This window comes from Pygocentrus nattereri, chromosome 28 (genome assembly GCF_015220715.1).
Source record: "Pygocentrus nattereri isolate fPygNat1 chromosome 28, fPygNat1.pri, whole genome shotgun sequence".
Taxonomy (NCBI): domain Eukaryota; kingdom Metazoa; phylum Chordata; class Actinopteri; order Characiformes; family Serrasalmidae; genus Pygocentrus; species Pygocentrus nattereri.
Genome location: NC_051238.1, coordinates 11,412,167 through 11,700,524, shown reverse-complemented (window position 1 = coordinate 11,700,524; position 288,358 = coordinate 11,412,167). Strand labels below are relative to the sequence as shown.

General features: G+C 39.1%; 8 protein-coding genes and 1 long non-coding RNA gene across 21 annotated transcripts in view; 3 read left to right on the top strand and 6 right to left on the bottom strand.

The window, feature by feature from the left end:
- The window catches only part of pola2 (polymerase (DNA directed), alpha 2), a 13,085-nt gene extending 4,593 nt beyond the window's left edge, over positions 1-8,492 (bottom strand). Inside the window, exons 1-18 of the mRNA XM_017685012.2 lie at positions 8,308-8,492; positions 7,950-8,083; positions 7,502-7,626; positions 6,991-7,076; positions 6,757-6,817; positions 6,493-6,602; positions 5,666-5,859; positions 4,818-4,906; positions 4,237-4,389; positions 3,153-3,215; positions 2,864-2,918; positions 2,277-2,401; positions 1,981-2,019; positions 1,814-1,887; positions 1,586-1,694; positions 1,052-1,158; positions 616-672; positions 414-540 (exon numbers count right to left, since the gene is read on the bottom strand). Of these exons, the coding sequence (XP_017540501.1) occupies positions 414-540; positions 616-672; positions 1,052-1,158; positions 1,586-1,694; positions 1,814-1,887; positions 1,981-2,019; positions 2,277-2,401; positions 2,864-2,918; positions 3,153-3,215; positions 4,237-4,389; positions 4,818-4,906; positions 5,666-5,859; positions 6,493-6,602; positions 6,757-6,817; positions 6,991-7,076; positions 7,502-7,626; positions 7,950-8,034 (1,659 nt within the window). The 5' untranslated portion in view covers positions 8,035-8,083; positions 8,308-8,492. The remainder of the gene's footprint in view (positions 1-413; positions 541-615; positions 673-1,051; positions 1,159-1,585; positions 1,695-1,813; positions 1,888-1,980; positions 2,020-2,276; positions 2,402-2,863; positions 2,919-3,152; positions 3,216-4,236; positions 4,390-4,817; positions 4,907-5,665; positions 5,860-6,492; positions 6,603-6,756; positions 6,818-6,990; positions 7,077-7,501; positions 7,627-7,949; positions 8,084-8,307) is intronic.
- On the top strand, positions 8,483-13,625 carry dimt1l (DIM1 dimethyladenosine transferase 1-like (S. cerevisiae)). The gene is made up of 12 exons (XM_017685013.2): positions 8,483-8,624; positions 8,864-8,937; positions 10,122-10,208; positions 10,288-10,349; positions 10,449-10,542; positions 10,632-10,681; positions 11,086-11,209; positions 11,633-11,725; positions 12,316-12,380; positions 12,473-12,536; positions 12,706-12,812; positions 12,942-13,625. The coding sequence occupies exons 1-12, from the start codon at positions 8,567-8,569 to the stop codon at positions 12,982-12,984; spliced, it is 921 nt and encodes a 306-aa protein (XP_017540502.1). The 5' UTR covers positions 8,483-8,566; the 3' UTR covers positions 12,985-13,625.
- Positions 13,626-14,871: 1,246 nt separating this feature from the next.
- On the bottom strand, positions 14,872-33,642 carry kif2a (kinesin family member 2A). Of its 2 annotated transcripts, XM_017685017.2 has the most exons (21): positions 33,464-33,642; positions 30,477-30,571; positions 30,172-30,294; positions 29,784-29,838; positions 29,138-29,266; positions 27,122-27,222; positions 24,448-24,543; positions 24,179-24,233; positions 23,518-23,680; positions 23,333-23,423; positions 23,147-23,210; positions 22,953-23,044; positions 21,874-22,016; positions 21,138-21,342; positions 20,676-20,786; positions 20,508-20,575; positions 19,484-19,567; positions 17,609-17,759; positions 17,266-17,367; positions 16,362-16,497; positions 14,872-16,139 (listed from the first exon to the last, which is right to left on the bottom strand). In XM_017685017.2, the coding sequence occupies exons 1-21, from the start codon at positions 33,522-33,524 to the stop codon at positions 16,054-16,056; spliced, it is 2,211 nt and encodes a 736-aa protein (XP_017540506.1). In that variant the 5' UTR covers positions 33,525-33,642; the 3' UTR covers positions 14,872-16,053. The 2 variants fall into 2 exon arrangements, with proteins under 2 accessions (XP_017540506.1, XP_017540508.1); XM_017685019.2 differs by lacking the exon at positions 19,484-19,567.
- A 704-nt stretch (positions 33,643-34,346) lies between these two features.
- On the bottom strand, positions 34,347-47,901 carry unc45b (unc-45 myosin chaperone B). Its single transcript, XM_017685023.2, has 20 exons — positions 47,809-47,901; positions 46,915-47,085; positions 46,783-46,819; positions 46,501-46,676; positions 45,772-45,861; positions 45,463-45,630; positions 44,975-45,140; positions 44,593-44,763; positions 42,839-43,010; positions 42,436-42,736; positions 40,544-40,638; positions 40,250-40,391; positions 39,856-39,996; positions 39,127-39,254; positions 37,687-37,753; positions 37,481-37,594; positions 37,259-37,374; positions 35,321-35,438; positions 35,066-35,221; positions 34,347-34,865 (listed from the first exon to the last, which is right to left on the bottom strand). The coding sequence occupies exons 1-20, from the start codon at positions 47,812-47,814 to the stop codon at positions 34,602-34,604; spliced, it is 2,799 nt and encodes a 932-aa protein (XP_017540512.1). The 5' UTR covers positions 47,815-47,901; the 3' UTR covers positions 34,347-34,601.
- A 4,846-nt stretch (positions 47,902-52,747) lies between these two features.
- Positions 52,748-113,576, bottom strand: pip5k1bb (phosphatidylinositol-4-phosphate 5-kinase, type I, beta b). 2 transcript variants are annotated; one of them, XM_017685022.2, is made up of 15 exons: positions 113,391-113,576; positions 87,709-87,816; positions 87,435-87,503; positions 85,913-86,043; positions 82,198-82,315; positions 77,314-77,466; positions 75,707-76,003; positions 63,027-63,220; positions 62,336-62,419; positions 61,986-62,034; positions 61,781-61,865; positions 60,186-60,341; positions 58,045-58,180; positions 55,426-55,543; positions 52,748-53,882 (listed from the first exon to the last, which is right to left on the bottom strand). In XM_017685022.2, exons 3-15 carry the CDS (start codon positions 87,501-87,503, stop codon positions 53,880-53,882), a joined length of 1,593 nt encoding a protein of 530 aa, XP_017540511.1. In that variant the 5' UTR covers positions 87,709-87,816; positions 113,391-113,576; the 3' UTR covers positions 52,748-53,879. The 2 variants fall into 2 exon arrangements, with proteins under 2 accessions (XP_017540511.1, XP_017540510.1); XM_017685021.2 differs by having other exon boundaries at positions 113,419-113,576.
- A 1,832-nt stretch (positions 113,577-115,408) lies between these two features.
- On the top strand, positions 115,409-126,972 carry fxn (frataxin). Its single transcript, XM_017685020.2, has 6 exons — positions 115,409-115,592; positions 116,664-116,732; positions 117,658-117,743; positions 117,867-117,987; positions 124,140-124,237; positions 125,733-126,972. Exons 1-6 carry the CDS (start codon positions 115,467-115,469, stop codon positions 125,869-125,871), a joined length of 639 nt encoding a protein of 212 aa, XP_017540509.1. The 5' UTR covers positions 115,409-115,466; the 3' UTR covers positions 125,872-126,972.
- Positions 126,973-128,032: 1,060 nt separating this feature from the next.
- On the top strand, positions 128,033-271,041 carry LOC108438364 (tight junction protein ZO-2). 11 transcript variants are annotated; one of them, XM_037535894.1, is made up of 24 exons: positions 128,075-128,174; positions 174,195-174,327; positions 225,682-225,735; positions 230,785-230,909; positions 231,092-231,194; positions 231,650-232,262; positions 235,773-235,876; positions 237,677-237,830; positions 245,833-245,944; positions 248,611-248,729; positions 249,519-249,582; positions 252,663-252,813; positions 254,580-254,688; positions 256,999-257,218; positions 258,818-259,005; positions 260,707-260,802; positions 261,405-261,484; positions 261,747-261,957; positions 263,874-263,974; positions 264,281-264,502; positions 266,128-266,247; positions 267,328-267,741; positions 267,889-267,974; positions 269,728-271,041. In XM_037535894.1, exons 3-24 carry the CDS (start codon positions 225,691-225,693, stop codon positions 269,903-269,905), a joined length of 3,615 nt encoding a protein of 1,204 aa, XP_037391791.1. In that variant the 5' UTR covers positions 128,075-128,174; positions 174,195-174,327; positions 225,682-225,690; the 3' UTR covers positions 269,906-271,041. The 11 variants fall into 11 exon arrangements, 10 of the variants coding, with proteins under 10 accessions (XP_037391789.1, XP_037391791.1, XP_037391787.1 ...); XM_037535892.1 differs by lacking the exon at positions 174,195-174,327 and having other exon boundaries at positions 128,033-128,174; XM_037535890.1 differs by lacking the exons at positions 128,075-128,174; positions 174,195-174,327 and adding an exon at positions 147,454-147,630.
- Positions 271,042-276,018: 4,977 nt separating this feature from the next.
- On the bottom strand, positions 276,019-278,615 carry c28h9orf116 (chromosome 28 C9orf116 homolog). Its single transcript, XM_017716136.2, has 3 exons — positions 278,377-278,615; positions 277,087-277,165; positions 276,019-277,013 (listed from the first exon to the last, which is right to left on the bottom strand). Exons 1-3 carry the CDS (start codon positions 278,520-278,522, stop codon positions 276,813-276,815), a joined length of 426 nt encoding a protein of 141 aa, XP_017571625.1. The 5' UTR covers positions 278,523-278,615; the 3' UTR covers positions 276,019-276,812.
- Positions 278,616-280,251: 1,636 nt separating this feature from the next.
- LOC108438368 lies at positions 280,252-282,270 on the bottom strand. Its single transcript, XR_001858686.2, has 3 exons — positions 281,976-282,270; positions 281,052-281,084; positions 280,252-280,931 (listed from the first exon to the last, which is right to left on the bottom strand). It is a non-coding gene; the product is annotated as an uncharacterized LOC108438368 (long non-coding RNA).
- Positions 282,271-288,358: the final 6,088 nt, after the last annotated feature.

Below are 288,358 nucleotides of genomic sequence, written 5' to 3'. Positions count from 1 at the left end.
CAAATGATTGGAATACTTTACAAAACCACCCTTAAACTTGCAATTTTAACACCTCTTTCCACTTTCAAGCATACAATTAAACATACAATAGTAGACTGTTGCTCTTGTTAATAATCATGGATAAAAATAATGCACATACTCATACATACTCATTTTTCTCTATCCTTACTCCTGCTTTTTTCATATTTTTTGGTTTGTTTTATGTAAATCTGTATTTTTTTGTTTGTTTTGTTATGTTTTACTTTTGGTATGTATACTTGTTTTTGTATGTATCTGTTTTTATGTGCCGTGGACCTATTTTTAGTGGGGCCTTTCGGCCAGGTCATGTTTGTAAATGAGAACTGGTTCTCAAACATTTTACCTGGTAAAATAAAGGTTTAAAAAAAAAAAAAAAAAAAAAAAAGCTGCATTACCTTGATAAAATAGCGCATTTCAGAAGGTACGATCAGAATGTCAGGAGTGAGGGGCAGCAGGCCATACTGCTGAAATCTTTCATAATCCATGTTGACCTCCTCTGCAGGGGGGTAGAGAGGGTAATAGCTGCAAAGAAAGCAAACTTGAGTACAAAGCAAATGCTTAGGACAAATGCTGTACTACTGATGCTTTAACACCAACCTCCGCTGGGTTAACATGTGCTTCATGATCCGTGAGAATCTATCTGAGCCTGTAGCACTGCAACAACATGGCAATGTTAAAAAAAAAAAAAAAAAAAAAAAAAAAAAACTCATACAAAAGTCATTTTCTTTGACAAAGCACTTATTTAGCTAGCAATTATAACTGGTATGCATGCAGGAATTGCATACCACTGAAGATAAAATGTTTGCGTATTCGGTGCAAGTGGCTGCACAGTTTTGATCCACATGCAGTTTCAGATGCAACTGGATTCATAAAATGTGTTTGAATCCTAAATTGGTAGGGTAACCTGTGTAACTAATTTCAATTTAAAATCTTGGTGCTAAATGTTTTTTCACTGGGCATTAAGTACTGGTCTACAATTAGTTAACAATCAGTCCATAGACTCAGTGGGATAAAATAATCCTTATTATCTTACCTGCTGATTTCTTCAGCTCCCATGTGAAACAGGATGTCTGTAGAGGTCAAGCCCAAAGTCACACCACCAATGAGGAGTGTGCAAGGATCAGGGGCCAAGGTCACTCGCTATGGTGCAAAAACATGCATTAAAAGGTTACGGAATATGAAGAAATGCTGCTAAATATTGTCAAACCACCTAAATGCCCCTATTAGATACTGGGTTTCATTCACCATCAATTTTTAAGAGGAAAAACCATCTCAAAACCAACTTGTTCTGTTTTCATGAAGACTGTCACTCCCTGTTGTTTCCTTATTTGGGATTTATCCTTGTGTAAGGACTCGAGCACAAAAGGTGTGAACAATTCTGTTTAAGAATGTCATTAATCTGATGTAGCCTTTTTCTTAGGACCTCTCAAGAACAAATTTAAGAAAAAAACTTGGTGAATGAGGCCCATTATTATAGAGATTATAAATGATGAATATATTGACCAAGTAAGGTTCTGACTGACCCTCTATTCAGCAGTTTTAATGCAACCAAAGACAAGAGACTAACCTGCACGTCATCCTTCTTGAGGTCTGGGAGGGTGAAAGGAGGCTGTGGGTAAATGTAATGGTGATGTACATCTCGTTGAGATGGAATGAACACCAGCTTGCATCCAGTCCTGAGAAGAAAAATAGGTTGAGAGGTAACGAAGTATGGTCAGGTTCAGAAGACAGTCAATACTCTGTGCAGGTTTAAGCTTTAGACAGACAAACTCAAGAGGATAACATAAATACATACCCTCTGGTTCCATCCACAATGCTGTCCACACATCTGGAGAAGATGGTTTCAAATGTTTCTGTTACCTGTCCTTTCTGCAAAAGAGTAAATACACACATAAGGCACTTTGTTAGTGTGAAAGAACTATTGTCTGAAATGCTTTACGTGAAAAGGAAAGTTAAAAGTACCTCAATTTGTTCATGCTTGGAATCAACAAATGGTCCAAGCTATGCAATACATGAAATAACAAGACATAAAATCAGCCAACTGTTATTTTGAGACATACAAATGCAAACAAGTCTATAAACAAACACAGTAGAAACTAGGCTTTAAAATATAAATATGAAGGGATATCGCTTATCTTTAAATTAAATCGCAAATATAATTGGGTAAGCTGGTAAGTTATCATTTTGGGGTGTATTTTCTTCTCTCCTGACTACAAAATAAAAACTCAGACTCAACAGTTAGTGTCCATCACTCTCACCAGTATGCAGACATCAGGGCGGTCTTTATTAATAATGTTAATCAGGTCAATCAGAGGATCATAGGCCAGACTATCAGATGGAGTATATGGCCCACAGGCCACCATCACCATCACAGGCTCCAAGGCTGCAACAGACAATAGAAGTGTAAAACTCCATACACTAGACTGAGTACAACAGCTGTGTGTAGTAGTGATTTTGGATTTCCTAAAAATGCATATCAGTGTCAAAAATGAATAAATAAACCACTTCTAGTGGTATAATAAAAGTATAATAAAACCACCACCAAGAGGGCCTTGTATTTGAGAAAGGATGGGCAAATCTCCAGGCTCAATAACACACTAATGCAAACAACAGTTACAGTACATCATTTAATAACTTTTGGGCATTTTAATTAAAACATTTAAATAATACTGCCCAACTTATTTAATAAAGAATAATGCCAGTGATGACAAACTTTTGAACTGTATATTGAACAGTAAATTAAAAACGCAGGTAACTAAGGTCTGAATTATATGTTCCATAAATATGTCTGCATTCTGCTCTATAACCAGTCTGAATACCAAACCAAAAATAGCCAGTTTCTTACCTTCATTGATTTCTTTTGTTGACTCTGGAGTGGAGTAAAAAGGTAAAGGAACACCCTGAAGGGGACACACACTATGGGTCAAGAAGTATTCACTAAAAATATCATTTTAAAAGTCACATTCATTGCTTTTACTGTGTTTTGTTTTAATACAATGACCAAACTTTAAGCAGCATATATTAATATGCATTTTATTCAAACTAGTATAAAATCAAAGTCAAATTAACTGTTGAATTGAAAATGATCAAGAATTTAAGGTAACTAGGATTCTGAACTTGATGCACACACATACCTCATAGAGTTTGGAGGCAACAAACCTCGAACCAGAGGTATTGATGCCTTCCATGACCACAACCTGAAAAGACAAAATCATCTAGTCAGTGTACACACAAAAGTATACTGAAATATGCACAAAAAAAAAAAAAAAAATCAATTACAGATTTGGCAAAATTACTAGGAATGCATCAATACCGGTACTGGGCCAATACCGCAGTCATTTACCCATACTCAAAAATTCAGACATCATTCCGATACCCACTGATACCATGTGATGCAATGAACAAACGACTCAAGCCGGCAGTGAAGGAGGCTCTGCTCACACAGAGAAGTGTTACTGACTCCAAGGAAGTCGGACACAAACCACCATTTTAACCACCTTTAAATATTTCGCCATGGAAGATTTTAACCAGTTAATAAACACACAAATCACAACCGCTTCCCCAACATAGATGGGGACATGTAGACTAACAAACAGGAGCCAGAAAATTAAAAGTCTATGTGCCAACTTTACTCTGAATGAGTAGAATGGGGAAGTACAAGTGTTCATTTTAGCAGTGCTGCTCTCAGTACTTTACGTGCAATGTGTTATTTTGAATGTTCATTGACAGAGCTGTCTGTAGAGGCTCTGTTTCACCATAGAATGAACGGAGTTCTTACAGCGCGAGTTTATAAATCATAGGCTTTGTCTGTACACAATGGTCTACTGAAACTTAGTGTGATCTCACTAAAGAGGCTTTAGAGGACATTCAACTACAGTTCAACCAGCCAAACAAAAGATTTCTGACATAAAACTTCACAAGTGAGCTCCTCTGAGTCGTTAGCTTCAGATGGTCATCTGCTAGAGACTGATGTTGAAAGACAGATGAGCAGCATCAAAATTACACAGCTGTGCAAAAGCTCTTATGGAATGAAACCCACTCTTCTCCACTGCAGTGCTACTCAATCAAAAAGGTATCAATGCATTCCTTAAAAAAATAATAAAAAAAATAAAATAAAAAAAAATAATAATAATAAATAAAAACACAACAACAACAACAACAACAACAACAACAACAACTTATCTGACTGGCTTGGGCTCCCTACGCAAGCATACACACCTGTCCAGGAAAGAGTGAATAATCTTTGAGCTCAGACAGATCCACAGGTACTTGTCTTGCTCCATGCTCCTGGCTTGCCTCCAGCAGCACAGACTGAGCATTCAGCTTCCCATTACTGTCACAGCACACTTGTCCCAACACTGTTACTGTGTCCTGCAGGAGGCACAACACACAATTCAACTTCCCAGGGCCATCTCAACATAACCACAGTGTCCTGCAAGAGGCACAAAGCTGGGTCAAGCAGATCAGGGTAGGGCATAAATTGACCTTACACAAAAAAAAAGGTTATTATTAACTTCTAGGGATGTAAAATTTTTATTTAAAATTCAAAAACTGGCCTTCAACTAAGAGGCAGCATCGTGTTTTTGATTTTTGTTTTCTGCCTTCCAATTTGTTTTGCCAGAGGAAATACTGTAATTAAAATGTCAGCCAAAATAAAGCAACCATAAACACCAACAATTGACATTTTAAGTCAAAACAGATGATGGACAGTAGCTTACATAATCTACCGTGTGGTGAATGTTACTGAACAATTTCGATCAACACGCAAAGTTCAGCTTCAGGAAAGTGTTTGTGTGTACCTGAACAGGTAGTGAAGCTGGAGAGAACTCCTCTATATTGAAATGTGTCCTCAGCTCCTCCCCCAGCCCTTCAATCTTTTCTGTCAAAACTGAAAACATACACAGAGATGTAAAAGACCCAAACAGTATTCAACATCATTGAGCAACACCATGTGGGGAAATCTCCCAGGTAATGAAAACAAAACACTTAAGATTCCAATCCTTTTACTTAAAAATAATAAAAGTCCTACAGGTCTCATCATTCTTTTTAACTGTATCCATTTCTCTTTCATTTTTGCATCCTTAAAATTGTCCAGTTTGCCTTCCATATAAAGCACTTTGAGCTTCATTTTCATTTAAACAATAGTCCTGCTTCAAGCTGCACTTTACTTATACTCGTATATAGTATCGAGCTCAACTTCATCCTCTGGAACTGCCGCTCAAACCAGTGTTTGTTCTAGAATCTTACTCACCTGCCATATTATCCCACCTATCAGACCGTCACCTCAATGATCCCTTCCTCTGCCACTATGCACCCTTTTACTGCTGCTGCACTCAGCACTTTAACTTCAGACTCATAATTTGCACAATGTAAGGTTTACAGGTATGACTGTGTGTGTGAGTGAGAGTGAGGTAGGAATGCAGGTTTTATTTTGTTATATTTTATATTTATTTTATCTTATTCCCTATATGTGAATGTCTGATACTGTGCGCTGTGAGCTCCTGTAAACAAAACTAAATTCCTTGTATGCGTAGCATACCTGGCCAATAAAGCTTGATTCTGATTCTAATGTATGAAAGGTGACCAAGAAATAAAGTTATTATTTCCATGGCCATGTGTCTGATACCACCTACTGCAGTAGACGTACCATCTCGCACATCTCTGAGTCTCTGGAACATGTATTTGTAGGAGCTGGTAAGCGAGTCCTCTCGGCCCTCAAGCAGATCCACCTGGACCACCGTTTGCCCTTTCCCTGACCAGCGAGGACCCTGCACAGCCCCAAACGTAGCCACCACCTCACCCCGTGCCCCACGCATACTGTACTTCTGAGAAGGGGTCGGACTGCACAATTACAAATACCAAAAGTATTTAGCAAAGCCTGTAATAGAGCTGGATTTCTCTTCAACAATTTTTGCTACGTGAATATTTGAATATCACAAAGAGAAAACGGATTACTCTGAGCTGCACTACTTCACATTGTACAAATTCGTTTTTTTTTAAAAAGGTGAGAATCATATAGCTCTACTTAGGTCAAAACATGTTGCTTAATGTAAGATAAATGTGTGTCCTAACATTATCAGTTACATGTTTCACCCTTAGTCAAAAAAAAAAAAAAATTAAAAATCTCACAATTTTATATTTTGACTTTTTACCGATTTTTTTTTCCTTCATTCCAAATCATACATGCATGCACTATTTAAATACCTACATACAAATACTAAAGTAAGGGCGGACAGCCATACTGGAATAACAAAGCCATGTCATAACATGTAAAGCATGTTCATAGAAGACTTTTAGCCTGATTGAACCAGCTTTGCTGCTTTACTCATCATAGTTATAGAGAAAAGACATGTGACATTACTAACAATTAATATAATGTACTGCCATTAAAAAAAAAAAAAAAAAAAAAAAAAAAAAAAAAAAAAAAATCACTGCCTGGAGAATAAAATGTTTGTTGATTGTAGCTTTATTTACCATGGGGAAAAGCTGGCAGGGGAGAGCAGCAAACCTGGACTGGATAAGCGAGCAGCAGCGCGCTTTGACTGAGGCTGTTCCGGGGTGGTGAGAGCGCGTTTCTGAGAGCCCTACCAAACACAACAATGACCACATTAGAAAGTAACGTTGTTTTAATACACACATAAGCTTAGAATCATGACATCTCATAGAGGGGAGCTAAAAAAAAAAAAAAAACTCTACAAAATCTCTGCCTGCTCTCCAAAATATTTTAATAACATGTACCACTTTAGATGGGGTTGAATATGAATCCAGTAAATTTTCTTCCTCCTCTTCAGCTTGAATTCTGTTTAAACTCAGTCAAGAAGCACAACATATGGAGACAGTTTATGTAGCAATTACACCAGCAAATAAAACACTGGTTTCAGCCTTTCACACTTATTATAAAACTAAACAGTGAATCTCTGCAATATTAAACTATGTGAAACAGGGGACTGTGCTTAAAAAGTATAAGGATACAGTTCTTGGATGGAGTGAACATCTCTGGTGTTGTTAAACTTGCTACTCTTTGAAGAGCCTTTGTTCTTTTGTTTCTTATTCAAAACCTGCAAAACAAATAAAAAAATATCAAATTTTAAAAAATAGAGACGAGAGCATTAATCAACCAACACATTTAACTAATCAAAGATTTCTTCATAGGTTTCCTCAGCCAAAGTTCTAGTGCAGCATTATGGTCCATCACAGGGGTTCTCAACCTTTTCAACCTCAAGGCTCATCATTTTGAAGGATGAAGGCCCATGGGATAGCAAAACTCAACACTGGGTGGCAGGAGGTAGACTGTTTCTAAAAGCAGGGGCAAACAACCCACAGGACTTGTACTGATCATTCTTCTGTGAAAACATTTTAGATTTCTTCTGTATTGTTAAGTCTGTTATTTTTTCACTGATTTTAACAAAGTGCCATTACTGACAGCAGATGTATCTAAGAAGCCTAGCCAGTGTATACAGACTGCCCAGCTCCGTGTACTGACCTCATGCTCAAATGTCTCCAGACTGGTGACGGTGAGCTTTAGCAGGCCCTTAGTTGTGCTGAAAGCAAACCACTCGTTTACGATGTCCTCTGCCTTAATTCTGTGACATAAACACTGCTCCAGCACTGAAACACACACACGAGGTGAACAACTGGACCCACAAACACGGAGACAGACAAAAGCTGGTTACCTCACTCTACTGAAACGCGCTCAGTGCATAACAACACGGAGCCCGCTGAACACGGGTGTGATCAAAAGCACAGAAAGTACGAAGAAAACAAAATGAAACAAGAGCAGGTAAGAAATACGTGCAGTTAAAAATCTTTAAATGAAGGAAAAGAGTCGTTAGTGCTGGGCTGAGTCTGAAACGTTAGCAATGCAGACACTTTAAACCCTCGTTTCTAAATGAAATAAACGACCATCGGCTGATCCTCCAGCCTCCACTCACTCTTGTCGAGCACCGCATCGTCGTCACAGGTTATGTCAAAAGTCTCCAGCTCCATTTTTATCTTCTCGCCGGTAACGTCCGCCATCTCGCTCCGACTCGTGAGCTCTTCACCGACCAAGTGCGCGGATCTGCAGCTAGAAAACAGCCCACAGTGTCACACGCCGCCGCTCCTCTGCCTTGTCCCAGAACCTTGAGATTAACCCCACACTAGCCGAGTGGCTAGCCTAGCCTAGCCTAGCCTAGCTATGGTACTGCAGACATTGCGACAACGCCGCGTAACATCTGACCGACTTACTGTCTGAGAGGAAAACTACAAACTAGGAATAAAACAGTTCCCACAAACTTAACGCACAGTTACCTGGTGGCCGTATTAAGACTGCGCAGTGTCCGTCATCGCTGTCCGGTCCAGTTGAGTTTGCCGCGAAAAACTCGCCCGCAAAAACAACGGCGAAACGTCACATCCTGTCCGTGTCCGTTCCCTCCAGTCCGGCAGGAGGCGCTGAGCACGGACTTCACTACTAAACCTCAAACCCGCCTGAGCGAACACACGTGTCGGGCACTCCTGAACGCCTAGTGTCTGTGCCGAGTCCTGTGTTTTGGTCCAAGTCTTTATCAAAATGCCTAAAGTAAAGGCTGAAAAGAGGTCCCGACAGCACCAGGAGGTGAAAAGCCAAGGTAGGAGCCCCTGGTTTTGGTTCTTCTTGGGTCAGTTCTCTGCTCTGTGTCGCTGTCAGCCTGCTGGTGACTTTGATCGCTGCTTGAGCCGCTGTCGGTGTTGTCGCCGGTCGTAGTTTCGTCACGGTCACTTGGTGTTGGGTATTTAAGTTGTGACTTGCCCAGATTATGCTCGTCCAATATTTCCGTAACTGAGTGACGCTACTGAATAAACAGCATGACTGAATCTCACGTTTCAGGGATTATGTTCAACACTGGCATTGGACAGCACATCTTGAAAAACCCGTTGGTGGTCAACGGCATTGTTGAGAAGGTAGGTCTATGTGTAGTCTTTATCTTCCACACAGACACAACATTAAAATCACCTTTTTTACACTCTGTCTATTTTACCAGCGCCACTTACCACGGTGTGCTTTGTAGTTCTACAATTACAGACTGTAGTCCATCTGTTTCTCTGCATGCTTTGTTTGCTCCCTTTCACTCTGTTCTTCAATGTTCAGGAGCCCACAGAACCACCACAGAGCAGGTTTTATTAGGGTGGTCTGTCATTCTCAACACTGCAATGACACTGATGTGGTGGTGGCATGTTAGTGTGTGTGTTGTGCTGGTACGAGTAGATCAGACAGAGCGCTGCCGCTGGAGTTTTTAAACAACTCCGTTCCACTGCTGGACTGAGAACTATCCACCAACCAAAAATATCCAGCTGGCAGTGTCCTGTGGGCAGCGTCCTGTGACCACTGATGAAGGACTAAAGGCTTGCTTACACAAACAATGGAGCAACAGATGAGCTACTGTCTCTGACTTTACATCTACATCTACTCCTACCTACAAGGTAGGAGTGCCTCATAGAGTGGACAGTGAGTGGACACAGTGTTTAAAAACTCCAGCGGCACTGCTGTGTCTGATAAAACTTGTACCAGCACAGCACATACTAATACACCACCACCACGTCAGTGTAACTGCAGTGCTGAGAATGGCCCACCACCCAAATAATACCTGCTTTTAAGTGGTCCTGCCAATTGAAGAACAGGTTAAAGGGGGGGCTTCAAACTCACAGAAATGTCAGTGTCATTGCTGATTCACCACCAAGATGATAGCTGCTCATTGAGGAGATGGGCACTATTGAACAGGGTAAAGAAAGGCTGACAAATTACGCACAGAAGCAGATGGACTACAATCTGTAACAGAACCACCAACTGCACCTATATGCTTAGTAGACCTGATAATGTAGAAAGAGTTTAGAAGTAGGTGTACTTCATGAATTTGTCAGTGAATGTTGGTACCTCATCAAAAGAACCCAGTTTACTTGCTATCCTTTTTAAGCATAGCTGGTCCAGTGTAAACATGATTCTGTTGCTAAATCGCTTTCATCTCCTCAACTTAGTTCGTTGTTGCAATTGCATACTAGTTGTTTTGTTTAAAGTAATCATACAGTCTGTGAACAAACTACTGCTTGTGCCTTGATTTCTTGGAAGTGATTGGTTTATGTATTCCCAGGCAGCATTAAGACCAACAGATGTGGTCCTGGAAGTGGGACCTGGAACTGGTAACATGACAGTGAAGCTTCTGGAGAAGGCCAAAAAAGTAAGCATGTTTTGATGGTGTTTCCATATGTGTCTGTGAATGAATGTAAAACTCAGCATTTCCTTTCTGTAATTTGAAGGTAGTAGCTTGTGAGTTGGACACCAGGCTTGTAGCTGAACTTCAGAAAAGAGTGCAGTGCACGTAAGCATCTTTGAGTTTTACTGTCGTTCTTCTTTTAAATGTGATAAATCAACTTCAGTCTCCTGTTCTGCAGTTTAAAATCAGCATAATCTTTTACAGACCCATGCAGACAAAGCTTCAGATCTTAGTTGGTGATGTTCTAAAGACAGAACTGCCGTTCTTTGATGTCTGTGTTGCAAATTTACCCTATCAGGTAAAAATCCTTAATTTTATTTATTGTAAATGATCTTTTCTTCCATCATTTATGCAAAACTTGGAACTGCAATGTTATTTGTTTAACAGATATCTTCACCCTTTGTCTTCAAACTGCTTCTTCACAGACCTTTCTTCAGGTATGAAGAAGAATATTGCTGATCTTTTGCACATAATCTCCTGATTTCTGATTCTTCTTCTTTTTCTGATTCTTCTTCTTATTCTGATTCTTCTTCTGATTCTTCTTTTTCTGATTCTTCTTCTGATTCTGATTCTCCTTCTTCTGATCCTTCTTCTGATTCTCCTTCTTCTGATTCTGATTCTTCTTCTAATTCTTCTTCTTCTGATTCTGATTCTCCTTCTTCTGATTCTGATTCTTCTTCTAATTCTTCTTCTTCTGATTCTGATTCTCCTTCTTCTAATTCTTCTTCTGACTCTTCTGAATAATAGTAGTAGTAGTGGTAGTATCAGTGTGCTGTTTTCTTATCAGCACCAGTTCTAGCCACTTCTGTTTTGATAATGCTGGTGATTATCTTTGTGGAAGATGTGCAGTGCTGATGTTCCAGAGAGAGTTTGCTATGCGGCTGGTGGCAAAGCCAGGGGACAAGCTCTACTGCAGATTGTCCATTAACACGCAGCTGTTAGCCAGGGTGGACCACCTCATGAAGGTCAGGCAACTTCCCCAATTTTGCTAATCTGGTTCCACACAGGCAGCATTAGCCAAAGAAAACTGATCAGAAACCCTGGGCAGATTATTTGTAATACGTAATGTTTCAAGTAGAACTTATGTTACTTTAAGCACACTACTGGAATTAGCCAAAATCACTGGATGGACATTAGTAAGTACTCGTGCAACTGAAGTGTTTATCTTATTCCTGTTGCATATCATAACATTTACTTCCAAAATAAGGGAGCTTTTTTAATTACTTAGAATCTAAACCAGTTCCGTTTTATTTTTAATGTGCCTGGAGATTTAGTCACTAAATATGTGGTGTGTATATGTTTATCTAGTACATGATGTGTGTATTTTGCACAAGAGCTTGTGTTTGAAACTGTGTAGCTTTCAGGATAAAAAAGAGCTGTTATTTCAGGTGGGGAAAAACAACTTCAGGCCTCCTCCTAAAGTGGAGTCCAGCGTGGTCAGAATAGAACCAAAGAATCCTCCACCACCTGTCAATTTTCAGGTTTGTATGCATAGTTTTTAGGGCCTACATCTGGGGAAAAACAGAATTCTCTCACTTATTTTTTATAACAAAAATCTTCAGTGTAATTTCTAAGTATTAACAAAGTCCATATGTCCCTGTATAGAAACTAAGCTGAAAAAAACAGTTAGCTTGGAAGTCATTGTTATTGTGATGACAAAAAACTAATATATATATATATATATATATATATATATATAAAATATGCACTTTCAGCCTACTGCAGTTTAGCTCCACCCATTCACTCTGAAGTTATAAGAAGTGTTTCAGCCTGTACCATTGTTGAATGAGCCAATCAGAACAGAGCTAACGGTAACATAAACCAGTGCAGCCCACTGGTTTAATTCTTAGGGAGAAAGAGAGGTTAAAAATGGCCATGTAAAAATGAATTATTGGTACATAAAACTACATGTCAAAAATGGACTTGAAAGAAAAAAACTATACAAGAAAAATGTATGATACAATCCCTTTTAGTATTTGATGTACACTTTAATGGATCATGGTTTTTTTTGTTTTTTTGTTTTTTTTATATATATTTTTTTTTTCAATAATTCGTTCATCTTTATCTGTAGGAATGGGATGGCCTTGTCAGAATTGCATTTGTAAGAAAGAACAAAACGCTCAGTGCAGCCTTCAAGTAAGTACTTTATTTGTAATATGTGTCAGTTCTACCTAAGAACAACCTCAAACAGTATCAGCCGTGTCTTATACCACATGTATGTGTTAAAGGTCTGCTGCTGTTGAGCAACTTTTGGAGAAAAACTACAGAATTCACTGCTCTGTGCACAATACAGTAAGTAAATGTTTTTGGCAGTCGTATTCTTAATTGTTGTTTATCTAAAGCTTATGGATTATTATTCACTAAATCCAAGAATCCTTAATTTTGGCGTCGTTATGTTTGTCGCTTGTTATCGTGTGACTCATGCACATTTTTCTTCATGTATTACATTGTATATTAATAGGAAATACCACAGGACTTCAGCATTGCTCAAAAGATTGAAACTGTTCTTAAAGAATCAGAGTTTAGTGAAAAGCGAGCACGATCCATGGATATAGATGATTTCATGGTGTAAGTAGATGGATTTTGTATGTTTATTTTTATTTGTGTATTTCTCCTTCATGCATAAAAAAGGAACTAAAGTATTTGTCAATATGTTTAGTTCAGCTTAGGTTTATGCTGTTGCTTCTTATTCCATAGACTTCTTCATGCTTTCAACTCTGCCGGGATCCACTTTTCATAAAGCCAATGGAACAAGCACAGATACAGTGTGTTGGGATTTATGTTGAACTCTGCTTGGTCTTCCTCACCTTTGTGCCTCTTTGAGTGATGCCATGCATCTAATGGACAAGCGACAGGATGGTCACCTGACCTGCTTTGCTGACTTTCTGAGTCTGAAGGATTTCGCATGAAAAGTCTTGAGGAAAGAAACTTGCACGTGGGTACTTCTGTTAAATGAACATAAAGTCTCATAGAAAAGCACCAGAAACAGCTGCATGGTGGATAAATATTCTGTGAAGGACTTGTAGTACAGATTCAGTACTAAGAAATTCTCAGTATCTGACTTTAAGTACTGAAAGACTCATGTAGTTGTGTATACAATGTACTGATTTAAAATACCATATTAACAATATAATTAATTTGATGTTTGTTTACAGTGATCTTTGTACCTCATTGGTCACGTAAATATTGACATAAATATGGATTTTGACTTTTGCCCAGTTATTTTCTTACTGATGGCAGTCACCTGTCTGATTCTCCTTTATTATATGGGGCCAGGGGTGAGGATATCTGGGAGTGCTTAAGGAAATGCACATGCTTTTGCTGAGACCCCCACATGTTTTCAAATCAATGTTCATAATAAAGTGGACCTCATAACTCTAATTGATGCTTTGTAGATTCTGTTTTACTACACCTTCCAGCTGTTGAGCTACAAATCGATTAAATTTCATATTTTAAGGGGAATTTTCAAAATTTCTGTACAATTAAACCATTGCAATATACTCAGTCTTTCAGAGTGGTTTGATGTGAAATGATGCATTGTAGAGAAACTAAACTCTTGATTTCTTTACAATGGTGGTGATTGGAACCATTTGCTATCCAAAACCACTCCCTCTGCAGTGAATGGATTAAAACTAAGTTTTAGACCAAAAGCTGGTCCTCTGCTGGAAACATTGTAACTACCATGTGCCATTTTTGTGAGGTATCTTTGAGCCATTTAAATGCTTGGGACACGCAGTTCCTCTCACCACTGCAGTGAACAACTGGAACTGTTTACATCTTAATTAATAATGCAGAAATTTTAAAAAATCTTAATTCCCCTTTAAAGATTTATCAGTTCTTTTAAATGCACTTGGAGCAATCGTAGAAAGAGGAGTGTTTCAGAGTGAGGAAACGGCACATGATGTAACTCCATGGGGTACAATTTCTCTGCCTTCCACCCTCTGTGGAAGGTACTGTGATAAACTGATTAAAGTTAATTACATTGGTAATGTAGCTAAATATTAAACATACCCAATCATGAAAGGTGAGTTGATTAGGTGTCAGTGTTCAATATCTGCAGATCAGTTAAACCAAGCGACAGGTGTTGAAAGTGAGAACTGAGTAAAAATCATTTCAATTGACAAACATATTTGGCATTAATTCCTCCATCCTCGCAGCTTATCCCTTATGTCTTCCTAATGTGCTCAAAGAGAGGAGCTAAGGTGCGACAAAAAGAAACGAGGGAAAAGATAGACGCACCTGCCAATATGATGCAACCCTCTTTGCCCCTTTGTACAATGTGAGAGCCCCTGAACCCATTACACTTGTGTCCCCACAACTCTCCTTGACTAAATAACACATCCAGCAATAAGGCTCATCTGTTAACACTGAGTTTATTTTTCGCTGCCTGAATACAACCAAAAAAAAATCATGATTATGCAATTCCCTTTTGGACTGAATAGCATGGATTATCTATTAAAGCACTCAAATACAGAGCAGGTCTCTAATTTCATTCCAATTACCTGGCACCTCAAAGGTTACCTTGTACAGTCTCTCTCTGTCTTTATATTTCCTTACTCTGGCCCTACAAAGCAAGAAAGCACACAGATTTAGTACCAACTGACAGAATAAACTCCCAAAACTCACATCAGATTTGTCAAATCAATGTTTATTTAGCCACCATTGACTTTGGTGCTAACAGTGAAAACATCAGCTGTAGGTGAGTGGTTTGACCTAAATAACTTAGCATCTTGTCCTAATGCTTTTTTTATTTTTTATTTTTTTTAACAAATGTTGCTACTAGGTGTTGCAAAATTTTGGAAGTATTAAATGTAGAAAGCAAAGAGAGGAGTGCTTTGTGCAACAGGTAGTCTGCCAGAAACCACAAAACACGGTGTGACACAAATGAAAGCAATCTACAGCTGGTCAAACAGAATTAACACATCAGCAAAGAAAATGAAAACAATAAAACAATAGGAAAACAACTTGCATGCTAGCCTATGAATCGTGACTCCTGTTCTACTTCTACCCCAGCATAGCAGCAACCTCCTTAAAAAAATACTTAAATTGTCAAAAGAAAAACGGCGGGACTGAAATGACAATAATAAACAAAGTAATGAACCCTCCAATGGGAGACAAAAGAATAATACAACTTGTGTCTATGCAGTGCTGACGGAGGTTCAACTACAACCTCCACAGAAACAACATACTGTAAAGTGCAGCTGGGCCTGGTCTATCATGCTTATAACAGAATGGTGAACAGGGTACTGAATGCACATGAATAGAATTTAGAACAACTTCAAACGATGGAGGTGGTAAGAACCCTAAAAGAACGGACCATGTAGTCAACAGCCATTTACCTCAAATAAAAAAAATAAATAAATATGAACAAATTAAAAAAGAAAGGAGAAAAAAAAATTTCCCAAGTTTACCAGAGTCTCACTTCATCAAGACTTCCAAGACAAAAACTAATTCACTTTCCTTAATCCTTTCCTGATGTGTAAGTGTTCGTACAGCGTACAGCTTGCCAATCTTCAAGGGCTGTTTATTGGAATTACAAACCAGACGATTCATTTGTACATATGAATGCAACTAATTGCAGACTTTAAGATCAGCAGTCAACTTAAAGCAGTCCCGTACACGGTAGCAACCAACATTTTGAAGACTGAGCAAAATAAAGAGAAATCCATTTTCCGAACACTAGGTCATCTAGCACAGACTCTCCTTGCTGTCATTTTTCTTTTCTTTTTTTTTCTTTTTTTGCAGAAACTGCATTATTAAGCACTACATGTCTAGCAGTCATGCTTGGGCCCATGACCTCAGTCCCAGCCTACAAAGCACGAGGTCTTTTGGGACTGATCTGCTTACTGGCTTGCTCCTCTTCCTGCAGGGCAGAGCGGAACGACCTCACTTTATCTGTACAATGAAAGCAGAAACACATACACAAAATCCTGCTATTAAGTAATGAGCAAAACAAAAAGGGTCATTTATTTTTTGAGTAACAGTTATAAACAGCTATAAAAATAGGCAGCCAATGAAAATATGCATAAAATAAAGCTTCAATAATATTTAAACATTTGTGTAAATTTTAAACTTGGACATAGACAGCTGAATACTGAGGTGGAGAAAGTGGGTTACCTCTGAGCTCAATCAGGATATCAATCTTTTGATCAAGTATCTGCTCAAGCTGGGAAGAGTAGGAGTCTACATCATAATCCACTTCCTCAGTCATCTTCAGCAAAACCTTTTCATCCTCCAGCCACCTAATCGACTCCTGTACACACACACACACACACACATATATATATATATATATATAGAAATACTGATTCAGTTCATTTTATCAAGGATTTCTTCTTTGATATGCCCAGGGCAACAACAAACATCTATCATGATGTGTAGCACTGTGTGGCTGTTTTCTTAGATTTATCTCTAATTTACCAACACAATGACAGAATACAGGGACAAGCCATTGTAATGCGGACATTATCTGACTTAATAAAGCTCCAATGTGAACTTCAATGCAAACATCCACTGGGTTACTACTGATACTTGCATTTTAATGCCCAGACAACTGATTTTTTGAAGTTGTTTTCAATTTCATCACTAAAACCAATAAAATGACTATTTGCAAACTAGTAACTATGCTGTACACATGATTTCAATTAGGCTTAAGAGTGGACATGAAAAATATAACCTAGAGCAGTGTTTCTCAAACCTGGGAAGTTCCCAATGCCTTGGTAAGTTTTAGTATTTTACAATACACCCAAACCAACTAATCAGCTTCTTAACATCCCATTATTAAGTTAACCTGGCTGTGTTAAAGCAGAACAAGTACTAATGTGTAGGACAGTGGGCCTCCAGGACCAGGGTTTAGAAACACTGATCTATATGGTGAATGCACAGCAGACTTAAAATCCCAAGTCTCTAGAACGCTTGTATCAAGTTTAGTACAATCAGACTGAAGGTTTTACTAAAGTTGGACAACATGAGACTCAAGTCTGGGTTGTTTACTCTGATGCACAGTGAAAATATCACTGACCTCAAACACTGCCCTGTGGTACTCCAGGACCTGCTCCTCCATCTCCACCAATTGGGATACCGCCTCATGGAAGGTAAAGAGCTGAGGGGACACTTCCTCTTCCTGCAAAACATAACAGCCATTCCAATAATGCAGGTCAACATCATATCAGTAATGTACAGCATTTTATACACTCTTTAGACATGACTATACATCAAAACAGTGAAAGATTATCTTTAGGGCAGACTTTTGTAACCCTCAACTTACAAATTATGACATACGTGCTGATAATAAGAGAATAACCTAATATTTCACTGGATTCTTAGACACTGAATACATGGTCAAGGACATCAAAAGAGCTTACATTCTGTTCACACAGTAGTTTGAGATCGTCTCTCTGAGGGGAGTTGCTCAGCTCCCACTCTTCATCCATGATGTCCAGCTGGTTAATGGCATTCATATTGGGTCGGACTCCTTCTGCCACAGCATTAGGGTCCACGGTTAGTTCCTTCACTCTGTGGACACAGGAGGAAAGAGATTGCTTAGAACAGCTGCAGCTCACACAGAGACCATACTGACATGAATGACACCACACACAGAAAACAAGGGCTGCAGTCACATTTCATAAGTGTCAACATCTTGATGTGATTTCCTGGGGTCATATTCTGAACCACTTTATAAAAAGAGCGGACAGACAGCAGACTTAACAGGTTTAACAGGTTGTTACATTTCTGACTGCTTATGGTGTCATTGCATTTATTCCCCGAGTCCCCCACAGTGATTTTTATTCATTCTTGCAACAAAAGGTTAAACCAGCAATGCCTCCCTTGCTTCTGGAGATCAACCACCTTGCACAGAGCACCCCCACCCCCATTCTTACACAAATGCAGTCTCCTCAACCTCATCAGAATCATCATGATAGTATATTATATATAGTATATAATAAATAATACTTGATATTTTCAAGACACAAATTGCATATTGCAGTGTAAATCCTATACAGAGAGCATTTTACATTTTACATGTACATTTTAATGCACTAAAAACTTTTTTTTTGCTAGATTAAAAAAATACATATTTTACAACCCTGTTTCCAAAGCGACTAGACAATGTGCAAAATGTAAATAAAAACAGAACGCAATTACATACAAATCGTGTAAACACCATATTTAAATGAAATAATACAAAAACACATCAAATATTGAAACTGACACATTTTATTGCTTTTTGAAAAATATATGCTGGTGATAATGACTGCCTTTTGTTGCTTACGTCCCAACTTTTCTGAAATGTGTTGCTGACATCAAATTCAAATTTGGCCTATATTTTCTCAAAAAACAATACATTTCTCAATTTCAATATTTGATATGTTGTCTTTGTACTATTTTCAATTAAATATAAATTTTAATGATTTGTACATCACTGCATTCTGTTTTAATTTACATTTTTGCACAGCGTCTCCAACTTTTTTGGAAGCAGTTGTAATATGTTAAACCTAGCAAATAAATAGAAATTGTGCACTACAATATGCAGAAAATGCCATATTTAAGTTTGTTCTCTGTAGTTGTTCCATGATGTGTTCACTTATATTCACTTACAAAATCCACAAAAAATGTAATCTGACATCATGGGTGTTCAACCCTTAAAACTTACTTCGTTAAGAATTTATTGTTTTTGTGGTCACAGAAGAGTGTTTCAGCCTGGACTGCTTTGGACCCTTTCTAAATTTCCACAATATACTTTTAACACAATACATAAACGTTTCTTATCATCTTAACGATATATTGTCACGTTGTCCATCCACAGAAACTGATCTGCAGGACAGTAGATCTCCAAGAGCAGGGTTGTGCAATTTTTTTTTGCCCCAAACAGAAAAGAAATCAATCACAACAAAAACACCACTGAAAAGGCACAGCACACATGCCCAAGTTTGAAAACGTGAAATGAAAACAGATTAAAGTAGGAGGGAGGTTGATGAAAAAATAAGAATATTCTAATTCACCAAGCACGCCACTCAAAATGGGACAAAGAAGCAGCATTTATTTCTGCATTAGAGTGCACTGTGTCTGCTGGACAGACGGAGTGCCTTATCTAGGTGCATGGCACTGCATGAAAGCAAACATCCCTTCCCATGTGTCACAGGTCAAAAACTTGCCAACAGAATGCAACCAGAAAGTGAATGGCGTGAGTGTGCCTGTGAAACGGGTGGGAAGCTAGAATAATAGGCTTGTGCTCATACTCATAGGTGGGGGAGAGCTCAGAGCGACTTCCTCCCCCCTGAGAGAACGGGATGTCTGAGGGACTAATCCCAAACTCCTTTACCCTGAAGTAGCCAGGAAGATGCACAAAAGACAGGCGACAAAAGAGACAGAGAAGGAGAAAGAGAAAAAGAAGGAAGAGGAACACAAAGAATCAGGAGACAAACATTTGACATGCATGTTATTTGTAAGACAATTTAAATATTCAAATCTGATTACAATATTTAAAAACCATTGTACAAAATATGCCTGCATCAACTCATCACACGTTTAGTTTGGCTAATAAGAGTCTGTTCACAGAAATCAGTGAACAAACAGTGTCTTGTCCTCTCTCTCTCTCGCTCTCTCTCTCTGGTTTTCTGCATTTTTGGACATACAATTGTCATGAGCTCTTCCATTTTCCATTTACTTAATATCAGGCTCAAGCTAACAGTTCATTTGTTTTAATATAAGGTCTATGACAAAGACATTTTACTGTGCCAAGTCCATTATTTCCCTATAAAATAATAATAATAACAACAACAACACAACATAAGAAATGCATGACATAACACACTACACAACATCAGTTCAAATAAATAATGCCATTTAACACATTATATATCTCCATGTGAATATATTTCTAGTGCATCAAACTAAAATGTAGGCATTTATGCCTTCAAAAATGTAAAAAAAGTCGGGTAGCGTGACTGTCCGACCATGTATGCAGAATAAATAAACTACTAAAAAGTCATTTTCTTAGATATAATTCTAAATAAAATAATTTGGCATTATGCTCAAAACTTTTAAAATCATAAAATGCTGCAAAATAAGTAAACTTTAAGAGTAAAAGATCCGTTTGAAATCACTTATTTGTCAATGACCCTATCTCTAGCAATGGTTCAACAACAGAAGGAGCAGCACAGTACCATTCACTGTCAGCATTAAATCAGGAATATCAGAAAGCAGGCAGGTAGTTCATAAGAGATATAGAAAAGTAAACTCAAGAAGAGGCTGTAAGCCTACCTGTTGGCATATCGTAGTGTATTCAGAGTGTTTTCACAGGAAGCCATTCCAGGAGAGATAGTGGCAATCTGAACAGGAAAAGTAAAGATAAAGAGTTTGGAAATCATTTGCATTAATAACAAGACTGAGTTCTGAATAGTTTTATGGGATGAGGGAGTGTCTATTTACCATGCATGTCCTGGAGTTCTCCCCGATGAACGAGTCTCTGAGCACCTGGGTGAGTTTACTGGCTCTGAACGGTGTGTGTGGTTTGTTCCGCCCCAGGGCTCTGATACATTCCTAATAAACAGAGGTTTCCATTTTAGAGCACATTTCAAGCAGATTTAGCACTATTGTGTATTAAAATATGCAGACGCGTGATCTCTTTCAAGGAGGTGTTATTTTCACTAAGAAAATCAAGAAAATGTCAGCCTCCAATTCCCATATTAGTACATCCTTATTATTTGCTCTTCTTAACAAATGGTTTGAGGCAAGTATGTGATGACTTACATAGAATCTGCGTAACGCTAAGAATGGCTTTACCGTGGACATCAAATAGAGCAAGAAAAACTGCAAATTTAGGTTTGAGGCAACCCATTGCTTTAAGTGGTGGTACAGTTTTTCCATATTCTTCACCCGTGGCTCTCTGACCTTAAGTGCAAGTAGGCTTTTGTTGATTTCGGCTCCCTCCAGTCGTGTCTGCCGGTCAGCGCTGGACGTGTCAGCTCCACGCTCATTCCCTGCCAGGTCAATGAGCGAGAACTTCCCGTGCATCTTCCCCTTCCTCCGCAGAATTATCTGAAAGACGGCATGGCTGCGGGATGAGTGGGCATTGGCAGAAGTCTGGCCTGATGTTCTGAGAAAGGAGAGGTAAATGACAAAGTGTAAAGAGTCAATAAAACCAGTGAAAAGCTACAGTGAATAGGAGCTGAAAACGAAACAGGCTATGTTGGTTATGTTTATTTCAACAAGGGTTGGGTGGATCTGAAGCTTCTAAAGAAGAACAGGCTAGTTGAATAAAGTACTGAATGCCTAATGTTGATGTTTTGTCTCCTGCACTCATGCTTGTGATATCTTTGCAATGTTTAAACACATGCAGTGTATTTAATTAGGGCAAAGTTCACAATGCAAGGTTAAAATGGCATGAAACCAAATCCGGCCTAAACGATACACATATCTGATTTTCACCTGGTCCTACATCACACACATACGTGGCCAAAAATATGTTGCATGCAAACACATATGACTACACTGAATCAATAAACTGGAACTGTCAGTGTCTTGTTATTGTACCACCCAAATAACCCCTCAAGGAACAACATGTTTCATCCAGCTCTTTGTCTCTCCATCTATGCATCTATAAATGTATGAGTCTCTTCACAGATACCTGCAGCTGTTCCCGACCTCGATGAGCTTGAGAACATCCTCAGTGCATTTGACCTCTCTTTCCTGCAGCCCGACCACCTGCACCTGCTGTTTCCCATCCTCCAGCACACGCAGCTTTGCTTTGCGATTCAGCAGGTCGAACACCTGGGCAACAAACCAATGCAAACTAAGGGGAAAAAGGTAATTTCTCTATATATTTGATTAAATCTCTGAATCCTAGACACTCAGTTGGAATTCAAAGATTTGAATAGGCCAATATGAGAATTGGCAGTTTATTATTTTGATTTTAACTGATCTGTTTTCAATACTATAACATAAATAACATGAGTAAGGCAAGTGCAGTTCCTCTGTATTTAAATGCTGCTACACCTATAACAAAATCTTGTAGCATAATTAAGCATGAATAATAGTGATAAATAGCCAGTTTCCCCTTAATTTCATCGTAGCACTCTATTTGACCTTGTTTTATTTAAACTAACAACTGATTTTTCATTTGCAAATTTAAAAATCCAGCCTGGTTAGTTAAAAAAGTAAGGCACCACTAGAAGCACCATTAAAACAAACTCTCGCCACAACAGTAACTTTTAAGGAGAAGGAAAAAAAATCCTCAATTTACAATAGAAAGTGAAAAGAGAGTCAATGTAAGGAAGTCATTTTGGATTATGTGTACTGGTTTATTCATTATGAAATTTTAAAACACTGTAATGAGCAGCTAGTGTTTTCAAATTATGTAAAAAATAATAAATAAAAAATAAAATAAAAATGGGAATAAAAGGTTTTGTCAAGAGAGTGATAAAGTAATGTTACGCTGCAACTTCGGATAGTAAAAAATATTGGTACTTGTGTGTTCCATGTGTTCACACAGTGAAGACATCAAAAGAGGGCATTTAAAGAAAAATAAAGAAGGAAAATCAGCCAAAAACTGTAAAGAATTCAGGATCAAAATCAGCATTTAGAGTTCAGGATTACTGTACTTCTACTTAATATCAATCAAATTACAGCGGTGCATAAACACCACCCTGAACAAAATATTTCACAACAAAGTTCTGGAAACAGACTCAAAATGCTTCAGCCACTTGCCTTTCCACTGTAGATTTCAAAGAAGGTTGCGTAGACCTGAAGCTCCAGCTTCTTGTAGTTGGGTTTCTTCAGCATGAGGAAAACATCGCGAGCTGCATGTGGAAAGAGTGAGTGAAAGGGCTTAATTATGAGAACAGAAGAGCCACTGTTTTAAAATCCTCCAACAGCAGCACAATATAACAAAGACGTGTTACCAGCTAACGCGTAGATTCCTTTTGAACAATCTTGGTTCTTTCCTGAAAAATCTCCACCCATAGTCTGAAAATGCCAAAGACATCAATGTTTCAAAGGTTAAAAAATGTTTTAGTATGCATACTACACCATACTTTAAGTACTGCTGAGCATAAAAGACTAATACAACACATATAATAATTCCTCACATGTGTTTTTCCACTTCCTGTTTGGCCATAGGCAAAGCATGTGGCCATTCCTCTCTCAAAGATAGTTTCCACCAGAGGCCTTGCTGTAAATCTGTGCACAACAACTCCATACATTAAATTTTTCATCAACAGCTACATCAAGTTACCATCAGTGCATAACAACTTGAAAATGGGAAAACAGTTACCTGTAAACCATTTCATTCGTGGTGCTGTCGTCAAAGGCATAATCAAAGCGAAAGGTTTGGTTCTCTAGGAAACGGGTCAGGTCCACTTTCTGCTTAGGCTCATGGACCATGACGACATCTTTACTGGGGATGGTGATCACATCTAGCTCCTTTGCAGTAACTTCTACAATGCAGTTAAAACCACTTTAACATAGACCACAGCTCTAACACTCACACTAGGGCTGAGAAATTACATTTGCAATTTCTCCTTGTTAGTTTGTCAAATACAAGGTGCAAAGAAAATGAGTACAATAACACAATATAGCACTAAACACCATTTTTCTAATACTATGCGTCATATATCCACAGGCGCTCAGTTTAGAGCATCCTCAAAAGCTCACAGCATTATAAACCAGTGATTCTCAACCTTGGGGCAGCAAGATGGTTGTTTTTTGTGACAGGCCTGCCAGTGGTTGTGATCTCATTGTGTGGTTGCTTCTGATTAGCCTAATTCACCTAAAAGCAGTTCACAAGTTCATTGTAATTAGGTAACTTAAAACTTATCCACACTGATTATAATGAAAATTGCAGCTCTTGCAAATGGAAAATTCTTTCAAACTGCAATTTTGATATAAAAATTCACTCGAGTATTTTCCTGAGAAAATACTTGACAAAGTCTTACCTTTTTTGTTGAGAGGACGCTTCCTCACGCAAACACATATTCGGTGCTCTTCAATCTGCCAACATTATGTAAAATACAACGGATTGCTATGCATTCTGTCATGGCAGATCATCACCATCAAGAAAATTTATATGAAAAACAGCACTACAGTTAAAAGAAGTAGCAGTTTTGGGGAAATATCAGCATGCTTTCAAAAAAGCAAAACAAAGCCTAATATTTACAGTTCCAAAAATATGAGAAGCAGTCTTTGTACTTAAGCTCACACTCACCAAATCTGCTGTGGTTAGCGGCCTGTAGTCCAAGCTCGCTCTGAAGTCTCTGATCATCTGCATTATTTCATAGTTAGGGATTGTCGTATCAACCTCCTTCAAAACAAAATGAACATTCATAATTCAAATTCTAAACTGTCAGACACGTGTCTTGCTTTTAAACGTGTGTAACACAGAAAAGGCAGGATAGAATCTGTGTGGGGAGATTCTTTTGCACTGGTGTAGAACTAAAACCTAACGTTAACAATAACAAGTGAACATGTGAAGCAGAAAACTGGACATTAAAGCAGAATGACCAAGGCCTATTGATACCAAGCCTGATTTTTATGGACGGAAAAAAAACACGTCAAGTTTTGAAAATGAGCACACACATATTAAAGGGGAATCCTTAAATCCCACTCATTTTCCTAAATGTATGTATAATTAAATCGTTCAGATGTAAACAAAGTCATTTAGAATGGTATAATATGAAATGAACAGAAAACATTTTTTGAGATTTACCATTATTTTACATTTATTAGTATTACACACAAAAAAAAATTCATTAGTGATTTTAGATATAAAGGTAAATAACATGGCTGTATTTGTGTTGCAGACATTGCCACCCCCAGATCCTATCACCTGTAAAGAAAACATTCAGCAAGGATCCCTCAAACCACTCAGAAGCTATAAAGATTTTGTCAGCGGTGGTCCCCTTTTCTCCTTTATCAAAATTTTAATCCAAATTATTGTGCATCACAATAAACAATGACCAAAACAGTTTTATCTTGTTTGTGGCAGAGCAGAAAAGGCTTCTAAAACATGTTCATTATAAAAATGTGGAGGTTAAAGAAAATATAATACTGTGCACAAGTTTTAGGCACCTATTTAAAAATCTATTGATCTGGGCACTGAGTGTTGCCCTGCTCAATAATAATAATTAATAATAAACACAAATATCATTAATACAACAAGTAGTTATTTTAAGTTTGTCAATGTGTTTGTGTAACCATTTCCAAACCTGTCTTTTTTGTATTTACCATCCAATTCCTGAATTTTCTAATCATTACTTAATTTTGTTAAATCTGTGTAGTATGTGCTGGTGATAGAATTCAATAAATCAATGTGAAGGATGGGGATGCTGAGAAATCAAATTTTGTTCTTCAAACTACCTCACTAGCTTTCTTTTTCAAAAATAAGAAATTCTTGTTACTTTTACTTTTAATAATGATATATGGTGCGTTTCCAAGTATAAACATGCCTATTCCTAAGAGAAATGGTTTCATATAATGTGGATCATAGTAGAAAGACTTGGGAATAATCTGCAATACATTGGTGCAACCTGGTGTGTGGCGTATACCTGGTGTGTGTGTGGCTTTTGGTTGCAAATTAACAATTATTATTATTACTAGTACTGTTAATGTTGCTTCTGTTCCCATCATCATTATTATTATTATTATTATTATTATTATTATTATTATAGCAACTCATTCATTGTGTAAATACTACCACACACTCTAGTAGCTTTAGTCACTCTCTCCTGCTACCTCTCCTCATGTTTGTTTTTCCTTCTTCAGTCATCTTCAATTCCATTTTGCACCTTATAGATGGTGTCTAAATAATACTTTACTATTATAATTTGCTGTATCAAACAAAGCTAGCTTACTATGGCAGGCTTGTTAAATTTTTCCCATTAAGTTTACTCGTTGTGGGTTCGATTCTTCTTTGTTATGCTTAACGGTTTTCCGGTCATCCAGGCTTAAATGATTGCTCATTCACAAGTCAGAATGCTGGGCAGGGTAAACAAATGTACAGTGCTCTTTTAAACATTACATTTTTATTAAACAAAGTGACAAATTTGACTGTATAGTTTTTTGGTAAAAGTATGTGTGGAACAAACGCTGTATGTGGGAATGACCGGCGTTTGCAAGCTGTAGCAGTTTAAAACTAACCTACGTGTGTCTAAACTTGAATGTCTGAAACAGAGTAATAACACAACATATTTATTTAGATAGCGGCATGTTTAGTAAGTAGCCCAAACAGAGATAATGAGTTATTTAAGCTGTTCATGCTCATGTTTAGTTTGTCTCGGCCCGCTGCTGTTTGTGGTTCACTGTTTTTGGGCTCATGATGGTATCCACGATATGGCAAAATTCATATCATGAAACAAAAAAAAAAAAAAACCATACTTGAACAAGAATATCCTGGGACAACCAAGAGAAATTACAGGCTAAATGTGGGTGGGAATGCATACTTACAAGAGTGGGACAAACAGAGTGAAATCTAAACCAATCCAATGCATTGTGAAGGCAAATCTCAAAGTAGGGATGATGTTGCACTCCTCACCATTGGCATGGAAGTTCTAACAGCCAGGCTGGGTAAGCTAAACTTCTACCATACCTTGTTGGCAAACAAAAAAGCATAAACCAGCCTGAAGAGCCTTTTTATTCATTCTGAAGAATCGAGGTGAGCCAACAATAGTGTTATGTTAGATAGCTTGCTTTGTTTGTGTTTTTGACTGTACTATAGACATTAGAAAAGCATGCACTAGAAGGTTTTTGAAGAGGTATATTTCAGGAAAATCTTTCACCCCACTCCAGCACCAAATGTTTAACAGGTTGTTCCAAGTCTTTTCGTATTCTCATTACAAGATCATGTCTGGCCCTTTGAGGTGTGAAAAGGCCTTTAAACTGACCTGTGCTCTCTTCTCCCTTAGCTCCTGCTGCTGCAGTCTCCGTCTCTCTCTCTTCTCCTGCAGTTTTTCCACCTCTTTCACGCAGTTGGACTTCCTCCTCGCTGCCAAATACATATGACAACACAGTCAGACAATTCTGGCTAAACAAAAGTATCAGTTGCTTCCTCTTAAAAAAGATCTCTTCCTCTTACCTCTTACTCTCTGCATTAGTTTGAGAGATACAGGCAGGGAGCATAGCTGTGTCCAAAACAACATACTACTAAACCACAAATACTACACTAATGAATGGACTTCTCTTGGTGGTGTATTATTTTTGACATACTTTTAAGGTTTTAGATGCAACTCATGTGTCCCTTTTAGAGTTAATGAGTGTCTGTGGCAGGTGGTGGCACAAAACAACGGAGCTTTCCAGCTTAAAAAGCTGTTTTCCTCACAGCTGCTGGATTTTATCTGCCATCTAACTGGCAACAGTCACTTTCCTTTAATGAGCAGTACAAAGATTCTATGTCAGTGAGACTTAAACAAGCAGCAAATCATGAGACAGAAGTGGAGCATGTGAGGTCATGCAACACAATCCTCCACACCCTCATCCTATCCAATCTAAACATACATCTTTGAACATACAAATAACGTTGTAATAATGCTGGAGATTCTGTATATGGCTATATGATGTGTGCTTCATAGGCATGCAATAACACAAGAATTCTAACCAAGGCATTCATTACCAGAACATGATTCTCTTAATCCAACTCTATGAAACTACATTTTTAGGTTTTAAGCACTTTCCAAAGAAAATTTAATTGTCTAGTGACCAAGGTTTATATTCTTAACCCTTAACAGAGACCGACATTTGTGCACTGACTTAATACCAGTTTAAGTCAACAGCCAGACTCACGTAAGCTCCACAAATTCAAAGCAAGAGGATTAATCTGTGCGGGAGCCAGGTCAGTGCTTACACTGAAATAACTTCGCTCTTCACAGAGGCTCTGCTATAAATCGTCCCCCGCAGGGAAGAAGCGAGATGATTATACATAAGCAAGGCTTAATTCCACAGCAAAAAAGAGGATGCTTTCTGCTTCTCCAAAGGTTCCAAAATACAGTTGCTGAATTTGTTGCATCTAGTACCACACATTCTATTAATTTACATTCACAGATATAAGCTAAAATTACCAACAACAAATGCTGCTGCTCACCAAACATAGAGATGACAGCTTCATCTGTGTTTGGTTCACATAGGGTGTTTTTACATATTGTTTTTAAAGCAGCACTATGTAAGAAAAAAAACATGCTAAAATAAGGTGTGCGACTAGTTTTGAGTATTTGAGTACTCTTTCAACCTGCCCGGAATCATCTGATTCATCCGTGCAGGAAAGGGGTCTGGAGCACAAAAGATACCATTCCATGCAATTACACATTTCCAACAGAGAGGTCTCCAAACTCCCCAAACTTGCGTAGTGTAGTTTCAAATGAACCAAACTGAATTCAGTTTAAGTGAATCTAAAATGACAACAGCTGCAAATGGCATCAGTGCATTTTGTGTTCAAAATACAGTATTAGGAAACATCAAAGAGGATTCAGTTCTCTTTCTAATACCCTTTCACACCGATGAGATCTCAGACTTGTTCATACCATAACTCTTTTGGAACCCCTCCTGGGTGAAGCTGAATTATGGGTAGTGTGTCACACTCACCATACAACTGGTTTGGTTTAAGGTCAAGTGTGTCTGTGTGAAAGCTAAGAGAAACACAACCAAAATGCAAGTTTTTTTTCTACTTTAGTCAAGACAAAGGGAATTGGACTACAAATATAAACACATCTTAAGGTGCTATACCATGGTCTGCATTATACTGGCCTGCAACATAACAGTTTGCAGCCAAAACAGCCTGGCAGTATTATAACAAAACCACTGTTGTCAGGTTGCAATAGGATACATGCTCTGCAGGAGGGCAGCACTGGGACTCGACTGTGTCCTGTAGGAAACAATGGAGTGTTGTTGAGCTAGTTGTTTGTGATTACCGTTCTGCTGCTGTTGCTGGCTCTGTTGGGTTTGAGTCTGAATAGGCTGGGCTGGTTGCTGGGCAGGTGGAGGGAGAGCTGATTCTGGCTGCTGCTGCTGCTGGCCTTGCCGCACCCGGGTTGAGCCAACTGACAAGAAAACACACAAGTCAGTGTGTTAGACTAACTCAAACAGGGCTGTACTGCTCAAACTTCTGTTACTGATGATCTACATTATGTAGACAGCAGGCCACTATACTGTACATTTTCCTATCTGACAATTAGTGCTGAGCGATATATAGTCCATACTGATATTGGTATACCAAGATACTGACATTGCTTTTCAAGCTTAGTTGTATTTTGGTGACATATCTTGTCGTATTAGGAACATTATATTTATCATAGAATTCCCATAAAATAGATGGTTTGCCAAGCAGTCTGTTTTTAGTTTATTAATTCTATTTTATTTACTAAAATTACAAATTAAAATTAAACCAACAGTAAGCTTCTGTCCTGAAAATGTGACTTCTGCCTAGTTAATATGTACAATACTGTGTAAAGCCCCCTATGGTCCTATTTGAACAGAAGCAGAACAAAACCATCAAAACATTAATTTTACTCCAGCACCACTGACTACCATATGGACAAATACATGGACTAAACATACCTCTATTGTCTCTGGACGGCACCTCAGCCTTTCCAGGAGCAATGGTTCTTCGATTCTGCACAACAATAAGATAACAAGACTCAGCCAAATATTTTAAGGATACATGTATGGAGCACTTCCAAGTTTTCAGAATCTGAATGTATTGCCTTCACTGCATGCAAAATTAGGCCTAATTAACCCTTAAATTTTAACTGTCAAGACACCTGTACTTCATGCTCATACACCTAACAACTGTTTTCCTCAAGAATCAATTGGTTCACATTGTTAATTAGACGTCAGGTATTTAACGAATCCCTGAATATGAGCACAAATTAAAGTAGGTGATATGTTAAAAGATATGCTGAAGATAAATATTACCCTGTGCTGAGTTTGGGAATCTCCTACTAACCTTAGGGATTTTGTTGACCTTCACAGAACTGGGTGTGGGAGGAGGTGGAGTTACAGGGCTCAAGGAAATCTCCTCCTCTGGAGCAACATCTGGGTTCAGTGAAAATATACACTCCAAGTCAATCTGTTCGAAAAGAGGAAAAATATAATCAATCTCATCAATCTGTCCCGTAAAGTGGCAGCATCACATTTTTGCATCTAAAGTACATCTAACTCTTAAAAAGTGCACCAGCCTCTCAACACTGGCACTGTTATTCCATACATTATTGATGGTGTTATAAGCTTACATAATGCTGTGGGGCTTACCTCTTTCCCTTTCGTGTCTCCATTTTCTATCCATTCCACCGTAACACTTTCATTGTCTTCATTTAAAGAGGTCACCATGGCCTGATGTATTCGCCCTGCAATAAATCAAAAATGAACATATGTGAGATGAAGGCTTGCAGCTTGTGAAAAAGCTGTCTGACAGGTGAAGAGAGACTCCTCATACAGCCTGTACAAAACATTTTTCTACCTGAGACCCAAAGCTAAAACCTGATCTTGGCAAGTAAGAGGTGAGAAACACAAAGCTCCTGCTCACAGGACATTTCTGAAGTTGTACTATTCATTGGCGTAACATTCCTGCAAAGCACAGAGCAGGAACAGCAATGTCTCTGTATACATTATTCATCGCTATACCTCACATGCCCCAGTCTGAGCAATTATTTAATAGCAGCAACAACAGTGATATAACCAGTCTACACTAGCTTAAAAGAAAACAATACACTTCTTTTATAAGAAGACAACTCATACAACACAAAATGTACATTCTAGTGATTAAGGGGTTGCGGTTCTACTTTTATTGAAAACAAAAAGAGAAAACAGACTCACTTACACCAGTCAAACAAGTTCTATGTAGGCCTGTTAGAATGATTACATAATTGCCTGATCACAGTTCTTTATGCTGACTGCAACTATTTACATTGCATTTTTTCCCTGCCGTTGTTAGATTTCATAAGCATAGGTTTACATCACAATTACTGAATGAGAATTGGGTGTATTCTAATCCTTTGGGCTGAGGCAAATACATGTAAATTACAGAAAGCAGATGATGCATTTATTTATAAATGTTATGTTTTTTGCTATAACACATTTAGTGGTTAGCGGTGATCAATGTTTGTTTATTTGAACTTGACCTGTTTCGTTCATTATTTGGGAGCTACTAAGCATCAACGGCTATGAAGCAAAATAGCTAATCGGCCAAGTAGACCTGTGCTTTAATACAGTGAAAAGAAAGAGACAATTAACTTGTTAATCACAATTCTTTATATTGCAAGCATATATTGCATCATCAGCTAAAATTTACTAATGGTGACAGGCCTACTTTTAGGTGAATACTTAAATTTAGAATCTGTCAACATTGCATATTACAGTTTATCTGATCTTTTCAATGTGACCTGCCCCTCCTAAAACTACCAGGAGAGTTCTTGTCTTTCTTGGACTTAATGGTGTTTAACAGCAATGGCGTCACCAAACACAGGACAATACATTTCATACAGGAACTTCAGAAGAAGGAAGAGGGGGTGTTAGGGTTAAGTTATCCGTTGTATTATGTGTGGACACAGCAGTAACTTAAATACAGCAGTGGAGGACCAAGGAAATTCAAAAGTCCTGCTCTTTCAACTCTTCACAAGTGTGTCATTTTGGACAGACCTACTGTTATTACATGTGACAGCAGTGCTATGCATTATTAAAACTGGGATAACTTCATTCTCCCACATCCCACAGTGAGTAATGCTTTCTCACAGGATGACGCAGGGGCCGGAAAGACAAAGTCTGATACTCATATTCGGTTTATATATATAAGCCTGTTTCTGCCGGCTTATCCTTAGTTTCACGCACTCAGAAGCCCAATGTTAGAAACAACTCCTTTTAGGCCAAAAGCAGCCTAGTCTACCAACACAAAGACTGAGGCCAAACTATCCACATAATGTTAGCCAAATATTAAGACGTCCGTGTTAAAAGCGAGTCAAAAAACAGTTAATCTGGGTTCCTGGGGTGGAAATCATCTTGTGAACTATTCCTACTGCTTTAAATTATTCTGGTTTTGATGCAAATAAAAACTATACAACTTAAACAGGTAAACTGAAGAATTAGCTGAAGCTGCTGGTGCCTGTGCTAGCTTACTTACAGCTGAAAAATGTGTCGTGCAGACATTTAGACTGCTAGCTTGGATGTCTAAAATGGCTACTAAAATATTCACACAAATTGTAAACTTGCGAACATTAAGTGTATTTCAAGAAAGAGCAAATGAGCTGAGCTTTAGCATATAAGCTAAGCTCAATCTTAATGCTAGACAGAGTTTAGCAACAAATCTACGGTGCTTTACATTTTTTCCTCCAAATTTTTTAATAGGACACTCCAGTCAGATGAGCTGTACACTGATAGAACTGCTGCTGAATAACAGATGTAAAGTTAGTGTCTAACATTTTAAATGAACTACGTTCACTTTATTTAACACATCTTTTTCTTCTCCAAGTGATTTGGCTCATTCCTCTAAAATGGGGTACAGTGGAGTCCCCCCCCCCCCGGGCTATCAGAGAGAGGTGCTTGGGTTCCTTAACTTGAGAGCTTGGGTTGGTTGCTCTGTTCATCCACAAGGAGAGAGGGGGAGAGAGGGAGAGAGAGGGGGAGAGAGAGAGAGAGAGAGAGAGAGAGAGAGAGAATACAGCGCCTTACACACCTAACTTACAAACTAGTAACAATGAATGATTCATGTAATTCCCCACACCAACTATCCAGCAACAGTAGCGAGAACGATAAAAAGCTCTAATGCTCTATCAACGTCTACATTACTGGATACCCCCCTTGTTTCAAAACATAGAAACATCAGTATATTCGCGTAACCAAACCACAAGCATACTCAGAGAAGTGTTTAACTACAAAATCTAACGTTAAATCTGCGTCTACAGTAATCCGCCTCTCAGTAACGTTAAATAAAATAAAAGAGGTTAGTCAGTGTGTTGTGTTGAACGAGGGCAGCTCCGTTTCCAGCCTGCAGTAACCGCTGCTGTGTTGTATGTAGGTCGTTCGCTACCAGAGCAACAGAGCCGCACCGGCTAACCGACACTGCGACCGGGGAAGTCAGCAGGGTGGTCCGCTCAAAAGCGCTAGCATTAGCATTAGCATTGCTACAGCTAATCCAATCCCAGAGACTTCAAAGTGGAAACCTTAACGGTAGTTTGGCTGACTAGGCTAGCTCGCTACACTAGGCTAGACACAAGCAGCTGGCAACAAACAACGAACTAACTCACCATCGCTCCGTTTTATCTCCACGTATACGCCGACAACGATTCTGCCGAAGTTAACCGCCATGGTTCCTCGGAGGTGAACTCGGACGAGCGCGAATTAAACACTGTTTTTGTTTAAAATGTTCACATTTGATCCGTGTTGCTCAAGCCCGGGAGGCGGCCAGCGGGAGAAATAAAAGGAGCAGAGCAGCAAGTGCGCATGCGCAAGCCGCTCAACTTCGGTGACGCTAGATTTTAAACCGGGTGGGTAGTAAGCAAACCAGGAAGAATGGTGGTATAAGTACTGTTATTAATGTGTTATTATATAATTAATAACAAAATACGTGTATGTTTTGTGATCCAAGCTCTAACTTTTGCCTAATTAGACCAATAAGGTGAGCGCAGGAAGTCATTCAGAGTAGGTGTGAAATGCTCCATTCTAGTCACACAACAGTGGTGATAGGAACCAGACGTCTGAAGAGTGTTATGCCTTTAAAAGCTACACCATCACAAACAGATATGACATGAAATGGTTCAGAATATGCTGCCTGGTGCCAGACACATTGTTTTACAAGAGCTTTCAGATTCAGTTTAAGTATAAAATTTATTTATTTTAAAATCTATTTGTGGTGGAGAGGTGCATACAGGGTGCTGTGAGGCAAAATAGTACCCAAAAAAAGTAACATGTATGTACACTCGTCACTTTGGATAGTAAATAAAATGTGTATAAATGGGTGTATCACATTATAGATTGAGAACCCCAGGTTCCTTTCACCACCATTTTAAAGAAACTGACTTTGTTTAAATCATTTACAGATTGAACCAAGTAGGAATTTAGAAAAATTAGTAGAATGTTAAAAAGTAGGAGCATGCACACATTTGTCATTTCATTGGCACAAAAGACGCATTTTCCTCAAAGATCTCTATTTTTATAAACATGTAGTGTAAATACATAAAGCATAAATAATTACATATCAAACGAAAACCAAAGCGGGGGCCCCATATCAAAACAGCCAAACAAAAACATTATCTATGCATTTCAATCCATGCGCATCATTACAGACAGAAAAGTACTTCCACTTTCCCAGAAAGCAAAGTTTCCAAGGGCCTCTTTTTTATCACCTCTAATCCCAGTTCTCATTTTACCAGTTTTATTTCTGACTTATTGTTTGAAAGGTTTGATCAGTCCAAGATCCATGGCTTTGGAGAGGCAGGCACGTGCTGCATCGATGCCTGCCTGTATCTTGGGGTTGTCCTCTTTCTTGGCCACATAAGTAAGGATCTCTAGCAGTTCACTCTCAATCAGCTTCTTGGCCAGCTCTTCATCAGCGTCCAGCATATTGAACACCATCACCAGGCCTCGGTGCTGGACTTGAGGATTGTCATGGAGACACAGCCTCTGCAAGATCTCAAGCCACTGCTCTGTCTGCCATTCAGAAACATCAAAAAAGCCATTGATACATTAAATTAGGGTCTCCACCTTTTTATTAACTTCTAATGTTCATATCACATTTTGTTTTCTAATTGAAACACATGTAAAATACTGAATATTCAGTAGAAATTGTTAAGCAAGAGCCAAGATGTTTAGAGACCACTGGAGTGCTTCAGAAGGGTCATAGTACATACCACTTTGGTCATCTTGACAGAGAGTTTCTTCTGTGCTGCAGTGAGCATAGCCAAAGCCCCAGCTGCTGCTATCTGCAGGTCCTCATCATCCTCACTGCAGAGGAGCACAAGGAGCTTCAGCTTGTCATTGCCATCCTCCAGATACCTGTCCTGAACCTGTCAGGTCGAGATTGAATGTTTTCAAATGTTTTCAAAAACATTGGAATAAAATGTCTTTTTAATCAACAATTTGCACAATTGAAGTTTCTTTCTCACCTCTTTGCTGCACACCAGGTTGCACATGCACTCCGTAGCAGCCTGTCTGATTTGGTCATGCTCCTCAAACATGTAGTTCTCAATTTCTGGAAGAGCCTTCTCCTTCAGGATTTTCACTCTAAGAAAGAAAAAAACACATTGTTCAGTCAATACCGATAATATTGATAACTAGGGTGGGACAAAATAAAAAAAGTAGTGATGGCTGAATATTGAATAAATAAATAAAGTCATAAATGCCTTCAGTAATGTATTCCGTTACAACACATAACAAAGTACATATTCATATTACATTTAGAATACATTTACAATACATCTTGTTAAAACTTGTTAAATCCTTTTTTTAACTCACGTACACCCAGATTAATAACTGATCATCATATTGATTTATCAGTCCACTCAGGCTTTAGCAGAGCTCAGTAACACTGAGATTAATAACTGACCATCACATTGATTTATCAGTCCTCTCAGGCTTTAGCAGAGCTCAGTAACACTGAGAGTAATAACTGATCATCACATTGATTTATCAGTCCACTCAGTCTTTAGCAGAGCTCAGTAACACTGAGATTAATAACTGATCATCACATTGATTTATCAGTCTACTCAGGCTTTAGCAGAGCTCAGTAACACTGAGATTAATAACTGACCATCACATTGATTTATCAGTCCACTCAGGCTTTAGCAGAACTCAGTAACACAGAGATTAATAACTGACCATCACGTTGATTTATCAGTCTACTCAGTCTTTAGCAGAGCTCAGTAACACTGAGATTAATAACTGATCATCACATTGATTTATCAGTCCACTCAGGCTTTAGCAGAGCTCAGTAACACTGAGATTAATAACTGACCATCACATTGATTTATCAGTCCACTCAGGCTTTAGCAGAGCTCAGTAACACAGAGATTAATAACTGATCATCACATTGATTTATCAGTCTACTCAGGCTTTAGCAGAGCTCAGTAACACTGAGATTAATAACTGATCATCACATTGATTTATCAGTCCACTCAGGCTTTAGCAGAGCTCAGTAACACTGAGATTAATAACTGATCATCACATTGATTTATCAGTCCACTCAGGCTTTAGCAGAGCTCAGTAACACTGAGATTAATAACTGACCATCACATTGATTTATCAGTCCACTCAGTCTTTAGCAGAGCTCAGTAACACTGAGATTAATAACTGATCATCACATTGATTTATCAGTCCCCTCAGGCTTTAGCAGAGCTCAGTAACACTGAGATTAATAACTGATCATCACATTGATTTATCAGTCTACTCAGGCTTTAGCAGAGCTCAGTAACACTGAGATTAATAACTGACCATCACATTGATTTATCAGTCCACTCAGTCTTTAGCAGAGCTCAGTAACACTGAGATTAATAACTGACCATCACATTGATTTATCAGTCTACTCAGTCTTTAGCAGAGCTCAGTAACACTGAGATTAGTAACTGATCATATTGTTTTATCAGTCCACTCAGGCTTCAGTATTACTTCACTACTACTACTCAGGCTTAAGTAGAACTTTTGTGTTTGTAAAGAAGTTGTTAATTGATGTCTTGTTAAGAATTCATCTAACAAGCATGTTTGCTACATGCCATAGTTAAATAAATGAACAAGTACTGATGGTGTTTCTGTAGTTTTCTCTGAAAAATATAAAACATAATTGTATTTTCAACACTGACTTTTCAGAATGGAACTGGAACTGAGTACAGATACTTAATATCTGTATTCTGAATGCATTTTCACAATATTTGTTGCTAACAATTAATTACAGCAAATAATTTTAATTGGCATCAAGAAATAACATCTATTTGCTTTCATTCACTGGTAACAACATTAGCATGTGTGGCTGTGCTATTCCTTAAAAAAAAAAACAGTTTGCACAAAATTTGTCCATAGCCTTGAGCATGACAATAATGTGTGTTCCTTACCGAAGCTTTTCATTCATGGCAGCCAAATTGGTGAGACCCCGTAGGGCTTCAAAGTTCTGAAGGCCATCTCTCTCTGTGTTCAGCAGGGAAACAAGTGGCCGTATAACTTCATATACCTGCCACAGAGAGAAAAAAACAAAAATGTTAGCGTGACTGCAGCTGTTCTGATTAACCTTCACATCTGATCAATTGTGGAAGTGGAAAAGTGGAAAATGATCTTACCCTCTCACCCGGGAAGGCAATCTCAGGCTTAGAGATGGCAGCAATCTTGGCCAGTGCATGACTGGCCTTTATTTTCCCTAGGTCTGTTCCCTCTATTGCCAAAGGAATCAGAGCCTGTGCGACAGAAACCCAACCGTTAGGACCCTTGTTTAAGCATATCGTTCATGTAAACGCTTAGACCTACACTGAGATCTTTTGTCTCTTACCTTTCCGCCACCTTGGGCAACAATTGTGCCTCGGTCCACTGGATCTTCTGCCAAGGCAAGGAACACCCTAAAAAGAGGAAAAGAGGCAAAATATTAACATCTTCTGACTCAAATGGGTCCATATCATGGAAAAATAAAATAAATAAAGAATGTAATTTACTATGTACACATTGTTAAAGTTTCAAAACATACTCTTCATTCCATAGTCCATTTGGTCCATACATAAACATTAAATAAACTTTCTCTATAATGTAATAAAGTCATTAAAACTAGTTTGGTATTAATTCATTAAGACTGGCTTGATGTAGAATACACATTCTGGTGAAACCTGTTGATTACACAGTGGTGATAGTAGTCAGATGTCCGAATGCTAAAAGCTGCCTCATAGAAAGTTATTCAATGAAATGGTTATGAATTTGCTGCCTAATGTCTAAGACTTTGTTTTACAAATAGTTATGAGATAAGCTTTAGGAATGAAATGTATGTACTAAAACTACATTAATGTTGGAGGGGTATATGCAGGATGTTTTAAGGCAAAATAGTTCCCAAAGAAAACACATTTCTTTCAGATTTTCAGAGATTTTATCATTGTTAACATGATATTTATGTAAAGATGTGCAGATGTAAGGAAAATCATTCTTTAAATTTTTTTATAAATAAACAACAACAACAACAACACTACTACTACTAATAATAATAATAATAATAAATTCCCCTTTAAGCTGCAAATGTGGACTGTTGTTTTACTCATCTATATGTCTACTCAGCCTACAGCAGTTTAGCCCCAACCCCATTAACCCCTATTCACGCTGTAGCTATAAGGACTACTTCAGTCCAGACTGCGTTTTACATGAAGCACAATACAGAACAGCCAATCAAAACAGAGATGATTGAAATATATCAGTCTCAAAGGCATAAACAGAAAACACCCTGTTTAATTAACATTATTAACATGGAAATGGTGATTTAAATAGTGAATTATGTTTATATAAAACCTCCCAAATATCTTAAGTGGAGGTCAGAGAAAATGAAATACAAGAAAAATCTAGGATATAGGACCTTAAACATAGTTGGAGTTCAGTTTATAATATGAATTATGCTTTGGTATATTTGCAATAATGTGTTTGGCAGATACATTTATGTAGAACTACATACAGTATAATTATAGAGGAAGATGAATGTAGCATTAGGAGACTCTTGTTGGTGTAGTGTAGTGTGCTTATACAGGCAGAGAAGCAAACCCCTGCTGTGTGGAAGGCAGTGATATTCTTCACTACACTATACCAACCTATAAGATCTATAAATCCAAACCAATGTCCAGACTTCAGTGAAAAAAAAACAAGAAAAAAAAGTGAGATTGTTACCCCTTTAAGGATGATGTCCAATCATAGAGAATTTCAGATCATCATAATATATATGAACCTTTATTTAAGTTGTTACCTTGCAAGCATTTCTTTGGTTTGATCAGTCAGGATGGAACTGTCTGCTTTGACCATGACTGCGAGTGCTGATATCACTCCAGCCTTCAAAAGCCTTTTCACTCTCCTCTGAATAAAGTCTTTCTTGTCCTGAGGTGAACAATAAGCATATTACACGATATAATAACTCAGAATTCAGAGGAAAAAACTTCAGCATGTTGAAAAGCTGCAGGTAATCTGAAGCTTTAGATTAAACACGCAATGCAATGCAGTTGTGTGCACTAACGTGCCTGCATGTTAGTGCACACAACTACATGACATAGTTACAGAATAAGTCACTATAGTTACTGGTTATAAGGCTTACAGTTAAAACAGTAATAAGTGTGAAGTTTAACTGTTTTTTTAAAGAATTTTGTTCAGAAACTAAGCTGCAAAAACAGCCTTTTTTGAATGATGTCACAAAAAATACAGCACATTTACATCTGCCAATTCAGCCTACAGCAGTTTAGCCCCACCCATCCTCTGAAGTTATAAGAAGTGTTTCAACTTGAACTGCTTTTTCAATGTACCACAATACAGGTCAGCCAATTAAAACAGAGGTAGTCTTAAAGGCACAGTAACAAAACCAGCTTGTTTAATTCTTAGGAATAAAGAGAGGTTGGAAAACTGTCTCAGGGAAAATAATAAAATAAAGGACAAATATAGGATATGGGCCCACTATGAGGTTATTAATATCAGCCTTGCCCATTACCTTTGGATGCTGCTCTGGAACATGCTGCTTGGAAAACTTGGCCAGCTGTACCATCTCAGGAATGATCTCCTTCTTATCATAGCTGTTGGTGCAGTTCACCAGTGTACATGCAACAGCATATAGGATGGTCTTATCTCTGGACTGCAAGAGAAAAGGCATTTATTATTATTATTATTATTATTATTATTATTATTATTATTATTATTGTTGTTGTTATTATTATCATTATCATTATTATCATTATCATTATCATTATTATTATTTCTAGAATAACTTGGTTATCTAGGTTACCCAAGAGTGCAGAAAAAATCTGCATCTAATTTTAAACTAATCTGGGTTTCTATTTGAAAAGTCCTTGCGATGAATGCAGTAGTTTCTTGCCAGCTTGTCTTACCTTGGCAAGCTCAAACATAGCTCTCATAGCTGGCTCATCCTCAACAAAGTCATCTTTCACGTCAGCATCACTGGTCAGATAGGCCAAACCCTCAATCGCCCATTTCCTTGTGCGAACATCAAGAGAGGGGTTGCACAGCCATCTGGAATACAAACGCATAATAATATGGAGTCATTCTATTGTCAGCTTGAAAAAGGTGCGGTATAACTGTTACCTATTCATGCTTACGTAATGATATCCCAATGTAGAATGACTACATTCTTTTAGTGTCAGTCACATCAGCGGGACACTCACTTTCTGCACTGCTTGGCCAGTTTCTCGGTGGAACCCTCAGCAAACTGTCTCATGCTGTAATCGTCGCCTCCAGCTGAACCAAGTTTACACAAACCCTGAGAAAAAGGAAATACAAAATTATGTTTAAGGCAGAATTTGTGGTATTATTTCACAGTACTATTTAAAGGGCCTATGTCACACAAGGCCAATATTTTTTTTCCAATAAAAGAGTTAATGGAGTATATAAACACTGTTGAACTTTCAAAACATCAAAAATGTTTATTAAAAATGCTTGTATGATTTTGCAGTGGAGTGTTATATTAAACATCCAGCAACTTTTAAATAAAAAAATGCAGTAATATGATGAAATCATGGTTTAAAAATTGTTTATCAGACCTATCTGAGAACTGTCTGGGAGTGTTCCTAATATTCTAATCAGCATGCACGATTGACGGCTCTTATTCCAACACTCCCAATCTGCAACACCAGTAAAGCAGAACTAAACACAACAGTGTGAGCAAAGCTGGGAGAAATGAGAGACTATGAATCACTAAAACCATGGTCTTAAAGAAGACAAGGTTCTCATTTACTTTACTGCTGGACCTTCAGGGAATGCTTGTGTGGCCAGTTGAACAAACAGGTGGTCAGATGACTGGACACAAATAGAGCTACTTTGCTAGCTCCATTATGCTTGCAAATGTAGCTTTTGCTTGGTAACTAGCTTTCTCTCTGTACATTTATCTGACTCAAAAACATAGAATCTGTATGGTTTAGTTAAAGTTGTGTGGGCAGCCTGAGGATACTGTTTATACACAGGCACCCCAAGACAGAACAGCCCAGTTTACACTGAAGGAGAAGAATTTTGGCCAAATCGATTCGTCCTTTGTTCAACATGGAAAGTATTTCAAAAGACATACTTCGCATATCTCTACTGTGCACCCACAAGAGCAATATGAACCTACTTAAAAAGAAAACAAATATTTAGGTTCCTTAGGGCTTTAACCTACTATTCCCAGTATGCGGTCCATCTGTATGTGGAAACTACAGCTGTAAAAACAGTCTGTTTTGAATTGACCTCACAAAACCAATGAATATGCATTCTCATATGTTTACCCACCAAGTCTACAGAAGTTTATTACAGAGCCCCCCTGGTGACATGCTGTATAAATAAAAATAATGTGTGCTCATGCCTTATTAACGCATGGGAACGAGATCCTAATGCGTGGCCACGACTTAGTAAGGCGTGGGAATGAGATGATTAAGTAGTGGCCATGCAAGTAAGGCGTGGGAATGAGATCACGGCTTACTAAGTCAACTTAATAATTTCATTCCCATGGCTTACTAAGTCGTGGCCACAATATTTTTATTTATACAGGATGTTACCAGCGGGGCTCCGTAGTTTAGCTTTCTCATTCATGCTGATGTTATATTAAGAAATGTTTTAGGCTGAATTGCTTTTTGAAAGAAGCACAATATAGACTAGCCAATTAGAACAGAGGTCATTTATTCTTAAAGGCAGAGTAACAAAAACAGGCCTGTATAATTATAAAGGATAAATAGAGGTTTTAAAATGGTTATGAAAGTTATGAATCATGTTTTTGGTATATAAAGCCACAAAATATCATATATTGAGTGGACCTTGAGGAAAATGTAAAATGCAAAAAGAAGCAAGAATATGGGTTCTTTAACATATTTGGAGTATATTTAGTATTAAGCATTAGTATTCGAATATCAGTTTAAGATAATGTGTCAAAATAGTATCTTCATCATGATTTACAATTCAGGTTTCATGTAAGGTTTTGTCACTAGAACATCAAGGACAGTATTGTATTTATGGGAGTATAAATATGAGTACTTATGGAAATAAACGTAACTCTAAATGTCATTTCAAACACATGCTATCCAATGCTTACCACAAGTGCCCTGATCTTGATCTTCTCGTTCTTGGTCTTCTTGTAGATGTCCTTGAGAAGAGACACTCCATTGGAGATGATGAAAGAGGCTCTGCTCATTTTGGTGGAACCATGGATGATGGCTTCTATGGCCACCAGCTGATCCACCTCCCTCTCAGAAGCACACAGAGCCACCATCATCTCCATCACACCCTGACGACCCACTAGAATGTTGCCCACATCGAAGGGTCCCTGCAGCAGGCCTGAGAGAGCATTGATGGCATGGATGTTCCTGTCCATGTCGTTGGGGTCAAACTTGCTCCTGTGAATGGAGGACAGAAGGAGATTTGTCTGGGTGAGTCATATGATTAAAGGCTCACAGTAGTTGCAGTATGAAGATAGCAATTTTACTTGAGAGTCTCACTTGATGTATTCATCACAGATGTCTCTGTAGTTGTCTCTCTCAGGATCGCAACGCAGGTCATCATAGAGCTTGTTGAGGAGAACACTGGCTATAAGCTGAGTATTGTCTGTCATGGCCAACTGATCAGGCAGGTCTGGTACCTGACCACACACCTTCAGAATCTTCCTCAGACCTGGGTTGGAGTAATAAGCATCAACATTAAGGCATTAAGATTTAAAAAATACTCTACATGTGTGTTTGTACAGAATAAGTGGTTAAGTTTTTAACTTAGAGCTTATGCATTCATAACATATTAATGGCTATCAGCACCTCATGTAGTCTTCAGTTTTTAGATGCGAAACACCTCATTGGACTGCCTTGTAACTCACTCCTTCTATTTGATAAGCAAATAAATGTGGTCAAGGCTAGTTTCTTCCAGCTCAGGACAAACTCCAGGTTGAAATTATTTCTTAATGCTTCAGTTTTGGAAAAAGTCACTCATGCCTATGTGACATCTAGATTGGATTACTGTAATGCACTGTGTTTTGAAATGAACAAAGCATCTCTGGCTCATTTACAACTAGTTCAAAATGCTGCAACCAGAATGTTAACTGGTAAAAAGAAAACAGAGCACATTTCTCCAATTTTAGCATCCTTACACCAGCTCCCAGTGCCTTACAGAATCCAATATAAAATGGCATTGATGGTTTTTAAAGCTTTGAATGGTCAGGCACCTGCATATGTTAAGGACATGCTTTGTATATATGCGCCCTCAAGATCTTTAAGGTCTGCCTCTCAATCTCTTTTAACTGTTCCTCGGTCTTGTCTTAAACAAAAAGGGGATTGTGCTTTTGCTGCACCAAGACTTTGGAATGACCTTCCAAGTGACATCAGGCAAGTGTCATTTGTGACTGCTTTTTAAAAAAAGCTTAAAACACATTTTTATAGATTAGCATTCTACAGTCGTTGATCTGTGGACTGAGGTCGGTACACTGTTGTGTGAATGTAAGGTGGGAATCCTACTTTTTGTTTTATTGTGAAGCACTTTGGTTTTAAATGGGCTATATAAATAAAATTTACTTACTCGCTCACTCACATTTGGCAGGTAGAAAATTCTCCATAAAGGCACCTTTAGCAGTCAAATAGCTTTTGATGCTTCAGCAAAGTAGTGCTTTGCATCAGTAACACTGTGTTGTTTGTTAACTGCTTTAAAAAAATAAACAACCACTTTTGGCTCCCTAAAAATCTTTCAATGAATGGTTCTTTAGAGAACCTTTTTGTTAAGCGAGGTGTGCCAATGTGAAGAGCCTTAGGTTTCTAGACAGAACTCATTGGTATAAAACCTTATGTGATTGTTGTTCCATTTACTTTAAAAGGTTCTTCACACTCAGAAATCTCTTTGCTCTCTTACGCTCTTACCCAGAGCGACTTACAATTTGATAATTTTTTGCACATGTAGGCAAAGGTAGTGTTAGGAGTCTTGCCCAAGGACATTTATTGGTATAGTGTAGGGTCCCAGGCAGGGACTGAACCCCAGGCTGCAGCAAAGAAGGCAGAGGTGTTACCCACTACACTACACCAACCACTAGTATGGTTGCTTTGTTGCTGTAGCCCTCTAGCCTGTGAAAGATTGGGCCTCTGTCCAAATTGGTGTGCCCATCTAAAATGGCAGTACCGTCACTGACTGCACCACTACAGCTTTAGGAAACCAATAGCAGTTCCTCTGTGGCTCATTCTTTCTGGTTATTTTTTTTTTATGAGAGCGCAGTACTAACCGTTGTCAATGGTGAAGAGGCTCTTGGAGTGATCAGAGTCTTTCTTGTTCTTTCTGGGCACATTCTTGGTCAGCAGGTTAAGCGCCTGGTCTCGGCCATACCCTGAGACATTCTTACTGCCAATCATCTCCAGCAGTGCAAGCAGAATAGTCTTCAGGTCTTTGCTTGAATCTTTTGACCAACAGCAGAAAGCAAACTTGGTAAATTAGAAATATATTCCTTATGAATAACAATGACTGTTGGACACAATTGATGATTTTGGTTCAAAATCATAAAAAAACATGTAAGTTTTTCATTCTCACTACTAATCGTGATACTTAATGAACGCTTGAACAGACTCAAGCTCAATTTAATAAATATCATCATTCAATAAATATCTTACCAAGTACGAGGGCCTCCTCTTTGCCATAAATTCTGCTGTCTGCCCCAGACAGAGATTCATAGACACACTGGAACAGGTTACAAGTTGCCAACGCAATCTCTTCATTGTCCATCCCCATAATACTGCATAGCTTGTTAATTCCTATCATGTGGATGATTGCAGTGGCCTGTTAATGTACATGGAAAAATGTGATTAATTAAAAAGTGGCAGCGGTAACTCAGTAAATGAAGAACTGGCTTCTACAATACTTACACACTCTTAGCAAAAAGGTTCAATATAGTGCCAAAACATGGTTCTATGACTACCTTTGCTTAAAAAGCCCTTAAAGAGCACCCATTTTAAGGCTTCTTTTATGAATATAGTACTTTTGGTGTATTTGTCACAATTAAATTTGTCCCTGTAATGATATATTGCAAAATATGTAGAATATGATGGCCCATGTGTTCTTCATGCTGCTCATGCTGTTCTGCTCTTCCTCCGTCACTCACCCTTGCTCTGTGGCCAGTGCACATTCCTGACAGCGTCCGAATGGCTGCCAAGATCATCTCAACTTTTCCAGTCTCGATTAACTGCATGAGCAGAGCTATGCCATTATTCTGGAAGATTCTCTCTGAGCCTGCATCTTCTCGAGCCAGTACAATTAGGTTATTGGCCGCCTGAAAGTCAACAAGCCATCAGATTTAACATTCGGAAGGAACAACTGGAAATGCTTAGTATTATATAACTATTGCAAATCATGTTAACTATTGATGCTGTTGTAGAAATTAATGGAATATATAGGTAGAACATGTTTGCACCTTTTCTTTCTTTTCTTTATCTTCTTCTTCACTCAGCAGAATGTCAAACATGTTCTGCACTCTAGAGTCTGTGGAGAAGGTGGTCTTCAGCTGTGGAAGAAACAGATAGATAAGTTCAGAAAATGTTCTGAAGCACTGCAAAACCCTCAACACTCGATTATCCTCAAACCCATGGGCCAACGACACGCTTAAAAATGATAGTCCTTCAAGGATTATTTAGTAAAGAAATAAGATATAGAATGATTTGCATGACTAAAGGGTGCTTTGCATTGTAAAAGGATTCTTCAAAATGTGCTGTAGATGGTTCTGTATAGTCAAGCTTGTAACAACAGAAGAATCCTTTTTGGTGCTCTACAGAACCCTTTACAAAACGAACATTCTCCATCAATCTGAAAAATCATTTCAGGATGCAAAGAGCTCTTAAGTTATACAAAGTGCTGTCAGAGTGTTCATAGTTCTATGTATATAAAGAACCATTTACTAAAGAACCGTTGAAGAACTACCGTTTTGAAGTGTGTACTACAGAGTTTCCAGAAATAGCAACTTTTCAGTTTGTCATATTTCAGAGCTACTTGCATATTGCCCAAAGCACAATAAACAATATTTGAAGGGTGTACATCAGTGTAAATATCAATATTTAAATATTTTCCAGATGCAAGCAATGATATTAACATTGATAGCACATTGCCAGTGATTCAAATTCATCTAGTTTTCACCAAGAAACCTCACCTTCTGTTGGATCTCAGCTCCAAGTCTCCTGAGAGTTTCCAGAAAGGTCTTGTTTTTAGGCTCCAGGGTTGCGCATCTCTGGACATCTTTAAAGGCCATGTCCAGTTTACCCAGCTTCTCTAGTGCCTGGCATCTTCTGTACAGTGCTTTGATATCAGAGGCATCTACATCTATGGCTGTAGTAATGAAACGGCAAATAAAGGTTTTAGCCAAACAACTGCACCTTCATTTCCCCTCATGTGACTATGCTAGCCAACTGAAAAATTTACAATGTACATTTACCTCTGGAGGCATCAGAAGCAGCGCCAGAGTAGTTTTCCTAAGCAGGGAATTAAAATGCAATTTCAGAATTCAAAACAGGCCTAGAACATATGTTTAGCAAACAGTAATAAGCGTGGCTTTGTTAAGACATACCTTTTTGAGGAAGCAGGCTGATCTGTTTCTGTAGATGACGGCCTGGGCTTTTTTGTCCTTACAGGCTTTGATGGCTTTTGTGTAGCACTCAATGGCTTGGTCTATCTCTCCTGCCTGGAAGTGCTTGTTGCCTTCATCTTTTAGCTGGACTGGATCTCCCATCTCCCCCATCTACAAAAAGGATATGGTAAGTCATTAATACTAATGAGCTAGTTTGAATGGTTTTGCTTCATCAGTGAAGTTATCTAACACCCCCCCCCCCCCCCACCCCCCACCCCAACACACACTCTTATTGGTAGGGGCATCTGTTCAGATATGTTGCTATGTTGCATTTTGCCTAAACATGAAGCCTCTGCATGTAGATGTACAGCAGCTTTCGCAGGTGCAAAGAAATCACATTTTCACATAAAATAATCTGTAAATAGTACTGAGTAAATTACAAACAAACATAATTATGGAACTTGTGTTTGAAAAGATGAAACTTTTTCATTCAAATGAACACCATAAATTGTACAATCACTGCTGCTTTTCACTTAAACAAACAACTCATGCAAATTCCTCTAGCAAGACCACTGAAAATACAACATTTCACATTAATAAATAATTCAAAACATCATATTTTCCATTCCATTGATGTAACTCACCATTGTGCGTCTTCTTCTGAAAGTTCTTTAGCAAATGGTCAGGCACATGCTATCATCTCAAACCCAAGTGTCCTACCCTCATGCCTTATAAGGGCAAAGGTTCACCCTACTGAGAGGCCTTACCTTCACACCAGCTAACAGGATGGACAGCAATGTCCATCACCCTTAAGATAAGCTACCACACCATTCTGCAGCCTCTCTGTACTGAGAGAACAAATAAAAACACAAAAATCTGCAAGAAGCCACGTACCGTCATTAGTGTCAGTTGATTCCTGGATTCAAAGTCAGTTCAACAATGGCCAGTTAAATGGTAGCAGTGCTCTTTAAGCCTTTTTACTCTCAGTGCAACAGGCCCCCAAGTTGCATTTATATTTATCTTTGAGTGAGGTGGGCACATACCAGGATAGTGGGCTAAACCACTTCCATCAGGGGGAACAGCAGGACCTTGAGCTAACCCACCTGGTGAAAAGCAAATGATCCCTTTACACTTAAAGGTTCAGCTTGGACTTCTGTTTCTGCTTGAGCAGTTAGTGGATTCCAACCTAAAATATATCATGATATTGTTTAGAAAGAAAGTTAACAGGGACAGCAGTTCACACCTCCAGAGGAGAAATGGAGTATCTTAGATATGGTCTATTTAGGGTATATGTATGACAGCTGAGCAATCAGCAGCACATGTCAGCCCCCCCTCCAGTGGCCGGGGGCAGGGAGGGTGTTAGCCCCCGACAGCTGGGACAGTACAGGCCTGACTGGTAGTTTCTAGAATCCAGGAGGTCTCTCAGGAAAGAAGGCGTGAAAGCATGTAGGGGAAGGCTTTAAACTACAACAACAGAGCCCACAACTTTCTGGGACAATCTGAGTATCCAAATGATCTTGCCAATTGTGACTGATATCTTTACGCTTTCTGAGGACTTGACATGTCATGAGTTCTGGTGCCAGCATGCCATATTAAAGAAATTTGTTAGTGCAATTTTCTGCTCTGTACTTCTGTGCTTCATGCAGGGTCCATAGTTTTCTTGCATATCATTGTTTCTACTAATGTCCATGTAAAATGTGAGGTTTTATGACCCAAATCTTAGAAGTCAACAGTTTTATACCTTACTCTGCCTTTAAACATGACACATGTAAATGATTGGAAGCTCTGTACTGTGCATTTTTCAAAAAGGCTGTCTGAAATGCTCCTCATAACGTCTGTGTGAATGGGCAGGACTAAACTTCTGCAGACTGAATAAGTGGATATATGTAAATGATCTGGTTTTTCACAGCTCTGCAAAAATAATGAATTCAAAATCTGAGTTCGTTTTTTTCCATAACATGTGCTTTAAATCCCAGGCTTATAACATACTAAGGCTTGTTATTCAGTAACGACAGGGATTTCACTGCAGACGGGCTATGAAGTGTGTAATAAAACTCTGGGCCCACCGATGTGCCCTGGCCATGTAGAGGGTGAAAGTAGTTTTCATCATTTTCCCCTCGTCTCAAGTGTAGCCAATATCTACATATCTTACAAAAAAGTACAACTTGTAACAATAGAGGAACCCTTTTTTGTGCCATCAAGGTGAACATGTAAAGAACCATTTAAGCAATGGACAACATTTGGAATAATGTGTAAAAATGGACCAAAGTACAGAGAACATTCATATGTCTGTAACAATGGTTTTATTTGATGGACTTTTTTTGTCATGCACTATTTGAGACTATTTGAGATCACATAACAGTTCAAAGTGGTTTGAGACAAGTGTGTGATGATTATGGTATGCAGATAGCACGCCAAGTTAGTACTCAGTTGGCCCCCTGATGGCTAAGCTGGCAGCCCACTGGCCTTCCCCTCAGCATTTTCCAGACAGCACACCAGTGGTCAAGCAGAGTATTAAATGAAATGCCACTTTCTATCCTTTTCTAAATTCGTTTAGCAAATAATTTTAACAGCAATATCATGAATACATCTGATTATACAGCTGCAACCAGTCTAATGCAATATCAGCAACAACATTTTAATAAAATAAATTTAGACCTAGTTATTAATTTTTTCTCTCTCAATGGTTTGTAACATTGCAGTTTATCTTCCAAATTAAAAATTCACATACATTTAAAATCTGCTTGACGAGATTAAAAACTAGTTGGGCCTTGTATGCAGGACAATAATCTGGGTCGGGGAAGGGTGAACCAGCAGTGGCATACAGTCAGCGGGGTGCCGACCTCATCAAGCCACTGGACCAATATATTCTTACTATCCAGGATGCTAATTATTAGGATATGGACTTCCATTATGTGTCTTAGCATTTTCTTGAAGCGCCAGGGCAGGAGTTCCCAATCCTGGTCCTGAAATGCTCCCTGCCTGGCATATTTACTGTTTTTTCCCGATCCCAAAACACCTGGTCCATCTAATCAGCTAACTAACAAACACTTCATGAGTTGAAAGGGGTGTGTTGTAGCAGGAAGTAGTAAAATGCGCAGGACAGGGGCTCTTCAGGAACCTTCTCACACAGTAAGCCTCCTGCTGAGTACCCCTCTTGCTCCTTGCACACATGCATGCACATACTCCCGTGATGCATTAAATATTTAGCCTTAGTAAAATCATACCCCCTTGATTATTTGTCTCCTAAACCTGCCATGCACAAAACACAAACTTTATACAGTTAATAATAAATAAAGAGCAAAATGCTATTAGAACAGGTTATAAATAATATCACTCATGAAAACACTGACATTCAACTCAGTCCACTTGTAGCAGTTTCCAGTGGTGGACAGTAACACAGTAAATGTAACTTCAGTGCTTTACTGGAGTTTTTCCATTTTGGGTGACTTTTTACTTTCACTCCACTGCATTTCAAAGTCAGATGTCTGACTTTTTACTCCACTACATTATGAGAAATCTGTCATTCCTTTTGGTTTATGTGTGTATAAAAACGTAACATGTCAAAATGAAAGAAGCACAAAGCACAAAAGCAAAGCACAGCGGTCACTTGTTTTTGAGCTTGTTTTGACCTGTTGGACATACCGACCCAGTGCAGCACACGGTTCAACGTCAGTGCAGGAGCAGAAAATTCAACATAAATGATGAACTAACCTTTGTGTAAATACACCACAATATAGAAATATGTCCGCATATGCAGTCGTGACTGTCATGTTTTTTTCTGAATTTCTACAAACACTAATTAGTTTGATAGTAAATTTGTTTTTGCTAGTTTATGTTTATGAACAGTGGCCTACAGATGCAGTAAAGTAAAGGAAACACATTTGTGATGCTGTGATTAAAGCAAGTTTTCATTAAACAAACTTGTAACTAAATCGCAAATAAATCATCAACTGAAACTTAACTTATTTGGAAAAAAATATTTCAGAGCCACTCGGTTCTCCCTGATGGAAACTGTTTACCTTCAGTGTTTTGTGCTTATGATAATTTTAATAGTAATCAGTGTCATTGATTAATAACATCCTATTAAAAGACTGGTTTACCAAGAGAGACCTGAAATGAGTTCATGAAGAGAGTCTTGTTATAAAAATGATAACAGGACATCAGAGTCATAATTAATCTTTCAGTACTTTTACTTTCGATACTTAAGTACATTTGAAGGTGAAAACTTTTGTACTTTTACTCAAGTGGAGGTCTAAAAGGAGGAACTTCTACTTTTACTGGCGTAATATTTTACCTTGTGTATCTCTACTTTAACTCAAGTACATGATTTGTGTTCTTCGATTGGTATTTCAAAGAACAGCAACTTCCTTTCGAATGCCGGATGAAATATCTAGCAGGGGAAGACTGTGTTTGTAGAGAAGACACCAGGCCAGAAGTACTTGTTTAGGCTCTACTGGAAAAAAAAAACTTCACGTATGAAACATGCCTTGGCTGATCGACTCCATCAGGGCTAAGGAGAAAAAAAATGTGATCTTTCACCATTGCTTTAAACGGGAATTCCAGCAATTCCACAAAGTGATTTGATGGGTTTGATGTGAATTGTGCCGTTCTAGAGAAACTTACACAGTCATAATTGTTTGCGGTGGGGGTGAAAGGAAACCAGATATCCGAAATGTTTCCCTTACAGAAAGTTAATACATGATATGGTTACAAATACACTGCCGTCTGAGTTTAATGATACTTTAGGGATTGAGGTTTTGGCCTAAAATGTATTTTTAAAATGTATTTATCACAGAGAGGTATTCTTTGAGACAAAACAGCGTCCAAAGAAACCTTATTTTTTCAAGATTTACCACCATTTTGCCATCGTCAACATTACACACAAAAACACAGAAGACACACACAGGTTCACTGATCATTTATAATGGTGAATATAATATATTTGCACTGTAGAGATCAAAACGTTCTGAATGACTTCTTCACTTCAACCATCAAATTCTACAGATATTCTGAAAAATCACCATGCCAACATTTTCTTCCTGGACTTATTTCAACCCCAACACAGTCAAACAAATGAGTTGTTTTAACTTCAACCAACCTGATTGAACCTAGTTTCCAACCTGGCTGTCTAAAAATGTAATTATTTTAGAGTTAAAGATATTTTAGAGATAAAATGTATAACTAATAGAAGGTTAACATGACAAAAATCTGTCTTGCAATGTATTAACATATTATTTTAAGTGCAAGTGCCTTTATCCAACGACAGTATTTGAAATAAATAAATAAAATACTACTATGCCTGATAATAATTATTATTATTATAGTAATCATAATATATAGTAGTAATAATAATAATATTACAACCTTGACACATTCTTGCAAAAACATAAGTAAATATAATTCCTTGGCATATTATCGCAGTCCAAAAAAAGATAAGCATCTCCATTTTTTGTGATTTTTAGTTTTCTGCAAAATTTGAGCGAGGCAGCTGTGCTTTACATTATCTGAACATTATATGATGATTGGATCAACAGAAATGGTCCAAAATTGCTTGTAATTAAATCTGTTTACATTCAAGTAAAGACGTTTTTACCTTCTCCTGTAAACTCACTATTCTTGATATTTGTTTTTCAAGTTTTTCAGTACTCTGTGACCCAGTCAGGTGAGTACATTCAACTAATTCAGAATCTCTGTGTAATTTAGTCTAGAATTAGGTCTGTGTCTGAAAAACCATCAAAAGTATTTTTAACAGAAATCAATTCACAGAATCTCACTTCCACATGATAGTGAACATGCCAGAGAGAAACAAACACTAAATCAGGCCAAAATGTACAATATAGAATGTTTATTGATAGTCTTCAATAAATTATTATCTCAAAACCAACAAAGGTGCAATAATGATATTCCAAAGACATTTTTGAATATGGAGCACTCTCTAAACTTTGTATTTGTGTAAAACAGAAGCACGCCAACATTTAATAATAAGCAAGTAACAGGATGCTTCAATATGAAAAGGAGCTAACAGAATGCACATTCGGATATGAAACAAGCCCTCCCCTTCATAAAATGTCTTTTTTTGTATCTACACATTAGCAAAAGTCCTTCGTTTCGCAACCTCTATAAAAATGTACATGATTAAGCTGAGAATTCCCTAAATGTGCATTTGTGAAAATCAGGGATTGATATCAGACACCAAGCGCCACCAATATTGCAATATATGGCATGAAATACATCTATAATAAATGAATTGTCTATGCAAAACAGTTTGCATGTTCTTTTGAATTCAGATGACAATATTGGCTTATTGCGTTCCCCTAAAGTAGTTTGTAGAATTTATGAAAAGCTGGACATTCAGTAGTAGGTGGACTACTGACAGCCTACCTTTGGGCCACAAAACGTTCAGTCTAGTCTACTAGATATCACAGATATACAAACTAATTAAAGAATGTAAAGAATATAAAGTGTCTTTGCATTATACTTTGCGTTTCTTCAAACAATTTCTTAAAATGACACAGTTTCATGTATCAAGTCTTAGCTCTCTTCAGTCTGATCTCAGAGTTTGTGTTGGTCCCAGGTGGCAGGAACCAAAAAGCTTAACAGCTGTATATATGCACAGCTCTGGTCTAATCAAAGCAGTGCTCGACATCTGAGAATTACTCTTTCCACAATGAGTCACATATACAACAACTGATGATTGCAGATGCTTTGGCCCCAGGCTGCAGAATCAGGCCTATGTGCCTTTTGGCCTTTAAAACACAACCTCCTTAGCCCAACTATACTGTCCTGGGAATGGAGGAACATCTGGTTTCCTTTGGCTATCGCCTGCATCTTGGTGGCGACTCTCCAATCTTTGGTTGTAGGAGTCAGAGCAGTGAAAGCCCGGAGCAGCTCAGAGGAGAAGTGCCCAGGACATGAGTGATGAAGGGTGATGAGGAAAGATATGATGAACACCTCACATCTCTTTACTGAAATAAGGAAACAAAAGAAAAGAAAGTATTAGGAATGACATCAGTGGTTGTCAGTCAATAAAGACTGATTGGCGAGAATCTCAGTGTTCTTTTCATAGTGTACAGTTGGTAAACTAAAGACATCTATAGTGATGTATAACACTAACTAGCAGTATAAAAACGCAGCATGATACATTTATTTGTAAGTACCAGTTCAATATAATAACACAATGTCAAAAAAGAATAACACAATGTCAATTAATCAATTCTGGAATCAAGGTCCACACTTTTTATTACACACTTCTATAACTCACTAACTTTAGCCTGGGGATTTGATGGTTAAACACAGGGCTGCCAGTCGTACAATCTGTATATATATATATATATATATATCAATCATATTTATAATACCCGCGACCCTGACGGAGAAGCGGCTTAGAAAATGGATGGATGGATATTTATAATATCTATAGTAAGTGATGTATCTGTTAGAATACATTATAATCCATTATAATAATATAGAATAATAATAAAATAAAAATCACATTTGTGTTTTTAGTGTATTTTTAAAATAATTCTGACCCACATCAAAATAATCAAATCAAAATTAATCGTGGGTAAACTTGAAATTTCATAATGCACTGAACAGTTTTCTAAATAAAATTAGTTAATTCATTATTAATTTGGTCATAAACATCTTAAAATAACAAGCAGTTATAACAAATATATGAAAAGGGCAACCTTTTGCGGTTGCTTGTCAAATAGTGAGCCTACATTAATCTATACTATAAAAATCGTGATGGTGACTAGTCTTCCTTTGCCTTCTCCATCAGTCAGCATTAAACCTACTAGCTTCATCAGATATAACAGCGCACTGTTGCCCTTTATATCTAAGTTATAACTTGTTATAACTGAGTTTTTAAGGTTTATGACTTTATGATTTTGACCTAAAAAAAAAATTATACATTTATTTTAAGCCATTCCTGAACTCTTTATAAAGTAGTGCTACTATTTGGGGAATGTAAATCTTTGCGATATATGTATACTACCATTCAAGAGTTTACAAGTGCTATTTTTCTGTAATATTAATAATAAAAAAAATCTTGTTGAATTTCTATAAATGTATAGAAATGATGCTGTTTTGATGAAATTACTCTACAGCTTTAAAGGGCTCCAGTAATTGTACTCTCACAATTACCAGTAGTGTACCACAGTAGTGGTAAGAAATGTCAGATTGAACACTACATGATTCCGAGTTGACTGAGAAAGCTGAATAATATCAATAATTAAGCTTTACTAAAGCTTCCTTGTATTAATAAAGCTGAATGCCTTATATTTAAAACTAACAGATAAAATACCAAGAAATTACTATAAACATATAATTACAGTGGATAATTGATCGTTTAATAACTTCTTGGTGTTCCCAAAAAACTGAATGAAATACCTTAAAATACCTTCTGGTGTCATGCTTATATTTCTACACTGTATAAGTTATTTATGAATAAAATAACAGTTATAAATCTGACAAATGAGTCCACAGTAGGTAGACATATACACTTACTAAGTAAACGTCCAGCACAGAGCCATCGTCTCGGTCCATGTCCATGGTGCTTTGCTCAGATGTCAGACAGATGGCGCTGTCCTCCAGTGTAAAGGTAGAACATGAGCCAATATCACATCTGCAACAGAGAAAAACAACAGAATTTATTTTACAGTTACAGAGCATTTGGAGTTTTTTTGCTTTACAAGAACAGTGAAAACTATGAACATTGATAGAAGCATTAAATATTCTTAGGATATTAAGATATAAATAAATAAATAAACAATCTGAAACTTAAAAAAGATGGAACAACTGGCCTTATAAGAAACATATAAACCTTGATCACATACTTCTTTACTGCCAAAGTATGTATCATCTGAGTGCTGCTACTTTAATCCACTAACCATAATATCTTATATCTTCTCCACAATAAATGTCACCTGGATACTGGCCATTTACTTTAGCACGAGAATGTGATTACCTTTTTATGGCCCGCAAAAATGTCTTGAGCTATCGCTACCATAGCAACTAACTTACATTCTTGGAGTAACACATTTCAGTCATCAGGGCTATTCATTAACACAAGTCCAGCCTGGACCCAATAAAACGCTGCCCAGAGCTTAATCACAAAGCAGCACCTCAAATGACAGACCGAAGTTATGTAATCTAACTCACGATTAACAGTGCTGACACAGAGGGGCCATAGACTGTCAGGATACAATGTTCATACAGGACATCTGAATTGCAATAATGTACCTCATATCTGCCAGAAAATATAATTTCAACTTTTTAACCAAAATATGTACATAATTTCCTCATGTTTACTTACTTTTGGCAACAACTGTGTCACATGTTATGTATGATGTGATATAGTAATACATACAGTATGTACATATACAACAGTCTATCAAGTATACACAGTGTTGTGCAAAAGTCAGAGATCACTCCTCACCTGTTTATTATTGTTATATTGTTTATTATTTCCATTCAAATAGGCTACTAAATACAAGTTATTCATTTTTACAGCATCGGGAAAAAATGCAGAAAACATGTTTCACAGAAAATTACAAAGCCTCAATAATTAAGTATAATATTTTCTTAGTATTTAGTGTGTGCATCCTTTGCCTTTATTCCACGTTCCATTCTTTTTGGGAAACCTGCTTTCATTTTCTCAAAGAAATCTGCAAAGGATGTTTTTCTATGGCTCCAAAGTTCAGTCTTAGAAGTTGGTTGCATTTTCTGCTTTTCAGCGACCAAATAATTCCAAACACATTCAGTGATGTTTTTTTTTGTCCATTTCTTTTTCTCAGTGAGGGCTTGTTAACAGCTACTCATCCTTTCAGACCCATTGCATTAAGTTGTCTTCTCACAGTGGAAGGATGGAGAGAAACACCTGTGGATCTGAAGTAAGAGTGGTGCTTGAATTTCTTCTCTCTCTGTCAAAGATGAAAACTGGGGACAGTTGGTGGTCTTCTAGGTCTTCCTTTATATCTTTAGTTATACCTATAGTTTTGGAAATTTTAATGCTCCTCGAAAGCATCTCCTTTTATGGACATGATTTACTAACTGGCCATTTTGACTAGAAATTAAATAAATTAATGGTGCTCAGTGATTTTCGCACAGCACTGTATACTCATACTACCAAAAACAAATGTGGTTGCAATGTATTTATATTAGCCTGTTTAGTGTGGATCTGTGTGTGAATAAAACATCTGTTTGGAGACTCCTGTTTTCCTTTCTTTTCTTTTTTCTTTTTGACCTTCCCCTTCTTTATGCAAGTGGATTATCTAATATCTAACTTCCTCAGAAATAACTTGTATTTAATGCCTGTTGCAGAGTCCTGTGTATTTATTTATGTGTCATTACACCCCATAACAGACCACACTGAAATGCCTATATTAACAAAAGGTTCTAATAACTGCTTTTGACTGGAAAAGGACAAGAGCCCTTGATATGTATTTACTTTTCCAAGTTACAGAAGGACGTGTGTTGTTTGATAAAAGAGAAAAACATTCTACTCTCCTTCTGTTCACCTTGCCTCTGAAAGGCTCAGGCATGCAGTCTGACACCATGTTATTATGCGATGGACGAGCTGTTTGCATTGTGTTAGTTGACAAGGTGACAAAGGCCAGCAACCCTAATGCCACGACTTCCAGGGAAGTGTGGTTTAAGTTGCCTTAACTCCAAATGACATCTTTTGTAACAACCTGTTTCCCCATAACAATACCCTTATTGTCAGCTTCCTCTGATGTCTAATGAAATATTTAGTAGCCCTTTTGATAGCAAACTCCCTGGTAAACAGGTGTATGGCAAAGATGAAAAGACTAGCCAAACCTTACATAATGGCACAAAGCAAAGGGTTGAATGCGCTACAGCGGTTCACTGACCATGTGAAGCGTGTGCACAGGGATTTGCCCAGAGATATGGGTTACTATCTCCATAACGACATGTTAAATATAGCTCTTCAGAAAGGCATTGAAACAGCCCTGCCCTTCTGGTAATGAGTGACGTGGCAAGGGCTGGGGTGAGAATTCCACAGGTGTGTGCGTGTAGGAGGCCAAGGTATCTGAGTGATCCTGAGTGTCAGCATGCTTTGTGGCATGCCAAGTTTGGGCAATGTGTACGTGAAAGGTGCTATACCTGTCATTTGATCTGGCCTCCAAGTATCTATCACTGATGAACATAGAAGAAGAGGAGACAGAGGTGCCTACAGACGATGCCTCACCCAAAGCATGTGTAACAGCAACCAGGTCTGGACGCAGATAAGAGCCGAACACTGAGGAAAAGACAAAAAGACAAGTACTGGTCAGAAAAGTAGTGCCACTGGTAGGGAAATAAACATACTTCTAGGGGTTAAAAAAACATGAGGAAAAAGTATCCATGGCTCTCTTCAGTGAATGAATTAAAAAATCTTTGTCTATCAAGGCTGGTCGCTAATCAGATTTGGAAAAAAAATGTTCAAGTTGTTTATTCTTGACTTGACTTTCTAGATTAAGCTCTTTTCATACCAAAGAAATACATGAAATAAATAAATAAGCATTGACAAATCACATTATCAACCAAAAAGAGTAAGTTAAAGGTGTTATTTGAAGTGATGCCATAGAAGAACCACTTTTGGTTCCCTAGAAAACCTTTCAATACATGGTTCTTCAAGAAGCTCATTCTTGCCCTCAAGGCTTGACATTAAGCTTTGGAATCTGGGTTTTACAGTTCTATGCAGCTGAATCCTGAACTTCCTGATGGGCCGACGGTGGTAAAGACGGGCAACATCACCTCCTCCTCACTGACTCTTAACACCGGAGCTCCTCAGGGCTGTGTGCTCAGCCCTCTCTTGTACTCCCTGTACACCTGCGACTGCTCAGCCAGACACAGCTCCAATGTCATCATCAAATTGCAGATGACACCACAATTGTTGGCCTGATCTCCAATGACAACAAGGAGGCCTACAGAGAGGAGGTCAGCTTTCTGACATTCCTGTGCCAGGAGAACAACCTCTCTCTCAATATCAACAAGACCAAGGAGCTCATAGTGGACTTCAGTAAGTAGAAGAGAGTGCACACCCCCATCAACATCAACGGAGTCACGGTAGAGAGGGTCAGCAGCTTCAAGTTCCTCAGTGTTCACATCTCAGAGGAACTGACATGGAGCCAACACACCACACGGGTGGTAAAGAAGGCACAACAGTACCTCCTCCACCTCAGGCGGCTGAAGAGGTTCGGCAGGAACCCTGACATCCTCAGAACATTCTACACATGTACTGTGGAGAGCATTCTAACAGTCTCCATCACCACCTGGTATGGAAACTACACTGCCATTGAGCCGAAAGCTCTTCAGACGGTGATGTGGACAGCCCAGCACATCACTGGGGTTCAGCTCCCAAATCTTTTGGATTTATACACCAGCTGCTGCCTGAGGAAGACCAGGAGGATTCTAAAGGACTCCACCCACCCAAGCCACTGTCTGTATGCAAATATGCACCTTCCCCCTGCTTCCCCCAAATGCTGATTTGTGTAAGGTGTGGGTTTCAATGGATTACTGGGTTAAAATAGCATGAACAAGACATTGTACGGCCTGCTATGGGCTTCAGTAAATATGGCCCTTATATTTTACTACAGTTTCTATAGTCTGTGCTTATTCATATAGAACTTAGGACCAATGTTGCTATTCTTGGCACATGTGGATGCAGCTGGTAGTGCCAGTAGGAAGATGCTGAGTGTGTTGATCTGCCTTTGCCAGCCTTTAAAGAAAAGATCATGCTACACTAACCTTACAAAATATGCTGCAACAGGAATATGAAAGGTCAAAAAGGAGAAGACAAAACTGAAGCAAAATCCACAGCCCTTAACTTGAACTCCATACTGCGGCTCAGCGCATATTATTTCTTAGAGTTTGAGTTAGTGTTGCATAAAATATTAGTCATTAGTGTTCGATTCCAGAGAAGAACTAGAAACTGTGTGAATAAAAACCTATTACTAACCACTTTTAGTTCAGGATTTATGTCTTTTAACCAATTAAAATGTAAGGGCCCATATTTGTACCCACACTTACCCAACATAACTTATGTATTAGTCTTATAATTATTACTGAATAATTTATAGTGGTAACTGAATAATAAATAATAAGATTTAAGATTAATAACTCAATAGTATGCATGCAGTTTAAGGGTCATCAGTTGTGGATTATCAAATATTTCATCCAAATCCTGGTTGAATTATTTATCTTTTGATAATGTCTTGTAATAAAACTAGAGCATAAGGAATCTTAACTCATGATTTCCTAACCTTGTCCGTCCAGGCTTGCCAGACTGCGAGCTCCGCTGAGCCGGTCAGGCCTTTCGTCCACTTTGTCCTCCTTCTGGGAGGACAGCAGCTCCTGAGAGGAGGATTTGAGAGGGACTATGGAGTTACGTGTCCTCTTAGATGGAGAGTAACGGTTTGCTGCAGTGAAAAAGAAACAGAGAGAGAGAGAGAGAGAGAGAGAGAGAGACAGATGGAGTCTTTCAGTGGAGAACCATCATTATTAACATTCCCAAAGCTTCTGTCCTAAATTAGCTGCAACATTTATGATGTAACTCTCCTCCATTATCTTGTGCCTCACCACAAATAGGTGATGAAATCCTATCCCCCAAGCCCCATATCACAACACTGCATGGAAATGAAGCTAAATTCTACCCTAACTGAATTCAAATCTACAGAGACGCATTTACTTAGTTCTACACTTTAAAAAAATGTGTATGGAGTTTGCTTTATTTAAAGATGTGCATCATTTCCACATGAACAAAAAATATGTATTACGTCAATACAGTTATCTAATTAGCAAATTCAGCTACTTTCAGGTGCATCCAATGCTGATACAGGCCAGAAAAATGGGATGCTCTGAAACTTAAGGTCACCATGCCCACACCCGAGCATCTGCTAGAGGGGCATAAATCCCCCAGCATCAGGCTGTGGAGCAGTGGAACTGCATTCTCTGGAGTGACAGAACTGAAGATGGAGTTGAAGTGATCCAGAACTAATAATCCAACATAGTATCTGACCTCACTAATCCTCCTGTGGCTGAATGCAAATCAAATCCTTACAGCAATGTTCCAACATCTAGTGTAAAGCTTTCCCAGAGGAGTAGATGCTTTTACTGCAGCAAAAGAAGGCAAACTCTCTACTAACAGTCTTGATTCCAGAAGAAATGCTTGAAGAGCAGGTGTCTACAAACATCACGGCGTGAACTGAAAGGCAATTTTGTTGACATACTATATTGTATTGATGTGGAAATGATGTACACATTTGTACTATAAGAGAAAATCATTTTTCTGCCTAACTATGCCCGGTGTGGGAGCACCACAGCATCGGCAGCAGAGCAGCACCATCTGGGGCAGTGGGGAGGTTAATAGCCTTGCCCAAGGGCACAGCCAGGTCATACCCAGTCAGGCCTGGGATTTGAAACTGCAAAGTTTCCGTTTTTGGCTCATCTCTCCTACCACTAGGGTTTTTAGTCTGGTAAGTGTGACTTAGTAAGGGTGACTGATACCTACACTGTTTGTTACACAAATACGTCATTCCACACTAAAAAAAAAAAGTGATGCAAATCTACAAAGGATCCATGTGTTTTATAAGATAAGTTCCCCTTAGATTATTTAGCTTGATGATGAATTTTACACCTAAACAGTAGTTTGTTGGGGTACATTAATTCATATTTATAATTTCCACATTAATAAAATGCATTTGCTAAAGATAACTACTGACAAAAGTAAGCAAAACAAAATGCACATGGATAATGACACACACATTTGAATCATGGATGTTCAATCCTAGGTGATACAGCTTAAAAAACAATGAACAGACAAAGCTGTTCTACTGCTGGTTTCAACCTGGACACTCACTCTGAATCTTCCGGAACACTCTGGTGCTCATGAACTTGAGAAATCTGTTTGCATAGAAGCCCGGCCGGTGCACGGACACCGTATCCTACGGATATTAAAGGGAGAGAGAGAGAGGATTTAATCAACACTGCAGATTTCATAATGCAGCATGAACAAGGAAGCCTCTTCATAAAGACGCAGGCTAATCTGCACCCTATCAACTTACACCATCATAGACCAGGGCTTTCCACGAGTGTTCCAGCTTCTTGATAAACCTTGGTGGAAAAAAACAGCACAGAGGGCTTAGTTGGTACTGTAAGAGCTTACATAAAAACTCTCGCACACAATCATTTCCTTTTAATCTGCAAGCACCAAGTAGGTAAACACTGGGTAAATAGCACAGTCTGCTGGATACTAGACCCCTGATCAAAGTCTTATGACACTTTAGAATGAAGTAAGCATATGATAGGTATATTTGCAGAGCTTTGTTTTGTGTTTGATGCTATTTTGACTAGTCATGACTAGGTAACAAAGGCAGGCAGTGCTTTAGTACAGTAGAGGGCACAGTTTACCTACCTGTATGACTGCAAGATGTCGATTATTCCCAGAAAAATCAGCAGCTTCTCACCCCTGTTGGTTCTGGCTGGAATTCCTCCCATTCTAAAGAAACAGTAAACATCGGTTTATCTGTTAGCTTCTACATTTCACCAAAAAGAAGCCTTAAAAATCCCACATTTTGGTGCCTGATGTTTACTTCAAAAGCTAACGTAGCTAATATGTAATGAAAACTTAGCTTCCAGGCCAAGGTCATCATAATCTTACCTCAGACCATGTCAAGCTGTTAAATAATCACAAATAGACTTGCTTCTTTGATCGCAAACACTGTATAAGGTACTGTTATCTATAAAATGGACAAAAGTATGGACTTCATTCAGGCTTCAAGATGTTTGCAACTACTTTTGTCCATTTTTATAGATACCAGCATGGCCTACATTGACAGATACAACACAAGCAAGTGTATTTAAGATACCTTAACAATCCGAGGTGATTTTAGGCTAGTGTGTGGCAATTCAGGTGTACTGTTGGCATGATGCTAACTGGCAGGATTTTAACTTCCTTGTTAGCTCCATTTGGCTTGTGGCTCTGGTGTGAAACTAAAGAAGCAAGCTTCAGAGACTAAAACCTTCTTGCCTGTCTACATTCTGAGTAAGTGGAAAACTGTGTATATTAGATTTTTCACTGAACTATCACATTAAAAGACACCTACGTGTCATCAGTGGTTATGGCCTCGGCTGCCTTGCCATCTCCCTGGATGGACTCCATGGCAGTGGAGTAAAGGACTCTTTGGCCTACAGGACGCTTTCCATCTCCCCCACTCACATTTCCGTCTCTATGGTTCTGATCCAGCACATGAACTCCCAGCAGCAGACTATAGTCCATTATTTTAAAGCTTTCTAGCACCTGGACACAGCACACAAAACACATGCATGTTAACAGTAATGCTCACATAACATATAACATCTGTTATGTGACATATTAGGGATGTGTAACTGCTAAATCATTGCTATTGTGACAAATTACATCATAAACATGAGTAAATCAACTTCATAGCTCATTAAAATGATTTTTGACCAATTATTAAGAGTCTGTAAACAACAACAGCCAATGTACAGTAATTGTATAAACTGCATAGTAACAAGCAGTATTAGAAGTAGTAGCAGCTGACTGGGTGTTAGTCCATTTTGCCATTATCTTTAATTAACTTGTTTTAGCATCATGGATATGGCATGTAACTAACTAACTAACTGACTGACTGACTGACTGACTGACTGACTGACTACCTACCTCAGTCAGACAGTCATTCATTTACTCACTCATGTTTAGCAGGCTAAAGACTCTCCACAAGGGGGCACTACTATGAAGCTGCTTTTAGTACCTCACAAGAGTGGTGCTTCACATCAATGACACTTTGTGTCCTTTAAATGTGGCACTACATTTTGCTGGTGATTTTTATCTCGATTTGATCATTACTTCACAAACCTCAGAATAAATTATTATCATGAAACATTATGCATCAGGAAAATCTTCAAGTACCGTAATGTCACAATCTTAACACACATTCTCATTAACATAACAAATGCAGCACTGCATGAGGCAGCCGTTCAGTATTCCAGCAGAGGCATGAGGGGGAAGCATTTTTGCCCACGGGGGGCACTCCGTCACGGCTGAAACAATGTGCTGAGTGTTTACGTTCTGTTTTTCTCAGCAGTGAGATCAGCATAAAGTGGGGGAAGAGAAAAACTGAAGCAGCCATGGCAGACCAGGCAGGAAAAGCAAGACATTTCCCTGCTGTGAATCTGGGGTGAAACAAGTGCATAAGTCACTGTGTGTGCAGTGTGTGAGTGTAACACTTAATGACTAGGCAAATTTTCTTCAGAACATCCTGTTGTCAAACTGTGGAATATTACAGAGAAAAATGAATTTGTATGAAGGTCAGTTAAAGATGTAAAATCAGTCAGTGTAATAAAAAAATAAATCAACACTGTATTAAAAAAATGGAAGACATAACCAAGCTATTGATGTTCTACATGCTTTTCCCCACTAATTTAATACTATTTATGACAGATCTAATCAGTTCAAGTGATAATTCTTTGTCTTATTCTGCAGTTTGCTTTTAGCTATCTTTTAGCATGTTTCACCTGTGATCATTTTTAGCCTAGTTGTTGAGAACATAAGGTGTCAGCCTGGGAGCTTAAACAAAACCAGATATGTACTTTATCTATTAATATGCTTGGTGGGCCATGTGAGCAACATAGTAGTCCATTTACAGCAGAACAGTTTTAGTAACTGATGCATTAAGGCACAGTTCAACTGCTGTTGGGCTGCCATAGGTTTGCTTATACTGAGTATTTTATTATGGCTCTGAATTCGGTTCAGCCAATCGATCACAGGAATCAAAACTATCTGTTTTCTAAAACACATTAATTTGTAGGTCAATGCAGCAAGATTCGACTCTATTCTAGATTATTTTGAGACCATTTCTATCGGTCCATTCATCATGAAATATTGAAATGTTCACACAATGTAAAGGGCAGCTGCTGTGCTCAATGTAGAAAAATAAAAATGTAATGAATTATATGGTTTTGATACAACAGTGACGATATTTTGTGTGAACATGTGTAGGCTGAGTTATGTATTAAAGGAGAGAATACTTTGACCTCCTTCATGACTAAAGCACTCTCAACTTGCTCTTTCTCAAAGTCCTTCACGTGTCCAAAGTCTCCTGAAGACTCAGTCTTTCAACTGAGCACACAGAAGTGAGCGCAGGGCATACAATTTTAAAGAACTGACATAATTTAGATTTTGTGTCCTATTATTGAAAAAAGTGATACATTGCATTTACCTAATTGCAAAGTGTAAATAACTGGAACACTGGAAATAACTGGAAACTAAAAACTGGAACACTGAAAAATTGTACTGGTGTAATATATTTTATTTGTGTGGAAATGATGTAGACATCAAGCGAAGCCAGTTTTTTTCAATGATGGAAATGATGTGTTTTTGCAACAAACAGTGTTGCACACTCTTAATATGTGATGTATATGTCATCTAAGATTTGCCTTAGTGGAATATCAGAACGCAAAAACATACAAAAATGACCCAAAACAAAAACACAGCCATTACATCATCGCTAGTCAGTCACCCTTAATGCTAAGGGCCAGGTTCCCAGGCCCAGAATAAGCCAAAATCTAAACTTTAGAGTTTCAATGATGCATTGCGACCAGTAATGCAGTTTAGTTCAAGACTTGGCCTAATCCATGGAATCCGAATTCCTGCAAATCCTAGAACTGGTCATAGATTGGCTACTCTTCTAATGCCACACCACAGCAGAGAAATGACATCATCTTATGTAGGGAAACCCATGTCCATCCCAAAAGAAGTCACGGAAGATTTTATTATGTAATAAGTTTCATCAATTAAGTATATAACTATTACTGTAATTAGCACCATGACGCAGACATCAACATGAGTGACAGGCTGACAGTTCACTGCTCTGTGAAGTAATTATCTAATACCACATCTAACTACGATGATCATTCTGAGAGCTCTTCAGAAAGATGAACTGAGCTCTGAATAACACACTGAGCATTGATTTTATACACTTCTGACATAAACATTGACATCTGGACTGGACCAAGTGCATTCTCCATGTCAGTATCAATGTTATGCAAGGATGGTCCAGCATAGAAATTAAGAGTGGTCAATTTTCATGGATACACAGTGTAGAGCAGCGGGGGTCAAACTCAACCACTTAAAGGAGCATATTTAAAAACATCTAAACAAATCTGTAGGCTGGAGAATGCCTATGTCTTCATTTCATTTTTAAACAAATTTTTGTTTGCTAAATATGCCAATTTGTCAACAGCTACATTAGTTACAGGAGGTAGGATTTTTAAACCTATCTATGTGTTGCAAGTACATTCATTCTTGGGATTCATTTCCAATCTGCTGAGCTGAGTGTTTATTTTGAAACGTAGCTGGTGTATTTAGTGATATGATTAGTGTGAATTTATGCAGAACTGTATTTATTTATTTTTTTTCTGAAATTTTGTAGAAGAGAGTAACTTCTGTTCCATAGATAGGGAGGGGTGGAAAAGCACAATGCGTTGCAATACATGCTGGGGATTGTAGTGCAGCACATTGTGAAATGGACTAATATTAATAGAAAATCTGAACAATTTTGCATGGATAGAATTGTGCTGTAAGCCAGGTGTGGCTCACAGGCCTTGTGTTTGACACATGGGGGATACAGATTAGATAATAAACAGTGCTGCAACAGGCTACAGATGGTAATTGTGATGCAGACAGTAAAATGTAAATGCTTACAAAGTGCTCTTATATGGTAGGTGTGTCTGAAATGGACACTAGTTACAATGTCCAGCCATAAGGTGTATATTATGCGTCAGATCACCATACAGACTGAAGTTTAGAGGCAAGACAACTTTTTTTCTATACTCTGCCTTTGTGCTATAGCTTTTGTGCAATTCAGCCACGTATCTGTATGTGAACTAACAAAATATACCAACTAGACCCAAACACTTTGCGAAACTTGCTAGTATTTCAAAGGCCACTTCCTAAATTTCATCAAAGCTGACTCTCAGTAAACCTAGCCTACACAGAAACATGTAGCGCACACCATGTTCCTGTACAAGAAAACTACTTAGTTTGGAGGTGAAGACATTTATTGACTTAATTACCAACATGGTATACCATCTTCAATTTTCTTTGCCAGTTAATGCATGTAGAAATAATTTTCGCCCAAAGGAGGTTGCATGACCATGTATTCAGAATTTACATATCCAAAGAACTAAGAAAAACCAAACACAGGATCCTGGCGAGGAAGGTTAATGCCTGCTTTGCATGCCATACTCATCCGGACATTTCAAATGGACTCCCTTTGAATAGACCACAGAAAATTATCCTGATGTTGTTTTGCATCCTCTCTGTGGCAGGTGCAAAACTCCACATAGGGATTAGTGCTATGACAATCCTAGCAAGACCAACAAATAATTGTCCATTTAAAGATTACTTACAGTTTCACAGTGCTATTCCTCTTGAAACCAAATCCATTGATAACAGTGCTAGTGAATATGGAAGTTGCTAAGCATTTGCTGAATGGGCTAAATCTTTATTGTGAAAATCTTGTTTATATATACACAGCAAAATGCTTAGAGACAGACTCAACAGACAGTACAGCTGTAAATTCTGCTGTACGCATGCAGAAACAGGTCAAGCAAGATTGCACTCTGACTATTCAAGATTTAGTCAGCAACGTAGACAGCAGGTAAAAATAACTGCTGAAGAACTGGCTCTTGTTCCTCAAGTTTACCCAGGGCAATTAAAGTTGGCCAAAAAAAAACTGGCCAAAAGAGGAAACTTTCTGTTAAGCCTGGAAAACACGCTGGTAGAGTTATTAGTAGCTTGGTAGGCCATTATGGCATCATTACATACTGGGAGCCAGGTAGAAGCTATGGTGTCTACTCACAAACCCATTACTGAACAACAATCACCAGGAAGTTCTGCTAAATGTACTGGACTTGCAAAGGGGTGGATTACCAACCAGACCGATTAGCACATGCCCAGGGGCAATGGCCACTCAACTAGCATAAGCCATTTTAAAAATCAAAGACAAGCCACACAACATAAGAAGACATCAGGCAGTTAAAAATACATGTGATAATGAAGGTCTACTCAGAGAGTTTCAGTGTTTTAAATGACAATCTGGTGCTACACAATTACTGAAAAACAGCAAGATAAGTGTTTATTGCCGTGTGTTGTGCCCATAGTGAAAGTACCAGTGTTGAAAAGATTTATTAAAAACAATGTAATCATTATGATAACACACTCCCAAAAACGATGGCAATTTGCTTCACTATAATGAAAATGCATCCCCAATCCTCACTTTCTACAGCTATACTCTCATGCAGTGGTGCTTTGACTTTGTTTTGGAGTTATTTCACAGAATGCATAATTCACTGAAGTAGCTGGCCTGCAGTTTGTACACTCTGCATCTTAGTTGGAAATTGAAATTTAAAGAGGTTTTGGAGATACATATATACGAAAAGGTTCTTCCCTAAAGAGCTACAAGTGATATAAGATAAGATAAGATAAGATAAGATAAGATAAGATAAGATAAGATAAGATAAGATAAGATAAGATAAGATAAGATAATCCTTTATTAATCCCACAGCGGGGAAATTCACAATTTTTGGAGTTTGCAGTAAGCCTGCCTCAGAGGTTTAAAGTATGGAGACAATGTGATAGCAGCAAACAGTCCTGTCAGACACGGCCCATAAAACAATATTTATACTCACTATGCTCCATATCACAGGACATACAAGATTTAATGTATGCAAGAGGGAGGAAGAGAGAGAGAGAGAGAGAGAGAGAGAGAGAGAGAGAGACGGTGAAGTCTGGAAGAAAGAACAGAGGAAAAAAATTATATAAAGTTTATGTGAGAGTGAAACTGGTAATGAGAGACTGTGTGATGAAGAGTGTTTATGACATTAAAATTCCACATATGGACCATCCTAACAAATTAGCTCGAACTGTCCCATAGCCAAGAAAAATGTAAAAATCAATGAACCACGGATTATGTTATGATCCTATTTGAACCAAAAGTATTAACTGTCATCTGTAAATATATAACTTTCTATTTGTGACAAAACCCTAACCTCTATTTCAACTTGTAAAAAAATAAGGCTTAAATATCTTACCATTTTCCATTTTTTAAACAATCATTTTGATTTCTTTTACAGTGAAGATTCAGAATCATCATGTTTAATTTTTTAATAATAATAATAATAATAATAAACACATTATTTTAAAATGCTGTCCCATGTTTTAATGTCACTATCGAAACACAAAGAGTTTCAGTCCTTAGGTTGAGCCTTATTAGTGGTAGTAGTGGGACTGCATCCTTGTTTTGAAGCAAATATGTCCCAAAGTCTGAAAATCAGTGGGTCACTACTGAAGCACATATTCTCTCTGATATTATCATTTTATCTGTGTACAAGTGTACAAGCTGTGTTTGCTGCTCAAGTACTGGCCAGCGATTTGGAATTATGCTCAAAATGAGCCATAATTTGTCAATACTGAGAGTGTCACTACCGAGACCGTCAATACTAAGGCATTTGGTAAAGTTTCAGCAGTTCTAATTTTTTTGGGATTAAAACTAAGGTATAGGTTATATTAAGGTATAGGTTCACTCAAAGCAAAAGGATTGTAGTTTAAAGTCCAAGTGTGTTAAAAGTCTGAAATGGGTTTTCAAGGCTGACTTTGAACCAATTCGATGAATGATCCCTATAGACTGTCGTTAAACTTGTTGTGTGGGGGTGATCATGTACTCTGTGTTCAGTAGCATGCTGTGTGTGTGTGTGTGTGTTTCTGCTTTCTGTCATTGTTCAAGCACAGGGGTGCAACATGCTTACTCAGGAGCAGTCAGCAAGATTTCTGCTTAGAACATACTTCATCACTTCACAGTGAACAGGAAACTATAACAGTGAAAACTTCAGAATGAATAGGCTCGAGCTGCTTATAGGAATCACCCAGCGATTCCCACATAATTCAGTTGCAAACAAGAAGGCCATACACTGAGCAAACTAACAAGTCATGTATAAGATACTGTAACCCATTTAATTTCATGGGCTAATAAGTGGGTCCACTTTTTTATTCAGCTCCTCTTTCATTATTTGTAAGTTATGTGTTCATTTCATAGCAGTTAAATAAATATATATTGTCTATATTGGTATGTCAGTTTTTTATCACATATTTTTTAAAGTTAGCAGTGCAGAAAAATAAAGAGAGTTACGTCCATGATAACATTCTATTCCATAAATAGTTATGTTGGCAGAAATACCCTGTTTAATGTTGCCTTCAGTGTCCTTTCAAGAGAAGAAAAGGGAACAAAACAGTCCAATCAAAACAATCTTTGTCCGGATTGTAGAACAGCAGGTTACCAATGGATAGAAAGTTGGTTCATTAACTTAATTAAATCAAACTTAACTATAAGTTGATACTGTCATTTGGAAGATATTGTGATACTGAATTGTATCAGTAATAGATCAGAATCTATATTTCCATACTTTTTTGTGCTTTTTTTGACTGGGGTTCAACATCAACTTATTGTAGATTTTAAAGGGGAATTTCGCTGATTGTTTAAAATGTCTGCATAATTAAACAGTTAGGATGTAAACAAAATAACTCGGGGTGGACTGATGTGAAATGCTCCATTCTAGAGAAACTTACAGAGTCAGTAATGTTCACATTGGTGGTGATGGCAACCAGACGTCTGAAGCATCCAATGCCTCTTCTTTAAAATCCATTCATGGTGAAGAGGTACATGCAAGGCACAGTAAGGCAATATACTACTAAAAGAAAACATATCACAGCTGTTAGAATAAAACCTTGTTTCTCCATTTTTCTCATTTTTGAGTTTTGGAATTTTTTTTTTTGGAAAAAAAAGTCTGGCTCCATTGACTTACATTTAAAGTAGAGTATGTTTTACCTTCTCCTGTGAAGTTCTCATTTTGGAGATACAAGGCTTTGATCCAACAACAGCAATATTCTTACTTACTTCAGATTTAACACTGTTTTACTATGATCAGCATTACAAATAAAAACTCAGAAGACACATTAAGGTTCGCTGTTCATTTCAGATGGTAAATAAAATGGCTATATTTGCGTTGTAGACATTGTGACCAATCACCTATCACCACCACTGTAAAGAATTCTGAATTGTTAAGTTTCTCCACAATGAGCTATATCACAGCAAACCACTCTAAAAGGCTTTGTTTAAATTTCAACAATTAAATATTTCAGAAATTTTAAAAATAGGTGGAATTTCCCTTTAAGCTGTGCTCATCTTTGTCTGTATGTTCATATAAGGTCCAAGAAAAACTGCCATAAATTGTATAATAAATTACAGCAGCATAATATAACTTCAGAAAACAGCATGCCATTGTAAATAGTAAGTTACCTTCTCAACATATTCACATAAATGAGTTCCCACACTCTCCAACTGTCTGACAGGCCTACCCACTGTAGCCTGTCTCAGTGGACATTACGCCTCTCCTCCTGACTCGACCCACTTGTGACTTGCATTAGCACTGATCCTGTTAGTGCCTCACTGGTCAAGGGACAGGAAAAATGGAAGGAAAAAAAAATGGTTTTACCAAGAAAGCGAAATGCCAAGCACTTCAAAGAATCTGTCCATGGATGGAACTTAGCAATGGCTCCATCACCCCACCCCACCCCACCCCACCACAGAAGGCACATCTAGTCTGGTATGCTGTCAAAGGGGCAATGTTCTGAAGCTTGTTTGTTGGTAAACAAGCAAGAGGTGGGTGACATTCTCTGAAAAAGTGCCACAGCTGCATGAAGCAGCAGACAAAACACAGTCAGTGAGACCTGATTACCCAACATGGCCAGTTTTAGACGCAACATCATGCCACTTATTTTGGTAATTCAATCATCTGCATGGTTACTTGTGGGTTGTTGTCACCAGTGTGATTAGGGTGGAGATGAACTGCTTTAACCCTGTAGTATCAGAAATGACTTTGCTGTGCTATGTTCTTCCTCAAAATCAATCAAGTCTCTATCATTGAAAAGCACTGGCGTGATAAAACAAGGCTGCGGAAATTGATCACGCTGTAATAATCAAGACAACGCTATTCAGGGTCATACAAATATCTGGCTATGAAAGGGTTAAATGATACCATGAGGTTAAAACGGCACATTTTATTGAGATAAATATCTTCTCATGCATGACCATTATGTTTAACACACGTGCCACTATGTCAAAATCATTTCCAGCTCTTTTTACCACACCCATCTTGCAAAATTCCTTTAACAGAACAAAGTGAAAAGAAAAAATGTCATCAACTAGTATTTCTTAATGGCAGCTCCAGTTGTTTTTTCTCTCTACTGATTATTAGCACATATACTGAATACTGAAATAAATAAGTACTTTACTAACTAAGATGCAAAACTCAGCTTTCAACAAGCAGCGGGCATTGCATTGCTTCATCCAAAGAAAACTGGACATCATGACAAGCATAACACAAAGAGACATAAATAAAAAAGCAATAAGAAATTACACAGCTCAGACAGAACAGCATAATCCATTCTCCAAGTATTGCTAAGATCCATCACCTAATGGAAAAAGGGTCTCACTTGAGCTCAACATGGAAGATGACGTCAATCATCTGAGGGGCTGAAATAGAAAGGAATGTAACCGTGTTGGTTTTTTGAGCTCTGTCTTTGGGCTGCTTTGGGTGGTGTTATTTTGGCCTTGCCCAGAACATTTCCTAATTACATTTAGGGATTCTTAGGTGGCCAACGCCACGTCTCTGAGCTAGGCAAAAACATGCAGCCTCCCTCCCAGTCAAATAGAGAGTTCAAGTCCCCCACCCAAATTGAGCTCATCTAATTATCCTCTATGACGTTCAGAGCCAGTCTGGCCTTTTTTCACAGGAGATCTATCCTTTGACTAGAGTTGCTGGAACACTCTGAGGAAACACCTCAGCTTTGGGGCAAACAAGCTAGACTTCAGTTTTGGAAACTCCTACAACAAATTAAATGTACCAAACATCAGCCAATTCAGCATCTCATGTATGAAGTGCCTTTACAGTGTTGCCAACTATTCACAAACTCATTTCAGTTTTCAACTCAATTTCTTGAGAATAGCTGCAAACAGATGCATGAATTTTGTACATACATTTAACCAGGTACACTTACTATGTAGGTACACTTTGTACACTCTCAAAAAGGACGTGTTAAACTGTAATGTTACTGTAACTTTACAGAATGAAGTATTATTAGTTAATGCTGTGCTAACAGTAACAGTAACTGTATATCTACAGTTATAATGGATAACTTTTTACAGCTTAAGAATACAAAAAGTGTAATCATATAATCAGAATTTTAAATGACAAATTATTCTGCTTATTCTGGAGGTAATCTCGGTTGCAAGTGCTTTATTATACACAACTACAGGTGATGTTTACTCACTGGGATGTACCACTACGGTGCAAATGGTGTTCTTATATCAGGGCTTGACTTGCATCAAACCGTGAGGTCTACATTCAACAGATACTGTAACTATAGCACTACCACAATAGCAACCTACTGATTCAATGATCACGCTTTTTATATAAAGACTATTAAAGTCATACTGATCCACTTCGTAGTTACGTAATTTTCCTAATATGTATCATGCATTTATACTTTACATGCACATTAAATTCTCTTTTTAGAAAATCTTGCATATATGGTATCAATCTTGTATGTCCTTAGTTTTCCTATTTTACTTCTATACAATAACATAATTTAAGAAAACAGTTTATCAGCTGTATTGTAAATTTCAGCAGTTGTTCACAGTGTTGATTTTAACACATCTGATCTGAAAGTGCATGCAATTACTAACTGTAGACCATCTTTTACTGCACAATTTATCCTACCTTCTACCCTGCTCATCACTGGAAAAGGACCACCACTGGACCACCTCTGACCTGATAATATTTGGGTGCTGTACTATTATCAGCATAACAATGAAACGACCATGGCAGTGGCATGATAGTGTGTGTAGCACTGCTATGGGTTTAACAGTCAAAGAAGTGTTCCTGGGTTTTCATACATGTTACTGGGATATTCTGGTCCTTCCAACCACATCCATCCACCTACCAGTAGCCAGAAACTAATGCAAGTCTGTATGAAGTCTACAAACAATGTGTGAATCTTTTGGTCTTTGTTGATGCAATACAGGCTCAATAAGTAAAGTGGAACATCATCACAGTGAAGATAAGATAACCGAAATGATTAGATTTAGAAATTTCAAAATAGAACCCCCTCAGCCACTACAATACTGAAATACAACACAATAAGAGCAAGACGCAGCCTTGTCTTACAACTGTCTCCAAAAAAACCCCCAAAAAAACAGAGAGTGGCAACGAGCGTGAAGTTAAACATCATGCATCAGTCTGGTTTCAGGAATTCCCCCTGTCCAGTGTTTCCTTATTTGCAACAAAAACAAAACAATGTGATGTAGAAACCTTTTAGTTTCCTTTCAGTCCAGATTGTGATCTGAGAAAGATGGCGTGTCATGCACACAAACTTTCTTTCCAATTGCTTCCCTAGTGCAGAAGCTTGAAGTATTTATACACACAACCGTCCTTGTCATTAAATCAAATGGTGAAATGCCATGATAACTCTGATGCATCATACTTTACCATTAGAGAAACAAAGAAAAAGATGCAAAGCCCTTCGTTTTTATTCCAAGAAACCATGAAGACGGAGATGAAGATAGGAAAAAATGCTGTCTTGGCAATTAAATGAAGGTAATGCATCTAAAATGTCTTATTATGTTCTCAGGTTAGTTTGAAGGAAGGAGAATGACAAGCTAGTGCGGCAATTCCATTTTACGTGATACATTTAATTCAAAAAGCAAAAAACCTAAAATGTCTGATATATTGATATATTGTATGATATATTGCTTATATTACAGATGACATCCCTTGCATTATATCATCATTCAATGTCACCAAGCTTGCCTGCTTACATGACATCTTGAGTGGTGGTGTTTCTGAGTTAGCTATGCCTTTTACCACAGTGGCAGACTGGTTAAAAAAAAAAAAAAAGCAGGAAACCTGATCTTGTACCTGCACTGTCATTATGAGATGCATTATGAATGCAGGACATGTCTTTAAAACAGAACAATTTGATTAGGTGTGTGAAGGTGTGTAGCTGAACCATGCAGGAGGGCACACTGGGTACACCTGCAGTTGCCACAGCAACAATTAGCTTGGGTTACTGAGGACTGAGGTCTCTGATGCTATGTCCTGGTTAATCTCATGACCAACTGCTCCCCGAGGACATCTGGTCAATGGAAAAAAAGTCTACTTTCTAAGCATCATGGTGGTGTTTGGTGGGCTCTGATAGCTCTCCTCACATTTCTGCAAGACTGCAAGGGCTGGGAAATATACTTTCTGTCATTGTTACTGCCCTATTGGCCTTTACAATGATGATATCATAGAAGGCTGCAATATGCAAATAAGCTTTCTAACCAATCACCAAATGCACCATGTAGCAATTTGATCACAACCCCCATGTTTTCTCCAACTTATGCCTTTTAGCTTTTGTAGTAATGTCATAGCGCTAAAAGTAGACCTTCAAGCTTAATAGCAAAACAATCAGCCTAGATTTCACGGTGTTAGCTACAGTACATGAGTCTTGGTTTGAATCTCTGCTGTATTTTCCAGTCACACCCTATTCAACTGCAGTTTGCAAGAAAAAAATACTGAAATCACTCAAAACACTTGTGCTTCTATTAATCCAGATGATACGGTATAACCTGGAAATAAAAGCTGGGTCATGAGCTTGAATACTCACCCTACAGTCTCGCTGTAGTGTCTTTATCAGGGCGTTATAAGTCTCTGTATCAAAGTACAGGCCTTCATGCATGTCCTGAAAGTCCAAGTCCTTGTACGTGGGGCAGGACTTCTCCCGCTCTTTCCGAGAGGCCCTCCGCTTGTATGTGGAGCCTTTCAGATCATATTTGTAGTGCATTTTTAAAGACCGGGGCAATACATTGTTCATAACCACCACTCGGATGTTCATGCCCCCCGACTGGACGCAGTACAGGCCATAGAACTTCGGCAGGAGGGTCCTGGGGTTCTGGTTGAGGTTCTACACAAAGAGAGCCAGAAGAGATTCAAACTATTTTACCATTACTGTTTGTGGTAATTAAATGTCAGTTAATAATATATCAGTTCAGTGACTACTTTAAATACAAAAAATAACATGTTCTGTATTCGTCTAGGACAACAAAGAAATGTAATTTCTTTCCACTGTGGTCCTCAGATTTATGTATAATGAATAACATTATTCAGGAAGTTGGCAGGCTATTATTACATTCAAATACAAAATAGAATCCCCAGTTATATAAACAACACATCTATTTTACATTCAATATTACACACAGATGCTTGTTGTGCAATGGTTTCTGTTGCCCTTGCACAGTTGAGAGCTGTGAAAGGACTGTTTCTTATTTAACGTGTTTATACAATTACACTGTGGCACAGCTGAAAAGCTTATGCAACACGGCCTTTAGGTTTTACAACTCACTGGAGCATGTTGTCATTTCCTCACTGGCTTCTGCTAGGGTGGAAACGAGCTATAGGGGAACATTCAGCATGTGCGAATCTGTTGTGAAGATCTACCATATTAAATCAGGTAAGTACTAAGAATGTAAAAGCATTTTTGCAAGATTTTCACACTTTCACACTTTCAAGAATTCTCTTTTTGTTACGATACAGGTTGTTGGGAGTGAGCTTCACACATACAAGCAGTATTAATGCTAAATTATAATAATTCCACCTTTACTGGAGAAATAAACATGAGTTTTCCATGAGACGTCTGTTATTCTTTTAAAAACGTGTTAAATCCAAAATTGTTACAAATGGATATAAAGCATTTTAGAATGAAACTCTCCATATATTGCTATATATTGTATTTACATAACTATATGTAATTATGACTCATATAGTTACACAATCGACGTGTTCAAGCCTGCACATTCAACGTTTTCTAAAAAACTAAATCAAGGCAAAACTGTAAACAATGTTCTTTCTTTTCTGCATGACCAGAGTGGGCATACAAACATAACAAAAGCATGCAGCATAAGGCGAGTTTGTTTAGGACAGTTTTTTATGCACAAAGGCAGTTCAACGTGATACAAGTACATGTACAGCTTGCACATTTCAAGTCGACAAAAGCCACCACACTTTTAAAAAAAATGCTGGGGGCATATTTTTGTAAAGGAGCCCAGTCATAAGGCTCTGACGAAAGCATTCAGCTATATAAGCACTGGTCTTCAGCAGCTGGAGGCTGGTTCTCTAGCCCAGGGCTTTCAGCCGCTGAAGCCTTATTAGGAGTGGAGAGGAGGAGAGGACGCTCAGTGGAGCGAGGCAATGAGCATGGCGCTGAGAGGGTCTTACCATGTAGTAGCCTGGCAGTAGCTTCTGCAGAAATTCGGCTTCCTTGTGCTGGACAGTTTTGATGATGAACTCATCATCACTGGTCAAGAAGAAGAGAGAACTACTGGCCCCTGGGTTGGACAGCTCGATCAGAGGCTCCTTGCAGATAGAGTACTACATAGAACAAGAGGGAGAATATATACACTTAGATTCAGAGTCAGTTTAATGTACATACAACAACACATATATAGTATTATTAACCTAAATAAATGTATATGAAGTTTGAGAGGTTTATTCACCACAACTATTTGAATGATGGCAGCATGAAATCCAAATAACATGAGAGAAAAGATACACAGCATCACACGTCTTTTTATTTTCCCTGCTAAGAAACCAATTAAAAACAGTTAAACCTCGCTGGCTCAGAATAGGTAACAAAACAATGAACTCTAGTATCGAGCTGCAGTCTTTTTGAGGTCATAGACAGGCTCAATAAACATCTCAAGCTTTCTTCAAGGACTTCCATGGCTGTGTTTTTACAGCGTCACACTTCTTCTGCGCAAGCACGGGCTAATTTGACTAAGTCACCGAAACGGCAGCTCGTGCGAGACGTGCAGTTGAGCTGAGTTCAGTTGAGCTTCAGCAGAAGCCTCACATGCTCTCATATGGAGTATTAAAGCTCTTGAAGGAAATGAGTGTTGTGATGGCACACAGTGCTCAGAGGTATCTGCCAGTTCCAGGAGCAGGCTCACACATTCTCTCACCCTCCCAAAAAACAAACACACACACAAACTTACATGTGATGACAATAATAACAATAATACATGTTAAAGTAAATAAGTGTGAATGCAATAACAATAATATGCCCCATATGTATTACATAGAGTTGCATGTAAGAGTTTGTGTGTTTAACATACAGTAAAAAAAAAACATATAAAATGTGCCATAATATTTACACAGGCTAACTTTATGTTTTTTAAATATGTCAAATTAAACATATAATTAGTAATTGCTAATTGCTTGTTAAAATGTGCAGGATTGTTGTCTCTACAGAGGATCTGTTAACTTATTTTTTCGAATCTTTGCATACAGCCGTAGGCATGGCGTATGTACAAAAACACACACACCCAGACACACAGACACACACACACACATGCACATACACGCACACACACACACACACACAGGCACACACACGTGTGCACACGCGCACACACACATGCGCGCACACACACAGACTCTGGTTAATGAAAATGTCACGTTGTACCCCCACCACAAACACATGGACATTTTTTTCAGCACCGCTGCAACTGTGTGTGTGTGTGTGTGTGTGTGTGTGTGTGGGTGTGTGTGTGTGTGTGTGTGTGTGTGTGTGTGGGTGTGTGTGTGTGTGTGTGTGTGTGTGTGTGTGTGCGCGTGTGTGTGAATGTGTGTGTGCGCGTCCTCTTAATTAGCCTGGACTCATTTTCCTATCCGAAGTGAATAAATCCATAATCAACACCAAAAACCAAATCAAGTCAGCACACAGCATCATTTCGCTCCTTAATGTTTCTTCTCCTTCCTCTTTCATCCCATGTTCTTCTCTTCCTCTCTGCTACTTCACCTCTCTATCCCCCCATTTTCTCCCTACTGCTGCATTTCTATCTCCCCTTATGCCTCCAGGGTTTACAGTCATCTGCATGTACCCTGCACAGACCAGGCAGAAAGCTTTCACAAATGTCCAGAAAGAAATATGTAAAGAATTCGTAAATTCTATTATTTGCTTTTATTCATCTACCTGTAGCACTCCTTTTTGGCCTTGTCACAAAAATACCACCTGTGTGCTTTGCCTCTGATATAACTGATAACAAAAATGACTGGAATAAACCTTAAAATATTTACAATTATTTGAAGAAAAAAAAACAAATATAGCAGAGAAACAGTGCCAAGACAGTTAAAAAAAATTAAAATTTAGTTTTTAAAAATTTATTTTATAACATTACAGTACACATACACAAACTAAAGTTATGTATAGTATAAAAGTATGTTTGCTATCTCATTGGTTGAGGCGGCTCTGGGCCGAAATAATTGTCTTTACAGGCCAGGTCTGGCTCACATGCCAACTCTAGGCAGCCATGGATTAGAATACATAAGGTTTTGTTACAAAATGCTAAAGCTGATGGGAACACTGTCTAGCAACCTCAGCAGAACTCCTTTTCTCAGGATGTCTTAGTTTTTACTGATATTATTTAATCATTATTACATAACAGGAGGCCAAATAGTTGGTGTGTCTCACAATAGAACAGGCAGTGCCCACAGTGTGGTATGGAAGTAGACATTTACGACCATAAAAGGGGGCTGGAGGAAGCACTGAATAACGCGCTTCTGGAAGCTCCTTCTGTGCCCTGAGGCTAATTACAGCACGATTCTATTTCACACGGCAAGAGAGACAATTAACAGCATGACTGGGACAGCAAGCCCAATTACCACAGCCATTACCGCCCTGCCAAGCATATACACTCACTCACACACCCATGCACGGAGGCATACACACATATGCAACCTGTACCGAAATGCTGGTTCACACAAACACAGCCTTGAAATAACTACAGCATCTGCAGATCTGCTGCAGAATCACTGCAGATGCTCAGGTCCCAAGTGGAGCTCAGCACAGCTAGAGGAACCAGCAGTGTCTGCCCAATTAAAGTGATACTTCACCAAAGTGAGATTTACTCAATGCTCTCCTCAAACCAAATGTAATCAATCTACTAAGACTTGTTCACTTCTTTAGCCTTGTACTGACACTACAACACTAATGTAGCTAATAAGTAATGGAAGTTTGAACTCTCTTAATTAGCATCATGCAAACTGCATGGCAAGATTTTCACATGCTTGCGTCAAACCATGCTGACATGGTAAAGAGATATTCCACCAATCTTTCAAAAATTTTGCATAATTGAATTGTTATTATGCAGACAAAGTTATTCCAAGTACTTTGATGTGAAATGATACTTTCTAGAGAAACATATTGAGTCAGAATTCTTCCTCATGATGGCAAGAAGCAGGCGTTTGAAGCATCTAATGCCTCTAAAAGCCTCTTCATAAAATGTTGTAACATAAAATGGTTATGTATACACTGCTTGGTGTTTGAAATGTTGTTTTACAGTAGATTTGAGATAAGATTTTGGTCTAAAATCCATTCAGAGGTACACGCAGGGAGGTAAGGTAAGTTGAATTTGCCACTATCAACATTATACATATAAAACCCAGAGGACGTGTAGTTTACTAGTCATTTTGGATAGTAGATAAAATGGCTATATTTGCACTGTAGACACAATACACGATTTCATCTCATACCTCTCTAAATGACTTGACTGGATTCTTCTTTAATTCATTTCCATCTAATGTAGCTAAACTAATGTTCCTTTGCTGCATTTGGGTGCTCATCAGAAGGTTGTACATGAATACGAATGCACTATGTTTGGGGGCTTGTTAAAAGATATTCCCACCGCACTGAAAAAGGAATCAAGGCGGTCCAGACAGTACACATCCTAGTTTTTATTGGCTATACTGAAATGCACATAGTTCATATAGATACGCATTAGGTCGTTTTTTTCTTTTGCCACCAACCTTACTGTTTCTCGCTAATGGAAAAGTTACAGCATTATACATCACAACTGGTAAACATAGGGCAGAACAATCAATCATTTTTATATCGAATTCTGAAAGATGCACTATTCAAATCACAAGAACTGCAATTTTAATAATATCCTACATCTTTAACGTTGTTTTAGCAAGTTTTAATTAGAGAAAATTAACATCATAACACAAAGGTTGGTAGGCTTGGAGACTTAAATAAGTGGGAAAAGTGGCATTTCCCAGTTTTGGACACCAATCAAACACATCAGTATACTTGATCAATTAGTATCAAGCAAACTGAATGCCTGAATTATACTCTCACTTCAAATCATGACTATTTGTAATCTACAAATACACTGTAGGACATAGCGCTATGATACTGCTAGGTACCTATGAGGCTATTATAGTTGATGGAAGCTCATGATCTTCATATAGCATTGTGTAAACTGCATGTCTAAATCATCATACAACTGTCTCAATAGACTTTTAAGTCTCTAATCTTAAAAATGCTTGGTTATGAAGTTTCTGACACTCTGACACTGTATGACACTCTTATCTATAGCATATAGATACAAGCATATAGATACAGCATATAGATACAACAAACACAGCAAGATCACTACAGCTAAATCAGTTCTCGAACTGGATCATGCTGAACTCTGAATCAGTCCTGAGTGTCCTAAACTGTCAGGAGGAGTTCATTTGTGTCTGATGACATCACCATGCAGTGTAAACTGAGACATAATACTCTCAGTAATGAGAGTAAATCAGTCAAATTAAGATATTAATCCCTTTTGTTACTTAAAAACAAGGCCACCATTAACAGACTTAACCCAGATCCCAAGGGCAGCAGGTGTTATTAGAGTTTATACATATTAACTAATAATTATTAACTAAGTAATTTAACAGTAAACTTCAGCAAAAATATGATTTATATAGTTGCCCTGGGTTAACAGTGCTAATGGAATCTTACTCCTCATCAATTAACTTCATGCTAACAGTGTGGCTAAATTACCACATAATGCTTTACCCTGTTGTTAAGTATTCTGAAATAGGCTTTCTGACACTGTGTGACACACTATTTTATACAAAAATGGACAAAACCACAGATGAAATTCAGGTTTCAAGATAGCAGCTGCTACTATTTCTATCTAAGCTATGCACTTCCGTCCATTTTTTCAGATAACAGCATATCATGTTTTTGCCCAAAATATTCTGTTAAGCCACTCTAGACAAGCAAACTGTGTCACTTTTGTGGAAATTGGGTGATATAAGTCTAATATTTACCAGGTAGTCATCTGGCTTGATTCCAAAGAGCTCTCTGAAGTAGCGGAAGGCCAAAGGAGCGTAGGTTTTGAAGCGGAAGTCTGGGTAGTGATGTGCGGGGGTCAAGTTGCTCCCTTCACTGTGACACAGAAAAAAATGCAGAGTAAAACAATTTTGTAAGAATATAATGAGTATACAACCATCATGAGCATGGGGTCAGGGGCAAAGATAAATAAATAAATAAAATGTAAAAAGACAAAAGAAAAAGGGGTGTGGACATAAGATTCTAAACTGTGGGTAAATACACACACACACACACACACACACACACACACATACATACATATATATATACACACACACACACACACACACACACACACATATATATATATATATATATATATATATATATATATATATATATATATTCTATATTTAATTTTTGTTATTGTACACATGATGTAACTGGAGTCCACCCCACAATAGATATTGTTTTTGCTCTTCCTCAACCTCCCTAATTATTCTCCATCTTAGCAACAATGACGGCTTTAAGCTTTAAGCTTCGACCGCATTACAGATGGCTACAGAGACCAGATAAAAATCATTATTGCCATAGCAGTGGAAATTAAAACTAAAACAGCAGAGCAATTAAAGCTAATTTCAATCAACTTAGATCTTTGTAAATTAATAACAAAAGTGCTTATAATCCAACAGAATAAAGAGATAAATAATATCACTTCACACAACTGTCGCAAATGCTGTGTTTCTGTCTGCCTTTGAAGATTAACATGCCAGGCTGAACAGGGGAAAGAACCAGTGAGTCAAATTGTATGTGTAAAATCTCTACTGTTTTCCAGCTGTTAAATGCAGTTTCATTATCACGCCAATTTTCATTCTGTTTTACTACCACGGCTATTCTCAAGCTATTTACTACCATTTCTTTTCTCAAGCTGTTTACTACCATGGCTTTTCTTGAGCTAGGATTGGGAAGGCACTGCCCTGTCACCTTAAGCTTTTGGGGGCCAATGACGCAATGACCCAATGACTCCCTCACCCCTATTGCCCATAGTTCAGGCCTAATCATCTGCTGTAGGGGTTTGTATGATTCATTAATTAGAGGTAACAATACACAACGTTCAGAACAGACTCTGCCAGGTGTATTTTGGCTCTAACTAGTCTCAAATCTGCGTAAATGGGATCTTCCACAAACACCATGTAATGCTGATCCTCTGAGAAAGAAGCAGAAGGTAACAAAAACACTCAGTTGGACAGAAATAGAGAGCAAAAGTTCCCAGACCAAACTGTAGCTTATCCCTGAGGACTTTATTCCTCTTTCACAGGCCCATTCAAGGCATAGTTGTTGGAATGCGACACACCAGATGAAAACACGCAACGTAATCCGCGACCTAATGACACAAAACACTGCGAACGATCCCCGAGGCCAAGGAGGGCCCACTTCGTCCTCCCTGTGTTACACATACATGCATCATAAGACACAAGCAACCTGGGAAAAAAGTCACTAACCCACTTTGGTGTGGGGTTTTTTCCAGGTCTATTCTATCATCAGGGTGGCTGTTTGCATTTGGATTAACCTAATTTTCCAAAGACGTCTTAGAAAGGTTTAAGTGGTGGATGGTGTCATTAACTCATGAAAAGGCCTCGATCGGCTTTACAAACATGCTATTTGGCTTGTTTTTCAGAGTGTTAGGTCATGCTGGCTCTCCCTCGGAGGAATGACAAGCTCCAAATTGGTTCAATTGTGTAACAAAGTCCAGACAATTCACCTCAGATTTAGAGTTTTTTGTTGAGCGCCAGCTTAGCGGTGTGCTGGAGTGGGTGGCCAAGACAGTGGCCAGAAAAGCCGCAGCTTTCACATTAGGCGTCTTCGATGACACGTGTAGGTACCAGCCTTTCATTCCCTCTGGCCTTGAAGACATCAAAAATTGTCAGTCTGATTCATACGACGTGTTGACACATGAAAGTGGAGAGACATGTCCAGCGGGGACAGTAAGCTCTATAAATATAACCATCAGTCAGGCAGAGCAGGAGCTTTGCTAAGAGTCTCTGAGGAAGATACTGTGTTTCCTCTTGAAGCCAGAGTAGGACATCCTTGCGCTTTGAGGCTATGGGAGTCATTAGTTTTAGTAGTTTGTGCTAAAGGAATCTCAGTATGGAGACAAATGGTCTGGCAGTGTCACAGCAATTGACAGTTTTAAAACAAATCTCGCTATTACACTGAATCCTTCTCTAAAAGCACTCATGCAGTTCAAAGTCCATTAAAGTTCTTCAAAAGCCTGACATTTGAGTACAACAAACAGCTCGGGTTAAAACTCTATGAACTCCAAGTGAAACGGGAAGTGGACAAGAAGAAGAAAGTGGAGAAATAGTTTTTCTACAATAAATGACAGTCCAAGGCTGTGACCGAAATGCATCGCTATTCCCTTGTTAGCATTTCAAGGAGACTCACTGATAACATTCTGTATAAATATTAAAAAATGTGTGGCCACTACTTAGTAAGGTGTGAGAACAAGATCCTAAAGCGTGACCTCATACACACATACACACACATCTTCTAAGCTACTTCTCCTTTTGGGGGGTGCTGGGGCCTATCCTAGCGGTCATCGGGTGGAAGGCAGGATACACACCGAACAGGTTGCCAGTCCATCACAGGGCAGACAGACAGACACATTCACTCACACACTCACACCTAGGGGCAATTTACCATGCCCAATTGGCCTGACTGCATGTCTTTGGACTGTGGGGGAAAACTGGAGTACACTGAGGAAACCCACGTGGACAACGTGCAAACTCCACACAGAAAGGGCCGGGGAATCGAACCCAGGCCTTACTTGCTGTGAGGCAACAGTGCTACCCACCACTCCACCGTGCTGTCATTGCCGCCCCTTACTATGTCGCAGCCATGCATTAGGATCTCGTTCCCACATGTTAATAAGGCGTGGCCAAGCATTATTTTTATTTATATGAGGTGTCATCAGCAGGGATCCGTAGTATTACACTATATAGGGGTGAACTATTTTATTTACTAAATCAAAAAAATAGTTTGGCACATTATGAAATCAATTATATGACAAAGGAGACCGTAAGATGTTGAGTAGCTGAATTCCTATATCAAGCAAGAATGGGAAAACATTTTACTTTTAAAACTGCAGCAATCGGTCTCCTCAGTTCCCAAATGTTTACGGAGTTTTGTTAAAAGAAGATGTGATGAAACACAGTGGTAAACATGCCCAACTTGAAACATGTTGCTGGAATCAAAATCAATATATGAATGTATTTCTCAAAAAACAATAACATTTCACAGTTTCAACATTTGATTCGTTGTCTTGGTACTATTTTCAATGAAATATAGGGTGTAAATGATTTGCTGAATAAAAGACAATTCAACTGTTAATCATAATTATTAACAAAACAAATTGCAAAATGTTGTGGTCATGACAGGCCCAGTGTAATATAGGGATCTTTTTCTGTCGCAGCTCAAATGCCAGTAAAATCCATTATATGATAGAAGTTTCCTCATTCCAGAACAAATCCACAGCCAATCTAAAGTCTTTCCTTTTATAATCTCAGCAAAGAGATACAGAGAATGAGTTTTAAAGCAAAAAATATAAAAGACTGTATCAGTAAGATAACTTTAAAAAGAACCACTCTCTTTTGTGCAGCGCTTCTGTCTACAGTCCTGTACAGCATATGTGTGTGGGTCAGTTAGGCTTACCTGGGCAGAAACACACTCTCCACCACATAAAAGTCCTGCATGAGAACATCTCGGTCAGGTTTTGAGGTCAGATTCCCCACGGTGTAACCGATGCCCAACTGGATGGCCCCTTTTAGAGTTGATGAGGTTGTCTGGTGAAACACATGCACACAAATCACAAGACTGAATATCCGTAATAAAAGCTCATAGAACAGGTTTTGGTAGAGATCTGCTTACAGGATGCTCTATACAGATGAAACAGAGTTTCTTGGAACCAAAAGCATTTAAACAACAGGAAAAGATCTGTAAGGTTTACTTCCATGATGGTGCATCTGAGTCATTGGACAAAGTATGTAAACCATTACAAGTGAGGAAAGCACATGGCTAATGGCACCCTTATGCCCTACAAACAGGACCATGAATAGACCTCTCTTGATGCCACTATTTTGGACAGTGAACACTGAACACATTGATGCATTACAATATGAGATATCTGATTTTGTAGCGGTGCATGAAAACTGTTCCCTTTTCTGTATTTATTATTAATTAATTTAATTAACTTTTTAAGGGGTAATTTTTGCCCTCACTCACAATGATTCAGACCTTGTATATATATTGCGAGATTTCCAAAATGACATACTAAAATGGCAACTCGCAATGAAAACTAAAACAGTGTTATTTACATTAAGCTTACAGATGTGCTAAGCTATATAGTTTATAGATTATAGATATTTTACTATAATTTTATAACTGGGAATTGATGGACGTGGCTCTTGGATTGAGATGTTTTAGCAGCTTCTCGTATAATGCAATGGTCCATCTCTGAAAAAAATCTTTTTTCATGCTGTTAGATCAAAATCAGAGGGAGAAACGACACATGAGGGTCAGCTATCCGGCAGTCATATGCAAAAGTTTGGGTGCTCCAGGTCAAAATACACTTTGTTGATCTTCCCAAGTGTAAATAAGTTAAAACATCCTCTACAGAGAAGACACTTCTGTGCAGTTTAATGTACAATTAATGTTAATTTGCTAAATTTAACATATTGGAAAAATAAAACATAAAATCTGGCTTGCGCAAAAGTAATGGCACAGCTTTGTTTTTTTCAATATGTTACACTCAGCAAATAAATAGAGTTTTGGCCCTAAATACTCATAGAGACTGGCACTGACATCAAATGTTCCTAGTGTTCAGTATCACTGAATGTCACTAATCCTCCTCAATAAAGGCATCGTAGTTAGTGCACCAAGGTACTGTGGCCTGGTGTTTACATGTTAATAATAGAGTCAGCGTTATCTGATCTATGCACAAAAGTCATGGAAGTCACAAAGCAGCATAATTGTAGGTCAAGCAGCCCCAAATAAAAGATTTTATCACATCATAAAATATCAAAGTTCAAAGCAGTCCAACCAATTAAAACACAAAGAGCTTATCATCAAGCTAGAAGGTATGGGGGATGAATACTTTCCGTGGATTCAACTTTCCCCTTGATGGTGACAGCAGGAGTGAAGGAAACAGAGTGACAGCTCTTTTCAAAACATTTACCTTTTTGTAGGTTTTCTCTCTGCTGTTATTGCTAGACCCTCCAACTCCATTTTCAGTTGCTGATGACATCTTTTGGGAAGACAAAGGAGAGGACAAAGCAAGTAAAGAGACACTCAGACACGCTAACAGAATTAAAGCATGTACTATAATTAAATATTGAACAGAAATGACACCATGTTTAATCATTTGTTAGGCCCAGATTTGCCTGTAAAATCTTTTTGATTGTAGCTTTAACTCAGTTTCTCAAACTGATATGCGCTAATTTTAGTCGCACCTTGTTTTAACGAAGAACACAGGTGTTGTTCTGCTGCTCACGGCTGCTGCATTGCTCAGTCATGTGGACCAGTTAGCAGATGAGGCTTCAGAGAGTCTACTGGAGATCCTGCAGTTCAAAGAGAAAAAAAGAAAGGCCAAACTGAAATAAAGTAACCAAGATTTATGACCTTAAAGATAATCATAGCTTGATTTTGTTAGAAACCGAGACCCTCAAGAGAAATAATATGGCCATCTTTCTAAAAAATAAGCAAACAATAAACTGACTTTCAGTGTTTAACCTAAGGGATATCTCTGAAAAGATATTTGCACAAGTAGCCCAATCAAATTAACCTCAACAACAATAGCAACTGCAAACTCAGGGAAAACAGAAGACAACCAATCTCGTTTCATTTGCATTTTGGGCGTTCTTCATGCTGTGTACTTCCTCCTCTGTCACCTCATCACCTGACTGATTTGGGAGGAAAATGTGTCCACTTCACTGTGTCAGTGCACAAAGGCCAGTGTGAGCTTGTGTTTATCACCTCCAGTGCTCGCACAACAGCAGCTGTCTAAACACTGGATCCTTTTCACTGGTACTGAACACTCTGAATGGCACAGAGCTTTCCGTCACAGCGCACTCGATATAGCCTTAGAGCATTCAAGGCCGCTCTATTCCTCACAGCCAAGCCGAGGAATTAAGCGGTGACGGAGCCATGAGTCAGCAAGGCATATGATTTATTACACCTTATGAAATAATTTCCATCTTCACCTTGGTGGCAGAGCTGCACCAAATCTATTACAGCTACAGAATCAAATGGAAGGTGCTAAGCCTGTGTATATGTTACGACCAAAGGTTTGGAATCATGAACTCGGCCGTCTGGAACGAAGGACGAATCGATATGGGAATTGTGGACCGATGCCGATATCTGACAATTTTCATGGACTTAACTGCTGATGCAGAAATACGGACATTTATAAAATGTTGAGAGCAACACTTTCTACTTGAAGTAGCAGTTTTTCAAAACTTTATAAATACAGTAAATTGAATAAAATGCTAATGTTTTTCAACTTTCTGCTCTACAATAAACACATCATCAAACATCGATTTGCAATGTCAGCCAAACCTAAGCCCCCATGTAATGCTGACATGTTTTTAAAAGGCCTGTATCACAGAAATATGACCTTATCTTTTTATGAAAATCTAAAGAATTTGATGTAGTATGCCAACATACAGTTTCAAAACACACCATTCAGTACATTACGGTACATAAAACCACACAAATGTTAAAAGAGAAACATCATCTTATTGTGCATCCCTATTTGGAATCAATGTTTTCAAGGATATAAAGCAAGTTCGTTGTGGTTAAACGTATAAAATGATAGTATTGATGCTAATATGCTAATGCTGTTTAACTTCATAGATATAGAAAGTTAGAAAGTTGTAAAAAAGACATATTAGATTAGATTTCTGAGCGGAGCTATGAAATATTCTAAAATGACAGAGAAAGCTGTAAAATATGAATTTATGAAGTTACATAATATCCACAATGCCTTGTACTGCCAAAACGATAATCAAAATTCAAAGCAGATAACACAACATTATAAAAATAATTATAAAAAAGACTAATAATCCCAGTGTAAATAACTCATCACAGCAACATGAAGATTTCTGATTCACATCTGTTTTGGCAGACAGTTACTTACAAAGAATTATCAACATTGGACAGATGTTTAATTGGATATTTCAAATCGATGCTGGATGACATATTTACTGTACTTCAGAAAAGCAATGTTTAGCCGTTGTTGGGCAATGGTGCTTAAACCTCAGCATTTCATTCTTTTTACTGTACATATAACCATCAAGACATTTTTACAATTTTTACAAGCTAATCAAAGTGGTCCCAATTCTAGATTTTATAAATGTTAATGTGTTGGCACCAGCAGAAATATTAGATGTCAGCATCGGACAACAAATGCCATGTCTGCACATACCTATTACTTATTGATTAATAAGTCCTTGTTAGTCCAACAATATTTATATTGTACAAAACATTTAGAGGTCTGGTGTCTAGCTTACAATATTTACATTGTATGTAAATTTTGTCATTTTTATTGTACACACATTGAAATAATTCATTGATATGACAAGTAATCCCAAACGGCTGAACAGTAGTGTGCGTGCGTGTGAGTGCTCATGTACAGTGAAGATCATTCTTCATTCTTCAGCCTGCAGTAGCTGCTGTGATTTAGCAGCTGCTCTTAAAGGCAGTGGAGAAAGAGCAGGCACTGTGGAAGAGTGTGAATGAAGGATAATGGCCTTTCGGGGCTCAGGCATAAACACGCTGCACACCTTATTCAGGCCTCAAGGCAGCCAGAGAGTCAGCCCCAGCTTTTACTGCATTAATGTCTGTGTGTGCGTCATACTGTTTATACTAGCCACGCTCAGAGAGAGGGCATGAGGGAGGGGGATGGCAGAAACAGAAGGGAAAGAGAGAGAGAGAGAGAGAGAGAGAGAGTTTGATAGGAAAAGAAAGGAAAGGTAGCATGAGAGAGAGAACAGGAGGGAATAAGGGGAAAGGACAAATAAGAGAAAAGTGAGAAAAAGACTACAATCACTGCTGTGTCTGATCCACTCATACCAGCACACACATAATTATAGAACTACAAAGTGCACCTATATAGTAAGCGGAGCTGATAAAATGGACAATGAGTGTAGAAACAAGGAGGTGATTTTAATGTTATGGCTGATTGGTGTATATGTGAAAGATAATTTATGTGAAAATATACTGATTCTATAAAGCTGAGACGATTGACTTCACCTACTGGTTCAGCAAAAGAAAAATGTGTGAATTGAAAGTGGATTAAAATTATAATACATCATTTAACAACACAACAGTCTGTTACTGATCAGCCTGATCACCCAGCACACTACAGACTGAGCTCCACTAGCTCAGAGGACGGTATGCTGTGCACTTCATCTCTAACTAAGCCTTACTTCAAGTATATTTATATATTTATACTGTAACTGTATATTTAAGATGTTAACTGAACATCATGCTGCTACTCTCTACCTGCACTGTACACTTTATATACAGATTACTGTTTACATCTACTTTTGCACCACTAGTACTTCTGCATTTACTTTACTGTACTGCAATTCACCAGCACATTTCTGTCTATATATCTGATACACTTGAATATCTGACTATGCACTAACTGTCTATATGTCCAATATACCTGTTATAACCTTTGTCTATACACACTATGTCTACGTTTGATACTTGTACTTACTGACTATGCACATTTTGTCTTGTCTTTTACTGTCTTTTGTCTTTGCACTGTTTGCTATTTATTTTTTATTACTGCACTGGAAAAGTAGCCTGATAGTGTTTTGTTATACTGTACTACTCTGTATTGTATAATGACAATAAAGTTGAATTGAAGTGAATTGAATTATTTAATTAAAATTCAACAACATTACATTAGACTTCAATTTTAAAAAGTTTGGAGTGTTTTATGTAGGTTTTTTTTTTATTGTTGTTGTCTTCAAAAAATCTATTATTTTAACGCAAGTTAACACATTTTGGACCAAATAGGCCAGCCTGTTTGTCAAAATAAGTTACAAGGTTTTCTTCTGTATGTGAGTGCCAGTGCTAAAGATAAAGTTCCATTTCATACAAAATTCAGTGGACAAGAATGCATTCTGATTATGGTTCTGAAAGAGAGCGAGTATTAGAAAGTGAAAAGAGAGGAGTGGCTGTTTTCTCCTGACCACTGGCTGCTCAATGTGCAGAATCTTCAGCACCTGCATGTGAATGTGGCCAAGACCTCCTGCCACCTCCGTTACATAATCCTCCTCACAGGACCACGAGGCCTACCTTTCCACATACACACACTCACTCAATTACTGACTTCCAAGTAATTATCCCCAACTATTACCACATGCAAATCACAGGGGCCATGAGTCACATCAGCAACTTCAGAAAGGCAAATGAAAGCTTCTATTACGAAAACTAAAATTTACACTGTAAATGTAGCTGATTAGTCAAGACATGCGGTGTCTTATGCTCATATGACATACAGTTATATGGAGAAATGGATGAAAATGAGGGTGAAATTTTAAATTTAGGATGGTTGCTATTACTGTTTTAGCTGTGTAACGCACTTTTATCCATTGTTATAAATAACAGTGTGTCATTAGGTATTAGAAATGACATAAGCAAGTCTATGGGGCAGTCGTGGGCTGGAGGTTAGGGATCTGGCCCTGTGACCGGAAGGTTGCCGGTTCGATCCCCAGCGCCGACAGTCCATGACTGAGGTGTCCTTGAGCAAGACACCTAACCCCCAATTGCTCCCCGGGCGCCGTGGATAGGGCTGCTCACTGCCCCCTAGTGTGTGTGTGTGTTCACTAGTGTGTATGTGGTGTTTCACTTGCATGGATGGGTTAAATGCGGAGATGGAATTTCCCCGGTTGTGGGATCAAAACAGTATCTCTTAATCTTAATTTGATATAACTTAAAAATGTAGCTTGCACAATGCTAATTGCCAATACATAGGATTCCACTACTTACTAGTTATGTTAGCCTTGTAGCTCCAGTGTAAAAACTAAAAGAGCAAACTTCAAATGCCAAACCTTTTGGCCAATCGACTACATTTGGAGTGCAATTAGATTTTTTTCACTGATAACTGAAATATTGCTTTAGAACAAGGTTATTTCTCTTGATAGCTTATTTCTAATTAACTACTTCCTTGGTCAGTTGGTAAAATTGACACACTGCAATATCAACCTGGCTTCTGATCCATTCTCAACACATCCAAACACTCACCTATGGCCTTTTGCTCCTGAAAATGTCAGAGGGAGGCTGCGAGTCATCTATCAACATGAACTTCATTTTACTGAGCATACTATGTGCTGATGAACATGTTCTTTTCCGTTTGCTATTTTACAGTATGTTCAGATACTGAAAATGTTTTTAATCTCACCTACTGAGCAAAGTGTACTGACAGGACAAACAGAGAATTTAAACTGACGTCAAAGACAAGATGTCCAAGTGTCCGTGGAAATAAATGTTAAAGTGGTATGTCTTTGAAGTTACTAAGTGGACTTCTCTGAAGATCTAACCATGTGTGTGATGCATGCATCTGTAATAATGTTACATTCCACCCTGATCTTTGCCTGAGGCATCGTCTGTCTGGACAAGACAAGAGACCTCCTGCAATCCACTCCAGCACATGTACAACCACATTCAAGCCAAACATGCATACACTCTAGAAGAGCTGATAGAAGACAAAGGGTCAAGACAAGAACTGATTATGGAGAAAACAGCCTTTTGACAGTATCCATCAGGAAACTGGTGAAGCAGTCAAATAGAATCAACTTTCCTAGTCAAATAGAACAAGTTTTATTACCGTAATAGAACCAACATTAGTAATGGAGTAAAACTTTACTCAAGAAATAGAACCAACTGTACTGATGAAACAGAATCAACTTTACTAATAACATAGAATAAATGTTTCTAATAAAATAGAAACACCTTTACGAGTGAAGCAGAATCAACTTTACTAAAGAAATATAACTAATTTACTAGTGAAATAGAACCACTTTTATTAGTCAAATAAAAAAACTCTAATATTAAAAAAGACTCAACTTTACTATTAAAACAGAGCAAATTTTATTAATGAAACAGAGCCAACTTTACTAATGAAATTAGATCCAACTTTACTAATGAAATAGGGGCAACTTTATTAATGAAATAGAGCCAAATTTACTAATAAAATTGGGGCAACTTCACTAATGAAATAGGGGTAACTTTACTAATGAAATAGAGCCAACTTTACTAATGAAATAGAGCCAACTTTACTAATGAAATAGAATAAACTTTTCTCATGAAACAGAGCCAACTTTCCTAATGAAATTGAGCCAACTATATTAACGAAATAGGGGCAACTTTATTAATGAAATAGAGCCAAATTTACTAATAAAATTGGGGCAACTTCACTAATGAAATGGGGGTAACTTTACTAATGAAATAGAGCCACCTTTACCAAAGAAATGGGGCAACTTTACTAATGAAATAGGGCAGACTTTACTTATGAAATAGAGCCAACGTTACTAATGAAATAAAGCAACTTTTACAAGTGAAATAGAACCAACTTTACTAATGAAATAGAACCAACGTTACTAATGAAATAAAACAACTTTTACTAGTGAAACAGAACCAACATTTCAAATGAAACATAAACTTCACTAGTGAAACAAAGCCAAGTTTACTAATGAAATAGAGCCAACTCTACTTCATAGAACTGCAGAGCAACTTCTTAGTGCATATAGCATTGATCAACATACAAACTGAAGTTTGTTAAGGTCTGTTCTTCTATATTTGGGATCCTTTCGTTCTAAAATTAAAGGCCAAAGCAAGTAAGAGGTGCAAAAGCAAAGCTGTCCTGCTGGAGAAATATCAGAATATGGCAGAACGGAACCAACAGGAGCCAAATGTCACAGACTGAAATGGAACTGAGGAATAAATAGTTTTCTTTTCCTCACAAATAGAAGTAAAAATATTATCATTTGACAATGCTCAAAATATTTTAATATGTACACAGAGCTTAATAAATGTACTACTTACTACCCACCTCTGCTCTAATACAGTAGAGGTGTAACTACACATGTAGGACACATTGGTAGTCTTCTTACAATGCTGACATTTAAAATCCTCTGTTGCAGCACTGAAAGGTGGCCTGGAGATGATCCCTCTCTATGGCTTTTAGGGACTATGTCTCTGAGATGCTATGCCAGAGACTAGGAGGGGACTGTTGAGAACACTTGTCTCTTTATCATCATAACACTTTTCTATCTGTCCTGTCTCTCTGTGGTTGCTATGAGCTCAGGAGCAATGTCTGTAAACAGAGTAGCAGGCAGAGAGAGAGAGGGGAAGAGAACTGAAGACTGAGCTGACAAGAGATAATGTGCATTATTTCATTTAAGGTCTCATTTAAAAGCAGTTTGTTTTTACATAATTTGAAAAGGCTAGCTGCCCACAGCCAATTTTTTTGTCAAATGGACCAATAGATATGGTCTAATATTACTTTGAATAAAATCTTTTTACAATAACTTTCACTGAAAGTTAAGAATGTTTTTGATTGATTTTTGGGAGATACAAAAATCGATATTTTAACCCTAACCCTAGATATTTCATTCCAACAGCGAAAACATGTTTTATTAAATGATTTCTAACTCAGGGTCTTTTTAAATAAGCAGAGAAACTGTCAAGTGCAAATTATAAAATGTTCAATTTGTACTATATTTGTGTTTGTAATTATAAGATGTTTTACTATGATACCATATGCAATACATATTGTTATCGAGATAAATTATTTCATAATGCTTTTCTGATTGTGCATATCATCAATATATGTAGAACATCTGCCTGTTTCATCATATAGAGAGCATAATAAGTCCAATTTAACTAGATGGGACTGGAGGTTAGGGAACTGGGCTGGAGGTTAGGTAACCGGCGCAAGGCACCTACCCCCAACATCTCCCTGTGCGCTGTGGATAGGGCTGCCCACCACTCTAGGCAAGTGTGCTCACTGTCCCCTAGTGTGTGTGTGTGTGTGTGTGTGTGTGTGTGTGTGTGTGTGTGTGTGTGTGTGCTCACTAGTGTATATGTGCTGTTTCACTTTGCGGAAGAGTTAAATGCGGAGGTGAAATTTCTACATTGTGGGACTAATAAGGGTAACTTAACCTATATTTAGTGCAACACAGTATGCCAAATATTGAATAGAAATCACTGTATTCACAGTTTTTATAGGATTTTTTAATTTAAATGTAGAAAAATAAACATCATGACATTTCGTTTTATTGTGGAAATTTCTTGATATATTACAATATTCTGTTTTTTTGCCATATTGTCCATCTCTATTGTAAAAAGAGTCTAGTTTTATGGAAAGAAAACTACTTTTGGTCATTTTTGACACCATAACTAATGAACAGAAGTGCTGACCTAACCTGTTGATACAGAATGTAAATACATATCATTAAGGAACTAAACAAGATTCATTAAATATGAATCATTCTGTAATGTAAGTCAAACAGCAATAATAAGTCTAGGCTTCTAAGGGTTAACGTGTTTTGTTATCAGGCAGCCTGATGGTCAGCTGGATGGCGGTGCCTCAGTTGTTATGTTATCCATACTGATAACAGGAAAGTTACCACTTCAGCCCTCATGTTGGACACGTGTGAATTTTGACCAATCACCTACTGCCTTTGGCCTTACTGCTTTTTCTGCTTTTCCTCATTGCTGCCATGGCCCTGAGTTTAGCTCTTAACCCTGCCCTGCCCTGGCATCATACTGAGAGGAGCTGTAAATTCCTGTGATAAAATCCTATACTGAATAACAGGTAATCTGCTGGAGCAATATACAGGAGCACTGAGGACCATCTAAGATTTAGGTCTACTGCGCGCATGATGATAGCATTAATGCCTTATCAGCCTGAAAAAGGTCCACAGTCCATCAGGAGCTGTTTAGTCCTTGTAAGGCATGCTGTTCATCCTTTCCTTCATGTGTTTCCTTTTAAGAGCTGCCTAAAACAAAACACCTGATCCTTTTGGAAAGAGTCTTCTAACACTGACAGATTGAAGTGTCTGATTATAGAGTACATTTCAACAGTTTTGGCACAAACAATCTCTGTTTGTTATGTCTGATAGGCTTCTAGTATTTACACATGGCCCTGTGGCATGTGTGACTCTTAAAAAAAAGGTGCCCAAAGGGCCCATGTCCCCACTTGTCTACAAAAACGACCAGATGGAGAAGAGCTTTAGAAGCAATAAATATTTAGAATGCTTTTATAGTACTTCATCAAAATCATCAAAAGAAACACTATCAATGCTTGTTTATGAACTATTTTAGAATCAGTGTATGGCATGTAGCAAACACACTCATTAGATGATTTCTAAGAGGACCAAAATTAACAGCTTCTTTACAAACACTAAGGTTCCTGCTAAAGCCTGAGTAGACCAATAAACCAAAGTGATGGGCCAGTTATTAATCTCAGTGTTACTGAGCTCTGCTAAAGCCTGAGTAGACCGATAAACCAAAGTGATGGTCAGTTATTAATCTCAGTGTTACTGAGGTCTTTTGAATGCATGAATTGAGTAAAGAAAGAAATATTTTTCCATGTGCTCTATCAATATGAAGTCTATATTCTAAATAGATTCTGGATATGTCACTTTTGTATCTGTTGTAACAGAATATATTACTGAATACATTTAGGACAATGTATTCCGTTTTCAGCCATCACTACTTTTTTAAAGTACTTTGCTTAACCCTGGCATTACGTGCAGCCATGAAATTATGAATTACTGCCAAAATCTTTTTTCTGCAGTTATCAGATTACTTTGCATGAAAAAAGTAACCAATGATGTTTTTCATCCAGCAGTCATCTCTCTGTGAACAAACACCTGTATACCAAGGAATTCCGTTAAAGTTCTTGCAGTAAACGTAACATGAGCACTAAGAATGAGAGTGTATTGGTGCATATGAGTGTCCATAAAAAAATGAGTAATAAAGGGAATTTATAGTGCCAAGAAACATCCTGGTGATGACCAGTTTACTGGAACAACTATTCAGGATTTAATCTTAATCACGTTGATGTTCTTAATACTTCCACATTACCACTGAAGCGTGAAGCCTGAAGTTTTATACTCGTCCCACACTAATTGAGGGCTTAAAGCTATGGCACAGGATGAAGACCTGGTCTCCAGCTCAGCAGGCCAACATGGGCACACTCTTTGTTCATAGCTGGAGGCTCAATCTTCAGTGCGCTAATTGGACACAATGACACTGATTGTGAAAAGGGTTTACCATCCTGTATAAAAAGTTTTCTCGCCAAAGGCCGTAATAGTATATTGTGTTATGAAACACTTTTAGGAGGCTCCCATTTCAAACATGCCATGGGGCTTTAACAGGGCCTAGTGTTGCAAACTGATGGAAACTGTTAGTACTGAGCATATAATAAGTTGTTAAATGAAAAAAAAAAAGTTATTTTGTTAGATACATCTTTGACAAGAAAACTGCTTAAACTAGTGCTATGAATTGGAATAAGTTAGCCATATCCTGGCTAAATACACTAAATGAATTACTCGGCAAAAAGTCAAATTTACACATTTTTAATCCTTACCTCAATGATACCATGATCGACCAAGACACATTTGTTATCTGAAGTTTGCTTCTGACAAAATATGATGTTATCTAAAATAGAAAAAATTATATACACAATTCAGGCTACAAGATGGCCACTGCTACTGTTGCTTTTTAGCTATGCTGTGTAGTTTTGTCAGTATTTATAGATAGCAGTATAGCAATCAGTGCCAGATTCCACATCAGCGAGTTTTATTTGAAATTACTTAACAACTTGATAATTTAGGTAAGTAAATGATGATTAGCATTGCAGTTTGCATGATGCTAACTGGTGAGGTATAACTGTCTATTACTTGTTAGCTACATTAGCTTTGTCGATCCAGTGCAAAACTGAGACAAACTTTGAACACCCCTGCAAGTTTCTCTTTACCTCAAATGTAGTCAAGACACAAGATAAGTTTGGTGGTCGAAGTTTGCCTCAGTTTTGCACTGCATCGACAAAGCTAATGTAGCTAAAAGGCGAGGTATAACCATCTATTACTAGTTAGCTACATTAGCTTTATTGCTCCAGTGCAAAAATGAAGCAAAATTCGAACACCAAACCTGCCCTGTGTCTTGACTACATTCGAGGTGAAGGGAAACTTGTAGGGGTGTTACGATTCACAATATTTATTATTTCATTCAATAGGTTGTACACTGTTACACTGTTGTCTCAATTGTGGCTGAAGATTTCCCTGATACTAATATGTTAATGTTTTTACATTGTTGTCGATAATTCAACATTTTAAACAAAAGTTGTGTCAAATGTGTTATGTGCCGTGGTTTTTGGTGTTATATCATGTTTAACCTCAGTGGTACAATGGCAGCTGTGGATAACCCCCCGCTTGTTCCCCTCATCTCATAGCTAGCCCCCAAGCATTAAGAGCTACATGCTGTAAGTGCGCACAAGCTGTGTAATAAAGAGCATTTCCATTCCAAGGTGTTTTTAGGTCACTCCTTTTTCTTGCCAACATCATATGTTAGCCCCATGTTAACACATGAGGCACAAGCTAACAGGCTAGTCACAATACAATGATACAATATTCAGTATTTTATGTTGTATATCTTTTTTTTTTTTGACCAAATTATATGTATCCACTAAACTAACGGTGACAGGGTGAATCCTTCCAGACACACAGTACTAGTTATGCTTCAGTCCTCAAAGCCAGTATGGCACACTTTGCCTTTCTTCAGCGTAATTTCAGATTTTGGAGTTAAACCTTCTGTGTGACGCAAGCATGTTCACAAATGCAAATCCACTGTGCATTGGAAACTATCAGTAGCACATGTCACCACAGGAGACAAAAACGGCCATTGAGGCTAATTTTAGCCTCCGCAGAGCACTGCCTGTTTGGGGTGGACTCGAGCACACACCTAATGGACATGAGCACACACCTCATGAGCAACTATTAGAGAATTATGAGGCATTCAGAAAAAGTTTCAGGACTGGAGGCTGGCCAGTGCTCTCTGATACGCTGGCCAGGGCGTGAGGAGGATGGCGTGAGAGATAAGGAGGAAGGAGAAGAAGAAAAACAGCAGAGAGAAAGAGAGAGGGTGCTGTGGCTGTTTAAGTCTGTTTACTATTCTAGGCGGGTCCCACTCTGCATGCGGCGAGCAGCGTGAGGAGGCTGATTAGGACAAAGCCTGCAGGCCAAGTGACTAGAGGCAAGGGCAGCAGAGAGAGAGAGAGAGAGACAGACAGACAGAGAGAGAGAGAGAGAGAGACAGCAGAGAGGAGAGAAAAGAAAGAAAGAATGAATAGGGAGAGATAAGGAAGAGGGGACAGGAAAGACTAAATGAGAGGAAGGAAAGGAGAGGATGAGGGAGAGAGAAAGACAGATGAGAGGAAAGAGTGGGGGCAGATGGGGAAGTAGGTATAGAGAAGATACGAGAGAGACATGAGAAAGGTGAGAAACAGGAGAGAAGCAAAACGAGAGCAGAAAGAGGAGGAAAGAAAAAACGGAGAGATAAGGAAGTGATCAGGGAAAAGAGCAGGAAAGAAAAGGAAAGGAAAGAGAAGGAGAGGGAAACGGTTGAGGAAGAAGTGGTAACGGAAAGGGAAAAGAGGAAGAGGAGAGAGGAGGAGAGTCTGAAGGGTGGAGGGGGAAAGTGGAAAAAAAGAGGAAAAAGGGAAGACAGGAGAAGAAAGAGGAGGGACAGGAAAACAGGTGAGGAAGAAAGGGAGATGGAAGGGGAATTAGAAAGCGGAAACAAAGAAGTAGAACTAGGAGAGATGAGGGGGAAGAGGTGGAGAGGAGAGAGAAAGAAGACTGAAAAAAGCAGTAAAAATATGTGCATGTCTGCTTAAAATGCACAAAAAGAAAGAAAAACACAAATAAGCTACCAGAACAGACTTGCAAAGATGTTTAAAAAGGGCTCTTTTAAATTTGCCTGTCTGACATTTACCATTTGCTGTCCTCCAGGACTTGTGCAGTAAAAAAACTGTGATTTAAGACACTGTAATGCATCATAAGCAGGTGAGCTGGATGTGTTCTAATCATAAAGCCAATTTCAGGCACCTTTTAATGTATCTTTCTTACGTTTTTTAGAGTTCTAAAATGATCACGGTCCCAGATGAGCACTCTTATATTGGAGAGTAAGACAGTTGGGTCGTACTTATGCTACATTCATGAACAAGTGGGAATTGTGAAGTTTTAGACTTCAAAGTAGGAAGATCCATTTGGATAGTTATCCAACTTGTAATTCCTACAAAGAGAGTCAGTTTCTCTAGAGCTCCGACTCCTCTGAGTCACAATTCTACAATGTCAGGTCAATAAGGAAGCGCCCATTGAACAGGAAGCAATAAAGGGGGTTTAAGCTTTTTGGGCAGACCTCTGAGCCAATGTTCGTGTATGATATGCTATTTGTGTATATCACATCACTAAATTCAGTAGGATCTTCTTCTTTCGGCTGCTCCCTTTAGGGGTCGCCACAGCGGATCATCTGCCTCCATCTTGCCCTATCCACTGCCTCCTCTACTTTCACACCAACCATCTCCATGTCCACCTTCACTACATCCATAAACCTTCTCTGAGGTCTACCTCTTCTCCTTCTACCCGGCAGCTCCATCTCCAACATTCTTTGCCAATGTCCAAACCATCTCAACCTGACCTCTCTGGCTTTATCTCCAAACTACTCCACCTTCACTGTCCCTCTGATCTGCTCACTAAATTCAGAAGGATAATTGGATACAATATTTGTTTGTAGTTGCTCTGAGTACATTAAATACTCAAATCACCATCAAATATCTGTTCAAAATATTGGTCAAATTTAAAAATCTGTCCAATGCCGATTTTTTAAACTAAATATCTGCTGACACCACTATGATTCCGATATCGTCGTGCAGCCCTAGCTAGATTACTGTCCAGCTTTCCTGCCTTCAAACTGCTGCATGAACGCTTTGAAGTGGGAAGCTGGAAGCTCAGAGTTTGAAAGGTCTGTACCCTCAGTTGTCATGAATACAGCAACAGTTAGTAGACTAAATATATTATCAACACAATTATTGTTAAAAGTAGTCCAAAAGACTGAACTGTGCTGTGAAATGATGTGTACATATGAATCAATCAAGTAAATTTAGTGCTAAGGTCAAGGGTTTCATTTTGCTGTTGCTACTTGCACTGGTCTTCACATGCCTTTTCACATTTGGGCTGAACTCCCGCTCAGAGATAACAGGCCTTCTTCTGTTCTTTCTCGTCCCACTACTGTTGATCTGTGGAGCAGTGAGCAAAGGCACTGTTACTGACTCACTTCTGCAGTGATATGAGCAGTATGGAACCAGTAAAATGGGCAAATGGACAAAAGACAAAAGGTAATGGAGCAGGGAACTATTTACAAAGCAATGGAACCAAGATCTCAAGGGTCCTCCAAGGGTCTGCTTTGATCAAACAGCCACTGAAGTGCCATTATGCTTTAAGAGCTATGGCACTTTTGCCACTGCAGGATGAAGTGTTATGGCACAGAATAAAAAACTCTCACATCACACTACATAGTTTGACAACCATGTGATGTGCTTCAGTGGTCATGTGCACGCAGAATAGATTACAGTTAAGCTTTGCTTCTTGTATATGAGAAGGTACTGGCATCTGGACAAAGGATTGTTGGTGTAAAGGATTCAAGATGTCCTGTGGATGGAGACCATATTCTTAAAACTAAAGATACTAAAATGGGTCCTTAAAGATCCTTTTTTTGTGACTGAGATGTATCAATGTGAAGAACCTTTTCAGTCTAGAGAAAATCCATCCATTTTTAGAAATATTTATTTATGAGTCTATCATTCTCCAAGGCAACTAATGAGCAAGACTAATGGCCACCTGGAAAAGCCTACAACAATCGGAGCATTTCCAGGAAGCCTCTAGTCCACTTGGGAGATGTTGCTACTGGACACAATTAAAGCTATTTTCCCCGAAGATGAAAAAGGCCGGATATACGCATGTTTAGGTTCTATTAATGTTATGCAACCAATGACGTGAACGTTAGTGTCCACATTAACTGCAAGAACAATCTCCAATGAGGCTCAAAACAGGTAGCGTTCACAGTTCCGCGCGGACGTTTAAAGATATATGGTCCAGACACACAGGGGGGCTGAGGGCGAGGTCTACAATAGGCTCATCATCTGCCCTCTGTTCAGGCCCAATAGTATTTCTTTTCCTTCCTGGTTGGCTCTCAAACAGACGAGCATATTCCATAATGGCGTCATGTTCTTTATGTCTATTCAGAGGCTACATCACCATGAAAATGCTCCACTGAAACCCTTTTTTTAGTACAGGCCGAGGTTTAATCTGTGCCCAGAGGGCAGTATTGTGTTCGGAACGGTACATCTATCTCTGTTCAACATGTAAATGTAGCCCATCTCTTTTTTTGAACTGCTTCCATCTGTTGTCTTTGTATGATGTGAGAAAGAACATGGTTTCCCAGATCAAACAGTGTCACAGGCATTACATAAGAAAGGGACAGTTTTACCGACATTTCAAAGCACTTTCAACAGAAAATCCCTACTGGTGGTACAACAGAGTCCCAAATTAGGCCTAAACAACAATAACTGCATTCATAAAGCTGCTCCATGCAGCATTGTTCCACCTAGAACCTACAATTCTAGATATTTGCCTTTAATACAGGCAATGAATATATGAAAAGAGTAATGGCTCAAAGAGCAGAAAGACTTAAATGTGGAAACGTGAGGTGAGCATGAATCAGCAAACGGAGAGGATATCAGCACTTCATTGTTTGTCCCAACCCTGAGTCAACAAACCAATCAGTAATAATGTTTGACTTCTCAAAAGTGGAGTGTCAAACCTATAAAAGAATCATAACACCTTCAAAAGGTACACGTGGCACAAGGAAAGGAACTGAAGTAAAAACAAAGCGTAACAACTAGAGCTAATACAAATGTTCAGCACTCTACAAACATCTGACACCACCTTTATTTATTTAACGTCCAGTCAAAAGAAGAATTCAAACACAGAAACTGCTGGTGTTCTCAAAACAATAGACTAGCCACCCCAGAGTCAGGACCACAACATTGTTGAATGTGTTTAGGATTATACGGATCATGAGAAGAAGAAAATGCAACCAACTTCTAAGACTGAACTTTGGAGGTGTGGAAAAATAACCCTGCAGATTTCTATGAAAAGCTGAAAGTGACGCCTGAAATAATAGAAGCTGTAAAAAGGCAAAGAGTGGACACACTAAATACTAAAAGCTGTATCTAACTGGCTACTGGTTACTACGCAGATATATATCTTTAGATTTCACTAACAACATCAAAGAATATACATTTCCTGCAGTTAAATCTGAACTAATTAATTCCTTAACAAGATGGAAAAATCCACATTGAGCCCCCTCTCTCTTAACATAGCCCACCACGCCAGCCCACGGTAAAGACAGCTTGCACACATGCCTTGAGCATGCGGGACTGATTCTAACTAAACAAGGAAGAATCCGGCGCAGTGTTATGTAAGCTGTGTCAAATGAAGCTCACATGCTGTTCATTTCATTATCATGCTGATCCACTGATTGAGGCAGGTCACTGAGGCTTTGACACTGAGCAACACACTTTGACCTTTCATGATACAAATAAGTCAGACAAGCAGTACAAAAAAAGGTCAAATTTCATCCAACACTCCGCCAAACAATGCAGCTCCACCGTACAAGTATATCAAAAAGAAATTTCCACTGCAAAAAATAGCAAATGATCATATATGAGCTTTGCGAGGCTTGACCATGAGTGAGGATGGGGAGCAGAAATGAACAATGGGCAGCAGGACTCACTGGTGTCCTTGAAGACGGAGGTTTCTGATTAAAAGGGCAGTCCGCCCTTTGCACAAACCACAAAGTAGACAACAACCAATGAAACGAAATCTAAAATGATGAAACATGAGGAAACTATCACCTCCTCTTGAAAATGATAAATATCTAGCTTAAGGATACTCAAAAAAACTAAATTAATTAATTGAAATTAAGCACAACTTAAGTATTAACAAACTTAATTCTTGCCAAAGCTTTTTGATCACAACACCTGATATATTACACTTAAAAAACATGCTATTTGAACAATTATACCTTCTTCAGCTGTCAGTTTAGCAATACTGGTTTTTAAATCAGTTATATAGAATTTCCATGCACGACAGAAGTGCTCGCCCCACAGTCATGTGTAAAGGGTGAGCACATATTTTGAGGTAAAAACACATTTTCTCCCATTTTAACTACAATAATCTATACACAACTATGGAATATATACATTAAATGACATAAAGAAAACAGATGGCAAATAAATATTATAAAATATAGAATGAAAGTTGTGGTCCCCAGGAGTCACTGGTGTTACCGCATAACAAAAAATCTCTTATTTTGAAATAGAAATCACACTGATAACATCACTTGATTTCCTTTTACCTGATTTCAGAGGATCTATGAAAAAGTACACAGTGTCTTTCATTTTTCATTTAGCTCATGATTTCATATGAAGCTTTTAGTTGAAGCCACTGGTGGGACCTACTTTATTGTTAGGTGAAATAGAAATAGAAAAATAGAATACAAATGGATTAAATTACATATTTTAGTGGATATTACATGACTGACAACACGTGGTTAGATGTCCTGTAGTGGTTATTTTGTAAAATGCAGCTGTCATTAAAAATGTCTCTGGTGTTACCTTTCTTATGTGTAACACCAATGAGGATTGGTAACACCAGTGACACCTGTAGTAACCACCTTTCTGTAGAGTGACCCATATACGCAGGACAAAATGTATAGGCTTGAACTCGTCTGCTAAACAAAAAGCAGAACATAAGGGCAACTTTCTAAAAACATCACTCATTTACTGGGTTTACTGTCAGTGTCTTTTGTAACACATTTGGAGAGATACAGGAACTTAATTCTGGTTCCTTGTTGTGACAAAGATTTGGTCATCCATGTGACTTGCAGACAACCAGTAATATATCACTTAATAGTAATAGTAATAGTGATATATCACTGTGGTAGTGTGGTATGACGGTAACGTATTAACACTAAAAACCTTTATATTAAACCGAAAGTTCAGAGTGTTGACTGTGTTAACTTTGTACAGGAGTGGGGCTGCATATGAAGGTAGAGTAGAACAGCCAGATGCGTTAGAACAGAGAATTTGCATCCACTGATTTCCAATTCAAAAACACTGGCACGATAACCTTTGGCTAAAATGACTGCACGACAAGCTGAAAGCACAAAAGCACCCACGCAAAGTCATCACTCCAAACACACCCTTCCTCCTCAATACCAGACTGAAGCCCCCTCAGTGCCTCTCATACCACAGCACTTCATATCATCCACTCACTAAATACTGAGGCAAACATGCTGTACCTGTTTGTTGGGCCTACTTGGAGTTAGCACACCATGGAAGGCACTGCTAAGCTTCTGATCTACAAATGTATATTATACAATTAGCACATAAAGATACTAACTTAACAGGGATTTTGTTAATACAATATCTTCAACATGATGAAAAGAGTAGGGTGTGAAATTCATATTTTTGTCTTGTTCTCTATCTGTTCTACAACACCAAGCAACTGTTCTGCATGTTCATTATTCTTAAAGGAGAACACAGTATGTCACTTATGATTGAAAAAAATAAAAACAGACATTTGTGATAACAATAATGTTGCATATTAAAACTATTCATTTTGGATAGAGGTGGGCAATGTCCCAAAATGATTTATCACAATACTTCAGGATGTTTTTAACTATACATGATTAGCCATGATATTTATTAAGTTAAAAAAGACAAAGTTGTGCCAAAGTTTAAAAATGAAAAAAGATTCATTTAAACAAACTACACTGTTTTTAAGGACTAAATAAATCCAATTAAACAGCTTTTAAGTACTGACAATATCCACGATATGCTCAGAAAACTATACTGTGACATATTGTGACATAATTTGTCAAGATAACAATAAAGATTTATCATATTGCCCAGCTCTAATACTGGCTGATATTAGGGACAGTTACCTGAGTGTTCGGTTAACTGTTGGAGGCGCCAGTATTCGGAAAATGAATGTATTTGTGATTAAGTATGCTACACTGAAGCACACTGCCACGGACGCGTTGTTTAGGATGTGACTGAGAAAGAATACATGACGAGGCTTTTCTGCTAGGTAGCTAACTAGGCTACCTACTCTAGCAGATGTTAGCTAACTAGGTAGCTACGTACAGAAACAGTGAAAAGATACCATTATTTCTATGATAAATACCATGCTAGCACATGAACCGCTGAAGTACAAATACCTTGTGTAGAACATCGAGTCCTCATAGACATACAACAATGAGGCTATTTAGCTCTGTTATCTCTAAGCTGACCAGAATTCCCTGATTTTGAACAAACATGGTTTTGACGAAATTGTGTTTTTTTTACTTTCCTGCAGTTAACCATACTCTTACAGCGCACTGAATATCAAAATTAGCTGCACATCCCTAGATTTATTTTACATTTATACTCCAGTGCATCTTAGATTATTTGTGGTATTCAGGCCTTTAGCTCAGCTCCTAATGTCTTAGACCAATGGGAGAGCAAGTTTAGCCGTATCTACCTGGGTACCATGGGGATAAAATCCTGATTAGACAAGTTTCCACTTGACATTTCAAGAATTTAATCCCTTTGTTTCCAACCGAAACTTGCCTATGAAATAAGTGTAGTACTTTAATACTTGCACAGTTTACATATAAGCAGTATTATTATTATTATTATTATTATTATTATTATTGTTATTAAATGCCATCAAGTGGATTCTGATTTCTGGTGAACACATGAATGGTTGTTTCTTCAGAATCATACAAGCACGATTCTACTGAATAAAAAGGAACTTAAAATTGTAGACATGTTCTTTTAGGTTCCTAGAAATGATGATGCCTTCTCATAGACTACTCAAGGCATAGAAGGCCCTGAGGTTTCCTCTATCTATATATATATATCATATAATATTTAGTCAATGGTTCCAACTCCTCTTTCTTGTAGTTTCTCACTTCATACAGCTTGTGAATTCTTGTTACAGTGGAGGATCTTGAGGGGAACTGGCTGTTTTCCACTTTACTATTGATTTTGCTAGTTTGCTGCTTGTTAAATTATTTACACGTCTCCCAAGAGTACTATCCAGCCTAGTTTGCTCAAGGTGCTGACTGTGCTTTAAATGCCACTTAAAAAATAAGAGGGTTACAAATGTGAACTGTGTCATAGTAATACACAGTGCATGAGCAGCTGGGTTTCAGCCTGCACTACTACAGATTATCTGAAGCGTCAAACCAGGAAAATGAATTAACGATGTTAACTGACAGCTTTAGACTGTTTATAATCCTAATTTTTAAATAATACATTCAGTTTAGCATTTTAGGAGTACTGATGATGCCCATGACTATTATTGTCACGTAATTAATCATGACAATGTCAACATGTCTTTTTTTTTTTTTTTGCCAATATAAATAAACCCATGGGTCTCCAATGGCAATAGATGACATTATTGGCCATATGTAAGATATTATTATGTTTTTTATTTTATTTTTATTGCTCCATCCAAGCACAGCCTCTCCAAAGCAGAAGAGAATATGTCACTCATGTTACAGTGGGTTAAATAAACCACAACGCAGAACCGCAGACAGGAAGCGTAAATATGAATGTTATGCTCTACTTCATTTAGATAACCTTGGCTATATCATCATACATAACTGAGCAAACATTGCATTTGTATGAGTGAAACTTCAACCCACTTTGTGTCACTTTATTTGCTATTTTTGAGACAATATAATTTCTATTTTCAAGCACTATTAAACCATTAAATTTCCACCATTCTTTTAATCTCAAACCTCTCTGAGTCACTTTGCTTACATCACAACGATTGAATTACACATACATTTTGACAAATAGGTGAAGTGCATGCTCCAGTGTTTTTCAGCCTAATCAATATCTGCCACATCTTCTGGCATATGGTCGATGTTGCACTTAGTGAAAGAACAAGAAAGTGTTGTCTTGAGTCACATTATAAATAGAACACACTGGGCAGGTACTAAAGCATCTGCCCTTTAGCTTCCATTAAAAGTATGTTAAGAGTCAGTGTGTTTCTGTTCTTCTATGTCCTGCACTGATCTTGTCAGTGGCAATCGACTGAATGCTACAGACTCAGTAGATCAATATTAGACTGAAAAAACAGTGGAATATCCCTTTAATATATGAATGTCTCTGTATGCCACTATTTTTCATATGTTAATATTATACTTAGCCTCTGTGACTCCATTCTCAATGTGGTGTTTAGATGAACTGGTAATGGGCTAAGCTTACATTAGTCTGCTCACAAGCCTGAAACAGTGATGCTGCTGTTTTAAACACTATCTAGCCCTGGCTATTAATATGCATAAGCTGACCTATTACTTCATATTAAAAACCACAGACTGGTCTCAAGCCACTGGAACAGGGCGAGACAGACTGCAGTGGTGAAGTGCATGAGTGTTCTGCTAGTCAGTGATAGGAAGACAGTGGCGGAATGTCGCACGGTACTGTGGGAAGAGTGAAAATGTTCTACTGCTGTAGTTGAAGGACCTGTGAGGGATAAGACTTACACTTCAGTAAAAATATAGTTTGTGTTATTAATGTGCTTCAAAGCTTTTTCGAGTACACCTGCCAAATACATTCGGTCTGTATTAGACTTTCAGTGGCTTTGACAATGTCAAGCTCACAATCATTTCCATGTCAATATTATGATGGATACACAATATGTATTACAATACTTAGTACTTCAGAAGTTTGCAAACAGTCTGGATATGACAAAATGGACCTGCAAAATGGCAGTGGCCCATTTTTAAAGGTAGTGAAAATCTGAGGATAATGGCTTCTTTTTAAATCAAGCTTTGTACAAATGAACTATTTTAGAAAGAACGGGATGTAAATAACAATTGTTTAAGATAAAACGATGTCAACCCTAAACACTAAATAAAGATTCGTTTGAAAAAGCAGAGCATTTTGTTGTATATACGAATTCATCAGTTTCTTATTTTAATAAAATTACTTTCAACATTTGAATACAGGGTTCACATGAACCTAAACAGGGAAATAATATGATTTACATCAAGTGAATACAGTTTCAAATTTGCATTTCTGACATCCAGTGAGAACAACAGTGGCTGCATGTTCCAACCAATGAATGTATACATTATATATCAGCGGCTAACAAGGACTGCTAGAGGTAGGCCTTCAGTTCAGAACCTAAATATCAAAACTCAGCCTATAAACCACCTCTACAATAACGACAATTTCTACTAACACCCCTGAAGGATTCTAGTAGCATGTCAGCACTAAATTACTGGTATTGTATATGAATGTTTTTGGCTATTCTACATTAGCCACCAATATTTGAAGCCTGTCGTAGACATTCCATGCTCTATTTGAAGCCTGTCACTGCCATATTAACATGCCTGGTACCTGGTATTTTTCAGTTTTACAGTCATTCTTTCAGTAAAGAGCCCTGACATGGAGCTGCCACTGTTTTCTATTTCTAACAACTGACCGAAACCTGTTTTGACATGTATCACTGGAATAACATATATCTGACGGGAAATCAAAAATGACATTGGTAGATTCCATTCTCACTACCTAATTATGTTAGCAGTTAATGTGATGCATTAGGCCTTTAGTTCAGCTCCTAATGTCTTAAACCAATGGGAGAGCAAGTTTAGCCGTATCTACCCAGGTACCATCGGAAAAAAATTCTGACTAGACAAGTTTCCACTGGAAATTTTAAGAATTTAATCCCTTTGTTTCCAACCGAAACTTACCTATGAAATAAGTGTAGTACTTTAATACTTGCACAGTTTACATATAAGCAGTATTATTCATATTATTATCATTATTATTATTGTTATTAAATGCCATCAAGTGGATTCTGATTTCTGGTGACCATATGAATGGTTGTTTCTGCAGAATCATACAAGCACGATTCAACTGAATAAAAATGTTAACAATTAAATTTTAATACAATTAAAATTGTAGACATGTTCTTTTAGGTTCCCAGAAATTATTATGCCTTCTCTGAAGGCATAGAAGGCCCTGAGGTTTCCTCTATGATATATATCATATAATATTTAGTCAATGGTTCCAACTCCTTTTTATTGTAGTCTCTCACTTCATGCAGCTTGTGAATTCTTGTTACAGTGGAGGGTCTTCAGGGGAACTGGCATTTTTCACTTTACTACTGATTTTGTTAGTTTGCTGCTTGTTGATTTATCTACAGGTCTTCCAAGAGTATTGTCCAGCATAGTCTGCTGAAGGTGCTGATTGTGCTTTATTGTCTTATTATTGTCACATAATTAATCATGACAATGTTAACATGTCATCATATCGCCCATCCATACTAACAGCACAGCTCCCATATACATAGAAAAACAATACAACAGATGTGGGGAACTGAAGACCGGATTCCAGCATAGTTTGGTAATTTCTCTGCTCTAGCACACCAGCTAAACCTGACAATTAACTGAGAAGTTTAATCAGGTATGCTTGAGCGGAAAATCACCAAACTGTGTCCTCCTCCAGGACTGGAGTGTCCCACCCCTGCAATATACCAAGGATTAACAGTTAGCAGTTAGCTTTTACTGTAATGCTTTATCATAATAAAAGTATGTTGGCCTGGTTGCCTGCCACAGAGCAGTTTCTGAAGAAGCCCTTGGTTCTGAGAAATGGTTGCTGACAGTAGTCTAATGCACTTTAAGCATAAACAATGTGCAGTGTCAGTGTAGACCTAAGTGAGACGAGTGACTCCCGAACATTGTCCAGAGGAATCAAACGAACTTGAGCATAAACACAAGAGGAATGCTTAGCACAGCCTCAAACAGATCGTCTTCCTCCAATTGTTCCTGACAATCATGTGACAAAAGTGCCTGCAAGTACAAAGCTGCTTCAATGACCCCACCATAGCGTCTTATGCCATGGGTCACATGAGTCTTTTGCGGCTGCTCTGCAATGTACATGAAAATGTTGAGACAACTGTGACAACTTTTTCAATAAATGCTGGAATCATGATATATGTGAACATGTACTAGTAAGGTTGTTCATTTGTAGGTGTCTATAGGGACAAAATATACATTTTAAGCTGAAAAAGTCCTACAAAAGTTTTATTAATAGAACTTTGATTTAATGTACATACACACACACACAGAGTTTGTATTGCTATCTTAGTAAGGTATTTCCAGTGATTTTTTTTTGTATTACTGTATCTAACTCAGTCATAGCTTTAAAGGGCCCCTAACATAAAAAATCTCACTTTTTTTTTGGAATGAAAAGGTTGGAAGTGGTATGTAAACTGTTAAAGTTTCAGAATGTCCAACTCACTGGTTATACCATACAGTCCATACACCAAAACTAAGCTGCAAAAGCAGCCTATGCTGAATTCAGTTTTTGTGATGTCACGAAAACCAGCACATTTTACACATATTCACCTATTCCTCCTACAAAAGTTTAGCCCTGCCGATTCACGTTAAAGTCATAAGGAGTGTTTCGTCCCGGATAGTCTCACAGGGCCAGACATGATCTCGTAACGACAACGTGTAGGAATAACCAAGAGAAATTCTGGGCTAAATGCGGATGAGAATGTAAATTTATTAGGGTGGGAACAAACTGAGTGTGAAATTTCTAAACCAATTTAATGCCTCGTGAAGCGAGAGCTTAAAGTAGGGGGGGATGAGGCACTCGTCAACATTGTCCAACAGACAACAAATCTCTTGTAAGCCCATGGACAGCAAGTTAGCGTAAGAGTCCCCCCAAAAAATGTAATTAAGCACGCAGATGTGTCACGTGTGCAGAGAACACGTTACATGCTGTAGAACAGGTGTTACTTCTTACAGGAGAGAACGGCTTCACTAGTGGTTTGCTAGCCAGCTTGATTTGCTTGTGTTACTGATTGTACACTGGAGGTTAAAAGAGCACAGAGCGAGGAACTTGCCGGCGGGTTTTAAACACTTGTTAGCGACAGATTTCACCACAACTGAGTGCCAAAAGTTTAATTTGTCTCCAGATGTGTATTCTCATTACCAGATCACGTCTGGCCCCAGGAGAGTACAGTCTGGACTGCTTTTTAAATGAGCCACCAAACAGGGCAGCCAATTAGAAAACAGGTACAGCCACAATGACAAAAATAGCATGTTTAATTAAAGAAGAGAGAGAGGTTTAAATGTGGCCATGTAGAAATGAATCATGACTGATTTTGGCACATAAAGCCACACACTGCCATAAATGTGGACCTCAGGGGGAAAAAACAAGAAAAAAATCGGGATATGGGCCCTTTGACCTCAGTGAATTAAAGTGTAGGATCTTTTTTAAAATTTTTGTAAAAAAGTATTTTTTCTTATAAGGTCCAAACGTCCCCGGGACATGAAAACAGTCCTATTTTCCAGTGGGACATCTGGTGTCTACAAATAGCTGCACAAACTCAAAGAGTTGCAGTTTTTCAGTTTTACAGGAAATTATCCCAGGGACAATAATTCATCCATTAATACACTTCATTTAAGACCTTTCTATCTGAAAACACTCAGAACCACCCTGGCCTTTCATGGCCTGTGTCAGGAATTGACTACAGGAACCAAAAGAAACAGAACTCTCTGTTCTGGGGGTCCAGCACTCCTGTACATTGCCCTATGGCTCATCAACACTCTTTGCACGTTTTAGGAGACCCTTCACACCACTGCCCTGCAATATTACATCACTTCCCACTCTTCCACACAGCCAAAGCCCCCAGCTCAGCAATGTGTCCACCAGACCGTATGACAGCTGAAGATTCTGTAGGTTATTCGCAGAGCAGGAACAGCAGCGGCGCTCATTCAGAAAGATGCTGAGGATTAACGCTGCCTCATCGCTCTTACAGCCAAGCTTCCTGCGCACTGCTTCCCCACAGACCCTCACATTAAACAGCTCAAATACAGCCCAGTGTAGCCAGCGGTAACCTCAGAGAGAAACTGGGAGCCATTACATAATACCCCGAAACAGCCCCCCTTCACCTAGGGCAGGTGGGCTACCTACCATCAGCTAGTCTCATAACAGTTCTTACTTGGATGTTCGTCTCTCGTCTTGCAGCTGGTAATCCAGTGAAAGTGTCCCAGGCGCGGCGTGTTCAGCGAGCGGGCAGCGGCGAGTTTCTTCTCTAGTTTTCGAAACGCGTAATGAAGAGAAGCTGAAGCGTCTCCGCCTCCCGACAGACAGACAGCCCATAGTTCAGGAATCCGACAGCCAAGTTTCTGCAGTTCACCAGCGCAGCAGGAGCAGCGCTCAGAAACGGCACAGCGGCCTCTGCTGGAGCACAGCGGCATTACAGCTCTCAAGGGAAGCCTGCGAGGATCCGCGAGAGCTCGCCTGCATCTATCTATCTATCTATCTATCTATCTATCTATCTATCTATCTATCTATCTATCTATCTATCTATCTATCTATCTATCTATCTATCTATCTATCTATCTTTTCATATTCCTATATTCCTTTCTTTCTTTCTTTCTTTCTTTTTTATTTTTTCTTTTTTCTTTCTTTCTTTATATATTCCTTTCTTTTTTCCTTTTCGTTCTTTCTTTCTTTCTTTCTTTCTTTCTTTCTTTCTTTCTTTCTTTCTATATTCCTTTCTTGTTCTTTCTTTCTTTCCTTCTTTCTTTCTTTCTATGTTCCTTTCTTTTTTCTTTTATTCTTTCTTTCTTTCTTTCTTTCTTTCCATATTCCTTTCTTTTTTCCTTTTTCTTTCTTTCTTTCTTTCTTTCTTTCTTTCTTTCTATATTCCTTTCTTGTTCTTTCTTTCTTTCATTCTTTCTATGTTCCTTTCTTTTTTCTTTTTTCCTTTTCTTTCTTTCTTTCTTTTTTCTTTCTATATTCCTTTCTTTTTCTTTCGTTCTTTTTTCTTTCTACATTCCTTTCTTTTTCTTTCTTTCTTTCTTTCTTTCTTTCTTTCTTTCTTTCTTTCTTTCTTTCTATATTTCTCTTTTTCTTTCTTTCTTTCTTTCTTTCTTTCTTTCTTTCTTTCTTTCTTTCTTTCTTTCTTTCTTTCTTTCTATATTCCTTTCTTTTTTCTTCTTTCTTTTTCTTTCTTTCTTTTTTCTTTCTTTCTTTCTATATTTCTTTCTTTTTTCTTCTTTCTTTTTCTTTCTTTCTTTTTTCTTTCTTTCTTTCTTTCTTTCTATATTTCTTTCTTTTTCTTTCTTTCTTTCTTTCTTTCTTTCTTTCTTTCTTTCTTTCTTTCTTTCTTTCTTTTGTACACAGCATTTACAGTATTTGTACAGTAATTATTAGGTCGATTTCAATCAATCAACCTTCATTTAAACTCAGAGTAAACTGAAGGAGACCCTCATTCACAATGTAGCTAAGCCAACACAGTTTTCAGGGATGATCAAATTGGATTGTAAAAACATACCAAATGCGAAAAGTAATAAAATACTGATAATAGTAAACTTCATTATAAAAAAATCAATAAAGTCTAAATAAGCCGTAAAAATTGCAACAACTTAATAAATAACAGATTAAATTGGGATGAAATAAAAAATATGGTTAATGAAATAAACAAAGCGAAGCTTTAGCTTCCTGTAGTTAATTCCAGCTCTCTGTACATAAAAGTAGATCATTCTTCAGCTCTGTTTAGTGTAGATGAAAGTTTTGTATCTTTAATGGCACAAGATAAAAATGTTAGTCTCTCTGGCAAATGTGTGTGCTTGGTGACGTGTAGTTTTCGTTTCTTTTTCATGATTTTAATATATTAAATAATAATAATAATAAGTTAATCAAATTAAAGCTGCCTTAATAAAGTTTAGAACGTTTTCAGCGCCCTCTGCTGGGCGACAGCGAGATTACAGCTCATGCGGCTAAATCGATTTGAGTATGCTTGGGTTCTTCCTTTCTCTCTTTCTGTCTTTCTTTTGAACATAGCCTTTTACAAAATAATTAAATAAAGTCAAAGTCATATGATGTCTTTCCTTCTTTCTTTCTGTCCCATCAAATGTGACCTGGATAAACCTGTCCAGCTCCAGCTGCCATGTTTATTTTGGTGGGACTCTTATTTTGAAAACGTCCGTCTGCGGACGGGTTCATGATTGGAGCCGGTCAGCGGCCTTGGTATCCGCACTAATGTCACTGTTAACAAACAAGTGGCAGCGTGTGTGTGTCCTTCTCCTGAAATCCAGGTGGAAATGTGACCCACCAGATGCTAAACTGCGCTCGCTCGTCACTGGAGTGCGCACGAAAGAAGTGAAGGTAAGTGAGCCAAGTTCGGTTAGCAGGACAGCTTTGCTGGACCAGCCTGTCCGCTCGCGCTGCTGGTTGCCTCTGGCGTTACGTCATTTAACGAGGTTTGACGTTAGGTTAGGTTAGCTAACCTAGTTAGGTCAGCTAGATCTTTTCTCCGAGGTTTGGTCACTACAAGGCTCAGATTTAGGTCGCTTCTTTGTGATTAAACTATGTGAGGCCTTCCCACTCGTTTGCCACCATGTTGTTTAAGAGATAATATGCAGGTGATTTCCCGTAACTCTGCTAGTAACGTCACAGGATGAGCTTCATCTCGTCTGTCTGTCGACAGGAACCCTGCAGGCTTTTGTTTTTGCCCTTTTTATAAACAGTAACCTTGCTAATATGACACGGGCCTCATCAGTGGTGATAGTGTCTTGTGGTCATCACTCTGACGTCACGCCACGCTGATGTAACGTCATTCCTCTAACGTCTTCATCCGCTACTGCAGTCTTTATCATTGCAGCAGTGGATTTCACTGCTGGTCAGTTTATTGCTAAACTGACCAGAGCTTTCTTGCCACCTCTCATGCAGCCAGTCGAGTCTGTCTCTGATTGACTCATTTTGCTTTATTGGTACGAGCTGCTCTGTGAAACACCACGTCTCAGATCAACTACAGACCTTTTTCCAGACATTAGTAAGTCAGTGAGCCAAGAAAGAGCTAAACATACATTTGCTTGCTTACTTATTGTTCTCTGAAATGTAAGGACTCTGTAAATAGGTCTGTATTTCCTACATATTTCTCCCAGCATCGCTGCACATACGCTTAAATTCCAGCTCACGCTAACCTGACAGCCGTTGTTTTATTTCCAATTCACTGTGTTAGAGTTCAGTGCCCCACCTGGGTAAGCACCCTGCACTGTACCAATAAGAGTCCTTGGGCAAGACTCCTAACACCGCCTCGGCCTACCTATGTAAAAATAATCAAATTGTAAGGTCTGAATAAGAGCGTCAGCCAAATGCTATAAATGTAAATGTAGTATTGTAAGCAGTTGCTTATGATTTGAAGTTTAAAGTGGCGATAACCTCTTTGTTTTATAGACTCGATGCGGTGGCACTAACTCAGGAAGGTTGAAGGCGGCTGCTCAATGGCCCAACAGGACTATAAAGGTAACTCCTCAACTGCACCCACACACACATATAATCTAAGCCGCTTATCCTTTTAGGGCGCAGGAGGTACTGGAGCCCATCCCAGTAGCCAATGGGCAGAAAACACTCCTCAATTACATTAAAAGCTATACTAATGAGTCATTTTAGAGCAAAGTTCAGTGTTCATGTGTACATGGAGGGCTACTGACCCAAAACCAGCACACATACTCTGAAAACATCATAAAAACAGTTTTATTAACTTCTGTTGATGAAGTTTAAAATGGGTCCAGCTTTATTTTAGGTGCTCCAGGCATTGTAGTGTACTTGTATAGCAAACACAGTGTAATTACCTCATAAGTAATGTTACTTAGAGATGCACAATGTCAGAACCACATCTATATGGGCAGATAATTGGTTTTTAAAAAAGCTGCAGCCGATGCATGTTTAGATATGATCACTATTTCAAGCTTGTATTTTTGATGTATTTGTTATACTCCAGATGAGCAGAAGCATTAAGTGATGGTGGACTTTTTTGCTAAAATGTCTACATTTCATTCATTTTACTTCATTTTTAACTCTTTATATGTTTTATATATGCTCATATATTTTCTATGATGCTAATTCAGGTGGATTTATTCCTAATTTATAATTTTTGTAAGTAGTATTTAAATATTAGAATAGGGAGATGTATCCAAGGAAGATATTGGATATCAGCATTGGCCCAAAATTCCCATATTGGTGAATCCTTTCTGTTATTAATAACTTGCTTGTTTAAATGTTGATACATTGATACATGTAATTCCACTATTTAGCTCTATTCAAGACTGTTCAGCTCTTTATAGTAGTTATTGCCCAGTTATTAGGAATGCCTACTATAATTGCTAATTGAATAACCGTAAGATGCTGTACAGTCCGGTATACTTACCAGCTGTTTTTTTTTTTTCAGTGCAGAGACTTTGTGTGTGGGGATGTTCAAAGAAGAAGTCTACACATTTCCACTCCTCTTACAGAAGAAAATGCACTTCAGTTCAAGTAAATTATCTCTTAAATTATCCAGTATTTTACATACCAAACTACAAAATAAATGATGATGAAGCTGGAAAGCTGGTGTGCCATGAAATGTTTTAATAATAATAAATGTATGTGATTTGGCAGGGACATTACAGAAGCTGCATATGAAAAGCTGGCAGATGAAACACTGGACGCTCTGGCAGAATACTTTGAGGACCTCACAGATGAGAGCTTTACAGCGTCTGACTACGACGTTGTTTTTTCTGTGAGTACATTAGGAGAATTCTTATGTGGGTAACAAGGTCCTCTGTAGCCTTTGTTCTGGCAAACTGAGCTGGATTCTGAGTAGGAAAACTCAGGTAGGAAGTTTTTTTCAACTGATGAACAAAATATAGACGGTACTCAGACTTCAAGGTGGCTGCCACTGCTGCTTTTAGGTATGTATTTTTATAGATAAGTCACAGTGTGAGAAAACACAATCAAGTCTATTTGAAATCACTTAAAGTGACGCTCCAGCCAAGATGAAAAATATAGCTATTGTTACATTGTTAATACATTGCTAACTTGCGTCCTACAGTGGTTCTGTAATAGTCTCCAGAGTGAGATTTTCCAGTTTTAAGACTGGGGAAAACTTCCTTCTGATGATGTGTCTTGAAGACAGGAAAAACTACAGCTGCCTTGGGTAGAGTTTTAAGGGGCAGGCTATTAAAAAGCTTTTCCAATAGTGCTAGGAAGCCTAAATATCTTATTACCACTTTTTAACTGTTTTCAAATCATCATTACAGTGAAGAGAACGGGTTCCTCATCCACCAGAAATGACTTGTCAGAGGAGGACAACAACCTAGAAGTTATAATTAGCAAGGTACTAACGTGGCTATCTAGATTGCCAGGTAGTTTGGCTTCTTTGCTCTGGCTGAAAGGATAGAAAAAGCTAATATTTTGTGAATAAAGAATAAAGAAAGAATTGCTGTTTGTGTTCAAAACCTGTGCAAAACCAAAGAAAAAACTTCAAACATATCTTGGCTGATTGACCACATCTTGGGTATGAGAGGAAAATTATTTGAAATTCAGCTTTCCTGAAGGATGCAGATTATCTAAATGTCCACTAGGGGCTGCTGTTGCTTTATATAGACATTATATCTTAAGCAGACTTTGTTTCATATTGAATATAATGTTCTTCCCTGCTTGTTGTCCATAAAAATAGAACAACTCTTGTTTTATCATGATTCTACAGTCCTGTCAGCCTTACTAGGAAAAATTTATCCTCCTTCTGTATATTTATCCATGTCATGATTGTACATAGCAGCCTTGCCTGTTTAGTCTGTGGTTATACAGAAATGCCTTCATTCAATGACAGCTACTCAGCAATGACCTCACATTCATCAGATTTTCCTACAGTTTAAAATAACCCATAGCACATAGGAATGGAAATATTCCATGTTAAGAAGCCAGGGCACAAACACTGTGAAGTCAGCAGGCAAATGTTTAATGTCTGAAGTCTGCTTAATTAGTTTTTGCAATGGAGCTGTGAGACTAATGTAGTTAACAAGTAATAATAGCATATAGCACTAATTAGCATGCCTAAAGCATCACACATGTGCCTTAAACCTCATTAAATTGTTCAATTTTGAACCTTTTTTTCCCCAAAATGTATAATTAAATTGTTATGATGTAATAAAGTTATTCAGAGTTGTTTAATATAAAATTGTCAGATATTCCAGTTCCGATTGGTTCACAGTGGTCGTGATAGGAACTAGACATCTGAAGTTTTCTGCCTCTAAAAGTTCTTTTACAGAGAATTACTCTATGAAAAGGCTACACATGTGCTGCTCTTGTTGAAAAAATATTAAAGACAGAAAAGTACATGCAGGGTGTTGTAAAGCAAAGCAATGCCCAAAGAAAACTTTAATTTGTCAGACTTACCATATTTTACCATTATCCATATTGCATATAAACACTTGCAAGATATGTGTAGGTTCGCTAGTGGTCCTGGATAGGAAATAAAAGGCTGCATTTGTGTTGGAGACATTGTGTCCTTTGTGTCCTATCAGCACCACAGTAAAGAAATCTGAGTGTGTATCTTTCTCTGTATAATTCGTATAAAACTGCTCTGAATGACTTTTACGTTTCCAGCATTGACTTATGCAGAAATTTTTAAAAATGTTTAAATTGTAATTTGCACTATTGCAGATACACTTACAAATGTGGTTTCTGCTGTTGTGTGACATACGGTTATTTATACATTTGGAAAAAAGAATATTTAGAGTCCATTAGTGCTGCTTATTAGCTATGCTGCATAGTTTGTGTTTATTTTAAATATAACAGCAGGTCATACAGTATCATAAATATGTGTTGGATCATAGGCTTGAACATGTGTGGTATATTTCTGCTTTCTGATGTGTACCAGTTCCTCAGCCATGTGTTAGCTGGAACGTGTGCTGCCTGCTCTTCCTGACTTGACTGTATCGACCCGTTTCAGCCAGAGCTGCCCAGTAGGTGGTATCTAGGACCAGGCTAACAGAAGCTCATGCATCTGAGGAGAAACCCTGTTTTTCTGACCCAGTAACTGAGGATAGAAATCAAGTGATGCTAATGGTCAGAAATAGGACTCTGCACTTATAGCACAGTCCTATATTTAACTTCATCAGTTGTGATCTTGCTTTCAGTTTATTGCCTAATCTGGTACCAGTCTACCCATAATGCTGATAAAGGGTCATTCATGTCAGAAATGTTTGTTTGTAATTGTAACATTCTGTTCTCTCACTTTAATGCCATATTAGGCCAACTCTGGTAACTCGCTGTTAAGGATTGAGGGTGACCTCTTACCTTTGTCTCTTTAATGGCTGACTGACAGCTACCATCAAGAAGATGGATTGTCTTTCCTTGACCCTCAGAAAGATGTCCAGCTTTGTTTTGTCCATTAGCAAATGTTTGAAGCTCGTAAAATATCCTTATGAGTCTTTTTCTTCAACTTTCATAATACTGTTATCTAGACATATGTATGCTAAATTCTGAAGAATGTCAAAGCTGCATATGAATATAATGTGCACACATCTTAAAATTCAATGCAAAAAATATATTGATGAAGATATTGATGAAAGAAGCCTGTTGTCTTTAATCTGTGATTCCTCACTAGCACCATCATCTGGAGAAATGATCACCTCAGATGCTTTTAGTATGATGCTGACTCTGTCTTTAAAAAAAGGATGAAAGTACAGACAAAACTCAGACTTCCATCAGCTGCCATTTTAAGCTCTGCAGTCTGTACATGATTGCTTACAAAGCAGTTGGATATTGTGGCAATGTATTGATTTAAGCATGCAGTTTGCTCATTGCTAACTGGTGGATATAACTAATAATGTGCCAAAATTTCAGTTATTGAAAAAATTTTGGACAAAAATGGCCAAAAACAGCACTTTCACTAGGCTGAAAATTTTGACAAAAAAATATAATAAATGAAATTGATCTACAGTGAAGTGTCAAAATCTAACACTTAACGAATAATCTGTCTGGAATTAAAATAAAATATTAGTGATTAAAAATGTTATTTTCTTTGTTCTCTTTGTGTTTAAACGGTTTGCGCTCCAGCAGATTAACAGTGAAACGCTTATACACTGCAGCTGTGTTCAGTGTAGTGATGCTTTTTAGCATTAACTGATTTAATGACATTTCAGAAGTCACATAAATTAAACTGAGTAACTAAATATCTTTTGGTAATAAACCTTTTTACCTCTGGTAATGAAAGTAGCTCAGTAGATCCTGCCAAGGTTTACAGCTGTTTCTTCTCTAAATGACGTAAACAGCAGCGGATCTCCGGACCGCTCTACAAAGGCCCGGTGTGATTGCAGGTTTTCATTCCATGATGCAGGAGTACATATGATCAGTTGCTGATGATGGAGACCAAGTGATTAAACAAGTGGAATCAGGTGAACTTCAGCTCTTTGGAATGAAAACCGCAGCCACACTGACCCTTTACGGATAACATTGCACACCCCTGACACACACTAATGCCATACAGGTGTGCTAATAGCATCCTCTGTTGGAGAGCTTTCAGACTGTTAGATGACCACTACTCCAAAGCCATGTCCATGTGTTTTAGGCTATGTTCAGACTGCCAGCCCATTCAGATTTTTGTTGTATCCAGGTTGTATTCAGGTTGATTTTTGATAGTCTGTACAGCAAAAACCTGCATAAAATTTGACTGGTTCAACGATGTTGTATCCAGTGGGATGGAAGTGTCAGGGTTTAAAAAGAGCACCAAAGATTCAAGCTTACACCAGAGAATTTTTTAGATATTGGAGGGTGACATGATACAACTTCATCTCTCCTGCATGTGCATTAAAAACCGGCATCACCGGTGTGGCTACGTAGTTACCGGCACCTGCGTCATTACCACAGCAACCCCTGCAGGTAGGTTAAATCTGATCATTTGCAAATAACAGTGTGGACAGACGTTTTAAAAGATCTGATTTGAGAAACAGATCCGATTTGCCTGCAGTCTGAACACAGCCTTATCGTATTTAGCAAAAGCGATGTTTTCTGTCATTGTAGATAAAGCGCCATGAACTATTAGATGTATTACCTTTAACTTAAATTACACATGACATTGTATGTTTCTTTCAGTTTTCAGTTTTGGTGTTTTAAAGTTTCAGTCTGTGAATTAAAGTTTCAGTCAAGAGTTTTAATTTGGATTCATCACTACATTACTTGTTAGCTACAGAAATTTTGAGTTAAATTGTGAATCAGTTTTTTGACCAAACTATTGCTGTAAACTTAAATTCATGATTTAAATGGCACATGTCTATCTTTCATTTTTTTATTGTTTTACAATGATTTGATTCAAATCCTGCTTATCCAACTGCTTATCTATAGTTTCAAATCACAGTTCTTATGGTCTCTGAATTGTTCTCCACCATTGCTTAGGAAAGGTCATAGAAGTTGGAGCTGGAGCAATTTATGTGCAGCATGATGAATAAGTACATTCTTAGTAGGCCTAGCCAATAAAATGATAATAATTTGAATTGTTTATCAAAAATGTTTTTAGATATTGATATTTTCTTGTTTTAGCTATTTTTTATGTTTCTACTATTCAATTCATTCTGGTATTGGCAGCAAAAGCTTGCACTTGAACTGGTACACAAAGTGGCGATGTGTGTCATACAAGACTGGGAAGAAGAAGTCTAGCCATTCACTCACAATAGCACAAACCAGCGGGACAGTTGGGAGAGTTAGCTAACTGACTATTTTCAGTGTTGAAATTATATGGGAAAGTATATTGCAATAAGATTTCATACCACTCCTTGCATGCTGTTCTCTGAGCCTGGTCTGATTGCAGGGACTGGTGGCATTGTGATGCGTGCAGGGCTGCTGACAGGTTGATTGGTCGTTCACACCCTATGTCCTCCCCCTCCTCCTCCTTCTCTCTCCTAGCCAGATAAATGTCAGGCGGGGAGTCTCTTGTCAGCTACCCCCACTGAGCTCAAGAGTGAGTTTCTGCACCTCCCCGTTGCCGAATCATCCCGGCTCTCCTCTGTGTTGTTTTGAGTTTATGGAGCATGGCTTATATATCGGAAATAGAAGGTGCTAGATCCTCTTTTGCCTTGCAATATATCGGTCACAGTGGGATGATTTAATAAAGCTGAGCCTTTTTAAATCATGTGCTCAAACAGCCTCTGTCTGAACTGCTGCTGAGAGATTGAGCCATACTCCCCAGTCCAGATCACTATGTCTTCGAGCAGGGACACCACAGACCACGTATACACGCACAAAAAAACCTTTCCGTCCACACTGATTTTACTTTTCTCATGTAAAAGTGAGAACGTGGTCATCAGTAAATCTCGTCATTCCACAGCATGAGCCACAAGGTCAACCATTGCCCGGAGAGAGACCTGCAAAGAGTGAGAGCCATAATTTTGATTAAGAAATAAAATAACTGCTCAGTTCAATTTGTCGTGGGGTAATGTATTATGTTCTATTTAGAAAATTTCCTTTTCAGGCACAGAGCCAAACTGCCCACAGCATAGATGAGCAATGACTGGAAGCAGTAACTTTGTTTCCTTGTTCCAGCTGTGTGGCCTGTCTGTGAATGTTCTGTACCCAGTTTTATCTGGAGACGTCTGTTAGATTGTGTTTTAGTACAGCGTGTGTCTGGTTCACAGGGTATTTTAATGACTCAAACTGGTGACTTCACAAGAAATTTCAGTCACTTCAAACAGATTGAGGTTTCACAGAAGCTGCGGACGTTTCTAATAATAAATGGAGACTTGGAGAAGATAATATTCATGCAAATAAGCTTGTGCTGTGTGATCCACACTAACTTTCATCTATAATCATCCACATCAGTGTTTTGAGTAAAATATTCCTTTAAAGCGATGTGTTCTGAAGTGTTTCTTCTGTTTATCTTCTTCCTCACCACAGAGTGGAGTCCTGACTGTGAAAGTGGGCGGTGACCATGGCACCTACGTCATTAATAAACAGACACCAAACAGACAGATTTGGCTGTCCTCTCCCACAAGGCAAGCAGAGTTTCTCTCACTTCTGTGGAGTGTTAAAACCTTTTCTGTCCGTCATCAACAGCAATTTAATTTCCGATGATATACTGTGGCATGCGCGTTTGAAGCGGCTGTAAAATACTCGATATACGCACATTTGACCAGACACATCAAATGAATTACTGTTAACTTGCTGGAGCTGGAGCCTATCCCAGCAGTCATTGAGTGGAAAGCAGGATACTCCCTGGACAGGTCACCAGTCCATCGCAGGGTGCATACATACATACATAATATAATATAATATAACATAATATAATAATTTTCATTCATCTAATCAAACCATAGTCTGGCAGTAGTGCAGTGCATAACTAAGAATAGTGCAATAAAGAAAAAACTATCCAGCGAGCAGCAGTTCTGTATACAGAAACGCCTTGTTGATGAGCGAGGTCAATGGAGAATGGCAAGACTGGTTCAAGCTGACAGAAATGCTACAGTACCTTAGCTAACCACTCTATACAGCTGTGTTAAGTAGCAATGCACCTCAGAATGCACTTAAAACATAGCCTGGTCTGATGAATCTCGATTTCTGCTGAGGTACACACATGGTAGGGTCAGAATTTGGTCCTAGCATGAATCCATGGACCCAACCTGCCTTGTGTCAACAGTCCAGACTGGTGGAGGTGGTGTAATGGTGTTTATTTTTTCTGACCCACTTTGGGCCTGTTAATACTAATCAATCATCTTTTGCCACAAGCCTATTTAAATATTGTTGCTGACTGTGTGCGTCTTGTTGTGGCCACAATTTGTCTTCTAAAAGCTACTTCCAGCATGATAATGCATCGTGTCACAAGGCAAAAGCCCTCTCAAACTGGTTTCACGAACATAGTAGTGAGTTCAGTGTTGTTCAGTCGCCTTCCCGCTCTCTGGATATGAATACAGTAGAGGATGTGGTAGAACAGGAGATTTCCAGCATGAAAGTGCATCTGAAAAATCAGTGGGAATTCCATGATGCAATCATGTCAACATGTATTAGTATAGAGTTCCTAATAAAGTGCTTGTGAGTGAGCCTTTCTATTGGTCTGTTCATCATGAAATTTGCACACAATGTAAAGGACATTGTTCAAATTATGCTTTTTTAAAAATGCAAAATCTCCAAAAAATGTAGTGTATATATACATATGTACATATATATGCGCAAATGTTTTATCTAAGTACACATCCTCTATAGAGAACACACATCCGCACATTTGAATAAATAAGAAATAAATAAATAAAACTTTTTTATTTGCTACATTTAACAGAAATCTAATAATTGTGGGCTTCAAGCAAACAAAAAAATTGAGGTTATTACAGTAGATAGTTCTATCAGTGTTCTGAACATTTCTACATTTCTGAATATTAAAATGGATGCATTAGGACTCAAAGCTCTATATTAGTGATCCTGCCATCTAGTGATTATTCTGATTAAAGGTGTTGGAAATAATTGAGCAGACTTCTTGAATATGTTTTATTTTTGCAGTGGGCCAAAACGATATGATTGGACGGGGGAGCGATGGGTATACGCCCATGATGGCATGGCCTTGCATGATCTGCTCTCCAAAGAATTTTCTGCCATCTTTCAGTCAAACATGGACCTGTCACATCTCATCCATTCCTGATGGAGGCAGAAGAAGGAACAAAGTCTGTCAGAATCACCATTTTGCTGTACCTTTACTTTCAGCGATGCAGATAATATGCTAGCAAAGCAGAACCGATAAAGCATTCACCATTATTGTTTGGGATCAGAAATGTTTTATCATGTATTCACATCCAATACATGTAAAGCATTACATGTCATGCTAAATGGCCTCAATAAGATCTCTCCCAGCCGTGAAACATCTTAAAGTCATGATTTTAAATGCTTTTGTTTAAGTACTATTGCAATACAAACGAAGCTGCCAAAAAGAACACACAAGCATATAAAAGGCTGCATAATTTGGACTGTTTTAGTCCAAATTATGAACTACATGGTGCTTCAATTACAGTAATTGAAGTACTGTCATCACCCCTCTTGTAATTATTTAACTCCATAGGGCAAATTGCAGTTACTGTTAATACATGCATGGTTCAGCCCTGACATGCATTTGGTTAGTAACGATTCATTTGAAGCCATCAAACCCTACAAATGAAAATCCCTTAAGCATCACTTTCTGTTCTAAACTCTTTCTTTATGGCCCAGAGTAGAAACTACTAGGATAATCCTGGCAAATGAATCTGGTTAGACTACAATCGGATTAAAGGGGTCATTTTTTAATGGCTCATGGGCAGGTGAAAGAGACGAGCGGGCAGCCACAGTGATTTGAAGCTTTTAACTCAGTGCCAGCATTTATGTCTGGACTTGTGGAGCGGAAGGAGGAGACAAAGAGGAATTACTGCAGACAGTTAGAGGAGAGTGCTTTTGCACAGCAGCTTTTAGGACCAGAATGTCTGTAGTGATTTTGATTGGCCTTCGTCTGTCTCTGAAATGCTTCAGCATCAGTTATGTGAATATTTAGCCTCCAGGTGTAATGCTAATAAAGCTACAATGAGTTAGAATATTGAAGGTGTATGTTGGTAAATATGTGTCCAGGTTTTACATGAAACAGTGTTTTCTACGTGTAGCCACGTTTTTCTTTTTTTCATTTCCAGTTTTCATTGTATTTTGTGCATATATTATTGTGATGAATATCTTCATGAAAATAAATAAGTTATGGTTTCTCCTCAGTTCTGCTGTAGGCCTATTACGTGTCACATTGCTTGTTCATTGTAACCACTGTATGTCTTGGTTGTATATAGATACAGTCATGGCTTTTTGGATGCCATATTAGATGTACACTGTGCATTAGGAGCAAGAAGACATTCATTCATTTGTACGATTATCACAGCAATACAACAAGCAACACTAGTTTTGATTTTAACGTCTGAGGCTGTAATACATATGCTGGCTTACTGCATATGTGGTAAACGAGTGTTGCTTTATTCATAGGCCTGTATTGCTTTCACACCAGACAGGGATGATGAAGTGCAGACAGCTTTTATCGACTCGCTCATCTTTGCACAAACAGGAATATGCAAATCTGTGACACTGTTTGAAACAGGAGAGCAGAAATAGCTCGGTTTCCATGGAAACGGTTTGGGCATCATAGGACACCATCATTGCCCAGCAGTTGCTTTTCCTCCAGACTCCAGCAGGCCTCAGGTAGGGATTCAGCCCAGCCTCTCTGACCACACTAGAGCAACCTAGCACTAAAAAAAAAATCATGGAAAAATTTTGTCTATTTTTTTTCTTTACTGACTGGCAGCTAGGAGTGTGGTGTCACTGAGGCCACAGCCGAGGTGGGTAGTTCCATTTGCTTGATCCTATACACTTAAATACAACATGCTTCTCAAATAGTGGTATACTTGAGTATATTTGTGAGAAAAGGTTTTTAGTTTGCCTTCAATTCATATTTAGCTATAATTCTAAAGGATCTAATTCCTTTAATTGTCATTTTTAATGGGGTTTAATCTCAGTCTTTTCTCTTGGCCCAGTCTCTGGACTGCTTTGCTGTTGCTTACACCTCTTTCCAATTTAGAGTACAAGGAATCCAAAAAAGAGTGTGTTTATGGTATTAGATGCTGGTAACTAATTAGTTCCATTTCAGTTCTTTAAGAATTTTAGGAGGTTTTTATACAGACATTTATTTACCTACTCATGTTGTTTTTGATAGCAACTTCTGAGCCATCGTTTTATCCAAGTAACACGATCTTTACCTCAGGTAGGTTTAAGCTACTCTGCCCACCTCTGGCTCAACACTGAGACACGCCCATGCACACCTATATCGAAACCTGCTGGGTGAAAACGTCTAGTTATTATTACGGAAGAAAGTTCCAGTCGCTGTTGGATTTTATCCCGTTGTAACGACGCCTGGGGTCTTCAGAAGCAGACATCATTACAACGAAGGTGAGCAGACTAAATTGTCAGACGTTTGTCAAATGCCTTTCTCCTTCCTGTTTACTGGTGAGAAGCTCATTCAAAATGACGTAGCTTGCATGGCTGTATTTGGAGTAAAGCTTACAAGCTCGCCCCGCAGTCTGTTCTGTGTTTAGTGGGACGAGCTTCGTAGTTTGCTGTGGCCATGTTAGCGAACCATGGAAGCTTAGAAACAGGGGTCGAGTCTGAAATCGACCCAGAGGTAGAAAATTACTGCGGATTCAACGTGAGTTACCTGGTTATAAAGAGACTAGGGGCGTGTCCCAAAACCAATCCCCTAGCTAACTGCAGATCAGAGGTGAGTAGTCACTAGTTAGTTCACTCAGTTACATGCCCTCAGGCAACTTTGTGATGAATTCGCACTGTTCGGAGTATTTTAAGTGACAGTACTTGCACTCTGGTATATTTGTGAGAACTGGAATCTGCTTTTTACCTACATTTTAATCAGTAACATTCAGTTTTTAGCTGCATTTGTGCTGCTTTGCACTACCTCTGACTTTGAGGTGTATCACAACCTTTGCTTCATATGTTGATACACTATATTGCCAAAAGTATTCATTCGTCCGCCTTCACACGATATGAAATTGAGTGAGATCTCATTCTTAATCCACAGGGTTTAATATGATGTCGATCCACCGTTTACAGCTATAACAGCTTCAAACCTTCTGTGTAGGCTTTCCACAAGGGTTAGGAGTGGGTTTATGGGAATTTTTGACCGTTCTTCCAGAAGCGCATTTGTGAGGTCAGACACTGACGTTGGATGAGAAGGCCTCTCTCGCAGTCTCCGCTGTAATTCATCCCAAAGGTGTTTATATGAGGCCAGGACTCTGTGCTGGCCAGTCAAGTTCTTCCACGCCAAACTCACTCATCCATGTCTTTATGGTCCTGCTTTGTGCACTGGTGCGCTGTCATGTTGGAACAGGAAGGGGCTGTGCCCAAACAGTTCCCACAAAGTTGGGAGCATGAAATTGTCCAAAATCTTTTGGTCTGCTGAAACATTAAGAGTTCCTTTTAGTGGAACTTAGTGGCCAAGCCCAACTCCTGAAAAACAACCCCACACCATAATCCTCCCTCCACCAAACTTTACGTTTGGCACAATGCAGTCAGACAAGTACCGTTCTCCTGGCAACCACCAAACCCAGACTCATCCAATGGATTGCCAGATCCAGTGGCGGCACTTTACACCACTGCATTTGACACTTTGCATTGCTTTTGGTGATGTAAGGCTTGAATGCAGCTGCTTGGCCATAGAAACCCATTCCATGAAGCTCTCTATGCTGTTCTTGAGCTAATCTGAAGGCTTCATGAAGTTTGGAGATCTGTAGTGATCGACTCTGCAGAAAGTTGGCAACCTTTGCACACTTTGCGCCTCAGCATCAGCTGGACCCACTCTGTCATTTTATGTGGCCTACTATTTTGTGGCTGAGTTGCTGTCGTTCCTAATCGCTTCCCCTTTGTTATAATACCACTGACAGTTGACTGTGGAGTATTTAGTAGCGAGGAAATTTCACAAGTGGACTTGTTGCACAGGTGGCATCTCAGTGGAATTCACTGAGCTCCTGAGAGTGACCCAGTCTTTTAGAAATGTCTGTAGAAGCAGTCTGCATGCCTAGGTGCTTGGTTTTATACACCTGTGGCCATGGAAGTGATTGGAACATCTGAATTCACTAATTTGGATGGGTGAGATACTTTTGGAAATATAGTGTAGATGCTGGATGTACTAAGAAGTTAATCCTACTTTATTCCACTTTCAAGTTTTTTTATTCTACTTTCAAGCTCAAGTTTTTTTTTCTTTTTTTTGGAAAGTTACTCTAATTTGAGTCATTATTTCACCAAAGTAGCAGTACTTTTAGCTGAGTTTGGATTTAGGTCTCTCTCTCCACTTCTGATGGTTTTAGCTATTTTCTATAGTGTCCTAATTTTAACAGGGATGATGAGGGACAGGTGGGAAACAATCAGGGGCGGAGTCACGAAACAAGGGGGCAGGACTGTGAAAACCAAAACAAAGAAACACGTGGATGACCAGAAAGTAAACAGAAAAGTACATGGAGGAGTGGGAGGAGCCTATCGTGACAGATCCCCCCCCACCAAGGCGCACGGATCCGAAGCGTGCCAAACCAAAACAAAACCAAACAGACTCAAGGGACCAAAAACACTAATCAAACTAAACACGGACAGGAGCTGGGGCGAAAAGGGCAGGGACAGGACACAGGACAGGAGAAACAGAAGACAGAATAGGCACAGAAACGGGAACAGAAGCAAAAACATAAACAGGAATGGGAGCAGGAACGGGAGCGGAAGCCAAAGGCACAGACACTGAAACAGGAGCGGAAACCGAAGACACAACACCAGACACAGGAATAGACGAAACATGAACAGAACGAGGACGAAACACGGAGCGAGGATGACGAGGCACAACACAATACGATGCCGAACAAGAGATGACTGGAGGCACAACAGGACAAGGGAAACAAGAACATAAAACAGACCACACAGCGAGAGGGGAACAGGAACCAAGACGGACACAAGCACTGAAACTGACTGACACATAGACAGAAACCGGGACAGAAACAGAAGGAGACCCCTGAATGGGAACAGGCACAGACACGACAGAAGGGAACAAGACAACACCAGGAACAGAGGATGGCAAAAACGAAGGGACTGAAAAAACAGGGGACACAGAAACAGGAGGCCCCCGGCAGCAGACACAGGCAAGGGCGGGACGGGCAGCAACAAAGGAGCTGTGACATCCACGGAGGTAGGCGGGCCTGCAGCGACGTCCACAGAGGCAGGCGCCGGGTCCGGAGGTGTGGTGACTGGTGGTGGGTCCGGAGGAGTGGCGACTGGCGGCGGGTCTTGAGGCGCGGGGTGCCACAGGTATTGGCGACGGGAACCGGCGTGCTGCGGGGTGCAGCTACAGGATCAGGCTTGCCGTGGGTTGTGGCCACGGGAACTGGCATGCCACGGGATGCGGAACTCTGGCTGGGCACTGCTGCTCCAACCTGGATGAACACACAGACACAGGACCCTCTCGGCCGCTCCCAAGGCTCACTTGAGCTATGGGAAGCTCTCAGTGGTGCTTGAGAACGCGCCGAGTACCACAGTAAACGTTATCTGCTGGTTCCTTCCGTCTCACCTCGACTTGCACTGCAGGCCGCTCCTCCCTGCAGCGTTGCTCAAGCTGGGTGGACCCAAGGCGCTTACCTGAGCTCTCATCGCCCAAATCGAAGACGGGATGGTCCTTCACCTTCCTATGGGACCGACGAGATGCTCGTGTCCCCGCAGCACCAGGGGATTTGCTGTCACTGGCTTGGTGGTATTGGGACTTGGGTAACTCGGGCTGTGTAGAAACAGCGGGAGTTTCGCCCCAACGGAGCCACAAACCAGTATGTATCTTACTCGCTGCATCCATTGGTGGTTGGTCTTTCTGTGGCGTGGAGTGATGGGAATCAAAACCCAGGCCCTTCTTTTTGTAAGAAGACAGCACTACTCACTGCACCTCTGCCACCAATATTATACAGTTTAAAAGAAAAAATCTTCTTTTCCTTTAATGAAAATGTGACTTTTGTTTACCTCCAAAATGCCATCTGTTTTGATTAATACACAGTGCACTAGTTACATGTAGAGAAATATGCTGTATCTCAGGTTACACAGAGGTCATAAGTCTGATATTTCCTCTAAAATTTTGTGCCCTTAACCCATTCAGAAATGTTTAACATCTGAACAAACCATGTGACATGAACTGGCAGCCTACATTTACAGTGTGTAAATAATAACTATATGCTATTGTATTTCTGTATATAGGATATGGAACAGTTGAATACCTCCACAAATACCTAACACTCAGTTACAGTACAAGGAGTTGAAACAAACCCAGGCATATTTTCCAAAACTATGCAGGGCTTTTGAAGGTCGTCATCTGCTCATCCAATCAGAAATGAGTTTAGCTGTTTGTGTAGAGAAATCAGGCACAGATAGAGTGATGTCTTCATGGTTGCTGTTTCTATAGATGGATCTGCACAGTGGTATACAGCTATTGAGAGGAATTACAGTTGTGTAGCTCATGTTTTGTGGATGTTCTTTTTGTAAGCTTGTCAGAACAACTAGGTATTGGTGGAAATGCTGCTCATGTGATAGCTGATGAAGTAGCTAAGCCGTGTTTGCTGATAACTTATTGATCCTTCTGTGTGATTGAGTAAAACAAGCTAAGCTGCAAGGGCTGTTGTTTTGGGAAAATGAAGGCCTTTCAAGATTATCCTACAGATAATATTACAAGGGGAAGCAGAGAAAAGACAAAACATCAGGTCTGCCTTTGAAGACAAGAAAGCACCAGATTCTCTGTCAGAGATGAGAAATTAATCTGTCCAATTTCCGACGATTGCAGCAATTTGTCTGAGTTTTCGTCAGCCCTCTGCCTCAGCATTGAACCCTGCTGTCATCTCCTAAGATTAAACCTACACTTTGTCTGATGGAGGTTTTTAGGAAACGTACAGCTGGTAGCTGTTAAAATGCATGATGTCCTGCTATATGCAACAAAAATTGGTTAAATAAAATGGTTAAATAAACACACACTAACATCCATAAAATCACTATATATATATATATATATATATATATATATATATATATATATATCATTATTAATTCATATTCTATAAATTTTGTTTATTCAAATATTAACACACTTCTCAGCAAATAAGCACAAACTACACAAATAAATAGATTTTGAAAATGTGTTTTGGGTGCCTAAGACTTGCACAGTACTGTGTATATAGAGTTAAAGTTCCAGAAGATTGTACATTTCCCTCAAATTGTTAAGTTCATAATATAATGTGAAAAACTTGTATAAATTAAAAAAATACAAATAGAAACATTTTCACTAGCAGTCTCAGAGTTAATGGCCATTTTGCCTGGAAGTTGACTAAAACAAGGGGCAACCCTCAGACTTTTATACAGTATTGTGTGTGTGTGTGTGTGTGTGTGTGTGTGTGTGTGTGTCTGTGTCTGAGACAAAGTGACAAACAGACTTGAATTATGCCAGGTTGTGAGAAATAAATCACCAGGTGCAGCTGATTAAACCCTCTCTGCTGTGAGTATTGATGACTTGGAAGCATCTTTCACGAATAACAGTGACCATGTGTTGATTTATTTGAGTGCTTATTTAGGCAGATAGATTTAAATAGATGTGGAGTTTGAGCTGGAGTGGAATGTTTATTTTCATCAAAGCTTTAAGTTACAAATACTGTTTGGGACTGAATAATTGTGATTTCTATAAACACAGTAAAACAAAAAAAATACCCACCCAGGTAGATTCTGCTGTGTGATTATGCAGTTAAGCTTGGGGAAAAAAAATTAAAGGGCCCATATACTACGTTTTTCTTGTTTTATTTTTTTTCCCTGTGCATTGTGACATTTGTGTAGGATTGTGTATCAAAAGCAGTATAAGTTCATTTTTACATGACTGTTTTCCTTACTTTCTGTATGTCTTTTGCTGTTTTGTTCATGTGCCTTCAAGACTGATACACAGTGCCCTCCACACTCATTGTGACCCCTGGTAAACATGAGCAAATTAGGCTGCAAAAATGACTTATCCTTTTGATCTTTCATTCAAAATACAACCCCAATTCAAATGAAGTTTGGACGTTGTGTAAAACATAAATAAAAACAGAATACGATGATTTGCAAATCCTTTTCAACCTATATTCAATTGAATAAACTACAAAGACAAGATATTTAATGTTCAAACGGATAAACTTTACTGTTTTTTGCAAATATTCACTCATTTTGAATTTGATGCCTGCAACACATTCCAAAGAAGTTGGGACAGGGGCATGTTTACCACTGTGTTACATCACCTTTCCTTTTATGAACACTCAATAAGTGTTTGGGAACTGCGGACACTAATTGTTGAAGCTTTGTCGGTGGAATTCTTTCCCATTCCTGCTTTATGTACAACTTCAGTTGCTCAACAGTCCGGGGTCTCCTTTGTGATATTTTGCGATTCATAATGCGCCACACATTTTCAATGGGAGACCGGTCTAACAATCCGGACAGTCCTTTTCCTCTTTGGCCCGGAGGACACGACGTCCATGATTTCCAAAAACAATTTGAAATGTGGACTCGTCAGACCACAGGACACTTTCCACTTTGCGTCAGTCCGTCTCAGATGAGCTCGGGTCCAGAGAAGCCGGCGGCGTTTCTGGGTGTTGTTGATATATGGCTTTCACTTTGCATGGCAGTTTTAACTTGCACTTGTAGATGGAGCGACGAACTGTGTTCACTGAAAGTGGTTTTCTGAAGTGTTCCTGAGCCCATGTGGTAATATCCATTACAGAATGATGTCGGTTTTTAATGCAGTGCCGCCTGAGGGATCGAAGGTCAGGGGCATTCAATGTTGGTTTTCTGGCTTGCCGCTTACTTGCAGAGATTTCTCCACATTCTCTGAATCTTTTGTTTAATCAATCAGTCTTTTGTTGCCCCCTACTTCTTTGGAACGTGTTGCAAAAAACAATAAAGTTTATCCATTTGAACATTAAGTATCTTGTCTTTGTAGTGTATTCAGTTGAATATAGGTTGAAAAGGATTTGCGAATCATTGGATTCTGTTTTTATTTAAGTTTTACCCAACGTCCCAACTTCATTGGAAGTCTCATCATGAAAGAAATATAATTGTTGTAAACCCTAGAAAATCTTATGAGTGGAATACAACTGAAGTGTATTTGCAGTCATATTTTATGTTTAATGGCTTATCTGAGCCATTAGGAACATTTGAATGGTCAATTAATGACATACTTGTACTCACTAGAGTACAAATATGAGGTGACACATAGGCCGAATTCCCTCAGTAATTTCTCACTATGAGAAAGACCAGAGAAACAGCAATGATGTGTGACAAAGGGTTGGTGTGATGCACAAAGCATGTAAAGCCAACAGGTAAGTAGCTAAACAGTTGAAAATGGCCATTTCAACTTTCAGGGCAATAATAAAGAAGTTTAAAGCAACTCAGAATCTGCCAAAAAGTGGATGCTTATCTATACTGAATTGCAGATATTAGTTAGGTCTTAGGCTCGGAACATCTCCCAAACCACAATCTAACACCATATATGTATAACCACCAGTTGTTTGAGAGGGTTGCCAAGGAACCTTCTGCTATTAAAGACCAACAAACTCAAGTGCCTACAGTTTGCCAGACATTACTGGAACTTTCAGCGGGACTGTGTTCTATGTGACACCAAATTAGAGGTTTTTGGCCACAAACACCAGAGGTGGGTTTGGTGTAGATGCAAAGACAGCCATGCAGGAAAGTACCTCATTCTCAATGTTAGGTATGGTGGTGGAGCTGTGATGTGACCCCAGTCCCCTGACCTAAACCCCATAGAAAACCTGTGGGATGAGCCACTGGTTTTCTGTGGGATGAGAATCCACAAGCATGGACCTCAGAATCTGAAGGATCTAGAGAGGTTCTTTGTATAGAAATAGTCTCAGATCCTTTGCCATGTGTTCGCCAGTCTCTACATTAAACAATGTAGGAGACTCAGAGCTCTTATCTTTGCAAAGGGAGGCTACACAAAGTATTAAATGAAAGGTGACAATAATTGGGACACATATGTTTCAGAGAAATGTTTATTTCATAATAAGCTTTAGATGTTTTCTTTCAATCATTATACTTAAAATGAAGGTTCAATTTATGTAAATATTTTAAATGAAAGACCCTAAAAGATAATCATTAAACAGTGTTTTTTCACAGACTGTTCTGCTCACCTTTACCATGGGTGCCAATATTTGTGAAGGGCACTGTATGTAAATGAGCTCAGTTCTGATTGCCTGTCCTATTGTGCATTATTCAAAAAGCAGTCCAGGCTGACAGACTTCTTATAACTTCAGTGGGAATGAGCAGAATTAAACAGCCATAGTCTAATAAGGCTGATACATGTAAATTTATTGTTTTATTGCTACAGTTAATCCAGATAAACAGGAATAATTACACTATCTTTGTAATGAAACATGCAATGAATGTTCTTTAAGTACTGAAGATATCCTCAGTATTCGCAGAAAAGCATATTTTAACTTAATTTGTCACAATATGATACAGTATTGTCATGTTGCCCACCTACCCTCAATCTTTTGTTTTTCTATTTTATATCAGACTATTTTTATACTGTGTATCATTGCTTTTCTAAGTTGTTTGTGATTATTTTTCTGTTTATTTTGAATTAGATCACTAGTCTTATTTTTGTGTACTGAAGCATGTGTGTGTGAGCTCATGCTCATATGCATGCCTTAGCTATGTGAAGCTGCATGTGAAGCAGATCTTATTACACTGATTTGGCCATTTCGCATGATCAGTGTCCTTCCCAGTGATGCAGTGACCGCTGGCCAGTGTTGCTGTGACAGGAGGGCGTGCCCCCTACCTGGAATCAGTCAACACTTCTTTCCTCCTCCAGGCCAAACCCTCAGCACCCCATGCCCTCACAATGAGCCAGAAAAGCTCGCAAAGCGGCTTTCATTGGCACAAAGCAGCAGCTTCCAGCTGCAGGGTGTTTTTTCCAGGTGATTCTGTCCTTGACACTCCCACACTCTTGCTGAGATGCCAGCTGATGCGGCCCTGCCACATGCACTTTCCTGCAAGGCGAGATTTTAGTTGTGCTCTGAATAGCATCTTTGCAAACCCATTTTTTAAATTTGTATTTTTAAATCGGTAACAAAACAAATAACGTCAAGGCAGTTGATCTCACAGGACATAAATAAATGCAGTTACAATCCAAGTATGCAATATATGCGCAGCAATAGTTACTATATAGATTAATTTAATTACAGTCAAAGGTTACATAGTGCATTGCATGAAGATACACAGCCCTTTTTCAGATAGAAATAGCATAGAGTATTCCATTTATTTATCATTCAGAAAACAGTTTTCACATTCAAACTGATTAGTTCCTTTTTCCACAGCTTATTAGCATATTAGGTACAATTCAATATGGTGTAATATGTATAATCTACAGCTTGTAGGCTTGCAGAACAGCACAGACTGTCAATTTCATATCATCTGATTTTACAGTGAAACTCTTAGTTTGTTAAAACAGGCAGTTAATTGTTACCCATTTGCTCTTCATTTATTAGAGGCTGTTAGAATTAAACAGGCAGAAATGGTCAACCCTGCCGCCCTAACGCCAGTTGTGCTTCGGACCCCTTCCCCAAGTGAATGAGTCTGATGATTGCGAGTGTGTTCAAGTTCAAGTGACTTCAAAGAGAACTCTTTGTCTTCTGACGATGTGAAGAGTAAATTATCTGCTATTGTCATCATGTCTTCAGCGGTGTAATGTTGATTTTGAGACCTAAACATTGAGCCGGACCTGCTTGTTGAGGCTATGCATGTGACGTTTATACGTAAAGACATATGATGTGACTTTTAAATGACTATTTTGGGCTTTACAAGATGACTTACAGCAGAGCCTGTGCACTAAATTTTAGCATGTTTTTTGTTCTCCTAACTCGGAAATGCTGCTTCTTTCAGTTTTAACAAATAACTTACGTAGTGCAGCTTTAATTTATTTCTATAATAATATAAGTTGTATAAACATTATAATTATACACAGTGGGAATAAGAGACATTTTCTGTTCATTAGCGCATGATTTCTATTCATTTGCAGGGTGTAACATATTGGGAAACAAAATATAAACTTTTGTAGTGACCAATTTTGGTTTTGTTTCTTCAGTATATTGATTTCAGCAAATAAACAATTGTGTATTACAATGTGAAGAAGGTTCTTCTTATGTGTAACTTATTTTCACCTGGAAAATCAACAAAACATGTAATTTTACCAGGGGTGCCCACACTTTTACATATGGCTTAATGTACTAAGGGTAAATATGTGATTTTACAATGTTTCAATTATGTTATGATTCTTTAGGAATCTGTAGGATTTCCCTTAGTACCTCAGGAAATCTAAAATTTCATCATGACTCAGTTCAATAAGATTATTATTGTGTTATTCTGGATTATTTTTCGATGAAACAAATACACAAATGTGACTAGAGGAACGGTTTGCACAGTACTGGAAGACTGAAAAGCACTCCTTTTTCAATTCTGAGGCAAATTTTTTATTTGATTAAATATTTAAAAGATTTAGCTAAAATTGAAAACTTATTAATAATCAAATACTATGTTGATTGGTTTGGCTTTGATAAATAAAATCACAACACCTGGAATCCATAAGCAAAAATCACAGTCATTCCAGCTTGTATGCATATATAGCATAAGCCCCTCCCCCATCCCCACCCACTTTGATAGAAGGCACCAGGTCCCTAGAGTTTTCATAATTGACGGTTGAAAGATGACAAATGAGAGAACCAATGAAGAGACAGAGGGGCATGAATTGATTTCAGTATAAGCATAGCTGCTTGTTTCATTACAACAGGACAGCCTTGATGCTTCTCCCACTCATTAAAAACCATGTTGTACATTGCTGGTGTACATTTAGAAAGATGCAGCATTATCTATTTACACATCTAGCTAATATCCCTAGCTGTGAACAGATAGCCACGTCATCATTAAACACTAACACTCAAACCTATAAATGTTAATCCTTCTATCGTCAGTGTGCTGAGTGGAACAGTGAAATGGGGACGGGTAGGCGCTTCATTTTCTTCCAGTCAAATAGTAGGCCTCTGTTTTACAGGCTTGATTTAGAGCTCTCAAAATGTCTTGGACAGGCAAAGAACTGAACATTCAGAATCTGAAAGGGCATACTTTATCACCCGGCTTAAATATTCCAATTGCCGGTCTTCGCTTCGGAATCAAAATCTAATTCGGTGTGCGTACTGCGTTCACTAATTGATTTGACTTTGCTGGTGTCTAATGTTAATCAATGTTGCTGTAGGCCTATTTGCGCTTGACAGATGTGTGATGTCTAAAGGCTTGTGGTCGTGCATGAGCAGACACTGTTGATGTATTCTCAGCTCGCCGCTCTACCCTAGTGTGCATGCGAAGGCTGAGACGTATACGGCTGTTTGCCTGTGTCAGTGCATTCATTAGATTTAGCAAAAGCACTGTATGCGTGTGCTGAAGCTAATGCAGAGCACTGGCTCTCAGAAACCTGCTGACTGCCAGCTACAGGATCATGACTTATAATCAAATGAGGAAGATTTTCTCTCTCTCTCTCTCTCTCTCTCTCTCTCTCTCTCTCTCTCTCTCTCTCTCTCTCTCTGTAGCCATAAATGACCTTGTACACATCAATCAGTCCTTGCATACAGTTTAGCTCGGCTATTGATTTGAATAATGCTGGACATTTGTTAGCGGGCTCCTGACCATCAGAGACCCGGGCGATGGGCTGTTATGCGCATTAAATAACTTTTCAGAGGGGTTTAATTTTTGTCAAAAATTTGATCTTTAAAAAAAATCTTACTAATCAGACTAATGACACATACCCTGATCAAAACACACGTTTTATTTTTTTTTTCTTCAAGTCAAAATAAGCTGACAGCACCTTCTACAGAGAACAAACAAATATGGCATTTATTCTGTACATTTTAATGCACAATTGCATTTATATATGGGATAATGCAGCAATAGCTTAGCAACCACCTAGGATACCATAGCAATGGCCTAGCAATTTCACAGCAACAGCTTTGTCAAGCCAATTTAAAGTTCGTTCACAAGCTTTTCCATTCTAGTTACTGCTTGTAGTTTGTCATTTACAAGTAATATGACCAGGGGCGCCCAAACTTTTGCAAACGACTGTACTTAAAATGATAGTTCAGCCCAGAATTTCTCGCAGCCTCACATATACGAATGTGATACATGTAGGTTAAGGGGAAAATTACTGTTACCTTAATGAGTTCTCCTGATTCATTGTAAGTATAGAGTGTAACAGTCCACAGCTGTGCTGGCACTACCCCATGGTTAGCATTATAATGTAAGAAGTGGGCAGATGATGGCGTTTTATAAAAGCATTAGAGGAAATCTATCCGTATGTGGAGAGGTTGTGGAAAGTGGACAGTTACGGTGTGTGTGGGGTTGAATGAGGCAGGCTTTGGCCTGATCTGCTTTGCATAAAAGGATCACATCTGGATCATTGTCCTGGCTCACATCGCAGTGCGGGTTTTGCAAAAAGAGAAAAACTCCAGCTTATAGCTGATGGTCGGACAATATCCCTGCGTCCAGCTCAGGATTGGATGGGATTTCAAAACTGACCATGCCTTTCAGACCTGTATTTATGTAAGCCTGATCACTGTAACCTTTGCTGTGTGTGGAATGATGACAGTAGCAAGTGCGGTCATATATACAGTGACTTTTTTATCTAGATTAGATTACCCAGCTGTTGTAATTTGGTGCAATGGTATGTTATTATGACCAGTGCTGTAATCTGAATGTTTCAGGTTTATTCATGATTATCATAATTGGCATTTTTCATGCATCTCTTAGTCTGAGTGAAATTTTCAGCTGCTATTCAGTTTTCAGAAGGAGTGCAGCTACAGTCCTGTTGGATATTTTTTGGATGTCAGATTTGACCTATCACTTGAAATGGGTCAAAGGGGCAGTCATGGGCTCGAGGTTGGCAAACCATCCTTGTGACTGGAAGTTCACTGGTTTGATCCCCAGAGCTGACAGTACATGACTGAAGTGTCCTTGAGCAAGGCGCCTAACCCTCAACTGCTCCCTGGGCACTGCAGATAGGAATGCCCACCGTTTCTGGCAAGTGTGTTCACTGCCCCCTAGTGTGTGTTTGTTCACTAGTGTGTATGTGGTGTTAAGTGGAGGTAATAATTTCCCTGTTGTGGGACTCATAAATCCTTAATCTTAAAGTTCTAACATTTAATTCTGTGGAACTTGTAGAGCAAAGTTGTACAATCCAGCTGACATGAACCCATTTTGTCATGATATGAAGCCCTCTTTATTTCACTGCTGTCCGGCCCTTGCTAGCAATAAAATAACAAGTCCCTGCTACAAGCTAGGATAAAGGAAACAAGCCGTACGTGGCTGCTGCTCTCTGTCCTGGCTTGTCCCCATGGTGTAGGGTTCTCAAACCAAAATGAACAGTCAGATACCAGACAGTTTAGCCCAGTACTGTCTGAATTCCACATTGCTTCATTCATTTCTTTGTGCAGCTAAAACAGCAACAACCACAGTCTTATGGTAAGGCATAGGTAGAGGCAGGTAGAGGTGCTTCATACATGTGTGTGGATATATTGAATTATTTTTAGCTTCTTTCTCAAATTTTCCCCTCCTGTCATGTCCACTTTCTCTTGTCGTTGTGACCAGTGCAAAATGTAATCCAGTCGTGCAAGCTGTCATTTCCCACTGCTCAGGCTGGCTCGGTGCCCTTAACCCTGCTACTCCAACAAGCGATTATGCTTGTTTGGATGTTTTTTTGTTAAGTGCATGTGTACATGTGTATTTATGTGTGTACTTTTGGGTGAGTTTGGAGGGAGTTCATGCATTTTTCTAAGCACATGACCATGCAAATTAAACCAGAACCTGTGCTTGTCTCATTATTCCCGTTCTGTCTGCTGCTCTTTTCTCAGCAAGGAGGGGCGGATGCAGAGGGACATTTTCCGTTGTACGGGTCAGTCGTTAAATGCAGAAAAGGCCGCTTTAAGCTGGAGTTCAAGGATTACAGAGAAAGGAGAGTCTGCATTATCTGGACAGGCTTAGTACCACAATTATCCCCCTACATCAGCCCACCCCACCCGGTTGGCTTTCATTTGTCTAATGTCATGAAGACTCTGAATTATGTAAGAGTGACGCCCATTCAAATCTCTGGATGAATCTCAGTGCGCTTTTGGATGCACCAAGATACGTTAGGATACGGTTGCTTTGGAGATACGGTTGTGTTAGGCTGTCAGTGGTGGAGTTAATTTAGCTCTTGGTGCATAATGGAAAAGTACTATGCTTTAATGGACAGCTGTCCAGGTTGGCCCAGCTGGATTTAGTGCAGTTACAGAAAGGGGCAGTTAGAGAGTTCAGAGCAAGCAGACAGGACAAGATGAAGTATAAAAAGTTTTTTCCAGTGATGCAAGCGGCCCTGGGCATTGTGCCCCTCAACAAACGTGAGCTCCTCCCTCCACCGAGAAGACTCTGGAAGATACATGAGTAAGTGTGTGACTGTGTTTTGTGTTTGTCTGTTTGTTTTTGTACATTTTCAGGATAAAAAAGAGCTGAGTATTCTGACTAATGATTTTTACAAAAGATATATGTTACATATAGGTTGCTTATGTTACATGAATTCAGTTAATTTTGGTTAATGAGGTTAAGGTCAGGGGTGTGTACATTCCTTTTTAGTTTTAGACATAATCTGAAAATGCCTGTTGGCCTATACATTGTGTGTGAATTTCTTGATTAATGCCCAAAAGAAAACACCCAAAATGAGTTGGAAACAAGTCTGGTTCCACTGACTTCCATTAAAAGTAAAGTATGTTTTTTTGGTTCTCCTGTAAAGTTACCATTTTGGAGATACAAATTTTCTTCCAGCAGCACATACATATTATTACATATTATTACATATAGCTACTTATATATTGTTGCTGTCAGATCAAAACCTTGTATCTCCATTTTTATAATTTTTCTTACTAAAGTTTGAATATTGTCATTGTCAAAACAAACCTTTCTATATTTTTCCAAGTATTCCAAGCATTTCAGTTTATTTAGCATGAAATTGACATAATGTAAGGGACCCTGGCAATTTCAAATTATGATCAAAAATGACAAAAATAGAGGTTTTGTTCCGAAAGCACCGATATGGTACATTGCTATTGCACACAGATACTCAAATAAACATTATTCATATAGGACGTATGTGTGAACCAATGGCCTGACAATGTTCAAAAACAAATGTAGGTGTTTGTTCTGAGGCAGCAGGCCAACAGTAAACGTTAATGATGGTTCAGAGGCATGAGCACTCACCCACACACCCACACACGCACACTCTGCTATGTGAGGAGAACAGCTGTTTTCTATTTATAGAAATATAGAATTTTTAAAAATGTTTATTTTATGAGTTTCTATGAATTCTGTATCAGGCGTAAATTGAGGTTTCAATGAGCTGCCACATTTCATCTGCAGGCAAAATGTAAAAAATGCCAGCTAAAAGACTCTCTGGGGTCCACAGTTGGCGTCTCTCACCACCAGTGGTTTGATGAATATATGAATATTTACTCTTTGTAGTTCTTTGATAGTAGTGTGTGGACACCAGATGTTTCTGATGGATTTATAGATACTAGATTTGAATTTGTGGACAATGGACCAGCTTTTCACCCTCTCACAGACTGTTGAGGGGGCATGGGAGTTTGCCAACCCAGTCTACATGTGTTTTGTGGACTTGGAGAAGGCTTATGACTGTGTTCCTCGAGATATCTTGTGGGAGGCCCTCCGGGAGCGTGGGGTGCCGGGGCTACTACTCCAGGCCATCCAATCTCTGTACTCTTGGAGTGTGAGCTGTGTCCGTATACTCAGCATTAAGTCAGACTCTTTCATTGTTAGTGTTGGACTCCGCCAGGGTTGTGCCCTGTCTCCACTCTTGTTCATGATATTCATGGACAGAGTGTCAGGGCGTAGCCGGGTTCAGGAGGGCATTATGTGTGAAGGCCGGAGGGTGGCATCTCTGCTTTTTGCAGATGATGTTGTTCTTTTGACGGAATCACATGAATGCCTTCAGTGCTCGCTGGAGCGGTTGGCAGCTGAGTGTGAAGCAGTTGGTATGCGGATCAGCACCTCCAAGTCTGAGTCCATGGTCTTGGCCCAGAAAAGGATGGCATACCTGCCCCAGGTGGAGGAGTTTAAGTACCTTGGGCTCTTGTTCACGAGTGACAGGAAGAGGGATCGTGAGATCGGCCGCAGGCTGGGACAGGTGGCAGCAGTAATGCGGTCACTGTGCTGGACTGTAGTGGTGAAGAGGGAGTTGAGCCAAAAGGCGAAGCTCTCTGTTTACCAGTCGATCTACATCCCAACCCTCACCTATGGTCAGGAGCTGTGGGTAATGACTGAAAGAACGAGATCGCGAATACAAGCGGCAGAAATGAGCTTTATTCACAGGGTGGTGGGCTACACGCTCTGCGATAGAGTGAGGAGCTCGGCCATCCGGAAGGAGCTCAGAGTAGAGCCGCTACTCCTCCACATTGAGAGGTGCCAGCTGAGGTGGTTCGGGCATCTAATCCGGATGCCCCCTGGACACCTCCCGGGGGGGGTGTACCAGGCACGGCCTACTGGGACAAGACCCCAGGGTCGTCCTAGGACCCGCTGGAGGGCTTATATCTCCAAGTTGGCCTTGGAGCGGCTTGGGGTCCCCGGGAATGAGCTGTAGGAAGTTGCGGGGGGACAGGGTCATTCTCTGCTCTCCCAACTGTTACCGCGACCCTATCTGGACTAGCGGTCAATGACGATGATGATGATGATGATGATAATTTGAATTTGTGTGTGTGTATGTGTGTTTTTGTCTGTGTGTGTGTCTGTGTGTGTGTGTGTATTTGTCTGTGTGTGTATTTGTGTGTGTGTGCATGTGTGTGTATTTGTCTGTGTGTGTGTGTGTGTGTGTGTGTGTGTGTGTGTGTGTGTGTGTGTGTGTGTGTGTGTGTGTGTAAAAGTAACAGAGAGAAACTTAATCTATCCAATCTGTAATTCATAGCACAATGTGTTCAATTTTCCAGTCAAATCTGATTTTATTTCCAGTCATGCATAAACTTCCGTTTGCATAAGGAGTCAAAGGAAATTGAGAGAAAGAGAGGAGTTTCCAAAACCTATAGAGCTACAGAGAAAATGGGGCTCCGGACAACCATGCAAGACCTGGTGGACCACCAAAACTGTCCTCATCAGATAAACACTACCTAAAGCTCTCATCTTTGAGAGCAAATCAAACAAAAACTACTGGTGTTCTCAGAACAATGTACTGACCACCCCAGAGTCCAGGGGTTGTATTACAGAAACTTCTTAACTCGAGATCTGACAGGGCAAGGTAAGATTTTTCACAAGTCTGTATTACAGAAGCGAATCTTATCTTAGCATCTTATCTCAACTTCGGAAACCTTAACTTTCTCAAAGTCGACAATCAACAGTCATGTCTGTTACCTAGCAACCAACCACAATGCACAGCTGAAACGTAAACATGTAATCAAGTTTTATAGCCAGACAGCTAGCGTTAGCTAGCTGCTATTACTGGTGTAAAAAGGTCAAACTTAAAACTAAAGCGCAATAAAACTGAAAGTTAAGAATATTGTGAATTATTGTGAATATTTTCAGAGCATCATCATTCTCCAGTTTCAGTTTAATTTCCCAAACATTTTAGCTGAGTGCGCTAACGTTATTCCTCCTAATGAACAGCGACAGCTCGTTATTCACCACCATCACTGTCATATTTTATCCTCATTAACACACTACGGTAATAAACAGGGAAGGTGGAGGTCGTGTCTGCAGCATCTGGGGTTTTAAAACACTGTTTATTAGTAAATCAAAGCACCGTTTTCAGTGAAGATAAATGTAATGTCATTATGCTGGTTATAGTGAACTACACTGTTTGTTACTGCACAAAACAATAGAAACAGACAGTCAAACTGAGGTTAAGACACTGTGGGGTTTATCTTAAAGTTAGGACAGATTTCAGGAAATTTTATCTAGTTAGGATGTTTCTGTAATACTGTTTTCTTATCTAGAGTTATGATAAGATTATGAACTGTTGCTCTGTAATAACTTCTGTCCTAAATTGAGTCCTAACTAAAGTTGTCATGCTGACTAAGTGGATAAGATTTCAGACTTAAGTTTCTGTACTTTGGCCACAGATTTCTACATTATTGAGTGCATTTGGAATTACTTGGATCGTTAGAAGCAGAAAATGTGACCAACTTCTAAGACTGAACTTTGAAGGAATTATGGAGTAATATCCCTGCAGATTTCTTAGAAAAACTGAAAGTGAATCTCCAGAAAAGCATGGAAACGGTAATGAAGGCAAAATATGGACACAGTAAATACCAAAGAAAAAGCAATAATATGTTTACCTGTTGAAGCTTCTAATGTAATTTTCTGTTGAATATGTTTTCTGTAAAAAAAAAAAGAATAACATATAATAATAATAATAATTTAATGGCTGTTGGAAGTGAAATAAGTGAAGGGTGGTCTCTAAGGTTTGCACAGTGCTGTATGAAAGCTGTCAGTAAAGCACAGCGGAGACAATCAGTAACCAAATACAGTAAAAAATTCAAAGTAATCACTGAATAATGAATTGTGAAATGAGATAAGTGGAGGGGGCTGCGTGTTGTGTGTTGTGTGTATATGTATGAGAGAGGGAGAGAGGGAGGATGACAGTGTCTTACATTCAGCGTTCGTCCTAGATGTCTCCTCCACGTGCTAAGAGAGACTGAGGGAGACGCCCTGCAGGGAGGACTTTCAGAGTGTGGTCGGGGGTGGGCAATGAAGGGGGGTGGGGGGGGGGGGGGGGTGACCGTGTCCGCTGGTTGGCTGGATTTGGGACCACACCTGTTGTGGGTGTCATTATGTTTAGGGGGGGCACATCATACTCACAGGTCCTGCAGCAAACAGCTGAAGAAGCATCTCTCTCTCTCCCTCTCTCTCTCTCTCTCTCTCTCTCTCTCTCTCTCTCTCTCTCTGTCTCTCTCTCTCTCTTTTGCACTCTATCTCTCTCTCTCTGTCTTTCTCTTTCTCTCTCTCCATTTCTCTATCTGTCTTTCTCTTCTTTCTCATTCTCCTCTGTTCTGTCTGTCTCCTTCTCCTCCCTTTATATCAGTCCCTCTGTTTTTTCCCTTCCATATATTTCTCTCTCCTTCTCTTCGGTCTCTTTCTCCTTTGTTCTGTCTGTGTCTGCCTCTCTCTTCTCCCTCTAAATCAGCCTCTCTCTCTCTCTGTCTCTCTTTCTCTCTCTCTGTCTCTTCTCCTTCCTCACTCTATTTCTCTCACTCTTCCCTTTCCTCTCAATTTCCTCTCCTTTTTTCTTCCCATATCCTCTCTCTCCTTCTCTTCTTTCTCCCTCTCTCTCTCCTTGTCTTTCCTGCTCTTCTCCCTCTCTCTCCTTTTCTCCTTTTCTTTTTTCTCCTTCTTTCTTTCTTTTACCATCTCTTTTTTTATTTCTTTTATTATCTGTCTCTGTCTCTCCTTCTCATCTCCTCCCTGTCTTTCTCTCTCTCTCTTGCTCTCTCACCTCCTCCCTCTTTTCGTCCTCTCCTCCATCACTCCTCCTTCACTCCACCCTCGCTCTCTCTCCTCTCTCACCCTTTTCTCATCCCTGCTTCACACTCCACTCTGACAACACCAGGGGACCCAGACCTCTCCCTCATCTCTCTCCTCTTACCATTTCTTCTTTCTTTTCTCTCTCTTTCTTCTCTCTTTTCTCTCCTTGTGGTTCATCATGCGGCTGGGTATTTCAGGCTTCATCACGGACATCCTCAGCACCTCCAGCAACATCTGCTTCTGCTGGGCCGACGGCAAGGTAGAGCCAGCCTGAGAGGACCAGCAACTTCACCTCTCTCTCTCTCTCTCTCTCTCTCTCTCTCTCTCTCTCTCTCTCTCTCTCTCTCTCTCTCTCTCGCTCTCTCTCTCGCTCTCTCTGTCTCTCTCTCTCTCTCTCTCTCTCTCTCTCTCGCTCTCTCTCTCGCTCTCTCTGTCTCTCTCTCTCTCGCTCTCTCTCTCGCTCTCTCTGTCTCTCTCTCTCTCTGTCTCTCTGTCTGTGTCTCTTGCTCTCTGCTTGGAGTTAGTGTCAGTGTGCGCTTGTAGTCCATTGCTTTTCTGTTGTGCTGTTTTGCTGACTTCACTTCTGAGCAGATTGCTCTTAATATGGTTTTATACTGACTGTGTGAGAGATGACAAGATAGAGCTGACATTACCTTGTGTGTGTATGCGTTGGGGGGCAGCCAGGCTTGGCAGGCGTGGGTGACTCGGTGTTGATGTGAAAGCGGCAGTAGCTTCATGTCACAGCGTGTATTCAGGGTGAGAAAGAGACAAGGAAAGAGAGCGAGAGAGAGAGAGTCTACAGAAATGACACATAACTCTCCAGGCTCATTGGCTTCCATACTGCACAGTCCAGATTGTGACAGGTTACTCCTCAGCTCCAGACGCTCTTTATCCACTTGGCAGCTTGCTTATGCTACTGGACGTTCTGTTGTGTGTCATGAAGTAAAAAGCAAGGTAACACAACTGAAAGGCAGCATTCATAAGGCTACAGCTTAGTTGAATTCAGGGGATATTTAGTTAAGATAAGATGACCGTCTACAAAGCATTGTACAGCGGCCTCTCAAAATGATGTGATATTGAAGGAAACAACAATAACGAGTGTAAATTTAAGTTAATATGATGAGATTTGATTGCAGGTCAAAACCCTTGGGTACTACTTTAAAATAGGACTACCCTTATAAAGCATCCATGAAAGGTTTAAAATGTTTATTAATGGTTATTAATTTTAAAAAGGTTTTACTCACACACACACATACACACACACACACATACATACACACACACACACACACACACACACACACACACACACTCACGCTCATTTTCTAAACCACTTATCCATCTGGGTCGCAGGGGGAGCTGGAGCCTATCCCAGCAGTCATTGGGCAGATAATTAGGTCTTAAAGACCTTAAAATCATTAATAACCATTTACACATATGAATAAAAAGTGCAATACTGACATTTTATTTGCCAAGTAGTGAACCTGTATTTATTCATGCAGTCAATTTTAATGTTTACTGATCTTATTTTGTCTTCTTCATCAGTCAGCACTAAACCTCTCAGCTTCATCAGAAGATCATATTCGTCAGATGTAACAGCTCAAGCATGCTCTTTTTATTAAAGTGTTATAGCTGCTTAATAATGATTCATGAAGCCTTTAGGCCCTTATAACCATTAATAAACTATTTTAGAACCATTCATAAACACTTACAAAGGTGGCCTTATTTTAAAGTAGTGCCAACCCTTTGATTTGACCTCTTTGAACCCAACTTGATAAATGTATCTGTCATAAGAAAACTTTGTATTTCTAAGATGATGACTTTCTGTTAATTTATTATAACATGATTTTATTCGAAGCAACATTTTGGACCATTTCTGTTGATTCCTTCATCATGAAATAAAAGCACTTGCCAATTTAATAAATCTCTGTTGTTACAAATCCACGAATCTCCGAAATAGTAACTCGAGTGTTTGCTAAACTATTTTTAACTTTAATTAGGAATGCACTGATATGTAAACTCTGGTGTGATGCCAATGTACGATAAAACATTGTCTTTACAGGAGAAGTTTATGGAACAATATTTTTTCCAAGTAGTTTTTGCCCATTTCTGTTTGTCCAGTCATCATGAAATTTGAACACAATGTAAAATAATGATGACAACAATAAAAACAACATCTGACAGAGGCGATATACATCTTTAGGGTTGCAGATGCACTAACATGATGAAAAAAATAGGACATTTTAGCACAGTAGGCCAATGTTTCTGCTGATCTAGAGTACAATACATCATCAACCGTCACTTTGAAATATTGGTCAAATCTTTCAAATATTTTTTGATACCAATATGATTTCAATGTAAATGTACATCGCTACATTTAGTGTATGGTAATGTTTGTCAGTGTAGTAAGATTTTGGACCATTTCCATTGGTTCATTTGTCATGAAATGTCCACACAATGTAAAGGGCAGTTGGTTTTTTTAACCAGCATAAAAACATAAAAAGCAAAAAGAATGGACATACAGTGCTCTTGCGCTATATGTTACAGTAAGATGGGCAGCTGTTTGCAGGGATTGGGGTATTATGTCCAGTGTGGTGTTGACTGGTGGAAACTGTGACTTTACAACTGATTTGTTTGCTGCTTTTCTCGCAGCCTCTGAGTCTTGTGACCTTACTGGAGAACACGGCAAGCGCTGACAAGCACTACATCAACGGCTGGCTCATGGCTATAAACAGGCTTTTATTTGCTTTGGGGTCCGGACTGCAGAAGCGCAGCCACACAAAACTGTCATTAAAACGAAAACACACCGCTAAATTGATGGTTTTGGACTACACAATTAATCCTGGTTCCCACACACCAAAAAGCATTCGTCTCCCAGTTTGGAAATGCTGATAATTACTGTGTTTATCCTCTAATGGCTTTGTGATTATGTTGTTGCTTTGAGTTGGTGGCATGGATAATATTGTAATGACCATATGTGGTTAGGATCCTTTTGACTGCCAGCCATACATTAGGAGTGTGAAAGCCAGAAAGAGGAGACACAGTACAGTTCGAAAGTTTGGAATCACAGGGTATATTAATTAAGTTTTGTTATTTTGTTGTTTCATATACAAAAATAACTTGAGAAATGGTAAGAATAACGGAGATATCTATGAACAGTATTTTGAGATTTGAGCACCACTTTTGAGTGGGTATTAAAGGAGCATTCAGGCTTAAACTAGCAATTAATGTGTTATTTGTAAGTAGCACAGCACTAAATCCTTTAGCCTCCCCGATTTGACACAATCACAACTTTGTATCTTTTTTGTGTTTTTGTCTTTGTTCTCTTACTCTTACTACATTACCCAGCATGCATTATGCAAATACCACTAATGTAGAGCACAGCACTGTTGTAGAGGCTAATAAATACAGACATCATATTCTACGGCAGTCCAGAGAGGCCATGAGGTGTGGTTATAATTTTCTGGATTGTTATTTAAGCAATATAACACTTGAGGTCGTGCGTTATCGTGAAATAACATTGCGGCAGTGATTTTGTCACAGTAGCCATAGATCATCACAGCCATGATGTTACAGCGATGGCACATGACCTCGAGTGTTCTATTGCCTTTATACTACAGTTAAAGAAATACAGTAAGAAATGAATAAACTGGGCCGTGAATGCGGCGTTTAATATGTTTTAATGTTCAGTTCCTTCTTTGCGTGGCCGGAACTAACTGTTGTATAACTTGCGACAATGAGTTAATTATCTTGTTATCTCAAGATAACTACTTTGTTATCTCAAGATAACAAAATAACTTGTTATTTTAAGATAACAACTTTATCTTGAGATCACGGGATCATTAATTCATTATCTGATGATAACTTTTGTTATCTCAAGATAATAAGAAATTAACTTGTTATCTATGGATAATAACTTTTGATATCTCAATATAGCAAGATAATTAAATCTCAAGATAACAGTCCAGAAAATTATTACTACCTTATGGCCTCTCTGGACTTTTAATATTCAGCTTCATAGCAGTAACGTTATGCCTTATTCATTCACTCCAAAACACTTGTAGTTTTTCAAAAGATCCTCCCACTTTCAAGATTCAACAACTTATGGAGGTTTTTCTAGTTGTTAAATAGCAGCACTGTTGTTGCACCACTTTAGGAGGCAAGTAGTTACATTTACAACAAATGTAGCACTAGGCAAATTTTGTTTTTTGACCAGAGTGCCCCTTTAATTTATATCACTATTGATGATTTTTAGTCATTTTAGCATCATCTACTGTTGTTTGTCATTGTGGAAACATCGGTTTATTAATTTTTTTGACAGCTTTCTAGCTTCTTACTCATTTTTTGAAGTTGTCAGGACATGCATATCAAATCACATAATACATTCATCTGCAACCAAATAGTTTTTATTTTATTTAAACCAGTGATTGATTTTAGATGGGAGTGTATTTCTGCTCCTAATCAGCTTGTAAGAATGGTGACATCTCGCCACTTCCTCAGATGAATGCTCCTGTATTGATTGGCTATTTGGACATGCAGATTTATGGCCCAGCTGAAGGCAGTTGGCTGGAGCAATGCTTTTGGATTTGTCCATGTAGGGAGTAGATTTGGCTGCCCCAGGGGAGCTGGCCTGTTGCAGGCTGGAGCTTTCTGCTTCTTTCGCTGAGCGTCCCTTGGGCCTGTCACATCCAGCTCTGCCAATCACTCACAGGCTTTAGGACTGTAAGAAGTTTCCACTGCTCTGTGGAAATTCACTGTGATTGAATAGTGCTGTTCAGGCAGGGTGTTGTTATGGGCTTGCTATCTGCACATGGGTTGCAGTAGTAAAGCTGGTCTGAGTCTTAAAGGAACATTCTAGCATTTGTACATATGTTTGCTTCTTTAGTTCTGTAGCAAAGAAGTAATGAGAGCTAACAGTGTTTAAACTATATGCTCAAAAACATGGAAAAACATGGACATAAAGATGGACAAAATGCAGTCTTAAAGATGACCTCTACTACTGTTTTCAGCTGTGCAACATTATTTTGTCCATTTCTATAGATGACACTATGTCATGCAGTGTCATAAACAACATAAGCATGTATGTTTGAGGTTACTTAACAATTAGGCGTGGTTTCAGGCATGTGTGTGATGAGGCGTGCAGCTTGCTAATATTATAGGCTACTTGTTAGCTATATTATTATTGTGCCTCTAACCTTGTAACTGTGCAAAGAATAGTTTGGTGATCAATCTAATTTGCCCATGAATAAAGGCCCAGTCACAGTTGGCAGCAAATTTTCACAACTGAAATTATTTTTATTACGGTTCATTTCAAGTTGCCACAATGAATAAAACTTTAGTGAACATTTTGTCCCCACTGGCTATGAATAAACACATGAAAGAGATGAACATTCAGTTGGGAGACTCTATTTTCATCTTTACTTTTGTGGTTTTACTGTTTGAGTTTGACAAGTTAGCCATTTGCTAAATGCAGTGTTAGCTGTTTGGCTAACTCCTGCTGCACAAAAGTCACCCAACTACCACCAGCAATGTCCGTTTTTTGGTATGATTCAGTCTGCACCAGTGTACTCCAATGAGTATATAATTATCTGATATTTGTGTCCTTTTTTGGTAATGGTTCGTGAGTTAGCAAGCTTGCTAACTGCACTGACATGGAGGATTTTTTGGTCACATCCATTTCACAGGACAACACAAAGTGCAAATATCTAATGTGACTGTGGCGTATGTCTGTTTGAGCTTACTTAACAACTTACAATGGTTTGAGGCAAATGTGTGAAGATTTAGGCGTGTACTTTGCACAGTGCTAATTGGTAAGGTATTAGCTTCCTTTGCTTGTTTGCTACATTAGCCTTGTAGTGCCGCACACCAAACGAGATGTCTTAGCTGATTGAGTACATTTTGGAGTGTGTTTGCTCAGACTGAATTTGGTTGGCTATATATTGTAGTTCAACAATTAGAGGTGTAATCTTTGGCGCGAAATAATGTTTGGTATTTTTTTAGTAGTTATCTGAATGAGCTGTGTTGCTCTGCTGAATGAGCAATGTAGAGCATCTGCATATTTATATTTCAGCATCTGTTCAGTGCTATTTTAAGCTTTCTCTATCTGCTAACCTGTGCTGTTATTTAAAGGGCTTTTCTGTCATTACATTTGTGTGCTTAACCACACAGTGTGGTATTTTTAGGCATGTAAAAAAATAGTGCAACTGCTGCAAAATGCAAATGCGGCTGCCGTCGATGGGGACTTGTGTCTGGGATGACCCAGTGAAATGGATCACAGTTACATGCCACTGCTGTTGATTTGTGGGAAATTTTATAACTCTTTTTAAAGACGTGAAAAATGATCAAATGGTGCCGATATAAAACGCCCTGTGGTGATGATGTTGGACCAACGCATTGTCTCTCATTTTCCTCAATCAATCAGATTCCTGTCAGCTGCAGATGAGCCTGACTCCCTGCAGCAGCATCAAACTGACAGTGCTCTCAGGCACAGACTGGGCTTTGAAGCCTAAGGGGCTTTTTTAGGACAGCGGCCTGGTCCACAAGCGGGGATATGTGTCAGTCAGTGTGTGCTCCCAACAACCCGGATTCAATCAACTGCCTGACCAGTATCCAACCTTTAGCCACATTTTTTTTGACTCAAAATTTGATGAGCTTTTAAATAATTAACATTGCCATAATTAATATTTCACAGATTGGTTTTTGATGGCTTTATCAAGTTGGTCCATGGGCGATCCATGAGTTTAAGAAACTGACCAGGGCAAAAGCTGGTGAAATAAGCTAGCCAATCATATCAATGTTTTGGCAAGTGTTGCATTGTTTTTAAGGAATTGGGTGCTGCTTTTCAAAAAATTTCTGACCACAGGACCACCTCTGACTGGATGTTTTTAGGTATGGTCTTCTTTCATCCCAGCAGTGATACTAACATGTGAAAAAACGTTAAACTGCCTAATACACTCCTGCCAGTGAACGCTTTGTCTGTCAGTAGTGTAACTGTCCATGCCGTTCAGCCACACACTACAGTAATAGTGGGTGATATATCTGTTCATAAGGTTGAGGTTCTTCTTACAGCAACATTATTTAACAGTTTTATCTTAAAATAACATCTTCACAATCATTTTGATGTTTCACTGATTTATAACAGGGAGAATGGCATCTCTTTCACTGCCTCTCCAGGCCCAGAATGCCTGCTGTAGCATTATGTAACTTTGGAGGAACAGCACAAGACCTCTCACAAGACCTGTAACACTTTACAGCACCACGTCACACACCAACAACTCTGGGTCTTCAACTAACTATAAGAAGGTTGCTCGGTACTCCCAGCATAGACGTCATGGCAAAGGGTGCAAAAAGACTGAAAAGGACATTGTGGGAGGAAGCAAGGAAGAGAAAAAGAGAGAGTGACTGAGCAAGAGCCAAGAGTAAATCTCAGACTGATTTTTACTCGATGGCAAAGAAATAAAAGTATGCAAGACAGTCTCACAGCTAACAGGAAAACAACAGAAATCCGACAGCAGAGTGTTCATCCTTGCCAATGTTATTTATGAAAGGTTGTAATGTAGACAGTAAACTTACCTGTGTCATCCCTGTCTTGTAGATTTGTGAAATAAATAAATAAATAAATAAATAAAAAGAAATAAATGATTAAATAAGCCTTAAAAGTTTGCAACCTCCTTTAATAAAATTCTGTAATGTTGCTGTACCTTGTAAGTTGACATGGTTCTTCCTATTCTGATGTTGTCTTTAGCGGTGTTGTGCTGAATTACGACTTCCCAGCAGAATCTGGCTCCCCAAGGCGTGCATGTGCATCACGCAGGCATTTGGACGCTACAAATTACACTTGTGTTTTCAGTTGTTTCCATGTATCAACAACCAGAAGCGCGAGTGTATTCTGCAGCGACCACATACCCGTGTGACACACATGCACGCAAAGAGCAAAAATACCAGTGATTGCATAATGCTACTTTAAGTTATTAAGCAAGGCAAATCCTATGGTCCTGATTTTGTAAATGTTTTTTTTTTAACTGAAAGAACAAAAAAATGCTTTCTGAGGTTGTGGTTAGAATTCGCTTTAGGATTTATATTTTTAAAAATTATTATTACATACAGGTGGTTACTGACACAATTTCAATACGGTTTAGATTGAGTATCGTTCAAAACAGTATTTTGAAATTTAACACTGTGTTCCTCTTGGGGAACAGTGGGCAGGGGGCAATGCACACACCATGGCTGGACTTTTTTCAGCTGATAAATTTGTTTTCTTATACACTTTTGTGTGTGTGTGTGTGTGTGTGTGTGTGTGTGTGTGTGTGTGTGTGTGTGTGTGTGTGTGTGTGTGTGTGTGTGTGTGATTGTGTGCATGCCTGTGTTAACCTTGTGGCCTGTAGTTACACCCTTGCTGCAATATCTTCATGCCCGTGCTCTTGATTTTTTCAGGGTCACTGGGTTTGGATTACACTGCTAAGCTTCATGTGTATTTACTAATGTGAACTAGCTCAGAAGATGCATCTTGATCCGATGTAAAACAATTCCTGGCTGGCCGGCCAAATATTGACTCGTGGAGTCATTATAGAAGTTATTGAAAATAAACAAATCAAGAGTCGAGCACTTTTGAGGAGGAGATTAGATTTATTTCAAGACGTCTTCATACAGAGATGTTCACGGATCACTGGTTTCATTCCTTCCCCCAACAGAGAATGTGAGCAAACAACAACAGTAGAGAGTGTTGTCACCCTCAACAGATCTGAAAAATCTTCTTGTTCTAGGTCTCAAGGTTATAGGAAAAATACAGAACATTCTAAGATAACAGAGGAGCTCAGAGATAGAATGACTATTCTGATAGACAGAATAAGCATGTAGGAGTTACAATTAGCCACAATCCAAGTGACTGCTGAAGGTGCTTTTTGTGCAGTGAACTGTCTTTTGATGATGCCCCAGTCATGCCGCTGTGCCAGATACACTCTTGCCAGTTCAACACAGACTAGCATGTCAGTGTCAGTGCTGTGCTGAGAATGATCCACCACCCAAAAGAATGTGCGATGCACAACCGGGCTGCAGTCAGTAATTGTAAATCTGCAAAGTGAATCTATGGTAGGTGTATCTGATAAAATGGTTGGTAAATGTAGGTAAAGTACCTATATGCAGTCTTCCAAGATGAGTTTGGAGTCCAAATTTTGCTTCTTTATAACTTTAGAACTGAAGCTAGCACAAGAACTCCACAGTCACCCAAACAGGCCAAATCATTTCTATAAAAATACATTCCCAAAACTTGTCTTAACCCACACCCAGGTCTTCACTGAGGTTATGCAAATTTGTTGTTGTCATTTAGAACACAGTATGACTCACTGTGAACTATAGAAATGAATACAGTTTGTGATAGACCCTGTTATCTAAAGTGGCTGCCTGCAGCATTCAGCTACACAGTGAAGTTCTGTTCATTTGTGTAGTTCAAAGCAACTCATAGACAAGTCTGTGGGACTTAATTGAGGACCTGAATTCGGTTTAAGCAGGTTTGGTGAATTTTTACAGTAAGTAATTTGGCTGTTTGTTAGAAGGTTCAGTGTTTGTTAGAAATGTTACCCTTGCTGCTTCAATTCCAATTAAGAAAAAATTGTGTTCTACTCTTTTTTGTCTTTGACTACATCTGGCGGTACTTGTGAAATTGTGTAAATGTAATTTTTCACCGTGCCTTTAAGGCAGCCAGGCTACTAATTAAAACTCCACATAATTTTTTTAAGTGTAACCCATCACTGTAACTGTCCATGGCAATCAGCTGCACACTCCAGATGCAGCAGGTAAAAAATGAATCAGAAAACCCTTCTGAAAAAAATAGGTTGGGCCATGGTCTGGGCAGCCCCCCACTCATGTGGTCTATGGCTCTAACCCAGTGACCCCTATGAGGTGTGGCCTGTTTCTGTAATATCCTCTCACAGGTAAGAAAACCTGTCCACTGTTTTCAAAGCTTGTGGGAGTTACAGAGCAAAGCTGAGGGTGAACAAGAAAGCAGAAGCCATCATTCATCTTCTCCATTTTCCTCTCTCTCTCTCTCACCCCCCTCTTTTCTCTCTCCGCTTTTTCCATCAGTCTCTTTCTTTCTCTCCTCTTCGTCCTTTCCCCTTCCTTTCTACCCCTCCACACTTTGCCCTCATGTTCTGTCCTCTAATCCTCCCCGAGCCTCGTCCCTCTGTCCTTTTCTTCTCGCCCTGTCTCCGTCTTCTGGAGTTCTGCAGCTCCCCCGTGGCTTTTAAACACTCTAATACGGGGTGATGTAATGACACTGTTCTGTTCTGTAGTTAAAGGAGTACCTCAGTTTTTTTCAGTCTAATCTCTGGCAGCAGCATTCTGAATACCAGGGGCAATGTGTTACAATACTAATGGAAGCTTTTGGGGGGGGGGGGGGAGGGGGTACAAAGGATCCATCATAAAAATAAAATAGAAAACTGCCCCCTTGTAAAGTTACATTCCCCCAATTCCATTACATTTGGATTAACGTTAAATCACTTAAGACGTCTTTTATCAATATTTTCATCCACTGTGCCCCCCATGGAACTTGAACCCACCATCCCCCACCACTGAAAAACACTGAAGTATTTCTTTAGATCCTCATTAAGTTTAAGCTACAGGTTCACCACAGCCATGGAAACCTCCAACAGTGACCAGTCACATTAATTATGCTGATTATACTGCGCTCTCTCTCTCTCTCTCTCTCTCTCTCTCTCTCTCTCTCTCTCTCTTTCTTTCTTTTTCACTCGACCTCTCACTTCTTCTCTCATCATCTCTTTCTCTTTTTTCTTACTTTCTTTCTCCCCCTCCTTTCTTTCTCTCTTTCCATCTGTTTCTCTCTCTCTCTCTCTCTCTCTCTCCCTTTCTCTCTCTCTGTCTCTCTGTCTCTTACCTTTCCTGCTTTGTACCTCTCTCTCTTTTCTTCTCTTTATTTTTTTTCTCCATCTTATTCTATCACTCTCTCTCACTCTCTTTTTTGTTCCCTCTCTCTCTCTCTCTCTCTCTCTCTCTCTCTCTCTGTCATTCTCTCAGGAGAGTAAGGGTAATTAACAGTAGACAGATGGAAGGGGGAGCAGGAAGTCCACGCAGCGCAGCCACAAAACCCCATAATTACACTCCCCTAAATCGCTGCAGTGAGAGTACTGCTGGCCTTCATTACATAACAACCGTATGGACTAAACCACAATAAATACTCTCACAGACGCCGCTTTACCTTTCATAATACACCTCTGCTATGATGCTCACCGCTGTACAGCTTATTAAAGTGAAGGTGAAAGTTGAAACGTGAAGTGATGTGACACAAATCAATTTTTTCAGAGCTGTGTGAACACAGAACCGGAGTCTTTTCTAATCGCATTTGAGCCACTTTCAGACGTGGTTCTGTACTGGATGCGTACCCTTATATGCGGCGATGTGACCTTAATGAGAAGGGCCAGATCAGAATCCAAGTGTTTTTAACAGATATAGGTCACTTACAAACTAAATTCATATGAACTGTCAAGGCAGTTGTATCAGTTAGCAATTATGCTGTATGTTTACTTACATTCATCTATTATATCATTATTGTACACTATTGTTCTCTATGCCCTATGGTTTGCACATTTCCCTGCTATTTAATGTTGATATGTCTAGTGTTACTCTAAATGGGACTGCCACCATTTTTTTCAAAATTGCTGTATAATTAAATCATTAAGATACAATTGTTCAGTTTGATTTGATATAAAACAGCCCAGAGAAACTTACTGAATTATTCACAGTGGTGATAGGAACTAGATGTCTGAAGAGCTTAATGGATCTAAAGTTACACCCCCATTGTGTCAGATTTACTACTATTTTACCTTTATCAACATTAAATATGAAAACTCAGAAGACACGTTTGGGTTCACTGGTTGCTTTGCATAATAATAAATTATGCAGACATTTCAAAAACTAGTGCAAGTTCTCTTTAATTGTATCTTATTGCTGTTGTGAAGTGACCTTGGGTATCAGACACAGTACAGTGTAATAGTTATTGTTGTTTTAATACAGGGAGGAGACAGTGCAGTTAGAGAAGGCCATAGTGCAATGGTGATCCGCTCAATTGTTGGATACCTACTGCCCTGTGTGGCCTTCCCTGCACCTCACACCTCATTCAGCTCATGGAGGGTCTGCTAATTACCTGACGATTTGGACCAGGTGTATTAGAGGAGAGAATACACTGACCTGTGCTGAGCGGCAGTTCCACAGGATCTGTGCTGAAACACTCTTGCGATTGATGGCACAGAGGAAGGGGCAGTTTGGGGGTGGATGGTCAGTCTGGAGCTGGCTTCAATATTCATAAGTCCTCTTTCAGCTGGGGAGGGAAATGCTGCTGAATCATGCCGTTCAGCTTATTCAGCAGCTCTCTGGACCTCCTCCCACATAATCAAGGGCAAATTTCTGACCTCTCCCCACTGTGGCTGTGTCCGAGTTTTGCGGCACGTGAGGCTACACTTGAAACCATTCACGCCTCGCCTTTACGGCTAATCATTCAGTTGGCACATCTTTAATGTCACAGACACTATAAAAGCTTAATAGGGGCCCTGTGGTGTAGTTGGTGCTGCATGCTAATATACCTGTCTTGCTGGAAGGTTGTAAATAGGTATAAAAGGTACAGTAAGTAGCGTTTTTATTGTTAGAAACATTTCAGGAGTTTAAAAAGTTACGGTAGAATTACCGTAAATTACTGGGTAGTAGGTGTGTTATTTGTGCAGTAATTTGCTGTAACATAAAAACAGTAAAATAGCAATTTCTCACCTGGACCACAAGATTACTGTGATGTAGCTGTATTTTCTTGAACACTTACCACTAAGCTTTAATTAAAATACAGTAAGCTTCTGCATTTTTATGAAACAACTGTAAAAGTAATTTACTGTAAAATTTGGCTTTGTTTTCTGTGGACATTTTAAACCAAGTGTAAGGTAAACTAAATTGAAATAAAACAATATCAATGATCATGTTTATTCACCATTTCTTGCACAGTATATGCTCATAATATCTCAAGTCAGCATTTTTTACAGAGTTTAAAATATAAGTAATTTGCACAAGCATGGCTAAACAACCTTTATGTCCAACCTTTTTATCCATTGGAGGTCCCCCAGTTTAGCACTGAATTGTAATATTAATAAAATTGTAATATTAATTCATATAATTGTAATATTATTTATTTGAATATTTTAATTTAATTTGAATTATATTTTGAATTTAAACAAATTTCTTTGATTACATTAATAAAATATCTGAGTTGATTTCTACTGGGAGGCCTGCAGAAAGGGTTAACTCTCATATCCCATAATGTTATGCAGTACATCTCCATGTCAACCTCACTGGAATTTGCTATGTTATTACAGAAAATGTCTAAGATGAGTTGATTCACAATAAAGCGATGAACACAGTATTTTACTGTGAAAAAATTATATTAAATGTTGTGAAATCCTGTCAAGAATTAACAGTGTGTGCAGTGCATTTCATTTTATGTCATTACAATTTACCACTTTTAGGTGACATCAATTTATTTTCCACTTTTTATGGCAAACTCTTTTGTTGTATCTTTAAAGTTCAGTTTAGGGAAGGACATGCTAACATCTTCCCTGACAGCACAACGCAATGCTATATGAAAGCGAGCAGAGAAAACTTGCATTATGCTGGCAGTTCTGACATTTCCCGGTGGATTTTAGGCTTGCTCGCGCATGCAAAGCTATGCTGACATCTGTCTCCACCGGTCGGTTTGGGTTTCTGCCTCCCAAAGCGTCCAATTTATGTTGAATCTTGCGTTTATGGGGAAAGCGTGGGTGCCTGGTGAATGCCACAGCATGAAACTGATGTTACAAACAGGGCTGCATCCCAACACTCCGGACACAGTGACCCATCAGGAGGTGCTGTAAAACGTTATTAGGGGTCTAAGCACCACAGTTACCTCAGATAATGTAAACACTGTTTTTTGGGATTGTGCAATCATGAATGTTTGTGGCCAATTCCAGTTCTGATTTCTTTACAGCTGTATAGCCAGTGGATGATTGTTCAGGTTTATTTTTATTAGCTTTTTTGAACAGAAAACAAAGACGGTTGCATTGGCTATTTGCTGTATACATGACGTTCTGTAGGCTAAATGAACTCATATAGAACACACAGGCTGATGGGTGGTGAGTAGGCCTCACACATTAATGGACACTTTAAAAAGAGCGTTCTAAAAAGCATAAAATCCATTTTCTTACTGGTTGTGACTGTGATCATCTCAGCAGCTCAGAGTGCAAGTGTTCAAAGTGCTACTTACTCTACTATCTTGCATTGTTATTTTATGCTAATACCTCTATTGGTCTGTTTTATGCTTAGCTGGGTTCTCTGTGCTGTGTGTGATGCCAGGACAGATCCTTAACATTTGAGATACTAACCTTGTGCAGATATGTCATATAAGATTAATCTAACCCTTTAAGACAGAAAATTTGACACATTATATTAAATGTTATATTACATTTATGACACTTTTTATTTAAAATGTTTTAAAATTAAAGTTCCTTTAAACTAGGGAGCCATGTATGCTACATGTGTGCACTGTGTGTCGTATATCTTGCAGTGTCAACTGTATTGGGCAACCATTAGACCACAACTTACATAGATCAACATTCAGCTGCCAATTTTTTTGACATGTTTTTGCTATCGTGTCAGAAGTGTGAAGTGGTCCTGTGCTGCTAGAAAGCAATAAACACCACCAGCATAAACTGAAAACAACTACGGACAACACTGAGAAAAATAGCTGCAGACCTGTAGATAAACACAATGGAAACTTCAAGTGAGTTTTGTGGGTTCATACAGTAGTTTACTATTAATCATTCAAATTGTTGAAAGCTTAGGCTAAGTTCATGCTGAATCATTTAATATTAAATACTTATAGCTAGTGTAATGTATCACTACCTTACAGTTAAAAATAGCAAGATAGGTCAAAGCAGCCACTTCTAGGCTTAGGCTTGAAAGGATTAAACTCTAAGGATTAGACTTTACTCACTTCAAGTTTTCACCCTCATAACCATAAGCCGAATTCTTTGTAGTCACTGGATACACCTTAAGATTAATAACTGAAGAATAAACTTAGAGTTTAAGATGTTTGTCTTTTGCTTAGAGATGCTTTTGTGGTGTTTATTTTCATTTCTAAATATAACTTGTATACATTGGAATGATGAGTCGTTCTTCAGGCCCTGTGGAGCAACACAGAACAGCAGCACATTACACAGGTGTGCAGATACACAACAATGTGAAACAAGCACAGTAAAATATACTCACACGCACAGTACTGTGCGAAAGTCTTGGGCACCCAAGACACATTTTCAAAATCTATTTATTTGTGTAGTTTCTGTTTATTTGCTGAGAAAACTGTTAATATTTGAATAAGCAAAATGTATAGAATATTAATTAATAATAATAATTTATATATATATATGTGTGTGTGTGTGTGTGTGTGTATATATATATATATATATATATATGTATGTATATATATATATATATATATATATATATATAAAGTGATTTTCTGGATGTTAGTGTGTTTGTTTAACCATTTTCAATCCTCTCCTCGAGGAAGCTCGGTATCACAGTATTATATGTAGTTAAAAAGCAACTCCTGGTTTGACCAATCAGTGCTTCAGTAAATTGTGCTCATGATGTAATTGATGATATTAACAAGTCTCTGTGGCGGCTGTGAAGGTGTCAAGGAAATATATGGACCCAAGAAATTCTTGTTACTTTTTATTGTTTTTGTGTTTATTTGAATTATGAATATGAATTTATTCTAATGTATATTGTGATAAACTCACTGCTGAGGTAAATTGTTTTATAAATTTGCTTAGATGCCTAAAACCTTCACACAGTACTATGTATATATGTGTGTGTGTGTGTGTGTGTGTGTGTGTGTGTGTGTGTGTGTGTGTGTGTATAAAAATATATATATATATATCATTTATTATTAAATACTTATAGCTAGTGTAATGTATCACTACCTAGTGTAATGTATCACTAATACATACATATACATACACATGCATATATACACATGGATGGTAGCATGTGAGTAGTGAAGGAACTAGTGTAAACTAGTCAACTAGTAAACTTGTCAACTGTAAACTGTATAGAAACATTGTAGTCCAATAGCAGCACTAAACTACTTTAAAATGCTTCAAAACCTATAGAACATACTGCTGTTGCTGAATCTTTAAACATCATACAAAGACCCTCATCACAGGATCAAGAGTTATTTTTCGGATTATTAATTATTATAATTATGGCACATTTGAAACAACATTACCATTGCATTTTTAATTTACAGTTTCACTGACATGAACACAGTGTGTCAGTGTTTTGTCGTCGCTCCTGTGTGATGCATAGGTTTGTGTGTTAGTCAGTGCTGTGCGTGTGTTATATCAGTGACACTCATTTGTTGGTGTAATGAAGGACTGGGTTCCAGCATCGGTATTGAGCTCCAGTAGAAGTGTGGGTGAATCAGAGCCTGCAAGCTTTTATCTCCCTATCTCTCATCTCCCTCTGTCAGTGTGGATCCATCTGCTCCACACACAGCATCAGTCTGAGACAATCAACATCAGCCTGTGTGGACAGCCGGGCGAATACGTACATGTGTGGTGCTTGTATGTGAGGCTATGTCTCTGTGTAAATATGTATTTGTTGGGATTTTTTGCTAAATTGTTTTAAAAGTATTTGGGAAAGATTGTTTTTTATACAAGCAACCTACAGATCTGTGCTACTAAGGAAAGCATAAACTTTGTTTCCCTCAGATACTGTTCATGAGCAGTTCAGCCAAAGTGCAAACGTTAAAACATACCCAGTAGTGTGTGAGGTAAGTTGCAGAAGAAGGGGTGGCTAGTTAAACAGCTGCTATAAAGTCAGGTAAACCAATGCAAATGGCAAAAAATTCAGCAGACTTATATGTTGTTTGAAGTTGTCAGGATTGGCCGCTCCCAGTCTTCCATGCTGCTTTTGTTTTGGTCTGGTCCATGAGCTTTCTTTGTTTTGATTCCTTCCCAGTCCTGCCCCCTTGTTTTCTGACTCTGCCCCTGATTGTTACCACCTGTTATCCCTTGTTAGCCGCCCTCTTGTATTTAAGCGCTGTGAATGAGTTTCTGGCTGGTCTTTGTTTAAAGTGTTTGATGTATTGTTTGAGGTATGTTTTCTCCTGTGGTGTTTTGTGTATTCCGGCCTGTTTCTAGTCTGTGTTTATTTTTTGTCATGTCTGTCCCTCGTTCAATCTGTGTTGGCTCAATGACCCTGCACTGTTTCGACCCTCATTCTGGATTTGCCCCTAATAAATCATGCTTCTCTCAGCACGTGCGTCCGCCTCCTCATCGCACCTCATTACAGAAGTAGAACTGTCTAACCTCAATACATAAAAATGTTCAGATTCAGAATTAAGAAAACTTTATTGGTCCCAGAGGGAAATTGCAGTTATTACAGTTGCAACTGTTTATGTAAAAGAATAAACACTTTAATAATTTAAAACAAAAGAGAAAATTTGCAATATGTACACGAAATATATATTCATATATTCAAATGTTTCAAATATATTCATCAATATAAATAAGGTTAGGCAATAAAGGTGTCAAACATGACCATTTTTTTTACCATAAAGTAAAACAGCAAATATCAGCAGAAGACAGTTATAGCATGTTTTTGATTAACTGTCTCGTTGTTTGGAAGGCTTACTTATAACGCTGTATTAAAACTAACCCCGCCATGTGGAGGCTGCTCTTCAGCCTGGCTAGCTCTAGATCTTTGCTAGATCTTTCCATGGTTCAAAACACACACACACACACACACACACACATATATATATATATATATATATATATATATTACAACACAAAGGTGATTAAAATAATATAGTGTGAATTCTGTGAAGTCAGAAAAAAAACTACCATGAAAAATTACTTTTATGTCTGTCTGATTGCTGTGAAAGCTCAAAGTTGAGGTTGGGAGTGTATGAAGATGACCTGTGTTTGGGTGGTTAATCAGTCCATCACAAATTACTCATTACTTCCCTCAAACAATAATGGGATTAGTTTACTGATTACTTCCTTGAAAAGTAATCTCATTACTCGTTATTTGACTTCTACGTTATTTTCCAAAACCCATACAAATCTGCACCAACAACAAATGTTCATTCAGTGTGTTGTTTATATTCATAAACAAAGTTGCACAGTCATATATTGCAGGTAGTGTGGCCCAAATTTTGTATAATCTGCAGTTCTATGCAAAAGTTTGATCCCCAGTTAAAAGACATTTTGATGATTTTCTAAGTGAAAATAAGTCAACACATCGTGCACAGAGAACAAACTTAAATATGGCAAAATTTAGTGCACAATTTCTATTAATTTGCTAAGAAAACAATAAAACATCTAATATAAAATGTGCTTTAACACTTGCACGGCCATAATTTTCTTTATTTTTCCCTGGTTTATTAAATTCAGCCAAACAGTGATGTGTGCATTAAAATGTGCAGGAGTGTGTTTGCTGTAGAGGAAAACCAGGGATGCCCAAACTTCAGAGCTTGACTGTATATGAAGGCAATTTAAATGCATCATTTATAATTAGTATTGTTCTCACATGCGTAACACATGTAACAGCGTTCTTATGAAGTCAGAAACTGTGATGTATTTACAGTATATTTTAATGCATTACAAAACTTTGTTACAGAAAAAAGTATTCAAATTATTATAATGTGCACCACATCACCCCAACATTGAAGATGTTCTTCTTAAACCTGTTTAACTATGTAAGATATCCATGTTACATTTTACCCTGCATTAGATTGTGCCCTGCCTTCTGCTGTCTCTTATATGTACCCTTGAGTGTGTGTGTGTGTGTGTGTGTGTGTGTGCGAGTGAGAGAGAGAGAGAGAGAGAGAGAGAGAGAGTAGATACCCCTATAGAAGTGTGTGTGTGTGTGTGTGTGTGTGTGTGTGTGTGTTTTCTGGCTGTTTTCATGTCTGTACAGATGATGCCTGTGTGTGCATGTCCTGCAGCTCAGCTGCAATTGGAGGAGTTGCATCAGGCTCACTCTGTGTGTGTGTGTGTGTGTGTGTGTGGGTGTGTGTGTATGAGTGTGTGTGTGACCACTGACAGCCTGTGACACTGCCTTCTTCAAATGTCCCTCATCAACACACAGATATGCACACACAGACAGTTTTACACATGTACGCACAGGGCTGTATGGACAAAACATCAAATTAAAATATGCTGTGATTGTCCTGCTTTAATGAGCTATTATATAATTAACAATACTATTTAAAGCCTCTCAGTTGGTGTAGCTGTCCAAGTGTTGGCCCTATCAGTATGAGACCGTGAGCTAGACCCTCAGTGATGCCACAGATATCCATGACCAGGAATTCAACAAAGGGTGGGCAGGATGATCCACCCTCTCTCCATCACTCATGCTAGCCAATACAGACATATGTTAGCTGACTGAGCAGTAGTAGTTAAGGGATTTACACTCTGTGTATTATTTAAGGACTGAAGCAAATGTTTTCAATGTCTAGGACACATTCTGCTCACCTTTTTTGCAGCAATCTGGTAGCTTATGTCATGGCTTAAACAAATCTTTGCATAAATAAAGAGCCTTTATGTTCCACTTTGCCTTCCTACCCTTTTTACCTAATCTCTTTCTAATGGTGTGATCATGAACCCTGGCCTGATTTGTGACAAGCGAGGCCTGTGGTTCCTTAAGCTACTTTTCAACTGCATGGTACCAGGTCAGCTCTACTTGCCTTTACTTGCTTTTGGTACCAGCTACTTATTTTTCCACTGCAGATAAAATACCCTCTCAATGTAGCTGGTCATCATAGTGATGTCACTTGACACTGCTATGATCTGATTGAGACAACTTTTTGCAGGCTGATAGTAGTAAGACAAAAGACTGCTGAGAGAAAAACAAGAGTTTGAGAAATATTACATCAGAGTTCAGATGCTTGGTTGCTCATGGGCAACATAAGAGGGCACGCTAACCTGATAGCTAAAATTGGCATATTTGTTTTTGGTGATAGTGACTATTCTCTCTGACCAATGAGTGTGCGGCAGTATTCCCATTTCTCCTTTTGGTATTGGCTCAGCTCGCCAGACAGAAGTGATACCAAAAAGGACCAGGTGCCAGGTTTGCCTAATGGAAAACCAAATAAGGGAAGTCGAGATAGTCATTTGGAGATAATGTCTCTCATTGTGTTTCGCAGGACTCCCAGAGCCATAGAAATGGCTTTGAAACCGTCTCTAGAATTATATATTTCTCATCTCTTCTGAAATTTCTTTTGATCACAGCATAGGGTGCTGTTTGTTGAGAACTTTTTAGCCTTCTTCACATTCCTGGAAAAGTTCTGTAAGTGACAAGTCAATTCAAAAGGGCTGGCAGTAATCCGTCCTGGTATGTCTAGTTTAATTGATAATTGATCCCAATTATCAACTAAATTTGGCTAATTAGTTGGCTGAATAACTAAGGAAGCAATATTTTTCCACACTTGGCCAAGCCGATCGACCAATGTCTATTTTTGCTTTATGATTAGTGCTCAGTGAAGTGCTAAGAACCAGTGTATTAATGGAAAAAACTGTATGGGCATAAATTGGTTACATTTTTTTTTGAAGATCTGAAACACACACACACACACACACACTCATATACACACACATACATAAACACACACTGCTTTCTGCTGGCCTATTGTGGTGCTCACACACTCCCAGCACAGGCTATGTGTTCCTTCTTGTAAGCAGAAAGCCTTACAGAATTTGTTTAATCAGAATTTAACACTTACTGATGCAAACACATATGTCATTCAAAGATGCATTTAATGTACTCATTTTGAATCCATAGCCAAAGTTTTACTACTTCTGCCCTAAGAATAGCACAACCAGTTCACATTGAAGTCCCTGTAGTTACTGAATTATGAGCCTTAGTATGTAATAAGCCTGATATTTTAAGGGGTTAAACGTGTAGGCTTACGTAAATTCCACAGAGTGATGTGCACGTGTAAATCAAGGCAATTTAAAGTATCACTTTCTTCAGTATGCACACACAAATGCACACGTTAAGTAGAAGTTGGCTCCTTTCACCTTATGCCTGTCACACCCCCCCATTTCTCTTTCTGTCTTTTGCATTCTCTCACACTCACATCATCTTGTGCTGTCTCTTTCCCCTGAATGTGTGAGTTGTCCTCTCTGTCTAAACAGATGTCCGCCAGTCTGTTAGTATAATAGTTACAAATGAACTCCACCAGTCCTTGTTTATAATGTAAAATGTGTATATGCATATGTATTCACCAAGGAGATAATCTGTGTGAGCTATTTAACATATACTGGAGGGGGAGAGAGAGAGAGAGAGAGAGAGAGTTAATGCTAAAGGAATAACTTGACAATGTCTCAAATTCACACAAATGTAGCCAGTTAGCCAAGACTTGTTTGGTGTATAAAAATGCAGGTGAACCAGAATTAATTGTTAATTGTTAAAATCTCACAGACTTCCTGATGTGGCGAGATATTTTTATGGCTGCTACTACTGTTTTTAGCCATGTGACATTCATTTGTCCATTTTCTAAAATAACAGTGTCATACTGTGTCCAAACCCAAGCAGTGATGTAGTTTGTGGTATGTGAGTGATGACGTAGACATGCAGACAGTGCTATCTAGGGAGGTATAAGCTTCTATTACTTGTTAGCCACATTAGCTTCCTAGGACCAGCGCAAAGCTGAAAGCCGTTGCAACAACTGCAACAAACATGCAGCATTACGTGAACTCACTCTACCAATAACTGCTGGCTCTGTGGTTGGCATAGCAACAACCCATACTTTTTGACAAATGTCTAAGGAGTCTGTCCTCTGATTTGTGACAGGTGGTGCTAGCATCTCCAAAAGCAGCACAAACTTGGCTATGGACATCAGAGATGTGTGCAAACGTGCTCATAAAGTTCCAGCTCATTTGGTCTGTAATGACCTCTAATGAGCAGTCTTCCAGTACCAAGCGTGTCTTGGCTGACTGACTATATTTAGGATAAGGAGGCAGTTGTATATGCTTGATTTTCACCAGACTTTTCCTTTAACAGAACACCTTGTTGACACTGCGCAGTCTAGCATATTTAACTTAGCATTCACATGCCACTCAAACTGGATACCGCACTCTTTCACCCTCTCTCACTTCCTGCCTCTCTCTATTTCTCAACTGTTTGTGGTGTTTATAGCCTTGTCCAACCTGTCTTTCTTATCCAGTTATCAGAAACATATCGTGTTACTACAGCTTCCAACTCAATACCCACCCCCACCCCCCCAGCAGGTTGAGCCTGTAACCCGCCCCCTCCTGTCACATCACATTACTGCAGTTCCATCTCTACGTGCGTCCGCACAGCTTGTGCTAACGGCCGTCTGCATCTCAGACCTGCTACCGCCGCCTCCAGACAAGGCTCTGTCTGCTGAGATATAGTGCCCCATGGCCTTCATCTAACCTCTCCTCATCCTCATCTCCTGCAGAGCCATCGTGCAAACTCTCTGAGTGGGGTTTGTGTGGTCTTACAACTGGCTTCAGCTTGAAATTTTTTCACAAGAGTCTCTGGACACAGAACTGAAATACCCCCCTTTTTAAAGCAAAGGTTTGGCCAACAATCTAATCTAATTTCCCCCAAATGTAGTCAATCAGCCAAGACCTGTTTGCCAAAAGTTTGCTTCTTGAATTGTACACTGGAGCTGTGGAAACAAGATTCAGGCTTCAGGATGGCTGTGAATACTGTTAGCTATTCAATATACTTGTCCATTGTCCATTTTTATAGATAACAGCATGCATTGGGGCAAATTTTGGGGGGGTACAGGGAGACAGGGGGACAGAGAGGACATTTACTTCCCACTTTCTGAACATGAGAGAGTTGAAAGATATTTTAGGGGGGAAGAGGATGGTTGTCCAAAAAAATTCTTTATATGTAGCATATATTATTAATAATATTTTCTAAACCATCTCATATTACAATGTTATTACCTTTTATTTTATTTTATTACCTTTTATATCATCAATATTGTGTAATTATTATCTTTCTCCAACGGCTCTGTGTAGGTATTTAGTAATATTATTTGTTTTTGTGTTTTAATGTTGACATATAATAAGTTGACCAGATTTCTGAAATGAAATTTGGGGACATTTCCAGTTCAGTACCTGAAAGCAAATGTGCTACTTGCATAATGCTAACTCTGCTATATTCCATTACTTGTTAGCTATATTAGCCTCATACTCAGTCTAGTGTATTGTAAGGTACTGTATAGTATATTTCAGTCTAGTCTAATTGTGGTTTTCAGGAAGAACTGTTGACTGTTGTCTTGTTGTTCTGTCAAAGAAAGAGTAAAGCTTCTCATAGATCTAGATCTTCCAATTCTGACCTATCTGTTCGGGAGTCCCTGTTTGGAAGCTAACTATTCTGTACTGGCCTCTTTGGAGCAGGGGTCATCGGTTCAGTCCATTGTCTTTGCTGTGAGGAGGAGCAAATGGGAGGCTTAAAATGAGCTGAGAAGATGCTTCTGGTGTGTTAGCACTGGAAAATATCAGACTGTGTAATATGGTTCTCAAGCCCTGGAACTAGAAAACCCATATATAGAGGTTGGGGCAGTAAGAAGAAGTGAGGACTCACCAGATAGACAGATAAAAAGCACAGTCTGTCTAGCGTCCTTGTCATCTACTCCCAGCCTGTATGATGTATGTGATAAAGGAAGATGAGCAGATCATGTCTTTTGCCTCAGGCTGTGACAAAATAGCTGGCAGCCATGTGTCATCATGTTTCCCTGTGGTATCTCTTGCTTTTACAGTGGGAAACACCTCTATATGTGCTCCAGCTTGTGAGAAACTGTGGTCTTACGATTGCGAAGCTCAAGTGTGTGTGTAAACATGGGGATGTGCCTTCACACTTGTGTGAAACTTTCTGCACTATCTGATGGAAAATGTACAGAAGACAGAAGACACCACATTGTTTTTTGAACATATTGTCTTTTCCCATGAGCTGGTTCTTATCATAATATGAACAGTTCAGTTTTGCTCTATGGGTTTCAAGTGAGACGCAAAGCTTGAATTGGTCTCTTGTTTTTTTTCTTTGCTGTTCAGGGTATTCTCAAAAGTCTTTGCTAACACCAAAGTTAAAAGGCATCAGTATTTTGACTGCCCCGCTTCTTCATTGTCCAGCTTTCACATCCATAAAGAACCGTAGGAGAGACCAGAGCCCCAGAAAAGTGTGATCTTCATTTTTGCAGTTATATTTACAGTTCCTTCATTCTGTTCTGCTATGTGCCAACCTGTGTCATATTCCTTGACTGTGGGGTCCTTAAAAAGTCAAACTCAAACCAGCCTTCTTCAGAGAAGGCAATGGATTGGCGAGGCCAGAAAACATGTAGATTTGTGATTGGATAATAATGTTCTGAAGCTAAAACCTTCTAATACCAAAGAGGAGTGGCTGAAAGCAAATACAACCTGTTAAATCATATATACTGTCATACTTTTAAAAGGTGTTTTACTTCACAATTACATGGTCTCTAAATGTCTGGGTGCACATGTGTAAGTATATATAGGCATGTTTAAGCCTGAGCCCTCAGGTTGGCTGTGTAGCTGTGCATTGCTGTGTGGGTGACCGGTCAGGGCTGTCCCTGAGGAGAGCTGCTCGTTAGGGGCTGGATTGATGGAGGACTTTGTGGTTTGACTAACGAGCCTGTGGACGGCTGTGCCTGTGGCCAGCACTGAGTGACTACTCCCCCGGCCTCCATTACTCATGTCACACCCCACTGGTCAGCTACAGGCTGGGGACACTGTGATTCAGGAGTCTCATATACTCCCACTGCATCAGGGGTGCTGCGTTCCACATTAGGGGTCAACCAGCAGGAAAGCTGTGAAGTTGAAATCTTATCTAATGGTCTTACTGATTTCCAGTAAATAAAATGGTGTTTCTTTAAGGATGGTCTGCCCTTTTTGGTCACTCTAACTCATTTTTGAAGCCATAGCGAGTTTTGAAGCTCAAAATTAGCCAGTCAAAGAAATACAGTTCTTTCCTTCAGCCTCAACCCCAAAACACATGTATAAGCGCTGCCTAGGCTAGAACACCCAAGTGCTTGTGCTAACTCAGTTGACCGTTTATTACAAATGACGACACAGCTAACTTTAGCTAACACAGACGCTAGCTACCATCTAGTCAAACAGCCATAGCCAACTTGATAGCTTCAGACAGGCCACTCTCTCTAGCTCATTTTCTTAGCTAGCTCTATAAACTATTCTAGCTAACATAGTTCATCGATAAATACATTAACTAGCTAACCAGCTAACATGTGCTATGTAAAATAATCACCTGCCCATCAGACCAGCGTCAGTCCTCATGGCTTCTGAGCTCTGTTCAGCATTGGAAAGCCACAGTGATGTTCACCTTAGTTAGCTACAAACCAGGGTTGTGATGAGACCCACTGCAAGAGCTGGTTAGAGACAATAGCAGAGAAAATAACCCTGCAGTAAAAAAACATGACGTTTACAACATAAAGCAGAAAGGAAAGTTGAAAAATTCATTCATTTTTATTTTTATTTTTGTTTTGTTTTGTTTCATTTTCATTTAAAAATAATTGTTAATAAAAGGTTAAAAATGGCTAACAGGGTTGCAAGTAACAAGGTTGTGAATTTAGCTGCATTCAGGAGTAGTTAGCTTGACAGGGTGCACTACTACTAATATAGTTTACATACTTTATATAGTAATATATAATATAGTTTTAATACTATATAGTTTACAGAAATAAAAAATATAAATCTATATTCTTTTTTCTAATAATGGTAACAGGCTTGAATGGTCAGTCTTTACTCATGCAGCCATATACATTTTTTCAATGTAATCAAAATTACCATGCATTCAAATTCTTGCATATATAATAATAAACGAAATGTTCCATTTTTTTATGAGGTTTTGTTAACAAGGTAGCACATAAAATGACTAATGACATAGGTTAAGATGACGTTTTTGTTCAATTTAATGAATTACTAGAGAAGATCATTCTTTTAGCATTAAATTGCTTGGAATGTACCTAAATAGATTTGTAATTATGTTACTGGAAGAATTATACGAATGAATGAATATAGAAGTTCAGTGTCAGCAAAGTGGGACAGCCCCTTTTAAAGTGAACATAGACATTTTAAGTGTTTTGTGATCATCTGAATGCTAATATAAATCATTTTATTTTCATTTAAAGTACAGATCCTTCACTTTTACAGAAATAAAAAAAACAGCAAGTTACTTAATTGCTTTTAAATAGATAAAGGGACATAAATAATACAGTGGGTAGGCAATGACTATGCTATGTGCTGTGCATGCACATGATTGACAGGCGAGTAGAGATGCCTTCTAGTCCTGATTGGTTGAGTGTTGATGGTTCTCATTTTTCCCCTGTGTATTTTATTAAAAGGCCGCTTGAATTTGAGGAGAATTTAATCAGAATTACAACATGTTCTGGTTTAAAATTGCTGAACACACTTTTAACAGAGCCACAGTCAGAGATCCGTTAGAACTAAAGTTGCAATCTAAAACTTGAGGAAAATGTACTGGTCATACTTTTTTGTGCCGTACCTTCAGTGGCAGTTATGACAGGCGCTTGACAAATGCAGCTCAGCTCTGATATTATGGCTTTAACAAAGCTGTATGAAAACCATTCTCCAAGAAGTGACTAATAAAACAAGTCGCCTGTGCAGCCCAAATTCTGACCCGAAGGGTTGTGGTCATCCAGGTTAATGCGTGGCTCAGTGTGCGTATGCTAATGTGCATGTTCTATTGTAGGGACCAGTACAGCTCGGAGCTCTTCCGTACAGGCTTCTCCAGAGAAAACAGCTACTGGAGCAGCCGGCCGCACTGCCTCTACCTGCTCGACTTAAGCCACGCCTCCCTGCACAGCTTTACACAGCTCTGGCAGGTATTTTCCATCTCCTTTTACTTTATTGCATTTCATATTATTTACACGCGTGGTGGTGTTTTTCCTTTCCTCCATTAATCCACATGCGTCTTAAAGTGATAGTGCGGTGAAAAAAAGGCAAATTTGTACAATTTTGTAAACGATCAGCCAAGACAAGAGGCTAACGTAGCCCATAAGTAGCCTAATGAAAGCTTATGTAAAGAATGTATGATGTCATTATTAAAAACTGACAAAAGTACATTGTTTGGCTGAACATTTGGCTGTCCAGAAGCCTGAATTTTGTCCATACATTTGTCCATCGGTCCACTTTTGCCTATGTTGATCGACAACATTTAGTGTTTTCAGGAAAACCGAGTAAATTTTTCACCCAGCCGTAGTTTTTAAGGATGTGTGGAAACATCATTATGTTTACCTCATCATTCCATTTTCTTTTCTCATACGTTATAATCTTGCAAGGAGGTTTTAGGGCTGGGTTTACAGAGCCTTTAATTAGTGGCCTGAAACCTCTAGCTTGTGCAGAAAAATCAATAACATCCAGAACATAATGACCGGCCCTTCTAATCGCTGTGCACCAATCACTGCTTGTGTTTATTGGCTTTACCACTGCTAACCGCTTTAGGACGTATTCAGAAACGATGAGAAATCAGTCACAGGCGACCTTTACTGACTCCTCTTTTATTTAACATTTTAGAGAATTTTCATCCAAATTAGTTTACAAATATTAACAGCACTAGGCTTCCTTAAATAGCAGTACAATTAGAGTAGATCAGAGTGAACTCCTATGGTAAAACACCACTGTAATGAGTGAAAATGTGAAAATTCCAGACTGAATAAAAGAGAGAAAGAAAAAAAAACTGGTATATTGGCAGCAAGTTAGGCTTTTTATGTATTCCTTAGGAGGGCTTATGAGAGTATGAAGTGGATAAGTATTCAACAGAGTGTACCTGTTCTGTCCTTGGCAAGACATTTTGTTTAATCGCTGTTCAGGGAGGGATTATTTGTAAAATTGGAAATTGGAAGTAGATGATGGAGTGACAAGTTTAGATCAGTAGGCTGAGTTGCTACGACGTTATAACAGGAAAAACTGGCATTAACAGTGGCACAATGCTTCATCTAAAATGTAAGATCTTGTAAACATGTAAATTTATCTGAATGCTGATAATCTGTTTTTAATGTCAATGGATAATATTGTCCATTCACATATATATATATACTTCAGTCAATATACAGTACTGTGCAAACGTTTTAGGCATCTAGGCAATTTTTTAACAATTCACCTCAGCAGTGAGTTTATTACAATATACATTAGAATAAAGTCACATTCATAATTCAAATAAACATCCATCCATCCATCCATCCATCCATTTTCTAAGCCGCTTCTCCGTCAGGGTCGCGGGGGTTGCTGGAACCTATCCCAGCAGTCATTGGGCAGAAGGCAGGATACACCCTGGACAGGTCACTAGTCCATCGCAGGGCAGACAGACAGACACAGACAGTCACTCACACCTAGGGGCAATTAAGCATATCCAATTTTTTCTTGACACCTTCACAGCCGCCACAGAGACTTGTTAATATCATCAATTACATCATGAGCACTGATTGGTCAAACCAGGAGCTGCTTTTTAACTACATATAATACTGTAATACTGGGCTTCCTCGAGGAGAGGCTTGGAAATGGTTTAACAAACACACTAACATCCAGTGTGTTTGTGTGTGTGTGTGTGTGCATTATTAATTAATATTTTATCCATTTTATTTATTCAAATATTAACACTTTTCTCAGCAAATAAACACAAACTACACAAATAAATAGATTAATAGATTAAATAAAAAGACTTTCTCACAAAGTACTGCACTGTATTCAATCATAGCAAGAGTTGTGAGATCTCAAGCATAGAAGAACATTGGCAGAAAAATATCCCATTCAACCAAATTAACTAGGTTGGACTTTAGTTTCTAAAAGACTGAGATATCAAAAGATGCTAAGCCTCCCAGATGGACGGTGTGGATGTAACTATAGCGAAACTAGGCAGGTTTGAAAGTACAACAAATTTGCCACCATGCTTATGCTACCTCAATTGCACAATGTTTTAAATTAATATACACCCTTAAAAAGATGGTCCTTCTTTAATAAGGAAAATGATTTTATATACAACCATGAACTCTCAAAGAACCTTTTGCATGGTTAAAGGGTTTCTGCTCCATGAAAGGATTCTTCAGTTTCAGGTTCTATGTAGAACCTTTTTGAAAATGATTCTATATAGTACAAAAGGGTTCAACCTTGATGTCAACCTTGCAACAATAGATAAACTCTTTTGGGTGCTATTTAGAACCCTTTTCAAAAAGATATGTAGAACCTATCTATATAGAACCAGGTGTAGCACATTCATGGACATTTTCTATCAATCTGAAGAACCATTTAATGAAAGTAACCATGCAAAAGACTCTGAGTGTTCATGGCTCTATATAGAACAATTTCTATGCTAAAGAACGCTTGAAGAACTTTCTTTGGTAAGAGTGTCCTCTAAACTACTGTACTTTGACTAAACTGAGTTGAGTGCTAGAATTTCTCAGTAGGCTGAATGGGATTTTTGTCATTGCTGTGTAAAGCTCGTACGATCTAGCAACATGAAAGAAAGTATTTGTGGGTAGAGCATGGATCGGTCAGTTGTACTCAATATCCTCTTAAAGGGAAATAAGGAAATAAACTAATTAAAAGTGGTTTGAAGTGAAATGGTTTGTTCTAGAGAAACTTACCAACTTGAATTTCTTTACTGTGGCGGTGATAAGAACCAGGGTCTGAAATTGCCTTATTATTTACTATAAAAATCATAGTGAACATGTGTTTTTTGAGTTTTCATACATGATATTGATAATTGCGAATTGGTAGTAAATCTATAAAAATGTTTCCTTTATGGACTATTTTGCCTTACAATGCTCTGCATGTATCTTTCCAACTTGACATAATTGTAAAAGTATTTTTTTTTTTTAAAATCTGAAAACTACTGTAAAACTGTAATTCCCCTAGGGCGGCACGGTAGCGCTGTTGCCGCATAGCAAAATGGGCCTGGGATTGATTTCCCCGGCCATGCAACCAGGGTCCTTTCTGTGTGGAGTTTGCATGTTCTCCCCGTGTCTGCGTGGGTTTCCTCCGGGTTGTCCGGTTTCCCCCTACAGTCCAAAGGCATGCAGTCAGGGCAATTGGACATGCTAAATTGCCCCTAGGTGTGTGTGAATGTGTATGTCTGTCTGTCTGCCCTGTGATAGATTGGCAGCCTGTTCAGGGTGTATACTGCCTTCCGCCCATTGACGGCTGAGAAGCGGCTTAGAAGCTGTGTGTGTGTGTCTGTGTGTGTGTGTGTGTGTGTGTGTGTGTGTGTGTGTGTGTGTGTGTGTGTGTGTGTGTGTGTGTGTGTAATTCCCCTTTAATGCCATTCCACATTATTACGGCAAAGAAACAAGTTTGAAAAACAGTGTAAGTCATTTATGGACTAGTATGTCCTACATATCTGACCTTCGGGTCATTGTCTGGTCTTTATACCTTGGCCTGGCCAGCGTCTTGCCTGGCCAGGACCTGGCTGGACTGCTGATTTGGACTTTCTCTCGGGAAGCTGCTGCTGGAAGAGTCAGGCAATCTATAGCTCTGATTTATGCGCAAGCCCAAAGGGAGCGGCAGGAGCGCGATCGTCAGGGTGACCTTCATCCATCTCCTCTTCATCCTTTAAACACACACAGTGCCTTTGACTTCTGCCGTGTGTTTACAGATGTTTGTTGTACTTTCTAGCAGATGCACTGTAGTAAAAAAGCACATTGGACAAACTGTTATATGTGAGCATCTGTTAGAGGCTTATATGTGACTGGAATGTAGTTTTGCTTTCAATCATGATGGATCAGAAAAGGGCTGCTGAGATATCTTCATCTTGAGATATCAGGTAAAATGGCTGTGCGTTCTGGCTTTGTAGTTTTATAACTCTTGTATGTATTCAGAATCTCATAAAGAACCCCCTCAGATTTCGAGGTAAATGGCTTAATCCGCCCATTTGTCAAGCATAATGTGCCCCTGCCGGGCCCAGACCCCATTAGGATGCGTCATGCAGCAGATGGGGTTGTTTCACCATAGAAGTGATTGCTAACCATAATGAAACATTGAGAACTTTATCATTTCCTTAACATGTAAGGCCTGGTAGGTCTCGGAAAGGTCATTTGGGAGCCAGTATGTATTATTTATGGAGGATTTACAAATAGGTACTCAAATTGACTGAGGCAGCCAAAAGTGTGAAAACAGCCCCTCTAGTGTTCAAAGAAGGTACTGCTCATACAAACAAGCACACCTGTAGTAGCTGACATCTCAACTATCTTAACTTTCATTTTTAACAATCTGGCAAACTTTAGAAAGTTTAGAAAAAGAGAAGTGTGTTCATTGTAAAATGTTGACGGTTATCAAATGTCAAACTCATACTGTCCATAGACAAATGGACTCAGTACAGTGGACAGTACCCTGATGGGACAGGTATTTATTGATTTGTTTGTTTGTTTGTTTATTTATTCCATTTGAGCTATATATATATATATATATTGTTTTTTTTATCTCTGTGAAGTGGATCTTTTGAAACGCATCACTTATTAATTCATAGCTCTAGGCTACATAATGTAGAAGGCACTCCCTTCTCGGCCTGGGCCAATGCATATTTCAACAGCAATACCACGGCTGTGAGTCTAGTCAGCTCTGCTTAGATTATTGGAAAAGCTGACACAGACGCATAACCTATGATGATGAATGGCAGCTAACCGGAAGGAAATTTTCTGTTATTATTTCTCTTTTCACATCCTGACTCAGTCACAGGTCATACTTATTCAAAACATGTAGTAGTTTATGACCTCACACTAGAGTGTGATCATATCAGGGCCTTGCGTGAAGTGCAGATAAATTTATTAAGTTATTTACATTGTATAAATATATACTGATATGTTAGGGTTAAAAAATTAAATCAGTCAACCTTCATTTAATTCAAAGTACATTGAGGGTGACCCTCATTTTCAATGTAGCCAAATATTATATAAAAATCAAGGGATTATATAAAAGGAAGGGATTAAAAAGAGTAAATATAAATTTGTGATAAAAAAAATAGCAAAGAAAATAAAATTTTTAAAAAGTACATATAACATAAAAAAGTGGGAAAATCTTAAGGATAATAAGATTAATACATTGAAACAATCAAATAAAAATAAATAAATAAAACAAATATAAAAATAAAATTAATATAAAAACAATATTTTCAATTAAAATGAAAACAATAATAGCAATGTAAATGTAAAATGATTATACACACACACACACACACACACACACACACACACACACACACACACATATATATATAACCCCATTTCCAATGAAGTTGGGACGTGGCGTAAAACATAAATAAAAACAGAATACGATGATTTGCAAATCATTTTCAACCTATATTTAATTGAATACTTTAAAAAGACAAGATATTTAATGTTCAAATGGAGAAACTTTGTTTTTTGCAAATATTCACTCATTTTGAATTTGATGCCTGCAACACATTCCAAAGAAGTTGGGACAGGGGCAACAGAAGACTGGGAAAGTTGAGGAATGCTCAAAAAAACACCTGTTTGGAACATTCCACAGGTGAACAGGTTAATTGGAAACAGGTGAGTGTCATGATTGGGTATAAAGGGAGCATCCCTGAAAGGCTCAGTACTTTAGAAGCAAGGATGGGGCGAGGTTCACTACTTTGTGAACAACTGCGTGAGCAAATAGTCCAACAGTTTAAGAACAACATTTCTCAATGTGCAATTGCAAGGAATTTAGGGATTTCATCATCTACAGTCCATAATATCATCAAAAGATTCAGAGGATCTGGAGAAATCTCTGCAAGTAAGCAGCAAGGTAGACAACCAACACTGAATGCCCGTGACCTTCGATCCCTCAGGAGGCACTGCACTAAAAAAACGACATCATTCTGTAATGGATATTATCACATGGGCTCAGGAACACTTCAGAAAACCACTTTCAGTGAACACAGTTCGTCGCTCCATCTACAAGTGCAAGTTAAAACTGCCATGCAAAGCGAAAGCCATATATCAACAACACCCAGAAACGCCGCCAGCTTCTCTGGGCCCAAGCTCATCTGAGATGGACTGATGCAAAGTGGAAAAGTGTCCTGTGGTCTGAACTGTTTTTGGAAATCATGGACGTCGTGTCCTCCGGGCCAAAGAGGAAAAGGACTGTCCGGATTGTTATCAGCGCAAAGTTCAAAAGCCAGCATCTCTGATTGTATGGGGGTGTGTTAGTGCCCATGGCAGGGGTAACTTGCACATCTGTGAAGGCGCCATTAATGCTGAGAGGTACATACAGGTTTTGGAGCAACATATGCTGCCATCCAAGCAACGTCTTTTTCAGGGACATCCTGCTTATTTCAGCAAGACAACGCCAAGCCACATTCTGCACGTGTTACAACAGCGTGGCTTTGTAGTAAAAGAGTGCGGGTACTAGACTGGCCTGCCTGCAGTCCAGACCCATCTCCCATTGAAAATGTGTGGCGTAATATGAAGTGCAAAAAATCCGACAGCAGAGACCCCGGACTGTTGAGCAACTGAAGTTGTACATCAGGCAAGAATGGGAAATTATTCCACCTACAAAGCCTCAACAATTAGTGTCCTCAGTTCCCAAACGCTTACTGAGTGTTGTTAAAAGGAAAGGTGATGTAACACAGTGGTAAACACGCCCCTGTCCCAACTTCTTTAGAACGTGTTGCAGGCATCAAATTCAAAATGAGTGAATATTTGCAAAAAACAATAACGTTTCTCTGTCAATATCTTGTCTTTGTAGTGTATTCAATTGAATATAGGTTGAAAAGGATTCGCAAATCATCGTATTCTGTTTTTATTTACGTTTTACACAACGTCCCAACTTCATTGGAATTGGGGTTGTGTGTGTATATATATATATATATATATATATATATATATATATATATATATATACATATATATATATATGTATATATATATATATAGGTAGATAAATTAAATATACAGACAGATAGATAGATAGACAAACAGACAGACAGACAGAGAGATTGACTTGAAAGAGGCCCCGAACATTCTATAATAACTATCGCTAGGATGAAGATTTCTGAACGAAACAACATGCAATGTGCTCCTCAGTATTTGAAGCTTCGACCAAGCCAGATGCCCCTGTGTCGGAGCGATGAGGTAGGTACTGGTCACAACATTTAACCTCAATTTACAGCTTCCGGGTACATACCCTGTACCCATTTATGTGTCTGGCAGAAAACGAAGATCACTTCCAGCATCACATGTAATGCAATTGATTACACAAACAACAAGGTATGTAGCATTTTTTTAGTTCATGCCCACAGTGAAGTATGGAGCATCATGATATGTGGCTTCTTCTCTGCAAATGGTACTGGGGCATTACACACCATCAAAGGCAATGTGAATGGAGCCATGTACTGTGAGATATTAATGAATTTAGTTCCGTTGACCAAAAAAGGAGAGAATGGACGTTTCAGCAAGACACGCCCAAAACACACAACCAAAATATCTCATGTCTGGTTTCTGAAAAAGAAGGTGAAAGCCTACACGCTTAAAAATGCAAAGGTTCTTTATTAAAGAACATAGTTTTATATAGAAGCTTTTTGAAACTGATTCTGTATAGCACAAAAAGGATGACTTCTACCTGTTATGATGTCAAGCCTGTAACAATAGAAGAACCCTTTTTGGTGCTATATAGAACCCGTTTCAAAAAGCTCCTATATTGAACCATCTACAAGACATTGCCCATCAATCCGAAGAACGCTTTAATGATGCAGATTGCCCTTTAAACATGCAACCATTGAGTTCTCATGGTTCTATATAGAACCATTTTCTTTACTAAAGAACCCTTGAAGAACCATCTCTTTTAAGTGTCTAACCTATGTCTGACTTGAATCTCATTGAAAATGGATAGGAGGTTTTGAAATTGTGACCTTGATACTTTGTAGAATTTGTAAAAAGGAATGAGCCAAATTTACCCACAGTGCTGCAAAAAGTGAATAACTTCTTGAAGCTGTGCTAGAAGAGTGTCGTAAATAAGAGTCTGAATGATTGTTTCTCCTCACTGTAATATCTGTGATGAAATAATTTTATCAGTGTTCATCAGTGCTCTCAAAGTGTGGTATCGCTGAAAACGATTGTTTTTATAACTGATACTCTGAAATGAAATTTTCATATTTTACCGTCTGTAGTCATGGCTGCCTCTCTGATTTGAGATGGCTCCCTCTGCTCTGGCTGATGGTGTCACTGAGTTGAAGGAGGCACTGTAGTCTGAATGTAATGAGGGACGGTGCAGAAACAGCTGACGGCTGCCAAAACGTTGCACTGATCCTCAGCTCCTTAGAGACCTGCTTGCTTACCAGGATTCATTAGGATGTATAAGATATCTGGATCTGCATTGTGCTTGCTGGACAAGCCAAATGCTGCAAAGTGACCAACTTATGCTCATTACGCAAATAAGCTGGATGTCTTTTTCTAGGAAAATCTATTATTTAGTATAGAATCTTTATAATAGTTGGATTTTCTTCAAATGTTCTTTGGACTTGTGCAACTCATTTACAGAAATGGTTATTTAAAGTGAACATGAATTTAAAGTGACTTTTATTACCTTGTTAGTTCATGTCCCTGTTTATACACTGCAAACAATGGTATATTTGTAAGTGAAATTATCTTAAATCTAGTCAATGTATTTAATATTTTTCATTTTTATTTTGTTGAAATCTTATTCTAAGATTGTTTAACTTATTTTTAGACATTTTTGCAAAATGCAAAACATGAACATTAGATATATCGACTTGATTTTTGCTTCTCCATAGTCTTTAATGAAAGTGTTGTGACTTTTGGCCCCTCTAAAACATCTTCTGATTTTTGTTTACGTCACTGTGCACCAACCCCACCACCCCCACCTATCTTTGAGAGAAAGTGCGCAGCTAGCTTATAAACCCTTCTTGATACTGTGTTTCACATGGAAATCAGTCATGGTGTGGAAAGAATGTGTTATGATGTCTGATTCACACTGACTTTCCATTCATTACGTCCATTGGCAGGTTTTTAGTGGTACTTCTGTGGTGTCACTCCAAAGAACCCTTTTTGGGAACTTTATTTTTATTAAGCACCTGTCCTGTCAATGCTCTGATTTTTAAAACTAACCTTAAGTCTGGTATTGGCATAAAGAAAGTCTTTTTAAACAGTAGCTACACTAATTGAGCCTTTTGGGTCTGTACAGTAGCATAATGGTATATGCTGTCCTTACACACTGCGCTATAAAAAGGGCACAGTGATTTATGATGACGATGGCTCTTAATGTACATTTTTGTAGGTGTTAATTGGATCCATATGCTGAATTCTATTTAAACCTCCACTTTTTTCACCTACATCAGGAGTGTGACTGAAAGAGCAATTAGCATGGCACTATATTTAGTGTCAGCGAAGAGAGGCTTAAAATAGCACATGCACAAATAAATATAAAATGTACTTTAATCTCTGGTTTGATAGGAATGTGTAATATTTCTCACTCTCAGCCACATTGTACTTGTCTCAGACAGCTGCAATGCAACTGTGATTGTTAGACACTAGGCAGTGGATTTAAAACGCTTCTTTTGGCCTGCCAGTGTGTTGTGTGACAGCAGACACTGATCACGATGACGCGGCAAGTCACTGAAAGAGGCTGGTTTGACAGCTCGCTGTCATGAGCGGAACAAGGTCAGTCAACAGAATACGTCCTACATCAAAACAACACTCTCACACACACAGAGCTAGTACAATAAACATAATGTATATCTATCTATCTATCTATCTATCTATCTATATATATATATATGTGTGTGTGTGTTATATATATATATATATATATATATATAGATATATACTTTACTTTTAATGTAGTCAATGGAATCAATTGGAAAAAAAATTGGAAAAAATTACATTACATAAAAATGACTCACATCATAAAAAGGGCAACAGGCATTTTCAAACTATACCAAAAACCGAAAAAACAGCAAAAATAGAGATAAATATCCCTGCAGATTTCTAAAGGTGAAGAGTGGACACACCATATACTGACAATATTTGTATTATATTAGTTGTTGAGGCTTTTGTGTAATTTTGGTTCAATTAAAGTTTTGTACTGTTTTCCTGACACTTGACAATCACTAAAGTTTAGTTTACTTTACTAAAATTACTAAAATTACTTCAGTAATATCCTCTACAGTGTATATTGAACTATTCTAAACTGGACTCCAGAGAATATTTTGGCCATTGTACTTAATAACAACAAAAAGTTATTAATCCTCAAAGGTCCAACATTGATGACATAAAAACCATAACGCTTTTCTTTTGAGGTGGATTTAAGGAAAATTCCAAGCAGGGGTTATAAAGTTTATTTTTGTCCTTGTGATTCTCCTTATGAAGTTAAAACGCATCCGTCTAGTCTGACTGGTAAAAATAGTTGTGCCTTTTGATTACAATGGAGTAAATGGGGCCATTGCTGGAAGTGATGAGCATTATAGCCCATGGTTGCATTTTTTTCAACATTTACAAAACTGCCTCAAGTTTGTGTGTGGACAGCTTTTATTTGTTTGTTGTAGTTTTTATCACTAAATATGTTAGGAACGAAGAACAAATATTTTAAAAGGTTAAATGCTTGCTTTGAAATACTCGGCTCACTATTAAATTCAGAAAATAGCTTTTTTCCACCACAATACTATGAAACAGTTTAGAGAAATTTTTGTAAGGTCCAGTTAAATAAAATTTCCTTAAGCAAAGGTCCGGAACATCATAATGTCTACCTTGCATCATGATTCAGTGCCATATACTGTTTACTGAAGTAGCCTAGTAGGTATATCAACATCTTGTGTAGTCAACAACTGAATAACAAATCAAACAGAGGCCAATTCAGAAACATTTCAACAACGTTACATGTAAATTTTCTATTTTTAGAGCCACCATTTGAAATAACCTGGCTCACTTTCTTCTCTGACTGCTTTGTCTTGCCTTGTCCCTCCCCTGTGTGTGCATCACTCATTCAAGTCTCATTGTAATGCACAGATCTGATTGGCACGTGTGACATTTACAACACATGCAGTTGGTCTGCAAGTGTCTCGGGTCGCTAATCCGGTACCGTAATGACCAGAAATCATACCCTGATTAAAATTGGACCACCCCGTCAAAATTAAATAATGATCCATAGTTTATCAGTTATAGGTCCAGGTCCACAGAGGACAGCATCTGGGTCCGGACTCAGACCGCGGTCTGCCTAATTGGTGACCTCTGGTTGACAGTGTGAACTGTTGGGAAATGTAGTTTTAGTGACGGAAATCAGACACAGGCATAAAGAGAGTGATTTAAACAGTTGTTGCAATTTTGCAACAGTGAGTCTCAGAAGGTTAAATGATAATCAGATACTGTAAGCATGTAATTATGTTAAATCCTCGTCATGAGATTTGAGCACAACTTGAATATGAGGCAATCTAAAACTAATTTTATTTATTTTAGAAGGATTTTATTTTTACTTCATTTTTCTTTTTACAGATTCCTACAAAATAGTTGAAACCTGTGAATCTGTAGATTACTAGCATTATAATACAATAATTTTATACATTTATCTGCAGTAAAATTGCTTTATATTATTAAAAATCAGTGATTTGACTGTTGAGGGCCAGTGTAAATAATATTGCTATGTGTCCGATCGTTTCTATATGGCTCATGCGCTTGAAAAGATTATGTTTGGCCAGGTCACTGAACAGCTGTACACATACTAATTAGGAGCGGTTAGTGGAGGAGGAATAGAAGAGGTGAACAACAGGCATGAGAACGCGACCTATTTGCATGCATGGACACACACACACACACACACACACACACACACACACACACATACACACACACACACGCTTCCACCCACTGCGCTGTGGTGCTGTTACCCCTGAAAGCCACACAGAGGCACCACCCCTTTAACATTAACAGATGCTGATGATGGCCTCGTGTGTAAAGGAGGTTTATTGCCGATAAAAGGGCTGAGCTGACTGAGTTTGAGCGGGAGATGTTGTCATGGCTTGACTGGGTGTAGCTAGTCTGCTGATGATGAGCTATACCGTGATTCTGAGTAACGAGGTCAGTCTTGCCCTGTGGTCAGTGTATTGCTCATTTCCTCTAATGTTTAAAAAAAGAAATGTTTCATTTATTTTTTTTTATTTGTATTTATTTTAAGCATGCACGCACTTGGCCTAAGCTACCACCACACGTGACAAATATGAGGCAGTGTTTCGGTTCTCCATGTATGCTGTATGAGTGCATACATTTAAAGTGTTAACATATACAAGCAATAAAGCAAAATACAGGTGATTTATTTCTTAGTCAAGAAGCTTTTTTCTCCCAAGAAATGCTTTTTTGGCTCGAGTAGAATTTGGCTTACATGTAATTATGTTGAATGTTCAGCTTAAATCACTAAATAATCACAATATTAAGCATGAGACAGGCACCTGCATGGATTTAGCCAGTATTAATGTCATTTGACATTATATTGTGAAGGCATGAGGCCATACAGAAATGTAAATAAGCAGTATATTGTGAATATATATAACGTATATCCACCTCTGTCAAATATAGGACATCTTTGGACATATGGTCAGATTTTGATATGGGCAGACAGTAACAGTTAGTTATTTCAGCTATGGCATTTACCTTATGTGCCTCGCACTGTACAGAAAATGGGTCCTTTAACAGGATTTGTTCATGAGGACAACAGCAGCTTTTGTTTCGTCGAAGCTCCATACAATAGTCATCTGTAATTACAGTCCTCAGTGACGTAACTGTTAATGCTGGCTCGACAGGTGATGGCTTCATTTGCATTGTTGTAAAGCAGGATAGTACTGTAGCCGATGCTCTTTTGCAGCTCTGTTAGGTTCATTTATGGCTCTCAAACTATTCGACAAGATTAATTCTTAAAAATAAACAGTTTATATCACAAAGTTGATAGCAAAGGTCATTTAAATGTCAGTTTGTGGCTTTAACAGAACAACAGGTGTGGCCTCTGTAGAAGTTCCAAGCTGTTACTGGCTTATTGGATTCTGAAATCTGTCAGTGCATCATTCAGCTCTGAATTATACTCATTTAAGATCAACACTGAGCTAACACCAAAATATTCTTTCTGTTTGACACCATTTTTCAGTCAGGCAGTAAGGTCACTAGCCTGAATCTCCTGACAGCAGACAAGAGTTCTGTCTGTTATCCTGTAACTTTTGAGAAAACAGCTAAATCAATGTTTGCCAGCTGGGCGAATCCATTTTGAGGGGTGATATAGTTGAATTAGTAACCGAGTCAGAGTTAGCCATCAACATTCACAGTTTATAAATAATACTTTGACACACTTGGCCTTTAGGTGCACAAAGCAACGTATTATATTTCACTTTTTATTTGGTTATTTCACTAATATTGCCCTGCAGAAGAAAGAACCACCCCTCGCCTTTTCTGTTTGGTATGATCCTGGAGTGGGCTGGCTTGGTTGAAAGTGGCTCGCTGCAAAAAAATAATGTTTCTCAAGAAGGTTAGAGAGCAGCGAGAGAGGAGGGAGTAGCTAACAGGAGGCGCATTTTCTGAAGGAACGTTTGACAGCTCGCCATGCTTTATCTAAAAATATAAGGACTGTAAGAAAACCTTGACACTCGAGTTAATTCAAGCTGCAGTAGTTTTCCTGAAGAAGCGCGCAGGATGCCCGTCAGAGGAGGAGGAAGAGCCGCGTACGCGAGCAAACTCGGCAGTGCTGGAGTGAGTAATGTCAGAGGAATACAAGTTTACACGTGGCTTCAGATGTATTGACGTGGAGTTTCTCTCACAGTTTTGAGACATTTCCTAAAAATGGCTCGTATTTTAGCTGTGGAATGAATGGATAAAGTAATGTAAATGGGCTGTTTCAGAGTAGACAGTGATATGTTTACAGTGACTCACTCACCTGTTGAGTTTTTTTTTCCAGGTCTGTTTCGATACTGTCTAACTTTTAACCCTGTTTTACACTGTATAATATGTTCATTTCTTAATAAAACGCCATATTTCAGACATTATGAGAAGTATATTTAGGACATTGTTCTAAATTGTAAGTTGTATTCATAAAATTGTTCAAAAGTAACCTTACTTTCTTCAGCATAATGCAGCACACTTAAAGGTTATTCAAGGGTAATTTAGTAAAGGCCACCTATATATATATATATATATATATATATATATATATATAATCACTGTTTTTAGAGGAAAACCTCCTGTCTCCATTTTTGACCTTTTTGAGTTTTTGACATAATTTGAAAATGCCTATGGTGATATACATTGTGTGTAAATTTCATGATGAAAGGACCAACAGAAATGACCCAAATTTGCTTTGAAAAAAGTCTGGTTCCATAGACTTACATTAAAAGTAAAGTAGGTGTATATGTATGTATGTATATCTATATATGTATATGTGTGTATATGTATATATATATATGTATATACACACGCACACACACACACATATTCCTATATAGCACCAAAAAAGTTCTAACATTGTTACAAGCTTGACATTGCAACGGTAGAAGGACCCTCTTTCGTTCCTTATAGAAACATTTTCAAAATATATCCTATATAAAACCATATCCAACACATTCTGCCTCAGTCTGAAGAACTTTTTCACCAAGCAAAAAACATTTAGGCATGAAATGACTATATAGAACTCGTGGTACTAAATAGATCCATTGCCTTTAATAAAGAGCCCCTGAAAAGCCGTCTTTTTTTAAGTGCATGGGTATTTGCTCTTAGTTCACTATTGAGTGTGCTAAACGTTGCTAAACTTTCATTCACATGGGAAAGATCTACTTGGTGTGCTGTCATTTCAGCCTCTTAGGACTTTGCGTGTTTGGCTCACATGCAAATTTGTGAAAAGTGGGCTGATTTAAATATGACTAATATTAAAGGTCTGTGTTTCTGTCACTGAAGAATTAGATGCTGTTCATGCTTTAATTCCATCGCGTTTTTCAACCAGGCTTAGTTGACAGCTTCTTCATACTGTGGTGACGTAAACAATCAGGACCTCGTGTTTTAGCTCAGCCTGAGAGGTTCACATTTTCAACAGCTGAAGCAAATCAAAGTAGCCTGTATCATATAATAAATCTTCTAAGCGTCTGAGTGATCTTAAAATGTTTTATCGTGTTTTGCATAAGTTCACATGAGAGCCATTGGTCTTAACTATAAGTAAGGTTGGGCGGTATTGTAATATATCATTATCTTATTTCCTTATTAAATTATTTTGTCCTTTGCATATCGTGGATGCCATCAACACTGTGTCTGGATTAGTTTGTCAGTCTGGGGAAAAAAAACACAAAAACACAAAAAATATTTATATGCTATTCTGCTGGCAATGCTGTGCTCCTCCCAGATTGGGCAGCAAAATGACAAATTACCGTGGTAATAGCAGTAAAGTACATAACATAATGCCTGAATTAAAAGTCAGAGCTGTTGGGTTGGATTTTCCATTTTCCAATTTTTCCAACATACTAACTTCACATGTGAACTCAAAAAGAAGGTCTGGCTTGATGTTTAGGTCTCAAATGCAGAATTGACATTACACTGATGAAGATTTGATAACAATAGTACATAATTGACTCACATACATAGAAGACATGTCCTTCAAGTTCTCTTCGAATACTCTTTAAACATTCTTGCATTCATCAGATTCATCCTCTTGGGGAAGGGGTCCAAAGCACAATTAACTTTACAAGATATTCTTCCACATGTTGCATGCAATTACACCTTCCCACCAGAAAGGTCTCCAAATCTCCAAATATTGCATAGTGTAACTTAAAAAAAATTAAGATAATGTATCTGTGTGTGTGACAGAATTTTATATAAAACAGAGCACAATTAGTCCTGTTTAACTGAATTGACAGCAGCCATTGACCATGATTGTTTGCACAGATCTAATCTTTCTGATTTGATGATTCACATTCTCATGGGCAAGTGACTCATTTGTGGCATTAATGACCATATATGACCTGCATGTGCACATCCTAATCAGTAACATCACATGAAGCAATCATGTGCATTCTGAACAGCAACAAACGAACTAACCAGCAGAACAACGCAGTCAAAGCACTGCTACATATGCAAAAGCTTGAACCCCCCCAGTCATGTTTCGTTGATTTTCTAAGTAAAAGTAAGCAAAGACTACAGGGAACACTCTTAATAGATCATTTTCTGCTAATTTTAATGCGCAATTCTTGTTTTGCTCATTTTGAAGAACATAAAACATGTAAACAAAATGTATCATAACATTTTTACACCAATATGTGAAATTCAGCAAATTAACAGTATCTGTGCATTAAGATGTGCAGAAGTATGTTCTCTGTAGAGAGTAGATGTTTTAACTTATTTTCACCTGGAAATAAAGAAAAATTTTATTTGACCAGAAGCACTGAAACATTGGCATGTGACTGTGTTAATTAAGATTGTATGGTGATTATTTATAGTCATAATGGATTATAGTGTTTTTTTCCTACAAGTGTTTTGTTTTTATAATCGTGACTTGACCTGAACGAGGCTGTGTTGGCCGATGTTGCCTCATCCTAATAAACCTCTGGAATTGTGTAGGAGGGTGCTGTAATTGCATCAGAGTGTGTGGAGTGTGTGTGTACACCCCAGTGGACTCTCGTTGGGTTCAATATTGTCCGTCTGGCTTGGCACAGTGGGGAGCGGCTTAGGCGGAGGATTACAGTCCTCATTATTTAGCAGCACAGGGGCCTGGTGTAGATCTCTGAGTGAGATGGGTCAAGTAATCACACCAAGAAATCCAGCTGTATTCCCACACATCCCACAGAACAGCCATGCTGTTGCTGGAATGCCTTTACTTTCAGCTGTGTAGTGATGAGGGCCTTCAAAGACAGTGAGGAATCAGATCATAGAACTGTTTGAACTGTTTGAGTTTGTTGCTTTTCTTGAGTTATGCTGAACTTTATGCATAGTTGTAGGTATAAAGCCCTAAAATTTGCCAGGCGGGTTGCATTAAAAGGAACAAATCCTACAGGTTTTTTCAGGTACTTGATTTTTTTCCACTTGTGTGTGTATAATACTGGTATATGTAAATGAGCTCTGTTCTGATTGGCTGAAAAAGCAGTCAGGGCTTAAACACTCTTAGTGTGAGTGGGTGGGGCTGAACTGCTGTAGGCTGATTTGGTGTACATATTCATGTAATGCTTAGGTTCCCGTGATGTCACAAAAACAAAGAATTTAGATTGGCCTGTTTTTGCAAAGATGTGTTTTTTTTTTGCATATGGCTGTGTGTGTAATACTGCTCTGATTTCTCATTTGTGCTCATATCCTATGTCCCTATAGTTCTTATTACATGGACAACTGCGAGAGTGAACCTAGAACACTACTCCTACTCTTAGGAATGTGAGTTATGAGCAGCTGGCCAGGTTTAACCCCACAGACCTCCTGTGAGGAAGCACATGTAGAGTGAAGGTTCTAATTAGGCCTAATCTACAAAACAGCTGGAACAGTCACCCAATTTCCGCTACTCTTCCCAGTTATAGTTTAGCTTGTCTTTCCTGCTGTGGTCATATCTTTTTTAATTAGAAACGACTACTCTTTATTTGTTCCAGTGAGACATGTTCTGTTTCCAGCATGTGCACTACTGGCATTCTGCATGCTGTATCTGTGTTCACACTAAAAACACATTATAAGCACAGTTTGACTTTTAGTTGGTATGTAGTGAGTGCCTTGGCTGAGTGTTGAGAGGTAGAGGAGGTGTTGGGATCCTGTGGCCCAGCCATAGCATGTCTTATCACAGTTGGTTCATTCTGAACAGCACGCACCAGGCACAAGCATTCCTCTTTGAACTGCTCTAGCAGTCATGCAGAACAATGGGGCCACCACTCCCATCTACACCTCCAAAAGGATTGCTTCCTACTATGTCATATAAGGAAATTAGGACCCAAATCATATTGATTGGCCAGTAAGATATTTGGCTGACGTTACGGTCCCTCAAATTCAGCAGCACGGGCACAAACTCCTGCTGATAAAAGACCGAGATGTAGTGTCTTCGTTTTAGGATTCAAAGTAAATAATCTACTTTAAAGAAAAAGAAGGGAGTCCATAGGGTTTTCTGGGTCATCAGAGAGGCCTAATGATTTCTGTAAAACTAGAAAAAAAAACATGTAGGCAGCTATAGCCAAGCAAGCTCTCTCGTTGGTTAGGTCTTCAGGAGCATAACTGAAGACCTAAGGCATCAGATTACATAATAACATATTTAGGCACTGACAGCAGAATCAACCAGTAATATTGATAGTGGCACCAACTTGGGACCAAAGCACTGGTTAGGTGAAACTATGTTTGACAGTAGCTGTTAAAAAATTGAACCTGATCTGTTTTTTTTTTCTTGATTGTGATCATACTGATGGGTCTGTGAGAGGATAGTGCTCTTCTCGGCAGCTGGCAATTACCAGAGACTCTTTGTCTTTTTCTCTCTCCAACGGCAAGTTGCTGTGGCTATTTTTGTCTTTTAGGCCTTGTACATTACAAGTGTCAGCTTCCTTTATAGACCACGTGAGACTGTCTTCACTAATGCTGAAGTTCCTGCAGCCAGGTAAAGCTATGGAGATTGTGGGGAAAGTATGGACAGCTTTCATGATAACTGTGTTAGTGTAGTAGTAATCAGTTTACACAGTAAATGCCCATACTAGGTGAAAAAGTGATGTTTTTCTCCAAGTTTGTTCGGTCAGAGTTGTGTGACATAAGTTGTTATTTCCTCTGTGAGCATGACAAATCTGATTAGACTTATCTTCATGCCAACAGGATGAAAACAGTTTACAGACAGCTTCCCTTGCTGTTTGGTGTTCCCTCTGATCTCTGCCACGCCTGTGAGTTCAGAAGGGTCCCGGGCCAAGCCCATATCAAAATGTGCAATCAGAAACAAATGTTATCAAAGAGATAAACAGCGAGATATCTGGCATGCTTCAGACTAACCCCTCCTTTCAGCTAGTCCTCTTCTTCACATCTCCTCAGTTTTGTGTTTCTTGCAGAGAACAATGGAATTCTGGGAACTTTACAGAGGAACATCTCCCTTCATGACTCATTTAATCTGGGCGGTGATCTTGGTCCTTTTAATTTATAGCCGTGCTAATTTGACTTAATTGAAGGCAATTTATATTCAGCACACTCCAGTTATTTCACAATAACAAGAAGTTTGATAATGCTGGTGGGCATTTGTTTTAAGGGCAGTGGAGAGGTCTTTGTAATATTTTGATTTCCCCTGGGAAGTAGTTTAATTAGAGGAGGCTTTGACGTTTTGGCAGCATCGCATTCTTTGACAGAAGGGTGTCACATACTGTTGCTTTCTTTTGCTAATAATAAAACTGTTATCATTATCCAAAAAGTTTGTACTCTTTACAGTTTTTACTTTTACTATAATGGCTGTGTGTTTCAATGAAGTGATTTTTCATTATGGCAGCATTGTTGACTGTGCTGCATTGTATTGACCCTTGCAAAATTCTGTACGAAGTGTAACTTCCTGCAGAGCGTCGTAGGAACAATAGACGGATCCCAAACAGTTGATAGCATAGCAGATAGTCAAGCAGCCCTGCCTGAAGGAGTAGCCATCGCCCATCGTGTTAGAAATTTTAGTCGTTTCTCTGACTGCATTTTATTGCTCTGATGAAAAGACAGTTATACTTCATTCATGGCATTATGATAGGATGTAAAACTCATTCTTTACTGTGTGGGGGGGGGGCACATTTTAAAAACATACAACTCATTATTCGTTTTAAAAAATAGAGCATAGAACCCATTCCATATTGTAAATAAATACATTTTAGAGCACATGTGTCAGGCTCTGGTCCTCTCGGGCCAAACCACTGCAGACTTCAACAGACTGCCTCATTAAACACACCTGATTCAGCTCATCAGCTAATTAACAAGGTTTTCATGAACTGAATTCAGACTGGTAAAGGGGAGGTAAATGTTAACCTTCAAAGCGCTTTGGCACAGAAGGTCCCCAGTTTGACATGACTGTTTTAGAGCATAGAAGTCATTTGTTGAAGGTGCGACGGCACATCACAGTACAAAGCACGGCTATACCTCGTAGAATGCATCACAATGAAAGTGCAAATTAACATCAAGCTCACACTCATTGTACACTCTAGTTATACAAGTTTAATAGAATAAACAGTTAAACACAGTTTAGTAACTTTATCACATTTATTCACCAACTCTTGTTTGCTGAGGTAACCGCTGTACCACTAGCATTTGTCATGGAGATTTTGTATTGATGGCCTTTCTTGATATAAATTGTAAGCATAAAACTGTATACAGTCCCCAAACTCTGGAATTCTCTTCCTCAATCCCTCAGGGACTGCTCTTCTCTTTCTTCTTTTAAATGTGACTTAAAGCCTTTTCTGTTTAATGCACATTTTTCTTCCTCCTCCTCTGTATAGTTTTTTTTTCTTGCTATTTGAAGTGACCTTGGGTTTGTGAAAGGCACTATATAAATGTAATTTATTATTATTATTATTATTATTTACCTCAGCAGTGAGTTTATCACAATATACATTAGAATAAAGTCATATTCATAATTTAAATAAACATAAAAACAATAAAAACTCAATCAATAAAAATAAAAAGTTACATCATGAGCTCAATTTAATGAAGCACTGATTGGTCAAACCAGGAGTTTCTTTCTAACTACATATAATACTGTTATATGGGGCTTCCTCGAAGAGAGGATTGAAAATAGTTAAACACACTAACATATACATGCACACTCACTGGCCACGTTATTAGGCTAGTAAAAGGTTGGACCTCCTTTTGCCTTCAGAACTGCCTTAATTCTTCATGGCATACTTTCAACAAGGTGTTGGAAACATTCCTCAGAGATTTTGGTCCATATTGACATGATAGCATCACGCAGTTGCTGCAGATTTGTCGGCTGCTCATCTATGATGCGAATCTCCAGTTCCACCATGTCCCAAAGATGGGATTGAGATCTGATGGATTGAGATCTGGTGACTGTGGAGGCCATTGGAGTACAGTGAACTCATTGTCATGTTCAAGAAACCAGCTTAAGATGATATGAGCTTTGTGACATGGTGCATTATCCTGCTGGAAGTAGCCATCAGAAGATGGGTACACTGTGGTTATAAAGGGATGGATATCCATCCATCCATCCATCCATTATCTTCCGCTTGTCCGCTTCTCACCCTATCTCTAAGGGAGAGTCCAGACACCCTGCGGAGGAAACTCATTTCGGCCGCTTGTATTCGCGATCTTATTCTTTCGGTCATTACCCAAAGCTCATGACCATAGGTGAGGGTGGGAACGTAGATCGACCGGTAAATCGAGAGCCTTGCCTTATGGCTCAGCTCTTTCTTTACCACAACAGACCGGTAAAGAGCCCGCATCACTGCTGACCCAGCACCAATCCGCCTGTCAATCTCCCGCTCCCTTGTACCATCACTCGTGAACAAGACCCCGAGATACTTGAACTCCTCCACTTGAGGCAAGAGCCTATCCCCGACCCAGAGAGGGCTCTCCACCCTTTTCCGCCTGAGAACCATGGTCTCGGATTTAGAGGTACTGATTCTCATCCCAGCCGCTTCACACTCGGCTGCAAACCGATCCAGCGAAAGCTGAAGTTCGCGGCCTGATGTCCCCAATAGGACCACATCATCTGCAAACAGCAGTGATGTGACCCTGAGGTCACCAAACCGGACACCCTCCATCCCTTGACTGCGCCTAGAAATTCTATCCATAAAAATTATGAATAGAATCGGTGACAAAGGGCAGCCCTGACGGAGTCCAACTCTCACTGGGAACGAGTCTGACTTACTGCCGGCTATGCGAACCAAACTCCAGCTTTGTTTGTACAGGGCCTGAATGGCTCGTAGCAAAGAGCCATGTACCCCGTACTCCCGAAGCACCTCCCACAGAATACCCCGGGGAACACAGTCGAATGCCTTCTCCAGATCCACAAAGCACATGTGGACTGGTTGGGCAAACTCCCATGAACCCTCCAGAATCCTGGAGAGGGTGAAGAGTTGGTCCAGTGTTCCACGACCAGGCCGGAACCCGCACTGTTCCTCCTGGATCCGAGGTTCGACTATAAGCCGGACTCTCTTCTCCAGTACCCCTGCATAGACCTTGCCAGGGAGGCTGAGGAGTGTGATCCCCCTGTAGTTGGAACACACCCTCCGGTCCCCTTTTTTAAAAAGAGCCACCACCACCCCAGTCTGCCAATCCAGTGGCACCGCCCCCGATGTCCACGCAATGTTGAAAAGGCGTGTCAGCCAAGACAGCCCCACAACATCCAGAGCCTTGAGGAACTCGGGGCGGATCTCATCCACCCCTGGAGCCTTGCCACCAAGGAGCTTCTTAACTACCTTAGCGACTTCAGCCTCAGTAATGGACAAGCCTATTCCCATGTCCCCAGACTCAGCCTCCTCACTGGAGAACGTGTTGGTGGGATTGAGAAGGTCCTCAAAGTATTCCTTCCACCGCCCAATGACGTCTTCAGTCGAAGTCAGCAGCACACCATCTCCACTATATACAGTGCTAGTGGCACACTGCTTTCCCCTTCTGAGTCGCCTGACGGTTTGCCAGAATCTTTTCGGAGCCGACTTAAAGTCAGTTTCCAAGGCCTCACCAAACTCCTTCCATACACGGGTTTTTGCCTTGGCAACAACTGAAGCCGCAGATCGCTTGGCCTGTCGATACCTGCCAGCTGCCTCTGGTGTCCCACAGGCCAACCATGCCTGGTAGGACTCCTTCTTCAGCTTGACGGCATCTCTCACCTGGGGTGTCCACCACCGGGTTCGAGGATTACCGCCCCGACAGGCACCAACTACCTTACGGCCACAGCTACAGTCAGCCGCTTCAGCAATGGAGGAACGGAACATGGCCCATTCTGAGTCAATGTCCCCCACCTCCCCCGATATCTGGTCAAAGTTCTGACGGAGGTGTGAGTTGAAGATCAATCTGACAGGTTCTTCTGCTAGACGTTCCCAGCAAACCCTCACTATGCGTTTGGGCTTGCCTGGTCTGACCGGCATCTTCCCCCACCACCTGATCCAACTCACCACCAGGTGGTGATCAGTTGACAGCTCAGCTCCTCTCTTTACCCGAGTGTCCAAAACACATGGCCGCAAGTCCGATGACACGACTACAAAGTCAATCATTGAACTGTGGCCTAGGGTGTCCTGGTGCCATGTGCACTTATGGACATCCTTGTGTTCAAACATGGTGTTCGTGATGGACAAACTGTGGTTTGCGCAGAAGTCCAAAAACTGAACACCACTCGGGTTCAGATCAGAGAGGCCATTCCTCCCAATCACACCCCTCCAGGTCTCACTGTCATTGCCCATGTGAGCGTTGAAGTCCCCCAGTAGGACAATAGAGTCTCCAGGAGGAGCCCTTTCAAGCACCCTTCCCAAGGACTCTTAAGAAGGCTGGGTACTCTGAACTGCTGTTCGGTGCATAAGCACAGACAACAGTCAGGACCCGTTCCCCAACCCGAAGGCGTAGGGAAGCTACCCTCTCGTCCACCGGAGAAAACCCCAACATACAGGCACCGAGTCGAGGGGCTATGAGAAAGCCCACACCTGCCCGCCGCCTCTCACCATGGGCAACTCCAGAAAAGAATAAAGTCCAGCCCCTCTCAAGGAGATTGGACCCAGAGCCCAAGCTGTGTGTTGAGGTGAGCCCGACTATATCTAGCCGGTATCTCTCAACCTCGCGCACCAACTCAGGCTCCTTCCCCGCCAGTGAGGTAATGTTCCAAGTTCCAAAAGCCAGTTTCAGCAACCGAGGATCAGAACGCCAAGGCCCACGCCTTCGGACACTGCCCGATCCACAACGCACCGAACCCCTACTACTGCCCCTCCCATTGGTGGTGGGTCGATGGGAGGGGGGACTCATGTAACTCCTTCGGGCTGGGCCCGGCCGGGCACCATGAGTAAATGCCCGGCCACCAGACGCTCGCTGGCGAGCCCCTCCCCCAGGCCTGGCTCCAGGGTGGGGCCCCGGTAACCCTGTTCCGGGCAGGGTACACAAGTCCTGTTTTTGTGTCTTCATAGGGGTTATTATGGATCACACTTTGTCTGACCTGTCACCTAGGACCAGTTTGCCATGGGAGACCCTACCAGGAGCTTTTGCTCCAGACAACATAGCTCCTAAGATCATTCAAGCACGCAAACCCCTCCACCACGATAAGGTGGTGATCCAAGGAGAGGGGGATGGATATGGTCAGCAATAATACTCAGGTAGGCTGCAGCATTTAAATGGTGCTCAATTGGTACTAAGGGGCCCAAAGTGTGCCAAGAAAATATCCCCCACACCATTACACCACCACCACCAGCCTGAACCGCTGATACAACGCAGGATGGATCCATGCTTTCATGTTGTTTACGCCAAATTCTGACCCGACCATCTGAACATCGCAGCTGAAATCGAGACTCGTCAGACCAGGCAACATTTTTCCAATCTTCTATTGTCCAATTTCGGTGAGCCTGTGCGAATTGTAGTCTTAGTTTCCTGTTCTTAGCTGACAGGAGTGGTACCCGGTGTGGTCTTCTGCTGCTGTAGCCCATCTCCTTCAAGATTCGACGTATTGTGCGTTCAGAGATGGTACTCTGCATTCCTTGGTTGTAACAAGTGGTTATTTGAGTTACTGTTGCCATTCTCCTCTGACTTCTCACATCAACAAGGCATTTTTGTCCACACAACTGCCGCCCACTGGATATTTTCTCTTTTGGACCGTTCTCTGTAAACCCTAGAGATGGTGATGCATGAAAATCCCAGTAGATCAGGAGTTTCTGAAATACTCAGACCAGCCCGTCTGGCACCGACAACCACGCCACGTTCAAAGTCACTTAAATCCCCTTTCTTCCCCGTTCTGATGCTCGGTCTGCACTTCAGCAAATTGTCTTGACCACCTCTACATGACTGAATGCACTGAATTGTGGCCATGTGATTAGCTATTTGTGTTAACAAGCAATTGAGCAGGTACCTAATAAAGTGGCCTGGGAGTGTGTGTGTGTGTGTGTGTGTGCTCATTATCAGCCAAATTATTAATTTGATATAATGATATAAATTATTAATTCTATACGTTTGGTTTATTTGAATATTAACACTTTTCTTAGCAAATAAACACCTACTACACAAATAAACAGATTTTGAAAATGTGTCTTGGGTGCCTAAGACTTTTGCCCAGTACTGTACATGGCCCTGGCACTATTTTCTTGACAACACAATGCTTAAGGAATTCCAAGTATGTGAATATGTCCAATAATTTCTCAATTACTGAGTGTGATCTCAGCCTGGCAGCTAGGAGGAGGAGGAGGATGAGGAGCGAGTCACTGGAAAATGAGGCATGGGGGAATGAATACAAGGTTGTTTATGCCAGCTCTTTGAGTCACTGCCACTCAATGCCATCCATTGTTCCGTAATAAAACCCCAACACAACCCGTCTCAGGCTGGGCTGGAACAGTGAATGTCTCTGAGAGGAGTATTGCTCTGTGGAGGAGGGAGAGTGTGGAACACTGCAGATTTATGAAGCTCCACCGTGCAAATTTCATCACCCATTTAATAGACTCACGTTTTGTGATTCACGGGAGCTCAAAGAGACACCAATCATTTCACTAACAAGGAGCAACCAGTTGAGACCACAGGGAGTCTCCAGGGAACATGCTTTGTTATAATGTCTTGAGTGAAAATAATTCAGCCGAGCTTTTCTGTAGATGTTCCTTACCTGTCTCACAGAGGAGGATGCCACAGTTCAAACTGGCAGAATCAACCTGAAATCAGCATCTTCTGACCTTATGTTAGCACCAAGCTAACAGCCTTGTACACTTTTTGATGCTGAGTTTAATACTACATAAGGCAGTTCTATCTTAAACACAAACATTTGAAGCTTTTAAGCTAACTGTTTAACATGATTAAAGCTACACTATGTCAGTTTTGGGGATTTGGAGACCTCTCTAGTGGAAATCTGCAATCGCATGAAACGGGTGGAAGAACATTTTTGAACATGAGTTGTGCTTTGGTCCCCTTCCCTGAGAAGATGAATCTGGTAATCGCAAGCTTAATGAAAAAATCCAGAGAACTATTTGGTGAAGGACGTGTCTCAGTTTTAGTAAAATCAGGACCCATCTGTTCCATATATCTTGTTTGACTTTGAATTGCATTTTGTAATGGGGGGAAATACATTATGATTTGCACTTCAGATTGATTTTAAGAAGATTATTATTAGATTTTACCTGAACTTCTGTTTTGGATCTTTTTTATATCAGTTTTGTGATTTGCCTCATAACTAGGCAAAATTTCTCTTTTCAGTTATTTATCTGTTAAGCTATGTTTTTGTGAATTGCTGCATCTCCTCCTATACTGGTCATCTTTTAATGTTTTGAGGTCAACAAACATTCTGGTTTGTAAATAACTAGTGCTGCATTCTGTCAGAATTTTCCACCAAAACACAGCAGTCTCACTAATTTCTCACTCTGCACACTCACACTTTCTCACTAATGTAATGCTCTGAGGTTCATAACTGCACTAAGAAACAGTTCCTCTGTACTCTCTTCAAACTGATGTTACCCCACCCCCACCCCAGCCCACTGGGCCTTAAGCTGCCACCACTCACTAAGATCCCGTTCGGATTGCTGCTTTATTTACCAACACTTGGCCAAGCCCTTTGAAAGAGTGTCTGTTTGAGATGAATGCGAAGACCTTACACTAACTTTTGTCTTTTGTATGAGTATGACACTGTATGAGTTTCTGTCTATAAAAATAGACAAAAGAACAGACAAAATTCAGACTCTTTTATGTAGCCTCGTAGCTCCTGTGCCAAACTAAGGAAGTAAACTTCAGACACCAAACATGTCTGGGGTGACTGACTACATTTGAGGTAAGGGGGAAACTGTATGAATCCTTTAAGGCAGTAAGGGGTAATGGAAATGCTTTTGGTACTCTGGTTTGACTTTATTGTGTGAGCCAGTTATTGTCCTGTATCGCCCTGCAGGCTATCGGTTAGTGTATGGGTTAGCAGGTTTCAGCAGGCTCCAGTGTCCAGCATATTACCTTACAGTACACAGTGGATAGCCGTCACCTGATTGGCTGATAGGCAGCACAGTGGGCAGAAACAAATACTCTATTCGTCTTCAGAGCTGCCCTGTTTTATCACAGTCCAGTGCATTGTGGGAGTAATACAGGTGAAGGTGGGATCTGTCACCTTTCATCCTCTGTTGTTTTGAATTAATGAGCTTTTATCAACACATCCAAAAAAAGCTGCGGATTATTGATGGCTTGTGAAGCAGCAGGATGAGATGTTGATGCGATGGCTGTTAGTTTTGCGCTGCAGGTAAGCTCAGTAGGGCCTGCGGAGCGATTATTAACTTGCACCTGATACCTAAAGGAAAAACACATGCCACCTGAACTCGCTCTCTCCTCTATGTTTGAGAGAGGTGCAGGAGAGTAATGGCTTTTTCATGGCTGGACTTTAATCCTGAAATGGTGTTCCACCTGGGCACACACAGGCACCGAAACCGTGCAGGGTGTTACTCGAGTTACTGAAGTATCAAGATGCAAACTGGGTTATGTAAATAGACCTGCAGTGGAGGCTGACTGGTGTTTTATGTGATCAGGTGCGTTTTTAGAATTCAATCTTCTTGATTTTATGTTTTTTGCCTGTTTTGTCAGGTGTAGGACTGTCCGTATCGATTTTAGTAAGTTAGTGATTTGAGGAATTGAGTGATCTACACTTTATTCTGATGATCAGGATTTTTGTGAACTATAACAGTTGACTTGGATGAACAATAACAAATCATTTCAAAGATTCCAATATACTTTTTTTAAAGAAATATGGGCTAGGCCTATCACAGTCATGACATTTAGCTGATTAGTTGCCATATAAATAAAGTAATTGCTATTAAAACTTACATTTTTGTGCTTTTTTTGTTTATTACTTTTTAGCTGTCTTGCTTCCTAGTTCTTGTTGCTTAGTAGCTCCCAACTCATTGCTGACCTCAAAAGATGTTAGAACACTGTCAGAAATTAGACATTTTCTTGCTTACTAAGACTCATGGTGTCTCAGTAAACACATTTTCTCATTTATTTTATTTACATGTATTTGCCTCAACCCAATGGATGAAAAAGGACCCATTCACATTCTGTTTGTTGCAAAAACTGTGTTTTGAAAGCTGAAAACTGGAAAATGATTCCAGCCAGCTTAAATAATTAGTTTGCTAAAATAATTGGAATTAGGCACTTCCGTCATAACTGCTTCTAAGCTTTTACAAAAACAAAACAGAATTCTGTATGGCAAAAATGCATATGAATGGGTGTCTGTGAGCCTCAACAGGGACAGCAGGATTTAACATATGCAGACTGAGAACTATTTAGTGCTGGTTCAATGAGAAAGTTCATTTTTCTTAATTATTTTGTTTAATCAAATAATCGAGTCAATAATCGAATCAAGAAGTATTTTTGAGAACAAAAACTGTGCTGGTTTGATTCTGTTACTACTCTGGAGTCATTCTGAGTGGGAGATTTAGTTTAGACTCTTATGGGCATGTTGGAATGTGAGAGATACAAACACAGTAGTTTGTGTGTATTATTACATTTTTTTCTTCTTTTCTAAGGAATTTAGCTGGAAAGAGAGCTTTTCTTGGTTACTTTGCTTTTTGTTGTCTAACAGCTGTAATTACCAGATGCTATACAAACAAAACCAAACAGCAATAAAAAACAAGCTTACTTCTGTCATATAATGTTATAATCTGTCACGGGTGCTGAATGGACACTACAGCTAAATTATAGCAGCAATAAAAGGCACATGTTACAAATATGATAAACTAAATGTAATAAAGTATAGATAAAATACGTGCCAAAATGTTATTGTCCTAGATTGTCTATTGGAAGAGCTGGTTGAGCGGAACGTCAGGCATGAAGTGACTGGTGGGAACAAAAAGGTTCAAATGTATGGAAAGCGTGTGAAGCCTGTGGTGGTATATAACCCTGGGAATGTATGTGTGTGAATGCATGCCTGTCTGTGCGTCACGCATGGCTTCCTCATGTCACTGTTTGTAAGAGGAACATCCCTGGACATCCTCTGCTTTCTCTTATCTGTATGTGAAAGCAGTAATGCTATTGTTTCATTGCCATTGTTTTGAGTTCAAGCCCTGACCCATTTCTCAGTGTGGGGAGTTATTTTAGTGAAGGCACGACTAATGATGTATTGATGTGGCAGCCATTGGATCAGCATAATTAGACTATGCGACAGGTCACATGACCAGCGTCTGCCTGGCCCCTTGGCTCTTGACAAGAACTCGGATGGGAAGCATGTTTGCGACCTGTGTAAAGAGGCCTACTTAACTTGCACATGCTTGCCTAGAGGAGATACTGAAATAATTGGCTGTATGCACAAAAAAAAAAGCTTAAGCTATTAAAAAAACTAAAAATTTGTATTTATTTTGTTTTATTTATTTTATTTTTTATTTATTTTGCATGTTTTGAAAGTGACAGCTGCCCTTTCTGAACATTTCACGACAGGAGGGGCCATATAAATGGTCCAAAACAACAGTAGCATCTTACTTATTTAACGTACATTAAAATTCAGAATGTTTTGTGTTACTCTTACAAAGTTACCATTCCTGAGATACAAAGTTTCCTTATGACAGTGATGATATAATTATAATATTATGTCCTAGGATGTCCTCAGTGCAAACCTAAGGCCTCTTTGGTTTCAGGCCCTCGTGTAGGCCGTATATTTTTCTGTCTGGATGTAATGAATACACACGCATGTCTTACACATTTGCCCTGTGAAAGGAGGGAATCCGTGCAGTAACGGTGAGGCTGTGACAGGACCACTCCCAGAAAGAGTAACAGCAGCCTTCACCACAACCCTGAACTGGCCTGGAATGCCCTAAAAATACCGCCACTCCTCCAGCTCCAGCACTCCCCAGTGCTTCTCCGTTTTCATCATAGTTACTGCTCCTCAATCTTCTGTCTCTCACTTTGCACACACCGAGGTCTGTGTGCAGCTGGGCTGAGTGTTCTTTTGCCCCCAAAGAGTGATGTGTGAGCTTCAGCATACGGTCTTGATGGTTTTACCTGAGTCATTGTGTTTGTTTAGTGTAGACATTTGAGCTGTTTATAGTAGAATTTGAGAAGAGTTGGAGTGCTTTAGCAGCTTTAACCCCCGGTGTCCACAGCGTCAATGATTGTGTTACTAGTGGAAATTATGTTAGTCATTGTGCTAAATTTCACAATTTCCTGAGCACATCGCATTTATCAGCATCAGTAAAATTAATAAAGATTGAGACCAGCGGTCTCAATGCAGTTCATTGCATAATTTGGAATAAAGTCTTGTCACATTAACTTAGGCTGACAATTAAGTGTATTATTCATAAAAGTTATTCTCTTTCTTACCAATTATTTTGTTTCAAAAGCCAGGCTTTCCCCATTGTCAGAGAAACTGGTGTGTTTTAGACTTTAACATGGCCAAGAACTGCCTACTTTGACAGGAGAGGCTTTCTGACTGGCACGCAAATAACCAACTACAGACTTGTTTTGGCATGATATATAGAGGTGGGTGAATTTCCAAAATGGGGCTGCAGTGAAAACAGACCCACAAGAAAAATTATGTGTTCTCTTAAAAGCTATTAAGTGTTGGTTTTCAGTTTTGCTGGTGTGTCTGCTTCAACTTGTTAGCAAACCTTAGAAAAACTAAATGTTAATATGTATTTTGTATTGTGAAAATTTCTTCAGGTATTGCTATATTATATTTTTGCCCAATCGCCCTCCCACAATTATGGGTGTATCTCAATAAAGCCTAGTAAAAGCATCACTTAAATCAGAGGCCAAGTGGCTCTGCCCTGAGGCCAGCATTCAAATCAAACCTTTCTGTTGGTGCTTTTTATATTGCAATAGTAACAGTGTTGTACTTAAAAAAAAAAAAACTAGGGGAAGAAAACTGGAAAACTCTTTCCATAAATTTTACCTACTTTGCATTTTCCCGTTTTATCCCAGTGACTTCCTCCCATTACCATCTCAAAGCAGATATAGAAAGTAATTATCGGATATAGTGGCACTGCTATTTCAAGAGGCGGCAGGTGTGTGTGTATCGTTAACAGCTTTCTACATTAGAAACCTGTTTGCGATATCGTTCATTCACATAGCTGGAGAGCTGCTCTGACAGGCTGCCTAAGTAGTGTGTCATCTCTTTGATGGTGATCTATAGACGGCAGCATGAGTCGAGTGAGCAGTATCATTAGCAGAAGCAGGAGTGGATGTGGAACTCTGATACTTCGCCAGCAGCTGTTTATGGGAACGGTATTAATGTAGGGAGGGACATCTACACTAGTGCTGCCGGTCAGTGGATTAAAGGTGTCGGCGAACTCTTTTCTTCTGAATTAGGCATCTTATACTGATTGGAGATTGCTTAGTTTCTCTGGCAGAGCAGCTAAAAGTTTGGCGTTTATGTTGTGTATTATAGCTTTCTATTAGCTGCCACATTTTGGAGCATTTTGTAGGTTTACGCTAGCCCTTCTGTTGCTGGACAGTTTGTCAGACGATTTTAGCCTGTCCTTCTTTGGAGAAAGGTCCATTGTAGGTCCACCACTGACCAGATGTTATTTGAATGTGGACCATTCTTAGCACAGAAAATGCCACAAATAAGCAGGGATAGTGCAAAATATGCTAAAGTTATCCTGTTTAGGTGAATGATGAATCGCAGATTTTTCAACGGCTTTCAGTATAATGGAAGCTCAGCAGATCCTAGATCACCTCCAACTGTGTAGTTACAGCTACAGGCTGAAGTAGCCCACTTTGTCCCAGAGAGAGTAATAAGGAAGGAACCGCCAGTCTGTTAGGGTTAGCTTTTAGCCTTGCCTGCTTAATCTGTGATTTCAGAGGAGGACCGACTTGTATTGATAGCATGACTGACTGTTTTATATACTATTCCAGCAGTGTCTGACAGTGCTGACCTAGACATGAGTTTATAGAATGCATGTATGAAACAAATTATTTGAGAAATTTGTGCGTGAAAACAACATTTATTGAGGCAGTAATATGCCACAGTATGCCAACTTACAAAAATAGGTTTACTTAAGCTTAATCTATCTGTTTTCTTTAATATATACCTTATATAAGTTTAAATAAGTCTAAAGTATGTATTTGTAGCTTTTAATAAACAAGAAAAAAAGCCTGGAGTCGAGATGGGATGTGTTAAGTCAGTATAACTTGTCATTTCAATGGATATTTTTGTGGATTTTTATGGTACAGTTTTGTTCCTTGACTAAAGGTACTGAGTTGTACCACTGAGGGTACCACCACAGTGACAAAAGGGGTACTGCCCCAGTGACAGTTTCATGTTTAATCTCAGTTTAATTTAAAGTTATTTAATTTCAGCTGTTAGAGAAGAAAAGTGTCAGATCATTATTAGACATTAGCTTATTAGTCTGCACTTCATTCTGAGGAGCACACTTGAGCGTAATGTGTGGAGAAATATACCCAATAGATGTGATTAAATAGCTGTTTTATGTTAATGGTGGTTTGATTTTATTAGAAAATTTAATTCAAAAATCAAATTTCGCAAGGTGTCAAAGTGTCCCCAAACTTTTGACAGACACATTTGTATTATGTGTGTAGGCAGTAAATATTACTGAGAGTTTGAGGTTTATGAACTAGGACTAGAGCATACTGATGTTGTGCTTGTGGTGCTCAGCACTGGTGCCTGTAGTGCTTCTAAAGCGTGTTGGTATAGATGCGGTTAGGCAGGGCTGATCTGGGTCCAGTAGCTAGCGATAAAACTAAGCTGGCCCTCTGCGGCGCACTGCAATTTATTTCTCTTTGATGACTGAACAGCCCTCTTAATGAAGCAGCACCACAGAAGGGACCAAGCCTCAATTACAGCCCAACCAGTGGAGTGAAGCAGTAACTTTCATGAGAGCCTTTCATTTAGTTTTCCTAAATCAAGTGATGCAATATATATTTTTTACTTTCACAAGTAATGTTTTAAAAAGAAGTGTCATGGAATATTATTAACACTTTTTTAAAGTCCTCAGTCTGGACTGGCAGGATACTGGTAATTAATTGTGGATGAGTATCAGACTCACACACTTCTTCTGCATCATTTTTTAATTTGGGATGAAAAATATGTTTAATATTTCAGAATGGCAGGGAAGGCTTTTAATAAGACATGAATTTGGAGGTGGCTCATAACTTTTAATTGCCACTTTCGGGTAATTCCTGGTTAAACAGGGCTGTGATACTAATCACTGCAGTATTCTGTTGGTGTAAACTGCCCTTGTGTTAATCCTGTATGAAGTCTCAACATTTAAATTAATATTGACCTCAATTTTCAGGGATGATGCCATTGAATAATGGATGCCCTGACTAAATCTCTTCTCCCCCTAAGAAACACTGTTAGTTACCCCAGATACAGGAGGCTGCATTTAAAGACTGGACATGCAAGTTTTTTTATTACAGTTTAGGTTGCATGTGTAAGATGGCATAGATTCTATATTACATTATGTTTTTTTTGCATTGTTGTGCTTGAAATAAAGGTGGACACTTCACTGTATGTAAAGACAAACAGCAGTTTGTTATGATTGTAAATGATACTTCAGGCTCATACTTTGATAATGAGCAAATTTACGGGATGACCGAGAGCCACAATGAAACTTCCCATTTAAAAGCTACATTTGAATGAGGGGACACAACCACATCATAACAGCAGTGTGTAAAAAAAGAAAAAAAACTTATAGCAGGTGATCAGCTGGACTTCAGAGTGGAACTACTGATAGGTTAAAGGGTCAGACTAAGAAAATGTATTAATTGGGGGAAATCAATAGGTTTTGGTGTCAAAAAGAAACATACATGCAGACTCGTTGCTGTTCGACAAAATGTACGGTTTGGAATCGTCATTCGTGTGACTCGTGTAGATTTAATAACTTTAGTTTTGGGAAGGTGGCCAGTGTCTGGGAGAGTAAGCGAGAGAATCCCCCATCTTCTCTTAACACAGTGAAGAAGCAGTTCGCTGTTTTATTTGTTTGTCAACACACAGATATTGTATTTCATTTTTGTGAGCGAATCAGAACAAAGAAAACATTATTTAAACTTGAAAAGAGCAGCGACGCTTCCTTCTATCATATACAGAGCAGCTTTAAAATGGTGGGCAAAAAAGTTACCATGTCTAAATTATCATTGTAAGCAACCAGTAATGTCTGCTTTGTTAAATTTTCACCTAATTTGATGCAGAACCTGTGATTTCTAGAAAGGCCTTGATTTATAGTAAATGTGGGGAAAACAGTACAAATTTGGACACGTATTTGCATTTTAGTTGTTGAACTCGGTAAATTAAATAGGGGGACATTCGTGGGTTGGAGGTCAGAGTACGACCGGAAGGTCGCTGGGTTGATTCCCTAAGCCAACAGGGCATGACACGAAGTGCCGTTGAGCAAAGCACCTAACCCCTGGGTGCCGTAGATAGGGCTGCCTACTGTTCCGGGCAGTTGTGCTCCCTGTTTCGTAGTGTGTACATTCACTAGTGTGTGGGTGTTTCACTGCACGGATGGGTTAAATGCAGAGGTCAAAGAGGTCAGAGGTCAGTAGTTCTGAATTCTGATTTCTAATTCTACAGGTCCTAACCCTGAATAGAATGCAGGAGACCTTTCATGTTGAAAGAAATTCACATTTTACAGTTCTATCAAAACAGAAAACTGGATTTCCCTTAACAGTTGGCCTATATTTTCTGTTTCCTGGCAAACAGTTAACTGAGTACTTGAGTACCGATGCACATCCCTAGTTTAAAGCTACAAAAGACAGCAGAATGCTTCACCTGAACTGGTTTGAGTTAAAGAACAAACCAGGAAGAGTAAAAATTGTCAGTAATTAGTTATAATTGTTAGTAATTGAATATGGTCAGTTAGAGCGCTGTTATTGTTACTGTTTGCTATCCGGTGTCGACCAGAGGAGGACGGGTTCCCCTTTTGAGTCTTGTTTCCTCTCAAGGTTTCTTCCTCTTGCTCTTGGGGACTTTTCCTTTACCACTGTCACCACTGGTTTGCTCATGGGGGCTCAAACCTGGATTACTAGAGTTGTGTGTAGCGCAGAGAGATGAAGAGAGACAGAGAGAGAGAGAGAGAGCCCTGCCGACTGTGTCTAATGTGACCAGTGATCGAAATAAGACGACATACACATGATCCTTGTATATGCTAATGATTATTGTCTTTTCCAGATTGCATTACATGACATTAATCATTATATTTACCACCATTAAATCACAGTTGATGCTTCTGCCTAACTTCCATTAGCCAATCTCAAATTCTGTAGAAGAACTCTTTGTGTCTCTGGTTGGCAAAGGCCATCAGTCTCCACAGTTTCTTACAGTATCTTCTGGATGACAGCGAAGCCTTTATTTGGAGGCGTCCCTGTCGAGTGGACAAAACAAAGGCCATGATTGGGTGAATGTCATCTATTGTGCCAGCTTCAGTTTTTCTGCCAGTGTGAAGCCTTTTTCTATTTATAGGCCTCTCTATTGAGAGGACAAAGTGAGCTTGCTCCATAGTGTCTGTACTGTTAGATAGTTATTCTTCTTGTTTCCAGTAAAAAATGCAGATGAAGTTCTGATTCATGCTCTGAGACTCTCGACCCGTCTATATATATGGGTGTCATTCAGTTGTTTGGAATCATTGTCCAAAAGTTTGGGACCGCTGGTTTTTAATGATGAAAATATATTTAAAGTTTTGTTTTATGATAGTAGCAGGCTTCAACTCAGGTTTCAAATACTAAGTAGGAAGCATTAAAAAAAAGAAAATTTAGATGTGTCCAGAATGATTAACCGAGCTGTAGATGACTCTTTAATAATTATGGATAACAATGTATAAAATCAAGAATAAAGTTAGACTATTATTAAACTATGAAAATGTTGCATAAAACATCTAGACATAAGTTTTGAAGTGTTTATTATGTTTAAATCTACACTATGAAAATTCAATTTGAATTCAATCTGTTTAGCAGTCTGAAGATTCTCCACAAGGAGGCGCTATCGTAATCAAGTAGCTGTTAGTGCTTCACATCAGTCACACTCTGTGTCCTTGTCTGATTATTTAACCGATTTCTATAATTATTCACAGTTTCTTTGAACCACTGAGCACATTTTATACTATAGATCAGTTTAACTGTGTGGCTGCTTGTTTAGCTGTGGTGATTTTACATTGCATGAAATACTCAGACAGTAGTTACTATGGCCAACCAAAGTAATGAATTAATCATGTCCATGTTCTTTTTAGTGCTTTTCTCTGAGAGTGACTGCTTCTTTTTGCATTGAGGTAAATTGAGCAATATCACCGTTCTCTGAAGAAAACCTTGTATCTCCAAAAATGGTAACTTTACAGGGAAAGGAAAAAAAATACCTTACCTTTAATGTAAGTCAATGGAACCAGACTTCTTTCTGAGTCATTTTGGGCTGTTTCTTTTGGTCCATTCTTCCTGAAATTTACACACAATATAAAGGGCAACAGGTACTTTCAAATTTTGTCAAAAACTGAAAAATCTTATTCTTCTAATTTATATAATAGATCATGTATCAACGTCACACGTACCCATTCCCTATAGTAATGTTTCTTTTCCAAAAGCTGCAGGATGAAATCAGTTCTCAACAGCAGGTAAAGAAGCACACAGCATTCTGTGCACATTAGTGCTGAACAGATGATGAACGGTGTGTTTGTGAGAATTAAATGCAATTAGTTATACACACTTAAGTGCACTTGAGAAATATAGGCATAGTTTGCTTTGCATTGCCTATGGCTAGCACCAGCTACTGTTAGCAGCTATCCCTCAATCCGGTTGTTTAGCCTAGTGGCTGGATAGCTAGTCGTGACTTGTGATAGCATAGCGTCGAGCAGACATTGCGCTGTGATTGCATTCCAGTGCATTGTGTCTGAAAATACAGCTTTTACCATGTTAGCAAGTTCCTTTCGTCCTTTCACATTACGTGTTCTCTAAATTAATTTGTGTTGTGAACATAACCTTATTATGTGACTTTATACCCCTTAATTTATGTCTGTTTTTAGGATGAAGCAGGCAAGATTAAGCTCTTTTTCAAGAAAAATGGTAGCTAGTGTAGAAATGAGTGAATAGCCTAACTGAGTGTGACTTTCAATGAACATAACAGCACAGATAATCGACATGAAAATCCCTAAATAAATATACAGTGTTTACCCTAATGTAAACTGGGAGATTACTGAGGTACAAAAACTGATTTAGGGAAGTGTTAAAATAACACCCAAATTCTTTGAGTGTGTAGGCCTATGTCAAATAACAGGAAAATTGTCATTATTTACTCTTGTTTCTGGGGTAGGACCCCCATACCCCCAGTGTAAGGGTGCCTTCCTAGAATTTTGGCCCCTGCTCATACAAACTACCATGTAGTCACTGTTTTTTTGTTCATTTGTTTGTTTATTTGTTTATCATTTAAAAATACTTTGTTGTCTGTAATTATTTTTATAATTTGAAAAGATCCCGCACATGATACAACATGCCAAGGGGTCAGAAACAGCCCTGGTGCCCCTGACCTGTGTGGTGATGTTGAGGGCAGTTAGGCTCAGGAAAATGTGTGTTTATCTGTGTAAAGATTAGTAGAGGGAGGGTCGTGTGTGTGTGTGTGTGTGTGTGTATGGTCTGATCACTTTAAACACTTTGGAATGTTTGTGTGTAATTCCTCGTAATCTGCTTTCAGATGCTAACTCTCTCTGAGTGAGTTCTGCTGCGAGCAGTTCCTGGAGAGCAGGCCTAACAGTCGCTCATTGTCTTAAGCCACGTCCCCCTGCTCGTCACAAATACAAGCCCTCGTGCATGTTTTGGTTGAGTCCCCTCTTCAGGGTTTGATTGACATTTGTTCCATGTTGCGTGGAAGTTAACTTACTAATTAAAGGGATGCTGGAGAAAACCGATTAGAGCAGATTGGAGGCAGATAGTTTGTTTCCTGATTAATTCCCTCCCCTGTTTGTGGCCCACGGTGGCTCTTACCCAGCCTTCAAGCAGGAAGTCATCAGACGCTTATCAGTCACTTCTCTCTGTGTGCAGTATACAGTTCATCCCACAGAACTCTTCATATTTGTATGGCCCATTCTGATTCCAGTTGTTTTGGCCAGTTTTCCTTTGCTAAATAGAATATTTGCTCTTTGCCTAAGATAAATGAACACACAGGCTAGTGGGTTGGTCTATGTGTTTGTGTGCTAAAATGGAATAATTCATTCTTACGTGATCATTTTTTCAGGCTGTTTTTGTTACTTCACCTTTAAGACTGACCAGTATTCTCTGTGCCAAACAGCAGTCCAGGCTGAAAAGCTCTAACTTTAGTGTGAATGAGTGAATGTAATGTACTGTTGGCTAACTAGGCGGATATATGTAAATGAGTTGTTTTTTTGTGACGTCACAAAAAATGTGATTTTCATAAGTTGCACATTAAATAAAGGTTCTTAACCACCATTAAGGACCATTAAGGTGTTGTTTATGGCAGTGTCTAAACAGGTAAACAAACCAAAGAGTAAAGCTGTATTCATTGAAATGCCGTGAATATGAACCAGCATGTTTTATTCCCTGATACCACAAAGTGCACAAACAGGAGTTAGACAGATCAGACATTCACAACTTTGTATTATTACTAAACAAAGCAGCTGCAAAAGTTGATTAATCTTACATGCAGCTCCATTAATGAACAGAAGTGCCTAACAGTGGATGTTGTTGCTTTTAAAATTTGCACGTGTGGAAGTGAATGGCAGCAGTTCTGGAGCTTTAAAGGCGGAGGGACACTTTCCTGAGGAGTGCACAGTACTGAAATATTAAAGGGCATGGCATTGTCCTGCAGATAACAGCATCCTCTGCAGTCACAGAGAGAAAGAGGGTGTGTGTGTGTGTGTGTGTGTGTGTGTGTGTGTGTGTGTGTGTGTGTGTGTGAGAGAGAGCATATCTGTACAAGTTTTTCTGTGTGTGTGTTTGTGTGTGTGCACACAAGAATGTAGGCCAGTATTGTATTAGAATTACATAACATGGAAAAGCAGTCAGATTCAGAGAGGGGGGCATGGAGAGGGAGAGGGTGATGGAGGGAGAGAGAGAGAGAGAGAGAGAGAGAGAGAGAGAGAGAGAACAAGAAAGAGAAGATGGAGAGCAAAAGAGGGAGAGAGGGAAGGTAGAGATTGAGAGGGGGTGAAGACAGAAAAAGAAACAAGAAGGGAGAGTAGAAAGAGAGTAGTGAGAAGGGCAGAGAGCAAAAGAGGGAGGAAGAGTAGAGAGAGAGAAAGAAAAAAGGAAGAGCAGGAAGGCAGAGAGGAGGAAAGAAGCAGAAGAATAAGGGAGAATATAAAAGCAGAGAGAGAGAGAAAAAAGGTTAAAAGACTAAAGCAAAAGAAAAGGAGAGAGAAAAAATTGAAAGTGAGAGGGAAAGAGTTGAGAGAGAGGAAGGAAAGCATAGAGAGAAGAAGAGAGAAAAAGAAGAGAGGGACAAAGTGTGAAAGAGAGGGCGAAAAAATAGCAAGAGAGAAAAAGTAGAGAGAGAGAGTAGTGAAAGAGAGAGACTTAGTAGAGGAACAGAGTGAAAGAGAAAGTAGAGAGAAAAGAGGTAGAAGATTAAAACGAGGAGAGATATGTAACGGAAAGAAAAAAGTAGCAAGAGAGAAAAAAGTAGAGAAAGTAGTGTGTGAGAGAGAAATAGTAGAGATACAGAGTGAGAGAGAGAGACAGTAAAGAGAAAAGGGTGAGAGACAGAGAGAGTAGAGAGAAAAAGGGTGAGACAAAAGAGAGAGAGAGAGACAAAGGGAGAGGAGAGAGAGAGAGGGAGAGAGAGATGCGGTAGGGGAATGAGAGCAGGTTGCGTGTGTGTGTGTGGTGGGCAGACGGCTGCTGGGCTCATCTGGCGGACCCCTCTGCCCCGGCCGCTGCAATGAAAACGGTGCTGCGCCGAAAGTGGGCGCGCGCCGTCCGATCGCTCAGGAATCGCCAAGGCTGTGTAAGCTTTATTTTTAGCCTCTCTCTCTCTCTCTCTCTCTCTCTCTCTCTCTCTCTCTCTCTCTCTCTCTCTCTCTCTCTCTCTCTCTCTCTCTCTCTCTCTGTGCCTCTCGCTCTCTCTCTGCCTCTCTCTTTCTCTGTCTCTGTCTCTCTCTCTGTCTCTCTCTCTCTCTCTCTCTCTCTCTCTCTCTCTCAGCCTCTCTCTCTCCTAATCTTCTCGGGCACGGCTCTTAATTAGATTGGAGCCGGGGCGGCCATGGGGAGAGATGAGTGTGGACTGGCTCCCCTTTAGCTGCTGTGTGCGTTTGCGGAGATCACAGCCATGGAGACGGCGAGGAGGGGCGCGTGCGGAGGTGCGGGGCGAGAGCCGGCCGCTCCGGGACAGCTTCATCATCCTGTACACCCCCAGCCGAGCGTCCGCATGCCTGCTCCGACTGGTGGGGGTGTAAAGAGTGTAGAGAGAGAGAGAAAGGGATAGAGAGAGGGATGGAGCCAGGCGGGCTTTTGATCCTCCGGGGATAAACCCTCCTTCAGCTAGCGTCTTAGATGCGCGATCGCATTTCCTCTAGATCTCCCCCTCCCTGCTCATAGCCGTTTGATTTGTGTGGAAAATGCCTTTTGATGTTCTGCTTGATGCACAGGCTTCTCTGTAGTGTTTAGTTTGGTGCTGATTGTCTACGGTGGGCTGTGTGGCATTACATAGTACCTGCATTGGCAAACTTGAAGCAGTCAGCTGCATTTGTTTAACTGTAATTGACTGTAATTGTAATGGTTCAAGTTTGTATTGAACTAAGTTGTGTTGCAGCTTTGATGCAGTTGTTTGGGATCTGCAACGCTGTGTTGAGCTGGTTTTACAGTTTGAACTCAAACTGGGAAGTAAGTAAGGAGTGAAATGAATCATATGATATGAAAATGAGTGCTCGTTCATGTTGTCAGCAGTGCTGTTGAATAGATGCAGAAGTAATCAGAGACGGCCTGTACGTGTGCGCATGTGGGATGTAGCAGCAGTGATGATGCCGGAATGCAGGACGAGTGTCTTTAGCATGCAGGCTGATGTGTATGTTGTGGACTTTAGTAGCTCATGTCGCATAGCGCACAACCTCCACGGTGATGCTCTGGGACTGTAGGTGTATGTAGTGGTTTCTGTAATCGCTTTGCACTGGGACTCTGTGTGTAGAGGATTTGAACTATGACTCTATGATGCTCTCTGACCGCATCCTCAGGTTTGTATTGCTCTCATTTTGTTTGTTTGTAGCATTTCTCTACTGCAGCTATGGCTAGTAGGTTTACAATGCATCTGTATTGGACCTGGCACTCACTTATGCATTTATAGTGAAATTCCATCGATTTCTCCAAATTTGTGCATAATACATGCATTACGAGATGACCGGAGTAATTCAGAATGGTTTAATGTAAAATGCTCCATTCTAGAAAAAACTTAGCCAGTCTTAATTTTACATAATGGTGGTGATAGGAATCAGACATCTGAAGCATTTCTAAAAATACTTCCTCAGAGATGTATGCTGGACATTATAAGGAAAAATCTCAATCTCAAATTTTTCATCCTTTCAACTTTATCGCCATTACATATAAACATTCAGAAGACACATGTATGGTCAGTGATCATGATGGATAGTAAATTAAATGTCTAGAATTGTGTTGTGGACCCTGGTTCCTATCACCACCACTGTTAAGAAATCTGAATTGGTATGTTTCTCTAAGCTATCTGAATGACTTTAAGTACATCTCAAAGACTGAATTATGCAGCAATTTTGAAAAATCTGGTGGATACAGTGCCCATACTCTGTTGCTGCTCGGGATTGGACATGATCATTTTTAAGAATAAACACCCCAGTGTAAATGGTACAGTTTATTTCTTGTAATTCCAGCAACAGTGTATAAATAGCGTCTTTTCAAAGTTGTAATCTCAAATTGGGATAGACAGATATAACATTTTGCACTGGGCCACTGAAAATTGTGGCCAAGATTAGGAGATTTGTAGCCACAATTATAAAGCATGTTTATTGTAAATTAAGATTTAGATTAAGTGACCCTTATTAGTCCCACAACGGGGAAATTTCACCTCCACATTTAACCCATCTGTGAAGTGAAACACCACATACACTCAAGTGAGCACACACACACTAGAGGGCAGTGAGCACACTTGCCCGGAGCGGTGAGCAGCCCAATCCACAACGCCTGGGGTGCAGTTGGGGGTTAGGTGTCTTGCTCAAGGACACCTCAGTCATGTGCTGTTGGCTCTGGGGATCGAACCAACGACCTTCCAGTCATGAGGCTGGTTCCCTAACCTCCAGCCCATGACTGCCCCAAGCCCATGACTGCCTCTGTACAGTATATTTACAATTAACAAACATGCTGTAGGACCAAAAATATTGTGTTTTCAATAGAGGTTACTCCTGGTGTCTGCCTGTCATGGAAACAGACTATTTGTTCCTTTTCGAAATCATACTCCAAGCTAAAGAAATTGTTCTGATTTTATTTATACTGTCACCGTCATTAACCAATAATTTTCATAATTGCACTGATGTTTCTTCTCTCTGTATTGAATATTGCTTGTATCTAGGTCTGAAATATTATGTCTCTTTGTCCTGACGCCAGCTCTTGTGTCTGGCTGTGTCTTAGCTCAAGTGTATCTCTAGATAAGGGTACACAACTCCGGTCCTGGTTGGCTGCTGTCTGTAGCACAGTTTGATGACTTCCCTGTGCAGACACACATGATTCAACTCTTCTGTCAGTTGGCAGATTTAGGGGATATGTAGGGGAGAACTGTACCCTCCAGGAACAGATTTGTGCACCCCTGCTTTAGACTGTAGCCAAGTGACTCTTAAACTGGTCTTCAGGGATTCCTGAGAGGGGCCATGCTTTTTGAGTGTCAGGAGTTGAGATGAAGCAAAAATATAGACCATCTGGGGGGTCTTGAGAGCTAGATTGAGCACCACAAGCTCTGGTTTGCACCAGCTAGTTATATATTTTCTTATTGGACGACAAAGCACCTTTGTAAGTCATGTCAGTAAGAATTTAAATATTAATGTAATAAATTTAGAGCATTAGTGATTTCTAAACAGTTTCAGTAACAGCGCTGTGATAATATTGCAAACCATAATCATTTTGATTAGAATTGACATCATGATTAGGAGTGTTGTACTTGGCCCTTGTTTTAATCGAGGCACAGTACTGGGTGAACAGTTCATTATTCCCACAATATTGTGACCAACATTTGAATGAAGACAAATGATGGCTGTATACCTGTTGTGTTACACTGGAATGAAATGCTTCAGACATTAGAGCAGGATCAGTGCTGGAGTGAAGTGTTGATGGGTGCTGATTGTTCACAAACGTGGTGTTGTAGTTGCATTGGACAGCATAATTCATAGAACATCCATTCTCCATGCTGCATTCTCACATCTCCACGATGCACATTGTCATAGTTTTGTATTCCACAGTTTCACAGTGCATTGTTTCACCCCTAATCATGACAGTAGATTTTCATATTTCCCTGTTCCTAAATGGGAACAGACTGGCACTGTGTCTCTGACACCATGTGCGTGTGTGTGTGTATCTGAGGCTGTGTGTCTGCGTTGTGTCTGCACTTGTTATGTAGAGTGACAGTGGAAAAGCTCTGCTCTGTGGTTGCTGGGCCATCTGCTCCCTGCTTGGCTTTTCAAACTCTCTTTCTCACAGTTAAAAACTAATTTTGGGCTCTGCTCATTTTCATGACTGTCAAAGGGAAGCAGGTGTTTCTGTCTCCGTGTCCCTCAGGTGGACAATATATTCTTAGCATGGTCAGCTGTGTGTATACACTTGTTTTGAGTACTTTGTGAGGACCACATGATGATAGGACATCAAAATTGCTCACAAAGCCTTTTTTATAAGAGCTATAAGTTTGCCTTTAATAAAGTTAATAAAGTTTATTTAACTTTGCTTAAGAAAATGTAAAGTAAAATGTAATTAAGTGTAAATAAAGACATTCTAGTCAGCGCGTTTTAGGGGAACTTGGCATTGTCCGAATTGTTCACAGTGGTGGTTGTGGGAACCAGTTATGTGAAGCCTTTAATGCCTTTAAAAGCTACCTCAATGAATGGCTGCAGATACATTGCCTGATGCTTATGACATCATATGCATTTTATGATAGTTTTGAGATCAGGTTTTGGCCTAAAATGTATTTTTAAAATAAATGAGTGGTTGAGTGATGCATGTAGGGTGTTGTACGGCAAAATAGTACCCAAAGAGATGTATTGTCTTTCCCAGATTTACTGCTGTTTTACCATTATCAGCATTTATATAGAGAAAGTTAGTAGGTTCACTGAATATTTGGGATAGCACATTGGCTGTTTATGTTGCCAACATTATGACCACTGGTTTGTATTACCTTTTTGGAATCTGAGCCGGTAAGTTTTTCTATATCACTGCTCTGAATAACTTTGTTTACATCTCATCCATTAACCACTGAATTAGGCATTTAGATTTCCTCTTTAAAGTTAGGCATAATTCCTCATCAAGCCTTTACTTTGGCCTGGCCTGCACTTGCTTTATCTCGTTCTGCATGATGTTTGCTGTTGAAGTCCATGCTAACAGCTGCTCCAGCAGCGTGTTGAGTAGTGCAGCTTCATCAGCATCGGCCAGCTTGGCTACTCTCCCTTTTTAGTCCCACAGCTCAGGCTATTCTGCCAGTGCAGCCATGCAGAGTGCTGCCTTTGTTTTACCTCAGGTGTGAGCTCAGTTGGGGCTGAGGCCATGGGAATTAACAGCTAGCCTCAGTGTGTGTGCATGCACACATATGCATGTGCACTTGTTTTGGGTTGCTAAGGCCTTTTGTTTTTAGGTTGTTTGGTATCAACATACCCCAGCGTTTGATGTATCTGTTCTCTGTTGTCAGGTATGTGTGTGTTATATCCGCAGTATGGATGAGAAGTAATTGCTGCATCTTTTTCCTATCATGCATTGCCTCTTGTCTGTTGAGGGGAGTGTTTGGTGTGTGTATACTGCAGAGACATGCTATCAAAGGACCAGGCTGGTGGGTTGCTTCTACATGTAGCTATTTTATTTGTTTTGTAGTAGATGCAGATGTAATCCTAGTATAGCATTGATATTTCTGATATTGCAATACATAATATCTGAGATCCCACTCACAGCAACCTATATTATGAAAAAAATGACAGTTCTTGAAAGTGATCTCTAATGCTTTTGCAACAAAACCCTTCATATTCTGTTAATATAACGTATAATTTTTTATGTAATTAATTAACCTAGTGACTCTTATTTGATTCATTGGTTAACCATTAAATATTTTTACCATTATACATTTTTAAAATTCTATCTGTGCCACAAGAGAAAGAACAAGCCATGCTATGTGGCATGTATGAATGTGCTGAGCACAATTTTGGATCAAGATGCCTAGAAGAGAAGATCTGAGTGATTTTAAAAGAGGGTTCTTTATTGGGGCATTGCATGGATGGCAGGAGCTTCAGTCACAAGGACTGCTCAACTCTCTAGTGCTTCAATAGGAGCAGTGATTAAAGTGAGCTCTGCATTTAAATCTATGGACAAAGACATCATAGTGCTGGGAATTCTGGGCAAAAATTCAGTGGTTGTGACGTTTGTGCATTCTTGTGATTTATAAGCAAAAACAGAAGAGCAGCTATTCCTCAGGTGAAAAGTGTACTGAGGACATGTTCATACTGCCTGCAAAAATAGATCCTCCACAACTACATAGAGAGTGATGTTATAGTAGGTGTGCAGTGTATAAACCCCTCATTATTAAGACACATGCATATTTGAGATTTTGCAGAAACTACAGGCACTGGTGGCTCTGTTATGCTGTCAGGTTTGGGTCCACTTGTTCCCTTAGACTGCACATCAACAGAAAGTGATTCTGACTGATCACCTTTACCCTATGATGGACATTTCTGTCTCGATGGGAGTCATCTCACCCAGGACCACCCACTGGGCTCAAAGGGTGCCTGAATGGTTTAATGATTATGAAAATTAAGAAGATCTTTCAGAAGAATGTATACAGTTCCAGAGACTTCCACAATCTATGCCAAGGTGCATTGAAGCTGTGTCGTGACTTGTGGTTGTTATTTATGTGCATAAGGAGTTTATGCTTTCATTTTTTTAAGTAGATCAGACGCCCATACAGTACATACTTAGTTTTGTTGACTATTACTTTGAAGACAATTTTTAACTCTAGTAGATCAGGCTATAGGAGTTTGTACAGCTGGTGAAATGGGCAACAGGCATTCAGCACTGTGATTCCCCATTATTGCAGGAGGCAGCGGGGCAGGGCCATTTGTGATGGGGTGGTGGGTGACAGGGTTGTCAGCACAGTTCAATGCTCCACTCGCCTGCCTATGCTCTTGGGCCCTGTGGGGGCTTTCTCCACTGAGACATGCTGGAGACCACAGCGCAGTCCTGACCTTGTTCTGATCGCTTTCCTTTAAGTAAGAGCTGAGAGCTGCAGCAGAGCACGCTGGGGTTTTTGGGTTAGTTCTCAGGAGAAAGATGGAGAGAGAGACGGAGAGAGAGAGCGAGCAGCTGAACAGAGATATTTACCTGCAGAGAAATCTGAAGCACAGAAGGCCAACTTTAGATGTAAGCTGTGAGATTTAAATAGTTTAAATGCACCTGTGGAGAGAGATGAAGACCCTTACAGGTTAGAAATGATGATAAATACTGAAATTGACCCTGTAAATTGATTGAAAATGAACAAATCAGTTTACTGCAAATGTTGGAATGTTAGAAATACTGATAAATTGATACAGAGACACTTGAAAGCTTTGGTAAAACTGTCATAATTAGCAGTTGGAACAAAACCTCATGTCTTGTAATTTTATACCATTTCTTTCAGTCTACACATTGTAAAAGGCAGTTGGGAGTTTCAAGTATAAAGGGAAAAGTAAGTGAACTTTAGTTATAATAATGACAATGTACAGCATTTAGCAGACACTCTTATCCAGAGCGACTTACAAGAAGTGCTTTGTCTATCTAGAGAAAGTGTGATTGACATCGCCCTATTTGTGAGGGCGCGTGACTTTGTCATGTGTTATGTAGAGCATGATATATTAGTCAGAATGTTGGCTTTAAACAGCACATCAATAGGTTAAGAAACACAACGGCAGGCCGCTCTGCTAACTTGTTTAATGGCGATCAGGTCTTCAGAACGGCTTGTTGTTTGAGAACCTCTAAAACACCTTCTTCACTTGTAGATCAGTGTGTCTTGAATTGTTCCATGTAATGATTTAATATAAAGCCAGTGCAGAGCCTCATTAACCACTCAGTAAGAGCATTGAAGCTGTACAGCAGTATTTCTGTACAGAGCATTTCTCTCTCTCTCTCTCTCTCTCTCTCTCTCTCTCTCTCTCTCTCTCTCTCTCTCTCTCTCTCTCTCTCTCTCGCTTTCTCTCTCTCTCTCTCTCTCTCTCTCTCTCTCTATCTATCTATCTATCTGTCTATTGCTCTCTCTTATCTTTATCTTTATTATCTCTCTCTGTATCTCTCTCTCCCCCTCTCTCTTTTCCATGCTGTTCCCCACCTTCATCTCATCTTAGTGGTGAGCAGTATGGTAAAATGTAATATAACAATACTTGAAGATGAGGTTTTATAAGTTGGAACAGACAGAATAGAACCAGCAGTGCTGCATTTTAAAGTACTATCAAAAACCACAAATACAGTGATTTGAATTTGGCATTTCACATATAGAACTACTACTGCTCTCTTCTCTTTGTAATGAAACATGCAGTTGGTCAGTGTTCTTTAAATATTTGCAGTATTCTTTATTCTTAGAAAAGCATATTGTGACATAATGGATCACAATAATAATACTAATAATAATAATATAATGTTGTCTGCCACTGTATCATCATGCTATATATCTTATAATTTTAAAGTAAAAGAGGGAGCAGTGTGTGTGTGTGTGCATGTATGTGTTTAAGTGTTTGGACTTCTGTGTTCCTTGTCATGTCTGTCCCTCCTGCTCTTCGTGTTGGATACCTGAACCTGGGCTGTCTTGACCCTGATTTTGGATTTGCCCATAATAAATCTCGCTTGTCTCCGCACATGCGTCTGCCTAAATATCGTTCCTCGTTACAAACACTAATGTTGTGTTTTCTTGGAATTCAGGGGGCAAATATTTTCTGACAGAATTCTCCAATTAAATTGTGCTGAGAGAAAAGAGCGAATGTGGTGTGTGTGAGTTCTGCTTCCGGCAGCGCAGCAAGTAGCTGCAGCGGCCACTTTGGGAATAGCAAAACTGTGCTTTTTTGCTATTTTTGTTTACTGTAAACTAAGGAGATGGTTGTTGACTTCCGAAGAGTGTGAGGTGACCACCCCCCACTGAATGTCACTGGCTCTGCTGTGGAAATCGTCAGGAGGTGTTCACATCACAGATAACCTCACCTCGTCCCTCAACACCAGCTCCATAGCCAAGAGAGCCCAGCAGCCCCTTCACTTTCTGCGGAGACTGAAGAAGGCTCATCTCCCCCCTCCCATCCTCACCATGTTCTACAGGGGGACTGTGGCGAGCATCCTGAGCAGCTGCATCATCGCTTGGTTTGGGAATTGCACCGCCTCAGACCACAAGACCCTACAGCATATAGTGAGGACAGCTGAGAAGATCATCGGGGTCTCTCTCCCCTCCATCATAGACATCTACACCACACATTGTATCCGGAAAGCCACTAGCATTGTGGACGACTCCATCCATCCCTCACATGGACTTTTTTCACTGCTGCCGTCTGGCAGAAGGTATTGGAGCATCCGTGCCACCACTGCCTGACTTTGCAACAGCTTTATTCCTCAAGAAATCAGGTTCTTAAACTCATAAGGCCTGAGCTAAACCCACCCCACACATACTCCACACACACACCTCTTTTGATGCTCTACTTGCACTATCTGGATCATTGCTGCTACACCGTGTTTTCATTGCTTTTACTCAGGTTTTTCTCCCTCAGTAACTTCTGTGTTTATGTCTGTCATCTGACTGCGTGACTCTCAGATCACAGCATGTTAATATCTCTGCACCTTATTCCACGACCTCATGTCCAGAATGAGTGCTGTGTCAGTGCTGCTCTGTCCTGTCTGTTTACAGTGTCTAATGTCTGTTTAATTTATCGTATTTCTTTCTAGTTCAATTTTTTGTTTACACATTACGTCTGCAAGTTCACACTTTATACTTTTTGTTCCTTGTTGCATCGTGTTGTTCCTGGAGGAACGTAATTTCACTCCACTGTGTACTTGTAAATAGATGGAATGACAATAAAAGCCTCTTGACTCTTGACGTGTGTGTGTGTGTGTGTGTGTGTGTGTGTGTGTGTGTGTGTGTTTGTGTGTGTGTGTGTTCTTAAGCGTGAGAGAAAAAGGGAGAAAAGAGAAAGAGGACAGAGAAGTAAGCAAAATGTTATTTATTATGCTCATGTGAGTATCCTGCAGAAAAGAAAGAGGCTTTATTGGCTTGCTGTCTGGAGCCCTGCTGTGAATATATATGTTCTGTAAACATTCTAAACTCTATTTTGACCTGAGAACAGTAATAGCTGTGCTTGGATTGAAAAGATTACTTCCTTGAGTTGGGGACACAATCCAGTGCAGCAGTTACTGTTACACTTTCTTCAGCGCTAAGAGGATCTCCTGGTCAGGGTTTCCATTAGACAAAAATTCTGCAAGTCTGTTAAATTAGGTGCCTGGGTGCAATGCCCAATAAAACTATTTAGCCAAGGTACAAGTTTTTAAGTTACTTGCAGTAATGTTGATACTTTTATCAACAGTACATGTCTTGTTTTTTGTAAATGCAGCCAACAGCCAATTTGTTTGTACACTAATAATTTTACTCTGATGGGGTGTTTGTGCTTTCCAATGTCATTTATTTGGTTTATATTAATTTCACTTGTCATTCTTTTGTAACACATGGTATTGATGTTGCACAGCGCTGACTGGAATTTTATCCATCTGTGTGGCAAACAGACATTCTTGGAGCCCAACACTAGCACCAAAATGTCGTTATGAACACCCTTATTTACAGAGCACCTTCCTTATAGAGCAGCTCAGTATTGCTCTGTTTTGCCGTCTGATCATTATATAACTAATTAAACCTTTCTGGGGTCGGGGTTAAATTTTTCTGAAGTCTGTGGTTTGGGTCATTTTGGGAACTGGAACCAAGTTACATAAACATGTTACTTTATATAAAAATGTGTGTTTTTAGGTAGAGACTAAAAGGAATAACGTTTGTGTGAGAGTCCAGTGGTGCTTATCTTTGTGTTGTTGTTGTTGGTGCCTTTGTGGGCAGTGGTGTTGGTGTGACTGTGGAGTTTGTGGGTCATGCTGGGTCTGTGATCAGCACTATCGACCCAGATGCCTGTCTGTTTATCTGAGAACAGTGACACCCTCGAGCTGTGTGTGTGTATCTGTGTGTGTGCTTTTTGGTTTGAGAGACACTCAGCAATATGGTTGAATGTATTTTCATGAAATCAGTCCAGAATAAGGGTGGGCAATATGATGACATTTATAGCGTCCTGATAAATAACATTATGATACGTACAGTCGTAAGCTAAGTTTGAACACCCCCAGTCAAATGACATATTTTGTTGTCTAAGTGAAAATAAGTCCTCTACAGGAACAAAGTTAAATCTGTCATTTTCATTGCCCTGTTTTTATTCATTTGAGTTAAACATATTATAAAAAAAACATCAATTAAAATTTTAAGAGTTTTTGGAGTACATCAAGTTTCATGATGTATTTTTGCCATGTTGCCCACCCTTCGACCTGTTCAAGCCCTCTCTGTCTCTCTGTCATCACAGTGAGCTCTTTGAAGAGAAATTAATCTTAACTTTCACACATGATGAAACTGCTATCAGCTGCTATCAATGCTACCACCCTTCCTCTTCCATCTGACCATTGCTTTGCTCAACGCAGTGTAGGATCTGAACAGTGGTCAGTTTTATTAGTGAAATTAAAAACTGTTGTGTGTGTTTTTTAAAAATGTAATTTTAAATAGACAGCACAGTCCATATGTTATCTCAAAGCTACAGTGCTATCAGGCTTCTCTTATGAAACAGCTGGACTGTCCCGTTTAAAAAAAGAAAAAAGAAAATGAAACCGTCAGCATAGGATCAGAATGCTGTTATGAGAGCCTGATCACTGGTCACGACTAATGCAAATGATCCCATGTGCCATTATTCATGTGTTTGTAGTGCCAGTGAACTGATTTATAAATCAACAGTGTATCGATATTAACGTATATTTTTCTCTCTTTAGAGCTCAGGAATGGAGGAGACGGTGTGGGAGCAGTACACTGTGACTCTACAGCGGGTATGTAACTACTTCCGCTTCACTAGCACTATTTCGTCTTACAGCTCTACTGATGTGGATATGCGAATTTATATCATAAGTCAAATACATAGTACATGATTATTGTTGTTATGTTTGGGTCAGTTGTTGTGGCATTTATGTTTTGGTCAAAACATATCTAAGACCTCAGGCAAGTCTCTATGCTAAAGATGAAAAAAAAAACAAAATGACAATACTTACCAGTCAGAATAAAGTGTTAAAAGACTAAATTCAACATCTCTTCATCATTTAGAATTAAACAGGTTGATTTTGTTACTGTGTCTCTAAAACTCGTATATGTAAATGATATCTGTGCTGATTGGCTGCTTTGTGTTGTGCCTTTTAGCAGCCCACATTGAAATTAATACAAGAAACTTACGTTTGGGCTGAAATGGTCAAGAATGTCAGATAAAACATCTTTCTGATGTGTGGATCCTTTAGAAAGCTGCAGTTATACATTCACTTTCTTGCAGCCAAGAACAGCATAGTGTTTAATTGGTTTCCCATCACTTTCCACTCCAATAAGCCTGTTAGTGATTGTTTTCCAGTAACAGAACTTCTTATTAACTCGACGAGAATGGGCATTTGTACAGTTCTGTGAAAAGGTCAGAGACCACCCTTCATGTATTTCATTTCCAGTCAAAACAACCCTTTAACGTTTTCAGGCTCGTCTGGATGCTAATGATGAAGTACGAAATAACAGCATATCTGAGGCCTACTAATAAGTTTGAACTGCTTCATGCGGACAGTAAGTTGTTATGGTTTACTGATGGGGCTAGAGCCTGAAACTAAAACAGAAACCATGTTTAGGAAGATATTATCTGTAGTACAGTAGCACACAGAAAGCTGTTAGAGTAATATTGTGACACTTGCTGTACTGTAGAAGTAGTAGTGTTTATGGACAGGGAGAGGCTTTGTCCCACTGAACATTCACAACACAGACATATTCATAAACAAGCCAGCTGCAGGATTCTGACTCTTTAGGCACAATGTATACAACAAACCAGAGACAAATCAGTTTGGAAATAGTACACTTTATCACACCAAGCTTCACCATTGCTCCAAACGTCTATTTATGCCAAAGTCTGATTTATAAAGGCCATTTATAAAGCCCCACAGTGGCTGCTTAGTGACCTTTCACTTCTTATCATTTTAAAGTAAAATAATCTGATAAATCTGATAAATCAGTAGATCCTGAAATAAACTTTTTTTTTACTACTAAATTTTATCTTTACAATGATGTAATGAGTGCTTCCATGCTAAAAAGCTTCCTGAAGCACTATGACAGTGAAAGAAGTAGTGTTTATAGGCAGGAATACAATTCTTATGTCAGTAAGACTTTGTGAGATTTTGCTGTTTATCTGATTTAAAGAAGTGTGACAGTTGAAAGCCGATGGTCATGGACCAATAAGCCACCTGATAATTATGCTGCTGGTCCTCCAAGTGCTGCCAAAACAGCTTTGATACACAGAGACTCAGGACTCAGGACCTCTGAAAATGCCCTCCAGTATCTGACACCAAGACATTAGCAGCAGAACCTATAAGCTGATTTATAAAGGCCATGTTCTACATCTTTCTTCCATTTTATCTTTTTTTCCTTAAAAAAAGTTTTTCCAAACTCTTTTAATCACCTAGAATTTTTGTGGCTGTGCATTTAAATCTGACATGCAAATGACCTCTGGTTGTTCTTTGACTGCCCTGTGTTCTACCTCATTCCAGAAGCAGTCCAGTAACAGATCAGTAAATAGTAACAATAAAGTCATAACAGATTATAAAAAGTCTGGACATCTCACACCATCAGACTGGGTTTTGCATTTTTTTTAGGCGACTGAAATATTGGGGATCACACACTAAACGATTACGAATCACGCACTACACAACTTTTAAGCTGTTGCTGATTTGAACAGAGCTCATTCTCACGCATTCTCCGGTTACTAGGAGGCCCAAATAAAGAAATGTGGAGCAGCTCACTGCTGCTGTTTTCTCGGTCGTATGTGGTCATGCCTTAAACTCAGCTCATTAAATGCTGCAAGGCCTTTCGCCATTTTACTTTGATTACTTGCTATATTTTCTTCTTTCACTGTCTCAGTTTTCATTGGCTGTTGCAGGAATTCGTTCAGATTGAGTCACTGACCAGTTTACACTACTAGATTGTTTGATAAACTCCGACTAGTCTGAAACACGATCAGCAGGCCAAAAATCTGAGTCTGCACCCCTCATACACTACGCGATTCTCTCTCCAACTGTCAACTCTGACAAACCCAAAAATCAGCAGACTAGAGCCAACTAGCACAGATTCAGCCAGACTGAGAATTGGGGCTAAAATCGGGGGGGAAAGTCATGTAGTGTTACCATGGCTTTATTTGATTGATATGATCACTGATCAGGCCTAATACAAATAACCCCATGTGCCATTACTCATATGTATGTAGTGCTAGTGAGCCATGTTTTTTTTTTTTTTTTAAATACTCCAACCAACGTTGGATGTTGCATGCAATTGCACGTTTACAGCAGTTCCACTAGGTCACTAAAACTTACATAGTGTAGCTCTTTTATCTCAAAATTTGCCAAAAAAAAATCAGGTTTACATAATATTGTCTTTAAATTCTAAGACTTTTGAGAATTTAGGAATTTTCCCGTTGCTGCTGTGTCTTATCGTTGCCAGTGGCAGGATCTAGAAGCTTTTTTGTGTGCTTTCTGTCTTTCTTTCTGTCTTTCACCCATGTCTTCTTGCCATATGGGAAAAGCTCCAGAGCTGTTTACACACCCAAATAAACATGCACACAGCAACTATCTGCTGCCATCTTAATTTCTTACATGTCCAGGAAATAGCTCTGTGTTGACATGTGTAAGGGGCATGTCAGATAAAGGGGACTTTTGTTGTATCTCAGGAACATGAAGGTCAGGACAGAGCGAGGACACAGTTTGAAGTGGGCAAGGTTTGGAAAAAAGCAGGAAGCTCATAGTGTTCACAGCACTTTCCCACAGCAGCTTTTAAACTCCTCTTTATCTGACTAATCAATAGCCTGCACTTATCGTGGTGTTGGTAGGCTGTCCTGTTTTGCTCATCCAAAACCAGTTTTCCAGCCGCTCTGATTTTATTGGCCAGTGAAAATGTTTTGAGTGAACACGGTGTCTTCTTTCCACAGCATGAAGTAAAGAGTCTTGCTCAAGGGCATGATGGCAGTGCTTAGTGGAAAACGAGGACACTGTAGGCCCAGCCAGATTTCTGCAATGCTAAACTGAAACCAGTAGCCCCACAGTGGCTGCTTAGTGACCTTTCACTTCTTATCATTTTAAAGTAAAATGATCTGATATAGATAAATCAGTAGATCCTGAAATAAACTTTTTTTTTACTACTAAATTTTCTTTCCAATGATGTAATGAGTGCTTCCATGCTAAAAAGCTTCCTGAAGCACTATGAGTTAAAGAAGTGTGACAATTGAAAGCCGATGGTCATGGACCAATAAGCCACCTGATAATTATGCTGCTGGTCCTCCAAGTGCTGCCAAAACAGCTTTGATACACAGAGGCTCAGGACTCAGGACCTCTGAAAATGCCCTCCAGTATCTGACACCAAGACATTAGCAGCAGAACCTATAAGCCTTGTTGTTTCATGAGGTGGAGCCACTGTGGATCTTACTTGTTGTTCCAGTGCAGCCCACAGATTTTTTTGTTCGGACTGAGATCTGGGGAATTTGATGGTTATAGCAACACCTTGAACTCTCATGTTCTTGAAATTGTTCCTGAACACTGTGTGCATTGTGTCTCGGCACGTTATCCTGCCAAAAGAAGCCGCTGCCCTCCAGGAATATTATGGCTATGAACAGGTGTACTTGATTCACAACGATGTGTAAGTAGGTGTCAAATTGATGTCCACATGAATGCCAGGGTTTCTCAGCAGAACATTGCCCATCACAATCCCTCCACCAGCTTATCTTTTCCAATATTGCCATCATGTACCCAGGTGAATGGCAAGCAAGTACCTGGTCACCCACGCAATGTAAAAGAAAACAGGACTCAGTGGATCTGGCTACCTTCTCGCTCCAAGGAGAAGTTGTGATGCTTGCGTGTCCCTAGTAGGACCCTTTAACGATGCACAGGGGTTAGTATGGGCACTGTAACCGATCTGGGGTGTCTGTGACTTATGCCACAGTGTCGGTTAGGATCACACGGGATATCTTTCCTGCCCTATGTTCTGTAATCAACCTGAGGTGCAGCGGTTCCTATTTATGCAGGCGGTGAGGTGTAGCGGTCAGCTGCAGTCAAGCTGTGAAAGAGTGCGGGCAAGAGCACAGTTTAGTGTGAAGACACCATGCAAAGTGCAACAGTGGGGTTAAAAAAAATGACCAAAATGTGACTTATTGACACTCTTATTGACACTCTATAAAATGTAAAGCTAAATTGCACCTTAAATTTAAGATTTGTATTTCACTCTATATATTATTGAGAACATGACCCTTTTTAAGTGTGGCCAGCTACAGTTTAGCAAGCTACAGTTAAGAAGTGCTGACAGTAATAACGTGCCATTAGACTTATTTGCTCACAGATCAGCTACTTAGATACTGAATTCTGGTATTGATGATTTGGAGTTTGTTTATATTTTGTAGTATTGAAGTAGTTCGGTCAGTACCATATCACTGGTATTTTGACACGCAGTCTTAGTGCTTGGTAAAATTATACAGTACTAATATGGAGACTCACTAGCTGTATGGTGCAAACCTTGATTTGCAGACAATATCAGTTTTAACTGTAACAGTTCGAACAGTTTTCAATATCAATATAAATTGTGTAAGAAACTTGTTGTGCAGCTCTGCTGCTCAGGCAGGAGAGTAATCCAGTTAATGTCTGGAGCACAAGTGCTATCTCTCTACCCACCTGCCTCATCATTCCTGTTTCTTCATTGCATTGTCTGTCACTACTATTCTGTCTGTTCTTTACAGCTACTTTTGATCCACGACTTTAACTGGAAGAGTATTAACAGAAAGCAGTTTCCTGTTCTCATTATAACTCTGTCTTTTTCTCTCTTAGGATGCTAAGATGGGTTTTGGGATAGCTGTGTCTGGGGGCAGGGACAACCCTAACGTGGACACCGGTGAGACCTCCATCATCGTGTCTGATGTTCTGCAGGGTGGCCCAGCCGACGGCTTACTGTAGTACGTCTCTTTCTTGTTTTCTGTTTTCAAACAAGGCAAACATTACCTCTCATCACTTTAATAGCTGAATATAATAATATAATAAACTACTGAATAGAATAAGTGCATTTGTTTAGTCTGTTGGATTAAATTACCCTTTTGTTTTACTTGGAATTCAGTTGTGTTATTCTTACGTTTGGCAGTGAGAATGACCGGGTTATACAGGTCAACACTATCCCCATGGAGAATGTGCCTCATTCCTTTGCTGTGCAGCAGCTCCGAAAATGCGGGAAAGTGGCCAAAATAGTGAGTAGGCTTGTGACTGTCATGCGTAAGGGCTACTTTGTTCTGCCACATGATCATGTTTCTCCTTTAGCGTTTTTTGTTTTCTCTTGATTCATTTCTTTTTCAAAGGTTGACTGTTTGCAGTGATTTTATTAAAGCAGAGATTTGGCCAGAAATTAAATGTATGCAGTTTTTCCTTAAATCAGCTGAGAGTTAGTTTTGAACTAGAGCTAAGAGGCCAATGTGGCTAACAAGCAGTGGAAACTTATCACTTAATCATATAGACTGCCTGCTTAAATCCTCATAGTATTGCTCATGTAGTTTCTGACAATGTTTAATAAAGATTATCTTTAAAAAATGGATTAGCTGAAAACATAATTTTCAGTAGGCAAAAAAATTTGTTTACACATATTTGTAGCTTAAATGTAATCTTACTGTTGTGTTTGTGTTGGATTCATCCTTATGTTTCCCTGCAGACGGTGAAGAGGCCTCGCAAGGTTGCCGTCCTCAAGCGCCCTCCATCTCCAGACAGGGACAGCCGGGACTACAATCTGTCCAGCTACTACCCTGAGGACAACCGCAGCACGCACAGCGACCCGGACTCAGACTACCCCAGAGGAAACGGGGGCCTGGGCTACCCCCGTGAGCGTGATCGCAGCCAGGACAAGGGCCGCATGGGCTACTTGGAGCCGGACTACCGCAGGCCGGACTATGATCCGGGGAGGCGGGAGCGAAGCCGTGGCCGCAGCCTGGAGAGATCACCCAGCCCTGACAGGGGCTACCGCCGGGACGGGAGCCGGGGACGCACCCTGGAGCGCGGTGCCAGCCCCGATAGCCACTACCACAGGCAGCGCAGTCGTGGGGGTGCGGAGAGTCCCGCAGGAAGCTACGGAAGAGACCCTGGGCCAGGCTTTGACTCAAGGAAATACGAAACACGCTCAGATGACAGGATGATGAGGAGTCACAGCAGAGACCGGCTGCAGGAGCACTCACCATCACCCAGCAGGGGGCGCGGGAAGGATTGGGGTCACCTGGAGCCACTGGACACGCCCATCAACGTGTTGCTGGTAAAGAACCGACCCAATGAAGGTGAGAACCGAGATATTCACTCATATTCATTTATGCTGCACCGATGCATAGTTTAAGGCCAACGTGCACCAGACACACACATAGTACATATCATTGATGTAGCGTCATACACCACATAGAATCAGTCGCAGGGTGAACGATGATTAGCATTATTTTACACTCTCCACATATTGATTTAATGGAATAAAACTTTTAGCATCATTTAATGCCATCATGTTTGATTTCAGCTTATGTTCTCTTTTCAAACTCACAATTTTCAAGCTCAAGGACAAGGGAAAATGGCTAATAATGACCATTAGTGTTTGTCTGTTTATCTTAGGCCCTGTCCACATTTGGCAGTACCATCCATCTTGAGTGGCCTGTTCCTAAGTGGACAGCCAGATGTATAGCCGTTTACACCTGGCATTTCTTTATGTTGTGAATACGTTTTAAGTGACCACAAATGTTTGAAATGGTGTGACGAGAAGAAGGATACCTTGCACATTTACTGTGTCAGTCTTTTGTTGGGTTTGTTGTCACAAAACTGTCCCATGGGTCCTTGTTCATGTATGTGTAAGAGCTTTGGTTTAGATTGCATGGATTGCTAAAGCAGCTTGTAAACAAACAAGAGGCAAGACTAAAAAGTTAGCCATGCAGCTGCTTTCATCTCCAGTGTGAACGCAGCTGATTTAAGGCAGTCTTTTGATATTGTCAAGGACACTTTGGGGCACTTTAGCATTGATATTACTAATGTTATGTGGTCAGATCTGTCTCTGTCCACCTCCTGAAGAAACTTTGAGTGATTGGATCACAGCACGTCTCCGAGACACATTGCACTGCATTCATCACTGTCCAGGATACCCGCTAATGCCATGTGTGAACAGGGCCTTAAAGAGTTTGCATTTCAAGCCACATGTCACCTGCCATTGATTTCTGTGGTCTTGTTCTGGGTTTAATTTAATTTAGTAACAGCAAAATGCTGAGTGGCGCACACTGAGAGACTGCTCAGTGCTATAAGTCGGCAAGCTCGTGTTGATGCTAAATGTCAGAAGCGATGCTGTGCAACATCATGTCCAGTATTTAATGGCCTTTAGAATCAGTCCACATTTCAGTTCTTCACCCTCATCACTGCATGACTTGCATATCTTGCTCATCCAACAGATAAATAGAAGAACGTCAAAGAAAGTTACAGTATAAAGTAAAAAATGGTGGAATTCTGTGCTTGTTTTAATTGTGGAAGCTGCTAAAGCAAAGAAATAAGCTCAGTTTCTTTTGTTTTCCTGACATAAAGAAGAATCTTAGCAAGAGGTGCACACTCCAAATGGTTATATTTATTGGATGTAGTCACCTAATGTGTGTGAATCTCCATTGCTTCTTTTTTTCATACTATGCTGGAAGTGAACTTTGAGTATCTGTTAGTTTGATTGCTTGTGTTTTTGTTTTTGAAAGTGCCACACTTATTTGTTTACATCACCTGCACTTGTCTGTCTCCTCCAAAACAAAAGACTGTCTGGCCATAAGGGCAGATGTTTTGATGACATTTCCATAAGGCGTCTTTTCCCACTCGTACAAAATTTTGATTAAAATTTAGTTGGATTGACATAAAAGTTGCATTAATGCCAATCTGACTACTCAGACAGAGGTCGCCCTGGCACCTCAGATCTGCAGTGGATTTCAGTACCACATATGAAACAGTATGTTCACATTATAAGTTTCTTTGCACACATCTTTGCTCTTCAATATGCCATTAATTGGAACAGATTGGATATAAAACCAGATATGTATCTGATCTTGGACCAAATATGAAGGTAGCTTGGATTTAATTTAAAAAGATAAGATTTCACATTTTGGCAAAAAGTCTGAGTTGTGCCCATTCATCCTGGTAACATGAACTGAGCTAAAGAGGCCCAATGGGAATGGACTTTCAGTGTGATTCAGTGTGTGTTTTTTTTTTTTTTTGTGGTTCGCCCTGTCACAGAAAAAACAAATCCATGTTACATATGAAGAATGTCCTGCAGTATGCACATATCTTAACATGCCAGATTGAACATAGCAGCTATTTGTCAAGCTATTCTGTGAGTTAGATGTGTCACGCTTCTTCAGTGCTCAGCACAGCTCTTTATAAGGACCAGTTTTAGCCACAGCATTTTTGTACAGGTCAAAACAGCTTGATGGAGTTTACTGGAAGGCCTCCGGTCCTGAGGTTGTTCAGCCTTGGTCAGAATCTAATGAAGTTCTTTCTTAATTGGCATTTCTTAACTGAGAAATGCTCCAGTCTGGTAGATAATTGCCAGCACTCATTTCACAGAGTCTGAGAATTGACTGTGTGGTAAAATTACCAGGAGTACATTAGGGCAGATGTGGAGAAAGTGGAAGTAACGCATATACCTTTGCAGGTGCAGCATAAAAAAGTGTCTGGTGTTTTATAATGAGGTCATCTGGCATCTCTTTTTCTCTTTCTCTCTCTCTCTCTCTCTCTCTCTGGCTCTCTCCCTTTCTCTCATATGTGGGTTGTTATTTTCTTTCAGCTAACAATGATGATATTTTAATCTGATTTATTTATGGAGATCCAGCCGAGCGTTTGCCAAGAAGAGAGCACGTCTCGTGATTTCGCATATAACGCCTTGTCTCCTCTCATCTTTTCACCAGCGTCTCACAGCACATGGCCTTGCCGGGTGGACCACTGAATGCACACTGACTACCACCTGCATTACTGCTTATTCGTGAATTTGTTTCTTTGTTTTCACTCTACAGGGAAAAGCCACCAATTTTTAAAATGGCTTAAATGTGTTGAAAATGCAGTGTAATGTGGGTATTAAGTGCTGCTAATGTGACTGGATATTTACGGTTGTATGCAAAGGTTTTGGCACCCAGCTGAAATTACGTTTTGTTGATTTTGTTGAAGTGAAAATAGGTGAACACATCCTCTAAAGAGAACACTGTTCTGAACATTTTAATGCACAATTATTGTTTCTTTGCTGTATGCTGGGAAAAAATAAATAAAGGGCTGTCTGTACAAATGTTAATAGCACATTTTATATTTCATGTTTTAGTTTTTTCCAGTAGTAAGTAAGTTTGTTTCCTGTATAAATGAACTTATTTTCACTTCAGAAAATTAGCAAAACATGTAATTTGGCCAGGGCTATCCAACTGTTTGTGTACAACTGTATAATAAAAGTAGATTAATAAGTATAATAAAAGTATATTGTACCTGTGTGAATTTAGACCAGTCAAATAATGAACTGCTATGCTTGTTATGCTTCATTTTAATGGTTTACTATTTTAGTATTCTTCTAAATTTGAGATAGTGTTGGGAGATTTCTGGGGCATGGAAAGATATATTGTGGCTGGTGGGTCAATTTGATCGGCTTTGTATTGCCAGCCATTTGCTAGGCTGTGAAGCCGCTTCCCTCAGGGCGGGCTGGACTGTGGTCAGGTCGGGTTGTTACAGTTGAGTTTGAGGTCACTGTGGTTCAGATCAGGTTTGTGTTAACTGAACAGTGAGTAGTCTTTCCTATTGGTTTGTTACAGAGTATGGTCTCCGATTGGGCAGCCAGATTTTCATCAAAGAGATGACTAGCAGTGGACTAGCTTCCAGAGACGGAAACCTGCAGGAGGGAGACATCATTCTGAAGGTGCCTATCACATCTGCTGCATAATGATATCATTCTCAGTGCATAATGACTCATCTTCAGAACTTGATTTGATTCACCACAGGACAGATCCCGCTTTCTTGAAAGGACATGCTATTTTCACAGATAGCACATCCATACCTGTCTTTTCTCTTCATAGATCTTGGAAGTCAAGAACTGTTACCATCGTCTTGCTATAATATTCTAATGAAATTGCATGATTAATTATGTATTCACAAAGTTACTTATTCAATGTAAATACAATTCATTATGTAACATTCTCTCATAGACACCTTCAAGTTTGCTCTTATGTTTTTTTTTCCATTGGTTTTGACAAATACACTCAAAAATATTAAGAATGTATTTTCTCTTCACAAAACTTCTTCTGTGCATAGCTATAACTTTTATTCAAATCATAAAGTATGTATCAAGTCCTAGGCTTCAGCATGGAAGGTTACCATCCCAGGCTTATTACATATACCAAGGCTTATTATTCAGTAAATACAGTGACTACAATGCAAACTGGTTTAGCTATTCTAAGGTTATAGAAGTGGGTAATAAAATATAGCCTCAGCCATCAGGCCCTGGCTACATAAGGGGTTAACTTTATTTTACAAAACTAATGAAAAGTTAGAAAAATAAAAGCTGATTAACAAAAAGGGCTAAGAATGCCGGGAAGCTCTTCCAGCTATCTGTCTGTCTACTAAACGATAATATACTCTTATCATTCAAGTGTTAGTAAATCTATCTTTCTGCCTAAAGTGCGACTAGGACTGTAGTACACGTCACCAATTTTATGAACTAAAAAGAAGAAATTGTTAAACAATTTCAACATAGAGGTTTATGGTGTGGGGTAGTTTCTGCAGTTTTGTACATAGAAGGTAAAAGCTGCAGGATCTTTACTGATGTGGGAGTGCGTAACTCCTACAAATGACTAATATGGCCAATTTTGACAAGTGAAAAATCACAAACATCATTAACTACACTGCTCTATCTCCCTTGGTAAAATAAATACTGTCCAAGTGGTGCTTTACAATAGATAAATAATGACTGTGTTTTCTTGCAAAGACTTTTGTCAATCCGATTGAATACTTTCTGATTATTGATTAAGACCGAGGTGTTTTTGTGCTTACTCTACTCAACAATCTAATGGAAAATCTCTATTTACACTCACACTGCAAGTAATCCGATCCAAAATTACACACATGCGTAGAGTACCACTTAGTTTAGATGTTACCATGACAACAAGGATCACGTCTAGTCAGAGTGAGATGAGCAGCAGTGAGCGGTACTTGGGTTTTTAATTACTTTAAAATGATTTTAGACTCAGGAAAATGTACTTCACATGTCCTTATTAAAGAAGGCGAGAGGAAGACTGCATGTTCTGAGACACATAAGCTGGACGCCTTTAGACGAGTATCTGCTCCTGCCGTGTTGAACGTTATAAACTTTTGCTTTCATGCAAATGCACATGCGCAGAACGTACTTAAACATTCCGATTGGAAATGTAATCAGATACAGGCATTTACATGATTAATATTGTTGAATTTAATGGATTATTTACAGGATTACCCACCTCATTCAATTGGATACAAAATGTACTTTGTCTGGCCTCATCAGACTCATCTATTATGATTGAGGTGTATACATGGACGTGTTCTGTTCCGATTGAGCTATTAGTCGGATTATTAGGGTGTATGTAAACGTGCCTGCTGATATCTGCAGGTCTCTCTGCAGAGTTTGACACCACTGACTTGTATCCAAACCAACAGATTTTTAACATATTTGTTTGGCTTTTACTAGATTAACGGGACTGTGACTGAGAATCTGTCTCTGAGCGACGCAGGGAAGCTGATTGAGAAGTCTCGGGGGAAGCTGCAGCTAGTGGTGCAGAGGGACAACAGACAGATCCTGGTGCGCATCCCAGCCCTCGCTGACAGCGACTCTGAGCCTGACGGTGAGTTTTACTCTCTCTTTCAGCAGCTATGCAGCTTAACCCTCTTCACAGAAGCTCACTGTGCATCCCAACAGTGAAAGGGTTCAATTCAGGGCCATCTAGCTTCGTAATCCATGAAATGAGCTCCACAGCATACCCTCAAGGGTGTGGTCTTAATCATACTTCAGAGAGTGTGCTGATATAGGATCAGTTTGCTGTTTATGTCCTAATGAATGTGCTTACACAGAGCTGATCGTGGACCAGCACTACTAGCCTGAGATGACTGATCCATGCAGGCCCTGACCCTATTCCAGCACTTCATCAGGCTTAATGGGCCATTTGCTCTGCCTGCTTGCTCTGCTGCATCATACTTAATTAAAAGCAGATAACATTAATTGGATCAGATAAATCAGATTAGTAATGTCATATGCACATTTGCCAGCCACATGGCCTGAAATAAGTTGCTTATAAGTGCATGAATTAATGGGTTTAAGAGGAGAATGCACAATTTTCAAGTGGACTCTTTCACTTTCCTACTCTATACTGTGTGTTATGGTCCAGTGGCATTACTTCACCTTTAGTTTATCTGCAATTTTGTGGTGCATTACTGTGCAAAAAATCACAGACCACCCAAATTCCAATCAAAACTCATTAAGTATGTGATATTTGTTTTTCAATGTCAGGAAAAAATAGCGAATGTGTATTTAACAGATAATAAGACAGAAGCTTCCAGAACAAAGTATAACATCATCACTCAGTGTTTTGTTTGTCCATTCTTTACTTTTGTGCACCTGCTACTGCCCCAACTCTTACATCTTTCCATCTTACAATCAGCCAGTTACAGCTGATTGCCCCCCCAAAGCAAAAGGAAATATTTCTGAGTAGAGTAGATAGAAGATAATCCTCTTGAATAAGGAAGGAGAAAGTCAAAAGAAAATAAGAGGGGGAAAAAACAGGAGTTTTGAAAACTGGAGTTGGAAAATTATTTACAGATATAGAGAACATGCTCCTAACAACCATGCAAAGACCTCAGATAAAAAGCATCTCGTCATTGAGAGAGAGAGAGGAGAAAATCAAGCTCCACTCTTGCTTCAGATCTGAAAAAATCCAAAGGTCTTTCTGTCCATCCTTCAACTGTGAGAAGTCAACTCGGCGCTATGAATCTGAAAGGATGTGGAGCTGTGAAGAAGCCCTTACTGAGAAAGAAAAGAAGAAAGTTTGCTCAAGAACACAGGAACTGGACATCTGAGATGTGGAGGTTTTATGGGCTATGATTCTAATGTATGCTGCCAAAGCAATGAAAGATTCTTAGTTGTGATGTGGTTTTGTACAAACAGTTTGGTTGAAGGCATCATGAATGCTGATAACTTCAAACAAATTTGAATGGCATGCAGTGCCCTGTGGAGAATGTGTTGAGGAAGAAATCCTTTCTATTGCAAGATAACGACCCCAAGCACACTGCTGAGAACATCAAAAAAGTTGCTGATGTTCTCTGAACAGTTTCCCAGACCTCAGCATCATTGAATGTGTTTGGAATTATTTGGATTGTGAAAAGCAGAAAATACAAACCAACTTCTAATACTGAACTTGGAAGTGTGGAAGCATTTCTTTGCGGATTTCTTTGAAAAACTAAACTACATCTCCTGAAAAGAATAAAGGCTGTAAAAAAGGCAAAGAGTGGACACAATAAATACTGAATAATTTGGTATTATATTAGTAATCGAGGCTTCAGTGTACAGTTCTGTTAAATATGTTGTTTTTTTCTAATACTGAAAAATGAATAATTTTTACATAATGGCCATTTTGACTACATTTACATTTGGTAAATTTATGAACATAAATTTAGTCAGAGATTTTTTCCCCCCATATCTTGTTCATATCTGTTATTTTAATGCCAAGTTATTTTTAAAAGCCTTTGCTTTACTATAACCAAGGTTGACTTGGTCTCATTCAGCAGTTTGATGCCAGAGAGATGCACTGATGCACTAAGAAAACAAAGCGATCTGTTCTACAAGAGCGATTCTATTTCTGTTCTTTTTTTGCAGATAATATGTCATACTTTTAGCTGAAGGACGTCAGAGACACTGCAGTACATACTCTCTGGTTGCCATTAATCCTTATTCTTGACTGTGCCACAGCAAAGTTGTGAAGCTTTCACACCGTGCACTTAAGATTTGTGAGGCGCTTACTTTTGTGCCCGTATATATTTTTGCTAACTTCAATTTTAATACTCTCCCTAATCAATAAACTGTTTTATTCATTGTTAATTCTGTCTGGTTATTTATTTTATTCTGTTAAACATTGGAAGAAAGTGAAGTCAATGTCACTTGGAATCTGTGACAGGTCAGAAACAGTCATGTTATATGCTACTTAAAACTTTATCCTGTTTTTGGGATACAATTTCAAGCTAATCTTCTCCACTGATATGTTATATACTCACACAGTGCAGTGCTTGTGGTTTACTTAAGCACAAAGTAATGTAATGCGTGCTTATATGCTTCACTGAACAGATAGTGTGCATGCCTGCGTTTAGGTTGTTTGTAATCTTTTTTTGATGAAACATGCAAATATATCACAAAGGTTTAGGCTTCAGTCTAAGAAGGCAAACTCTGCATTAGAGAAGGGAGCAGGGTGAATAAGGACTGTGGGGAATTGATTTGATATGAATACTACCAAAGTAGAAAAGGCCTGTTCTGTCCAAAACGTCAGTGCCAGGATCTTTGAACCTTTGCACACTTTTTATATTTACTGTTGAACTGTAAACCCCAGAGCACATTGACCAGCAGTCTAAAACAGGGGTTGGGAACCCAAATGTTAAGATGAGCCAAAATCAAACCACCTTGGGAGCCCCAACATTTTATGTCCATTTTACCATCTTGACTGTAAATACGTCTCGGTATGTTCTAATGTCCTAGTAGAGGCTAAAAACTCTAATATAAATGAAAATGCAGACTTACTTTGCTCTGCTTTAAGCTTTAGCTCAAATCTAGCTGTTTTTCTCACATCTCCGGCAGGAAACTTTCCCAAAAGTAGAATAGTTTCTTTAAATTGTCTCTCAACATTCGATTTTTTTACAAGGCTGAAATCAGCTTCTCATTCTGCAGCTTGTCATCACCTGCTGCACCATTTAATGTAGAATAAGAAAATTTGAATATGGAGGACATGACATTTCACTGTTTGACAGTTTCTCGCTGCAGATTAAACATATCAGGAAACCAGCTGGAGTGATTTTAAATACAAATAAGTCCATTTGACATCACAGAGACAAAATTTTTTTTTGTAAATACAGTGCTGTTAAATGTGAAAGACCGCCCTTCGTTTATTTAATTTCCACTCATTAGGTATGCGTCATTCTTTTTTTGGTGTGAGGAGAAAAACGTATTTATATATTTAGTGTAAAACTTTTTGAAGATCTTGAGGAGTTGTTTGAAGTCCCATTTTCTCTATCTTTTAATGATTTTTGAACATTTTTGGAAATTCTTGGAAAGTTTTTTCTCCTATCTCTTACCTCTGAAAAATGTCTCCAGAAAAGTGCATAACTTGTGCTTAAGGGCTTTTGACTGAAAATTTAATTTGCAGTGTTGTGTATACATGTGTATGTGTGTGTTTAGGGGTGAATATAGTTAAGCTTATTATTTACCTGCAAGCACATTATTACTGTTTCAGTATATTTTGCAGTTCTGCACCTGGTGTATGTATGTGTTTGTGTTTGTTTGTTGTTCAGTAGTGATGTGATGGTGTGATGTAAATAGCCGGTGGTGGTGGAGTAATCGTGTTTTGCTGTGCCCTGTTTGTGGCTGTGTCGAGTGAGTGAGCAAGCAAGGGAGTGTCTCTGCAGCTGTCCCATCTCTCTCTCCAGCTCTGTGGTTTTGTCCTCTCTCGAGTGTCCGACAGGCTGTAATTACATCTCCACCCAACAGATGGGAACGCTCGTTCCTACAGAGCTCTGAAAAAAAGGAAAAGTCAGCAAGGCCTTCATTCACGGCCTGAAGCATGCGCTCTCATTCATCAGATAAACACACATCAACTGAGGAAGATTCAGTCATGAACCCCCTTAAACTCCATCAAATATAGAAGATTAAATTAAACTGCACTCTTTAACAAAAAGATGGTTGTTCATTGGTTCTTTAGTAAACAAAATGGTTCTTTGTAAAACCATGCACACTCACTCCTTTTGCATGAATAAAATATTTTAAAAAGTACCCTTTTTGGTGCCATATTGAAGCCATTTCAATCAATCTTCAGCACATTCTCCATCAATCTGAAGAATGATGCAAACAACCCTTTAATCATGCAGAGGTTTGCTCTTTGAGTGTCAGTCATGCTCTTTGAGTGTTTGTGGTTCTATGTAGGACTATTTTCTTTACTTAACAACCCTAGAAGAACAACCTTTTAAAGAGTGTAATCTAAATGTAATTCAGCATGTATAAAAAACACAGGTAGTTACATCATGAATTACATTTACAAACAACTTGCATTCTACATTGTGTTCAACTTTGCACATTTTTTCTTTCTGCATGTGTTTCAGTGTCAAATAATGAAAGAAACATGGCAGAAAATATTTTTGCAAAACAAGACTGTACAAACATGACATCTCATCAGATTGAAATATCGCCTACTTACATAAACAAATATGCCATAGACTTTAGAATTTAGTCTATGAGTTTTGAATTTACCCTTTTGACAGAATTTCTCAGCTTGTTTCACTGAGGTAAGAGTGAAAAATAAGTACTACATAAAATGATAAAATACTTTTATTGTCACTTGCAACAACTGTGACTTGTAATCATTAATCGTTAAGGCTTTATATCCAATAGTTACTAGGAGTTATTCAGTAAGTAAGAAACTTATATGTTAGTTATGTAGTTGTGACAGTGAGCCCTCTTATAGACCCTTAGGGTTCAAGGCAAAGTTTCAAACTGGGTTCCTTCCAGGACACACCTCTGCAGATTTTATTGTTTTCCCTACTCAAACAGACACATGGGGTTTAAGGGGTTATGGACAGTACTGTGCAAAAGACACCCCCACCCTTCATTTATTTAATTTTCAGTCAAAATGTTTATTAGTTATGCGTTTTTCGTTTTTCTGGGAATTTGCCTTTCAAGGTCACATATGAGGTATTCCACCTACATAAACAAAGGCAGCATCATGAGCTCTTAACAACCATGTACAAACCGGTAGACCACTAACCTCCCCAACAGATAAACAGCACTGAAAGCTTTCATCTTTGAGATAGAGGAGAAAATCAAACTCCACTCTTGCTTCAGATCTGAAAAAATCCACAGGTGTTTCTGTCCATCCTTCCACCGTGAGAAGTCAGCACTGTGAGTATGAAAGGATGTGTAGCTGTCAGAAGGACCTTACTAAAAAAAGGAAATGGGCTGCAAACAGAAAAATGTACAAACTAAAGAAAGTAGCTGCTTGCACCTCCTTATACTCTGTTCTCTGATAGAATGGTTCTACATAGTAACAGTAGCGAACTCTTTTTGGGGCTATGTAGAACCATTTTTAGAACGTTACTTTAATAACCATGTACAACAGATTTTCCATCAGACAACCATTTAACCATGCCAAGAGCCATCTGTGCATTCAAATGGCTCTTTTAAGTGTTTAAGTTTCTGTACAGAACAATTGCCTTTCCTAAAGAACCCTTGAAGCTCCTTTTTTTGTGCAGTGTGCAGAGCTCAGACCTCAACATCAATGAATGTGTTAGGATTGTGAGAAAACGCAAAACAGTTTCTGAACTGACTGAACTCTGGAGGTGTAGAAACAATACAGTTTTGAACAATTAAAAAACTCCAGTTACCAGAATTACTAGAAAATATGTTTACTTCCATTACAAGTTAATGTTTTACTTTCACCTGTCCGTTATAATTTTGGAGATGTGAAGTTTTGTTCCAGCAGTGATCTGTTTTCTGATTTGTTTCACGACTCTGAAAATGAATAACTTGTACTTAATGTCCATTTTGCCTGAAAATGAGCTGAATGAAGGGTCTCTGACTTTTGAACGGTATTGTACTTTTGTGTTTACATAATTACATAATATTTACAGCAATATTTACATTTATTTCTGTCTTAGTATTTTCCTATTTTTCATTGCTCCAATTTTCATTGCTCCACTTAAAGCTGCACTGCTGCTCCTGGCTGGTGTGTGTGTGTGTGTGTGTGTGTGTGTGTGTGTGTGTGTGTGTGTGTGTGTGTGTGTGTGTCCTGTGCCAAGTAACAGAGTGTGTTTTAGGCATGCTGCACTGGCCACCGCTGGCACTGTGAGGAGCTGAAGAGTTGCGTTAAAGCAGTGGACTTGCACTTAGGCTCACCAGCAGCACCCAACCACACAGTAACTTGCTCCCTCTCTCTCTCTCCCTCTATCTCGTCCCTCGCCCGCCTCTTTCCTTCTTCCTTCCTTTCTCTCTCTCTCTTTGTCACACAGTCGCTCTCACCCCTGCTTTGTATCTCTGCACCTAACCCTTCCACTCTGAGCAGCTGCTGCGTATCGGTGGTGTTAACTCTGCTTGCATTAACAGGAGTTTTCTGAACTACCCTGGAGGAAGTAGAGCTCTACCGTTTCACCTGTTGTTACTGATTTAGACTGTGTATTTTTGGCTTTGGAGTTTGTCTGGCATAAGCGGGTATCTTCTTATGGCTCACTGTATGTCTGATTGTCTCTCACACGTCTCCTCGGTGGCATATAGGGTATCCGTTTCGTCAGATCTCTCTCTTACAGGCATTTCTCTCTCTCTCTCTCTCTCTCTCTCTCTCTCTCTCTCTCTCTCTCTCTGTATTATACATACGGCTTTCTTGCGCAAACATTCTGTTCTGCCTCTTTATAACGGAACTCTAAACAGTTTAATCATTTTATACTTTTCAGTCCACTTCTGAAAAGTACAATAACATCACGACTGATTAGGGATGTAAAAAGGCATCGATCTGATTCATTTTTAGAATGTTGCAGTTATACTAATCATTAAATATCGTACATTTTAATAATATTCAGTAAAGTATCAGCTCTTTTTTTTACCAAAATAAAATTCTCAGGCTATTTTCCTATAGAACCTCTGAAAAAGAAAACTTAGTATATTGTTTTTATTTTATTTATTATATTTTACTTTGCTTATTTTTTATGTTTAATTAAATACAATCCGCAGAATTATGCCGATTGTAAAAATTAATCTGAATATGGCAGTTTAGCTGCATCAGTTTTGAAATGCTTTAATTGATTTTTAAGTCTTATAATAATATTTTGTATTTGCCCTTTTTTTGCCAAAATAACATTTTCAGAAAGTATAGAACTTTCTTTTTATAATTATAATTTATAATATTTTTATTTTATAAAAAATATATATATCCTTTATTATAATGTCACTTTATTATAATATTCAGTAAAGGATTGGGTAATTTTTTGGCAAATAAAATTCTCAATTTTCATATGGAAGGATTTTAACTAAAAAAATGAGAATATTATTTTATTGCCTATATTTTGCTTTTTATTTATTTTTTGAGGTTTTTTTTTTTTTAATTGGCCAAAATAAAAATTGCTAAAAAAAAAAAAGAAATTATCAAACATAAATGAATCTAAAGATTCAGCTGCATCAATTTGAAATATTCTAATTTATTACAATGTCTAAATAATAATATTCAGTAAAACGTGGCCAAAATCAAATTTTTGACTTTATATCAGGGAATAGTTTTCTACTGTCGCATTTTTAAAAATAATTTTGAATGATCTCAGACTAGTTTAACTGAACTGAATTGATTCATGGTGAAATCTGACTCTTCGTGATGCACTTAACTGTTTCCTGAAGAGTCTTGATCTAGAGTTAAACCCCTAACAGTGACTGCAGAGACGCTGGCTGTGTTATGACGAGGCAGATCTCAACACATTAACACAAAGTCGGCAGTAACAGAGCTGTGTGCGGTAGCGGGGGTATGGTAAACTCTCTCCTGGGTCTTGTTTGGTGGAGGGCTTCATTACAGCAGACTCTCAGCTGCTCTCTGACTCCTTCCTATCTGCCTCTGGTTTCAGATGTCTCCGAGATGGAGTCGTACCACTCCTACTCACCGCAGGAAGACCAAAGGTCGCGGCAGTCTGACCTCTCCTCACACTCCTCCAACGAGGTTCCGCGAGAGAACGTCAGGTATGCCTGTTGCACTGTGGGTAATCTGTCACACAGGCCATATTATTTTCAAACCCAGTAGTCTGAAACCTTTCATCACATTCATTTCATTCCTGAGCTAAAAGTGCGCTTCTCTCTCTCCAGTCTCACTCAGCAGCACTTCATAAAAAGCCTGTAGCTCATAGCATTTTTAGTATCTGTGCTGTGTATAATGTATGTGCTGTGTGATAAATAGACGAACAGAAAAGCACATCTTCCAAGTGTTTTAAAGGAGAATTCCAACCATTTTTCAGAATTTCTGGATAATTCAGTCACTGAGATGTAAACAAAGACACTCAGAGTGGTTTGATGTGAAATGAGTCGACATTGACTCAAATTCCGTTACAGTGGTGGTGATGGGACCCAGGAGTTGCAATGACAACACAAATATAACCATTTTATTTACTGTCCAAAAGGACCAGAGAGTTTTAGACCAAAGCCTTATTATAAAATTATTTCAAGTATTTGTGCTTTTATTTTTTGGCCAAAAAAAAAATTCATAATGAAGAATAAAAATTTTTTTTAAATTTAAAAAGCACCATTATTTTACTTTTTCATTTTCTAGTTTTACTTTGGCCAAAATAAAATTCCCATACTCTTCATCACTTTTAAAATGTTTAAATTTATTCTAGCACTCAAACATGTGTTGCCTCATGTGTTGTTTTTATTGTTTATATTTTGTTTTGTTTTTATTGTTTTGCAAATGTTTCAGTATTTTTAAAGTGGAATTCCAATCATGTTTAAAAATGTATGCATAATTCAATAATGGAGATGTGAACACAGCCATTCATGTGTTTGATGTGATGTCGTTCACTGTAGAAAAACAAAAATTTTTGATAGGAACAGACAGGAACTATCATAAAACAACATCTCAGGCACTGTATTCATAACAACTTCATGTAATACCTTTCTGCGATGTAGATTTCAGAGACGTTCAACTCATCTGGTTCCTATCACCACCACTGTGAACTATTCTGACTCAGTAAGTTTCTCTAGAACTGAGCATTTCACACCAAACCACTCTGAATGGCTTTCTCTACGTCTTAACCACTTCTAATGTAGATATTTTGAAAATGCATGATTTTCTTTGCGATGGTCTCCACAAATGATGAGAATGTTTTTTCCTTTTTTAAAGTTATAATTTTGGAAATGACAAAAGTAAACAGCAGCTACCCTTTCTCTGCCCACTAACACAGGCCCACCATAAAAAAATTAGATATCAGAATGAGTTGAATAAATAATGGACCCTCCACACTCTGTTTAAAGGGGACATCACTGGCAAACTCGCTCATATATCTTGAAAAAGGAGTTTTACGCACTGTGCATTCCAAACATTCATAACATTTCAGTCTATATATGGAAACAAAGTAGAGTAGAGATAGCGCAATAAAACTTTTCTTTTCCAGTACTGATAACTCATATGGAGACCTTGAGCACTGGCTGATATGGATATAGTTTAAAAAAAAGTATTAAATTTATCCTATGTCCTACATTTTACTTGTATTTTATTTTCCCCCTTGAGGTCCAATTACAACAATGGTGTGATTTTATGTACCAAAAATGGACATTTTTTCTTACTTACTCTTTATCCCTTATACTTCGTTCAAACCAGCAGCAACTTTTCGCTTTTTGTTGGGTTTTTTTTGGGTGTTTCTGAACACCTGGCCATTAGTTGCCATAGTTTTACTGACGACATGCACAGATTCGATGTGTTCCTGTTAAAATTGAAAATCCTGTTGAGAAATCGCTTTAGTGCTTATTTTTATTGAATTCTCATGAATGTGCAGCCAGTATTTGGTTTTTGCAACTACTGTCTATTCGCAGTGAAAGCACTGCCGCCATTATTCCATCTCTATTAGGAACAATTATCTAGGAACTGAAAACGAGCATACTGTTTCACAGTGGTGGAGATAAAGCGTGTACTATGCAGCTGAGTGCTCAGTTCCTATTGGTAATTGCCTTATCACTTTGCTTCTTATTTGAGTAAACATTGGACTCCGCTTAACTTTGTTGTGTCGCTGACTCCGCCTACTCTGCATCTCCAAAGTTCACACTGCCTGCTGTTGCCAGAAATCATTGAAAATAAATGACCAATAAATGAAATAAATCTCTGCCAGCGTTAACGCCGGGTTAGAATTAAGCAGGCTGTTCTTTTTACCGGTTGATATAAGATTGATATAAGAAAAGTGATCTGTGTTCTGAAAAGCTGCCCTGTATTGTACTTTATTCAGACAAATGGGTCATTGCAGCCTTCCAAACAATCCAGACATCCAAAAGCAGCGGCTGAAGTTTATTTTTTCCTCACGTCTCTGAGGATTTCAGACTGAACTTAACAGTTCATTCCACATTCCAGCCTGGACTACTTATTGAACACAATACAGGGCAGCCCATCAGAACAGAGGCCATTTACATATGCCAGTCTTAGAGGCGCACCAACAAACACAAGGCTAAAGAGAGGTTAGAATGGTCATGTGACAATGTTACAGCTGTTTTTTGTACATAAAACCACACAGATGTTATAAGTGATCTGCAGGGAAAATAATGAAACACAGGCCCTTTAGATCTACCTCAGATCACTGCCTATGAGTCATCTGTGGTTGTGCTGGAGATTAATTCCTCTAAATGTGTGGTTTTTATAATGGTTCCAGGGAGGACCCCCAGAGCAGACTGCCCAAGATGGCAGCCACTTCTTCCCCTTACAGGCTGACGGAAGAACTGGCTGAAGCGCAGGAAGACCACACAGAGCCAAGACCAGAGGAGCCTCCAGGTAGAACCTCTGCTCTGTAAACAAAAAGCCAGAACAATGCATAATGTGAACAATGGGCCTCATTCACCAGTATCTTCCTGAGCTTTTTCTTATATTTGTTCTTGAGAAAAATCCTAAGATAAGATCTATGTCATCTGAATTGTTCACAGCTTTGTGCTCTTGAGTGCTCTTAGATTCTGTTCTTACCCAAGAACAAATCCCAAAAAATAAGAAAACTTTGCTGAATGACAGAATCTTTGTGAAAACTGCATAAGTAGGTTTTAAGAAGAAATTTCTTCTTAAGATATGTTGACAGTAGTATTTAATTCATTATTCATTGGAAAACACATCCTTCATTACGTTTTGACTGAGTTCTCTCTGAATGCTCTTTCAGTGCACTCACAATCTTCAGATTCATCTGCTCCGAGTGTCCAAAGCACAGTCAATGTTACAAAAATGTTTACGCATGTTGTGTGCAATTACATATTTCCACCAGAGAGGCCTCCAAATCCCCAAAATTTACATAGTATAACTTTAAGTTGTGGTTGATATTTGGATATTATGAAGAAACACAAGTGGTGGAATAAATTGTCCATGAGTATAGTGTCTTTGATTTTCAGTGTGTTTTAAACATTTTCTGTGCATTTATCAGTGACACTATAATTCTAAAACTGACCATTTTGGTCACTAATATCATCACTGGAAATTTCATCCTGTTCCTATGAATCTCTGGCCAGAGGTCAATAAGTATGAGTTAGTCTGAGAAGTATAGGAAACTGAAACTAATCCTGTCAAAATATGTTTTTCCAGCAGCAGTCAAGACAACACCCAAAATCCTGTTGCGGCCCAGTCCTGAGGATGAGCAGATGTATGGGTGAGTACTGCTCTACTATTTTGTGTAACTCATTCACTCATATAGATACTCATACACGTACATTAGACACACATGCTTTCTCTTACACATACATACACCTTTCCCAGTAGTCCGGGACATGGGAAGCTGATTAAAGTGGGGGAGTTCCTGAAATTAAAACGGCATATGCTTGCCTTCAGCCTTCATGATGCCAATTTTTAAAATATTTTAGGTAATTTGTAGCAAACAGAATGCACCGCTCTCATTCAGGATGAACTATATGCAAATGAGCTTAACATCAACCAATCATATTGTTGACATATGGCACGTGAACTAATTGCGTAATACATTGCGTAGATTGTGGCATACATTTAAGCTCTGTGCATCTAAACAGCCAACCCTTGTCGAGAGATGCCACAAAAAATGAAATGAAAATGCACTTTGCTTAAAAACAAAATTGTAAAAACTGCTTTAAAATTAAGTATCTGTGGGTGCGGCCTCATTGCCCACACCTTTTTATTCATGCGTAATTGTTAGGCACTTTTTCCTTTCATTTGTTCCTTCCCCATCCCTCCATTCTTCAGTAAACTACTATTCCATAAACTGATTTGACCTTTACCCTGTTTACCTTTATTTAAAGAATCACGTAACTATTTATTTACATGATTATCTTCAGCTGAAAAACATACCTATACTAATTGATTGATTGCATATTGATTTTATCTCATTCACCCCCCCCTTGTCTTTTTTGCATCTTTGTCCTCATTAATTACTGAAAAATCAAACATACATTACAAATGACAAAATGCAACAAAATATATGTCATCAGGATGCTAGTTTACAGTGAACTTTCTCATACCACTTGTAGTATGTTATAAGTAGGTTAAAATACAACTTTAATTTTTCATCTATTCGCTAATATAGCCAACTATGGAGCTAGTAGCCTAAACTGAATGACTGGAACTAGACTACAGCATACTGACTTAGCTAGCAATGTCATGAGTGGTCCAAATAAGAAAAATTAATTGTAGGGTTTGTTTTGTACAAGCATAATCTGTTCATTAGCTTTATAAACTCTCTATAGAGCTTTATAAACTCTCTCTAAATGCTATAGTACATGTGCTGTGCAGTTGCTCTGGTCTTTGGGCAGCATAGTGTCTCGTACAGAGATAAACACAGCAGGCGGTAAAGTCTAGGGTCAGAGCACAGCTGGTTTGAGGTCAGTTGAGAATGAGTCACTGCTCGCTGTGTAGTCTCGTTGTTTTTTCCGAACGGAATCTCATAAAACCCTTTTGACACTACCAGGACCTCGCTGTCCTCATGCTCACTGATAATGAACTGAAGGCTTGAAGAAATGGGGGATAGCAGTAATTGCTAAGCAGTGATTGGATGGCTGAAGATAGAGATGGGCAGAATTTGACTGACCATAACACAGTGACGGTATTAAATGACAAGTTTCATTATTTTAAAAAATGTGGCCTTGTAAAAAATCTATTCCCATTTTATTGGACAGGTCAGTGATGCTCGTGGCTCTGCCCCTGAGTAGTCTGTTTCTATATTTAATCTCATGAATGGAGATGAAAAAAACCCTCTGAAACTACCAAGGTCTAGACCTTAGTATTCTCATGGTTATGGCCATGAACATGAACACTTATGGGGGAGCATAAAGACACAGCAGTGTGCTGCTATAGTAAGAACCCATCAAGGCGGCATAGTGCTGTATATCTGCCTCTATAGTTGCTTAGAGAGAGAGAGAGAGAGAGAGAGAGAGAGAGAGAAGGCTGGGTTGATGGCCAGCATTTACACAGCTCTGCAAACCTTTCTTCTCTCCACCTCTCTTTTTCTTTCGCTCCTGATCACACTTCAGTCAGCCTCATAAATATTCATGAGGCAAAAACTGCGTGTGAGTGTGTGTGGCCTACTGCTGCTGTCTGTGGGGAAGGTTTATTTTTGTGCCCTGTGCTGATGGAAAAGCTTTGTCTCTGTGCCAGGGTGCTGTACTACAGTGAGTTTCTGGCCAGCACAGGTGAACAGCTCACTCTAAGTGGCACAGCTGAACATGCTCTAGCACATTCTGTAGCTGTGCATTATTGTAGCACACCTGAACATGCGCTTAATAGTTCTTCTTACGGCAGTACAGCTGTAAGCCATAGGCTATCAACCAACAAATAATACTATACTAAGCTACAAGACTGCTGCATTGTTAAAAGTCAAGGTTCTGTGTAGGTACATTTTTTGTTCATCTAGATACAAACAATGTAAATGTTCCCTGAAAGGTGCAACAGTGGTTTTAAGGTGCAGTTGTGTACCTTAAATAAGTTTTTCCAGGTGAAAAGTATGTATTTGTGCCTTTTCATAACAATGTTTTAAAACAGAACATTAATATAAAAAGCCTGGAGCTGAGACAAGGTGTGTGGAGTCAATACAACTTAAATACTGCTAGTGCAACATGAGCTGAACACGCTTGGAGGAGAACACTAATTGCGTTACACAATTTGTTTAATGCCAGCTAACAAATACCTTCATTGGCTAGCATCATGCTGAGTGATGGGAGGGGAGTGGTCTGTCTTAAGGATGGCTAGGTGAGGATGATTTGGATGATAGTCTTGGACTCCCAGCCACGGATGGCTGTGGCATTGCTGGGTATTGAACCTGCAATATCCTGATGATATGGCGAATGCTAAGATGAGTCCCCTAAAGTGTGGTGATTTTTGCCTTCCCATTTCATTTTCACTTTCCAATCCCACCAGCCTGCCTGTCCCTCAGAGAAAAGAGATTTAAGATAGAAATACTTCACAGTAAGGAAAGAAAATGCGTAATGACTTCCAGTTCAGGTTTAGTAATGTGTTACTAAGTAAGGCTGAGTAAGTCTAAAGGGACACTGAGTTTGTTTGGAGCTGAATGTTGATTTCCGACTTCAGCAATGTATTTGTTTTGTTGAATACATTCTTGTTCTGGGGTACCATGTGGTTTAGTGTTGGCTCGCATATGGAACTTGATGGTGCCACATGGTGACATGTTGACACATGTTAATCCTCCTCTACCTCATTCTCTCTCTCTCCTTCTGTCTCTCTCTCCCTCTCTCTGTCTCTCTCACTTAGGCCGAACACTATGATGGTGAGCTTTCAGAAGGGGGAGAGTGTAGGCCTGAGGCTGGCTGGGGGGAATGATGCGGGTATCTTTGTTGCGGGTGTTCAGGAGGGCAGTCCTGCGGAAGAGGAAGGACTCCGCGTTGGTGACCAGATCATGAAGGTACAGCAGAATCCCTCTTCTGAACCCTTTCTTTCTTATGAAAGCCAATATCATTTGTTTATCAGCAGAGAAACACCTCAGTGTCAGGGCCAAAAAAGCTGGAACATCTCGAAACATTTCGAAAGCACTGTTGCACCACTCCCTGTCAGTAGAGACTAAATCAGACATGCTTATCTGCCCAGTCATTCCAACTCCTACACATACAAGCACAGCAAGAATGGAGCATTATGAGCATAAAGCACCTGCTCTGTGCCTCTAGTGTGAAATTAACTTTCCACAAAGATGCCATTTGTGTCTATTTTATGTGCATTTTCTTTCCAACAGATGTGTCTGTACTTTTACATATCTGTGTATGAGCATGTAGGCCTATGAAGTAAAAGGTTTTTTGTAAGGATGGACCAGAATTTTAGCTTTTTTTTTTTGGGCCAGAACAAATAAAGATTGAATAGGCCTAGCACAAATTGTCACAATCTAACAAATTCTTTTAATGGCAATGAGTACAAGAAGTAGTTTAAATTAACATGTTGCTAGTTCCTTTTAATCTCGTGTTGAGTTTGTGCAGCAGCATGTAAACAATTATGTTGTTAGCCAGATGGAACTATTTCGTGGTTCGTATAAGGAGCATTAGAGAGATTTATAATGTGTGTATTAAGAGAGGGTACAAAACCCAAAGTAACACTTTTATTGAAGAAAACAATGGCAATTATTGCAAAAAAACAGAAGAAGAAAGTTCCTGCAATCACATCGTCACCTGTAGCATCCATTTTTTAAATGACAGCCAATGTGCACATTTTAAAACTTTGGAAAAAAAAAAATCAGTCTTTAGTCTGTTGTTGAGGAAGGTGAATTTCATGTGACATACTGCAGCCTATGTACTGTGAACATTTTATTAACTATTCTTATTTATTATCAGCCTTTTTTAGTTTCATTTCTCAGTTTTCAGGTTTTAGTTTTCATAGTTTGGTCCAGTGTGTTCTGCGTCCTGAGGGTCAGTTTGTGTCTTCAGTCCCCAAGCGATTGTTAAGTGTTGTTAAAAGGAAATGTGATACAACACAGTGGTAAACATGTCCCAGTCTCTACTGTTTCAGGCTGATACCTATACCTGTCTCTAATCACAGGCCTAAAGTTAGATAATTTTTACAGCACACAAGAATATAATTGATGTTGCTCAGTCTGCCACATTTGGACAGGATTTACATGCACTTAATAATCCGATAACTACAGAAATTCCGATTTTGTCAGTAATCCGATCAATGCATTTACATGCATTTGAATAAACTCTACATATTTGAATATATGACTGATGAGTCGGTCAGTAATCAGATTTCTGCTTTGTAACCAGCCAATAGACTCACAGAAGACTTGACGTAAACATAATGTAAAACTCAAATGTCATGCTGCGGCTTTTTTGAAAGCATCGAGCCATTTTACCTAAATATATGAACATACATCATCTAGAAGATTTAAATCCTTCATTTTGTCAAGAATGTAGTTGGTTTTACTGTTTTTGCTTGCTTATTTCCGGTGTCTGTTTTCACACATACACAGACTGAGAAATCGGAAAGAAATCAGAGTAAGAGTTCACATGCACTGAGAAATCTGAGTACTGAGCTTAAGTCCAGCTCTCTCCAGATTTCCTTAATGGGATTTCTAAACCATACTCCAAGTGTGCTGTTTACATGACCATTTGAATAAGCAGGTAACTACAGAAATCTGAATATGATCACCCTTTGCAGTAGGTTTAAGGTTGTATATTTGCTCTATAGGTGAATAATGTGGATTTTCGGGGTATTGTGCGTGAGGAGGCGGTGCTGTTCCTGCTGGAGTTGCCTAGAGGAGAGAACATCACTATACTGGCACAGAGCAAACCTGACGGTGAGTATAATACCTTCCACAAATTTGTGCACACTCAGCATGCAGCCCTAATACACAAACCTTTCCTCCACTTATATCACTGCTGCTTCACTGGGAACTGATGGATGTGCATATTTTGCCAACTAGGGATTGTTGGAGTGGCAAATTTTCAGTACTTCAACATACAGTACTTCAGCATTGAAAAAGAATAGGCTTATTTTTAAAATGTATTGTTTATTATTTAAATTAGAATTAATTTGTTTAGCTGTTGTTAGCCTACTGCATATTTTGTCAATAAACAGCACAAAATAGGCCAAAACAAGTTTGTTTTATTACAAAAGCAGTGCAATAAGGCAGCAAAGCTGAAAGTATTTCTAGTAGATTTTAGCTTGTGTTGTTATTTTCAACTGGCCTAGTTTCGGTTTCAGGCAATAACAAATACTAGAGCTCAGTTAGCAGTTTGAAAGTGGGAACTCAAAGTTGAAGCCACTCTAAATACAGTTTGCCAGTGTTTCTCATTAGTTTGAATGGGATTTTAGAAGGGGAACACAGAGCTTGTCCAACCTAGAAGCAGATGATATGAAGGAATGTACTTGTGGGCAGAGCATGGATGTGTCTAATTTGGAGCCTCCTGTGTGGGAATTTGATTGCTGAGATTTATGTAGATGATTTATGTATGTTCTCTGTCCTCGTTATGCACTGTTTGTCTCTCTTACACACACAGACACAGATTGTGTAAAAGTGACGACAGGGGCACCAGCTTGTTGGCCATCGGCACAAACCAATCCAGGCCAGTCTTGGCTCATCCAAGACTTTGCCCTTTTGTGTGTGTAAAAGTATGTGCATGCACACATGCTTGCTGCCCATATCTTTCAAAATAGAGCTGACATACATTACTGTGTAAACGTTAGAGATCATCCTTCCTAGAAATAGTCAAAAAAGAAAACAATGTACTGTTTGGTTTTACTGGGATCATGAGCAGCAGAACATACAACCAGCTTCTAAGATTAAGAACTTTGGAGCTATGGAAAAATATCCCTGCAGATTTCTTTGAAATACTGAAAGCAAGTCTGCTGAATACAATAGAAGCTGTAATAAAGGCAAAGGGTGGACAATATGTGATATTATATTTAGTTGTTGAGGCTTATGTGTAATGTTCTGTTATGTTTTCTGTTTTTTTTCTGATGCTGCCAAATCAATAACTTCTATTTAATAACAGTTTTCACTGGAATTTAAATAAATTAAAGGGTGGTCTGTGACTTTTACACTATTATTTATGCACCTCAGTTTATAATAGTCATATAATATTGGAGGCTGTATTAGTCACACTGTCACGCCTGTGTGTGTGAAAGAGACAGAGTTGAAGAGGTGACTATGCTGTGTGTTTAATGGCTAATCTAATGTGTAGTCAGCCCTGTCTAATGCCTGTTTAAACTAAGCAGCCTGGTGCTTGTGGTGAATTATTGAATTTGGAGACCAACCAGACCCTCCACACCCCACCCCCACCCATTCACCATGGAGACAACTGGACAGCAGCTCTGACCTCTACTGTCAGCTCTCTCTCTCTCTCTCTCTCTCTCTCTCTCTCTCTGTTCGTTCTCTCTCTCTCTCTCTCTGTCTTCTCTCTCTCTCCTTCTGTCTCTCTATTCTCTCTCGCTCTATGTTCTCCCCTCTCTCTGTCTCTGTTCTCTCTCACTCTCTGTCTCTGTGGTGCCTCTGGGCTAAATGAAGGCTAGAATCAGGGCTGACACTCTGCTGGCCAGCTGTGGGTTGAAGCTCATTTGTGTTGAGGTGGGACAGAGGGAGAGCAGAGGTCTCTCACAGGGCTAATGAGAGCTTGACAGGACCAGGAGAAACTTCTACAACACCTGCCACTGTGGAAAATGGTCAGACTGATGTCAGACTTCATTTCTCCACTCCAAAGGGTTGAGAGGAGAATAATTAGCAGAATCATCGGAACTCCATACAAACCCTCTGATATGTTCATTATGTTGATTCTGTATTCAGGACAGCGCTCAGGGCTCATTTACATGATCTTCTGCTGCTGATCCTTGACAGCATTTAGTACGGTGGTATTCTTGAAAGAACTCATATCCTACATTTCTTGTTTTTAATCGTGTTTGTCTTGTAAATGCAAATTGAAAAATGACATCACAAAACAATTAACTCAAAATGGGCTGTTGATGCTTCGTGTCCATACATGGACGAGGGTTGAGTGGTATGTTTTGAAATATTAACAGTGTTTAGATACTACATCAAACTTTGTTTCGAAAGTAAGGGAAATTCTCCATGATATGGACCTTTTATAACTACTCCAGTTTATCTCCTTAGTTTATGAAGATGTCCTGGTGTCTGGCCGAGGAGACTCTTTCTTCATTCGGACACACTTTGACTACGAGAAGGAGCAGCCTCAGTGCTTGGCCTTTTCCCGCGGAGACATCTTCAAGGTGGTGGACACGCTGTATGACGGCAAGCTAGGCAACTGGTTGGCCATCCGGGTGGGCAAGGAAAACCAGCTGCTGGAGAAAGGAATCATCCCCAACAAGAGCAGGTTAGCTGGGTGTGGTACAAGATGCAGCAGGTTGTATTTCAACTTCAGCCCACTTCTACAGAGCCCTATTTTACTCAACTGTGTCAGAAGCTAGAATACAACCGACTAGACAATTTGCTTAGAATCCTTGAGGACTACATTAAAGTGATAGTTTGGAAAAAAATCTTGTTTATATACTTATCCTCATACCCCAAAACCCAGTCAGGCAACCAACAAACGTTTGATATATTTTTTTACACTAAACAAAGTTTTACACTAGAGGTGCAATACAAATCAACACACACTGGCACCAGATCATGCTTTTACATAATCTTAAATAGACTTCATGTATTTTTAAACACATACATTTTAACATATACTCTTATCTATAAAAATGAACAAATGTATGTGGCTAAGTTAAAGAAACAATAGTAGTGACGACTCTGAATCTAAAATTCTGTACTTTAGGTTTTTTTATAGATACTATATAGTCATAGTGTCTAAATTCGATTTTTTTTTTTAACTGACACTTCAGAAACCTTTAAAAAACAGTTTTAACGTCAGTCACTAACTGGGTATTATTCTAGCACCAGGGTGGGGAACTGAGTGTCAGAGTACAGCACATATGCTGCTTTCCCTGCTCTGATACTCCAACTATCCATCCATCCATCCATCCATTTTCTAAGCCGCTTCTCCGTCAGGGTCGCGGGGATACTCCAACTAAACCGAGCAAATTACTAATATGTTGAAAAAGGTGTGCTTGAGCAAGGAAAAACTTCAAGAATCCAGCCCTCCAGGGCTGAAGTTCCTGACCCCTCTCAGAGGTTTTTGTGAATTTGCCTGAAATAAGGACAGGACATTGGAAAAGTGCTTTTAAAAGTCTACTACTAATTTTAAGTTATTCATATTAGACAATTGCATTGAATTAATTGTGATTTCTTGATGGTTGTAAAACCTCAAAGTCCTAGTAGTGATATGATTCTATGTTAAAAAACTCTTATGTTAAAAAAATATATATATATTTAAACATAACATGTGGCCTGTACAGAAGTTACGGCCCATTTTATATTTTGGTGTAGAAGTGATGTTTTAACTTTTTTCACTTAGTAAAATCATCAAAATATTTCATTTATATTTAGTTTTTTCTCAACATGTTAAATTTGGTATGCATAAATTTGCAGTAAAATGTGCAGAGGTGTGTTCTTTGTAGAGGATGTTTTAACCTATTCTTGCTTACAAAATCAACAAAACATGCCATGTGACCAGGAATGTTCAAACATACAACTATATATGAGTAACACAATATGTGTATGTCAGAATAACCACATGTGGCATATAAACATGGACTGCTTTTTTATTTTAGTTTTAAGTGAAAGACCGGTTAACTTTTCACCACAAAAAACATTGTTGACGACTGTTCGATTTTGTCCACTAACCACTGCAGCTTTAATCATGTATCAAGTCATGCTGATGTGTTTATATGTTCCACCTTTTTTGTGTAAGGTATGCGTAAGAATTTTTTGCTTCTCTTCTCTCCCCTCGGTTTGGCTTGCTCTCTCTCTACGTCCCTCTCTTGCTCTCTTTCTCTCTCTTTTTCCATCTCCTTTTTCTCTCTGTAAGCAGAGCAGACCAGATGACTAACGTCCAGCACACTCATAAGGGCTCGAGCGGTGACAGGGCTGATTTCTGGAGGCTCCGTGGCCAGAGAGCATCCAAGAAGAAGGATTTGCGCAAAAATCGGGAAGATCTGAGCACTGGGCTGGTCTCCACCCGTTTTCCTGCCTATGAACGGGTGGTGCTGCGAGAGGGTAGGCTTCTTCTCCTCTGAGAGGAAGAACAAAAGAAAGAGAGAGGTTTAGAAAAAAGTGAATGTACAGGGGGGCCATGTGAAGGGCTGACGGGTCTGTGGAGAATAATTAAGCCGTATTAGATCAAGCTGTGAGAGAGAGCCGTAACGTTTTGCCCCAATGAAGTGACATTTCGGAAGGCAAGCACATCAGATTAACGTGCTGGTGGAGGAACCGGAGCTGATTAAACATTTAACAGCCTCGGCAGACCCAACACTGTTCACCCCCAAAGCCTGAGGGAAGCACACATACACTGCATGCCTCACTTGCCCCATTACTGCTAATGCAGAGAGAAGGAGATAGAGGGAGGAGAGGGCCCTGCATACAGGCAAATAACTGTACACACATGTTAATGACCGAAAAATGTAATTGTTCTCATAATGAGTGTGCTCTGTGGATTATAACATCAATTACATGTACATTACGTGTTATGTTTGTGTGATATTTGGATTAGATTTTTGGTTCTTGATTTAGATTTTTACAGTTATGTAATTATTACGGCTGTCAAACAATTAAAATAATCAATTGTGATTAATCACATTAGTTTGTGTTGTTAGTCACGATTGATCAAATGTATCTTATTTGCTCGAAAATGGACCCTTAAGGACATTCTTCCATTTAAAAAGCAGTGCATTTTGTAAAAGCTACCATGGAGAAAATCTTCTTCAGGATGTATTTATTGCTTTCAAAAGGTTCCAGGTCTTATTTCCAGGTCTTATTCACTGAGAGCAATGGTGGCTGCACTGTGACTCCACAGCTGTATCGCTCTCACTCTCATACCACTGTCATGTCTTGTTTCAAGGGAGACTTTATCTTCTACTGAAGGCATCCTACAGTGTTAACGTTACTGCTATTACTGATGTTGCCAGAATTAGTGCTGTGTTTTGCTTGAAACTTTGGACTTGACAAAATTCAGTGATAAATTAATAGCCATAGTTGGGAACAGCTCCTCATTTTAAAGCTGTATTTGAATGAGGGGGCTACAGTGGTGGAATCACAACAAGAGCATGCAGGCAGCTGGGCTTCAGGCTAAAAGTACAGATGATTTGAAGAGTCTAACTAGGAAAATGCATTAATGGCTTTAGTGCTGTTAATAGTGTATCGCATTAACACGTTATTAACATATTCAATTTGACATCACTAACAGTTACATAATCAATTATATATTTAATGAGTTACATTCTGTATTCAGTTTATATTCTGTATCAACACACTTAGGCCTGCGCTTCCAACTATTTTATTTTTATTTTATGTTTATTTCAAACACAAATGTTGCGTGGATTGAAAGTTTAGAATCTGCACTCTTGACAAAATCTCTCTGCTATCTGAAAAATGTTAAGACTGAGAAATAATTTAACAAAAATGAAGAGGGTTGAATGGTATATATGATATGGCAGACCTATGGTGTATATACCAATAAAAATACAATCGACATTTTTTTATCAGCAGAATTCTGTTGTTATAAACATGCTCTGTACATCGAAATAAATTAGACTTCTATTTCATTTCTATTTCTATTTCAACTCAGTTTGCATTAATAACACTAATTACAGTCACCAAGGGCTCGGACAAGTGCCAGGTGCTTGGATATAGTTAGTGTTCTTTAAACTCATCGGTAGATTTGTTTGATTTTGTGTGCTTGTTTATCTCTAACCCCTCTAGCTGGCTTCAGGAGGCCTGTGGTGCTGTTTGGGCCCATAGCTGATGCCGCCATTGAAAAACTGGCCACTGAGCTCCCAGAGGAGTTTGTCGTTGCCAGTAAGTATTGCTAGTCTCTGGAGCACGGGATAGACCTTTTTTCCCTAAATTGATGCTAAATTGATTCCCTAAATATATTCTTTAACCTTCTTTAAAATTCTTTAAGATGGATCTAGATGCCATTTTACAGAATGCATATTCAATTTTATGAGCAGAAATGAGTCTGCCCATGAAACAAAAGATGGAAGATGCATGAGGCCAGAGTTTCCCTAAACCAGCTGCCTTCTTGCATTCTTGGCCATATGAGTTTAGCATATCATAATGTGGGAAAAAGGGAAGTAAACGTTTAAAAAAAAGCATGTGTTGTGCTTTTTATGCAGGAAAAGTACAGTCAGATCTCATCTGGTCACTCTGGGTATGTGTTATAAGGAAAAGTGTAAACGTCATCTGGCCAAAGTTTATCTAGACACAATCCAAACACAAATGTTAATGCAAGGTATAAACAAGATCTTATAGTAGCTGCTGCATAGTAAGCCTGTGGGTTAAGTGGTTAATCTGATTTGTTTGATCTGTTTGAGGTTCTATCATCATAGACACATTAGATCACCGTGGTTTACAGTAGAAAAGTATCATTTACTGTGGTCTGAAATGTTTACTTTCAGAAACAGAACCCAAAGATGCAGGGTCGGAGAAGTCTTCCGGGGTGGTGCGTCTCAACACCATCCGACAGATCATTGAACAGGTAATACAGATGTAATAAAATTAAAAATAGTGATAGTAATAGTAACAGTAATAATAATATGTGTGTTTCTGAAAACCAGGGACACTTTTACACTAGTGACAATATATGCACACAACAAGAACACCCCCCCCCCCCACTTAATTAAGCACATAACTTACAAATTATTGCAATATTAATTCACAACTCATCAACATAAATTTAGAGCATTCTTGTTTTTATTGTATTACTGAGTAATAAAATAACTTGTTCCCGCTCTTCCTAGGACAAGCATGCCCTGCTGGACGTGACCCCCAAGGCCGTGGACACACTGAACTACACACAGTGGTATCCCATTGTCATCTTCTTCAACCCAGACAGTAAGCATGGAGTGAAGAACATGAGGCAGAGGGTCATGCCCAACTCTAACCGCAGTGCCCGCAAGCTCTACGACCAGGCCATCAAGCTCAGGAAATCCTGCTCACATCTCTTCACTGGTCAGTCCCACACGGCACTGGACCTAATTCCGTTTATTTAAAAGTTCAAGATTCCATTTAGGGAGTTCTCAAATGTAAAGGGCCCATACATTTTTCTTATATTTTATTTTCCCCCCTGAGGGCCACTTGAAGTGAAGTTTGCATGGATTTGTGTATCAAAACCGGTAATAATTAATTTTTACATGACCGTTTTCCAGCCTCTCTTAGATCTCTTAGAATTAAACAGTCTGTTTTTGTTACTGTGCCTTTAAGACTGATGTATGTAAATGAGCACTGTTTTAAATAGCTGTCCTTTATGATACCTTGATCCCAAAGCAGTCAAGGGCTGAAACACTCCATATAACATCAGTATGAATGGGCGGGGATAAACTTCTGTAGACTGAATATGCAGATATATGTTAATATGTTGGTTTTTGTGACATCACAAAAACATTTAATTCTAAACAGGCTGTTTTTGCAGCTTAGTTTACATTTGCGGACCGTATGGGCTGAGGATGAATGAGACATTTTGAAAATGTAACAGTGTTTGCATACTACATAAATAATTTTTACATTTTTAATTTTTTGCATTTCTATGATGATATGGGCCCTTTAGTTCTGATTCCATTTGAGCAATTATGATAATATTTATTATATGATAATATTTGTTATAATTTATAATTCTGCACATTTTCTTACTGACTAGTAATACATTTTATATATATATATATATATATATATATATATATATATATATATATATATATATATAGGTTGTTCTTGGTATAAGAATATACATATCAATTCCGCTTTTTGCGAACACTGTAAGGGAATTCACTTCTGTTCAGCCACAAAAGCATTTGTGAGGGTGACTGCTGATGTTGTCCAATAAGATCTTGCCCACAGTAGGCATTCCAATCAATTCCAAATGGACCTTGGATTGTACAGAGAGGCACAACAGGAAGAGGCTTTTCCAAAAATGGAAGCACATGATGTATGCTCAAACATTAGGGTTTCTGAGGAACTGAGTGGCCCATACCATGGAAAGCAGCCTTGGACCATTAATCTTCCTCCAACAAATTTAATGTTGCCACTATCCATTTGATCAAGAAGCATTCTCCTTTTCCATATATTCACTAAAACTAGATTTGTCTATCAGACTAGCAGATAGAGAGCCTTGATTCATCAGTCCAGAGAAGGTGTTTCCACTGAACCAGAGCCCACTGGCGATGTGCTCCTAGATGTTTTCACTACACAATAACAGCACTTACAGTTGACCTGGGTAGCTCTAGCAGGGCAGGAAGTCAGCACTCAGACTTGTGGCATCCTATGACAGTACCATACTGAAAGTTATTGAAAGTCATTGGTCTTCTATGATGTTTGTTTGTAAAGATGTCATGGCTGTTTGCTCAGTTACATGCGATTGTTAGCATCATGTGTGGCTGAAATTGGTAAACCCACTGATTAAAAGGGGAGGCCACATAAATTTGGCTGTGTAAGTACTGAATAGGCAGAATTTCACATTTTATAGCCATCTGATACCAGTTTAACTCTAAAAGTGATTCATGTTCCTCATGCAGAAATTTACAGAGCAATTTTAGCGGTCAATGGAGACGCAGTAGACTAAGACAAATCAATAGGTGGAGCGGGAGAACACAGGAGCCAGATCGAAATGTCTTGATTTACTCTCTCTCTTTCTCTCTCTTTTTCTCTCTCTCTCTTTCTTGCTCTTTTTCTCTCTTACTGTCTCTTTTTCATTTTTCTTCTCTTTTTCTTCATTACTTTGCCTTTCTCTCCTCTTGCTTTTCTCTGATTTTCATCTTTCTTCTCTTCCTCTCTCTTTCTGTCCCTTGTTCTCTCTCTTCCTCTCTTTCTGTCTCCCACCCCTCCCTCCCTCTCTCTCCCTGCCTTTTTTCCTCTGTTGTTTGTTGTGCTAGCTGTTATTGATCTGAACGCAGCCAATGATGCGTGGTACGGCAGCGTGAAGGAGTGTATTCGGCAGCAGCAGACGCAGGCAGTGTGGGTGTCGGAGGGGAAGGTAAAGAGCAGATGCTTCTCCAAAATCCTCCTCAAAGCGCACCACCACTCCACTTTCACTATCCCTCCATTCATATTTCCTCACTTTATATTCCTGATCCTGTACCATTATAACACATCTACTTCATTAATGCATGCCTTCTTTTTCTTCTTACACTTACACTAGTCATTCTTCCTGTTCTTTTCTGTGCTGTTTTACTGTTCATCTTTCTTTGGTGGCGCTCTACAGCTTTGTTTTTGTTTTTGTTCTTTTTTCTTTTGTTTTCACTCCTCTCTGTACACAAGATCCATCATGTGTCTCTTTTAGCTGGACGGGACAGAGGGGGACCTTGATCTCCATGACGACCGCATGTCATATTTGTCGGCCATGAGCGCCGACTATCTGAGTATGGACAGCCGTGTGACCAGCGACTATGATGACACGGCTGATGAGGGCGGGGCTTATACAGATAACGAGCTGGATGAGCCACTGGAGCGTCAGCGAGTGTCAGCCATCAGCAGATCCTCTGAGCCTGTCATGCCAGAGGAGGTCAGAGAGCACACACACATACGTGATGCATCAATTTTGTAATGTTATAATCAATCACAGCTGATTAAAAGGCATACACATTACATATTTTGTCCGAAATGAGAGTGAGTTTGATCCCTGGCAGTGCAGGATGGTCCTTTCATCTCCCCCATCACTTAGTATAATGCTAGCCAATGCAGCCGTCTTATAGCTAATGAAACAGAATTGGCAGTTAGTGTTCTCCTCCAAGCATGTTGAGCTGCCAGTGGTGTTGTGATAAAAGCAGTTTGAATAAATGCAGTGGTGCTTCACATGACATGAGGAAAACTGTACTAGCATACCCCCATTCAGCGTGGTAGCATTGTGTGACTTAACGAGGCTTAACGTCTGGGAACATCTTTGGTGCTGCATTGAGATGAAATCCCCACAATAAGTTCTCAAGCTATTTTCAGTCACGTTTGTGTATTGCATCTATTTTAAAAGGAATTCTGAATTACTCCAAAATAATTGAGATTTAATGATGATTTGAATCATTTTCTATCACATTCAAATAATTTTAGGCTCATCAAAATCATTATGAGAAAATAATTGGCCTCTGGAAATGTGGGAATAATCTCTGATAAATACAAATTATATACACAAAAGCATACAAACATTAAAATCCACATTATGATCCAGAAGAGGTTAGAAAAACACACGTGCCATTCGTCTCATACACACACATAAGCCAGCACTCTGTTGTTTCTTGTGGTTGCCTTGGTCAGCAACATGTCAGCTTGGCCTTGGAAAGACAGAGGAGGTCAAGGCTACAGGGAAACACACACCAAATGCATGCAGAAGCATGTGAGACCACACACACACACACACACACACACACACACACACACACACATACATCTACTCCACCAACTCACTCACAGACACTGTATCAGTTTCACTTGTTCTCTCTCTCTCGAGACACTGAGGTGTGTTTCACTCTGAGACATTAGCAGCATTATGATAATAAAGTGATTTGAGGCAAAACACTGAAACACATACGTTCTTTATTTAATTTACAGTTTATCAAAGCCCAGATGGGTATTTGTTGATGCAGTCTCTTCTGCCCCCTACTGCTCAGTACTTGTAATTACAGCATTCCTGAATGTGACAAGTAGTATATCAGACATGAAATCGAAGCCCAAATCTGAGTCTTATTGGTGACTTTGGGCCTGAACTGACCAGTGATGTCTGGAACTGCTAAATCTGAAGCCCAAACCATGCTAACAAACAGAGATGGATTGTCACAAGCACAGTTTTACAGTGTTTTACTTTACTAAGCACTTGAGTTGTAATGCTAGGATAAACTGGTATTTTCCACATCTATATTCCACCAAAAATGTTTCTTATTAGTGTATTTGTGTGGAATTGGTAAGGACAGTGAACAGCATCCAGTCTCTGATCGACAACCTGATGTTTTATAGAGGTAGCGGACCTAATACATTCTCAAACTTTGTCTCCACCTAGATACAGCTTCCTTAGCAGTGTTCACCTGTATAGGATGTGATGTACCATTACAGCTTATGAACAGTCCTGTTGAGACCAACCCCTTGTTGAGTGTTTGCATGTTGTTCTGGCTGGTTGCCCTCTGACCCCTGCCTGCTCCGCAGATCCTCAGGAAGTCCAGCCCAGAGAATCGCTTCCATTCTCATGTGGGTGCGGTCAACAGAGAGCTGCTGAGCGAAGGCAGTCCTCCAGTAATGTCCACCTTTCTCCCCGACCCCTCCAAGGTGAGCCCCTGGTCTAGCCCAGGTGTGCTGTGTGCTGTTTTGAATAATGCTGAGATTATGGGTAATACAGCTGATCATCAGTAAAGAGTTTGTAAAACCAGCGCGTCTTCTGGTTTTCAGGATTAGGCCCATCTGATGAATAGAATGTATTTGAATAGACTTTTTGTTACCATTCAGTAGTTTTATAAAATGTGTAACTGACTAATGTCCTGGTCCTCCTCGCTCATACTCGCTCAGATGAGCAGTCTGATCAGGCCTTTTTCCTGCTCCCTCCAGAGAAGCTCAGTGGAATACTCTGGTACTCGAGCGCCCCCTTCTGTCCTGTAATGCTGTAGCAGCCTTTAAATCCACAGAGAGTCCTGTAGAAAGTCTGGCCTGAATCACTGGGAAACCATTTATTGCTTAACACTGCAATTAGTTTTCACAGTGATCATGACATTAAAATAAGAAATAACACTACAGTTCATCTGACCTCTGTAAAACTTCCTCACCTTCTGTGCTGCATTTTTGGTCTCTTTGTACCCCAATTGGTATGAAAGTTTTGTGGTCAATCACAATATCAGTTTTAATGGCGCTAGAATTACTGATAATGATAATATTGACTGACATACATTTATAACATTGAAATTTTAATTTTCCACTCTCATTATTTTAATCGAATCGAGCTTTACTGACACACATGATCAAATTCAGTTCAGTCTGTATTAGCATCATGTATTAAAACAGACTGTGACTCACACTGGGTTCCCTAATGACACAACTGTTTGTTTTATTTTCTGGGGATTGTGAGTTTCAATCCCACCAAGCAAAAGTGAGAGTCATCAGTATGGGTAGATATTATTGGCCAGCCAGTAATCAAAAGTGAAACAAGTCATATCTTTTCTAGTGAAGCAGTCCATAGATCGTAGTCTGAACTACAGGCTTATAGAACTTTTACAGGTGCGTAGCCATGTGTATGGTCTTGTTTCGTGATTCATAATGTGGTGATTAAAATGGGGTCTTTAGAATGACCACCCCATTCAGAGCTGGACACACTGAGAGCTCTCTTGACTCTAATGCACAGAGTATCTTTCCTCCCAGGTAAAGCTGCTGGCTCAAAGCGAGGCATCGCGCGGGCGCTACGACCCATCTCGAGTCTACGACCCTCATTCCATGAACCCCACCAGCAACCCTGCAATGAAGCCTTCCAGCAACCCTGCAATCATCCTTACCAGCAATCTGCCCAGCAACCCAGTCAGTCACGAGCCCCTCCGCACTCACGACTCTCCCTCCAAACCCATGCCACCACCCATAGCCCTCAAGCCCTCCTCCGTGTCCCGCGTCTCCAGAGGCCAGGCAGACAGCCCGCCCCTCAGGGACCATGAGCCCCCGGGCAATAGCCCAGAGGACCCATCCCAGAAATCATTTCTGGGCAAAGTGCGAGCCTTCGAGAAGATGGACCACTTCGCCAGAGCACAGAGGATGCTGGAGCTACAGGAAGCCCAGAATGCCAGGGTAATGAGAAAGTGCTTTTGAGCAGATTTGTTAGTCTAAAAGTTTTTTAAAAACTCTTGTTTTGAAATCAGTATCCAGTTGTGCTAAAAGGTTTAATTGAAACATGATTTATGAAACTTATGATTAATCACTCTGCTGTACTGTCAGTTGGAGATTGCACAGAAGCATCCAGACATCTATGCCGTCCCCATAAAAGCCCAGAAACTGGACCACAGCAGACCACAGCCTATTGGGTAAGATCCCAGTTTTTCCCCTTGGGAAAAGAAATGTTTCCATGACCCAAAAAAGACACCTGCTTGGGGCTCCTGATATGTCTGTCCACTTTACTCATAACCCTGGTTCAGTATCCTTGACTGAACAAGCAAGATGCAGGCAGGGATGGACTAATAAATGCTTGGCCCCTGGGCATGAAGCCCACCAACTCATCACAAGCACCACCACCCCCCCATTTAGTCAGTATGCAGAAGCCAGGCATGCCTTAGGACAGTTGCTTCTTCCTTGTTTTTCTCGATAAAACTCACCCACAAAATCGTCAAAGTGCAGCTTTTCAATAAGAACTGACTCAATGGCTCGCAGAGAGAGTTTGTTGAATTGTCTTGGCTCGTTTGGCTGGTTTGTCCTTAATTCTCTATGTTAATTAATTCTCATGCCTGACTAAATTGTGGTCACAATGTTACTATCTCATTCCCACACCTTAACTGAGTTGTGGCCACACATTAGGATCCCATTTTCACACCTAAATAAGTTGTAGCCATGTATGATTTTTATTAAGAAGCGATGCCACCAGCAGGAATTCATAGTGCCTTGATTGGTCTTTACAGATTTTTGGGTTGTGACCTAAGAAAAAATCTAGCGTACTAGTTTGTTAAATTCTCCTACTTTATACCACCATATGTTGGTAAGCTTGGACAATAATATAAATTTAGACAAAGGATTATTATGTACAGAACTATGGTGATAAACCATAAAGATTGTGGTGATCTAAATTCAGTTATGAAGTACCACTGATGCAAGAACCATTTGTTGTTAACAGCGTCACATGACATCTGTTCAGAAGACAGATTATTAGCAGTGTTAAAACCAATGTGTAGGGCCTCTCAGGACACTTCATCCAGCTTAATATGCTAAACTGGGTCTGTGGCAGAAGAGAGGATGCATCAGATCAACTTTTTCTATCTAAGCTTGTTCATTTTACTGTCTGTCAGTGAGTAGATTGCATATACCACAGCATTCTTTAATTGCAAACCTGAAAATCTGTTATAATTTTTCCAAGTGGCGTTTAAATTGTGTATGTACTGCATTAGTGATGTTCTGTTTGTAAACCCAGTATTTAAGTGCAACCTTTTCTGTTGTAAACATTTTAATTAAGCATAGAGAGAATTATTGTACAAAAGAAATGATTAAATAAAGGCAAAGCAATTGAAACAGCAATAATTTGCACATCTAAGTCTGTACTTATTTAAATGATCATCATATATGATAACATCATTTATCAGCCCAAGGCTGCTAACTGGTTATTTTATAAGAAGCACTCAACCATAGGTGTACCTAGTAAAGTGTAAATCTATCCTAGTTAAGGGCCCGCTAGTGACCAAGCCCTCCGAACACAAGCTCAGTAGGCCAAACTGGTAATGTGTTCTTGAGTACAGAGTAAGCTAGTGCTGCTTAAAGTGTGGCTTATGTGTGAGAACACTAGATTTAGCTGACCAAAATATTAGTCTTAGCCCGACCCCTCACCCAATGAGACAACATATTTAATACTATATTTAACTTATTCTTATTTTGAAAAAGTAGTAAAGTATTTTGGTAACATAAGTGTGTAATGTTCTTAAAGACTATTTTAAAAATCTACCTGCCTTTTTCATTTGTACAGTTTTTGTCTTTTCAGCCCTCAGCCCACCACAAACATTGCACTTTGGCCCTGCAAAGCATAACGTTTGGGCACCCCTGCGGCAGGCTAATGATACTCATTGTTTTTGTGCTCAGATCCAGCTCACGGCCGGAGCCACAGACTCCTCCCCCCAAACCGCCATACTTGGAGAGCTATTCGCCCTGCCCTGACAAGGAGGAGGGAGCTGAGGAGGAGTACAGGCAGCGTCTAGCTGACCAGACCAAGCGTGGCTACTACCCTGATGCACACAAATATCAGGACACAGAGCTGTAGCGCTGCTGTCTGCTTCAGCTCCCACATTCTCCACCATTCCTCCAGGCTCAGGCCTGCTCCAAACTGCTGCTGACACGGAAGCCTTTCTGCTTTTACTTTTCTCACACTGTTTCTTTTTCTTTTTCACTTCAGAGAAGTCAAGACTCCCTGTCCATAAGGATATGATCTAATTTTTTGTCTTATCTTTCTTAAAATATATATCTATATATATATATATATATACTTATATATATTTATGCCAGTTCTTATTTTTTTCCTTCGTCTGGAAGGAATGAGCCACTTTTTTCTTGCCTATGCAACTATTTCAGTTTCTGCAGAGCAACTGAAAACAAGTCTTTGCTCCATGACAACCTTAAGCCTGCCGTGTGCTACAGACCAGCTTTTTTTTTGTTACTGTTTCAGTTTCTTTGTTCACGTGAGCAAGATGAAGCGAAATGTCTCCGAGACCAGTCTGATAAGGCCACTCTTTGGAGTGAGCACTTCTCAGCCTGTGCATTCCGTCATTTCCGATCATTTGAGTGTAGGATTCTATGATACAATACACTGGATTTTGTTACAATGTTTTGAAGTGCCTTTTACTTTCCGACTAATACAGAGGTTTGGTGTACTTGACAGTCCATCCCTCTGGACAATAATATTCTGCTGCTCACAAGCTTCAAGGACAAACAGGGAAAAAGACGACACCAAAACCCTTAATACTGTAATACTGTTCACCTGCCACCCTCGTCTTCACTGTTAGCAAGAGCCAGGAGTGATGAAGACAGTGCGGCGTGATGTTTCCCACACCCTGGCTGAAGTCTGGAGATGTGTGCTTGTGAGAGAAAGAGAGCGAGAATGAGCGAGCGAGTGAGACCGAGGTTGTGTTCTAATTGCTGTTGTCGCAGCTTTATTTGTTTTATCATTCCTTACAGCGTTTCATTTCATTTCCAATATGCTACATTGTATATGTTGGTCTGCTGTATCCCCACATATTGGTTAAGAAGTGCTTTTAATAACTCATGAATGATGTTTTGGCGGCTTCCAGTTTGTGTGGATATTACAGTGAATGAGTGGACCGACTGGACGTTTCTGTTCAAGTCCGCTACTCTCGAGTTTCACTCTGCAACACCAAATAAAATGAACTGTACTGAAATACAGCTGCTGGAATGTGTGCACTTTATTGAACTTGTACACTGACGCCATGCTTACAGCAAGGAGTTTACAAAAGAATTTTATATAGCTAACGAGTAAAAAGCTTGTATCCACCAATTAGTATGTAGTACAAACTACATGCCTAATTCATCACACATTTGTCTCTGACCACCTTATATTGTTATGTAATCTCAAACAGACTTAATTATGTGTATGTGGTTTCTCACACTTCAACGTGGCTGCTACTACGGATTCTGGCTACATAACAAACCTCCATTTTTGGTTTGATGATCTGTAACATCAAGCATGTCTTCACCCTTTGTCTAAATTTGGGGTTGGGGGAAATGTATGTAAATCAGATATATTTTTCCAGACAGTCACTTTAAAGGGGCCAGACCAGTCACACATCTAAATTCTTCACAAAACATGTAGCTGTGTTTCTGCTATAAAGTCATTAAAGATCTATTTCTGCACAGGTATTTGAAAAGTGGCATACAGTACTATTCAAAAGTCAGAGCCCCACCCCTTCATTTATTTCATTTCCAGTCAAAAAGACCATTCTTTTTGTAAGGCCAATCTATCTATCCATAGGTATCACTGGTGTTCCCAGTCCTCCCTGCTGTTACGCATAAGGTAACACCAGTGACTGTTGAAAAATGCGTTTTACAAAATGGCTGCTACACAGCATCAAACCACATGTTGTCCGTCATGGAATATCCACCAAAATATGTAATTTAATCCATGTGTATTCTATTTTTTCATAATGACCCAGGAATAAAGTACAACCCCAATTCCAATGAAGTTGGGACGTTGTGTAAAACATAAATAAAAACAGAATACGATGATTTGCAAATCCTTTTCAACTTATATTCAATTGAATACACTACAAAGACAATATATTTAATGTTCAAACAGATAAACTTTATTGTTTTTTGCAAATATTCACTCATTTTGAATTTGATGCCTGCAACACATTCCAAAGAAGTTGGGACAGGGGCAACAGAAGACTGGGAAAGTTGAGGAATGTTAAAAAAAAAAAACACCTGTTTGGAACATTCCACAGGTGAACAGGTTAATTAGAAACAGGTGAGCGTCATGATTGGGTATAAAGGGAGCATCCCTGAAAGGCTCTGTCGTTCACAAGCGAGGACGGGTCGAGGTTCACCACTTTGTGAACAACTGCGTGAGCAAATAGTCCAACAGTTTAAGAACAATGTTTCTCAACACAGAATTGCAAGGTATTTAGGGGGATTTCATCATCTACAGTCCATAATATCATCAAAAGATTCAGAGAATCTGGAGAAATCTCTGCAAGTAAGCAGCAAGGCAGAAAACCAACATTGAATGCCCGTGACCTTCGATCCCTCAGGAGGCACTGCATTAAAAACCAACATCATTCTGTAATTATCAAGACAATGCCAAGCCACATTCTGCACGTGTTACAACAGCGTGGCTTCATAGTCAATTGAATGTAGTTTGAAAAGAATTTGCAAATCATCATATTCTGTTTTTATTTATGTTTTACACAATGTCCCAACTTCATTGGAATTGGGGTTGTAGGTCACACCAGTGACTTCAACCAAAAGCTTCATATGAAATCATGAGCTAAATGAGAATTTCTGATAGCTGAAAAGATACAGTGGACTCACCATGTACTTTTCTTCATAGATCCTCAGAAAACAGGAAAATTGAAAATTCCTGTTAAATACTAAACCTCAACAACTCAATATAATGTACATTTTTCACTCTTTGCCTTTATCACAGCTTCCATTCTTTTCAGGATTCTTGCTTTTAGCTTTTCAAAGAAATCTGCAGGGATATTTGACCACACCTTTAAAGTTCAGTCTTAGAGGTTGGTTGCATTTTCTATTTCTCATGATTCCAAATAAATCAAATACGTTCTGTGATGCTAAGAGTCTTGACTTTGAAGTGGACCGCTGTTATCACTTCCTGCAGAGTTTCTTCCCAATCAAACCAATCGTGTTCTGGACACTCTTTAAAATAATTCAATTCAAGTTTATTTATATAGCGCTTTTTACAACAAGGTTGTCACAAAGCAGCTTTACAGAAAAACAGGTCCACGCCTCTTATGAGCATCACCACAGTGAAGCCAATTTTGTGGTGACTACAGTGGTAAGGAAAAACTCCCTTTAAGAGGAAGAAACCTTAGAAGGGACCAAGGCTCAGTCCGAGGAACCCAACCCCCGTGGGTCGACCCGCACAGAAGAAACAGAACAGAAACAAGAACAACAGTACAAAGAGAGTGCAAAAAGATGGCTGGAACGCTGGAACCACGAATGGGGCACCTCCAGACAGGCCAACGGGGCATCTCGACACATGTGAGAGAGATAGAGAGAGAGAACGGAGTGGGAGGGAAGAAAGATAGGTTAGAAGGGTTGTGTTAATCTCTGTTGAGCGGGACAGGGCCGATTCCAGAGTGCTGCAAACACGAATCGGCACCTCCAGACAGGCCAACCGAACATCTCGACGCATGCGAGAGAGACAGAGAGAGAGAACAGAGTGGGAGGGAAGAAAAAGAGGTTAGAATGGTTTTATACTTTGCTGAAGAGCGGGGCACGCCTGTGAAAAAGCACAGGGACCCTGGATGGACACCTCCAGACAGCAGCTCAGGACATGAGGGGAAAAAAGAGAAAGATAATGATTAGAAATAATAAACATGCCAGAAAGGATTTTTGTTCAGAGCTGTAGAAGAATCACTTTTGGTTTCTTATAGAACCATTTTTTATTTTTATTTTTATTTATTTATTTATTTATTTATTTGTTTTTGTTTTTTTTTTTTTATTGGAAGGCAAATGCAGTACAGAGAAAATGTGTTCGGACAGTTTCTTCCATTATTATTATATAATATAACAACAGACAGATAAAACAAACATAACCCCAATTAACCCCCCCACCCCCTCTGACAGGCAGCTTGTCTAATATGTAAGTCATTTATCCTTCAAAATAAAACTGCACATCTACATCCGTAAATCATAGAACCATTTTTTAATAACATATGAGAGTAAAGAACCTTTTTTACGTTTTAGGTGAGAACCTCCATATAATGTAAATGTTCTAGGAAGAACCCTTAAAAAATGGTAAGGAACCTTTACATTACGTGAAGATTGTTTAAGCCTTTAGAAGGTTTATTTACACTCACAAATGCCTTTTCAAACCTGGTTCCTCTATGGCGTCACTGAAAGAACCCTTTGTGGCACAGTTTTTAAGAGTTGAAGGCTAAATTCTAGAGATCTCTTTTTTTGCTTATTTTCTTTTCTCAGCAATGTCTTCTTAACATCTACACAACCTTTCAGACCCACAGTGTTGAACTCACAGTGTTTCAGATCTAAAGCCAGAGTGGAGCTTGATTTTCCCCTCTCTCTCAAAGATGAAAGCTTTAAGTGCTGTTTATATGATGGGGACAGTGTTGGTGGTCTACCAGGTGGCTGTTAGGAGTCATATTTTATCATGTTAATTATATTATGATATGAATTATATTGTCATAATCATTTTTTAAACTCTAGTTTTGGTTTCACTTCTTTTCTTTTCCCCTTCCTTATGTAGGTGTATTTTTAAACCTAATCTAAGAAATGTCTCCTTTAAGCTGTGCATGGCAGTTTAGGTGTGTTTGTGTAGTTGCTTGTGTGAATGTTAGTGTCTCTTTAAAACCCCTTTGTAAACCTTTTATTGGGAGGACACAGTCTGATAGCCTTAGTGTTGAAAAGTGAATTTGTACTTAATAGCCATTTTGACTGGACATTAAATAAATGAAAAGGAGTCTGCACAGTACTGTACATATTCAGTGGACACTTCACTAGGTCCACCTGCTCCTCCTAACAGGGCAGGCAGGCATGGTTAACAGGTTTAGGTACTGTTAAGCCAAACTTACAATAGGCGAGATGCAATCTAAGTAACTTTGAACATGGTGGGCTTTTTGCCAAACGTGTTTCCAGCTGAGAAACAGATGTTCTCCTGGGACTCTAAAGAATGTTGCAATAAACAAAAATAAACAAACTTCCAGTGCAAGGCAGTTGTTGTGGCTGAGGTCAGAGGAGAACGGCCCAAATCATCCAAGCAAAAACAGTGGTCACTAATACTAAAATAACAGCCCTATGAAGATATAATGGGTCAAACATTAAAGTGAAGGGGCTAGAGCAGCCGAAGACTATGGTGGATTACAATTCCTCCAGCTAAGAACAGAAAGATGAGGCTACTGTGGGCACATTTTCACCAAAACATGAATCTTCTCATGAATCTTAAGGGTCTGATGAACATATGAGAAATTGCCAAAAACAGCTTGAATCAATGAATCCATCCTGCCTTTGGAAGCTGGACACTCTACATTACATACTAAGCTTTTAATACTAGTTAAAAGACATTTGATTATGCTTATGATTATGATTATTTGGTAATGCTGCAACATTACCACATTGCCTACATACCGTTTCTGACCATGTGCATCCCTTCAGCCACAGTCTGGCCTAAATCAATCTATCATCTCTAGCCTATTAAAGAAAGATGACAGTGTCATGCATGCCCTGCCTGTTAAACATTACAAAAGTACAAAAAGACCAGGATTCAAAGTTTTGTCCTTTGGATATTAAACATCTTGGTATGTATTTAAAAGGATTTTTCCTGAAATATTAAGTATAGTTCCACCTTGTTTGATTCATGCTATATTCTATAAAGAACTCTAAAAAAAAAAACTAGTATCAGTGATGTGGGAATATGTTTTGAATCGGGGGTGCTGGAGTGTTAAGCAGCATATTCACTGTTCAAAAAGAATCCACATATCGAAATTTATTTTTTTATCTTTATTTAATTACATTTTTATTTTTCTGCAGCATCAGAGCAAAGCAACTGCCTTTTATACGGATCAAAATTTCAAAATGATTGGACCTGAATGAGTTTTCACCTTTCAGCGAGGAGTCAAATATTACTACCCTTACATTGACCTACATTAAAAGTAAAGAACGTTTGCCTTTTTCCAGATTCCATTTTGGATATACTTGGCGTTTCTTTGTTGTTGTTTTTTTTTTGTTGTTTTTTTGGGCAGCAATGATATGCATGACGTACACGGTGATGTCATGCAAACAAAATGGAATGTGGATTAAATAGATATGCGTAATTTACTAAAAAGGGAAAAGAGACAATATATCCGTATAACTGACACATCAAACAGCTGATTCTCTCATTCTGTTTGAACTTTGTGTGAATGAGTTGACCGGTCACCAGAGATTCCAGAGATAAACAGTGCACAGAGACTTAAATACATCACTGAAAAGAATATGATATAGTCTGTAAATTGTAATGTATAATTTCTATTTATTTGTAGAGCTTTGGAAAAAATAAGACTTAACCTTTGTACAAGCCACATTTTATATGTTGAACAATATGTTGAACTCAGCTAATAAACATCAACTGTGCATTAAAATGTGTACAAGTTGGTTCTCTGTAGGAACCAAACTTTTGCATACAGCTTTAAATAAAGCAAAATCAAAATATGAACTCCAGCCTGAAACAAGCACACAAAGGTCTTTACTAAGCTCAGTTCATTTCTTTTCTCTTTATTATTTAGCTAAACAGTGGAAATGCTAAAATGGAAATGCTAGAAATGCTGCAGCCCCCTCAACAACCCTCATATCCCACATCCCTGAGTTGTACCTAATAAAGTGTCTACTGAGGGCATATCCTGTGTATGACGACTACAAGGTGACATTGTATTAAATGTGTTTATTACATTTTTATTTACATCATGACATTAGCAATACCACATTTAGGCCACATTAGCCTCAGGCTGCTCATTTCCCTCAATGTGGTATGACTGGTGGAAGATGATCCTGTCGTGGAGCACTGCGATGGTGCTTGGCCCTGAGATTCGGCTCTTTTCCAGCGATGTGTTGAAGCCGTTATCTCTGTACATCCCGCTCTTCAGAATGTGCTCGGAAAACTTCCTGTGACTTCCATGGAAGGTTATCTTCAATGAAAAAAGTTGACCCTTACCTGCATGTTAATTATTAAGACTTTACTGTATGCTGAGTGAGACTTACTGGCATTTCATGAACGGTAGGCTTCTTACTTCCATAAACCTGGTTGCTTGTTTGGTACAGTGGATGGACTGTCTTCTTACTGCAGTGTGAAAGGTGCATCATGAAGACAGCTCCCACCCTCAGTGAGGTAACAGAGTTTTTCATTTGTAAATCAGTTTGGTCAATGATCTGGTCTTGGTATGGCCTGCAATTCACGTGTACTATCCCTATTTCAACAACGCTCCTCCACATGCTTGGGTACTGGTACACGGGACAAACATAGTTTAGCGTTATACATTAAGCCTTAAAGTGGCACTTCAACCTAATACTAAAGTTTAATGTGTTAGTTATTGTGTCATGCAGTATTCTGTAGCCCAGCATTATACAGAACTGATATATCAATGTTCTCTCACTACAACAACCAGCATGCATTTCACAAAATACATCATATAGCCGTTGAGAATCTCTGTGGTGTGAACCAATCCTGACTGCTAGCCCAGCCGCTGATCTACAGGCTAATAAACCAAGCTAATGGTCGCGTTACTGTTACCTCAGCTGTTGAAAAAAGGGTGAAATCTTTATTCAATAAAAATGGCTCCTTTCAGCCAAACTGAGGCAAGGGACCTACAACCAGGCTAACTTGCTAACTTTAGCTTTTGGCTTGTTTTTTTTTTTTTTTATCTGATGAATTATACACTCAAAAGTCTCTCGCAGTCTACAAAACCCAAAATTTCACTCTATAGAGAGAAGCGAGTTAGCATCGTGTCTAAATCTAGAACTGAGCATTTCACATCAAACCACTCTGAGTCCGTCATCTGAACAATTTCACGGAAAATGTGAAAAATCGGTCAAGTTCCACTTTAACTGGCATGAACAGCCCTTACTCTTTTTCTCAGTTTACAAATTAGAAATGAAGTCTGAATATCTTTGGTCATGTAGGTCCAGTTTCCCAGACCCAAATTAAACATAAAACTAGACTAAAGCAGATTTTTAATGGTAAACCCTACTGGGATTGCAGTCCAATAATAGGCTTCATTTGTGTGCGCAAAACTAGCCCATAGTGTGTTATAATAACGGACGTGCATGAATCACAAAAATGTGACATTATTTTAATTTAATTTCATGCTAGCCAGTTATAAGCAGAATAAATTGTCCCCTATTATCTAACGTTAATTCCCTGCTGTCGCACCTCAATCCACTAGCGTTATATTACATTAGTCTAGATTAGTTAACATTATCTAAACGACCTAGCTTTAAGCACATCATCTTAACGGTAGCAAACGTTAGCTAGGTTAGCGGACTCAGGCTCACCTGTATCTGAAGCTGTCAGGATGGTTGAAACGGTTTGGGAGATTTTTATTCACCCTGTACACATCGCTGGTCCTCAAGGCGGAGGAGTTATTATCAAGCGAATGAAGGTCGGTTTTCACCTTCTCTTCTATAGACTCAGCGTCCATGTTCGACGTTAATTTAAGCTCTAAAGAGAGGACTAAACTAATTTAGCGAGGACGCGTTACAGGTGTATTGACTTTCAGCGAGGAGCTACTGCCTGTACTGGTTGCTACCAACAGAGTAACTAGGTGACGTCACTGCCTTTTAAGCCAGGGCGTCTGGGCAGGAAAGTTCAAGAGTAACCACATATATATATATATATATATATACCATAGACATATGACAGGAACACGTAATAAATCAAACATGGATACTTGGCTACTGTTAATATACTACATTTACAGCATTTGGCTGATGCTCTTATCCAGAGCGACTTACAATTTGATTATTTTTACATGGGTAGGCCAAGGCAGTGTTAGGAGTCTTGCCCAAGGACTCTTATTGGCATAGTGTAGGGTGGTTACCCAGGTGGGGATTGAACCCCAGTCTACAGCATAGAAGGCAGAAGTGTTAACCACTACACTATCCCAACCTACTACTGCTACTGCCACTACTGCTAATACTACTACTGCTACTACCACTACTGCTGCCTCTACTGCTGCTGTTAATACTACTACTGCTACTGCCACTACTGCTAATACTACTACTGCTGCTTATATATTACTACTGCCACTACTGCTAATATACTACTGCCGCCACGATGGGCAGTCGTGGGCTGGAGGTTAGGGATCTGGCCCTGTGACTAGAAGGTTGCCGGTTTGATCCCCAGGGCTGACAGTCCATGACTGAGGTTTCCTTGAGCAAGACACCTAACCCCCAACTGCTCCCTGGGTGCTGTGGATAGGGCTGCCCACCGCTCTGGGGGTGTGTGTGTGTGTGTGTGTGTGTACACACTTCATGGATGGGTTAAATGCGGAGGTGGGATTTCCCTGGTTGTGGGGTCAAAAAAGTATCACTTACTACTGCTAATACTATTACTACTGCTGCTTATATATTACTACTGCTACTGCTGCTGCTGTTAATACTACTACTGCTACTGCTGCTAATACTACAGTCAGAGTCCCCTGGACACTGATTCCCAATGCCCTGACGTAATCTGTCCTTTTAACTCTCTAAACCTCACTGTCCTGCAGAAAGAGGAGGATAGAAACTACACATTTCTATGTATTTAAGTGCGTCTTTGCTGGACCTGTGCTTCTCTAATGGTAATACTTTTACTCTGCCTCTAGTATGTGTGAGAAAAATAATCCAGTTTTATTGTAATCTTTCACATTTTGCTTTGCTGATGCTCACAGTTCTCATTTTCAAACTTAAACCACAAAGGACACAAACTTCAGTGCTGACAGATGCTAGATGTTCCCCTGTAGTTCTATGAGGTATTTTTCAGTATTTCTAAAGTTTTTAGACCAAACTTTTCAGTTTTTTTGCTTCTTTGTTTTTTTACTATTCTTTATTTTATTTAAGTACTCACCTCGGTGCGGGTCTCTGCTGTTACAGGGAAAAGCAAAGCTTCTCTTTCAGGAATCAATCAATCAGATCAAAAGTTGACAAATAGAACTACTTCTGTTAAAAGTATAATCTACTGCCTGATGAGAATTAGCAGGGGTTTTACAATTTGAAATCTGCATTATTTACCCAAGCTGAATTTGGATTTGCAGAGCCTATGAATTATATATCTATATATAAAAACTTAATACATATTACAGGAAGTTCTGACCTTTAACTCAGTTTTATCTAACATGATCAAGCTCAAGCAAAATAAAAGACCAGTCAAATACAAATACACATATCTTACTGAAAACATTTATTTACATAAAGTAACATATGCAATAAACAATATTAAACAGGTTTTTTCAACATTTTAAATGGCAGCTATCATTAAGTTAAGGCAAACAAACCTACCGCTTAAAAACAACTGTCCAACACAACCAAAAAAACCCTGGAAACCCAAAAAACCCAAAAAAACCCTGTCTGTTTATTATTTACCATTTATTCACATTTTGTTCTAATCAAATAATCTCTAAACCCATGATTAAACGTCTCCAGGCTCACACAGTTATACTATAGCTTTCTGAAAAACATTACTACTCCACCTTACGGCTGGCACTCACCGGGAACTGAAGCAGAATTCAAACCTACAGAGTCTGTGCGTTCCAGATTTCAGCAGGATTTCAGCAGAAATCGGTCAATTTACATACATCCGTTCATTTAAAGCAATGCATTACAGCCTAATCACGTATAAAATACTTTGGTGGTTGTTTCTCTCCATGTTTTTTACTTTACTCCAAATCTGTGGTTGTAGTCTTGGTGCTGGTAGCTTATCGCCTGCCACAGTGCATTATTACTCACGGTACGAGTTTGAGGCAGGCCTAGCGCGTACCAAAAGTAATAATGAGCTGTGAAGCAGGCCAGTTCTCCTCTTCTGCCATCGGTCAGACCTCAGCTGGCATTAATGTAAAATCAAGCAGAGACTCCTGTAACCAGAAAATAAACAAACTTGGTTAAATTAAACTGCGACCCTCAAATTTGGCAAATTTGATGAAAGCAAATACAAAGCGCACACAACAGCAGCAAAGTGCCTTACACAGTATTACCTCATTAGAGTCCGAGATTCACATCATCTGTGTCTGTGAGAGAATGAATAAAACACAAAGCGTAAACAACAGATATGAACAATATACAAGTACATACATGTCCCATACTGTTCTCACTCATTCCAATAATATTAATAATAAAGGTTAATATGGTCTTTGTATATGAGGCTTGTATTGAGACGCAGTTTAATAAGTGGTGTTTTTAAAGATACAAATTCAGAAAAACACAAAATACTGCGAGCACATATTTAAAGTAGAAAAATATCCAGTCACATTTAAAAGGGCGGTGATCTTACTGGAAACATAAAGTTGCCAAGCGATGGCGCTATTTTACAAAAGTTGAATATTTAGCCATGAAGTTTACTCTTTGTCCGGTTAACCTCCATCAAGCTGCTGGCAAACGTTTTGTCGATCTCCAACTTCAGCCTCTTTTACGGGAACTATCCTTCCTCTCTTGCGTTAATTAAATGTTCTTGCTGTCCGCGTCGATTCTAGTTTAATTGACGTCACAGAATTTGCACCATTATTTTTTCCCCACCCGTATTCCAACACGCTCCGTCTTCCCGTACTGTGATTGGCTAGAAGTATCCCGCCACTCGCGTTAGGATTGGCTATTACTTCCGTCTCACAAGCAGTCCGCCGAATCGACCAATCCCAACACAGGAAGAGGAGGGGGGGGTGTTATCCGGAATACGGGTGTGTAAAAAATAACGCCGTTGAGAGTGAGCTCTCTCCGGATAATTTCAAACACAGATCAGAGCGATAATTTGAAAAAACGAAGTGCTACACTAGTAAAAGGTATAATCTGGCAGCAGTTCATCAGCACTTCGCAAGACAAAATGAGACCGAGCGCCTTTATATCTGTCCAAATGTTTCCAAACGACAAAACAGTTTAAATTTGAAGCCTCAGATATGTTACTCTACCTGCTAGCATCTTCACCCCCACAGCCGTTGCTCTTCGAAGCTCGTAAAACCGAAACGTGGATTCCGTCAAACATGTTGAATGGGCCCGGTGGCTTTGCGTTCCTTTGAGCGACTGAAGAGAAATGAAACGCCTTTGTCGGTGAAGAGGTTCTTTTTATTCCATCTTCCTGTGGAAGCAGGGACTCGGGACGGTCATTCCCAAACCGGAATTCCTGTGTGTGTTTGGAGCTGATAAAAGTGCTGAGGAGAACAGGCTCCATCCTGCTCACAGTCTTCATCCGCAAAGCTGCCTTTAGCCGAGCCCTTTACTCATACTCGCCATTAGGAAACAATTTTGTTTTTGAAGTTCTTCTTAGCACCTTTTTCAGAACTTCATGGTTGAACCAGTTGGATATGAAGAGAGCCTCAGGTTTATTTCCACCAGTTTTAGTTTCTGTACACTCTTAAAAAGAGGTTTCTCATGGGTTTTTAGGAAAGGCATAGGTTCTGTTCAAAACCATGAGCCATTAAAGCTCAAGTAGTTGTTTGTATGGAGAAATGGTTCCTCAGAATGATGAAAAATGTGTATATGATATGGCTCCAAAAAGGATTATGGTGCCAGGCTTGTAACAGAAGAACCATTTTTGGTGCCATATAGAACCATATGCAACACATTCAGAAGAACAATTTCACCATGCAAAGAACCATTTAAGCATGAAATGGTTCTATATGGAACTCATGGCTCTAAACCTTACTGAACTAAACCTTTTACTGAAGAACTCTTGAAGAACCGTCTTTTTAAAAAAATGTACGACAAATCCGTTAAAAGCCAATAAAGCCGAGTCATTCCTTGTAAGTGCATTCAGTCTACATATACAAGTAACCCCTCCGTGGAAAATACTGTGCATATTGAGTTACTTAATATTGACTGAAAAATGAAGTTATATTATGTGCAGGTGCCCCAAAAGTATTCGGATGCCTATGCCATGCTTAAAAATCTAATAATTTCATTGGGATAGTAAACTGTCAAATCAAATTCATTTTCAGCAGACTGTTCCACATTCATTTAAGAGGTGGCTGGTTATCGTTTGAACAGTTCCTTATTACGCTTCTGTAGGTTTGGCTCCAAAGTGCCTTTTTTCACTTTATGAACCCATCAATATATATAAGCTCAGTGACAACACTGGAAGAAAAACAGCCCCAGACTTTGACTTTTCCACCTCTGTGCTTTACAGTAGTTGTAGTGCAGTCTGGTTGGAATTTTGATGTTGACACGGTGCTAAAACTATTTATCTCTTTAACAAATATCATTACTAAAAGGACACTTTCACTACGCACTTCACACTATAATATTGATGCAACTCGAGTTAGTTTTGTCTATATGTGCTTTTAGTTTGCCTCAAACCACTCAGTGCATGCTGTCATGTAAATACAACAAATCTGTCTCATATGCCATGTAAATATGCAAATAGATATGCTTTTATTTTATTTCTCTTTAACTGATGTCTAGATTTATTTCTATTTTTCTGCATATCACTGTTGTCAGATCAAAACCTTGTATCTCCAAAATGGTAACTTTACAGGTGAAGGAAAAAGCATACTTTACTTTTAATGTAAGTCAATGGAACCAGACTAGTTTCCAAGTAATTCTGGGCTCCATTCATCATGAAATTTACACACAATGTATTCCCTTCAGGATCAATAAAGTTCTAACCATCTATCTGTTTGTTAAACATTATATGAAGTAACCTAAAGAGCATCATTAAAGCTTTCCAATGGTTACATGATTTAGAGTGTCCGGATACTTTCTGGAGACTCTGTATGTAAAATGAAGATGCTTCATTTCATGGTCATCACATCCTAAACCATGCGGAGAGAATGTGATCATCAGAGCAAATATTAAGCCTGTGTGCTATTTTTCATAGTGAACTGTGCAAACTAGCCTACAATAAACGTGGAAGAAATGTGTGGAATAACAGCAGCAAAGTTAAATTTATGTCTGGAGGACCACATAAGGAGTGTGGGGAAAGCAATGCAGCATTTCCTGAGCGAGAGGAAGCAGGATGTAGCTGGTGGATGGAGATACAGGAGTGTGCACAGTCAGAACAATAAAAATCTCACCGGCTCAGGAAACGGATCTGCGTCAGTCCTGACTGACAGATTTTAGAAAGGCCAAACGGTGCCAAGCCCACGGAGGCAGGAGAAATCACTGTTTCTTACAAAGATCACCAAGTACAATGCTTTATCCTAACATTTGATTGAAAACAAATTTCTCCGTTTTTTTCTTTTTTGAGACATTTCCATGACAGAATGCAGCCTGTGTTGGAGTAATATCACAGAGAAATCAAGCGCCTAACAATATGGTGAGCTTCAGGCTGGCTTGCAGAGGAGCTGGGAGGGGTTGTGTTACTTCCAGAAAGTCTCTTAGCCCCAGGAAAATGACTCCACTGCTCTGAAAGCGCAGGCAAGGAGGTGTCTGCTGAAGACAAATTTGTTTATTGTGGAATAGCTAAATAAATGCATTAAGCACCGGTAGATGTTTGGGCCCCCCTGACCCCTCCTTGCTAAAAGTCATTACGCTGAAATTGTCCCCAAGGCAGAGACAGTCTACTCCAAATGTTTACTCCTGCAATGCTTAAGGAGCAACTGTCCTCAAAGTCATGCTAAGCGCAGCTTTACGTTAAAGAACAGCAAACACCTTTTGCCTTTTTGCCTGTTCTTACTGGAAACTTTCAGGATTTCTTTTATTTTTCTTTCAATGAAACTGCAGATACGATCTTGATACACAGAAGGGAAAGACACTTGGGACTTCCTGGCCTCTTTGGGGCGAGCTCTGATGAGCCTGAGTGAGTCTGGCAAACATTTAAGCCCATGTTCTCCTGTGGGTTCCACGGCTGCGGCCTCCAGTCCATTCTTTCAAATGCACAACTCTCTTCAGCCTGGACGGAGGGCTCTCTCCACTTCATTTCTTTTCTAAATAGCAACCCTTTTTATTGCATTGTATCATTCAATTAGAGCCTCTCAATACAATATGCAGAAGTATCATGCAATACCATCAACAATCTTAAACAGTGATTATATTGCATGAAGTATAACAAAAACTACACACGCAAACCAACTGAAGGCAGACACCTCCCTCCTCTGAAAATATGGCTTCCTCTTTACCTCAAAAAAGCAAACTCCATGTAAGTGTATATCAGCTTGTAGCTTGCACATTACTATAAAGTACTTAGAAAAAGTATTTGAAGTACTTTTTCATAATGTTTAATACCCATTATAACCCATTATAACTTTTTGATGACAATTTATTGCCCATAACTTGTGTGCAGCTACAATAACCTAATAATATACTTCAAGCATCAGCTTACATTAGAGCACTAACTTGCTTGACCCAGAGCAGTAGCTAGCAAGCATTAGTCATTTAATCACTGAAGGCTATTTTAATATGGGGGCACATAAAATTGTAGTTATGTCACTGGTCACTTCACATACTACTAGTAGCAGTTCATCAGCATGTAAGTCATGTACACTCACCCCACACTTCAATACAAAATGAACTGCAATTGAAGCAGTGGCCAGTTCATAAACATGCTTGCTTGGGCATAACATTTCAGAAGATTTCATCTTTTCACTTTTACTTTGAATTATTTCGCACAATCGGTGTTAAAATATGAGCGAGAACGTCATCTTCCATCAGGCGTGTCCATTTCTGACCTTATAATAGGACAGTATTGATATACATGCAGGATTTTCTGTAACAATTGAACAGCTTAAGTCAATATCCACCAAAGCTTCACATTGCAATATTAATATATTTACCGCTCCTCCTATCAATGTTGCACTAATAGCATTTTAATGAATTTATCTAAGAGGAATAGACCTTGCAAAGTTGAATACGGCCTCTAATCTGATGAAAAGAACGACCCACTATTAGACAGGAAATGAATGCTGAGAGAATAGGGGAGAATAGGGGGAGGGGGGCTCAGGGAGGGGTACAACGGTCTTGTGATATTAGGGTGGGGTTGCAAAACATATCTTAAAAAAAAAAAAAAGAAAGAAAGAAAGAAACAAAGCTTTTCAGACTTGATGGACTTGTTTTGAATTCCTCGGCTTCTGAGAGGCACTGCATTCCTAAGTTTGAAAATAAAGTCCAGAACAAATACAGGAAGTGATGTAAGGAGTTCTCCTCTTTATCTGGCCTTCCCAGTCTTCACCTGCTGAACTAATTACACCACCCCCCCACAGAGTCTCCTCCATTTCGGGCTCTCAGGTTGCCAGGCCCCTGCAGTGACCCTACAGGAGGAAACCATTCGTCTGAGCGGCCGTGCGGCTGTCCGGCAGCGGTACGGCCCATCCACTGCTCCGTTTTTTGAAAAGAGAAGAATATAAACTCTATTTGTTAAAAGTCTGAACGTTACATGCACACTGAGCCCAGGTACTCAGTCTGTGACAGTTTATTACCCGAAGTTTGCTTCTTTTGTTTTGCACTGGAGCTACGAGGCTTAGCTAAGTAATGGAAGTTAATACCTACCAGTTAGCATCATCACACACCAGCTTCAAACCATCTCTAGTTGTTAAGTAAGCTCAAATAGACGTCCGTGGTTTCTGTTGTGTTTTTCCTTTAAAAATAGATGAAAGTACACTGCTTAGCTAAAACCAGTTGTACCAGCCATTGTTCATTTTTATTGATGAGTGTTAAGTGGTGTCACAAATCACTTAAACTTATTTAAGACTGCTTAACAACTCAAGATGGCTCAAGGTAAATGTGTGAAGCATTTGGTACAATGCTAACTAGTGGAATAAGTATCCATTACCCTTTTTATATATTTTTACTTGACCAGGAAAACCTAACTGAAATTAAAAATAGGCACCAGATGGAAACTGGTTAGTTACATTAGCCTCAAAGCTCCAGTGCAAAAGCGGCAGTCAGTGGTATGACTGCCAGGCTTCAGGCAGACAAGCATGTCTTCACTGATCGACTACAAATTTATAAAAATTAGACTTTTGGCCGGAATAGTTGAAAGGAATAGTTCATCAAAAAAATACAAAATAGGGATGCACAATGATCAGAATCATATCAGTATCAGCAAATATGTGTTTAAAAAAATTTCACATCACACAAATGTTTCAATTTGGCTGAAATTTCAAACAGTGTATTTATTGAACTCCATTAAAGCAGAGCATTAGCTAAATGTCCGTTTCACTCACTTCACTGCACTTAAAACTCTACAAAAATCTGTTATATTTTTATATTTTATATGTAATGCTGATCCAGATGAGTCCAGTCCCAATATTTCAATCTTATATATGTTTATGTATCGGCATCAGCAGACATGTATGTGAAAAATACTGGATATCGGAATCAGCCCACAGTTGCCATATCTTTGCATCCATAATGCAAAAATCAAAGAGACCACTTACTCCCAATTGCAGTCCGTCAGCCAAGACCATGTTCGGTGTATGAATTTTGCATCTTCAGTTGTGCACTGGAGTTACAAGCTAATATGACTGAAGTCTGAATCAAACAAAAAACAATAGCCCCAACGCTCCAATGGAAAACTGGAGTAATGGGGGAAAACTATAAATTTTTTGCTGAACTTTCACTTTAAGGGCTGTGCAAATGTCCTGCAAGCATTAAAGGAGCACCATGAGCCAAACAACACATCACAGTATCTTTCCTCATTCTTTTTACAAAGACTGCAGTATCATGAGTGTCTAAGAGAGCAAGGACTCTATGCTTCTTTGTTTGATGAGACGGTGGCAGCCGAGGAGTTTCCAGCTTTTAAATAAGTGAAGTGCTGTAACATGTAAAACAAGGCAGAAAGAAATATGACAATATTTATCATTACTGCGATTAAATACATCACAATTTGCTTTTCTGTGCATATCATGGATATATCATTACATCAAGAACACTGAACAACTTACATTACAAAGGGCATAATTAATTAGATTAAAAAGAAATTAGAATAAAAAGATTTGTATGTATTGTTTTTGATAGTATTTTTGAAATGTGGCACTACTGGTTCTGTTCTCTCCATTCCAACTTAACAAACGTCAGATAAATGAAACATTGTGATGTGTTTTGTGTGAATCATGAAAATGTCTTAAAGTATCGTGATCTATTTTTGTCATATGGCCCAGCCCTAGTTTTCCAAATGTAAAGTTTTATTAAGTCTAATTTTTCAAAACACTCAAACTCAGTTCCTGTTGGTGTAGATGTTACTTGACAGCAGGGCATGAAGGCGTACAGTGATCTAAAGGCGGGAAAAAAAAAACGACAAAAAGAAGGGCATGGTCGGACATTTTTCACTGCGCAAGATATTAATAGCATTTTAAATATGAGGAAGAGAAAATATTTTGCATACCATACACATACAATACACACAGAATGTGAAATATTT

What these genes read in the sequence shown, in the direction of transcription:
- dimt1l (XM_017685013.2), top strand. Translation starts at nt 8,567, where the DNA reads ATGCCTAAAGTAAAGGCTGAAAAGAGGTCCCGACAGCACCAGGAGGTG. An exon ending in TTCTGGAGAAGGCCAAAAAA is followed by an intron (nt 10,209 to 10,287) that starts GTAAGCATGTTT and finishes TGTAATTTGAAG; the next exon opens with GTAGTAGCTTGTGAGTTGGA. An exon ending in CTTCACAGACCTTTCTTCAG is followed by an intron (nt 10,682 to 11,085) that starts GTATGAAGAAGA and finishes TCTTTGTGGAAG; the next exon opens with ATGTGCAGTGCTGATGTTCC.
- kif2a (XM_017685017.2), bottom strand. Translation starts at nt 33,524, where the DNA reads ATGGCGGTTAACTTCGGCAGAATCGTTGTCGGCGTATACGTGGAGATA. An exon ending in ACACTACGATATGCCAACAG is followed by an intron (nt 19,568 to 20,507) that starts GTAGGCTTACAG and finishes TGGCTACTTCAG; the next exon opens with GGTAAAGGAGTTTGGGATTA. An exon ending in ACCACAGGGCAGTGTTTGAG is followed by an intron (nt 16,498 to 17,265) that starts GTCAGTGATATT and finishes GTGTGTGTACAG; the next exon opens with GAGTCGATTAGGTGGCTGGA.
- unc45b (XM_017685023.2), bottom strand. An exon ending in AGAGGAGGCCCTCGTACTTG is followed by an intron (nt 44,764 to 44,974) that starts GTAAGATATTTA and finishes GTTGGTCAAAAG; the next exon opens with ATTCAAGCAAAGACCTGAAG. An exon ending in ACCAAAGAAATGCTTGCAAG is followed by an intron (nt 37,754 to 39,126) that starts GTAACAACTTAA and finishes TCCTCTTTTTAG; the next exon opens with GGTGTTCCTTGCCTTGGCAG.
- pip5k1bb (XM_017685022.2), bottom strand. Translation starts at nt 87,503, where the DNA reads ATGTCATCAGCAACTGAAAATGGAGTTGGAGGGTCTAGCAATAACAGC. An exon ending in CACTACAGCGAGACTGTAGG is followed by an intron (nt 63,221 to 75,706) that starts GTGAGTATTCAA and finishes TGCTGTGTCCAG; the next exon opens with GTGCTAGAAAGCTTTAAAAT. An exon ending in GAGGCCAGATCAAATGACAG is followed by an intron (nt 55,544 to 58,044) that starts GTATAGCACCTT and finishes TCTCTGTTGCAG; the next exon opens with ATGTGATATTGGCTCATGTT.
- fxn (XM_017685020.2), top strand. Translation starts at nt 115,467, where the DNA reads ATGTCACTGTTAACAAACAAGTGGCAGCGTGTGTGTGTCCTTCTCCTG. An exon ending in GAAAATGCACTTCAGTTCAA is followed by an intron (nt 117,744 to 117,866) that starts GTAAATTATCTC and finishes GTGATTTGGCAG; the next exon opens with GGACATTACAGAAGCTGCAT. An exon ending in ACTACGACGTTGTTTTTTCT is followed by an intron (nt 117,988 to 124,139) that starts GTGAGTACATTA and finishes TCCTCACCACAG; the next exon opens with AGTGGAGTCCTGACTGTGAA.
- LOC108438364 (XM_037535890.1), top strand. Translation starts at nt 147,550, where the DNA reads ATGCGGCTGGGTATTTCAGGCTTCATCACGGACATCCTCAGCACCTCC. An exon ending in TTGGTGACCAGATCATGAAG is followed by an intron (nt 252,814 to 254,579) that starts GTACAGCAGAAT and finishes TTTGCTCTATAG; the next exon opens with GTGAATAATGTGGATTTTCG. An exon ending in TCCGACAGATCATTGAACAG is followed by an intron (nt 261,485 to 261,746) that starts GTAATACAGATG and finishes CGCTCTTCCTAG; the next exon opens with GACAAGCATGCCCTGCTGGA.
- c28h9orf116 (XM_017716136.2), bottom strand. Translation starts at nt 278,522, where the DNA reads ATGGACGCTGAGTCTATAGAAGAGAAGGTGAAAACCGACCTTCATTCG. An exon ending in CCTGACAGCTTCAGATACAG is followed by an intron (nt 277,166 to 278,376) that starts GTGAGCCTGAGT and finishes TTCACACTGCAG; the next exon opens with TAAGAAGACAGTCCATCCAC. An exon ending in CTACCGTTCATGAAATGCCA is followed by an intron (nt 277,014 to 277,086) that starts GTAAGTCTCACT and finishes TTTTCATTGAAG; the next exon opens with ATAACCTTCCATGGAAGTCA.